At 39.7% G+C, this 239,808-nt stretch overlaps 7 protein-coding genes and 1 pseudogene across 11 annotated transcripts; 5 read left to right on the top strand and 3 right to left on the bottom strand.

Annotated features, from left to right (window-relative positions):
* The first annotated feature begins 13,648 nt into the window (after nt 1-13,648).
* PRKD3 (protein kinase D3) lies at nt 13,649-93,316 on the top strand. Its single transcript, XM_044261738.1, has 19 exons — nt 13,649-13,741; nt 21,976-22,923; nt 51,637-51,775; nt 53,336-53,467; nt 54,876-55,033; nt 59,749-59,941; nt 65,804-65,881; nt 68,604-68,787; nt 70,161-70,284; nt 72,641-72,718; nt 73,772-74,048; nt 76,899-76,951; nt 81,285-81,357; nt 82,416-82,522; nt 86,812-86,973; nt 87,206-87,304; nt 89,818-90,085; nt 92,170-92,255; nt 93,143-93,316. Exons 2-19 carry the CDS (start codon nt 22,636-22,638, stop codon nt 93,314-93,316), a joined length of 2,673 nt encoding a protein of 890 aa, XP_044117673.1. The 5' UTR covers nt 13,649-13,741; nt 21,976-22,635.
* On the bottom strand, nt 90,392-115,361 carry NDUFAF7 (NADH:ubiquinone oxidoreductase complex assembly factor 7). Of its 3 annotated transcripts, none has more exons than XR_006386017.1 (12): nt 115,278-115,361; nt 114,818-114,978; nt 108,355-108,435; nt 107,440-107,550; nt 104,149-104,362; nt 103,039-103,097; nt 101,538-101,648; nt 99,624-99,767; nt 98,320-98,493; nt 97,518-97,683; nt 96,745-96,843; nt 90,392-93,401 (listed from the first exon to the last, which is right to left on the bottom strand). XR_006386017.1 is itself a non-coding variant. In XM_044261739.1 (10 exons), exons 1-10 carry the CDS (start codon nt 115,333-115,335, stop codon nt 97,591-97,593), a joined length of 1,326 nt encoding a protein of 441 aa, XP_044117674.1. In that variant the 5' UTR covers nt 115,336-115,361; the 3' UTR covers nt 97,443-97,590. The 3 variants fall into 3 exon arrangements, 1 of the variants encoding a protein (XP_044117674.1); XR_006386016.1 differs by having other exon boundaries at nt 97,518-97,803; XM_044261739.1 differs by lacking the exons at nt 90,392-93,401; nt 96,745-96,843 and having other exon boundaries at nt 97,443-97,803.
* Nucleotides 115,362-115,432: 71 nt separating this feature from the next.
* CEBPZ (CCAAT enhancer binding protein zeta) lies at nt 115,433-136,555 on the top strand. Its single transcript, XM_044261740.1, has 16 exons — nt 115,433-115,629; nt 117,855-119,356; nt 120,958-121,189; nt 121,761-121,941; nt 123,256-123,344; nt 126,560-126,613; nt 127,162-127,264; nt 127,365-127,433; nt 128,967-129,033; nt 130,817-130,917; nt 131,711-131,768; nt 132,041-132,234; nt 132,643-132,732; nt 135,237-135,298; nt 135,378-135,459; nt 136,222-136,555. Exons 1-16 carry the CDS (start codon nt 115,474-115,476, stop codon nt 136,359-136,361), a joined length of 3,180 nt encoding a protein of 1,059 aa, XP_044117675.1. The 5' UTR covers nt 115,433-115,473; the 3' UTR covers nt 136,362-136,555.
* CEBPZOS (CEBPZ opposite strand) lies at nt 122,422-141,160 on the bottom strand. Of its 3 annotated transcripts, none has more exons than XR_006386018.1 (7): nt 141,080-141,160; nt 138,366-138,481; nt 137,069-137,113; nt 136,393-136,477; nt 122,669-122,693; nt 122,546-122,574; nt 122,422-122,449 (listed from the first exon to the last, which is right to left on the bottom strand). XR_006386018.1 is itself a non-coding variant. In XM_044261741.1 (5 exons), exons 1-4 carry the CDS (start codon nt 141,157-141,159, stop codon nt 136,395-136,397), a joined length of 324 nt encoding a protein of 107 aa, XP_044117676.1. In that variant the 5' UTR covers nt 141,160; the 3' UTR covers nt 135,922-136,262; nt 136,393-136,394. The 3 variants fall into 3 exon arrangements, 1 of the variants encoding a protein (XP_044117676.1); XR_006386019.1 differs by having other exon boundaries at nt 122,429-122,449; nt 122,546-122,591; XM_044261741.1 differs by lacking the exons at nt 122,422-122,449; nt 122,546-122,574; nt 122,669-122,693 and adding an exon at nt 135,922-136,262.
* A 3,645-nt stretch (nt 141,161-144,805) lies between these two features.
* SULT6B1 (sulfotransferase family 6B member 1) lies at nt 144,806-158,998 on the top strand. Its single transcript, XM_044262522.1, has 7 exons — nt 144,806-145,004; nt 145,992-146,104; nt 150,276-150,365; nt 151,295-151,421; nt 152,596-152,690; nt 156,111-156,267; nt 158,825-158,998. The coding sequence occupies exons 1-7, from the start codon at nt 144,806-144,808 to the stop codon at nt 158,953-158,955; spliced, it is 912 nt and encodes a 303-aa protein (XP_044118457.1). The 3' UTR covers nt 158,956-158,998.
* Nucleotides 158,999-162,252: 3,254 nt separating this feature from the next.
* Nucleotides 162,253-192,435, top strand: LOC122915474 (glucokinase regulatory protein-like). The gene is given in 21 exon segments (XM_044262241.1): nt 162,253-162,312; nt 162,642-162,797; nt 162,965-163,033; nt 163,628-163,665; nt 163,667-163,694; nt 164,061-164,133; nt 164,483-164,550; nt 164,734-164,787; nt 166,319-166,548; nt 167,868-167,974; nt 167,977-168,014; nt 175,871-175,989; nt 176,623-176,721; nt 176,959-177,050; nt 177,383-177,462; nt 177,842-177,938; nt 178,120-178,217; nt 178,318-178,339; nt 178,342-178,400; nt 190,717-190,866; nt 192,382-192,435. Coding segments are annotated over 21 exon segments (1,791 nt in total).
* LOC122915777 lies at nt 181,028-182,031 on the bottom strand (annotated as a pseudogene).
* A 5,957-nt stretch (nt 192,436-198,392) lies between the features above and the next one.
* On the top strand, nt 198,393-228,826 carry LOC122915475. The gene is made up of 9 exons (XM_044262242.1): nt 198,393-198,536; nt 212,211-212,289; nt 212,916-212,970; nt 213,183-213,278; nt 213,799-220,145; nt 220,395-221,742; nt 221,896-222,860; nt 223,362-223,417; nt 223,526-228,826. Exons 1-9 carry the CDS (start codon nt 198,393-198,395, stop codon nt 228,824-228,826), a joined length of 14,391 nt encoding a protein of 4,796 aa, XP_044118177.1.
* The last annotated feature ends 10,982 nt before the right edge of the window (nt 228,827-239,808 follow it).

Raw genomic sequence — 239,808 nt, forward strand, 5'->3', positions numbered from 1 at the left:
ATCATCTATCTTAGTAAATGTTCCTTCTGCACATTAAAAAAAATGTATTTTGCTGTTATTGGGTAGAATGCTCTATAAACATCAACTAGGTAAGGTAGTTGATAATGTTCTCCAAATCTTCCAGTTAATAACTGGTTTTCTGTCTATACAATCTATTGATTACTGAGGGAGTGAGGCTGAAATCTCTGACTATAATTGTGGATTTGCCTAATTCTTAATAGTTATGTGCTTAATTATAAAAAGTTATATGCTTAATTATAAAAGTTATATGCTTAATTCTTATAGTTCTATTAATTTTCATTTATTTCAAAGCTTTTTTATTGAGGGCATAAATATTTAGGACTGCAAAATCCTTTTGACAAATTGACCCTTTTATCATTACAAAACAACCCTTATAATACTTGATAATATTCTTTGCTCTGAAATTTACTTTTTTTCTAATATTAATGTAACTACTCCAACTTTCTTTTGATTACTGTTAGCATGGTATATCTTTCCCATTCCTTTTACTTTTGAACTATTTTCTTATTTACATATAAAGTGGGTTTCTTATAAGCAACATATAGTGAGGTCTTTTTTTTTTTTTTAAATCCAATCAGGCAATCTCTGGCTTTTAAATGGAGTGTTTAGATTATTTATATTTAATGTGATTATCAACATGGTCAAATTTAAATGTACCACTCTATTTTTTTTCTATTTGTTCCATCTCTTCTTCTTTGGTCATTTTTTACTACTTTTTCTGATTTATCTTGAATTAGCCTATTATTTTTATTATTTTATTTTATCTCCTTTGTTAGCTTGTCAGGTATAGTGTTTTATTTTTAGTAGCTGCTTTAGGACTTATATAGCTTTAATATGTTCCTGTCTACCATTAAGAATTATTATGTCACTTATTGTATAGTACATGAATCTTATGGGGCACCTGAGTGGGTCAGTCAGTTAAGCGTCTGACTCTTGATTTCGGCTCAGGTCATTATCTCAGAGTTGTGGGATTGAGCCCTGTGTTGGGCTCCTTACTCAGCAGGGTTTGCTTCTCTCCCTCTCCTTCTCCCCACCCCAACATAAATAAGTAAAATCTTTAAAAAAAAAAAAAAAAAGAATCTTACAATAGCATACTTCTATTTCCCTTCTTGGTCTTTGTGATATTTTACTTATATATTTTTATATATCTTTCACTTGCTATTATCTTCACATTAATTACTTTTCATAGGAATTGTTAAAATAAGGTTTTTAAAAGTCTTTTTCATTTACCCATATATTTACCATTTCTGATAGTCTTCCTTCCTTTGTATAGATACATATGTCCATCTGGTATCATTCTCCTTCTGGCCAGAAGACATCTTTTAACATTTCTTGTAGCACAGGTATGGTAGCAATTTTTGTATGCTAAAAAACATTTATTTTCCCTTCATTTTTTTGAAAGATATTTTCACTGAGTATAGAATTCTATGTTGACAGCTTTTTCCTTTCAGTACGTTTTTTTTGTTTTTTTTTAATTTATTTATTTATTTGAGAGAGAGAGAGGAAATGTGAGTGAGCATGTGCAGGATGGGTCGGGGGGGGCAGAAGGACAGAGTGAAGCAGGCTCCCTGTTGACTCCCAGGCTCAAGCCGACTGAGTCACCCAGGTGCGCCTCATTCAGTACTTTAAAGATATTTCTCCAATGTCTTCTTGCTTGCTTTGTTTCTGGTGAGAAATCGACTGTCATCCTAATTATTTTTTTTTTTCTCTGCATGTAACGCGATTCAGTCTGTCTTCAGATTTTCTCTTTATCACAATTCTCAAGCAATTTGATTGTGAAATGCCTTGGTGGAATTTTATGTTCTCATGCTTGGGGTTCACAGAGTGTCTTGGACCAATGGGTTTTAAGTTTTCATCAAATTTGGAAAATATTTAGCTATTACGTCTTCAAGTATTTTTATCTGCCCTCCCCCATTGGGGGCTCCACTTACACACATATTAAGTTGCTAGAGGTTTTTCCCACAGTTCACCAGTGCTCTGACATTCTTTTTCTGTTTTTTTTTTTCTTTGTCTATTTTATTGTATCTATAGTTTCCATTTCTATGTCTTCAAGTTCACTAATTTTTCTTATGGTGCCTAATCTGTTATTGATTCCATCCAGTTACTTTTCATCCCAGACATTGCTGTTTTCCTTCTCTAGAGGTTTAATTTAGATTTTCTTTATACTATCCTTAATATGTTCAATCTTTCCTTTACCTTCTTTGAATTCTATACAGAATATAGTTATGACAACTGTTTTTAATATCTCTATCTGCTAATTTATCATCTGTGTCATTTCTATTAATTGATTTTTTCCACTTCATTATGCTTGTATATTACTACTTCTTTGCTACCCTGGTAATTTTTTATTAGATATCAGATGTTGCAAATTTTACTTTTTTGGGTACTGGGCATATTTGTTTTCATTTAAAGATTCTTAATCTTTGAAACACAGTTGAGGTGAAAATAGTTTGATCCCTTGGAGGCTTGCTTTTAATTTTGTTAGGCTGCAACAGAGAAGTTTATAATCCAGGTATAATTTGACCCAGCTGAAGCAATACTTTGGGGCATTTATTTTTGCTCTTTTCTTCTTGTATATTGAGATTTTTCCACTTTTTTTTCCTTTTTCTTTTTTTTTTCTTTTTTCTTTCTTTCTTTTTTTTTTTTTTTAGATTTTATTTATTTATTTGAGAGAGGGAGAGAGAAAGAGAGAGTGAGTACAGAGGGAGAATGAGAAGGAGAAGCAGACTCCCCACTGAGCAGGGAGCCCAATGCAGGGCTTGATCCCTGGACCCTAGGATCATGACCTGAGCTGAAGGCAAACTCTTAACTGACTGAGCCACCCAGGCACCCCTCCACTTTGACTAGTAGAAACACAAAAGATTCCTGACCCTATCTGTCCCCTAGGGCTTGTTATGCCTGCTCCTTAGCTTTTTCTTCCACCTTGGTGAATTTTCTCACCTGCACATTTTCTTACATATTCAGATGAAAGTCTTCATCTTAAGAAATCTTAAGTGATCTCTCTTTCCTCCACTCTGTCCTGCAAATTCTAACCACCCTCCCATGTTCTCAACTCTGTTCTTTCATTTCACAGAGACCACCTGACTTTGCTGGGATTCTTCTATGTCCCCTGCATCATGGAAACTCCTCAAGTTGGCAAGTGGGGAAGTGTCTAGCTCATGTCACTTACTTCCTTTTTGCCAACCCTCTTTTGTGATACTTGTTTCCCAATATTTGAACATAGATGTTTGATTTTTTTTTTCAAGATGGGATGATAAATATAGTCTCTTACTCCATCTTGACTAGAAGCAGAAGTTGACAGCATGAATTTTTTTATATTCTGCATGACAAAACTGGAGGTACATGGGCATCCGGGTGGCTCAGTTAGTTGGATGGACAGGTCTCTGCCTTGAGCTCAGGTCATATCCCAGGATCCTGAGATAGAGTCCCACATTGGGCTCCCTGCTCAGGGGGGAGTCTGCTTCTCTCTCCCCCTCAGCCCCACCCCACTGCTCCTGCACTCTCTCTCTCATTTTTGCTCTCTCTCAATTAAATAAAGTCTTTTAAAAAAATGAGAGGTATGGGCGCTTGGGTGGCTCAGTGGGTTATGCCTCGGCTTTTGGCTCAGGTCATGATCTCAGGGTCCTGGGATTGAGCCCTGCATCAGGCTCTCTGCTCAGTGGGGAGCCTGCTTACCCACACCCACCCCCCAACCTGCCTCTCTGCCTACTTGTGATCTCTGTCAAATAAATAAATAAAATAAATAAATAAAATCTTTAAAAAAAAACGGGAGGTACACATAAAGTGTATACTCGTGCTTCATACTGAAGGACAGTTGTCTCAAGGAGAAGTGCTTGGACAGTTGTTTGAGATATATAGTGAACAATCTGCTTTTTTTCATAAATTCTAATTTACTGATAGAATAATAAGTAACTGATAATGTATGATTATTCAGAGTTGGATATATGGCAGACATTTGTTAGAAAATGCATAAAGTATGCCTATGCCTTCAAGGAAACTAACTGACAGTGTTTTTCACCAATGATAAAACTAGATCTTTCAGGTAAAAATTAGAATTTTGGAAAATAAGCTACCATAAAAATAAGCCTGACAATTTCCTTACAGGTAACAACTTTTCTGACAAAGTCAGTTATTTTAACAAATGCAATTTTTAAATAATATATAATAAAATATTCAACACTTGGAGTATCCGTGTAACTCAGTGAACCAATATTTTCCAAATGCTCAGTGCCCAAATCACAGAAATAAGATCCATTCAAAGTGTAAGGGAGACCAATGGAGTTTAATGTAATGAAGTAAAAAATTTTATTTATATGGTGTCAGATTCTGCATTGCAACTAACTTTTATGACATTATCATCTATCATGCTTTGATTGAATAACAAAGAAAATTATCCACAATTATCTTGAGGGTATTAAAATACTTCTTTCTCTTCCTACTACATGTCAGCATGAGGCCAAATTTTCTTCATATACTTCAACCAAAATAACATACCTCAGCAGATTGATTACATAAACAAATCCAGTTATTTTCTAATAAGTCAGAGATTAAAGAAAATTTTTAAATATTCAAAAATGTCAGCCCATTCACAAAATTATTTTTGTTTTTAGAAACAGACATTTTATATAAAAATGTGTTATTTAACATGTAATGCTTCTGTTATTTTTAAATAAGCCATATTAAACATTTATAAAATGCCTGTTTTAATTTTCAATACAATAGATATTGATAGACATACTTCACACAAACAAAAGCTATTTGTGTCCCTCAGTTATTTTAACAAATGCAATTTTTAATGATATATAATAAAGTGTTCAACATTTGGAGTATCTGTGTAACTCAGTGAACCAATATTTTCTGAATGTTGAGTGCCCAAATCACAGAGAAAAGATTAGTAAGGTAAAGGAGTCCTGAGACCAAAGCATTTGAGAACGGCTGTGGTTAAATTATTTTACCTTGGAAAAATAATACATTATCCTACAGTTTTAACTACATAGTGAAAGATTTTGATATGATTAGTCTGGTGTGTGGCCAGAACATCAGATGTCTTTAAAACTTGCCAGGTGATTCTAGCAGGGCTAAGAACCATTATATTAATCCCACACTCTGAGAAACACACAAGCAAAAACCATATAATCAGATTAATGATAACATTAATAATCATTTTGTGAAATCCCTGAGGATAATGGTGAAAAAAAAAAAAAGAAAGAAAAAAGGATTACTAAAATGGGCCAGTCCTAGACAAATTATGAAGTAGGTAAGATTAGATCCCAAACTCTCAGCCTTCTCCTTACTTTTTGCCAGTGTACAAGCCTCACCCTAAAACACCTTGCCCTTTGTTCCTTGAGTTGCCACAGAGACTATGAAGACGCCCACATTATATCCCTGCCCAAATCTGTCCACCGCAGCTTTCAATAATGGAATGAAAAATTAAAATGTTTGCTTCCGCAGTACAGAGTCAGACCTTTGCTGTTCCTCAGAAATCTCAGGAATCCAGATTTCCTGTAAATCTTCCCGGCTCCTTTCACCTCATCAGAGGTCAAGTCAAGGTGGCAATAAAAGTTAGGAAAAAAATCTCCTTTCCTCTGGTTTTCTGGCCCTCTCCCTTCCCAGCCCTTTAGAATAACAGTTCATTCTCCTCTAAGAGAAAGGGAGGGGAACATATCCATAAACCCTGATTCCTGTCACCGACACTCATCTTGTCCCCAAGCAAAATTCCTCTTACTCCTTCACAAATTTAACCTGCTTTTAAGTCAGTTTTTCTCTGCAGGGTCTAAAAACCAAAAGCTTTCAAGATCCACGACCCCCCCCCAAAAAAAAAACCCCACTTCCAGTAAGGAATTTTAATCTACTCAAGGAGATGAGGATAGAGAGAATCAAAAGATGAAGAACACCCTCCCCCCAAGAAAGTTCATCTCTTTACTGCTCACAGAACGGACAGCTCTGATCTGTATGATACCAAAACTGACTGTATAGTTTCAAAAAACCAATTGTTACAAAGAGTATGTATACATATAGTGCACAGTTTGTGTATCTGTAGATTCATTTTGATTTTTTACTTGAAAGATTCTGTCTCCTTTTTTTTTTTTTTTTCATTTTAAGATGAAGTAGGTGACAATGCATCAATTTCTGGCCATTTTCAATGATAGTATGTGAAAGAAAAAGCTGTTAACACAAGAACTTGTTTCCATTCAAAGTTACTAATTAAATTTTTTGATTCAAGGTAAAAATATGATCAAAGATGGTGGGTATGTCAATGATATGTTTCTAAAGATCCTCTCATTCTATATATTAGTATGATGAAAGATATTACTATTATCCTCATTGTTAGTGGTAAGAACACAAAAGCACAGGGATGTGGAATAACCTGCCTGGGCACACACAAAGCCAACTCAATGGCAGGCAGTGCATGTTTACTGAAACCTACAGGTTTTGCCAGTTTCCAAGGAGAAAATTTAAGTAGTTATAAAATCTAATTTTTAATATATTGAGGTAGGCTTTTCCTGAATGTAAAACCTGACATGAAATTATTTTATTTCCAAGTGTTAAGCAGAATACTCATTTTGTGTTTTTTCTCTCTTTTCATCAGATGTCTAACACCATACTTATTAGAAGGGGAAATATATTTTTCTTAAAAAAAAAAAAGAAATACCACAATGTAAACTAATATAATCTAAAGTCAAGGCCAAGGCATTTGGTTGTCTTTCGCTTTGGGGTCGCTTATAGATTTTCCAAGGTATTCTGTTCTATTTATCTTAGTTCTAATGGTATGAAATTGTGAGGCTATTCTCCTGATCATGCTACACAGTCTGTAATCAGAGTTAACTGTAAAAGCTCCCCTTCTCTCAGTTTTGTGATCTTGAAGCAGTATTAATTGCAGTTGTTAATTTGACACTTTCTGACTTTTCATGAAAGGACAGTAATTCCACGAGTAATTTTCAACTCATAAACAAACAAACAAAAACTTGTTCTAAGATTCGGGTTAGGCCCAGCAATCTCAAATGAGAGAGGAAGGAAGGCTCTAATATAAATAAATAAATTCCAAAATAAAATGTTAAGAAAATAAATAAATATGACACAAATATAGAGAAAATAGCAACACTCATTTAAAAAAAAAAGTTGACTTTGCCACCATAGCTATTAATAATAATGATAGAAAGTTGCATCATGATACCATAACCTATATTCTGCCTTAAACCACATATGTTGCTATATATACCTTTAGTTTTGCTTAAATTTAGGTTTAAACTTGGGATGGATTTATGATGTTTGTTTTATTTATATATCTGAAAACATTAGCAAAGTATTTCAAGTGTTTCAGTAGTTCTAAAACAGCCCAGATTGAGGTCATAAAAAATCCTTTCCAACCCTACGGTTTATATATACAAGGTTGTCCAGACTGTAATAAATTAGATGAGCTAATCCACCTTCAATTTTAATGTTTGAAAAAGCATTTCAGCAGAGCTGTCATTAGCTCCAGGCCGAGAGTATACCTGAATTTCCCTTTAAAAGAAGCTTAAATTACTCAGGATACAATTTTAGTAAGACTAATCCCCTTCTGTCCCTGGACAAACTTTGATTTTTTTTTTTTTTTCCTGATTCTCACTGCTTTGAGTCACATGCCTATTATGGGCAACACTAAAGTTTGAATTTGGAGATCCATAAGAAAGTGAAAGAGATTGAATAATCGTCTTTCATACTATGTTTGTTTGGTGTTCCAAGAAAATCTTTCCAACAGTCTAGGGTTAAACCTGTATTACAAATTAGGAAGAAACAAAGTTGTAATTTTAGGAAGCAGACGGGGAGGAAATTTTGCAAGCAGAGGAAGTGACCAAAGAAGAAATGTGCATCTTCATTGCAGTCTGAGGCAAAATGGTCCCCTTCTTTCAACTCTACTCTTAGATTAGAGAAAATAAACACTGATCAGAAAACAAGCTCATGGCTCAGACAGGAAATACGTGACATTCAGGACCATGCCCTAAACAAGGATACAGGAAAAATTATTATTCGGGATTTTTACAGGCTGAAAATATGAAGGAAACTGGAATGATGGCTACAGAAGAGCCTTCTTACACAACATCTCTGTGCCAGTATTTCCCATGTTTATCTTTATTATATTCTGTTGCAAGTTATATACTACTATTATTTTATAGTACACACGCATCCTTAGCATATACTCTACTTGTGTCAAACTTTTGGATAACATAATCCTTACAAAAGCAGAGACCTGGAAGCATATGAAATTCCCAATTAAATATTGAACGTCTGAAAACAAATACCTTATGATTATTCAGAGTAGCACCTGCCAAAAATCTGAGGAAATATTTGACTTGTCATAGTGCATAATAGCAGGGCCAAATCAATAACAATAGGCAGACAATGATCTTGCTTTGGCACTGCTACCTTCTTTAATTATTGCCCTTCTTCCCTCAGCTTCTATTTTTAACATAATTAACACCATTAGTTCCCAAAGGCTAGTTCCATATTAACACTTGTCCAGGGCTATCCGTAGTCAGTCTTTTACAAAATGAGAAAATTAAGAAAACTCTGTTTTGTCAACAAGATAATTGTATTTGATATTTATTTTTATATCCTTCCTTCATGTTTAATAGTACATATTTTTTAGTTAATGTAATAGTTGGTTTAAGTTCCTGGGCTGGTGTTTCTTCGTTGTTGTTTTTTTTCATTGTGGTAAAATCTATGGGACATAACATTTGTCCTCTTAGCCAGTTTTAAGAGTACAGTTCAGTGGCATTAATACATTCACACCATTGGGCAACTGTCCTCACCGTCTATCTCCAGAACTCTTGTCATCTGGCAGAACTGACACTGAGTCCATTAAATACTAACTCTCCATTCTCTCCTCCTTCTAACCCTTGGCAGCCACCATTCTACTTTTGGTCTCCATGAACATGACTCCCTAAGGACCTCACATAAGTGGAATCACTAGTTTTTATATTTTTGTGACTGACTTATTTCATTTAGCATGCTGTCCTCAAGGCTCATCCATGTCGTAGCATGTGTTAGACTCTACTTCCTTTTCAAGAGTAGGACCTCAATAAATGCAATTTCTATTCCTGGTCTTCCTGAAGATAATTTCATCCCTTTGCATCGTTTCAGTCTCCATCCTATGCAAGGACTCCCAAATCTCAGCGGAGCACTGAGCACTAAGACTGGGTAAAGCACTCTGCAAAGAAGATAGGGATGAGTTCTATATGGCCCCTGTTTTCCAGGAGCTTACAGTTTAGTAAGAGAGAGAGCTGTGTGGTAAAGCGTTATGTGTGCTATGGAAACAACCTGTCTGGAGCACAAGGAAAGTCATGGTTATTCTCAATCTGCTTAGAAATATAGGAAGAACCACAGGTTTTCAAGGCAAAGATGAGTTCAGTTAGGGACACTCTGAATTTGTGATCTTTCTGTGGAACATTCAAGTGTTTATAGAAAGGGATCAAGCTAGAGGTAGAGATTTGTTAAGTCGATGTTTAGAGCCAAGTGTAGCAAGCACAGCATGTGTCCTACCAGCAGCTCATCAACACCATTCGCCCCACCTGCCCACCCAAGTGTTCCAAATCCAAGCAACGGTGAGTCCACTGAAAGCCCACTGGGTGGGCTGGCCACCTCTGAGGGTCACAGGGAGTGATTGCTAATGGACATGGAGTTTCTTTTGGGAGCGATGAAAATATTCTGAAATTAGGTAGTCATAATGTTGCATAATTTGTGAAAATACTCAAAACCAGTAAAAGGAGCACTTTAAAAAGGTGAAATTTATAGTTTGTGAATTACACCTCAATTGTTAAAAATTGTGAGGAAAAAAATCCTATGGCTCAGCCTAACCAAACTCTGATCCACAGCTATGCCCCCATGTTTTTATATGTATGTGCTTATGCTCACCTGGACTTTCCCTTTTTTTCCCCCTTTTCCCCATTCTCCTCCCCCATATTTCCAATCCTACTCATTCTTCAAAGCTCAGCTAAAATCCTCTTTGTCCATGTTTAGCCTTCTCCAGAATGGGGTAGGTCTTGTACTTCCCTGCCATCTTTTAACCTTTTATTTTGCCTCCTACTTACTTTCTTACTCTTTTCTCCATATGACAGATCTTTACGTACCTTGTTTAATAAATAGTAGTCCCCAAGAACAGCAATTCCTTCACCTATAGATCCTATCAAATGCCCTGCACATAGTAGCCTCTCAAAAATTTGGGATGTATTATCAGAGTATTAATTAGAATAATGTTCAGTATAGTCTGATTACTTCATTAAAAATGAAACCAACATTAGGTGATGGGGTGTGGACCTATTCTTATTGATTTTGAGAGGGGTTCTCTGCACCTCCTGGATTTTGAAGCTTGTTCCCTTTGCTATATTGGGGAAATTCTCTCCAATAATTCTCTCCAATATACCTTCTGCTCCCCTCTCTCTTTCTTCTTCTTCTAGAATCCCAATTATTCTAATGTTGTTTCATCTTATGGTGTCACTTATCTCTCGAACAACAATTACAAGACCATTTAGTGATTTTTATCTGGCACAGGAACACCTGAGCTATCAGTGTAGAAGGTGTCACAATGATGGCTTCTGGTCAGCTGAGTACCTGTGCAGTCAGACCTTCCTTTGAGGACGTAAAAAAGAATTCATCCTACAGCCATAGGGATTCCTGGGTTATTTAAACTCTTCACTATTATCTTACATTTCCCTTCACAGACTCAAGTTTGTTAATTTTCCTTTCTCTGTGTTGCCAGGAGATGTGGCACCCAAAAAAGCTCTTTAACCTGAATAATAGCTAATATTTACTGAGCATTTATTTGTGAATTTTTTTTAAGCTGTCATCCATGTGTTATGTCATTTTGTTCTTGCACAACTCCCCAGGTAAGGAGTGCTATCATCCAAGGATAATACTGGTGACCTTGGATGTAACTGATGCTGAGACAGAAGCTGATTGAGGTTGCCATGCCTGTGGCCACACAACTGTTCAGTGGTAGAACCATGATGCGTCGGGGGGGGGGGGGGGGGGAGGGGGCGGGGCTACCTCCAATGCCCACTGCATGTGTGGTCCACTCAGGGCATCTCTTCCTTCTCACAACAATCCTGTGGGGGTATGGAATCATCTTTCTGCATTTCATGGACAAGAACTTCAATTCTTAGTTGAGACTGAGCAGCATGCACCTGTGACATGGCAGAGACTAGATTGGATTCTGCCTTCCAAGTCCCATCCCAACCCTTTGCTTCGAACTGGCCCTTCTAACTGGCCCTTCTGGGCAACTACTGCAATTTCCAGACTATGAGTGAGGGAGCCCACTTGCCTAACTCCTTTGCTCTGGCCAGTGTTGGCATGAGAATTAATTTTAATACTGGTTCCCTATCTAGGTCCACAGCACCTTTGTTTTCTTTCTCAGTTGGCTTTCCAAAATACATTTTAACCAGTCTATAGTATTTCAAAAGAGAGTTTTTTGTGGTGCATTTTTCACTTATGTTTCAACCTCATGGAAAAATCCCCACAAATACATAATATTTTTTTTCAGTAATCACATTCTATAAATTAAACCCAGCCGAAGTTTTAGAATAATGAGCATTTCCTCTAGTAGGGACCCTAGCGAATCATCTTTTTTTCCATGTAGGACTCTGAATCAGGTAACTCTGCTCTCTTAAATCACAAATGTTGACTCGTTTTGCTTATAGCAGGTACACATCTGAATGATTGAGTTGCATGTCATTGAGTACAAAGGAGGCCAGTAAATGTGGGACAAGACTTGCAACTGTAGTCCCACGAGAGAAAGACTGTAAGCTTCCATTTTTCATAAGCCACCACCAAGAAATAAAATCTTTTCCATCATGGTTACTCTGATTATATTTTCTTTCAAGGCTTAAAAATCTCACATGGGAATATGTTTACTTATCAAACCAAATCTTAATCACTGCAGTGCTTCTGGAATAGGAATAAAATGTCTTGAGGAAATTGTAGCTCATGTCCAGCAAAAGATTACAGTACAAATATAGTCTTATGCTAAAATGTATTGTTGAAAAATTCATTTAAAGTGGAGGAAACAATTTTATTTTTAAAGAGAAGCAGAGCAGCAGAAATTGAGTGGATATATATATATTTTTCCCTCTCTCACACACAAATCCTTAAATCTCTAAATAATGAGCTTGATTTGTTTAGGAAAGTTACTTCTAGGAAGAGTAACTTCTGTCACTTTAAGGACTATGAGAGAAAATGGAAGTTACTACTGAGATGGGACTGGTTGTAAATTGCTCCAATGAGGTCCTGGGAATCTTGCTAAGAGAGAATATTTGGGGCTGTACTAAAACGTCTGTTGGAAAGTGGAAGGAAGAAAAAGGCAAAGTTAGGTAAGAGCGTTCTTTAAAAATAATATAAACTTGAGTAGATTTATTTTCAATTTTAAAATAAAACAATAGCAGAATAAGACTAAATATAAAATATTAGATCGACAGGATATGGGTATATTTGGTAGCTTCGGGATATGGGACATTTGGCAGCTTCCAATTCCTGAAAGTATTTCAGAAATGTCTTTTCTAAACAATAGTTTCAGAGTAGATCCGAGTTACACACAATTTTACTTGCCCCATCTTTAATATAAGCTATTTAAAAATTCTCATTTCTTAAGTTTAAATACAAGAACATCCGTGAAGATTCATGACTTAGTATAAACCAGAGGGAGTCACTTAAGTTTCTTCTCTTTTCTGTTCTCAGAAGCTGCCTTAGACCCCTGCGTGGGGATGGATGGATAGTTGATAACCAGCCCATCCAGCTTGTCTCAATATGTTTTACTTAAGTATTTTTGAGATAAAACCTTGACAGAAGAGAACTAGGTCCTTCCGGGGACAGCCACGGTCAGCTGGTCAGATTTTCTTCTCACATTAAAGTTATAATTTACCACATAATGTCTTTTCCCTCTAGATCCTCATCCTGACACCCACCCCACCCCGTTCCCCGGGCATTGTTACCCCGTTTCCCTGGACGTGGCAGCCTAGGTTCATGATTCTTGACTGCACTTCACTTTGATGGCAGGGGACACCCGCGAGCTGAGTGATGGACAAATAGGAAACCAAAGTTACCGCTTCGGTGTACTCTGCTTAGATGAAGGCTCTGGATGTCTCTGCGTCGGGGGCAGAATGCCTGGGGCTGCGGCGCCAGGCGGCCACCCGGGAGGCAGGCCCGAGGGAGGAGAACGTGGGGAGCAGGGAGAAGAGCAATCAGGGTGGAAACTGCTCTCTGCTGTGGACCCCTTCCGAGTCCCCCATTCAAATTGTCACCTCTTGGTTCCTTGCCACCGTGGCCTCCTTCAGAGCGGACGATAAAAGAGAAAAAGACAATGGTGGGTTCGAGTACCGTATGTAACTGGTTGAAATACACGGTCGCGCCTCGCTCCGCCGCGCCCACGGAGACACGGGGATGTCCGAGGACGCAGAGCCCTCGCTGCCTGCACAGTGCAAAGGCACAGTAGCATCCCCGCGCGGCTACCACCCGCTCGGGCCCGCCCGGAAACTACAGCTCCCGGCAGGCCCCGCGCCGGCCGCGCGCCCCCGCCCCGCACGCCCCGGCCCCCCGCCCCCGGGCCTCGGGACGGGACGGGGAGGAGGGAGGGAAGAAGGGGCGCCAGCGGCTGGCGGGATCCTGCGAGGCGCGTGAAGCCTTGCTGGCGCCTCGTCTGGGATACAGACGCTGGCGGCCGCGGAGTTTCTCACGACCGGCGGAGCCCGCCTCCGTAAGTAGTCGCCTCAGGGAGCGCGGATCAGCCACCGAAAAAGTTAGCGCCGCCGCGGCCGTCGCTTTGTTCTCGCGGCCCGTCGGGTGAGGCAGCGGCGGCCCCTCCCCCACCCCCCCGCCCGCACGCGGCAGCGGCAGCGGCAGCGGCGGCGGCGGGACTCGGGGCCCCGCGCGGGGCTGGGCGGCGACCTCCGGGGCTGGGCGGGAAGTTGGCGGAGCCCGCGGCGAGCGGAGCGGGCGGGGGGCGCCGCAGCGAGCGGGGAGCGCCGGCGCGGCCGCCAGACGGGGCCAAGTTCCGGCGTGGGCGCGGAGGCCAACTTGGGTCCGCGCTCCGCCGGCGACCACCGCGCGCGACGGCTGCGGGAACAGGCTCTTTCGGGGTTCCTCCGGCCGGTCCCGACGCCAGCCCAACGACAGTCAAGCTGCCGAACTGGGGATGATCCTTTTTTTTTTTTCCTCTCCTATTCATTTCATCACTTCGTGTTGTAGCCGCCTCAAAGGAGTGAGTAAATGGTGCTTAGAGACCGTGTGAGCCCCCACCCCAGTTTCCTGACCGTGCTTAGTTGTGCAAGTTGCAGCCTTGCTCTGAGTTGTTCTCACCCCCGGGAGGTTTTTCTTGCGATGAAACGCTGAGGAGTGCGACTGTTTTCTCTGAGCAGTAACAATAACCACAGACTACTCGATTGCCTGTTGGATATTTTATTTGAAATCATCGCAGCATAGGCCTTGCCGACTGCAGGCACGAATATAAAATCAAGCGACAAGCGTGTGTGAGACCCGCAGACTACTCCATACACAGATTGATGGCTTGGACATAACTGTCTCTTCAACCACACCCATCCCCACAGGAAATAAGATATCGGTGTCATCTTTGATTAGGAAGGATAAGTTACACCCTGAACTACTAGTTGGTACTACACAGCTTTAATGAGCTGTAGCCGCAAGTGAAACAAAAACTTTTTAAATGCCTTGATCTGTACCCTAGAAATTGCTATATTGTGTTACTCTTACAACTGCTTCTACTTTGTACTTGATGTAGCAGTTCTTCTGCATTTTTAGCAACAATGATTTCGCTGAGATCAAGTTTACTTACCAACTTCTAGTGCGTCCTCTAATGGGTATGAGCACATCCATAAAGGTCCCTGACCTAAGCTGTACACTTCTGAGTTTTATTTTATCGAAAGAACCTTTTCTTCCTCCCGTTAGGATCTGAATTGAGAGCAGGCATGAAAATTCAGCCAGAAAGTTAGAAGTTTTAGTAAAAATATTTTAAACATGTCATGAAGCCTTCATGTTAGGTTTTGCTTCAGCAGGTAATATAGATGTGGTAGATGTGATCAGATAAGCTTGGAGTGTTTGACAGACCAGTTTCCATACTAAGTTCTATAATTTGGTGGATAGCATTTCACTTTTTAGGATGACTGACATTCAAAATGTCTGTTTCATATCTAGAGACTGATTTTTTAAAGCATCTCAGTAGTGAGTCTTTAAGATACACAAATTTTATGAGCTTTCAGTTTCAATAGATGACCTCTTTAAAAGAGAAATTTCTCTCAGTGGGTTGTTTTTCATTTAACACTGGCATATGGAAAAAAAAGGGGGGGGCTTTAATAAATCAAGCTTTTGGGCATGAAAATTTCTAAATTACATTAGAATTGAAAAAACCAGGGCACCTGGGTGGCTCAGTCGGTTAAACAAGTGCCTTCAGCTCAGGTCATGAGCCCAGGGTCCTGGGACCAAGTCCCACATTGGGCTCCCTGCTCAGCGGGGACCCTGCTTTTCCCTCTCCTGCCACTCCCCCTGTGTGTGCTCTCCAGCTCTCTGTCAAATAAGTAAAATGTTAAAAAAATAATTTTTTTTAAAAAGAAAAAAATATTTAAATGCACTTTTAAGGGACATTTTCTCATTTTTAAAAAGACTTTCTAAAATTGATGAAAGTACTACCGTATTGAAATTAATTGTTCATTTTTAAAAGAAACTACTTTTGCAGAACTGGCTACATGGGGAAATTATTTGCTAGTACAGATTTTAATTTGGTTTAATAATTTTATGGTTTACAATCATCTGTGCTGGTACTACTTTGAGTCTCCGATTATGTAATTTAAATTGAACTTGTATGTGTGCCTCTTTGGAGCAGTGGAAAAATTTGAGATGATACATTTAGGAGACGTTTTAACTTTAACTTTAGTGCAGAAGAAAAGTTTTCTCCACTTGTATGGTTAGTTTACAGTGACTTTGTGTGAAAAATTGCTTATTGGCTGTTAGCCAGTCAGATTTCTCAGATACCACTGGGGCAGAGAGAGGAGATGAAGGTCCATCAAGCCCAGCATAGATTCATACAGCATTGGCCAGATTGGCAGACTGTAATCTTATTATGGGATAAACTTTTCAGTGCCTGAGCAGTCGAGCAGACATGGTGTGCTCTCTGTACTCTCTCTGAGAGTTGAAGGACTGAGATTCAAATATCACTGGTCCAGATGAGCAGAATTTTAGCAGTAAACAATTTAGTTGAATGCTGAGCTCTTAGGAAAAGTATTATTATTAATCTAAGGAATAGTTATAATTTTGAAAATCTATAAATAGGTGCCAGGAATGCAACAGACTAGGATTTAAAAAACTCAACCAAGTTATTTGAATTGTTAATACAGTACACAATATAAATATACAATATACAATATACAATATACAATATAAACACAACACTAGGATTATTAAGCCAGCTCAAGCCTTTATCAAGGCAAAACACAGACATTGACTTTTGGACAGTAGTCAGGATTGCACTGAAAAAGGCCATGTCCTTTTTTACATGCTTAAAGAATATGTGTAGGTATCAAGGATGGGGGGGATGGGTGGGAAGGCCCTCCATTCATTAGCATTCCTGACACAGAAAATTAAATTGAACCAGGACAACTCATTACTGGAGGAGGTCATGGTAAATATTATGCTACTCAGAACAAGAAAACCATTTTTTTCTTTTTTTTTTTTTTTGTCAGAGAGAGTGAGCAGAGGCAGACAGAGTGGCAGGCAGAGGCAGAGGGAGAAGCAGGCTTCCTGCTGAGCAAGGAGCCCGGTGTGGGACTCAATCCCAGGATGCTGGGATCATGACCTGAGCCAAAGGCAGCTGCTTAACCAACTGAGCCACCCAGGCGTCCCAAGAAAAACATTTTAACTCTTCACTTTAACCTTTACTGATTTACTGATTACCAGAAAGGACACTGGCTGTACTAAATAATGAACTTCCTTATGAAGTATTTAAGAACTGGATTTGTTTTGTCTTCTGGAATCCTCTTCCCTCTTCTCTCTCCTTCCCTGACTCCTACTTATCCGTTAGGCCTTTGCTTAAGCACCACTTCCTTAAGGTCTCCTCACGTGAGACCCCAGTTGAAATTAGGTCCTTTAAGTATACTTTGTCATATCGTTTTTCATAATTTGTAGGTACTTTGCTGTTTATGTGAATGGTATTTGGTTAATGTGTGTGTCCCACATCTCACTGTAAGCTCCAGTAGCCATGTCTGTTTTGGTTACTGCTGTATAACCACAATGTCTCTAGTAACAGTGTGGCAGATATTAGACACTCAGTAAATGTTGAATGAAAATGCTGCTATTTGAGCTTCTAATTAGAGGCTTTGCTAAATTATGAGATATATACATGCAGGCAGTGAGAGCATGGGAGGGAAAGGTGGATCAACTTGTGATGTTACCATAAAGTAATGGGCCTTTGTTTTACCTTGTCTGTAATAATAGGGCAGGGTGGGCTCAAGATTCTTTTAATATTTCATCTTTTGATTCCATTCAGCTGTGGTGATGGATTATATAAGCTCATTTGAATTGGATATGTGACAGATAACTCCCCAAAAGAATATTTGAGATGTTCCAAATAAACATATCAGAAATGCTTGCCAACTTACAGCTATTAGAAACAAACATATCTAATTAATATACAGTTTATAAATTAGTAATTGTCTCAGTTTCCTAATTGAAACGTTAAGACAAAATAAAATACAGTTATTAAATTTTTTGATACTCATCTTAATATTTTTCATCCTTCATCTTGTTGCATCTTACAGAGCAAATCAGGGCTCCATAAAATAAAAGGAGAACACAGATGGGATGAGTGGGCAGAAGCTAATATGACAGCTCATTTAGTTTCTTCTATTTGTTTTCATGCTGAAACTTGAAAAAATATTTTTATACAAAGTATAACATATAGTTTATTAATAGTTATAAGTAGTTCTGATAAATTGGCCGATTGTATTAGACAGTTACTGTTACTTGGCTAACAGTAACAGGTATAATAAAAGGAAAATTTAGTGGGAAGACATCCATTGAAAATAAATTATTATTGAACACAGCAGCATCTTGTATTTTGAGGTACTTAACCTGAATACAGTATTATTCTTAGATATTTTACTACCTTTTTAATGATAGCTAAGTTTTTTTTTAGATTTTATTTATTGATTTGACAGAGACATCGAGAGAGGGAATACAAGCAGGGAGAGTGGGAGAGGGAGAAGCAGGCTTCCCGCTGAGCAGGGAGCCCTATGGGGACCAAAGACAGAAGCTTAAGGCCTGAGCCACCCAGGTGCCCCTGATAGTAGTTCAGCTTTTGAAACGACTCAACTTGTGTATGGTAAGTAGCTCATTACCTTAGGAGAAGACCTGTTCTGTTGTTAGGCTTTTGGAGGTGGAATGAAATAGTAGAAAGAACGTGGGCTTTGGAGTCAGGGAAGCTTTTGTTTGACTCAAGTTCCATGCCATATTAGATGTGAGCAAGCAACTTCTCTGAAACCCTGGCTTCTTTTCAGTAAAACAGAGTTAAACAAATTCTCTAGGGTTCCTGTAAGGACGTAATGAAGTATCGTATCTTAATTGCAGCGTTTGGCATAAAGTAGGACCTTAATTATTAATTTCTTCATGTAATTATTACGAAAATTGTTGCAAGTTACTGAGCACTTAATTGTAAGCCAGGTACTGTTGTAGGTACTTCAGGTGCCTCATCACGTCCTGTGAGGTGAGCAAGTTCTGCTGTTACCTTCATTTTAAACTTCTCTGCAGTAATACTGAGTAAAGCTGATTATTCTCTTAACACCTTTTCAAATATTATTTGTAAGACCATTATTTGAAGACTGTTACTCTGTTTAGCTTTGTTAAGCATATATTTTCACATGACATTGTCTTAACCTTTAACTGGATGCATGCTTTTAATTACTATATTTGAATCAGTATAGCTCTTAAAAATGTGGAGTGTAGAAATGAATACAGTGGCGATGTAGGCTGACCAGCAACAGAGTTTACAGATTGATATTAATACATTCTCAGTGTCCTGGTAGTAGATTTGCATTGGTTCTTTTAGCCACCAATTAGCAGCCCTCCTTAAACTCAGGTGACTAACTCCATTTATAAAGAGCTTCTAGGGCACCTGGGGGGTTAAGCTGCTGCCTTCGGCTCCCGTCATGATCTCAGGGTCCTGGGATCGAGTCCCGAATTGGGCTCTCTGCCCAGCGGGGAGCCTGCTTCCCTCTCTCTCTCTCTCTCTGTCTGCCTGCCTCTCTGTCTGCTTGTGATCTCTCTCTATAAAATAAATAAAAATCTTAAAAAAAAATCTTATAAAGAGCTTCTAAGTGAGCACTTCATTTCTTCTCCATTGTAAAGCTTTACACTCACTCTTACTACTTTCCACTTGAACTTTGGTTTGTTTCTCCCAGATTGTGTACTCTTGGGATTTTATAAGCATGTCTTCTGTGTCTTTATCTTATAAACAGTCAGAATCAATATAGGGTCAAGAGCAGAATTCCAAGGCATGTCCCTAAAGATTTCTTTCATTTAGGTTGATATAGACCAGTAAACTTATCAACTACACTAATATCCAACTCACACTCAAACAACGTATTTGCAAAAATAGCATAAAAAAACATGTTGAATACTGTTCTGGCCAGAATACACTTTCCCCCCCTGGATTTGCTGATTGTGTGATCTTGGGCAAGTACTTTAATTTCTAAGACTGTTTTTTTCAACTATAAAATAGGTTGTTGCATATGGGATGTTTAGAACAGTGCCTTACAGATAGTTGGAACTCAGTGACTATAAGTTATTATTATTCTTCGTTCCTGCATCTAACAAGTCTAGTAATCAATCTTTTCCAAGATGTAAATGCAGTGGATTTGGCCTTATTCTGTTTGAATTCATGCTGTCATCTGGAGATTACTTTATTTTCTAAGTATTCAGAAACCACTCATTTTCATAATCTATTCTCACATTTGACTGAAGATTAATATTAAATTTATATGTCTGTGATTTCTGGAATCCACTTCTCCACCTCGTAAAATTTGAAGTACATCTGACCAATATCCAGGCCCTGATTATTTCTTTCTGAGCTCTTTCTCCAAGATTATGAGAGTCAGCTTTGTGATACACTTGCTGATTGCTTTAGCAGCATAGAATGAATTGCATCTGGAACCAAAGACTTGCACTCATATAAAGTTGTTTTAGTCTCTCATTCACTAGGCTCGGGTTTCAGTTCTCATTGCTCTTCTACAGTTTTAGTTTAAAAACGAGAGAAGATAAGCAAAATACAAGTTGAGCAATTCTGCCTTTTCTATGCGCTCTCTCAACCCTAACATCATCTTCTCTGAGCAGTGATTCTCTCAGTTCCTTGTTCTCTTTGACAAATAGTGTGTTATTGTGGAGACAGCACTTGGTAAGAAGTATGAAACTTGGGTCTTATCTTAATTCCCACTCTGCCTCTTCTTCTTTTTTTTTTTTAATTTTATTTATTTTTGTGTGAGAGAGAGAGACCCCATGAGTTGGGCGGGGGTGGGGTGGGTAAAGGGGAGGTTGAGCAGGGAGCTTAATGTGGAACTCCATCCCAGGACCTTGGACCATGACCTGAGCCAAAGGCAGACACTTAATCAACTGAGCCACCCAGGCGCTCCCCCCACTCCACTTCTTAATACCCATGTGATGCTGGGCACATTACTTTATATGCTTGTGCTTCTGTTTTTTCATCTGCAGAAATCATATTTGTCTCCAAAGAGATATGCATGAGGTAAAGTATGTAAAATATTTATAAGATGTTAAGTGCTGTACCATATACGGTAGAATGATATTTATTTGAATGTAGTTATAAAAGCTTTTGTTACCTTAAGCAGCTAAGTGTTTCTAAGCCTCACTTTTTCCTGAGCTTTCAAATTCCTGTTACCTTATCTGTATGTTTTTGCTCTTCTTTATGGATTCTGCAGCCACATTGGGTGCTTCCCTCTTTTTCATCATTGGAATTGTGTAAAATTTAGATCTCTTGTGAGCCATTTCACTTAGGTCATCGGGGTCATACCTTTTGTTTTTGAACTGTTCTGTTGTAAACTGTGATACATTTGTAACTGAGCCTAGTGCTCTCTCTTTTTTTACTTTTAGAAATCCTTTATAATATGATCACTTTCTCCTGTGATCCTGTCATACGTCATTCACATTATAACTGTGCATAGGATGTTGTTCTGCTTTCTTAGCTTCTGAAAGAAATCTGTCAACAAAGCAAGTCAGCAATCATACTTTGGCAGAATTAGACTTTTTGATATAAAAAAAGAATACTCTTGGCATGTCTTTATTAGGACAGTATTATACATCTTTCATATGGCTGAGTGGTGTGTGCTTTATTTTTATGATGGTGTCTATTTCAACCTTCTTTTAGTCCCTCCTATTTTTCTTTCTTTTTGTCCTAACTCAGTTATATATTTGTGGAATAAAAGTGTTTGACCTTCAGGTTTCAGGTATTAGGGAGGAGTGCCAGGGACTTGGTGGTGGTGGTGGTGGTGGTGGAGGAGGTGGTGGTGAGCAGGAGGCTCTCCCTAAAATTATACTTCTCTCAAAAAATGTCTCTGATGGGGCGCCTGGGTGGCTCAGTGGTTAAATCCTCTGCCTTCGGCTCGGGTCATGATCCCGGGGTCCTGGGATCGAGCCCCGCATCGGGCTCTCTGCTTGGCGGGGAGCCTGCTTCCTCCTCTCTCTCTGCCTGCTTGTGATCTCTGCCTGTCAAATAAATAAATAAAAAATCTTAAAAAAAAAAAAAATGTCTCTGATGACTAGGCCCCCCTAAAATGGCTATTCATTAGGTGTCTTGATGTATTACAAACATACAACCAAAACTTATCATTTAAAAAAAATACAGGGATTCTTGCATTTTTAAAATAATGTCAAATGAGTATAAAATATTAAGAGTGTTTTTAAAATTCCTTCCAGGCTGACTACATTTCAGAAAGCATCAACTTTTCTCAGTGGACCTATTCATCAAGTGAAATATGCCTGTACTGTACTTTGTGCTTCATCATGGAAAAATTTCCCCCTCCAAAAATGAAAGTAAAGATATTTGAGAAGGTGATTTAAGGTGTGGACATTTGGAAAAGTGTCCTATCAAATCAGTAAACCTCAAGATAAGGGTTAAATAGATTAAGCCTAACCACTTATTTTTTAAATCAGGAGGATTTCATCTTAATAGAAAAACAACTTTTATTCAATATGTATTTTCTGAAATTAAGAGAGAGAGACAAGAGTAGACTTAAAAGAAAATAAATGAAGATGGTTAGTAAAGAAGCAATGTCAACTCTTTTCTGATGAGGATAATTCAGTGATGTTAAATCCTTTGCAAATCCCTAGTTGTGGTCCTAAAGACAAGACTCTTTTTTGATGGGACTGATACTAAAGGAAGTCGTACCTTTTGTGTCTTCAACTCACAGTTGTAGAAGTTACAGTCATTGGCATGAGTGGCTTAAAAGAGGAAATAAAGAAGTGTTCAGTTAAATCCAAAAGTACAGTCACTTTTTTACTGCTGTGATTTTAAAAACCTCTTCATAACCACTGAAAAAGAATTGACGACTATTTTAAAAGATTAAAGAAAGGCAGATGTCTGCAAACAATTCTCCTCCTTCAGCCCAGAAATCTGTATTACCTGCAACACTTCCTGCTGTGCTTCCAGCTCCTTCTCCATGTTCAAGTCCAAAAACAGGACTCTCTGCCCGACTCTCTAATGGAAGCTTCAGTGCGCCATCACTCACCAACTCCAGAGGCTCAGAGCATACAATTTCATTTCTGCTGCAAATTGGCCTTACACGGGAGAGCGTTACCATCGAAGCCCAGGAACTGTCTTTATCTGCTGTCAAGGATCTTGTGTGCTCCATTGTTTATCAGAAGGTATGTGCATGCTATTTATGTCAATAGTTTTTCTAATTAATATTGTCTCTAAAGCTTTTCTATAAATTATACATGCAACAGTGAGTTAACATATATGGATCAATTGTTTATATCCTAATTTGGATCATTTTGGAAGAATGCTAATAGACTAGAAGCCTGAAGTCTGAAATTTCAGATTCTAACAACTGGAGCCTTTATCCTAACTTTAAAATACTGCCTATTCAGTTTTTCTTTTAAGAGCAGGAAAATCCATATAAAATCAGGAGGACTTCAGAAATCTCATTTGGTTTTAGAGAAAACAGGACGCAGAGGGTGCAAGGCATCCAGGTGGCTTACCAAAAGGATGGAACACAGCTGTGGCTGAGTGCCAGGTCCACACCTGTTTTTCCTAGGTGCCCTGTATTCTACCCTTTTTTTGGTACCTTCTTCCTTCCCTTTAGGTCTTGATTTCACCTATACTACCATTTAATACGAGAATACCACTCTCTCGCGCGCTTAAAAAATAGGTAAACAAGTTTTTAATATATGACAATACATAAAGACTTGAAATTGAGGGTGGTTTTATTTTGTTTCCCTTCTGCATACCTCCTGCCCTATACTTTATTATTTTTTAAGGAACCTTAGCTAAATGTCTTTAATAATTTTGATTTGCTGGATAAGTGGGTATGTTCTCTATTTTTTCATAGAACTATATGGTTACATAGTAAGAATTAGTTACATTTTATTTTTAATGGACTGAGCGTATGTTTCAAATTTGTTTGGAACAAATTAGTGTACTTTTTATTTTAAAAGTCGTAGCAGGTGAGATTAATATATTTGTATTCAGGCTTCTCATTGTACTGTTTATGTTTTAATTTCTTATGCTTTATATGATTTGTTATCTTCTGATGTAGAAATAATTAATGGTCTAAAAATGCTGTGCGGTTTGTAGAAACAGCCTATGCCTTGTGTGTGGTAACAGTAACTTGTCTATTGAAATGTGGTTTAAAGATTCAGTTTCCTTTTGTAGATCTGTAGAACCATATGGGTGTCTTTAAGTATTTTTGCTTTTATTTTCCCTTTCATTAAACGTTACAGAGGTTTTTCACAAATATGTTGGCAACTAGCTATTTAATTTAAAGATAAGAATTTATCTTAACTACTGTTTGTAACTTGAATGTTTCCTTTTCATTTGAGCCCACAGAAATTTATAACTAATGCTTTGGTAGAATCTGTATTATTGTTTTTAGTCTTCTAAAATTTCATTTCATTCTTATGTTCATACAGAGGCATACTGATTTCTACAGGATTATTTTAGAATTTGTTACTTCATCTTTAATGTAGATGTGAGATGTGGGTCAGATGGGTAAACTCTTAGGAGACGGGATTAAACATTGTAATCCATGAAAAAATACAGAAAAAATACAGTGGTGCCAAGGAAATAAGACAGCCAAAAAAATCAATCAGTATAAACTTTATATAGATGTAAAATAGAATTATTGAATATAGAGCTAGCCAGCATAAAATGGGTATCATAGTAAACTGAATTTGAATTAACATTAGAGTGAAATGGGGATGTATTTGGCAGAAATACATAGTCTGTATAGGCATAAGCATATTACACATTCCTTTTGATGTTTTCTGGGATCCTAACTGTTGTTTAAGTGTAGTGTAAGAGTTTTAAGCTTGAAACTATGTCACCTGTATTTATTTACATTATAACTTTGCACAAGTGATTTGACTTCTTTAGATTATAGTTTGCAAATCTATCAGATGATTGAGTTGGGATGATTTCTGGTTGTAATTCCAGCAATGAGATTCTGAATCATTTAATCTGAATTTGGGTCTTCACTGCTAGAGACAGATAAAGGAGAAAGAAGTTTCAAGGGATGACCTGTTTCAGGCCTAATCAGAGAATTCTTAAGGGAACCATCTCAGATCCCAAGATTTTCTAGAGATGTTTCATGGATCGCTAACTCATCTGGTGGTTGGAAAAACCAAGTCAGAAGTTCTTTTGCTTTTCACCTTCCCTCTTGTCTTGGGCACTTGCTCACCAGTCTTCCATTTTATACCTCTACAACTCCAGGTTTACTGTCAGAACTTTTACGGGCACACCTGCTTTTCTTATATCTATTCTTAGTAACTACATCTACCTGAAGCTTCTAAAAGATAGGGCATTGGTTAAATTTTAGGAAATAGGTTAAACAGGTGTCTCTTCCCTCAAAAAACTTACAGTCTACAAAAGGAAACCTATTCATCAGTGTAAGACATTTAAGTAGAAAGTGGAGTTAAAGACTGCTCCTCAGGTTGATAAAGGATGTAGAAGACTTCAAACACAAGTCTCCTTTCCTCATCCTGGTCCTGGGCCAACGCTGCTCTGCATTCTGTTACTATAGTTACACTTTTTTTTTTTTTTTTTTTAGATTTTCATATTAATGAAGTCATAGTATATAGTCTTTTGTTGCTGAGTACTTTCCATTGTATGGATATACTGTACTTTGTTTATTCAGTCTTCAGTTGATTGATAGTAGAATTTTTTCTAATTTGGGAGCATTATAAATAGAATTGCTCTGAACATTCTCATTCAGATCTCGATTATACATACATGTTTTCATTTCCTTGGGGTATATATGTAGAAGTAAGATGGCCATATCCTTAACAACACTTGGTATTTCCAGTCTTTTTAATTTAACTGGTCCTGGTTGGTGTGTAGTAATATCTCCATGTGGTTTTAATTTGCATTTTCCTAATGATGAATGAGATTGGTTATCTGTCCATGAGCTTGTTTGCCAAGTTCTTTAACATCTTAGATACAGGTTCTTACCAGATATAAAATGTAGATATTTTCTTCCAGTCTGTGGTTTCTCTTCATCTGTTCTCTCTTTTTTTAAGAGAACTCTATTTTACTAATCTAAATAATAATCATTTTAAAGGCTACTGTTCAGTCATCTTGATGCATAAAGTTTAAAACCAGTTTCTTATTTTGGTCATTTACGTTGCTGCTAATTTTCTTCCAGTTTTATGGAGATATAACATTTATAAATTTGTATTAGTTTAAGGTATACAACATAATGATTTGATATGTGTATATTTTGTAGAATGATAACTACAATAAATGTAGTTAACTTATATCACCTCCCACAGTTAATTCTTTTCTCGTGATGAGAACTTCTAAGGTCTGTTCTACTAGCAGCTTTCAAGTATACAGTAAAGAATTGTTAACTGTAGGCATCATGCCATACATTACATTGCCAGAATTTATTTATCTTATAACTGGATGTTGGTACCCTTTGACTACCTTCCTGCCCTCTGCCTCTGGTAACCACCAGTCAGTTTTCTGTCTTTGTGAGTTAAGTTATAGGAGTTTTCATATATAAGTAAGATCATACAGTAGTTGTCTTGCTCTGCTTAACTTACTTCACTTAACATAATGCTTTCAGTTTCCATCCATGCTGCTGCAAATGGTAGGAGTTCCTTTTTGTGGCTGAATAATACTCCATTATATATATATATACCACAATTTCTTTATTCATTCACCCTTGGGTGGACATTTGGTTCTTTCTATGTCTGGGCAACAGTAAATAATGATGCATTGACCTGGAATGCAGATATCTCTTAGAGGTCGTGATTTCATTTTCTTCAGAAATGGCATTGCTGGATCATATGGTAGTTCTATTTTTAATTTTTTGAGGAATGTCCACATTCTTTTTTCTGTTGTTGTTCATACTGTGTTCTATAGTGGCTGCACAAATTTAGACTCTCACCAGCAGCGCATAAGAGTTCCCTTTCCTCCACATTCTCACCAACACTTTTTATCTCATGCCAGTCTGACAGCCAGGAGGTGATATCTCCCTGTGATTTTAATTTGCATTTTCCTGATGATTAGTGATGTTGAAGACCTTTTATGTGCCTGTTGGCTACCTGTATGTCTTCTTTGGGGGAATGTCTATTCAGTTCTTCTGCCCATCTTTAAATGGGATTGTTTGTTGTTGTTGTTGCCATTGAGTTATAGGAGATCTTTTGGTATTTTAGGTATTTATCAGACACACGATTCGCAAATACTTTTTCCCCCTTCTGTAGTTGCCTTTTCATTTTGTCAGTGGTTTTCTTGGCTGAGGAGAAGCTTTATAGTTTGATGTAGTCCTGCTTGTTTATTTTTGCTTTTGTTGCCTTTGCTTTTGGTGTCAAATGCCAAGACTCATTGCCAAGAATGATGTCAAGGAATTTATCCCTTATGTTTTTTTTCTGAGAGTTTTGTGGCTTCAGGTCCTACATTCAAGTGTTAAGTCCATTTTGAGTTGATTTTTGTGTGCGGTGTAAAATAGGCGTTCAGTTACATTCTTTTGCATTTGGCTGTCCCAGTTCTTCCAGCACCATTTACAGAAAAGACTATTCTTTCCATTGTATATTCTTGATTTCTTTATCATAAATTCATTGGCCATATATGCATAGGTCTCTTTCTAGGCTCTCTGTTCTGTTCCATTGATTTTATATGTCCATTCTTATGCCAATACCATACTGTTTTGATTACTATAGCTCTAAAGTATAGTTTGAAATCAAGAAACGTAAATGCCTCCAGCTTTGTTTTTCTTTCTCAAAGATTGCTTTGGCTATTCAGGATCTTTTGTGGTTTTGTATAATTTTTAAGATTCTTTTTTCTATTTCTGTGGAAAATGCCATTGGAAAATTTGGGGTAGTATGGACATTTTAATAATAACCTTTCAGTCCATGAACATAGAATATTTTTCCATTTATTTGCATCTTCTTCAGTTTCTTTCATTAAGGTTTTACAGATATAATGTTTAGTGTGTAGATCTTTCACCTTCTTGGTTAAATTTATTTATAGGTATTTTCTTCTTTTTGATGCAGTTATACATGGGATTGTTAATTTCTCTTTCTGATATTAACCTAGTAGTGTTTAAAAAGGGAACTAATTATTGTATATTGATTTTGTATCTGGCAACTTTAATGAATTTGTTCATTAATTCTAACAAAATTTTTTGTTGGAGTGTTTCATGTCATCTACAAACATAGACAATTTTACTTCTTCCTTTCTGATTTAGATGCCTTTTATTTCTTTTTCTTGCCTAATTGTTCTGGCTAGGACTTCCAGTACTATATTGAATAAAAGTAGCAAGAATGACATCCTTGTCTTATTCCTGATCTTAGGTTTTTCCACTGAGTATGATGTTAGCTGTGGGCTTGTCGTATACAGTCCCTGTTATGTTAAGGCAAGTTTCCTCTATACTTCACTTTATTTAGAGTTTTTGTCATGATTTGATGTTGAATTTTGTCAAATGCTTTTAAAAAAATTTTTAATTTAATTTTGTTTTTTCAGTGTTCCAGAATTCATATGTGCCACATCCAGTGCTCCATGCAATACTCGCCCTCCTTATTACCCACCACCAGGTTTACCCAGTACCCAACCCCCTTCCCTCCAAAACCCTTAGTTTGTTTCTCAGGGTCCACAGTCTCTTATGGTTTGTCTCCCCTTCCGATTTCCCCCAACTCACTTCTCTCTCCATCTCCCAACATCCTCTATGTTATTCCTTACATTCCACAAGTAAGTGAAACCATATGATAATTGGCTTTCTCTGCTTGACTTATTTCACTCAGCATAATCTCTTCCAGTCCCATCCATGTTGATACAAAAGTTGGGTATTCATCCTTTCTGATGGAGGCATAATACTCCATTGTATATATGGACCGTATCTTTATCCATTCGTCTGTTGAAGGGCATGTTGGTTCTTTCCACAGTTTGGTGACTGTAGCCATTGCTGCTATGAACATTGGGGTACAGATGGCCCTTCTTTTCACTACATGTATCTTTGCAGTAAATAGTAGTGCAATTGGAGGGTCATAGGGTAGCTCTATTTTTAATTTCTTAAGGAATCTCCACACTGTTTTCCAAAGTGGCTTCCCCAACTTACATTCCCACCAGCAGTGTAAGAGGGTTACCCTTTCTCCACATTCTCTCCAACACTTGTCGTTTACTCGCTTGTTGATTTTCGCCATTCTAACTGGTGTAAGGTGGTATCTCAATGTGGTTTTGATTTGAATCTTCACGATAGCTAATGATGATGAACATTTTTTCATATGTCTGTTAGCCATTTGTATGTCTTCTTTGGAGAAGTGTCTGTTCATGTCTTCTGCCCATTTTTTGACGTGATTATCTGTTTTGTGTGTGTTGAGTTTGAGGATTTCTTTTTAATGCTTGTTATGCATCTGTTGAGATGACCATTTACTTTTTATCCATTATTTTGTTAATACGGTATATCACATTTATTGATTCGCAGATGTTGAATTATCCTCGCATCCCTGAAATAAATCCCACTTGGTCATGGTGTATGATGCTTTTAAAGTGTTGTTGAATTCAATATTTGAATATTCAGTAATATTTGTTGAGAATATTTGCATCTAGTTCTTCAAGCATGTTGAGCTATAATTTTTTTTTCCATATAGTGTCATTATCTGTCTTTGGTATCAGGGTAATGCTGGCCTCATGAACTTGGAAATGTTCCTTCCTCTTCTATGGTTTGGAAGAGTTTGAGAACGATTGGTATTAATTCTTTAAATGTTTGGTGGAATTTGCCAGTGAAGTCATCTGGGTCTTTTTGTTTGTTTGTTGGGAGGATTTTGATTACCAATTCAATGTTTTTACTATGAATTCATCTATTAATATTTTCTGCTTGTTCATGACTCAGGCTTGGTAGGTTGTTCTAGAAATTTATCCATTTTTTCCAAGTGTCCAGTTTGTTGGTATATAATTGTTTATAGTAGTCTTTCATGTTCCTTTGTATTTATGTGGTATCACAGTGTCACCTCTTTGATTTGTAATTTTATTTGAGTCCTCTCTTTTTTTCTTTAAAGGTTTGTCTGTTTTGCTTATCTTTAAAAAAAAAATAAAACAGCTCTTAGTTTCATTGAACTTTTCTGTTGTTTTTTTAGTCTCTAATTTATTTTCACTATGATCTTTGTTACTTCTTTCCTAATTAAGCTAACTTTGGGCTTAGTTTGTTATTTTTATAGTTCCTTGAGGTGTAAAGTTAGGTTGTTTATTTGAGAGCTTTTTTCTTTTCTTTTCTTTTCTTTTAAGATTTTATTTATTTGTTTGACAGAGAGAAACACAGTGAGAGAGGGAACACAAGCAGGGGGAGTGAAAGAGGGAGAAGCAGACTTCCCGCTGATGAGCCCAATGTAGGTCTTGATCCCAGGACCCTGGGATCATGACCTGAGCTGAAGGCAGATGCTTAATGACTGAGCCACCTGTCCCCCTGAGTTCTTTTTTGTAATGTAGGTGTTTATTGCTATGAACTTCTCTCTCAGAACTTCTGCTGCATCCCATAAGTTTTGATATATGTATTTTCATTTTCATTTGTCTCAAGGTATTTTTTTATTCTCTTTTGATCTCACCTTGACTAGTTGTACAATTGCATTTTGTTTAATGTCCACATATATGTGAATTTTCCAGGTTTCTTTTGATTTGTTTTGTAGTTGATTTCTAGTTTCATACCATTGTCATGGGAAAAGATGTTTAATATGATTTCAGTCTTCTTAAATTAGTTAAGATTTATTTTGTGGCCTAACATGATCTCTCCTGGAGAATGTTCCATGTTTGCTTGAGAAGAATGTGTATTCTGCTGCTTTTGGAGTAGATCTCTGTTAAGTATCTGGTCTAATGTATAGTTTAACTTCAGTGTTTTCTGTCTGGATGATCTATCCATTGTTGAAAGTGCATTACTAAAGTTGCCTATTATTATTGTGTAGCTGTCTGTTTCTTCTTTCGAATCCTTTAATATTGGCTTTATATACTTTATATATTTAGGTGCCCCTATGTTGAGTGCATAAAGATTTACAAATATTATATCCTTTTGTTGGATTGATTCCTTTACTATTATATAATAACCTTGTCTCTTACTACAGTCTTTGGCTTGAAGTCCATTTTGTCTGACCTAAGTTAGTTTATATACCTTTCATTATAATATACTATATTCTTAACAGTATTATTCAGAGAGCCAAAATTTCTAATTTTAATGAAGTACAATTGAATTTTTCCTTTATGGATAGTGCTTTTGTATCTAAAAAATATTCGCCTGAATGAAAGATTTTTGTCCCCTGTTTTCTTCTGGAAGTTTCATAATTTTAGCTTTTACCTTTATATCTATAATCCATATGTTAGTTCTGTGGGACTACCACAGCTGGCTGGCTTAAACAATAGAAATTATTCTGACAGTTTTTGAGGCTAGCTATCAGTAATTGAGATCTCAATAGGGTTTGTTCCTTCTGAGGGCTAGGAGTGAGAATTTGTTTCATGCCTTTCTCCCAGCTTCTAATGGCCTCAGGCATTCCTTAGCTTACAGATAGTGTTCTGCCTGTGTCTTCATATTGACTTTCCTCTATGAATGACTGTGTTGACAAATCCCCCCCACCTTTTTTAAAAGATTTTATTTATTTATTTGAGAGAGAATGAGTGAGAGAGAGCATGAGAGAGGAGAGGGTCAGAGGGTGAAGCAGACTCCCCAAGGAGTTGGGAGCCTGATGCGGGAATCGATCCTGGAAGTCCGGGATCATGACCTGAGCCAAAGGCAGTCGCTCAACCAACTGAGCCACCCAGGTGCCCAAATTTCCCCTTTTTGTAAGGACACAGTCCTATTGGATTAGGGCCCTTCTTAATGACTTCATCCTAACTGGATCATCTATCTAAAAAACCTTATTTCCAAAGGTCACATTCACAGGTACTGGGGGTTAGGATTTTAACACCTTTTGGAGGAAACAGTTCAACTCGTAACAATCCATTTCAAAATAATTTTTGTGTGTTGTGTGAGATAAAGGTTGAACTTTATTTTTTTGCATTGGACATCAGATTTTTTAGGACCATTTGTTGAAAAGACTATTCTTCCCTCATTGAATTACTTTAGGACCTTTATTGTAAATCAGTTAACCACATATCTTTTTATCTATTTCTGAACAATTGTTTTGCTTTATTGATCTATTTATGTGTGTTCTTAAACGAATTTCATATTATCTTGAATTCTTCAATTTTATAGACATAAAGTCAGGTCCTCCAACTTTGTTCTTTCTTCCAAGATTATTTTGTCCAGTCTGTGTTCTTTGCATTTCCATTAAAATTAACTTGACAATTTCTACAAGAAACAAAAGCACCCTATTGAAATTGTGTATATCATTTGTTATCTCTCTCATGGTTTTGATGCAGTTATAAATGGGATTTTTAAAAATCTCAGTCTGATTTTTCATTTTATTGTATAGAAATATTGTGATTTTTGTACATTAATATTGTGTCCTGCAGCCTTGCTAAACTCACTTATCACTTCTAGTAATTTTAAGAAATTCTTTAGGATTTCTCTATATAGATAATCTTGTCTTTTGTAAATAAAGATAGTTTTATGCATTGCCTTCCAAAACTTCATTTCTTTTCCCCGTTTTATACTGGAGGCTAAACATCCAGTACTATATTGCGTAGAAGTGGTAAGAGTTGACATCTGTGCCTTGTTATCAGGCTTAAAAGGAAAAACATTTGGTCTTCCACCATTAAGTTTCATGTAAACTTTTTTAGACGTCCTTCATCAAGTTGAGAAAATTCCTGTCTATTCTTAGTTGGCTTAGACTCTTTATCTTGAATGACTGTAAATTTGTTAAATACTTTTCCTGCATCTATGTATTTTTATCTTTTTAGTCTGTTAATATGATTGAAGTATGTTGTCGTACCTTTGAATGTTAAACCAACCTTACATTCTTACAACAAACCCTCCTGGTCATCATATATTATCCTTTTTATATTTTCCTTGATTAGTATACCTATATTTTCTTAATATTTTTCTTTCTAAGATAATGGATGTATTGGCCTCTAATTTTTTTCTTCTATTATATCTGTGTGGTTTTGGTATCAGGGTAATGTTGGCTTCACAAAATGAGTTTGAAAGTACGTCGTTCCAGTTTTCCGAATAAACTTGTGCAAATTATTTCTTCCTGACCTATATGATAGAATTCACCAATGAAGCCATCTGTGCCTGGAATTTTTTTTTTTTTATGAGATTTTTAACTCAATTTCTATTTCTTTAGTGGGCATAGAGCTATTAAGATTATCTATTACTTTGTGAATACACTTTGGTAATTTGTGTCTTTAAAGGAAAATTTTCATTTCTCTAAGTGGGCAGATTCATTGGTGAAAGTTGTGCTTTGTGTTCATTACCCTTTAAAGTGATTTTTTCTATTATTGTCTGTTTTCTATTTTTAATTATCTTTTTTTTTACCTTCTTTGAGTTTAACTTTATTTTCAGTTTCTTGAGGTGAAAGCTTGGGTCATTGATTTGAGTCTTGTCTTTTTTATGTATGTCTAGCATTGTAAGTTTCCCTCTAGTCATTACTTTAGCTGCATGCCACAAAAACTTTGATATGTTGTATTTTCATTTACATCTTGTTTGAATCATCTCCTAATTTCACTTGTGATTTTATCTGCGATCCGTGGATTGTTTAATTTGGAAGGATTTGAAAATTTTTCAGATGCTTTTCTGTTATATTGATTTCTAATTTTAATTTTTGCCCAAGAATATGCTTAATTTCAATCTGTATAATTCAAGGTTTTTTTTTTAAATTGTGTAGGATTCTGTCTTACACTACATTCTGAATGTTACATATGCAATTTTTTAAAAATTTATTTTCTGTTCTTGTTGAGTGAAGTTTTCTATGAAGATCAGATCAAGTTGGTTGATAGTGTTTTCTTTATCTTCATAGATTTCTTTTCTTATTCTACCTTTTATTGAGAAAGGAGTATTGAAATCTCTGGGTATAATTTTAGATTTTTCTGTTAGTCCTTTTAGTTTTGATTAATAGACCTTAAAAACATGAAGCAAAAATTATTTACAGGCACATTTAGGATTTTTACAACATTTGATATATTGATTTCTTTTTCGGTGTAAGTTTTTTCCCTTCTCTCTGGAAAGTACCTTGTTCTAAAGTCATCTTTGTGTAGTATTGATCTAACCAATCTTACTTTTTTCCCCCCAAAATTAGTATTTGCATTGTGGCATATTTTTACATGTTTTTGCTTATAATCTCTCTGTCTTATGTGAAGTGGGGTTTTTTGTTGATTACATATCCTTGGGTCAATTCAGTCTGACAACTTCTGCTTTTTAAGTGCATAGACCATTTATATTTAATACAATGTTTAATATAGATGCATTTAAATATATTGATTTCTGTTTGTCTCTTCTGGTCTTGGGTCATTTTCTCTTCTTGAATTGAGTATATTCTGTAAGTACCTTTTATCTTCATTGTTGATTTATTATACTCTTTAAAAATTTTTTTTCTGCAGTTTCTCTAGTGCCAGGATCAGTAAGCTACATCTGTGGGCCAAATCTGACCCACCACCTCTTTTTGTGAATAGAGTTTTATTGGGACATAGGCATGCTCATTCATGATATCTTTCCTGTGGCTGCTTTTATGCTACAATAGCAGAGTTAAGTAGCTATGACAGAGACTATATGGTACACCAATCCTAAAATACTGGTAACTGGTCTTTTATGGAAAATTTTTGCCAACCTTGCTCTAGTTTGTATAATATGCATCTTTATTTCATCAGAGATGTCTTCAAACAATATCATATTATTCTAAGAATGATGTAGTCTACACCTTAGAATAGTATAACCTTAGAATAGTATATTTCTGTTTTCTTTCTGTTGTCACTTGTACTGTTGTCATACATTTTATTCCTGTAAACAGTTTATTCTCATTATTTGTGATAGTTACATTCTGTAAAGTGACCTCAAACCTTGAATTAGTGAATATTGAACAGTTGCTCCTAGGGGAAATATAGGGTTAGGTTCCTATAAGCATCTGGTCACAAAATTTGTCAAGCAGTAAATGCGTAAGCCTGTTTTACATGTGTTTCTGTTTAAAGGTGCCTTATTTAATATATATGTAGTTGATTCATTAACACTGATCTCATGGCCAACAGCACTGTAACTGAATGAAGCTTCTCTAACACACATATTCTCTCCATAAGGCATATTATAGGCTACTTGCTCTTAGGGACACTTGATAGCACTTCAGCATGATGCTTGGGGGGCTGGCATTCTAAACAGAAAAATCACTATAAAAAAATAACCCAAGTTCAGAACACATGACAGTAAATAGACCATGAAAAAGACATGTGTTTCTATACTGTGAAAGTTGAAACAAGAAGTTAGAGCATCACCTTGTTTGACTTCAACTGGGAATGCGCACAAGAGTGACTTAATTTTTTTTTTCTTCTGTGCATGTCTGTGAATGACTGCAAAGGCACAGAAAGTATTGATTTTTGGTTCCAAATAAATTTTAGCAAGTAGGCATGTTCACAGATCTGGAATCTGAATGATGAGGATCAGCTGTTGCTATAGATGCCACAACACATTGTTATTCTTGCTTTTTAGCAGTAAATTATGTTTTAAAGAAAGTAAAAGAAAAATTACCTTTTATATTTACTCCCATATTTAACATTTTCATTATTTTTCATTACATTGTATTAGATCCAAACTGTATGCAATATGTTCTTTTCTCTGGCTTCATTTACAATTTTTGTCTTCTTGGTTTTCAGCAGTTTGAATATGATTGCTTTATTGTGGTTTTCTTTCTGTTTTTGTTGCTGGGCTTTGTTGAACTTGGTCTTGAGATTATAGTTTCCTCAACTTGGGAGACTTTTTGTATTCATTAAAGCTTCCTTTGGTCTTTCCCTGTGTGCCATTTTTACTACTCTTATAAAATTTTTCTGAACATGTTCTTTTGCTTTCCTCCTCATCTGTCTATCTGCTATTTAGGCTTTCACTTGAAATATTTATTCATTTATTTATTTATTTGACACAGAATGAGAGAGAGAGAGACAGGTAGAGAGGCAATACAAGCGGGGCGGGGGGAGAGGGAGAAGGCTTCCTGCTGAGCAGGGAGCCCAATGCAGGGCTGGATCCCAGGACCCTGGAATCACGACCTGAGCTGAAGGCAGATGTTTAACGACTAAGCCACCCAGGCGCCCTCAGTTGAAATATATAGTGTAATGGAAAGCTGTATTTGAATCGTCCCTGGGTTATGCCATGACCACATCTGAGTGAATGCTTGATTCACCTGAGTGAATTATTTTTCAGTCCCAGCCTACTGTTAGAAACAGCTTGAAGGAGTGTGAATCTAGCTCCTTGTTAAAGTTTTTCATGTTTCAGTAATTTTTGATAAGGTCGTAAAATGGTGACAATCAAATACACAATCTTTAATATATATATTTTAACAAATGCACTTCAGTGTTTATGTCTATTTGTTTTCCTTATAAAATCTTATCCAATAACTTTTAAACATCCCACAAAACTTTTTGATTACTCTGTCAGTGAACATTTCCTAAAGACCACTTTTTTTTTTTTTTAAATAAGGAGCAAAATCTTCAAATTTTGTTTCATAGTAGTTATGCAAAAGCAGCTAAATTTTCAGAAATCTTTATCACAGGTCAGATGTTATGAAGGATCAAGATTTTTACGTGTTTACAAACTCCATGTATGCGGTTTCAAGGTTACATACAATTTATTTTGTAACAGTGGTTTTCAACCCTGGCTGCACCTTAGAACAACCAGGAAGCTTAACAGACCCTTCCCCAGACTATTTAAGTAAGGCTTTCTGGGAACAGAGAGTCTGAAGAGTTCTACCTATGGCTCTAAGGAAAGCCAGAATCGAGAACCTAAGTATAACAGAAATCAGTAAGTTTAAAAGAGCAGATAAGTAATAAACTGAAGATATTTGTTCCAAATATTTAAATTGTGTATATTTTTGTATGAGCTTGCCATCATATAAGATATATGTATATTTTAAATCTTGTATACAAATTAAAAATTTCAGTGAAGTCTGATTATAGGTTAATAGAATAGTTGAAAATTTTAGATAGAAAAGTAAGTGCTAGTGATTTCATTTCTTTTACTTGGCAATTTGCAAAGAGCTAAATAGTGTGGTACAATGACCCCTTAGCGGGTACCATTATCTGTTATGGCTTCATGCAATTGAACAAATATTTGTGGTGCACTTATTCTCTTCAGTCACCATGCTAGATACTGTAGAGTTACCAAGATGAAAGATAAATTTTCTGCCCCAGTGATTTGTGCTCTGGAAAAAAAGAAGATGAGTGAATGAAAATTATCATAATATAAGGTAGATCATGGTAAGACTTGAAAAGAAGGTACAAAATGATAAATGACTCAAAGGAATAACTACCATCTCATTCAGGAGGTATGGAAGCTTGCTTTAAACCCTACTTTTTGCTTTTATTGTCACCAACTATGGTCCTTCACCTGGGGAAATAAACCTTAGTGGTTAGTAAAGTATCCTGCTACTACTTGGATAGCTTGCAGCATGGATAAGATGCCTTTAACATCCTCAATAATCAGAAACCTGTGTATTTATGCACATATTAACTCCCCACACACACAGGTAAATGAATAAAGCTGTATGATTCTGCTTCCTAGTAGTGTTCTAAACTTATGTGAGCTAGAAATTTGTGGTGATTTCTGTTCTGTTCGTGGTAATTCCATTTACCATCCCTACTGTTGTTTTTCTTCCAGTATGTTAAACCATAAGTTGCCTTTTATGGAGAGTATGGGAATAGTAAAATACAACATTTATATATATCCATTTAATTACCATGTGCTGTGCTCTTCATTCCTGGACAACTTTCATTATATTGATTGTAATTATTCTTTTACTTAAGTATAGCCACCATAAAACCGTAAGCTCTGTGAGGTCAGTCATGTCCACAGTAGGTGTTCAACAAGTATTTTTTGGTTGAATAAGTTTTAAAATTCATATGAAACAGTGTAGTATGGTTATTAAAAAGCATTTGTGGGGGGAGGCACCTGGGTGGTTCGGTCATTAAGCATCTGCCTTTGGCTCAGGTCATGATCCCAGAGTCCTGGGATCGAGCCCCACATGGGGCTCCGTGCTCTGCGAGCCTCCTTTTCCCTCTCCCTGCTGCTCCTCCTGCTGTGCTCTCTCTCTCAGTCAAATAAATAAAGTATTTTTAAAAAATAAAAAACAAATTAAAAACAAAAACAAAAAACAAATTTGGGTCAAATTTGGGTTTATCTCTGCCACCTACTAGTTGCATAACCTTGGTTTCTTATCTAAAAAATGAGGTCCAAAATAGTGCTCATTTCATGGTTGTGTGTGTATATGTATATTAAATGACATGTTTTGCTTAGCCTAACACCTGACATGTAGCAATGTCCCAATATTAGTTTATTAATAATATTATCGTTAATCTGATCTTAGTGGTTTCTAAACTTAAAAAGCAAAACCTAAGTCGCACATACTTTGGGAACCCTTTTCTTTTGGGAGTTTATTGGAAATTAGTGGTGATCCAGAAGTGAGTGAAAGCTACTACCAGTTAAGTTTATGTTTCGCTTTTGTACTTTACAGAATATACACAAATGTCATAATCCATTTTCTGCTGTGTAGAAGACAACCCAGTTGTTCCTTAATCTGTATAGGTAAATTATTTACAGTTTTCTACTAGCTCTACAAATGTTCTCTTTATTGGTGCAGAAAATTGGAGGTTAATGATCTATCAATTCTGTGGTTTATTTGATTGTCTGTTCTTGGGCCATATGTATCTATTTCATGTGCATTCTTTAGCTCCTGAAAACCTGTGGTTTTTGTCTTAGAATATTATAGTGTATTATATTCCTTAGGGGATGAAGTGGTTATATGATTCTTTAGATTAATGGTGATTACAGATGTGGCTTCAGAATCATAATTTTGAGTTCAACTGATTTAACTAGTTCTTAATATTGAGCAGTGAGTAAACATGCTTTTCTCTATTCCTACAGGGTAGACACATTCCAAAGGACTAAACTGCCAGAAGGAGCCTATAGAGCAACTACAGAGGCCTAGGGATAGTTAAATAAAACTATGTAAGATCTTTTGATACCAAAAGGAGGACATAAAAACTAACCAAGAATACATTAATATTTCCATTAGGAAAAAATGATTAAGTTTTTTTTTGATAACAGTCTTAAGAAATGGATGAATCCAGATATAAATAAAATATAAAATTTTTATGAAGTATTTAAGACATTATGAAATAAAATCCATTATCGTATTCCTGAAAAAAGAAGACTGACAGTGTATAATTTTTACTTCCCAAATTGTGTTTTCTATTCAAGATTTTATTGGAATTTCTTTTTACGTGATTTTTCTAAAGTTTAAAAAAGTAGCCAGAAGTATTAAGTTAAAAGTCTAAAAATTAAGGGAAAGAGGGGAGAAAAAAAAGTTACAATAATGGAGACTATATACTACTTGAACAGTAATAGATCCATAGTACATTTTAGTTATATGGCTAAGGAGGCATGAAAAGTAAAAGGGAATCATTTTTCAGAAATGGAGTTTAGAAAGCAAGATAGGCAATGAGAGGAGCATTAATATAGACCTCCACTTAATACCTGACACCAGGATAAACTTCAGAGCAATTAAAGTAAAAGTTTTAAATATGAGAATTTTGAGAAAAAAAGGAATTGAATATTTATCAAACTTACAGAGAATGGGATATCTCACTTTCATATCAAGTAAAGGAGGCACAGGGGAAAAAATAGTTTACAGATTTGAGTATTGAAAATTAAAATATTTACATGTATAAAAATAAAAACAAAGATAAGATTGGGGAAATACTACACAAGTTTTAAATATCATTAATGCCTTTATTCTGTAAAGAGCTCATATATTGGTAAGAAAAATATTATTTTAAATATTTAGTCAAATGATATAAAAATACATTTCACAAAAATGTTAAATTAGTAAACAGGCATGTGGGGAAATGTTCACAATAGCAGTAATAAATACAGATTAGGTGTGGTGTTCCATTGGGGGAAAATGAAATAGGTATTTCCAGTATAAATGAGGATATGATAAAGCTTCATAGAAATAGAGAATAATCAATGATTTCAGGCTTATAGTAAGTTAAATATGGGATTGAGTTCTAATACAGATAATACAAAATATATACATTGTGATTTTTGTTTGTTTCCAAGAAAATATCTAACATCATTTATAGTTGAGCTTTGCTGAAAACTTGGATATGACCAAAAGTGGTCACTCTTTGAATTTAGTCCAATTTCATGACACATCCCGAGGGTGGATTGGGTGGTGTTTCTTTTGTTGTTGTTGTCTTTAACAATAAGCCAAAAATTTAGCTTCCTTTTCTTGAAGATTTGAAGTGTTTCCAACATTTATGTTACATTGAAATTGGTTCTCTCTTATTCATCTTTCCCCCAAATGCCTTAGTCTCAGTAGGCATTGGTTAAGGACAGGTTCTATCTGCTTTTACTGCTGAAAACAATACTGAAAATAACCTATGGTGATAATTAACCTCTATTGATTAAGTGATTTATAGAAAGAAAGAAGCAGATAAGCACCAGTGTTCTTTCCCATTCTGTTTCATGTGTTGGTACCTTAGTTGTGCCCAACCTGCTCCAACTACTTTATATTTTTCAGATACTTATTTTAAAAAACTCTTTGTTCCTGGGATTGTGCAAAAGGCAAGCTTCTTGAAATACTTGAAATTCTTAGTTAATTCACTCTGAGAACACCAGTAAACTTTTTCCGTATTGCTTATAAGAATGTAGATTAGCACTACTTAATTGACAGATATTATAGCTCCAATATCTCATTTTAGTTTTTGAGATTAAATTAAACCAGTGGTTTCAAGCAGAATGATTTTGATCCCTGGCAACATTTAGCAGTGTCTGGAGATTTCTTTTTGTTTGGTCGTCTTTACTGGGAGAGAGGGAGTGCCATTGGCTTTTCGTGTGTAGAGGGCAGGGATGCTACTGCAGTGCTCCCCACAACAAAGAATTATCTGGCTTAGAATTCCATTTGTGAATCTTCTACATGTGAATCGAGAGCTTTCAAATAGGATTAGTTGCCAGTTTGGCTTGGACGCATTTGTTTTAAGTATGCAGTACAGTTTCTTTTGTGAATATGGATATAGTTAAAGACTGTAAATTTTAATTTTTATCGAAGTATAGTTGACATACAATGTATATTACAAATGAATGTAAATTTTTAGATGTATACATAGATTCCTTTATCTACATATTGGTTAATAAAGAAGCAGACTTAGCAACAAGCATTATCTCTTCTTTCTAGGAGTTATATGCTGAAGAGAATGCTGAAACTAATGAAACTCAAAAAACTAGTGGGACTGGCTGTGAGAACTGAGAAGGCAGACAGATCTGAGCAGAGGTAGAATTGAGCTTGAACCAAATGGAAACTAGATCTCTGCTGGGGGGGAACTACCAAACAGTCACATTACAGTGAGCAAATCAAAACCCGGGGAATCAAAAGCTTTGCCCAATCTTAAGAGTGATTGTGCAGGGATTCCCAATGTCAAAATTATATTAGGGTTTAAACCTGTATTATTATTTTTTGTTATTGGTGTATGTTTTATAAAGAGAGAGAATAACCCAAGAAAGAGATAGCAGTGTTTTAAAGCCAAAGAGGCAGACTTGGGGTGGAGCTTTGATTCTTAAAAACTTTGTTTAGAGATTATAAACCCTTTTCAGGTCACTTACTTCATATCTTCATCTGCAAAGCTGGGATCATGATTCCTACCTTCATTAAAAAATTGTGATAAGGGGCACCTGGGTGGCTCAGTGGGTTAAAGCCTCTGCCTTCGGCTCAGGTCATGATCCCAGCGTCCTGGGATCGAGCTCTCTGCTCAGCAGGGAGCCTGTTTCCTCCTCTCTCTCTCTGCCTGCCTCTCTGCCTACTTATGATCTCTGTCTATCAAATAAATAAATAAAATCTTTTAAAAAAATTGTGATAAAATGTAAAGCTCTGAATGCAGTGTCCCACATAATTAGTGCCCTCAAAATAGTAATACTTACAATTTTAAAATCTCTCATATTTAGAAAGATCATCGATCCTTATAGTGTTCTTAAAATTTTAGTAAATACCAAAACAGGTATAGGATTCTTTCACACTGACATTGCTTTACTCATGCCTTTTGATTTTAGTATTTAGCATATGACAAAATATAAAAAATTGAGATCAAGTGTTAATTAGAGGACTGGGATTACTTGTTTTAGGAGTTTTGAGAAAGTTAAATGAGATAGCCATGTCAAGTGCTTTACATGGTGCCTGGTGCATAGTAACTACTCTCAGTGAATGTTAGTTCCTCACATTCTTGATTTCAAATTGCCAGTGCTACTGCTGTATTGTGTTAATTTGTTGAATGAACATAGTAGATGTAATTGGAGTAATAAGAAAGAAAATTGGCCAACAGCAATTCATTTTAAGCTGTAATGGTATTTACTGAAATTGAAATGAATCTAACTAAAGTAAACTCTGCTTTCAGCAGCTGGTTGTAAAACATTTGTTTTTAGTTTGACCATTTAATGACACTAGACCTGAAGAGTCTTTGCCTGTATATCCTAGTTTAGGATTGATTTTTATCAACTTGTCAAGTGAATACATTGTTTCTGCAGACATGGATTAGGTATAATTTTCAGGTCCTGCCAAAGTAGAGCGAAAACCCCAGCTGTGTCTTTTGTTTTCTGGAAACCAGTTGTCATTCTGTGTTAGGTTTTTTTTTTTTTTTTCTTTTTCCTCCCCTATTCTTTCTCCTACAGCTGTGTTACAGTGGCTAGGTGACATCCTGCTCTTTACCCTACATTTTTTGTCTTGGCAGAATAATGCCAGGCAACCATTACTAATCTGGAAGATCAAACCAGAAGAAAGATTTTTTTCCCCCAATTCTGCTAGATAATCAGATAAATATGTTGGTTGGGATAGAAAGTTCCAGAAAGTTTGAATTAAAGATAAACAGAACTAATAGCAAAACAAGTAAAAAGGAAATGAAAAAAGATTGCTCTGGTTTATGTCAAAGAGAAATGGTATTAAATGAAGCAGTTCCTTTAGTGTGTCATATGCAGAAACTCTAGGTTGAAGATTAATGATGAAAGTTAAGAATAAATTCAGAGTCCCCACTGAATAATTTTCTCATTGACTCATCTAGACTGTAGTGCTGTCTATCTGTATATAGCAGTAGTCACTGAAATTCTTCTTTTCAACTACATACTTCCTGAGAAATGATGTTAAATAGCACATTTTAATTACAAACAGGTGTTAATACCAACAAAAGATATTTCCGTAAGATGGTTCTAGAAAGATAAGATGCTCTGTTTTTTATTATTGAAGCCATCTTTACTGCAAAAGTAAAGACATATGGAATGTGAAGTGGGCAAAGAGAGCAGTATATAAAGGGTGCACATTTGATAACTTAGAATGAAATTCCATTCCTCTCCCATACAGACTGGGAAAAGAATTCATTTTGCATAGTCAAGAAAAGAGTAGTTGCACAGTCTATAGAAAGAAAGTCCAGAAAACCCTGGGGGTAGTTTGGACTGAGGCCAAATTAAAGGCCTATTTTGCTTCAGCCTGCAAGTTCTTTTACTATTTCTTTCATTTCCTCTTTTCTTCTTTTAATCAAGGCTGAGGTAGGCTAGGGAAGGAAATATGGGCATGTGTAATTATCTGAACTTTGTCAACTTCCTTTCACATTTTCCAGTCTCTCTATATTCTTCACCCCTCTTATTCCCCAAAGTAGAGTTTCTCAACCTCAGCACTGACAATATTTGGGGCTGGATAATTTTTTGTCCTCTGCAGTGCCTCATGCATTATAGGATGTTTAGCAGCATCCCTGGCCTCTACCCACTACACACAGTGCCTTACATACCTTCTGGGGGACAAAATTGCCTGCTTAAGAACCCTAGTTTAGGAATAGGCTAAATAAATAGCCAGTGACAATTAAAACTGACAGTTACTGAGCATGTTACCACCTCTGCTGTTCTTCTAATCTTGTTCCCTATCGCAAATTGCTTTCTTCCCCATGAAAGTAGAATGCTTAGAAAGCATTATACCATTTTATTAGCTAAGACTTGCATTCTGATGGTAAAGAGAAAGGAGTCCAATGAAAATAGTGGATTTATAAATGCAATCAAGAATTGATTTTCATTAGTTTGCTAGAATATTTCTTCTTATACAATTTTGAAAGGGGAAAACGTCTGTATTATTCTTTCTGCTGGAGTCTGGTATAGGCAAATAAGCTATTATTTTGGCACAGAGGCCTCATACTGTATAAAATACTTTATTGGCATCAGATCATTTTGGGAAATTCAACTTTTATTCTATTAAGTATACAGTGTTTTTGTTTGTGTTTTTTGATATGTTGTCCAAGACTTACTAAGGATTTCCTACATAATGAAAAACATTTTGAGGAATGTTTGTATTTGGAGTTTTAAGGATCTGCTAATCTGTTAAAAATGGTCGAAGAATACAAATAACTAATGCGTACAAAGGAAATACAGTTGTCCTTAAGCATGTAAAAGATGTTCAACCCTTATAATTAAACCTGTACCAAAATTCCATTTACCTAACATTAACAGATTTACTAAGGACTAAATTTTGTCTCTCCTCCCCACCCCTCACATTCATAGGTTGAAGCCTTAAGCCTCACTGAGTGTGACTTTGGAGATAAAACTTTTAGGAAGTAATTAAGGTTCAGTGAATCATAGGGTTCTAGTCTGATAGAATTGGTAGGTTTATATAAGAAGAGGAAAAAAGAGGTGTCTCACTCTCTTCCTACCTTCTCCCTCTCTCTCTCTCCCCCTATGTGCATTTTTGGAAGAGAGGTCATCTGAGCACTAGGGACAAGGTTGCTGACTGCAAGCAAGGAAGAAGCTTCTCAAGAACTTGAACATGCTAGTACCCTGATCTCAGGAGTCTAGCCTCTAAAATTCTGAGAAAATAAATTTGTGTTGTTTAAGCTGTTTCACCCATGATATTTTGTTAATACAACCTAAGCTGACTAATACAGCACAAAAAATAGGATGCAGAAAAATAAGCACTCAGTATATTACTTATGGAAATGTAAATTGGTATGGTCTCTATAAAGAACATTTTAGCAGTCAAGGGGCGCCTACATGGCTCAGTCACTTAAATGTCTGACTCTTGATTTTGGCTTAGGTCATCATCTCAGGGTCATGAGATCAAGCCTTGAATTGGACTCTATACTGGATGTGGAGCCTGCTTAAGATTCTTTTTCTCCCTCTCCTTCTCTTCTGCGCCCCCCATCACTCCTCCACCCGTATGCAGTTGCTCTCTCTAAAAAGGAATGAATACAAAATTAAAAAAAATTATATGTCAAATATGCATATTCTTTGACGTAGCAAATCTATTTCTGGGAAGTAATCCTATTCATATACTCAAAAAGTGAAAAAGTTGTGTATATAAGATTATACATTGGGTGTTGTTTGTAATAACAAAAGATTTGAAACAGTAGCTAAGTTTATGTAGTGCCCAAAGTGGATCAGGAGTTCTAAGCTTTTTGTGTGTACTCATTTATTTAATTCCCATAATTACCTTATAAGTAGGAGATAGAAAAATTGAGGTTAAGTTAGCCACGGTTATAGTTAATAAGTGAAATGGCTCAGGATTTGAACTCAAAGCAGTTTGGCCTTAGTTTTATTCCTCAACTCATATCCCGTCAGTAGGGAACTAGTAAAATAAAACTATACAACTGTGTAAAACAACAGCAACAACAAACATTTTTGATATAAAACATCTTCAGAAGGATGCTAAGGAGAGTTGGCAATAGTCGACTCTGGCAGGGCTAGCTGGGCAACTCCAGCATAGATTTTGAACTATACTCTTTTGTACTTTAAAAATTTTGAGCCTTGTGAATAAATTGCTATTCAAAAACAAATGATATTTTTAAAAAGTGTATATTATATCCCAAAGTATTAATAAATACCTGTGAGCATACATGTATATATAAATGATTGGATGAATACATAAATCAGTGGGTGAGAATAGATAAATCTCACATGCAGAAGAAATCCAAATACTTTATATAGATACTCTGCCTTCAAGAAGAAGGACATAGCTCACCATTCTTTAAGAGTGGGCTGTGTAGGGACGCCTGGGTGGCTCAGTTGGTTGGACGACTGCCTTCGGCTCAGGGCGTGATCCTGGAGTCCCGGGATCGAGTCCCACATCAGGCTCCCAGCTCCATGGGGAGTCTGCTTCGCTCTCTGACCTTCTCCTCGCTCATGCTCTCTCTCACTGTCTCTCTCTCTCAAATAAATAAATAAAATCTTTAAAAAAAAAAAAAAAAAAAAGAGTGGGCTGTGTAGCGGTGCCTGGGTGGCTCAATTTGTTAGGCATACAACTCTTGGTTTTGGCTAGGGTCATGATCATAGGGTTGTGGGGTCAGGCTCTGTGCTCAGCATGGAATCTGCTTGAGAGTTTCTCTCTCCCTCTGCCCTGCTCTCTTCTCCCCAACCCCCCTCATGTACACACATATGTTCTCTCTCTCTTGAATAAATAAATAAAATCTTAAAAAAAAAAAAGTGGGCTGCACATGATGACTGACTTCCAACGGGTACAGTATTAGGGGTTCAGAGGAAATAACTTTGCACCAAGTGAAGAAATCTGACAAATACTACCTTAGCCAGATAATCAAGGTCTACATCAATAGCAGTAAATCATGTTGGTAGTAGGTATACTTGATACGTGATGAGAATGACACTTTACCTCTGTGGTCTTCCCCAAAACCCATAACTCCAATCTAATCATGAGAAAAACATTAGATAAATTTTAATGGTGGGGCATCCTACACAATACCTGATTTTTGGTCAAAGTCCTCAGAACCCAGCAAAGTCTTAAAAAAACACTGTCAAAGCCAAAAGAGGCCTACGGAGACATGACAGCTAAAGGTAATGTGGGATCCTGTGTGGGATCCTGGGATGGAAAAAGGAAATTGAGTAAAAGCTAAGAAAATCTGGATGAAGTATGGACTTTCTAGTTAATGTATCAGTCTTAGTTCATTAATTGTAATGTACCATATTAATGTAAGACGTTCATAATAGGGGAAACTAGTTGTGGGGTATATGGGATTTCTTTGCACTACTGTCTCAATTTTTCTGTAACTCTAAAATTGTTCTTAAAAATAAGGCTTTTTTAAAAAAGTCTGTTTTTTAAGGAGTGTATATAATAAGTCTATTGAATAATATAAAAGTAAACTTGATATTTAGGTGTCCATGTCTTATTCCACAGAGCTTAACCATAAACCCGGGAAGATCTTTTAAGGTCCACAGGTGATTCTAGTGTATGGTCAGAATTGAGACATGGCTTAACAATTTACTCCTGCTTAAATCTTATTTCTGAATTTTTTTTAAGATTTTATTTTATTCATTTGAGAGAGGGAGCACAAATGGTGAGGAAGGGGCAGAGGGAAAAGGAGAAGTAGACTTCCCACTGAGCAGGGAGCCTGACACAGGAATCTATCCCAGGACCCTGAGATCATGACCTGATTTAAAGGCAGATGCTTAACTGACTGAGCACCCAGGCGTCTCTCTGAATTGTTATAAAAGTTATGAAGTGTCAATAGTGGTAAGTTCAAATCATTATTAGCAGGGTTTTGCTTTTTTGTTTTTTGTATGGGTTTTTCTCTGAATAATTGTTTAGATCTTTCAAAGTGTGTGCTCATGGTTTATTTCCTTGTTTCCTTGTTCTTTTTTTTTCCTTGTTTCTTCTTTTTAGATATTTAACATACCCATGTCTCAATACTTCATAGTGTTCTTTAAAACTTGGCTACAGTTTTTCTCTGATGTTCAGTGGCAACGTTTAATAGTCTCTTGCCTTTTTTTTCAGGCACTATTTTCTGTTACTTCATTTTGTGCTGACTCCTCAGATGATTCCTAAATATCCTACCAAGTCATACTTACAAATCATAATTGTGAATAGGAGAAATTTATTTTTTACAAGCTATTTAGTACATTTTCCCCTCTTGGAACTCTGTAATTTCTCAACCATATAGATGAATATAGTTTATGTAAACATTTGCTAGACTAGAAAATTACTTCATTTTTTATCATCACTGAAGGCTTTCCGGCCTGGTTCACAAATGCTTATTTTAAGTAAATATTCTTAATACACTCCCTGTCATTTTAATTTGTGCTTCAATTTCTTAATAATGCTAGTATGAATTCACTGGGTCATGTGTTTATCAAGAAGATGATTTTATATGTATTTTTTTCTAAGCCACACATTTTTTGATGTTTTCTTCTTTCATTAATGTGTTTATTTAGCTCTTTAGTTATCGGGACTTCTGGCTTGGTCAAAACAATACTAATGATCCATGTAATTTACCAAAGATAGATTTGAGAGAGAAGTGTTCCTTCTTGTCTTCCTTTCCATCTCTTCACTGAATAATCCAGATCCTGCTACCTCTTTACTGACCAATAGCTTCAGCCTTCTTTAGGAGCTTGCTCTAGTCTCTTCCTGTTTCAGTCCCTACTACATGTCAGCATTATCTTTTTAAGATACAGATTTGATCACGTCACTGCCTTTGGGATTTTTTATCTCCCCTTTCAGATGTAAGATAAAAAGAACCACTCGTATTTATTGATCATGGTACTACTTTATGTCATTAAATACATAAATTTTGACCAGAACCCTATAAAGCCAGTACTGCTGTTACTCCAAATTTATTGACAAGAAACAGCATAGGGAGGTTAAGCAGCTTCTCTAAGGTGCTGTAGTTAATAGGTGGCAATGCCTGCACCCCATTCTGATGACTCCCAAGTTTCTTTCTTAAGTATAGTCTCCATGGGGCTCCTGTGTACATTTTTGTCCTCTTCCTACCCCAGCCCCTGCCTCGTTCTTCAGTCATAGGAGTCCACTTAACTTTCTTCCATTTGTGTGTTTTCTCAACTACGACCTTTGTACTTCCACTTTCACTTTCTGCCCATGGAAACTTGCTTCCCTTTTTTATCACTATTTCAGTAACATTCCACATTCCCGGTTAAAGTTTTTTTCCCTTCTTCTAGAATTTTATCTTTTGGTATTTCCTTTACGATGTTATTGATTTGTTTTATTACCATCTTCCTACTAGATTGTAAACTCCTGGGAGGGGAGGTCTGCCTTAACTTTACATACCATGGGAACAATGCCTTGCACTCAGAAGACTTAAAAAAAAAAAATGTGGAACTTTTAAAATGAGTTTTATTCATACAAAAAAAATTTTTTTTTAAGATTTTATTTATTTGAGAGAGAGTGTGAACAGGAGCAGGGGGAGGGGCAGGGGGAGAGGGTTGATCCCAGGACTCTGGGATCATGACCTGAGCTAAAGACAGACACTAAACCAACTGTGCCACCCAGGCACTCCTTGTTAGTCATTTTTATATAAGGATGGAATGTGGAATTTTTTTTTTTTTTTTTTTAAGATTTTGTTCACGGATGAGTGAAAGTGAACAAGCACGGGGAGTGGCAAGCAGAGGGAGAGAGAAAAGCAGGCACCTGCCAAGCAGTGAGCCCGATACTGGGATACTGGGCTTGATCCCAGGACCCTGGGATCATGACCTGGGCTGAAGGCAGCTGCTTGACAGACTGAGCCACCCAGGCGCCCTGGAAACTTTTATTAATACTTAAGTTCTTAATACATAAGAACTGTTGCAACTAATTTATGGAGATGTTTTATTCCTATTAAATGTTTTCTAATTTGATAATACTTAATAAAATTTTATAAAATTTTCATTTCAAACTTTAAAATGTAATAAAAATATTTTTTTGATTGTGTACTTTTAGTCCCTGGCTTTTCAATTGAAAATTGTTACACTGTTAGATATGTATTTAAAGCATATTATAAAGTTTTGTTAGTATTATTGGTAACTCAGTTGAAAGTGGGATATTATAAAAACTCCAAATATTTCTGTGCTTTTTCATTATTTACTCAGGTTTAAAAAAATTCAAATCAACTCAAATTTCTAATTAAATCATTGTTTCTAATTTTTTATTTTAATAATTTTCCAATAAAATTTAGACCTTTGTAGACATATACCTATATAAGGATTTTTAATGGGAAAATGAAGTTCAGAAGATAAGAAGACATTTCCACCTAAAACACATGCTTATAAGATCCTAAACTCATGTTAGAAGTGGGCCACAAATTTAGCTTTGCTTTTCCCAGTGAGTGAAGTAAACAGAAAACATGATTAATTGGATGATCAGATTGTTTATATTATAGAACCAACCAGAGAAATTCCTTTTATGAATCCTCTGGGAGAAGGGCTACCACTCTTGAAGTAAGTGAACATATCCTCAGCAACATCCCTGCAATAAATGCAGTTACGGTTTAGTGTGACATACGTATCATGCCATTCAGTGCAGGCTAGTGACATACTGTATAGTACATTAAAGGATATTCTCTGAGGAGCAAAATAAGTCAATGAGGGTATCCAAATGTGAGATAAATTTAAGAAAATTGAAATACCTGGAGCAGCGTTTCTCAGGGCTCTGGTGTTTTAGATGATCTTGATCTTGATTTAGAAATTAAAGTTATTTTGTAAGGCAGGTATTTAAAATTTTCTCTTAAATAACTTTATTAACTATAAAAACTGTTAGAGCTCATACCTTCATATTTTAGTGGTATGCCAATACCCACAGTGTCAGCTCTGTAGTCACAAAGTGTAGAAGCCTTGAAATAATATACATAGGGCATGTGAACAGATCTCTAAGTCTCCTGTTCTGGTCAAAGGTTTTTAAAAAAGTTACCAGGGCACCTGAGTGTTGCAGTCAGTTAAGCGTCCACCTCTTGATTTTGGCTCAGGGCATGATCTCAGGGTACTGGGATCAAGCCCCGTGTCAGGCTCCATGCTCAGTGCAGAATCTGCTTGTTAATTTTTCTCCCTCTCTGTCTGTACCTCCCACTTCTGTGCTCTCTCCCTTCCTCCCTCTTTCCCTCTCAACTAAATACACATATTTTTTTAAAAAATAGTAAAAAGAAAGTTACCATAAAAATCATGTACTTGTAATTACAGTGGTAAAGAAAGTATTAGATGCTAGAGGCCATAGGTGTATTTGTCAAAAATTTTGGAATTGATACTTTTGTGATGGTAGTTTGGGAATTATTAATCTACTAGGTTCCTTCAGTAGAGTTTAAAGTGATGATGAAAGTGTTCTATATCTGCATACTCCAAAATGATAGACAAGCCAGTAGCTAGGGTGGTGATTAAGTGCATGCAGTGTGGTCAGAGTGACTGAGGAGCTGAACTTTTCATTTTATTTAATTTTAACTAATCTTAATTTAGCTGCATGTGGCTAGTAGCTGTAGAGGAAGCTCAGTTCTAGAGGACAAGAAAGACTGCATATCTCAGGCAATGTAAGATAGAGTAGCAGTTAAATTCAAGATTATAGCCTCCATCAGTAACTGAAAGAGGAAATTCTATGTTTCTAAGAGACATGTGTTTAAAAAAATAATTGTAGTTAAGTTTACTGTTGTATTTTTGTTTTTTTAAGATTTTGTTTATTTATTTGACAGATCACAAGTAGGCAGGCAGAGGGTGGAGGGGATGCAGGCTCCCTGCTGAGCAGAGAGCCCAATGCGGGGCTTGATCCCAGGACCTTGAGAGCATGACCTGAGCTCAAGGCAGAGACTTAACCCACTGAGCCACCCAGGAGCCCCTACTGTTACATTTTTGAACTTAAAAATGAACCAAGGATGCTTGAATCCATGGTTGATCTTTTAGATATTAATAGAATTGTTAGCAGACAGTGTTAGGCTAAAAACCACATGTAAGGTTCTTTCATAAGATTGAGACATTTACTCATAAAAATGGAAACCTATGGGTATGCTGATATAGGACTCTTCTCCTGTAGTTTCCAGAGTGTGGATTCTTTGGCATGTATGACAAAATTCTTCTCTTTCGCCATGACATGAACTCAGAAAATATTTTGCAGCTGATTAACTCAGCAGATGAAATACATGAAGGAGACCTAGTAGAAGTTGTTCTTTCAGGTAAGTAAATAACTCCTTTTATTTTTTATTTTTTTGAATGAATCTTATTTTTTCTACTAAATGTTATGTTCAGTTAGTCTTTGTGCTACAGTTACTTAACTTCTTTCATCTATAATAATGGTGACCATGTGAGTTTTCCCGTCAGGAAGTTTATGTCATAGATGAGAAAGTAGGAAAATAAGCCCTGAATTGTTTTTCTGAATGTTCCTAAGCTAAGGGAATTATCATTGGAACTGGAAGAGGAATACACTTCTGAATCAGAGAAATAAAATAATTATACTGAAATTCAATTTCATTTTCCCCGTTTCTGTGAAGAGCATAGAAGAAGAGAATTGGGGTTCAGAAATGAAAGGAGAAGAAGAAATAATGAAGATGTGGAAGAGGAAACTGTGATACTGATTGTTCCCATGATTTCAGTATTGCTCCTTCCCTGTGTGTTCTCAGTGGGCATTTTCTTACCTCCCTCCTTTCCCCTTCATCCACTCTTGCCGTTTGTCGTTCCTTAGCTCCTTCTATTTCTGACCTCATCCAACAGCAGATGGGCAGGATTGTTGGCGGGGAATGTAAAAGAACAACGAATGCACCTGGTAGTCTTGCAGAAATTCTTGTTTGACAGGGAAGGAGGGAGGGAGAGAAGGAGAGAGAAAAGACAGAAAGGGAAGAAAAAAAGGAAAGCCAGCCAAGAGTGCAGACTTCTGACCCCATTTTTTCCACTTCTCAGACTCATCTCTGCAGCCTGTTCTTGAGATCCTCCCTACCAACGCCTTTCCTTATTGGTCCTTGATCCTTTCCATTCATCTGGCCCCTCCATTAATCATGCATCTGCACCATCACCCCGTCATGTGTAAATTTCCCAATCCCTGTCTTTCTTTCCACTCCAGGAGGGCTTTACTCCTTGTCCTCCCTGGAGGTCATACTCATATCTGTTCCTTCTTTGCTCTGGACCCTTCATCAGGCCCATCAGAACACAGGGATATCCACTAATGATTTACAGGTGGAGGTGAGAGAATGGCTACCGGTGGGTGTGTCTACTTGTTCAGTTGCTCACAGAGAGGAGGGGAGTCTCTTTTTCTTAACTACTAGGACTGTTGAGAAGACAGAAAACTTATGTTGAGATCCTAAGTTGGAACTCAGAGTGTTTACCATTGAGATTAACTTCCATAGTTTCCACACGTTTTACGTTTTTTACTTTTTGCCCCCCCTTTTTTTACTTTAATGTTCTGTTCCCCAGTGTGTTATACATTAGACAGTTTTTAATTGTAAAGACAGACCTACCAACTATTTGTGATCTTGTCACTATGTTAAATATGTTTTTGGAGGCTGAAATACCTACCTGCAAACCTAGTTTTGGAGCTCAAGTTATTTGGAATTGATGAACTTCCTAAAATAGTTTGAAAACCACAATATTAAATGCTGAAGATAAATTATTTTTTATGATAAATGAAGCTTTCAGAGAAAAAAGATTCCGTGTACTTTGACATAAATGAGTATGGTCAGCGTTCTTAATCTCATTGCAATTACAAATGTAGGGCTTATTTGGCTACTTTTCTTTTTAAAAAGCTTTGGCTACAGTAGAAGACTTCCAGATTCGTCCACATACTCTGTATGTACATTCTTATAAAGCTCCCACTTTTTGTGATTATTGTGGTGAGATGCTCTGGGGATTGGTACGTCAAGGACTGAAGTGTGAAGGTATGTGTTCTAAGTTTTTGTACCATTTAAAATAGGATTTTGTATTTGCATTTTCTAATCATTAATGAAAGAATAAGATTGGGGTGCCTGGGTGGTTCAGTCGGTTAAGTGTCTGCCTTCCTCTCAGATCATTAACTCGGGGTCCTGGGATCCCACCCTGCATTGGGCTCCCTGTTTGACAGGGAATTTGCTTCTCTCTCTTTCTTTGCCCTTCCCCAGCCTTGTGCATGTGTGCACATGCACGTGCTTTCTCTATCTCTCTGATAAATAAAATCTTAAAAAAAAAAAAGAAAAAGAAAAAAAAAACAGATCCTTGGTTGGTGACTAGGTGGTAACTAGGGTTTAGAATTGGACAGATCTGTTTTTCTGAATTAAAACTGTCACAGGAGTCAGGTGCACATTTCTGAGTCCTCTTAAGTATTTAAGTTGGAGAATCATTAAAGTTTTTCTGTAAAGGGCCAGAAACTAAATATTTTAAGTTTTGTTGGCTAAGAGTCTCTGCTACAACTACTTAACTCTGCTTGTGTGCCCTGAAAGCTATCTATAAACAAGATGTAAAGAAATGAGGGTATGCTGCATTTCAATAAAATGAATTATGAACACTGAAATTTGGATTTCTTGTAACTTTCACATGTCATGGGGAGGGTTTAGTATACAGTCCACAGTTTGTTGGTGTTTAAGTTAGTTGTTCTCAAACTTGGCCAAGTATCAGAATCACCACAAGGACTTGTTAAAGCATACTTTGCTGGGACCCATCCCCAGAATTTCTGATTCAGTTAGTCATGTGGAGCCCAATAATTTATATTGAATTTTTTGGCTTCACTTAGCTTGTCATCTAGGATAACTATTGCTGCCAAAGAAAAGAAATTAAATAAAAGAAGCATGTATTTTTTATGTAACATACTTTATATATTATAAATATGTATTTATAGTCATAAAATTACTAAAAATTATTACTATAAAATTATTAAAAATTCTTACAATTATAATTATATAAATATATCATAAACTAATTTATAACATAAATATATTATAAAATTTTTATAATTAAAGTTATAATATATAATTATATATTATAAATATACTTTTATAATTATGTATATAAATCTATTATATATTATAATTAAAATTATATAATTAAAACTTTAATATATAAATATGTATACATTAAAATAAAAAAATTTTTAAGATTTTATTTATTTGTCAGAGAGAGTACATGTACAAGCTTGGGTAGTAGCAGGAAAAGGAGAAGCAAATCCCCACTAAGCATGGAGCCTGATGTGGGGCTCGATCCCAGGACCCTGCAGTTATGACTTAAGCTGAATGCAGGCACTTAATGACTGAGCCACCCAGGCGTCCCTAAAGTTTCTTTGATCTATTATTTTTTTTACCTTTAAAATATATTTAGGCTGTGGATTAAATTATCATAAACGATGTGCCTTCAAGATTCCAAATAATTGCAGTGGAGTAAGAAAGAGACGTCTATCAAATGTGTCTCTGCCAGGACCTGGCCTCTCAGTTCCAAGACTTCTACAGACTGAATATGTAGCCCTTCCCACAGAAGAGGTATGTATTTTAAGGCAGTAAAAGAGCATTTTACTACTTATTCCTTATGTTTCTAAAGGATATATGACATCATCCCAGAATATAAATTATATACTAAAGAGTACTCACATTCCTACACTTGAAAAACTTAACATATCTTACTGGAGACAGAGTTTACTAGTAGTAATGAATTGCCTTTTATCTACTTTGGGACTACATTATCACTTGGACCACTGCATTAGCCTCCTTACCAGTGTCTAGCTTCTGGTTCCCATACTTCACTTCATCTTACATACAAGAGCCTGATCATTTTATTTCACTACAGCTTCATACACAACTCTAATTATATCACTCCCCACTAGGAAGCCTTTATATATCCTATATTTCCAACATTCTGTTCTTCCCCCCACCCCAGCAGTCTGTTCTATTCAACATTCCCTGAACACACCATTGCTCCCTCTACCTTTGCTTTTATTGGTGTCCCTCCTACATGCTTTTTCCAGATCTAGCTCAACAGCTGCCTTTCCTGGATTTTTTCCCTTACCTAGAAGTTATTTTATTTGCTGAATGCCAAACCACTTTTCAAACCTTGCTAATGGTATGTAAAACATTCTAACTTAATATCATAGTGTCCTCAAGGAATTTATGATCTGTTTAGAAAAGATAGTGCTCATGTGTTTGTGTGCCCTACCATGCCCAGCACAATACTTTGTAATTAGTAAGTACTCAGTGAGGAATGAATGAACATATTGATCCACACAATACTCCAGTGAGATATCTTAGTAGATGTGTACATAATGAGACAGTTGAGATTCATAATGGTCAAGTAGTAACTTGACTCAAGTCACAGAGCAAATTGGTAAGCAACATTAGAATTAAATCCAGATCAGATTATTTTTAGGTTATTGATTTTTTTTCCTAATATATCGTACCTCTGAAGAGTAAGACAGTAGATCAGGGAAGAAAAAATAACTTGCTTATTCTTTTGCTAGTACTTAAAGTGACCTCCATCTGTAGATTGCAATCTTATAATTTAGTTGTTTCTGTAACCTCCTTGGTCTTCCATAAATTAATGGCAAAATCAAGCCTTTGGGCTATTGTCCTGATATCCTAGTCACAAGATTTTGCTATACTGAGGCATCAGAATAAAAGCATCTGAAGTTCTTTCACAAAAATTCCATGTTCCCATGTTGTTTAGCCCTGATGTGAGGTGTTTACCTTAGAAAACAAGAATGCTATGGTACAGTGAACTGAGAGCAAAGAGTTATTATAAACATATGCAAGAGTTTGGGGAAAGTCTGGTAATTGAAAAGTTAGTACATTTTATAGATGAACTGCATAGGAAACTTAGGAGTGAGGTCCATAGGATAGAGATATTTTTTTTTAAGAGTCCCACAAATGATGCTGAGATGCCAGCTACCCCAGATGAGTAATACTAGATTAAGAAATAGCAGGACAGAGCAAATGAATAATGTATTAAGTTTTAATTCATTAGTTTATATTTTATAAACTAATGAATTAAATTCCTTAATGAAAATTCCTTAGGGAAGTAGAATAAAATAGAGTGATATGTTTGTGTTGGTTATGTTGTGCAGAGTATTTCATAATGAGTAGAAATCATTTCTCAAAAGTTGCTTTTATCAGTCCCAAGCATTCAGTCTTAAAAGGAAAAAGGTACAGTAAAAGAAGAGCTCACAGAAGAAAATTGGAGGGAAGGAAGAGTAGAAAAAGAGGACACTTTAAAGGAATAGAGGAGATAGCAATGAGGAAATGAGTGCAACCTTGATCTGAACCAAAGTGAGAGAAGAACTAACTCCAGATTGCCACATGCTGAGAGCCTCCTAAATTCTGTGTGGCAGGCTTCATGCTGGATGCTGTACTTGTATTTTCTCATGTCATCTTCATGACAGTCCTAGAAGGTAGGCAGCTCCTATCTTCATTTTTTAGATGAGGAATGAGGAAGGAAAGTTTCTGAGTGGTCACAAGATTAACCTTTACTGACCTCTGATATAAGCTTGGAAAAGGCCAGTTGGGAATAAAAACTTCTGAATCTGACTCTGAGGTTGTCCTCATTTACATGTATGAAGGCAGTTGCTGTTAGAGTATCTGCAGTCAGTCTAAAGGGAAGCAAGTAAAGAGAGGGAGGAGCACAAGAATATAGGCTTTTCACTGAATTTGGTTACAACAGGACTTCGATGGTTGGAGAGACAAGAATTGAGTGATGGCTATTTGGAGATGAGAGAAAGGGGAATATTCCTAGCAGCACATTGGGCAAATGCCCAAGGGGCCAAGACAGGACAGAATCAAGGTAGAAAGAAACTGTTGGGGCTAATTGTATGCATAAAAGTGGGGGTATTTTTTTCATTGAATAATATTCCAAAGTGAAATATATATAATTAGGGAATTGCCCCTTTACATGCTTTGCTTGCCTTTATTATTGCACCTAATTGAGAGTTGGCAACATTGTTACAAAGTTTTTGTGAGCAAATGTTCACTTCAGCAAACATTAGTTAAAACTCACACTGTGGAAATAATTTGATCACTTTTAGAGAATTTCTTGCTACACATTAATAAGAAATAAGAATTTAAGAGTTTGTAAAGAGGGACCATTAAAGCAAGGCAAGAGAAGAACTTTCACTCAACTCTAGTTACTCTAATCTCAGTGGTCCCATTTTCACCAAATACTCCAGGTAATTTTACCAGTGCCCTCCTTCCTCCAAATTCTGGTTCAGTCTTCCATACCTTTCCTGCCTTCCTCATTCCACAGAGTGGTAAACCACAGTCTTTAATGAGATTGTAGCATATGCCCAGGTGTGTTGAGTTGGGAAAGATTAAGAATCACTGGACTTCTGTGTAGAAGATTGAGGGCTAGATCTTGATTTTGATACTAGGACTTAGTAATATTAATCTTAGAGCCTTGCTTTTCATATTTAAACTACTGCTTGTACTAGACATGAAAGATTAGGTGGCTGCTACAACCGCAGTCCCATGTGTAGTTCCTTGCATACGTACTGTGTACCATGTCCCTAATACCCAGTCCCAGGAGGATCTGACAAAAGGCAGTGAGTCACCAGCTGGCCATTGGCATACGAAGGGATCTGTTAGGAAAGTTCTGCCTTGCCAGGGTATCCTATGTATTTGATGATGACTGGCAAAATCAATCTTATTCCATTTTGTATGTTTGAAACTTGAGACAAACCAAAACTGGTAGAAGGAAGAGCAAGAAAAGAGTGTTGAGAATAGGGACCCAGGGATGAACAAAAGCCTACAACATCTGTTTCTGGTTCTTGCTGGCTTCTTGATTAGCTTTGCAGGATCACTGTGGTGCTTATTTTGCTGAAGGTGCTCTGTACCTGACTGCCTGATAGAAGGGTGAGCCAGACCAGAGCAGGAGACCTTAGGGAGCTGAAGCCGGCAAGCAAGTTTGGCTTGGGTTTTAACCTTCTTTTTTTGCTTTTCTTATATTAAACTGCTTCATAATTTGTTTTAGAACTTTTGTGGCAACACATTAGTGAAAAACCATCCACCAGAGACTATATTTATGTACTTTTTTATAATGCTTTCCTCCATTCGTATGTCCTTTATTCTTCTTTTCTGCCTTCCTGCTTTCTTCCAAAAAGCCTTTATTTCCCCCCGTCTTCCCTTCACTTCTTTCATACACTTCTGTCTCTTAGTTGCTTCTGGCTTCTTTTGCTTTTATTAGTTGAACATACCTTCGTAGACTGATTCAACTTCTCTGTGCTACAGACATGACTAGTTATGGAAGGCATAAGAAAGATCTCAGGACCTCAGTTCTGGCAGTGAAGGTGCAGGCAGCTACAGCAAAATGTATAATGCATCTATACATTTGGTAGATGATGGTTGTTAGGTATTTTGTGCTTGAGAACATGGACTGTACTTAATTCATTTTTGCTTCTGTGATACAAAGTTTCAGGTTGGGCCTATAATATAATAATCAGTGAAGGTTGAGTGAATGGCATGGGCCATATTGAACTGGCCTGTAATTTAACTTATTTCTTTTGTATATGTAGAAAGTACCATAGCTACAAATATCTAGTTATCCCTCAAGTTATACAAAAATTTTTAATCAACACCTTTAATATTCCTTTTTGCTTATCTAGGGGAAAAGGCCCAAATAACTAGAAAATACTTAAATATGAAGGAACCTCCTAAAGCATAAGTCCTGGGGCTAATGTTGTTTTGGCTAATTTGTATCTGCCATTTTTTTAATCATCATTAATTAAACTAAAGTTTTTAACAAACATATTTTAGAATTTATAAAAATAAATTTGAAAAACCAAGATTTGTTTCAAATATTTTCAGACATGTTCAGTAATTCAACATGAGTATTAATAACACTTTCTGAATTTAGTTTTCCTATGATTAATTTCTTGGTAATGTTTTTCAAAGGATTTAAATATGTCATAAGTTAATTCTAAGGCTTTTGTTTTTTATCTGTAAAATGTGGTATGTGCCTAGCAAAAGTAGTTTACAGTGAATATACATATGTGAAGAGGAAAACCTTTTTTTTTTTTTTAGCATAAATAATAACAAAAAATCCACAGTGTTCACATTCAAGTGTTGGTAAGTTAAGCTTCCAGAGGAAACTGCTGAGATGTGCATTTTTAGATTCTTGGCTTTAATGTCCAATGTAAATGACTTTTGTGGTCAAATCCTGCTCTTAATACTGTGTTTTTAATTTTGACTTATACTTATGAAAATTACTCATGTTTTAGTCACATGTTCACCAAGAACCAAGTAAGAGAATTCCTTCTTGGAGTGGTCGCCCAATCTGGATGGAAAAGATGGTAATGTGCAGAGTCAAAGTTCCACACACATTTGCTGTTCACTCTTACACCCGTCCCACAATATGTCAGTACTGCAAGCGGTTACTGAAAGGCCTCTTTCGCCAAGGAATGCAGTGTAAAGGTAGGATTGGTTGTTTTTCTTAAGTACAATTTATATATTTTCAGTAGCAAATTTGGTTCAAAATATTTATTTCAGAAGCATTAGGCAAAGAAATTGGTTTCCTAGTTGTTAATTTGAAAAGGACAATACAGGGGCGCCTGGGTGGCTCAGTTGTTAAACGTCTACCTTCGGCTCAGGTCGTGATCCCGGGATCCTGGGATCGAACCCTGCATCAGGCTCTCTGCTAGGCGGGAAGCCTGCTTCTTCCTCTCCCACTCCCCCTACTTGTGTTCCCTCTCTCACTATGTCTGTCTCTGTCAAAAAAAAAAAAATAATAATAATAATAATACATGCCTGCCCACACATACATATTTATTTATTAACAACTGCTCTCTGCAGTAAATGTACTATGTGCCAGGAATTATGCTGCAGAAAAGTTAGGATGTAAACAGAAAAACTAGAATTTGGATCTATAAGATATGGTTGCTTAACACGAGCCAATATAGGATAGTTAGTAAGAAGGTAAGCAGATACTTGAGCTTAAGTCTTTCTGATTTCAGAGCCAGATGCTACCCAAAATATAAAATATGCTTTCCTCTTTCCTTTAAATATTCATACACACAAACAAACCTATTACAAGAGTTTTATTGTATTTGTTTTAATTATGTAGCTAGGAGACTTGTACCAAAACTGTTACTCCAAATTGTTATCACACTGAAATGGGAAGACTATAGTAGAAGCCACTGAAATTGTGATAGGGATTATCCATATTTGGAATAAAACCCAGAACACTGTCAAAGTACTCTAGAAACATCTCTTAATGAACCAGGTGTTCAATAGAATAATGGAATATATTTTCCTGTAGTTGTATAATATTTTATGCTTTTTAAAGATGATTTTACCTTTTTGTCTCATATCTTTTTTTTTTTTGAAGATTTTATTTATTTATTTGACAGAGAGAGATCACAAGTAGGCAGAGAGGCAGGCAGAGAGAGAGGAAGGGAAGCAGGCCCCCTGCTGAGCAGAGAGCCCGATGTGGGACTCGATCCCAGGACCCTGAGATCATGACCTGAGCTGAAGGCAGGGGCTTAACCCACTGAGCCACCCAGGCGCCCCTGTCTCATATCTTCTTAACAACAGTGCTATACAATATAGTGAAAACCAAAAGTAGAGTTTAAGCCAAAGTAGAGTTTAAAATGTCTTATTAATTATTGAGCCAGTATGCAATATAAGTAACCTGTCATCCTATGTACTTATTTTTTATGTGATTATTTTAACAGTTCTTGGTATCATACTTTTTATATAATAGATGTAGTTGTGGAGTTGAATTACATATTTTATCTAAATAAAACATTAAAGTCTTTGTAGCAATAAACTAACCTATTTATAACACAGAATAGAGTAATTGTACATAAATTTAACTGAAGTATACAAGAAAACTTCTCTTGGCAACATAGGAGAACATCAGATAGAGAACATGTTGTGCCTTTGTTGCCAGGTATTTAATAACTATCAGGCAGGCATAATTCAATGTTGAAATTTTATTTCAACAGCTTACTTTGAGTATGAGTTAATATATAAATTAATACCTTAAAATATCAACACCAAAGTGTATTGGCAAGCAGTCACTAAGGAATGTTTTAGGAAAGAACATTAATAACAGATGTGCAAATTCTAGCCAAGAGATAATCTTAGTAAAGGTTGTAAATAATGTTGCTCTGTTGAGCAGAACAGAAACATTCTAGAACCATATGCAGTGCAGTACAGTATTTTATAGAGGACCTAAAATAAATATGTAGATTAATGAATTTTGAAATAAAACCAGTTAACTCTGCACCAGGTTATTGGTTTAATTTCTTGGAATTCTAAAAGAATAATGTTTTGTGTTTATATTGGTTCAGAAATACATATATTTTTATATAGCTAAGCTATTTTAATTATCAATCCAAAACAATCACTTATTTCAGTGATTTCTATATTTTTGTAATTTAAATTAAAGTACTTAATAAGTAGCTTTTTTTTTTTTTTTTTAAAGATTTTATTTATTTATTTGAGAGAGAGAGAGACAGTGAGAGAGAGCACGAGCGAGGAGAAGGTCAGAGAGCGAAGCAGACTCCCCATGGAGCTGGGAGCCTGATGTGGGACTCGATCCCGGGACTCCAGGATCACGCCCTGAGCCGAAGGCAGTCGTCCAACCAACTGCGCCACCCAGGCGTCCCTTAATAAGTAGCTTTTAAGATATTTAAAAGCTTCAGTGGCTCAGTTGGCTAAGTGTCTGCCCTTTGGCTCAGGTCATGATCTCAGGGTTCTGGGATCTAGCCCTGCATCAGGGGCCTTGCTCAGCAGGGAATCTCCCTCTCTACCTCTCTTGTATGCAGTCTCTCAAATAAATAAATAAAATCTTAAAAAAAAAAAAAAGTAAAAGTCTTTTTCATTCACCTTGTCAAGCTAAGAAAGAAAATTTAGTTAAACAGTTACTCTGAATCATTTGAGAAAACAGAGCTTCAAGAGCAGTATTCATTCATTCATTCATTCATTCACCTGTTTGTTTTCTTCTTTGTTATATTAAAACTTTAAGGCAGCTTAATACAAGAAAACATAAGTTAATAAAAACATGAGTAGGCAGGAGGGCACTTGATGTAAGGAGCACTGGGTGTTATATGCAACTGATGAATCACCTATATGTTAACTAACTTAAATTTAAATAAAATCTAAAAAAAAAAAAACCATGATGAGTAGGAGTACAGAGAAATAATAATGCCTGCCATTTGAAGGTACATACTTGCTCAGGTAGGACACAGATTTGGCTCTGCATTTTCAAAGGGAAAATAGAAGTTTTGTTATTGTCACAATTTATAAAACCTCATGAGATAAAAAGCACATCAGTTATTTAAGATATATGGAATATATTAATATCATACATCAATTTTTCTAGGGCATTTCATTTAAAAAGACTGTGTTATTTAATACAAGTTTTGTCATCCACCATATTAGTAATCATGGGACTTTTTCTTATGCCATTGGTATGATACCCAGAATTTTCTTGAGTCACAAGGATTAAAAGATCACTCTGAGTCAGGACTTGGAATTAGTTTTATCCAGAATTGGCTGGTAGGTGTATTTCCAAGGTGGAAGGTGGTAATAGACAATAGTTAAAGCATTGGCCTCAATTTTGGTGTCACCTTAAAAATACTTATTAAAACACATTTCTCAGCCCCACTCCCAGAGCTGCTGATATAATAGGTGTGGAGTGGGGCACAAGAATTTGCATTTCTGACAAGTTCTTAATAATGCTGATGCTGCTGGTCTGAGAACCACAGTTTGAGAACTACTGAGTTAAGGGTAGTACTGAACAGCTTATACCGGACACTCATCTGCAGTGCTATCAACTCTGAAGTTCTTGCAGGCTGAAGAGAACCATTCATAATGGTGAGTGATCTTGTGCATGAGAAGCACAGTCCTTCCATATAAGGCTGTATGGGAAAGCCCTTATTAATTCCTAACAAAAGCTTGTAGAATCTCAGTCTCTTTTCTGCATATGCACCAGACCTCACTAATAAGGAACTCTAGAGTAAGTGCTTGATATATATTGGAAAAGTAGTCAGCCTGAGAAACTCTTTAAGGGGAACATGGAAAGATGAATGTGAGGTAAGGGAAGGAAACCTGGTGCTGCCAGCAACATTTGGGCAGTGTGTCGTATGAATAGTATTAGCTTCATTAAAGAGATAAACTGAGCCATGGTAGAAGTGGGGAAGATGGTGGCAGAGTAGAAGGAACCTAAACTCAACTCATCCCTTGAATATAACTAGCTAACTATCAAACCATCCTAAATACTCCAGAAATCTCCCTGAAGAACAGTAGAACAAACTCCACAACTGAATGTAGAATAGAGGCTGCAGTGAAGGTAGGAAGTACAGGATATGGTTTAGAGAAATGCATGCCCGTTGCTGCAGAAGAGAGGGGACCCACGGTCACAGGGGCAAGAGAAGAGCACTTAGGAACACACAGCAAAAATGTTTTCCCATCCATTGGCTTGGAACGCAAGATGGGTTCTTGCAGCCGGAGGGCTTTAAGCTGAAAGTTTTAAGTGTCAGTGGGCTGGACTCCAAGAGAGTCTAGAGACATCAGGGAATCTAGAGGCATCAGGGCTGCTCCTGGAGAAGCAGGCATACAACCTCAGGGACACACAGTGTGGAAACAGTGATCTGAAGAGTGCCTGGGACACACAGTGAGGAGATTATTTGTTCTCAGAGCCTGCCCCTGAGAGGCAGCATTTATGAGAGACCTCTCTGGCAACATAGGAGCTGACTGGTGTGATTTCTCTTCCCTGCCAATCAATGGTGATAGATCAGTGGAACAGAATAGAAAACCCTGAAATGAACCCACAACTATATGGTCAGTTAATCATCATAAAACAGGAAAGAATATTCAATGGGTAAAAGTCTCTTTAACAAATGGTGTTGGGAAAATTAGACCATTCTCTTTCACCATACACAAAAAATAAACTCAAAGTGGACTAAAGACCTAAATGTGAGACCTGAAACCATAGATGTCAGGCGGTAATGTCTGACATCAGCCATAGCAACTTTTTTTAGATGTGTCTCCTGAGGCAAAGGAAACAAAAGCAAAAATAAATTATTAAGACTACATCAAATAAAAAGCTCTGCACAGCAAAGGAGACAATCAGCAAAACCAAAAGGCAGCAACCTATGGAATGAGAGAAGATATTCACAAATGATGTACCCCATAAGGAGTTAGTACCCAAAGTCTATACCCAAAGTCTATAAGAACTTATACAGTTCAACACCCCAAAAATGAATAATGCAATTAAAAATGGGCAGGAGACACGAATAGACATTTTTCCAAAGAAGACATACAGATGGCTAACAGACAACATGAGAAGATGCTCAACATCACTAATCACAGACATGAAAATCAAAACTCCAATGAGTTATCACCTCACACCTGTCAGAATAGCTAAAATCAACAACACAAGAAACAACAGGTGTTGTCAAGGTTGTGGTGAAAGGGAAACTCTGCACCTTGAGGGGTGAGAATGCAAACTGGTACAGCCACTCTGGAAAACTGTATGGAGTTTCCTCAAAACATTTAAAAGTGTTAAAAGTTAAAAATGTAAAAAAATGTTAAAAATGTGATCCAGCAATTCCATTACTAGGTATTTACCCAAGGAATACAAAACTACTAATTCAAAGGGATATGTGCACCCTGATGTTTATAGAAGCATTATTTATAATAGCCAATTTATGGAAACAGCCCAAGTGTCCATCAATTGATGAATGGATAAAGAAGATGTAGTGTGTATGTACTTACACACACGCACACACACACACACACAATGAATATTAATCAACCATAAAAAATGTGGCCACTTGCTAGATGGAGCTAGAGAGAATTATACTAAGTGGAATAGGTCAGTCAGAGAAAGACAAATACCATATGCTTTCACTCATGCAGAATTTAAGAAATAAAAATGAGCAGAGAAAAAAAAAGGAACAAACCAAGAAACAGACGCTTAACTATAGAGAACAAACTGATGGTTATGAGTGGTGGGGGGTGTGGTGGGGGGGTGAACTAGGTAATGGGGATTAAGGAGGGCATTTGTGATGTATGGAACTGTTGAATCACTATATTGCACACTTGAAACTCCTATCACACTGTGTTAACTAGCTGGAATTTAAAACAAAAAATAAACTGAGCCCTGAGGAGTTACAATACCTGTTAAGAGTTGGCATCAGAATTTGAAACCAGATCTTTATTCCCAGACTTGAGTTCTTAGTAAAGGAAAACTTTAAAAAGTGTCTAACCATATCTGATACTGCCTGACATATTACATAAATTAATCAATCAAAAACTTGATTTCAGATTGTAAATTCAACTGCCATAAACGCTGTGCATCAAAAGTACCAAGAGACTGCCTTGGAGAGGTTACTTTCAATGGAGGTAAAATTCTTTTTCTTAATTTCCATAAAAGATCAGAAAAGGTCATAATTCTTTTGTGTATTATCTTTGTATAAGGTTATATTTGCATATTTTGTTTACTTTGTTTCTTAACTTTGACTTTTTTTTATTTAATAACGGTACACTTTTATTAGTCATTATGCCTTCCCATTTTTCCTTTAACCACCTACCACTTTGTAGTCTCATATTGCCAGTTGTGCTGCATGTTCTCTTCCATCTTAGACAAAAGAGACTTTAACAGCCTGCTGCTGTCCCTAGAGGTTTTCATAGTTCTAGTACTTACTGACTGCCTCCGTGTACCAGGCCCTGTTCCACACTCTTTACATATATTGACATTTAAACATAAGAACAGCCCTTTGAATTAAAGTACTTACAGGTAAGTAAACTTAGGCACAAAGACGTTAAATAACTTGCCGGAGAAATGTAGCCAGAAACTTAGAGTTGGGATTCGAACCCACATGATCTGGTGCCCCCGAGTCCACAGTCATTAGAACACATTATATTGCCTCTCTCTCTTCTCTTTCTCTCTCTCTCTCTCTCTCTGTCTTTCCTTAGACACCCTTGCCTGCTGTTGTTTTATTTTTTTTTCTCTTTTCAAAATTACATTAATTGTAGTGATTACCTTTTTGGAAGGAAGAAGAAATGATACTAAGCATAATTTTTCTTTAACATTTACATGACTGGTAAAAATTAAATACAACTTTTATAGGAGGAGAAGCATAAGGAACAGAAATTAAATTTCTTAAGACTTTAACTTTTTCTTTAATGGCATGATTTTTATGGTTGCTGTTTAACACCATTGATAACGTGATTGGTTTTCTCATTTGTGAAATAAATGAATAAGTGTAGTTTTTCTATAGAACCAAAGTCTTCTCTAGATTTATGTTTGTATCTTTTTGTACTTTTCTACTGTTTGACAAATGGGTATCAAATACTATTCATACTGATTCTATAGTACATTTGTATACTAATGAGTTTGCACATCTTTCGTATGTTGAGTGGTTACTTAGGGGTTTTTCCTAAATAACCTAAATAACCTGTTCACATGTTTTGTCCATTTTTGTATTTGTTATTGATTTGCAGGGAGTTGTTGATAATTGTACCTAATAATTCTTGTCAGTTATAGTTGACACAAATACCTTCTCTCAGTTGTGGCTTTTCCTTTTTTTTTTTTTTTTAAGTAGCTTTATTGAGATAATTTTTGTACTTCACACATTTAGTTTATTCACAGAGTTAGGCAGCTGTCATTACAGTCCAATGGTGGGACATTTTCATCACCCTGAAAAGAAACTGCATACACTCTAGTAGTCACTCCTCCCTCTTCCCCACCAGCTCTTGGCAGCTGCCATCAACTTTGTATCTCTGTGGGTCTTTCTATTCTAGACATTTCATATAAATGAAATCATATCATGTGTAGTCTTTTGGGTGTGGTGTTGTCTCATATAGCTTCATGTTTTCAGGGTTCATCCATGTTGTAACAATACTACCTTCTGCTTTGTCAGGAATAACATTCCTGTGCATGAATATACTACATTTTATTTATCAGCTGATGGACATTTGAGTTGTATCCACTTTGGGGCTATGGTGAATACTGCTAAGAACATTTGAGCAGAGTTTCTGTGGACATATGTTTTTATTTCACTTGGGCAGATATCTGGTTGTGGAATTGTTGAGTCATATGATAACTCTGTGTTTAACATTTGGAGGAGGACTGCCAGACTGTTTCCCCGAGCAGCTATATATTTTACAGTCTCGCCAGCGCGTGTGAGGATTCAGATTCCTCCGTATGCTCGCCCCCACTTGTTCTTGTCCATCATTTTGGCTGTTGCCATCCTTTTCTTTTATTTTTTTTTGGCTGTTGCCATCCTAGTGAGTGTGAAGTGATAGCTCATTGTCGTTTTGATTTGCATTTTGCTGATGGCTAATTGATAGACACATCTTTTCACATGTCAGTGGGCCATTTTTACATCTGCTTTGAAGAATATCTATTATTCCTGTTTTTTGCCTTTTTAACTGGTTGTTTATTATTGAGTTGTAAGTGTTCTTTAAATATTTGAGATAGAGGTCTCTGATATATGTAAATACTTTTCTCTGGGCTGTCTTTTTACTTTCTTGAGGTATCATTTGCAGCACAAAATCAAGTCCAACTTATTTTTTTTAATCATTTAGGTTTTTGGTGTTCTATCGGAAGGCTTGGGATAACCCAAGGTCACAAAGATTGACTCTTGTGTTTTCTTCTAAGAATTTTATAGGGTTAGTTCTTACATTTAGACCTGTGATCCACTTTTTATATTTGGTTTAAAAAAGACGTCCCGTTTCACCTTTGTGCATGGAGTTACCCACTTGTACTAGCACCTGTTTTTGAACATTCTGCTTATTCTTTCTCTAACAAATTGCCTTGGACATTTGTGGAAAACCACTCAACCCAACATACAGTAGTGTTGGCTAATCTTTTACTTTGCTTTTAGTATCTTTTGACATATACAGGTTTAAATTCTAATTAATTAAATTAATTTTCTGTTTTATGGTGTGTGAATTTTATATCTTTCTCAAATACTACTTTGTCTTGAATCATAAAGATATTTTCCTAGATTTTCATTAAGCATTTTAAAGCTTTTTTTCTCATATTTTAGAAACTCTTTCTCTTCAGACGTATTGCTCTCCCATTAATATAAAACTCTGAATTCATTTAAAATTTTGCCAGAACCTTCCAGTCTGGGAGCAGATACAGATATACCAATGGATATTGATAGCAGTGACATGAACAGTGATGGTAGCCGGGGCTTGGATGACACAGAAGAGCCATCTCCTCCAGAAGATAAAATGTTCTTCTTGGATCCGTCTGACCTTGACGTGGAAAGAGATGAGGAAGCTGTGAAAACAATCAGGTATGCGTGTGCGTGGGTGTGCCAGGAGCTGCCGCCGGATGCAGGCTCAGTACAGGTGCTCCCTTGAGAGAGAATCTCTTTAAATGGACCCTAAAGTGTAATTTAAGATCGATTTAAATTGTTGGTAATTCTTTTACATGCACCACAGGATTTCTGAAAGAAATTATATCACTCTTGCCATCCACTCAACGTAGGAATGTGTGAGAATCTTTGTTTTCCTGAAGAGAAAAACACTTTATTTAAATGTAGTCTAGATGTGTCTCTCACGGTGGAGCAGCCACCACAAGGTGTCAGAATTAACTGACAGTTAAAGCAACCAGTTTCTTCGTAGAGGTAGATTGCTGGGTGTTCGAAACACCAGTACGAATGTTTACCTACAAATGTTGCACAAAGATGATGGTGATGAATTTGGGAGTGGTTAATTAGGTTATTAGCACTTTGTAAAAATGCTATTGGATTATTAAACTTGTAAATATCCCCTTATGTTTATAGAAATTTAGTTTTTCTATGTATACAGCTTTATAGGATGTACTACTTTGTAATGAAATGTTAATGTTTTGGCAGGTTTTGTTTTTCAGTGGCAACCAGGAGGTATCTAGAGAAAGTGGATCATTTATCAATCTCACATGGCTGAGTTTGGAGTCTATCCAGAGAACTCAAATAGTTTCTAATCATGAATACTTCATAATTTAAGAGAAAATATTTAACTGAAATCAAAAAACCATGTGTTTTCACATTTATGCCCCAAATTGTTCTTTTCCTCTAGCTATGCTGTTCCTGGCCCATGTTTCAGTATTACCTGATTTGACTGGTGCATTATTTATTATTTTTATTTTCTTAATTGTTATCTGTAAACATTTGACTTTCAGTGTCTTCTGCTAGAAATACTTTTTGCTAACAACATGAATAATGGAATTTGACCTTTGAACCATGTAAATTTGGTTGTAGATATACTTACTTTTTAACCTTATTATGAATTTACTAATTACCCTTGCTGCCTAGGGCAAAAGCAGCTTTCTCAACAGCAATCCCAGATGAGATTGTGGTAAAAAGTTTGAAGCCTTTATCTAAGGGCTCCAATCCTCTCCCAGGCTTCCTATCTTGCAGTTAGGGAGAATTCTTTCTGCTCTGTGCATTGTTTTGTGTTATGACCCATCAAAAAATATGAGGGCTTGTAGTATTATCTTAGTCTTTTATAAATCAACTGTGTGTCATCATAATGGGATTATTTTCTTAAGCTATTTCTATAAGGTATTTTGAAAAATTGTAAGCTCAATTATCCTAAAAAGGGCTGGTGAGTTTAAAGTATTTATGTGATTTTTTAAAAAATTGAAATGATCCATATTTTATCATGAACTCTGAATGTTTTTTAGTCCATCGACAAGCAGTAATATTCCGCTAATGAGGGTTGTGCAGTCCGTCAAGCACACAAAGAGGAAGAGCAGCACGATGGTGAAGGAAGGGTGGATGGTCCATTACAGCAGCAGGGACACCCTGGTCAGTAGCCACAGACATCGTCATGTGGTAGTGGAACTGGCTTATGTGCTTTACTTGATGCATTTTTAAAATCGAAATAAGAACGAGATCTATATTAAGGCATTTTTGTACACTAGAACTGTAGTTACCTTTGTAAAGAGTTTTCAAAAGGCAGAACTTTGAAATATTTTTACAAACTAGTAGAGCAATAGAGATTCAGAAAGTATCTGGGGATACATCACCAAATACAAAATCTGTGAAAGAAATGATTGATAAGATAGACTTCATTACAGTTAAAAGCTTTTGCTCTGTAAAAGACAGTGTCGAGAGAATGAGGCAAACACAGACTAGGAGAAAATATTTGTAAAAGAGACATCTGATGAAAGACTTCTCCAAAATATACAAAGAACTCTTAAAATTCAACAGTAAGGAAACAGCCCAATTAATAAATGAATCAAAAACCTTAACACATACCTCACCAAAGAAGATACACAGATGGCAGATAAGCACATGAAAAGGCGTTCCATATCCTATGTCATCGGGGAAATGCACATTAAAAGAGCAATGGAATGCCACTACATACGGATTGGAATGGCCAGAACCTGAACACTGACAGCACCAAAGGCTGGCGAGGATGTAGATAGAGCAATGCAAACTTTCATTCATTGTTGGTGGGAATGCAAAATGCTATGGATGCATTGGAAGACAGTTTGACGGCTTCTTAGAAAACCCAACATACTTTCACCATATGATCTGGCAGTTGCATGCCTTGGTATTTACCCAAAGGATATGAAAACTTAGGTCCACACAAAAACCTGAATATGGATGATTACGATAGCTTTATTCATAATTGCCAAAACTTGGAAGCAACAGGATGTCCTTCAGTAAGTGAATTGACAAACCGTACTACATACATCCAGATGACGGAATATTATTCAGTACTAAACAGCAGTGAGCTATGAAAAGACAGGAAGGAATCTTAAGTGCATATTACTAAGGAAAAGAAGCCAGTGTGAAAAGGCTGCATACTCTTATGATTCCAGCTATGACATCTGGAAAAAGCAAAACTATGGAGACAGTGAAGAATAAGGGTGGGGGCAGCGGGCAGGTAGGCATGAATCAGCAGAAAGAACACAGAATTTTTAAGGCAAGGAAAATACTCGATAAAATAAAATGATGTAAACCTGTCATTATACATTTGTCCAAACCCTAAGAATGTACAACACTAGAGGGAATCATTACATTAACTCTGGACTTTTGTGATTATGATGTGTCTGTGTAGGTTCTTTAGTTGTAACAAGTGTACAGTTCTGAACGAGAATGTAGATCATGGGGAGGCTTTGCATGTATGGGGCGCAGGGAGTACATGAGAAATCTCTGTACCTTCCGTTTAATTACACTGTGACCAAAAATGGCTGAAGGCTTCATTTTTAAAAATAAAGGGGCATGTTAAGAAAAAAACAAAAACACATATCAAAAAACAAAAGCAAAGACAAATGACAAACTGAAAGTATCCCGAAGTCATAATTTAGACAAGGATTCATTTCATTTTAAAAAGGATTAATTTCATTATATGTAAGGATGACAATAAATTTATCAGAAAAAGACCACACAGCACAAAGAATGGGCAAAGAATATCAGCAGAGTTCATAATCAAGGAAATACATATGACTCTTGAACATAAGAGCTTGATCTCATTCTTTTTTTGAATTTCGGTTTCAGATCATTGAGTCATCTATACCCTCTTTCCCCCCACCCAACCTCAATTTTTAAAATTTAATTTAATTTAATTTTTTCAGTGTTCCAAAATTCATTATTTATGCAGCAGACCCAGTGTTCATTTTTAATAAAAAGTACAATTTAAAATTTCACTGAATTACCAGCTTTTATTTATCAGTGTTGCTAAGATCAAAGTAACGTAACTATATTAGTGAAGGTTTGAGTAGATAGGTACTTATGTTGCTGATGATACTATAAATTGGGTCAAATCTTATGAAGGGTGATTGACATTGTCTAGCGAAATTACATGTGTATATATTTTCTGATCCAGCGAGCCAGATTAGAAATGCAGCCTATAGGTAAATTACCTACCTGCGCATGTATACCATGTATATATTTGAGCATGCATGCATAAAATTCTCTAAAAGGATGCCTAGAAACCTACTACCATTGCTTACCTGGGTGAGATGTGAATGGTGGCGGGAGTATACTTGTCACTCTGTATCCTTCTTATATTTGCAGAATTTTGACCCTCACGAATTTTAAACCTACAGAAATACAAACTTATGAGTAGAAATGAAAGGGAAAGGAAAGGGACAGGCACTTTGGAGGAACCATTATTTTTATACCACAGACTTTTATGTCCTTTATTTTATAGAGAAAGAGGCATTACTGGAGACTGGACAGCAAATGTCTAACATTGTTTCAAAATGAATCTGGATCAAAGTATTATAAGGTAAAAATTATACATATTTTGAAAAACACGTACATTGAAACATTATATATTTTCCAAATATTCAAGTAATATTCATTAATTATTATATTGGCATATACCTATTTTGACTCTGCCTAATGTCATGTATAGAAGGCTCTGTTAAGTTCCGTGTTGAAATAACTGTCCCACACCCTTCCATTTCACCCCTCACAGTAGCCCTGCTGCCCAAGGTTGTTTTTCGTTGTGTGTTCCTTTGGTTTTGGCCTGCTTGTCAGATTGCTATTGATTGCCTTTTGAATGCTGTGATTTAAGTTGGGCAGTGTAGTAAGTCCCATGATCGTCGCCTGCCCAGAAGAGGCCACTGTGGGATTTGGTGTTCTCTACGCTCCATTTTATCTGAGGCCCTGATCCCCAGAAGCAACTTCTTCACCTCTGTCTAGTCTTCTTTGCTTGGCTTGCTCTACCCTTTGCGTGTCAGAGACACCAGACAAAATAGCAGAGCGTAGCAATTGTATCCTTAAGAAAGAGAATAGAAACTAGACTTGCTTTGATCTGGTTGGGTCCTTTTAAGTACTTTCTTTGCATTAGGGAATGGATTTCCTATAAATACTTGTTACATTTATGGGCAGAACCAGATGGAATGCTTGAACAACCTATACTAACATTCTACTTTTGCTCTTACTTTTGCTTTGTTCTTCTCTGAGGGCTGTATCTTGCAGCAGCCTCTGGTAGAGAAGTAAATGTTGAGTTGATTTAATGACAATTGGAAAGTGACAAGTGTTGGATATAGTGGCATTTACCCTCCAGGATCCTCTCCTTCCTTAACAGTCTAATGACCTGCTGCAGGCCTGAATCACTGGCTTAGTGATCATACTCCATGCTCTGCCTTCGGCGTTGTTGGGCATGCAGATCATTCCAGGCAGATACTATCGTAAGACTTGACTGTGTGTTCCATGTACCACATACTTATGTTCATCTTAATGCATTCATTAAAAACGCATATCTCTGTTAGTGTATTTGAAAATAAAAACAAAGATGTATTCATATCTTTTAATGCTTAATTTTTTACTTCAGGAAATTCCACTTTCAGAAATTCTCCGCATATCTTCGCCACAAGATTTCACAAACATTTCACAAGGCAGCAACCCACACTGTTTTGAAATCATCACTGATACTATGGTATACTTTGTTGGGGAGAACAATGGGGATAGCTCCCACAATCCTGTTCTTGCTGCCACTGGAGTTGGAGTTGATGTAGCACAGAGCTGGGAAAAAGCAATTCGCCAAGCTCTCATGCCTGTTACCCCTCAAGCAAGTGTTTGCACTTCTCCAGGGCAAGGGAGAGATCACAGTAAGCAATAAGCTTGTTGATGGCTTTTCTCCCCCTCGCATTTTGTGGGTATGGTTGTGTTTCTGCATGTATTTCTTTCTTTCTTTCTTTTTTTCTTTTCTTTTCTTTCTTTTTTTTTTTTTTTAAGATTTACTTGAGAGAGAGAGAGCGAGCGCGAGCATGAGCAGAGTGGAGGGGCAGAGGGAGAAGCAGACTCCCTGCTCAATCTCGATCCCGATCCTGGGACTCCGGGATCATGACCTCAGCCAAGGGCAGATGCTTAACCAACTGAGCCACTGAGGCACCCCTCTGTATATATTTCTAATGCTTACTTTAAGCTTCATCTGTACTAACCAATATTGTTAATTAATTCCTGTGTATAGTTGTGTTATAATGTATACATAAACCCCTAGAGCTAGGTTTCAGAGTCAGTTTCCTTACATTCAAATCCTGGTTCTGCCAACCTGTTATATGATCTTAGGCAAAACCTTACCTCTCTGTAATAGTACCTACTTTATAGGGTTCTCAGCATTAAAGAAAGGAGAACCAGTGTTTGGTATCCATGAACTCTCATTGGATTAAGCAGACTACTAGCATTTTGCTTCATGGTGGGATATAAACAGGTGATAGAGTATTATGGTTCACATCATATTTGTGAAATCTATGAAGTCATAAATGCCATTTTTCTTTTAACTCAATTAAAACATTCAGAAATACTAAAAAATTATTAAAACATGTTCTTTGCACCAACAAAATTTATAAAATAAAACCTAAATTTGATAAAGGATCAAGTGAAAGCCATAACATAATGTCACTTTTATGCTACTGGTGTTGTTCTTTATGGGGAAACATTATTCATTAGACAAGTTTATTTAAATCAAAATAGGTATCAGCCAGTTCCTAAATGTGTGTTATTTCAGTTCAGCTCTATTATTTCATGCATCTATTCTTGGCATTATACTAGGCTCTGAGCTAGAATACAAAAGAAACACAGAAATTAAGGGAGAAAGGGCATACAACATAAGTGTTAAGTGGTAGCATAAGGCAGTAGAATGCAGAAATGAGTAATGCATTATCTGGGGGATGCAGATATGGATAGGAGGAGTAAGCAGAGACTTTATGATAGAAACAATCTGATTTGAACCTTGACCTTGGATCTCAAGTAGGTAAGGATAGGAAAAATCAAAAGGGAAGGGTGAAGGGGGATCGTGTTACTCTAGTTAAGGAAGATGGGCGTGATCAAAGGGATGTAAGTAATGACTGAACATGTTTGGTGTTTAATACTGACTCTCAGAGGATGAATCAGATGGATATTTACAGTGCTTCTTAAGTTTGGGGGGATTTTAGGCAAAAGTCTGATATCCTAATTGAAGCCATGGATCTTTTCCCCCAGAAAATGATACAGGGACATAAACACAAATGTTATGTATAAATGGGATATAGGAATATTCTCTGTTCTCCAGCCCATCCATGGACCTCCTCCCTCAGGATAAGAGTCTCTAAAAGCAGAATGACAGAGGGGTTAAGAGTGAGGATGGTAGAGAATGAAAGCACAGTCTTGCTTACTGGCTGTGATCTTGGTCTCTGCAGTCACTAATCTAAAGTGGGAATAATAATAAATGCATATAATGCACTTAGCACAGTTCCTGACACATTGGTAATACTATTCCTGGGTTGTTGGCTGCTGCTATTGGTTTTTCTGGAGTGGAGTTCTAGGAAGCAATAGAAGATAAATCTAGGTGGAGTTACACAGTGGAGGCATTTGAAATAAAATCAGTACTGACTTATGCTAGGAAAATGGAATGATTGAAAAACAAAGCTTTAGACACTTTAATATCATTGATGCTATGCCTTTTTTGTTCATTAATATTTGAATTATTTAAAATATTTTAGGATTGACTTAACATTTTTAAATGCAGTCTTTGACAGTCATATTACTTATTTTTGACTTATAGTATGCTTACATTTTCTTGTTTTAAATTTTTATATTTGGGATCGTAAAGGAAATTTCACATCTTATTTCTTTGAGTTCTCTCTGAGATTCTAGATGTTTGAGACCTAGACTCTTACATACTTTCCATGTGGCCCTCTTCTCTTGTCACTTACTTCCTTTGCTTATCAAAGTAATTAACTTCACAGTAATATGGAATATAAAATGAGACAGCCCTTCCTGTACACTTGTAACACATCCCCTTATTCCTGCTTCTATATCTCCCCCATGAGAAAACCATTATTAACAATTTGGTGTATATTTCTTGGTTTGGGGAGAATGGAAGCTGGTACTACCTGTACTGTATTATTATATTTTTATTTTTACACAAAATGCAATTTGCTTTTATCCACTATTAAACTAATATGGGATCAGATATATTTCAGTGTCAGTATATAGATTTATCTGATTTATCTAATTTTTTATTAAAATAATGCCTGCTTTTTGTGTTTTAGAAAATGCAGGCAGTGTGGAAATGTACAAAGACTAAAGTTTTTGTTCCCCAACCCTTCCTCTCTTGTTCACCAGAAGTATCATATTTTCTTTGTTTTTAATTCAAATGCTGCTGCCTTACAACTTGCCTTTCTAACTTAATATGCCATGGATAGCTTTCTAACTCAGTGTGGATAGCTCTACACCATTGAGTGTTTAGATAATATTTCTTTGTGTGGATGTGTCATGTTTTATTTGACTAGTTTCTTGTTGATGGGTTAGTATTATGTGTTTGGATAAATTTTTTTGAAGAACATAATTATATTAACTGTAGGTTAGCCACTTTTAAAAATTTAATGTAGTGTGGGCATTCACATATCAGCAAATGTTAATATTAAGTCATACAACAATTTTGTTGTTTTCTCATACATCATCCTTCTGTTTTACAGAAGATTTGTCTACTAGTATCTCTGTATCTAACTGTCAGATCCAGGAAAATGTGGTAAGTAAAAATTACAGCTAAAATAGCAAATTGGGTAATTAAAATAGGTAAAATAAGATGTGAAAATCTTATTAAATAAACTCAAGAGACAAAAACCAAACTCTTAAATACAGAGAACAAATGTAGTTGCCAGAGGGGAGTTGGGTGGGGGGCATGGTGAAGTAGATAAAGGGAATTAAGAATACATTTATCTTGAGCGCTGAGAAACATTTAGAATTGTAAATGACTATATTGTATATCCAAAACTAGTATAACACTGTATGTTAATTATATTTGAATTTTTTAAAAAGTTCATAGGCCAGAGTATTGAGCACTTGGCCTAAAGGCACCAGCTAGATTTTGTGGCTGATAACTACTCTAAGGAGTTCTGCTTTATGAAGGAAACTAAAGCAGATTTTTTAAAGTGTGGAAATAAAGATAATTTTTTCACAAGTGATAGTAGAATATCACATAGTGATAGACTAGTTCAACGAGAAGGGAGAGATTACTTCTTGCTGGTAAGGAAGGAGGGAAAGCCTCCTCAAGGAAGTGAAGCCTGAGCTGTGCCCACAAGGATGGAAAGACATTTCGGCTAAAGTGTGGAGAGGATGGGGGTTGCGGGGAGACAATAGTTAGGGCAAGTGCAGGGACCAGGATGTACAAATAGAGGGAAGCAGGACATACAAGACTTTTAATACAAGACTTTCAAAGAATAGTGAATGGAAGAAGTTTGGCTGCATAGGTAGGTACATGTTAGGGATTATGACAGGGGTCAGCATACTTTCTATATTTTAGGCTTTGGGGTCCATACCCCATTACTTTACTCTGCCATGGTCATGAGAAAGCATCCATAGGCAGTGCATAAAGGAAAGAGCATAACTGTGTCCCAGTATAACTGTATTTATAGACACTTGAATTTGAATTTTTATCATTTTCACATGTCAAAAAATGCTATTATTATTTTCCCTTTTAACCATTTAAAATGTAAAATTGATTCGTATATCAAAAACCCATACAAAAGAGACAGCAGGCTAGATTTGGCCTATAACTGATTTGCCAACCCTGGATAAGAAAAAAGATTCGAAAAAGAAGTCATAAAATAGTTCATTGGCTGTCTAAAAATTTCTCTGATAAAAATCTCGCCATCCTCCACTTGGGGCCTCCAGCTGTAATACCCCTGTAGCATATTCTTGTTGGCTTTTTTAAGACTGCATGAAGAGACTGGCTATCCAGTAGTGTTACAGGGAATAGAGGGTTTCAAGGAGATGTAATCTGTGGGTCTCTTGTAGTGGTAGGTAGAATAGATACCAGATTTTTGGGGAGGAAGAGAGGGATTACAGAAACATGAGATCACTAACTTTGAAGGATCCCCTGAGAACTTGAGGGGCATATCCATTCATAGCTGAGAAGGGAAGAGGTTCAGAATTGGTCTTTGTGAACGCCTTTTCTAGCAATTATTTGACTAGTGGATGTTCCCTCATCTAATTTGATTAGAATCAGAATTTCCTTGGTTAAACAAAAAATTGGTTAAAGTTGGGAAGCATGTAAAAATGATTCTTATGAATCTTAAAATTTTCATTATACCTTAAAACATGTATATATACACATTGATTTACTTTTGTCACAGGGATGAGTCTTCTTTAAGTATGGGTCTGCTAAGTAGAGTTCCACTTCATCTTTCTTGCATCAGCCACACCTTTAACATAGTACCTGGGTGGCTCAGTGGGTTAAGCCACTGCCTTCGGCTCAGGTCATGATCTCAGGGTCCTGGGATCGAGTCCCGTGTTGGGCTCTCTGCTCGGCAGGGAGCCTGCTTCCCTCTCTCTCTCTCTGCCTGCCTCTCCATCTACTTGTGATTTCTCTGTGTCAAATAAATAAATAAAATCTTTAAAAACAAAACAAAACATAGTACTGCCGTTCCCGTGCTCACGCCCTGATTTTATGCGGACTCCATAGGTTAAGGGCACAGTTCCTAACAAAGCTGCTCTCACTTGAGACACCAGCCACAAGTGCAGGGGTCCCCAGTTCATCCATACTTCTGACCAACTGGCTACAGAGTCGGGATTCCCACAAACCCACACTGAGGTTCAGTACCTCACTAGAATGACTCAGAACTTAGGAAAGTACTGGATTTAGACTTACAGCCTTATTGTAACAGAGAAAAATCAGGATGAGCCAACCAAAGACACATAGGGTACAGTCTGGGAGGGTTCTGAATGTAGAGCTTCTGCATTCTCTCCCTGAAATCAGGACATGCAACCCTACTGCACAGTGATCTGTCACCAGCCTGCAAAGTCACCTGGGCCTTAGTGTACAGAGTTTTTTTTGGAATCTCATTAAGTAGGCATGATTGACTGAAGCATTGGCCACATGATTGAACTCCATCTCTTACCGCCCCTTCTCCTCCCCTGAGTTTGGACTGGTTCAAAGCCCTAACGCTACAATCATGTGGTTGGTCTTTCTGGTGACCCTATCCCATCCTGAATCATTTTGTTAGCATAATTCTGGTGTGATCCAAGGGGCTCGTGAATACCATAACATATAAGATACTCCTATGACTTGAGAAATTCTAAGGATTTAGAATCTCTCTCTTTGGAACTAGGGACAAAGGCCAGTCAAGTTCTTATTATACAACAACACCCCTAATGGATTCTCTATAATTTCCAATTTTTGTTTCTTTAAAGTAGAGCCAGGGATACTTGTGAAGTATTCTGAGAACAGAATCCTTACCCCACAATCTTTGGTATTTATTTTGCTCGCAAATAAATTGACAGCTGTAGTTTTGGTGTCTCACCTTTATAGAGTTTTTTTTTTTTTTAAGAGTTATTTATTTAAGAGAGAGAACACAAGGAGGAGGCACAGAGGGAGAGATCATCTCAAGCAGATCTGACACTGAGCACGGAGCCCAGTGCAGGGCTCGATCTCACAACCCTGAGATCATGACATGAGCCAAAACCAAGAGTCAGATGCTTAACTTACTGTACCACCCAGTGCCCCCTTTATGGAGTTTCTAAAACTACTTTGCTTTCATAGAAATTTCTAATGTTTTATTGACTTATATAGTATACTTATTTAAATTTTTATAATTAAACTATATAATCTATAACATTTGGCATAATGGGTTTGGGAACAAATTCAGTTTTAAGAGTTACTCGTTGGGATGCCACATGCATTTTATTAGGCTACTGTAGACATCAGTCAATATATTCTTTTCAGAGGGAATGGGAAGTACAGGTTATTCAGGGGAGTTAGTAAAGAAAAGGTGTTAGGAGAGCCTCTACAAATAAGTTGAATTTATCTGACCCTGATATGTCCTGAATTATTTATCTTTTTAATAGATTTTTATGTTTCCCTAATACATCATAAGCCTCTTAACTAGGTCTGTTTTTACAAATTAGCTACCTTTTACAGAGTCATCTGTACAGTTAGGGCACAATAAGTGTTGATGACAATCATAAAATAGGCAGTTTTTAAATTAGGAGGAACCTAGAGGCGTAGACCAATACTTTGTTACAGGTGAGAGAGTCAAGTCCCAGGGAAGTCAACAATTTAAATATTACCTTATTTCAACAGAAATTAGGACATCAGATTTATAGAATTACTGATTTTATATGCCAGGCCCTGGACTTGACACTTGGTATATATCCTCATTTAACTTACTTAAAAATACAGTGAAATAGATGTTACTATATCCCCTTTACCAGCAAGAAATTGGGGTCTGTACCATTCCGTATGAGTTGCTACCATGACACGGGCGCCGGCAGGGAGTGTAACACTGACAGAGATGGAGGCCCTGACTTCAGACGCCAGACTGCGGCCTGAAGCGCTAGGGAGGGGCTGGAGAGCTCCCGCCGGGAATATTCCCACAGCAACAGCCACCACCTCAGAGGAGGACGGGAGGGAGGGATCTGAGCTGCAGACTTTCTCACACGTGCCCTTTTCATCAGGCTTTCAAATCAGCCTGATCTCAATAATACAAACCTTCTGAGTTTTTCTCTCAAATCAAAGATAGCAAATCTCTTTAATGGTGAAATAGGTACAATTTTGTTAATTTTTTTATGTTAATTTACTTTTTATAGATCATTACTTACTAAACACAAGACTTTCTTTTATTCAGAGCACTTTTCCCCCAAAGGCCTTGTTACAGAATACATTGTACTTGCATATTAAAAGTCATAGTAATAAAATTGGGGTTTTCTAGGACGTGGAAAGTTTGTGTTCATAAAATATGTTAGGAAACTTAGCTGCCTCTCTCCTAAAAACAGAAAGGTGTTCAGTATTAGAATGAAAAGAGTCAGAGATACTGCCAGTATTGAACAGAGAGAAATAACGCCGCTTCCTCTTTCCCAAACAGGACATTAGCACTGTTTACCAGATCTTTGCCGATGAGGTGCTTGGTTCAGGCCAGTTTGGCATCGTCTATGGAGGTAAGCGACGCACAGCCGGCTGCGTCTCATACATACTCCAGGAAGCTGTGAAACTGGAAGACCCCGGCCAGCTGTCATGTCCTGTCACAGTTTGTCCAGTGGTTCCCCCCGGGGCTGACGTACGTTCTTCTAGCTCCGCCCTGTTCACTCTGCGTGTTCTTTAATCGCAGCTGCTCGCTTTACAGAGTAACAGAAAGCGTCAGGAAATTAGTTTCACAGTACTTACTTTATCTCTCCTCATAGCTCACTCATAACGATGTTTGTGGGGGGAAAATAAATGACTTGAAGCCTTTGTTGGGCTTTGTGGGCTCATTTATCCAAGGATACGCTCTGCTGGATTTCCAGCACAAGTGGCCCCATTTGTCTGCTGTTGGCAGGAATGTCGTGTCAGGTCCGAAGACCCAAAATCACGCTGTGACTCCTGACACTGGCAGTCATTTAAGCTCACTGTGCATTAGTATCTTCATCTGTTTAAAGTGGCCAACAAAATCTGACCTGCATAGCTCCCAGGGGTGTTAATTAAGCCTAATGTACATAAAAGTACTTTATAAGCTATAATCTACAGTATAAAAGAAATGTTAAATCCATTTCCTCCTTTGCCAACCCCCTTTAAGTAGCTTTCTAGTGGCCTTTCCACCTCAAGGCTTGCCCTGATATGTGGTTAAATAACTGTGCTGTCTCGGTGAACCTAGAATAAAATTAATTCATTGATAAAATGCTTCTGTCTTGACAGTATCTGAAGACTAAGTCAGAGTAGTTAACTCATTTAACAAGGTAGATTATTGTTCAGCAAACAAGTTCATTCAAATTTCCTGCCATTTCAAGTAATGAAACTGCCTTTATGAGAGGCAACTACTAAGGAAAAATGTAATTTACTTCTAAAAGTTAAAGGTGAGTGAAGGAGAAAGAACAAAATCAGCCAAAGAAAAGAAATCTAAGAGTAAAAACATATTAGTTTCAGTCTTTGTTCAACTTCCTCATAAAGCTTTCATATTGTATATGAACTGTCAACTTGCTTTTTCTTTCTTTTCTACACTTTTTTTTTTTTTTTTAAATAGGAAAACACAGAAAGACTGGAAGGGATGTGGCTATTAAAGTAATTGATAAGATGAGATTCCCCACAAAACAGGAAAGTCAACTCCGTAATGAAGTGGCTATTTTACAGGTAAAAAAACCAAGTTGCTTTGTATTGGTTTTAATATTTGATTTGTGAGTTTTTAAATGCAAGTCTGTTTAGTGTGCTGATACGAATAAGGTTTGTTTTTTCTTCTGTTTTCATATTGTGACGTTTGGGCTCAGTAGGAGGCTGGTGGGCATCTATATTAAATCCTTAAGTCTTTTTTTTTTAAAGGAAAAATTAAGAGTAATCTAGGAGTTACAAGAACTGCCATTAAGATAGTAGTTTAGAACACATTTTCATCAGCAATGTCTTAACAACAACAACAGAAGTAAAAACCTAATCTGTCTCTCCAGAAGCTCAAAATACTTGGATACTTGTGTCCCCACATTTGATTAGGAGGTCAGCTAAATATAAAGATCAACTTTAGTCTACTTTGTACTTGAATTACAATTCTCAGAACAATCTGAATGTGGTAAAAACATTTTTTAACGGAAACTTCAAATACTCATTTGCTGAAATTCATTACACGAGATGTAGTCAGATGAGCATTTGAACTACACTCTTGCACATGGGTTGAAAGGAATGTACTACACTCCCTCTACTCACTCTACTCTTTGGCTCCCCACCTCCCGTCCGCTGTGTCATCCTTACTTTCCCATCTTTGCCCATGATTCTTCTTGTATGTAGTCCTCATTAAACAACCTCAAAGGCTGGCTGAACCCTGCCTGGCAGTTGATTCTGGTATTTTCTGTTCCCTGCAGCCCCACTGACATCCTTGGTTTTTCTTCCCCATGTCCTCCCCTTTTTCAAGAAAGGTCAGGAGGTAAAGACTGAAGATCTTACTGAGACTACAGTTTTGGCCTTTCCAGTGGCAGGGAGGAACAATTCTAGAATCATTGATTAAGCAGTGACCTTCTAGTTTACTCAGGAACATCCAGCCTCTCTCCTGAGTGCTTGATGATGATCTCTGGATTTCTGTCGGTTTAACAGAAAGGAGGTCATGACATTTTTGGACATCTGCAAATATTCTGTTAGGCTGAGCCAAAATCTCTAGAAAAGGTTCCACAGTAGACTGCGCTCAGCAAATTGAGTCTTTCTGAATGATGGTCACACTGTCTTGCTTTTCCTTAAATATGACAGATATGGTCCTGTCTCAAGGACTTTGCTTTAGCTGTTACCTCTGCCTGGAATGCTGTCACCCCCAAGATCTACGTGGCGTAGCCTCTGACCTCCTTCAAGACTTTGCCCAAATGGCATTTCCTCATGAGGCGTTTGCATTCTGTTCCCATCCACCCTTACCCTCTTTTTCTTTGCTCCACAGCACTCACCACTTCATCCTGGGTAATTTACTAGTTTATTACCTATTGTCTACCCCACCTTGCTAGAATAAGCTATCCATGAGATGAGATTTGTCAGTTTTGTTCACTCATGAATCCAGACGACCTACATAGTACCAGGCACAGAGCAAATACTCATTTAATGTTTATTGAATAAATGTGTTTATATGGGGGATTACCTATAACCTGTTGTTAAATGTTTTTAATGGAAATGTGGAATGGTTCCATTTGTATAATTTCTTAAGGTAATGTGTACTTGCGTATGTGTACATACAGTTATGTAAAGAAAAGGATCCACACCTACCTGAACTGTTAACATGGCTGCTGGGGACTGTGTTGTGGGGCAGGAAAGAAATGGAGGCTTTTTACTTTTTCATAGGGATATGGTAATACAAAACCGTCTTAGCTGTTGCCTGAAGCATAGGCTGTAGAGTAGTAATGGGAGAAAATGGTATTGCTCTCATGGCTACTTACATAAATGGGAAAATGTCATCAGAAACTTAAGAAATTTCTGGTTTGAATACTGTGGTATATTCACCATTTTCCCTTTCTCTTTTTGGGAGTCCCCTAAAAGCTATAAGAAAAATGACAAACAGAAATTTTTTTAAAAACTAATAAAAATAGAAGAAAGTGCGGACCTATAAAATAGAGGAGTTTTCCCAGAAACACTGGCGATGGAGCCAAGAGTGCACGCAGGAAGAGGCGCCACAGTAAGGGCTGTTTTTGCTGGCTCTTCTGAATTGTATAATTGTGAGATCCTCTCTAGGTGCCTCCTCAAACAGAAGAAGGTGAAGGGGGTCACGATCTTCTGAAATTTAATTTAAGGGAGAACACAGTAAGTGAAGGGATGAAGCGCCCTTTAATAGTGGAAGAGGGCAGACCACACCAGATAGCGCAGTGGCCTTTGTAAAGGAGAGCTAGAGAGGAGGCGGGGAGAAACTGACCAGCGCAGCAGCAGTCCTGCGAGATGAAGTAGCCAAACTAACGACATGGAAGGCCTAAACAGCGTAAGGTAATCAACCACTTTACGCTGAGTCTGTACCCTAAAAACAAAGAACAAAGAAGAACTCATTCATTTAAAAAAAGCAGGATAAACGGTATTCTTTGATCCTAATGCAGTAATACTAGAAATAAATTTAAAAATCGAAAAACAAAAGCTCCCACCACCCGAAAGTTTTTTAAATATCTTAATTTTTAAAGAGCAAAATCAAGATTTCAAAGTATTTAGAAAATAATTGTGAAAATATTGGGTATCAGCTTAACTATTGCTCAGAAAATTTATAACCTCAAATATTTACACAAGAAAGAATGAAAATAAGTGAATTAAGAATCCAACTCAAGAGGTTAAAGAATGAATAATAAAGGAAAGCAAAAATAAGAGAAATAAGAACATCTTGGGGAGAGGACCACAAATACTGAAAAAAATTTAAAGGCATTTTAAGATGCTGCCTTTTCCAGCTCTATCAAATAAATTTGAAAACCTGGAGAAAATGATTCTCTATGAAAGTAAAATTTACCAAAAGACTCCAGAGGAAACAGGACATTTAAACAAACAGAGGATGTTAAGAGACAATAATGTTATAGCATACTTCTGTTTTTGTGTTTGTGTACTGTTTACAGGACTGGGGGTGGGGAAGAACTTACAAGACAAATACAGCATGGGGATAGCCAACCACACTTAGAGATTCTGTGTTGATCAGATTTGTGATATTCTGAATCTTCCCCTGCTCACTACTATTATCACACCCATGTCACTTTTGTTTACTATATAAAATTGTCATTTTTTTTTTAAATTTTGCTACTTGGAATACCATCTCATTAAATTGTTTCAAATTGATTAGTAAACAGTATTTTACACTTGCTAGTCATTTTTAAAAACACCATGATTCAGACATTGAGCTAAAATGACTAAGACAGTCTCTGCTGTCAGGGAACTTACTAGGATACGGAGTGAGATGCGTACACATGACACAGTACCGTGGGATAAACATTGTTGTTTATATATATAGTGTTAGGTGAAAACTAATCGCCTTAGAGAGAGGTAATGTGAGCTGGAATTAAAGCCACTACGATGGGAATTGAGAGACAATGGCAAATTCAAAAAACATTTCAGAGATGGTGTTCAACCTCATATAAGCCAAAAAGAAGTTTCTCCTTTTAGCATAATTAGGTACCTATAATAAAGATAAAAACATAACAAAAATAGATTTCTAATAATAAAACGTTTAATCACCTTTAATGAAGATATGAAAGTCTAAGCAGAGGAATAGATTTATGTCCAGGACTAGAAAACCATGGAATATTTTTGAGCATAGCTGACTTAAGATAATTTGCTTTTGAGGAAGGTTTTTGTTTTTTGTTTTTTAACCAGTAAGATAGACTGCTTTTTTATTAGCAGAAACGGTGTCACATTCAGGTTTATATTTTTGCAACCCTGGTAACGTAGTGGTGCTTAAGAAGCGTGATGATGGAGGTAGAGATCTTGAGCCTGAAAGCAGGAAAACCAAATGCAGATGTGATTGAGAATGCAGACTTAGATAAATAACTACCCTAAAAACAGAACCATCTCAAAACAAAAACAAAAACAAAAACAAAAAAAAACCAGAACCATCTCTTGAGCACAGACCTCCACAGATACAGCCCCAAAGAGCCAAAGCTCTGTGTAGCTAAAATTTGATTGGCAGTTGGTGTCTGTTCATGGACAGCATAAAATTACCACAGTGTCAGAAGACTAAAAAGATGAGAAAAATGTAGTAGTAATGGACAAGGGCACTTATGTAATTAACTGGAAAGACCTCCTTTCCCCTCAGGGCATCCATTGCGCTACAGATCTTGGAAAATCCGATCCATGATCCTATTCGTTTGCTTTTACAGCTTATTTTTGTTTTTCTTTCTATGCCATGTATTCCAGACAGTTGCAGTACATTGTTAGATGTTTGCATAGTAAAACTATTTTTCTGCTTATGTTGGTCATATACGTATCCTGCAACTCTCCAGAATTTGCACCATCCTGGGATTGTAAACCTGGAATGTATGTTTGAAACTCCAGAACGAGTTTTTGTAGTAATGGAAAAACTGCATGGAGATATGTTGGAAATGATTCTATCCAGTGAGAAAAGTCGACTTCCAGAACGAATTACTAAGTTCATGGTCACACAGGTACTTTAATTTTTTTTTTTTTTTTAAACAGTACTTGAAAACAGAGAAATGGCAATGCTTTTACATATTGGGTTATTTTGGGAATTTTTAACTTTGAAGAACAGAGTAACACTTCAGTTAAAACTTGACAAACTGTAGTAGACTTTTCGAATTATCATACCATTCAAGAGCTCAGGTGGGGGTTTATGATTTTTTCGAAGCACTGAAAAAATTCTGTTTTCTTCAATAACAGATCCTAGTTGCCTTGAGGAATCTACATTTTAAAAATATTGTGCACTGTGACTTAAAGCCGGAAAATGTGCTGCTCGCATCAGCGGAGCCATTTCCTCAGGTGAGATACTCTTTAGAACCTTTTTAAGTATCTGACAGTATTACAGAGCAGCCAAGTAATAAAAGGGAAAGCAGTAAATTCAGACTTACAGCCATCTTAACTTACAGGAATTGGCCTGTAACTGCCAGTGAGGATTAATACTTGACATAATTTGAACTCCCACCTTATTAATTATATTATTTTCATTAAGACTTTTTGGACTTAACCAGACCTCAAGGAATAACTTTTTGCACATGGACTGCAGTTTACTTCTTCCTGGGGTTTGGGAATGAAGCGAGGAGAATCAATCTTGGCTGGTGCCTGGTGCTTGGGACAAATTCCCCATAAAAACGGGTAACCCTACAGTAGGGGACACTAGATTTAGAGGGGGCAGACACTAGATTTTGAGGCAGGCAGCCAATTTTCCTTCCTCTTCAGAGCACTTTATTTCAAACACTTCACCAAAACCTATGGAAGAATTACATTTCCCATTATTGCCATCACTCACACATATATATCCCCTTTGTGCGCTCACGCGTGTATGTGTCTATGTCTGTGTCCTGTGTGGGATGCATTGATTTTTTTACTTGGTTAAATTTCATTTCACTAAAGAATGTTGATCCTGTCCCAAAATTATTTCATAACCTAAGAAAATGCTTCATAAACCTGAAGTTCAGAAGTTTTCCTGAGGAATATATGTTGGGAGTATCCATAAATGTTTTTCATGGTTATCACTGGTGAATTTTCCAGTCAGCTAGAATATCTGTTGACAAACTATTATTTGTTTATTTATTTATTTGAAAAATGCATAGTTAGATTGCTAGACCAAGGACAATGATTATTTTACCTGAGTTAAATACAACTCAAATTGTCGTTAAAAGAAAAAAAATTTTTTTTTTTAAAGATTTTATTTCTTTCTTTGAGAGTGAGAGAAAGCAGGAGAGGAGGTAGGGTCAGAGGGAGAAGCAGGCTTCCCACTGAGCAGAGAGCACGATGTGGGGCTCAATCCCAAGACTTCAGGATCATGACCTGAGCCCAAGGTAATTGCTTAACCAACTGAGCCACCCAAGCACCCCAAAAAGATTATTTTTAAAAATTACTCTTACAAGGAAGTAATCCTATTGTTTTGTAATGCCTGTGTTGTTAAAAGGGATTCCCTATCATTGTGAGGTCGAAAAGGGTTCCCTAGCAGTTGGTGTGATGTTTTTAATAAAGTGTTTCCATACATTATCATCTCATTTGATCTTCAGAATAGTCTGGGCAAAGGATGCACACCCCTACAGTGAGGCTAAAACTTTCTGACTTCTGAGAGGAACAAAGGGAAAACATCATTTCCTTGACATTTCTTGTTGCCCAAGTACTAGCCATGGCCACACTTTCTTATTCAGCTGCCAGACTGCCATGGCATCTTTATCAAGATGTTACTAGAAATATGGCATTTAACAACAACAGCAAAGAGAGTTCACATGTCTTCATGGTTAATAATCTAGGACTCAGAGGGAGCCACATTCAGTAAAGACACAGAATAATCATAAAACATGCACCAGGGTCCATGTCTTAGTAATAACAAGAAGTATTTGAATACACCTTCATCTTTGCTTTCCAGGCACTGTTATACCGTTGGTTGTAGAATCCAAGTCCCTTTTTTCATCAACTGATCATAATGCTTTTTGTGAAGACATTTTGTAAGTCAGGGCATTTCCTCTGGAAAATACTTGGCATTTGCTTATTCAGCATGGATATGTCATTACTCCCCAAAACCCAAACTTCTTCTAGAAGATGGGCAGCAAGATAAGGGCTCTGAGCTCTGCCAAGCTCATCACATTTCTAGAACACTCTTTCCAAAAGGTTATTGTAGTGACTGTGGCTACCTTCAAATAGACCTTGTTTTTCCAGATCCAAAGTCTGACTAGTCATCATTTTGCTCTAATTCTTTCAAGCAGACTCTAGCCTTGCTCTTCTGAGGGCTACAGTACTAGTCCTCTTTACTACACCTCAGTTTACTTGCCAACTGATAGTACTCCTCAGGAATACAGATTCTAGGATTAAGCAAAATAAAGGGTCAGTTTTTAAATACCAACTTATTTTTCATTCAGCATAAATTTATGAGTACCTTTATGTGTCCAGGCACTATTTACTGAGGATTCAAAAATGAGACACATAATTTCTGCTCACAGATGATAGAAAAGTAGCTCCTTAAAAGCCATATGCTAAAAAAATCAGTGCCTTCATATTTCATCATAAAACTTTGACCACTTATACCACCAGTCTGGCATTTTCTGGCATTCTGAAAGCTAGAACTAGGAAAGCTCTTCACACTATGTCAGTAATACATCACAGGGTTATAAATGTACCTGCCTTTTGGCAAAAGGGTATTTTATAATTTCCCCACCTGCATTCATTTGACATTCGTAACCAGTACATATGTTGGCAGGTGTGTTGAAATGACTCGGTATCATACTTAGGGACAGGTATGTATAGGAGATTGACTGACAGATGAAAATGCAAAATTAGCATCATCTTTTTATTTCCAGGTGAAACTGTGTGACTTTGGTTTTGCACGCATCATTGGTGAAAAGTCATTCAGGAGATCTGTGGTAGGAACTCCGGCGTACTTAGCCCCTGAAGTTCTCAGGAGCAAAGGTTACAACCGTTCTCTAGATATGTGGTCAGTGGGAGTTATCGTCTATGTTAGCCTCAGTGGCACATTTCCTTTTAATGAAGATGAAGATATAAATGACCAAATCCAAAATGCTGCATTTATGTACCCACCAAATCCCTGGAAAGAAATTTCTGGTGAAGGTAAGGAAAAAAAAAAAGTTTCAGCTCTGTGCCCTTTAGTCTAAAAATCTTTGTGATCTCAAACCAGCTTGTCTCTTTTGTCTCCTCTTTTTTAGTTTCTCATATTCGTCTTTCAAATTCAACCAGTTTTTGAGCACTCTTCCTTCTGCATTGTCTCTTCTGTAATTTCCTTATAGCACTAATCCAGGCCCAGGTTCCTCCTTTAGAAACTACTAAAATATCTTAACAGTCCTATCCATTAGACACTTTCCCGGCCCTACTTTTGTCTCAATCTGCCCCAAACACCTTGGCCTCCTTTTAACCACATTGCAACTCTGTGGGTCTCCCTGAGAGCCCGAGGCTACCTGCTGTCCTCCCCTCCCTGCTCCCCGCCAAAAAACCTAGTTGTTTTCTCTTCCCACCTACTTTCTGCATTTTGCTTAGACCTTTCCCCTGCCTACAGTCCCTCTTCCTTGTTACTGAAATCGTTCTAGTCCTTGAGGACTGTGGCACATCTATGAAATCTTCCCTGAGCCCCTCCTCTAAACTTGGTAAGTAAGATCAACTCAGGCTACTAGGCGGAGATATTTTTCCTTATTCTTTCTTTTCATAATTACTTATTTTCAGAACTAGATTGTAAGCTCCTTGAATGGAGACCTTTCAGGTTCTTTATATCTAGAATGAACTTTATAGACATTTTCCAGTTTATTTGCAGCCCTCCCAGGGTCCAGTCCTAGGAAGCAGGATACATTTATTTTCCCTGCCCATTACCGGTTTTTGAGCTTGCAAGCTGGGGTTCTGTACGCATGAAGAATGCCCGGGCTGTCCCTCTTACTTTTTGATACTGTCGGGCAGAGCACGCAAGTTATTTAGCAGCCGCATATTGAAGGGAATCCTGCTGGGGAAATAGCCCACCTGGATTTTGCCAACCTTTGGAACAAGGGTATTCTTTGTTTTCCAGAAGTACCAGACCTAATCATAGGGATTAACAGCCCATTAAACAGGGGAAGTTTGAGGAACAACCTGTAAGAACAGTAGCAGGCTTACTTGGTAATGAACAGCTAACTGAAGTATATATGAGGGTTTCTCTTAGAGTTCCTCGGGCAGTGTGGTCTGAGACCTCTTCTGTCAGCACCATCAGGTGGTAAGTGGACTAAACCCAAACCCCCTGGCTATATCCCAGAGCTTCCACTTCACCAGCTGGCGTGACACTAGGAATGCATTTTAATAAAGACCCCAAATGATTCTGTTGCACATGGTGGACGTCCACTTAAGCAACACCGGGTAAAAGTTTGAAGTATTTGGAACCGAGAGTTCATAATTAAAATACCTGTGGTATGCAGAGGAGAAACAGAGTGGGTATGATGTGAACCTTTCATTTGGCTCATCCCTGGGTCCAGGCTTTTGTATCTGTATTTCAAACGTACTGTCACGCTGCACTGTAGTCAGGACGCAGTCACACGGAGGTTATGGTTTTGCAGTTGCTTCATTTCTTCAAATAACTGGATGAGATAAGTATGCCAGCATACTTACTGTTATTATGCACACCAAACACCACGCCTGTTTGAGTGTGAACTTGTGGTAATAAGTTACCCTGTTAGTCTGGCCCTATGTGTAGAGGAAGCCAGTGGCTTTGGCTCCTTAGCAGACCAAGCCAGGGGCTAGGGAATGGTGTCTTTGGGGGAAACAGCGAGTCGGTCTTTGATCAGTTTTTTTAATTCATTTTGAAATAATAATAGCCATAACTAGCACTTACGTGCTAGGCACAATTCTAAGCTCTTTACATGTGTTATTTCATCTTTACAACAACCTCATTTTGTAGACGACGAAACAGAGTAACGGCAGCAGGCATTAACCGACCCTCTGCCACACTGAATGTGTACTCTGCACACATTCAGTGTGCATGTGAACGTGTACTAAGTGCAGCGAATATTTACGGATCATAACAGGGTCGCTGCGCAGGGTCGCTGTTAAGACTGCAGCCTTAAGAAGCAAAACCCTCGACCCTGTATTTCTGTGGATTGAACTACTGCCTTCTAAGACTTACAGGTTTGGTTTGCTCCATATACCCAAATTTACGTGTCTGATTTTGTCTTTTCTCTTAGCAATTGATTTGATCAACAACCTACTTCAAGTGAAGATGAGAAAACGTTACAGTGTGGACAAATCTCTTAGTCATCCCTGGCTGCAGGTAAAAAGACAAAAAAAAGTCGTCTCTCTGGTGATCCTCATTCAGGCCATTCATTGTACTTTGTCTTACCTACTGAAACCACTCTAAGATCAACAGATTCTCCTTGTCTTAGAATACTGTTAAGTGTTCTTTAGTGATTAATTTGTCCTGTGGCTGCATCTGTGGAGGTTCTGCAGTAAGCCACTGAAATGCAGAACTTCTAGACAGTTAAACTCCCGTGAACTGAAAAGCAGTGATTTAGCCTTTTTATAGAACCTTATGTTTCATACCACCTTTTTGTAAGATAAGCATATTATTTTGTCAAATATATTTTACTTTAAAATTATCCACTAAAAGATTCATATTTGCATTGATGAGATCAGAAATGCCATTTAAAATGTTTGGCTGAAGTCCCCCCCAAAAGCTGTTGCATAGATCTGTCAAAAGATACCCCCAAATTTCAAAGTAAAGAGAAGCTTTAGAACTGTTTTAAAGGGAGTAGGGAGTAGCATTAACTTCAAAACAAATGCAGTCTTAGTCAGTCTCCATGATTATTAAATTACCCTGGTAGGAGATTCTAAGTACTTTCCCCTAGTTTGAGGAGTAACGTGTGGGTGTACGGTCAGAGTATAGAACAGGATGTTTTAGTGATTATTATTAGCCATCTCAGAAGCCTCCGGCAATTTTTTTTTTTTTTTAGTTGTAGAAACTGGCTACGTCATTAGAGATTCTAAATTTGAAAAAGTATTTAACATTGCTAATTTAAATATTACAAATGGAACTTACAGTATAGCAAGTACTTTTGGTATTGGGTTTAGGTTGTCAATTTTGTGACTAGGGCGCTAAGAAAAAAAATTCACAGTATTTTGTTACTTTTATACTTTATAATCACCTCTTTTTTTTTCTAGGACTATCAGACTTGGCTTGACCTTAGAGAATTTGAAACTCGCATCGGTGAACGTTACATTACACATGAAAGTGACGATGCCCGCTGGGAAATACATGCATACACCCACAATCTTGTATACCCAAAGCACTTCATTATGGCTCCCAATCCAGATGATATGGAAGAAGATCCTTAATTATCAATGAGCTAACTTCAATAAGGAAGGATTTCATTTTATGTACTGATGTTTTACTGCACAACTGTTGTTTGTAGGTTGTCATCTGCAAGGTGCAAAGACATGGGGAAATAGGATAAGCAATCAGTGACACCAGTACTATAGTTCATTATGAGTAGATACAAGAGGGGAAACTGAGTAATAAAAATACACAATGGAACCAAGATGAAGCATTTCATAAATTTTTATAGCATAGTAATGACTGGTTTTTGTAGTTCTTCCTAATCCTTCACTTTAGTACCATAGTGGCATTTAATTTATCTTCCCTTTCCAAATGTTCTTACACTGTTTTTTTTAAAGGAGAAAAAGGAAAGCTTAGTCCAGCCATTGAGTATCTTGATCAAATCATTTAAGAGTTCTAAGCAGGTTTGCATTTAAAAGCTAACTGAGGAGGGGCCACCAGCCTGAGATTTCCTCTGCAGGCTCTAGGCATTTGTTTAACCAGAGATACGAGGGGTTTTTCCTAGGGTTTTTTCCTAGAAATGTTTCCTAGATGCTAGGCTGTTTTACTTTTTTTTTTTTTTTTTCTTTCTTTTTTTAGGTGAGTCAAGAGTCAAAACCATGATCCCTAACCTTTGGAGTTGAACTCTTAATATGCTCTCTACAACATAAAAATTAAGTTAGTCCCCTTTGTATGTTGGACCAGCCTCTAAGATAATTTGGGACAGTTGATGTCACAGAACCTGAAGGAGGGCCTGCTGGTCTGTCTGCACCTCGATCAGCATCTGTGCTCTGTACTCACGTTCCCGCTGGACCACCGGAATGCCACAGCTGGCTTCCGGTGTTCAGTGAGGAAAGAGCTGAACTTTTCTTTCACAGTTTATCTTTACAAAGAGTTGAATAATTTGAGGAAGAAAATTATTAAAAGTAAGGCCAGTGCAGGATCAGCTAATGCTACAGAGAAGAACAGCAAAGAGTGTATCCGTTTTTCCTTCCCTTAGTTTATTGGAAGGGTTTACAGATATCTAGAATGTTTTTAAATCCGTTCTTTTAAGCAGTTTGAGGCAGTGGGTGGGTAGAGCATGAAGCATTTATTTTACTCTTTCATTTGCTCTGCTAATATGTAGCCTTACCCTTATTGTTATTTTTTTTTAACATTTCAGCACCAGCAGCCCGCTAAAGAAGTGTTTTTCTACTCAGATGCAATGTTTAAGAGGTTAGACTTTTTCATAGCTTTTAAAAAGTTACTAATAGTTTTCTCTCCCCAAGAAGTTTAAGATCTGGGACCACCCCCTTATTTTAAAAAAACTAGTGGCTTTTTGTTTCTTCATTCCACAGTAATCACTGCAAACTATTCCCACCCCCCCCCCCAAAAAAGACCAAAAGATTTGGAGTCAGAAAATCTGGTCTTAAGTCTGGGCTCCAATCTGTCTGAGCCTCAAAATCTCAATCTGTAAAATGAAGACCATAGTTCTTGCCTCTCACAATGCTGTTGTGAAACTGGGCTATGTATGAAGATATTCGTACTCAATAAACTAAGAACTATGAAAGTGTTAGGTAACATTGTCCCACTGAATGAGGTAGCAAAAGAATGTCCCTGGATACAAATAGCTGGAGTCAGAGAGGGCCTTGAGAGAGCCCCGAAAGCTACTCCGTTATCTAGGCTGAGAGTACCCTTGGGAGAGGAGCCACTATGCAGTCTCCTGTGTTCTGAGCTCTTTACACATTTCACTTACTGCCCTCACAACAGTCACAAAGTATGTGCATTATGGACTTCATCTCACAGATCAGGAAACTGAGGCACAGGAAGATTAAGTAACCAGCTGTGGAGGGTCACAGTATGTGGACGTGAACCCTGGCAGTGTGGCTTCCGTCCCTCTGTCCTCCCCACCCCCCAACCACTGTGCTGTACTGCCTACTCATAGTCTCCACCATGTCTCGTAGTATTCAGTCTCCTATGGGAGGTTAAAAAATTTAGTCAAATTTTGCAAAACCTTTTAGAAATGTATTTTCTCTGTGCTAAAGGATGACTTCCCCAAATCTGTCCAAAGTAAGTTTATACCAACATACTAAAATGGAGTAATTCTGAGTCCTGAGGCACCCTATTGTGGTTTTGGTTTTACTGCCTAAGGTGAAAAATAACTGGAATGATGTGTGCTATACTTACATAATCAAACTTTACAAGCCATGAAATTAATTGCACTCTTTTTGTTTGTGTTGTTGAATGCATAAGAAGTTTTCTAAAAAAATTTGTAAAGGCACTGTCAGATAATTTGGAGTTGTCATTTACTCCAGATACTGTATAACCTGCATAACCTTTTTTTGTCTTGAAGTTGTTTTTGTATAAGAATTGTTAGAAACATTTGATAATGTACAAAGTAGTCTATAATGACACTATTCCGTACATTTTTATATTTTTTTGTTACATCCCACTTTTTGTAAATATCCTCAAAGAAGCTTGATAATAAAATGTATTTCCATATCACCATACTTTTCCATGTGAAAACCTGAGCATTATCTCTAATAGAGGTATCCAAAGAAAATTTTACTTGGTTATGTTATTTTCCCAGGCCTTGGTAAAAGTATTATTTTGGAAATAGTATTTGTAAATGGAACTAATGCTATATTTAAAACACTGATTTTTTTTTAACTACCTAAAATAAAAAATAACTCATTATTTCAATTTTATATGAAATTTGAGGTAATTATCTGGAGGTCTTGTTTCTTGGCATGAAAGTTTAGAATAATTATAACTACAAAGTTTTCAGGAGCTACCATCAAATATTCAACTATTGTAACTTCTACAAGACTTAAATAAGCCAAATGCCATTCAAGTAAATTTTCTAGGTTTTAAGACACAAGGCATTGCCTGATTCCTCCCATTAATTACAAAAACTATTAAACAACTGAGAGGGGCCAATGTTGGGCATTTTCACCTTCCAAAAATTCACCAGCCAAGTCTTTGGAAAAAAGTAAAGGTGGTTATGAATGGTGCAAGGTGGGGCAGCACGTGAAAAACAAGCCGTCTCTCTATCTTCCTACTTGAGAGTAAGACACAGAATACTAGTACTGTTCTGAGTTAAGCCAAATGAGCAACAGAAAGCCAAGAACTGATCACTCTGCCAGTGAACTTTCAATATAGTTAAGCTATAAATTCAAAACATACATCTCATACTCTTTTCCTTTAATCTCACTGTAAATTTCTATTGCCAATATAATAAGTCTTCAGAAGGTATATGTCTGGTATTAATATAAACATTCTGTGAACCAAAAAATGAGAATTTACAGAATGAAAACTTGACATTTATCTGAAAATGAGGGAGAATTAGTTCAGATCAGAAAATGATTCCTGCTAACATAGTCTGCATTTACTCTAACTCATATTTCAGGTACATGTTAGGTTTACTAGTTTTACTGGCACTTAAATATTTTTTTAAGATTTTACTTACTTATTTTGAGAGAGGGAGAGGGAGACTCCCAAGCAAACTCCACGCTGCGTATGGAGCCTGACGTGGGACTGGAGATCCCACAACCCCCGAGACCATGACCTAAGTTGAAATCAAGAGTCAGACAGACTGAACCACCTGGGCACCCCTAAAGTTTTTTAATTAGTTCACAGAAGTAGAGGGTAGAAAATTTACCACAAAGGAGAATAATTTCCACCCTGAAAACCCACTTCCACAATGGGATATTTAATAGTGATTACTAGGCATCCTTTTCTTACATTTTATATACAAGAACCACCACAGAAAACAACCAGACTGCACTAATACATTAATTTTTATGAGATTAGTTACAAGCATTTCTTTAAATGTAGCTTTTCCCCCAACAAAAATGGAATCATAACTATAAAACATTCTCCACTATACTTTTTTCACTTCCCACATTCTTAGAGATGAGTCAGAACATACTGCTCTACCTCATTTTTAAAAAATAATATATGGGTAGTTCTATTTAATCCATTCCCTATGAAAGGCCAGTTAGGTTTCAGTTTTTGCTAAACCAGTCAGTGCTCATGTTTATTTTTTAAACTAAAAATACAGCAACTAGCCTTAATAAAGGACACTTAGTTTCTCAGTAACTTGTTTCATTAAACCAAAAGCACACAACTGTGCCAAAAACCAGACACAGCCATAAAAGATCAATATTCAATTGTACTGTATATAAGACCATCCATTTTTATTGGTGATAAAGACATAAAATATTGTAATACTTATTTTACCTGTGATATATGAAACATGTCCCTTTATTTTGCTTTCTTAGGCAGACTTAGGGGTAAAATGACCACACTGAGATCACCGCCAGGTAAGTTCACCAAACCCAGCTACGGGTGACACCGAGGGCTTCGACTGGCACGCATCCATCGGATGGCTTCTCCCGTGAAGTCTCTGATGAGGCAGCAAGGCAAAAAAATTAAATCTTTCTCCCATCTTCTGAGGATTCATTAACATATCATACCCATGAAGTAACTGCTGCCTGGCTGGCTCATCTGATTTGTCTAAAAGAACCTGAAAAGAAAAAACTTCTTAGTAAAAATAACTAGAAGGATTCCTGGTTACATGCAGCAATGCTAATGACCACTGGCTGCTCAGTAAAGCAGGACTTCATGTGGAATTTCTCATGACCTACCTTAGAATCATGGGGTGCTTATTAAAAACATAAGTTGCTAAGACCCAAACCTGTGGATCTGTATGTTTAACACCAGGTGGTTTGATTTTCACTGAAGAGTTAAGATGTCTTCAGGACCCTTCTAAAATTATCCCCATAAACACAGTCAACTTTTCCTACTGGGCATGAACACTATTCAAAGTCTTCATGCTAGCTCGTGCGGAGCTGCAGGGGCGTGCACGGTGGCCCCTGCCTGGGCAGCCCGGCTGCACCAGGCCCAATGCTACCAGAAAGACCACAGTGTCCAGGGCCTGCTGACTGAGAAGAGCGCTGAGGCTGGGGGATCTTCTCACTGAAACGTTTTTATGAAATACTACAAAATAAAAATATTTAATGATCCTGAAATAAATCATTACCTTCAGCCGGACATCAATGCCCATATTTTTTAAAAACATCTGTTGTTTTATTGGCCCGAGAGAAGCTACTTGTCCCCCTGCCATTCTGCGCAGATAACTGAAGTCCACATCGGCTGTGAGGTCCGCCGTTCCAGGGGCAGTCAGGACGTCATGAAGCTTGTGGCCACAAAACCCCTTGAACACAATTTTTAAAATGATGAGTCTTTGTCCCTTTATGGTTATTATTACCAAAATTCAAGAAATGCTATCATTTTCGTACACTTTACCTAACTGTTGGAAAGAAAAACATAGCCTAAGTCAGTGTATAAACTCTTAATATAGTAGCACTGTTTCCTCAAATGAGATGCTACGTGCAAAATCTGATATAAAGTGCGACACTGGGTGCCTGGAAATGCTGCCTTTCACATTTCATTACTGCTTGTGGTGACAGAGTAGAGATCCCATCAGTTCTGCATGTGTGTTAACTTGTTTCTTACTAGAATCAAATTAAATTTTTCACCAGACTCTGGATGGTGTTTGACAAGGTGTATCCATCAACTACATGCACCAGAATCGCCTAAGTCCACATTACTGCACTCTGCCCAGACCTACTGAATCCGAATCCTGGAGGGAAGGCTAGGGAATCAGCATTTAAAAAAAAAAAACTCCAGGGTGTTTTTTGTTTGTTTGTTTTAAGATACAATAAAATTAGAACTTGAGAACCACAGATCTAGAAAATGACTAATAGTAGTATTCAATTTAAGTAGTATTACTTTAGTAGTATTCAATTAAATAGTAGTATTCAATTAAAGTAGTATTCAATTAATCAAATAAATGTATTTCAATTAAAGGATATTCAACACAACTGATAAAGAACGTAAGGAAGGATGCTCAGAATAAAAGAATACATCTAGAAAGGAAAAAAGATTGAAAATATGATAGGAAAAGTCTGATCATAGTAGCTAAATCAAATTTGCATATTAGTACTAAAAACTGTTTTTAAATGGAGGGGGAAAATTCTTAACATTAAGAAAATCTTCCCATTTGTATTATTCAGATGCTAAGTAGGATCTATGCAGACCTACGTTCTACAGCTGAAGCAGAATGTAGACGATTCAGCCCCTGTTCCAAGGCTAGTCTGGAAGGTGAAATCCTATGGTTAAGGGCAATTATAATAGGTATTAATATTCACTATAAATACTGTAATACTACAAGGCGAGGCACCATAGAAAGCAAAGGTAAAGATCTTCAGTGAGCTTTAAATGTTCACTTCGGAGATGATACCAATGAACTGATGGGAAGTCATGTTCCGGAGTCATACGTACTCTGAAGGTGTCTGTCTTCGTGCCCTCATGACCATAGTCGGCGATCAGTGCCGCACCTCCGGCTAGTGCGATGCGCTGAGAAAGCTCCTGAATGATAACACCGGCCTCAGGACACACTTCCACGTGATCCCTCATTTCATCACGCTAATGAGGGAACAGGTAAATCCAAATGCATTACTGAAAACAGTTTCCTTAGGGTTTTTGTACAATGAGCATTTCTTAGTTACAATAAAAATAAATTCCTTCTCCGTATGTATTATGTTGTCCACACACAACCTTTCACGTTTCACCATCTAAGAAGTTTCAAAATGCCCTTCTCATACTAGTCAGTGTACATCTTATAGGAAGTGATCTTTTAAGAGAAATTAAACAGTTTTACATAGTTGGGATATAGTTTTTAAAGAAAGAGAATAGACTGCTCATCCAGAATGAAAACCCCATGTACATATATGTACTTTACATTAGAATAATATGTAGATTCTTAGAAAGTTTTCATGAATTTCACTTTTTTATTGTTAAAAGGTCAGACTATCAACAAAGTCCCCAAATTAATTGCCCCAAATAAGTAAATACATACATATACATATATATATATATATAATGTCATGATTGCATTTCAGCAATAATCTATTTTACCTATCTATAAATATTTTCTTTTAGTTTGAAAATGTATATTAGTTATATTTTTAGTTATGAAACAAGGCTTTCATAATTATTTGAACTCTTAAAATAAGAATGTTTTAATATAAGCTATAGTCACTTTATTTTTTTTAAGATTTTATTTATTTGAAGGAGAGAAGAGAACATCAACAGGGAGGAGAGGGAGAAACAGACTCCCTGCCGAGCAGGGAGTCCAACAGAGGCTCAATCCCAGGTCCCACAGATCATGACCTAAGCCAAAGGCAGATGCTTAACCAACTGAGTCACCAGGTGCCCCTAATATAGGCTATAATCACTTTAGATGAAAAATTACCTCAGCTTCTATTTTTATTCATTATTACTTAAAGCTGTTTATTTAGTTGCAAAGATATTTTTTGTCTGTCTAGAGGTGAATATTTTGCCATATGGATATTTACTGTGTGTAACTATATACATATAAGACTAGATACTGTAGCTGTAAACTATTAAAAATCACCACCATTTTTATTTTAAAAAATAAATAAAACAGGCAATCTAAGCCCAAACATTCCTGACAAGCATAGGGTTTTTTGGACCCCTACACATGACCCCAAGTTAGAGAGACTTTTGCTATTACTCCTTGAGGCCGACAGAAAGCAGCAGTAAACGTACCATTCTGGCCATCTAGTATCAAACTTAATTAAACGACTAAATTAAACTAATAAAGTTTAGAGCATTAAATGAGAAAATTAAGAGGAATATATACAAAGCACTCAATAAATAGTTGTTTTTCACACACCTCAAACTCTCTGGACAGGCAGATGCTACTATGACCATGTCACAGGGAACTGAGGGAAAGAGGGAAGGGGCAGGACATGCCTGAGTAAGCACTTACTACCTTCCTCCTCACAGGGTGTTCAGGTCATGCCTTCCTGAGATGATCTGACCCAGGCTCCTGACTCGATCACTATTAATAAAAAGCACCTCATGTCTTACGAGCAACTCTCCCCTAGCCTCATCAAGGAAGGAATGCTAAAACGGGGCGCCTGGGTGCCTCAGTGGGTTAAAGCCTCTGCCTCTGGCTCAGGTCATGATCCCAGGATCCTGGGGTCGAGCCCCACGTCAGGCTCTCTGCTCAGCAGGGAGCCTGCTTTTCCCCTCTCTCTGCCTGCCTCTCTGGCTACTTGTGATCTCTGTCAAATAAATAAAATCTTAAAAAAAAAAAAAAAAGAACGCTCAGAAAATGAGACTATGAAGATTTGATTGGCAATAAAGTAAGAAGAAAAAACTTCCTACTTGTATGAAGACTTCTGCTGGCGTGACACCAGGCGCCAAAACAAACCGCAGCTTATCAGAAACTTGTGGGTCGATATCAATGAGTACTTCTCGCCATCCTTGGGGTGTTTTCTGAACACAAAATAATGCATAAAAACACATTTTTATCAGTTTTTCTCAAACTACCTCTACTAAAAGTAACTTATTTTTCTCCTCCTACCATATACAACAGATGACATTTACTTTACCACTCAAAAAAAAGGCAATACTGTGGAGAAAGGGGAACCCTCCTATACTGTTGGTGGGAATGCAAGCTGGTGCAACCACTCTGGAAAAAGCATGGAGGTTCCTCAAAAAGTTGAAAATAGAGCTACCCCACGACCCAGCAATTGCACTACTGGGTATTTACCCTAAAGATACAAATGTAGTGATCCAAAGGGGCATGTGTACCGAATGTTTATAGCAGCAATGTCTACAATAGCCAAACTATGGAAAGAACCTAGATGTCCATCAACAGATGAACGGAAAAAGATGTGGTACACACACACACACACACATACACACACACAGGAATACTATGCAGCCATCAAAAGAAGTGAAGTCTTGCCATTTGTGATTATGTGGGTTGTCGTAACTAGAGGGTAGGTATTATGCTTAGCGAAATAAGTCAATCGGAGAAAGACAACTATCATATGATCTCCCTGATATGAGGAAGGGGAGATGCAATGTGGGGGGCCTGAGGGAAGGAAAAGAATAAATGAAACAAGATGGGATTGGGAAGGAGACAAACCATAAGAAACTTTTAATCTCACAAAACAAACTTTGGTTGCCGGGCGGAGGGGGTAGGGAGAGGGTGGTGGGGTTATGGACATTGGGGAGGGTATGTGCTATGGTGAGTGCTGTGAAGTGTGTAAACCTGCTGATTCACAGACCTATACCCCTGAAGCTAATAATATATCATATGTTAATAAAAAAAAATTTTTTTTTAAAGGCAATACTTCATTTCCTTTGAACAGTAAGAGTCGACTGGAAGGCATGAACTGGTGTTGGTGAGATAAGAGATGGAGCCACAGACAGAAAATGAGCAGCAGGGCAGGTGCCCCCAACAGCAGAGAGCAGACTCCAAAGCCTCTGCTAACACATCAGTACACGCTCTCAGCCTCAGAAACTACCGGTGCACATACAGCACCGCCAAATCTGAACTTCCACTTCAACTTCAATGAGGAAACATTTTTTAGTCTTTGGGTATTAGAGCTATTTGCTAAATGTAACCCTTCCTTGTACTATAGCCATTTACCATCTTAAATTCGTGCACATCTTTATCCCTGGAGAAATAAACATTCTTAGTAGTCATCCTAAGAGAATGAAGTTTCTCCTTAATACTTGACTTTTGCTTTTCAATTATTTCTATTCATCAGAATTCCAAATATAGTCACCTTCAACAATAATTAAGTACCATAAATGTTTTTCCTTCAACATAAAGCCTTTTGTTATTCAATTAATGACTTTATCCCATCAATACCTGAAACTTATGCACAGGAAGAACGTCAAAAAATTCATGTGCCAGATAAAAGCTGTACCCTATTTAAAAACAGAAGGAAAAAACTTTCAGCATTTTTTTTTCAATTTTTTTTTTGAAGATTATTTATTTATTTATTTGACAGACAGAGATCACAAGCAGGCAGAACGGCAGACAGAGAGAGGAAGGGAAGCAGGCTCCCCGCTAAGGAGAGAGCCTGACATGGGGCTCGATCCCAGGACCCTGAGATCATGACCTGAGCCGAAGGAAGCGGCTTAACCCACTGAGCCACCCAGGCGCCCCAACTTTCAGCATTTTTAAGGCAATACTTAAATCTTTCTTTCAAACACTAAAAAAAAAAAAAAAAGAAAAGAAAAAGAAAAAGAAAATGCTAGTATTTTGTGTGGGAACCCGGGGGGCTCCCACAGCCATGTCTACGGATAATCATCCCCTCACGTCTTCACCTACTCTGCAGAACAGACAGAAGAACATTACTGTTCTCATTTTCCACACAGCAGGATCAGACAGCCAGAACATCTCAATAATCAGTTACATCTTTTATCCCTCACCAGGCATGAAAGAAATCAGGACTCAAACTTGTTAGCTCAAAGAGGCTTTGAACTACTAATATCATCGGAGACCGCTGATCTGTGGCCTGCTGAGAAGGCTTCCCTCAGACCAGAGTGCCCCTGCAGGGGTGAGCAGGGCCTCCAACGCCTGGTGCAGGGATTTTTCCCTCCCCCACGAAAAGGCCAGCAAGAACGTTCAAAAGATGAAGATAGTTAAACTACACCCACCCAGAGCTGCGTCCCTCAGGGCCCCGCATCCCCACCCTCATCAGTACTATCTTTCGGGTCAGGAAAAACTAAAAGGTACAACAGAGATGACACTGTCATTTTTGCAAAACCACAGGACATTCATTGCTACTACTGCGAGCCATGTTATTTTCTAATACAGTGCTCTTTTCGAGAAAAGGATTCGCTCTTCCCCATGAGTCAGGGACCTCGCAGCACTAACTCAGTCTATTAGCGTGCCCTCTGTGGCTCTGCTCACCATCACTGCTGGGATGGGATGCGATCAAAATGATTACATTACGTCGTGTGAAAGAATTACCTTTTGGAACATCCTGCAGATCTCGGTACCACGAGATTGGAATCCCAGATTTAGTAACACCTCTCATACATACGGGGGACCCAGCATTCCGCTCTAGCGGGATCTTCTCTTCCGTCAGTGTTAATGCTTGAATCTCACTCAATTTTTCGCTCACCTCTACCAGATGTATTGAAATGTCACAGTTTTTCAGCACAGATCCAAGCTGACTGAACACCTAAAGACAAAAGAAGGGGTAAAGGGCAAAATACAATGGGCTGGGCAGATTGGGGGTTTTCTAACCATTTACCTCAATAATTTGCTCATGTTACAGGGATAAAATTTGGTTTTGGAGGCATCTGTTCTCCACACAAGTCACTCTCCAGAAGTCTGTGAGAATCATAACCAAACTATTACACACTGTCCACAGAAGAGATGAACAGTACACGATTTGGTTTCCTAAAATAAAAATTAGACTGACGAATAAATGAAAATTATAGACTTAATATCTAATAAATGAGCAGATTAAGGGATCTAAAAAGAACAAGAAAATAAATCGTACAGATACCCTTAATTTTATAAAGCCACTATGTTTATGAAATAATCTCATCTTTGAGATGTTTAAACTGTATCTTCAGGATATAAAATTTGAGTGGCACTAAAAACTTGGGTTTAACTTCGTAATTCTTTCAAATTTTTAATTTTTTCTTAGCTACACACATTTTTATAACTTGTAAACATGGGGGAAAAGGAATATACAATACTTTATCAATATTTTAATGCTAAAAATTCAATGTCAAAGCATAAAGTACATCAATAGTATTTTTCATCTGAATTCAATTTTCATTGGTGATTTGCTTCCTACTTTTAAGATCTAAAATATGCAGGTAGAGACTGATAGTAAGGACAAAATTTTTCCAAATTCTGTTTTGAAATGAAACTACAAAGAGAAAAACTTCCCAAGAGAAAGATCCTTCAGAAATTATGAACAAGAAATGAAAATAAGTCTGTAAATATGTCTTTGTCTATTTTCTTAACATTCCTTTAAATTCTTTGGCTTTTTAAGGTTCTTAACACTTGTTCTAAGGAAGTATCCTTTATACATTTTAAGAGCTATGGGATTGTTTTTAAAGTACTTGAAACAAGACAGTATTATTTGAGAAACTTATTAAATATTCAAATGACTTTACCAATTTAAAGAGATATAAAATAGAGCTCCAGAAACATAAATCAGTGGTTTTTTCCTATTGTCCCACAAATACGATAGATATAATCAGGATTATCTGTCAGATGTCATAAATTTTTTAAAAGCCTTTGATTCCTAATTTCAAGCAAAAATCATACAGCACCAAGACATTTAAATGTATATTGAATATGTTTATTTTTTTACAATGAATTGCCAGATACACTGAAGATAAACTAAAAAAGACTAATTGATTCCAAAGCAGTGTAACTATCAAAGTTTAATAAATATAAGTACTTATCATATACTATAAACCAAATTCCTCCTTTTTAAAAAAAAATTTAGTGCCATGTTTTCTTTTTTTAATTTTTCTTTTTTATTTAAGGGAATGAGGGAGAAAGAGAGCATGAGAAGTGGGAGGGTCAGAAGGAGCAGACTCCCCACTGAGCAGGGAGCCCGATGTGGGACTCGATCCCAAGATTCCAGGATCATGACCGGAGCTGAAAATAGTCGCTTAACCAACTAAGCCACCCAGGCACCCTAAATAACTCCTTTTTAATGTTTTTAGACAATATTAGGTAGAATGGAAGAAAGCACAATCCACGGAAAAATATCAGCTATCTCTGATTAAAGGGAAGTGACCTGACCCTTCCTGTTGGAGCCCCCATGTTCTCCCTCACCCTCAGAGCTCAACCACCGTTCTCAATCTGGAGTTTATATGTCCCGCTTTTTCTTTATAAATGTTACTGAACACGTTTGAATCACCAAACACATATTGTTTAATGCTGACTATTTAAGGATTTTATGTAATACAATCATATGATACGAATTCTCTTATAAATTGGTGTTTTCACTCAACAAGATGCTGAGTTTCATCTGAATATTGTGCATTCTGCTGTGATTTCACACATTGGCACAACCCTTGGCATTCCACTGTATGACTGTATCACAATTTATTGATCTATTTTCCTAATGATAGTCTTTGGGGTTGTTTCCAGCTTTTTTGCTATTCTAAACAATGCTGTCTTCTTGCACATGCATCCTGGTACGTATATGCCCTCATTTCTGGAGGGCATATATCCAGGAGGAAAACCCGCTGGGCTGCACAGTAGAAGAACATAGATGTTAGCAGATGATGCCTAATAAGCACTCCAAAGTGCTTACACCAGATCATGGTCTTACAGTCTGAGAGTCCCCTCTGTGCCACATCTCCCCATCCTCACCAACGCTTGGAGCTGCCAAATCTTCTCATTGGAGGGCACAGTGGTATGTCACTGTGATATTAACTTTCATTTCCCTGACCCCCAACCAGTCTGAGCATTTTTTTGTTTTTTCTGGCCATGTTGATTTCCTCTTTCATGCTGGGCCTGTTCACATCTTCCATCTGACTTTTCTATTGAGTTATCTGTCACCATCTTAACTACTGAAAGGAATTCTTTCTGTATTCTAACTACCACTTCCTTGTAGGTTATGTGTTGTAAATAACTCCTCCCACTCTGCGGCTTGGCTTATCCCTCTCTTTACAGTGTCTCTGAAGAACAGAAGTTCCTAATTTCTTTAAGGAACAAAAAATTCGGGATACCTGGGTGGCTCAGTCAGTTTAAGCATCTGCCTTTGACTCAGGTCATGATCCCGGGGATTGAGAACCACATCAGGCTCCATGGTCAGTGGGGAGTCTGCTTCTCCCTCTGCCTGCTGCTCCCCCTGCTTGTGCTCTCTCTTTCTGACAAATAAATAAAATCTTTTAAAAAAAAACCAAAAAAACAAAACAAAATTCTTTAATGTAGTTGAAATTACCCTTCTATTTATCTTTTCCTTTATGGCTTCTGCTTTTTATACAATTCAAAAACTCTTTTCCTACTTAGAAGACAAATACACATTTCCAATGTCTTCTAAATGTTTTGACTTCTACCTTTCACATTCTCTCCCACCCTCATTTTTTAAAAATTACAAACAGACAACAGTAAGTTACGATTCATTGTATTATTCTGACGTTGTACTTCAGCTGAGAAATAGAGGCGGTTAAGGAGATAGGACTGAAAGCCAAGGAAGTCAATGGAGTTTGCAAACAAGTCAAAAGCACAGATTCAGGTGAGTACATGAGGATCTAAAGACATTCTTTTATTACCTACCCTCAAAATATCTCCTGTGAGGGTACCCCTTCCTGGGCCCAATTCCACAAGCTGGAAAGCTGCATTTTTTCCAGTGGCCATCCATTCACTGATGAACCATATACCTAGCAGCTGTGACAAGGGAAAAAACTACACTTAAGTATTATAAAATATAAAAGTATAGCACAATATAAAATTCCACATAAATACATACTTTATGCCAGAAGGCAAAATGTTTGCAAACAAATTATATATGTATGTTACTCAATATGTACATGTATGTACACACACGCAGAAGCTTCACGGAGACATTACAAAAGACACCACTTAGAAAGCTTAGTAACAGGAGGAAACAGTTAAAAGGCACTTCCCCCTGTAAGAGATCTCGTAACACACATTAGAGGAATCACTTACAGGAAGGTGCTAGTCTTCGATAACGAATAAACATATGGAATAGGGTTATGCCTTTCTTCATATTCATATGATTTCAGTAATTACGTGGCTTTTTATGCATAATTAACATTTTTTAATACCTGGATTCTACTTCATTTTAGGTACTATTTCCTATATCTAAATTTAACAAGGGGTTTTTATGCAGAAATCAATGAACTAGAATCCCTCAGAAGAGTTCACAATTTGTTACGGGGGACTTCTGCTCTGACTACGGTGCAGTCTTGGGTGGGGGCTTTAGAGCCTCTCCCCACTAACTCCTTAGTGTCTTGCACCTTCTCTCTCTTTCTTCACTCATCTCTCCTTCCTCTACTGTTCTCTATTCCTGCAGCATGTATGTGATTAAAAATGAAAACTTAAAAAAAAAAAAGAAACCTGAATCACAAAAACAAAGCTGTACGATGCTTTATTAAAGAAGAATACAATGTGATCTGCTTCCAAATATTTGTGATATTAGCTTCTTTTATAGTTTACATTGAATATTACCTCCCCAAAGATCTGACTTATTTCCGGTGAAGTAATGAAATCTCCTTTTTCTCCTAGCATGTCACGGTACACATAATATCCCTGAGTAAAAAGAGAAAGTAGAGAAAACAAATTAACTTTCAAATACGCTTTTTAAACTACCCCTCCAAAATCTTATATGATGTATACAATGACATAATCATTCAGTAAGAAAGCAATCTCTTCTAAACAAACAAGATGAACACAGTAACTTAAACTTTGCAAAGTGCCAGAACAGATGGAAACATGATCCCTCCTTGACCATAAAGGAAAAAGCCAGGCCATGTCCATCCTCGCATACCATCCCCCTTCCCTCCCCTCCCTGCTCCCACAACCCAACACAGTAAGACCCTGTCCGCCCCTCCCTCCAGCCTCCTTTCCCAAATTCTCACTATCTGTTTCAAATTAGCCCTGCCTGTTGGTGATGTTGTTGCTTGACCTACATGCTCATTACATGGGAGCGTTCACTTTGTGAAAATTCATCAAGCTATATGCACCTGTGATTTATGCATTTTTCTAAATGAATCTTTATATCTATATTATATCTATAATATTATATCTATATAAATTTATATTTATATCTCTTTTGTAATTAGCCCTGCTCATCCAATACATCCATGCCCTTGCAAATACTCTCCTTTCTTCCTACACGTTTCTCCCTGGCAAACTTGTACTCAATAAAATTGAATCTGCTCAAATGCCACCTTCCCTAACCTCCTCTTCCAGCCCTCCAACCTCAGACTAACCGCAGTGCTTCCTTTTATGTATTTATTTATTTCTATGTCTGTATTCCTCACCAAGAGGCTTAGTTACTTGGGGAAGAGGACTATCTTATTTACTCTCCTATCCCAAGCTTAAGCTTACTGTTTAAACTTCAAGACATACTCAAGAATTCTTTGTTAGAAAATTCCCTGTGCTCCTCAAGCTCCTTCTTCCACTACCCTACTCAGCAGACCTGAACTTCTACCCAAAAAAGAAGTAAAGAATGTTATAAAATAGGACTTACTCAGCTTCCTGACCGGCCTCCACCTGCTCCCATTCATTCCTCAGAACTCAAGATGAAATGCCTTTACCTTCCACTCTTATCCAAACCTAATCCCACCACCTGTGCTCTGGATCACCACCTCTCCTCACACAGCTCTCATGGGCCAGGACCTTGTTATCACCTCCTTCTCTAAGAGCTTTAACTCCCCTCTCTCAGCAGCAGAAATATACTTGAGTCAAACAAACAAACAAAACTACTTCACTTCATAGAGCATCTCCTCTCAAGCTTTTCTCTTTCTCTTCATAAATGAGCATTTCAGCAGTGTTTTTGTAGCGCATTATGAGCCACTGTGGTAGCCTGATGAAGACCACAGATCCCTTCATAGAATGTTTTTAAATTCAGGACTTAAGCACACAGGATTACACCTCCTCCAAAAACTGAAAAATATTCATCCAATATTTAAAAGATAAACTTATGATATAGCAACATATATGCATCCTTAAGAATATATTAATAAAGTCAAGCCTGAGGTCTAATAAGTAACAAAGTTTTGAAGTATGGAAGAGCACAATGAATTCTGAGATAACTGATCACTACTGATTTCCACTGATGTTAAAATCATGGGAGTACTGATGCCAGTGGTTATGTTGATAATAAGAGATATGTTGATAATAAAAGAAAGGCTAAATTTCAGTTAGAAGCTAATGAAGGAAATGCAAATTAAAACCATGAGCTATGTCCAGGACAAACAGAAACTAAAAGTATTTGCAATCACCAAACCAGCCCTACAGGAAATATTGAAAGGGATCCTCTAAGCAAAGAGAGAGCCCAAAAGTAACACAGACAAGAAAGGAACGGAGACAATATACAACAACAGTCACCTTACAGGCAATATGATGGTGCTAAATTCCTATCTTTTGATAGTCACCCTGAATGTAAACTGGCTAAATGCCCCAATCAAAACATACAGGGCATCAGATTAAATAAAAAAGCAAGACCCTTTGATATGCTGTCTGCAAGAGACTCATTGCAGACCCAAAGACACCTGCAGATTTAAAGCGAGGGGGTGGAAAACAATTTATCATGCTAATGGACATCAAAAGATAGCTGGGGTGGCAATCCTTTGGATAAATTACATTTTAAACCAAAGACTATAATAAGAGATCAGGAAGGACACTATATCATACTTGAAGGGTCTATTCAATAAGAAGATCTAACATGTAAATATTTATGCCCCTAACATGGAAGCAGCCAATTATCTAAGCCAATTAATAACAAAAATCAAAGAAACACATTGACAATAATACAATAATAGAGGGGACATTAATACCCTCCTCACTGAAATGGACAGATCATCTAAGCAAAAGATCAACAAGGAAATAAGAGCTTTAAATGACACACTGGACCAGATGGACATCACAGATATATTCAGAATATTCTATCCCAAAGCTACAGAATGCACATTATTGTCTAGTGCACATGGAACATTCTCCAGAATAGATCACATCTGGGGTCACAAATCAGGTCTCAACTGGTATCAAAAGATTGGGATCACTCTCTGCATATTTTCAGATGACAATGCTTTGAAACTAGAACTTAACCACAAGAGGAAAGTTGGAAAGAATTCAAATATGGAGGCTAAAGAGCAATCTACTGAAGAATAACTGGGTCAAACAGGAAATTAAAGAGCAATTTAAAAAATTCATGGAAACAAATGAAAATGAAAACACAACTGTGCAAAATCTTTGAGATACAGCAAAGGCAGTCCTAAGAGGAGAGTATATAGCAATACAAGCCTTTCTCAACAAACAACAAAGGTCTCAAATACACAACCTAACCCTATACCTAAAGGAGCTGGAGAAAGAACTACAAATAAAGTCTAAACCAGCAGGAAGAGAGAAATAATAAAGATCAGAACAGAAATCAATGAAACAGAAACCAAAAGAACAGTAGAACAGATCAACGAAACTAGGAGCTGGTTCTTCAAAAGAATTAATGAGATTGATAAACCCCTGGCCAGATGTATCAAAAAGAAAAGAGAAAGGACCCAAATTAATAAAATCATGAATGAAAGAGGAGAGATCAAAACCAATACCAAAGAAATACAAACAGTTATAAGAACATATTATGAGCAACTATACACCAGCAAATTTGACAGTCTGGAAGAAATGGATGCATTCCTGAAGACTATAAACTAACAAAATTAAACCAGGAAGAAATAGAAAACCTGAACAGACCCATAACCAGTAAGGAGATTGAAGCAGTCATCAAAAATCTCCCAACAAACAAGAGCCCAGGGCCAGGCAGCTTCCCATTGGAATATTATTATCAAACATTTATTTTTTTTAACTCTTTTGATAGTGTCTTTTGATGTACATTTTAAATTTTGATTATGTCCAATTTATATGTATTTTCTTTTATTGCTTATGGTTTTGATATCATACTTTAAAATCATTGCCAAATTCAATGTTACGAAGATTTTCCGTTTTTTTTATTTTTTCAAAGATTTTATTTATTTATTTGACAGAGATCACAAGTAGGCAGAGAGACAGGCAGAGAGAGGAGGAAGCAGGCTCCCTGCTGAGCAGAGAGCCTAACACAGGGCTCAATCCCAGGACCCCAGGATCATGACCTAAACTGAAGGCAGAGGTTTTAATCCACTGAGCCAACCAGGCAGCCCTATTATCAAACATTTAAAGAATTAATATATATTCTTCTGAAACTGTTCCAAAAAATAGAAATGGAAAGAAAACTTCCTAACTCATTTTATGAGGCCAGCATTCCCTTGATCCCAAAACCAGACAAAACCCATCTCCCCCATCAAAAAGGAGAACTACAGACCAATATCCCTAATGAATATGGATGCAATAATTCTCACCAAAATACTAGTCAATTGAATCCAACAGTATATTGAAAGGATTATTCACCAAGACCAAGTGGGATTTATTCCTGGGCTGCAAGGTTGGTTCAACACCCGCAAATCAATCAATGTGATACAATGCATTAATAAAAGAAAGCAAGAACCATATAATATTCTCAATACATGCAGAAAAAGCATGTGACAAAGTACAGCAGTCTTTCTTGATTAAAACTCTTCACAGTGTAGGGATAGAGGGTACATACCTCAATATCATAAAAGCCATCTATGAAAAACTCACAGCGAGTATCATTCTCAATGGGGAAAAACTGAAAGTTTTTCTCCTAAAGTCAGGAGGGCTGGCCACTATCACCACTGCTATTTAATATACTACTAGAAGTCATAGCCTCAGCGATCAGACAACAAAAAGAAATTAAAGGCATCCAAATCAGCAAAGGAGAAGTCAAACTCTCAATCTTTGCAGATGATATGATACTGTATGTGGACAACCCAAAAGATTCCACTCCAAATCTGCTAGAACTCAGACAAGAATTCAGTAAAGTGGCAGGATACAAAACCAATGCACAGAAATCAGTTGCATTTCTATACACCAACAAGATAGAAGAAAGAGAAATTAAGGAGTTGATACCATTTACAATTGCACCCAAAACCAAAAGATACTAGGAATAAATCTAAACAAAGAGGGCAAAGGATTTGTTCTCAGAGAACTACAGAATACTCATGAGAGAAATTGAGGAAGACACACAAAGAAATGGAAAAATGTTCCAAGCTCATGGACTGGAAGAACAAATATTGTGAAAATGTCTATACTACCTAAAGCAATCTACACATTCAATGCAATCACTATCAAAATACCATCAACTTTTTTCCACAGAAATGGAACAAACAGGGGCGCCTGGATGGCTCAGTCGTTAAGTGTCTGCCTTCAGCTCAGGTCATGATCTCAGGGTCCTGGGATCAAGCCCCGCATCGGGCTCTCTGCTCAGTGGGGAGCTTGCCTCCCCCTCCACCAGCCTGCCCCCCTGCCTACTTGTGAACTCTCTGTCAAATAAATAAATAAAATCTTTAAAAAAAAAAAATGGAGCAAATAGTACCACCCCCAGTGACCACCGGCCAGCCATACTGGTGCCTTGCTCTTCTCTGTATGGGCCAACACATTTCCCAGCTCAAAAACTTTGTGCTTCCCCTTCTGCTACTGGGGACTCACTCCCAGTTCTTTGCCAGGCTGGCTGGACCCCATCCTTCAAACCTTGGCTCAACCATCTGGTCTTTGCTGGCCACTTACCTACCTAGAGAACTTTTCCAACGCCTACTCCCATTGCACTACTTACTTTCAATCCCATCAACCTTTTTTCCTTTCCTTCAGAAGCACTTACAGTAATCTATAATTATCTTGTTTCCTGCTTTTAAAGATTTTATTTACTTATTAGAGAGAGAGCACAAGCAGGGGAAGAGGGAGAGGGAGAAGCAGGCTCCTCATTGAGCCAGAAGCCAGATGCTGGGCTTGATTCCAGGACTCTGGGATCATGACCTGGGCCAAAAGCAGATGCCCAACGTACAGAGCCACCCAGACGCCGGTTTCCTTGTTTGTAGCTCATGTCCTCGCTAAAGCATAAGTGCCGTGCTCCGCTGTCCACTGCAGTATTCCCAGTGCCTGAGATAGTGTCTGGCACTTTCGGAGCCTCAATAAATGAATAAACGATAAGTGGTCCTTCACTCTAACACAGAGATGTTTGTTCTAAAGTTTCTCCCTGGGTGAACTTTTGGTATGTGGTAGCACTGAATAGGGGTATGAAAGGATCCCCCTTTATTAAACCTCCAGACACCACATCCAACAGCAACAGGCCAAACAAACCCCAGAATTCCATGGGTTTCCTATTTTGACCCAGCAAAAGATAAAATATTTAGAATGTTTTATTTTAGAAATAAAAGGACCACAGGCTTTCACCAAGTGGCATTGCTGAGCAGACAAGGAAATGCAGGCCACAGAACAAGGGCAGTGCTTAATCCTGAAACAGTAGAGACCTGGACTTTCCATTCCCAAAAAGAAAACCCAGAATATGCTTCCATTGCCTGCTGATGTGATCCCAACCCAGTCAAGTTTCCAGGTACTAAACTCCTATTTCCGGATGCCTACTGGAGATTTCCATCTGAGTTCCATGTGCACTTCAGTTTCCTACTTGGGACTGAATTCTGTCCTTCCCCTCCCTCTTAAAGCAGCTGCTGCTCTTCCCCCTTCTGCACTCCCCTTCCCAGAGAAATGATACTATCATCTACCATCAGCCTCGATAGGAAAGACATCCCGACCCTCAGTCCCTAAATTCAATCGGTTACATTGCCTCCTGAACAGCTCTGGATCTATTCTCCGTTCTTCACGGCACTGCCCCTGACCTGATCGATGCCTAACCAACCCGCTGACATGAATTTCTCTCTCTCCAACTCTTCGGGAATGGCTCTTCCCCTGGAGAAGGCACCACTACTGCTTGCGCGGAGGACCCTCGGGCATCTCCGCGCACAGCCCTGCTGGCTCACACCTCGCGAAGCCGCTGGAGCGGCCGGTCCTCGGGCTCCCCGACCCGTACCTTGGCAGGGTTGGTCAAGACCTCCTTCATGTACTCGGCTACAGTGATGGGACCAGTTGCCTTGATTTTGTATATAAGGTGCCGCAGCATTGGTGTCACCTGGTTTTGTGCCGGCTCTCCCCCGGAGCTGAAGTATTTCCCTCTCCAGAGACAGGGAAGAACTACGAAAAACAAGGAAACGGGACCACGAAAACATCTTAGTATTCGCAAGTGCAAGCAGCCTGAGCGCTGTCGAAGCTGCTGCGCGGACTCTTAAGCTCCCGGAAAGCCGACTCCCGGCCCGACCGCCGCACGCCTACGAGGCGCCGGCAAGCACGCGCAGTGCCCACGGCCACACAGGCGCTCTCGGTCTGAGGCAGGACTCGGCTGCCGCTCGGAGCGCCTCAAGCGGCCCCCAACTGAGGAAGGCGCCTCAGGCGCTTCCCCCCACAGGCGGAGCTCCGGCGTGGCGAACGCTTACCCGCGCGAGCAGCCGCGCACAGCGGCCCCAGGCCGCCGCTCCTAGCAAGAAGGCTCATGCCGCACCTCGCACGACGCTGCCCGGGGCGGGGCGGGGTGGTGAAGCCATTTCCGGGGGAGGACACGCCCCTGCCAGAAGTACGTCACCCCGCCAAGCGGAAGGAGACTGTGGGCCGTCTGCGCGTGCTTTGCTAGTGATGGCGGCCTCCAAGAAACCTTTGGAGTTCCACGCCAAGCGGCCCTGGCGGGGAGAGGAGGCGGTAGAAGATCCGGACGAGGACAGCGAGGAGGATCAGGATGAAGCCGAGAATGGGTTCTCTCTGGAGGAAGTATTACGGCTCGGAGGCACCAAGGTAATGGCCTCGGACTCGCGGACAAGGGGACAGATGCGCGAGGGGTGGTTTCACTAGTGGCCCCGCAGCGGGAGCGTGGGAGAGCGTCCTGCACCCAGATCCCAGCTTCGAAGTGTGCGCTGTGCGCTACCCGCTCTTCTTTCCCACAGCTTTTTACACGGGAAGAGTCCTTTGGAATTGAACGTTTTTGTGGTGTGGCCTTTGTTAGGACCCTCTCATTTCACTGATTTATAACTGGCACTCCATGAGGTCGGCGAAGACTGACCTTTCGGGGTCCTGACGTCGTGGCATCAGAGTTCCGAACTCCAGTGTTGTTGGAATCTTAACTTCTGTTCTCACGCAGAACACGCACATGTTTACGCTCTAGAAGCCCTCTGCTCTCGTGGAACGTTCTACGTAAGGGGAACAATCAGTAATCAAACTATTGAATATTGTGTATCAGATGCTGAGCGGTGCCACGGAGAAGAAAACAAGATAATCAGTGTAAAAGGCGTAACAGTTTTAAATGAGGTTATTGGGAAATCATCATTGAGAGGTCTAGGAAGAAAACTGTAGGAAAGAAAGCGAGCCATCTGTGAGCAACAAAAATGTCAGTGTAGCTGAGGCAGAATGAGGTAAAGGGAGAGTAATAAATGACGTCAGAGGTAAAATATAGGCCTTCCTCTGAGTTTGATGCAAAACCTTAGAAGATCTGGAGCAAGTATGTGATGGAATTTAGCTTACTTTTTTAGCACGTGTTTTGAGACTGTGGGTGGGGAGAGCGGTAGGGGCAAGAGAAATGCAATTTACAGGGGCAGAATCCCAGTTTGCACTGTACTTGTGTTGTATTTACTTTTTGAATAGGCGATATTTCACATACTACAAAAAAGTTCTTTTAAAAAAATTCTTTCACTTTTGATGAAAAGTCTTCTTTCCCACTTTATCTCTAGCCATGCAATTACTAGCCAAAGCAAGTATTTTTGTGTCTTTTATACCTTCCAAACAAACATACACCTGTTATTTTTTACACAGTGTACTGTACTGTATAATATTTTGTGTATATTTTTTCTTGCTGTCTTAAAGATTCTTCTATAACATTATATAAAGTTATGTCATTGGTTTTATGCCTGCATAAATCATTGTTTTAATCTAGTCAGCCATTTATTTTGGATGTTTAGGTTGTCAGTCTTTTGCTATTTTAATGCTGCAGTAAATGACCTTGAAAATAGATCTTTTCCCATATTTGTGAACATATATAATCTAAATTGATAGAAATGGAACTGCTGGATCAAAGGATGTGTGTCTTGTATTTGGATTTGAAGGTAACAAGTTGCCCTCCATAGAGGTGCTAGTTTACGTTTCCATCAGCCACGTAAGAAAGTGCCTTTTCCTCCCACCATCTCCCCAACAACACCTATCAGTTTTATCTTTTTTATCTGACAGATTAGAAAATGGATGCATCATGGTTTTAATTTGGATTTTTCTTAATGTCCGTGAAGTTGAGCATCTTTTCACATTTTTAAAAAATCACTTTTCCCTTAGGAACCTTTTGTTTATATACTTTGCAGATCTTTGGGTTATCACTTCCTTAACTGATACGTAGGAACTTTCACATTAAATATTAAGCCCAATTACTCTGATATTAACTGACATCAGAGACAACTGCCAGTATTTTTTTTCCAATTTACTATTTGTCTTGACTTGTGTATGTTTTTTCGTCTGAGAGAATGACAGTTTTACCCATCTTTACCTTTAAGGGCCTGCATTTTATGTCATTTGGAAAGGTTTTCTTTACTCTGAAATTATTTTAATTATGGTGGACATTCTCCTATTATAGCTTTTTTTTCCACATGTGAATCTTTGACTTAACGAGAATTTACGTGGTGGTTGGGTGGGAGCCCAGGCAATATCATGGTAATTGAATTTAATTGATTTTAAAGATGCAGATTTCATGGTGCCTGGGTGGCTCAGTGGGTTAAGCCTCTGCCTTCCTGCTCAGGTCATGATCTCAGGTTCCTGAGATAGAGCCCTGCATCCGCATCCACATCCAGGACTCTCTGCTCAGCAGGGGTCCTGCTTCCCCTCTCCCTCTGCCTGCCTCTCTGCCTACTTGTGATCTCTCTCTGTCAAATAAAGTCTTTTAAAAAAAAAATAATAAAGATACAGATATTTCAAATTAACTTTTGAAGTTTTTCTAAACTTTGGATTTATAATTTATTTTTTAACTTTCTTATGTTTTAATGCAGCAAGATTACCTTATGCTGGCTACTTTGGATGAAAATGAGGAAGTGGTGGATGGAGGCAAAAAAGGAGCAATCGATGACCTTCAGCAAGGTGAACTGAAAGCATTTATCCAAAATCTTAGTTTGGCCAAGTATGCAAAAGCTTTCTTAGTTGAAGAAGATGAACCAGCTAAAAAAGAAAATGCCAGCAAAAAAGAAGCAAGAGTATCTAAAGTAGATAATAAAAAGCAAAATGCAGCACAAAGTGAAAGGACATCTCTCGGTAAGGTGAAAAATAAGAAGAAGCCAGAACAACATTCTGATGAGAACACCAGTGTCACCCCAAAAGTTAAGAAAGATAAACAACAGGATATCTTTGAATTTTTTGAGAGACAAACATTGTTACTCAAACCTGGAGGCAAATGGTATGATCTAGAGTACAGCAATGAATATTCTTTGGAACCCCAGCCTCAGGATGTTGTGTCTAAGTACAAAACCTTGGCTCAGAAACTGTATGAGCATGAAATCAACTTATTCAAAAACAAGACAAATAACCAGAAGGGAGCTTCTTCTACCTGGATGAAGACAATTGTGTCATCAGGGACACTAGGGGACAGGATGGCAGCCATGATTCTTCTTATTCAGGATGATGCTATTCACACACTCCAATTTGTAGAAACTCTTGTGAACCTTGTGAAAAAGAAGGGTAGCAAACAGCAGTGCCTCATGGCTTTGGATACTTTCAAAGAATTGCTCATTACAGACCTTTTGCCAGACAGCCGGAAGCTACGGATTTTCAGCCAACATCCCTTCGACAAACTAGAACAGTTGGCCAGTGGCAACAGGGACTCAAGAGATAGAAGGCTAATATTATGGTATTTTGAACACCAGCTGAAACACCTGGTGGCTGAATTCGTGCAGGTCTTAGAAACTTTAAGTCATGATTCATTAGTAGCCACGAAAACACGAGCTCTTATTGTAGCTCATGAGCTTCTTTGTAATAAACCTGAGGAAGAAAAGGCTCTTCTTGTGCAGGTGGTAAATAAACTGGGAGATCCTCAGAACAGAATAGCCACGAAAGCCTCCCATCTGTTAGAGACATTGCTCTGTAAGCACCCCAATATGAAAGGAGTTGTATGTGGCGAGGTAGAAAGGCTGCTCTTTCGCTCAAATATCAGCTCCAAAGCACAATATTATGCAATTTGCTTTTTAAATCAAATGGTCCTTTCCCATGAAGAAAGTGAATTAGCTAATAAGTTAATTACTCTCTATTTTTGTTTTTTTCGGACTTGTATCAAGAAAAAAAATATTGAATCAAAAATGCTTAGTGCCCTTTTAACAGGAGTAAATAGAGCATATCCTTATGCCCAGACTGGTGATGACAAAGTGAGGGAGCAGGTTGACACACTCTTTAAAGTGCTGCATGTTGTGAATTTTAATACCAGTGTACAAGCTTTAATGTTGCTTTTCCAAGTAATGAATTCTCAGCAGACGATATCAGATCGATACTATGCAGCATTGTATAGGTAAGTACATACCACTTCAATAGGTGACTGTGAGGAATAACATGATTTAATAATAATGTGATTTAATACACAACACCTATGGTGCCCCTCTGTGGGGCAAGAAATTTAGAAAACTGGATCACCAACTTTGAGTAAGTTACTAATCTTTGTTTTCCGTTGGAAAACTATGTTACATGTTTTACGTACATGATTTTTTTTTAAAAAAAGATTTTATTTATTTATTTGACAGACAGAGATCACAGGCAGGCAGAGAGAGGGGGAAGCCGGCTTCTTGCTGAGCAGAGAGCCCGATGTGGGGCTCGATCCCAGGACCCTGGGATCATGATCTGAGCCAAAGGCAGAGGTTTTAACCCACTGAGCCATCCAGGTGCCCTAGCATACATACATTATTTTTTTTGTGGTTTTGAGAACTTGTTAAAATACAGAAAAATATCCTTCCCCAAAAAAGCATCTGTATCCCGCCACCTAATATTTCAAATTCAGCATTCTGCTGTATGTTTTAAATCTTACAAATATTAAAAAATTAGAACTATAGATATAATTGAAGTTTCCTTCACTCTCTTCCCCCTGACTCACAACAGTCTATCTGAGGAGTACATGCTTAAGTTCTTTAAATTATTGCTTGCCAGGAACTCTCACAGATGGATTTCCTCAAATGGCATCTAAGCCCTCTTGTAGTATTTCTTTTGGTTTTATTAAGAATCATTTAAACAAAATTTTCTGTAATATTATTTGAAAGATAAAGGAAACGTGATTTGGTTTACAAAAATATGATTTATCAAAAATTTCAAGAAGGTGTTCTCTGTCAAATGGTGGGGACACCTATCTAAATTCTCAAATGTTTTAAAAATGAGTTGCAAAATGGATGAAAATGTTGAATATTTTAAATGTGAAGACAGAAAATTGAATATCAAATATTGAATAATATAGGATGTCAATACCACCAGAGTTATGGAACTAACAAATGGAGGAGAGTGGGTCCATTTCCATATGGAAATGCTTCACAGGGTTACATATTTCCGTTTCTAGTATTAATGGGAGAATGTTAATAGAAGTGCTTAGAATAAGAAGTAGTATTGCACATGAATTTTGTGTTAATTTTGGATATCGTAATGTCTAGAGGGCAAAAGCAGTTGGAGCATCTCTAGGATGGAATGACTAGGATAAAGAGAAAGTTTTAAAATTATGTTCAATTCTCTACATGCGTGTTCATTAGAATTATGTGGAAGCCTCTGGTCCCCCAGCTACAGGGTAAGAACTCTGGTCCAGTCCACTGCTTTCATAGGTCAGTTTTCATTATTTGGTTTTGGATTAGCCTTTCATATGAGGTTCTAGATCTGTATAAAAATTATGCTGGAGAATGGAAAACCCCTGAAAAAGAAAAGAAACTACCAAAAAAGGTCATTCTCCTGTGATATTCCCACTCTCCCCCAAGATCACCATTCTGTCTGTTTTGGTCATTGACTTCCATTTTACATCTTAGGTCTGTTGATCTAAAAATAAACAGGAAGATTATCCCTAAGATGAGGTTAGCAGTTGCCTTTACTACTGATTGTAGAGATATTTTATGAATAAACTTTAGATCTTGTTTTTTTTTACAGGAAGATGTTGGATCCAGGATTGATGATGTGTTCTAAACAAGCCATGTTTCTTAATCTTGTCTACAAATCTCTGAAAGCTGACATCGTATTGCGTAGGGTGAAGGCTTTTGTGAAGAGGTTACTTCAAGTTACTTGTGAACAGATGCCACCATTCATATGTGGAGCTTTATACCTTGTGTCTGAGATCCTTAAAGCAAAACCAGGTTTAAGAAGTCAGCTAGACGATCATCCGGTATATCTTACAACTGCTTTTTAAATCGAGTGGGTTCTGAAATATATTGGTATTTTTCTTCTTTGCTTCAATGACAGTAACTTACTTAGTTCTCTGGAGCATGAACATGTGTGTGTCCTGGAGTTGGACAGACCTGAATTTTAGTCCCAGGTGTACAATTTTACTAGGTGGGCATGTTACTTGACCCCTTTACTCATAGTAAACTGTACTACACTATAATTGTATGAGGTAGTTATAGTTACAGAGCTAGTGAATCTCTTAAACCTGTTTCCTCAGTTGTGAAATGGACATAGTAGCACCTCCTTCATTGGTTTATTTATATAATACATCAGAAATTTGAGGGCTGAATGTTTTCATGTAAAAAAGTGCCAAAGTCTTGGGGGAATTGTGGCTCAAAACTCAATTCTCTTAATTTAGAAAAAAGAAGGTGGTGTGTCTCCAGTCATCAATTTGATGGATGGAATTTTCATGTTTCACCATTATAGCAACAAGTGGGTCTTCAAAACTGCCTCATACAACTGAATACAGACTTCCAGTTGATTAATGCAGATTTATTAAACCATGGTTTTAGGAGTCTGATGAAGAGAATTTTATTGACATAGAAGATGATGAAGACACAGAAAAATTCACCGATGCAGATAAAGAAACAGATCCAGTAAAAAAAGCTGAGACAGAAGGAACTGGGTCAGACAGTGCTATGGAAACAAAAAAATCAGAGTCTGCTTCTTGGGTGCACTTTGATAATTTGAAAGGTGAGTTTCTTAAATCTTTCAGTTGTTCTTTCAAACTTTTAAACAGGAATTAGATTCTCCTTTGGTCTCTTATTATTTTTAAGATTTAGGTTTTTTTAGTAATCTGTACCTAGTGTGGGGCTTGAACTCACAAGCTGAAGATCAAAATTTATATGCTCTACTGATGGCCCCCAGCCAGGGCCCTGCTTTGATCTCAATAGAAATTAACATTATACCATTTTAGAAGTCCTCCGTATTTTTTTTTTTTAAGTAGAGCTTTTATAACCAGATGTATTCAGGAACTTAGAAGTAAATTTTTTTTTTTTTTTAAGATTTTATTTATTTATTTGTTAGAGACAGAGGGAGAGAAAGCGAGCGAGCACAGGCAGACAAAGAGGCAGGCAGAGGCAGAGGGAGAAGCAGGCTCCCCGCCGAGCAAGGAGCCTGATGTGGGACTCGATCCCAGGACCCTGGGATCATGACCCGAGCTGAAGGCAGCTGCTTAACCAACTGAGCCACCCAGGCGTCCCTAGAAGTAAATTTTTAATATAGTGAATTACTTGTCTACTTATTAACACGTTACATATTTTAAAGTAATTTTAATCTTAGAAATTAAAGCAGATACCTTTTGGAAATGCAGCCTCTTCATTTGAGCTGTAAAGAAAAGCACACTAATAAACCTTGGGGATCAAGAAATGTGCCAGATCCATTTCTTCAAACTTATTATGGAACTCTTGGTCAACTTTACTTCATCTCCCAAAACTTCAGTTTGCCTGTGAAGTATAAAAGAAAAGTATGGTAGCATCCAGGAAAAATCCATCAATTTCCCTGAAGACTAAACTGAGAATAGTCCTTTACAAGGATGATGAACATGTGCATTGTGAAGTAGACAGTTTGTTGTAATGTGTTCTGAAAATTCTTCAAAGATAACATAAAACTTGTTCCAAGTGAGAATTATTCCTGGACATAATTTAATAATAAATATTAAGTGCATTTAAAGTTCTAAAATAATTTAGACCTATTTAATCTTCAGGCTTATTGCCATTTTAACCCTTATAACCTAATTGACCCAGATTTGGGCACCTTTTGTTACTTGGTTTATTCAGTAGCAAATACTGTCATCAGTACCATATCTAATTCTTGTTGGGACTTGGAATGTTTAGGTAGGATGCCTGGCTAAGAATATTCAAAATTATAATTGTTACATATTTATATCTATATATGTATATATATAATTTTATAGTTATTGGTTACAACATTAATGGTGGTGGTTTTAGTGAACTCTTGGGCTGGGAATAAAACATTTAAGAAATGGTATTTTTTCTTTGTTCTCAGGTGGCAAACAGTTAAGCACATACGATCCATTCAGTAGAAACCCTCTGTTCTGTGGAGCTGAAAATACAAGTCTTTGGGAACTCAAAAAGGTAATGACTTAAAGGTATTTTGAAATGATGATTTTTCATGAAATGAAAAAATGCTTTAAAAATTAAAGGTAATTTTAAATTGTCTTTTAATTCATTAGCACTTTGTATTTGTCCTCATGGATTTAACAGCTTGAAGTTTCCATTTTTGCTTGTAAATATGATCAATACAGTTTAGTTATTTAGACATTAGTTAAGTGGCAGAAGGAAGCAATTTGAAGAATGTCACCCAACTATAATGCTTTATAACCCGTATTTCTGTAGCGTTTGATAAACATTAAATTTACACATTTATACATATTCACATGTAGCAAACCTTAAATAATGTGGATGCAAAGTAAGAATGTTATACATGGCTATAAATAAATTTTGTTTTATGTATTAGATCTCCCCAAGAAGTTTTGTGATGATAGAATTATTTGCAAATAAAATTACTTTTTTTTTTTTTTATGGCTCAAATAATGGCCACATTTTTTTGTTTGTTTTTTGTTTTTTTTAATTTTTTTTTATTTTTTTTCCAATTTATTTATTTTCAGAAAAACATTATTCATTATTTTTTCACCACACCCAGTGCTCCATGCAAGCCGAGCCCTCTATAATACCCACCACCTGGTACCCCAACCTCCCACCCCCACCCCCCGCCACTTCAAACCCCTCAGATTGTTTTTCAGAGTCCATAGTCTCTCATGGTTCACCTCCCCTTCCAATTTACCCAAATTCCCTTCTCCTCCCTAACGCCCCTTGTACTCCAAAAATTACTTTTTAAATGCATTAGAGGAACTCATATTTCCAGTAAACTTTCTGTGTTATCTTTGGAAAAGCAAGTAAGTGTCTTACCACACAGACTCCCGTGAGTCTTTGATACCTTTTCAATGAGTCTGCAGGGTCACAGCTACTTTCATTGTGATATCAAGGCACATTATTTGCCTTTGTCACTCTGTTGACAGTGGAACTGATGATATTCAAGAAATGATAGCTAAGGGACGCCTGGGTGGTTCAGTAGGTTAAATCCTCTGCCTTCGGCTCAGGTCATGATCCCAGGATCCTGGGATCAAGCCCCGCATCGGGCTCTCTGCTCTGTGGGGAGCCTGCTTCCTCCTCTCTCTCTCTGCCTGCCTCTCTGCCTACTTGTGATCTCTGTCAAATAAATAAATAAAATCTTTAAAAAATAAAAAGAAATGATAGCTAAAACTGCTAGTGTCTTAGTACAGATAAGGACAGTAGCCATTATATTCTTCACTGCCATGTACCTTCAGAAAAAAAAAAGCCAGTATCTGATAAGAATGATGAAATAGGAAAAATTAGTAATTATCTTGACTCTAAAGTACATGGCTTTTTCATAGTCTTTGTGCATATCCAGCAAAAATCCATAACGTACTTCTGCTGTATACCTAAGTATGAGGTTGTCTTGTGTCTTGGGAAAAGTACCTGTGTAGTTGGTTGTAAACTCAGCTGCTTTTTTCATAAAAGACTGGTTGACAGATAGACTGGTTGTTCAGATTTAGGTATTTGGGAGACATTTTCTTGAAAGTGAATGAACTGAATCTTTAATTTGATGCAAAACAGCTAACAGTATTTGTTGTCAATGATAAAATTCAAGCTTTTAAACAAAGTAAACATTTCAAGATTTTGTAACCACTACCTTGAATTTGACACTTTCTCAATATATAAAAACTTATGTTTTGTTTTGTTTTAAGATTTTATTTATTTATTTGACAGAGAGCTAGAGAACACAAGTAGGGGAGCAGCAGGCAGAGGGAGAGGGAGAAGCAGGCTTTCCGCCAAGCAGGGAGCCAATGCAGGGCTGGATCCCAAGATCCTGGGATCATGTCCTGAGCCAAAGGTAGCCCCTTACCTATTGAGCCACCCAGGCGCCCTATAAAAATTTTTCTGATAAAATCAGTGGTGATACTAACAGTGTGACTTTTGTGCTAATGCAACCAGCATGTGGAAGAACTGCATAACTTACTGAATCAGTATTTTCCAAATGCCTAAATGCACAGTATTACAAAGTCATGGTAAGAAGATTTATTCATAGTAGACCAATTAATTTTGAGCAGCAAGTACCAAAAGCTGATTGATGTGGTTTCAGATTCCATATTGCAACTAATCTTCAGTTTGGGTGTAGTATCAAAGAAGAAATTTCACAATTATGTGAAAGGTTATCCGTTAACCCTCCTATTCCCAACAATATATCTGTTTGAGGCAAGATTGTCTTTTTATACTTCCAACTAAAAAGTAACAAGGAATACAGAAGCATGTATGAGAATTCATTGTCCTCTGTTAAGCCAGACATGAGATAGATTTACAAAACTGAAATTATCCTACTCTTTTCCTAATGCTTATATGTTCTGAAAAAAATATTTTTCATAAAACATTTGTGTTAATATATAATAGGCTCGTTGTTATTTTAAAATTGACTGTAAATAATTGTTTCAAAATTTCCTATTGTGGGTGCCTGGCTGGCTCAGTCAGAAGAGCATGGGACTCTTGCCCAGGGGATTATGAGTTTAAGCCCCACAGTGGGTATAGAGATTACTTAGATAAATAAAAACTGAAGAGAAAATTTTTGTTGTAATTTCTAATAAGGTAATAAATATCAATAGATATATCCCACTTAAACTTTGGAAGATCTGGGCGCCTGGGTGGCTCAGTGGGTTAAGCCGCTGCCTTCGGCTCAGGTCATGATCTCAGGGTCCTGGGCTCGAGTCCCGCATCGGGCTCTCTGCTCAGCAGGGAGCCTGCTTCTCTCTCTCTCTCTCTCTCTCTCTCTCTCTCCCAGCCTCTCCATCTACTTGTGATTTCTCTCTGTCAAATAAATAAATAAAATCTTTAAAAAAAAAAACTTTGGAAGCTCTTAAAGTCTTGATTTTTTTTTTTTAAAGATTTTATTTATTTATTTGACAGAGACACAATAAGAAAAGGAACACAAGTGGGGGGAATGGGAGAGGGAGAAGCAGGCCTCCTGCTGAGCAAGGACCTCCCCCCGCCCCCACCCAATGTGGGGCTCGATCCCAGAACCCTGGAATCATGACCTGAGCTGATGGCAGACGTTTAATGACTGAGCCACCCAGGCACCCCAAGTTCTTAACTTTTAAAAGTATGAAGCATTCCTGAGACCAAAATTTTGAGAATCACTCTTCTTTAATGTATTGGCTTAAGTTTTAATTCTTTGTATTTATAACTATAGTAAGAGTTGACTTTCCTCTGTTTTTTAGCTATCTGAGCATTTTCATCCCTCTGTGGCCCTTTTTGCAAAGACTATCCTTCAGGTAAGTCTAATAGTCTAAAGTCAAGAAATAAGAAAAAAATAATCTAGTTTTAGATAATTAGTAGTTGGTCATACAGTGTTTTCTATCCACCACATAGAATCATAAACATTTTTTGTTGGTGCAAAGGACCAATGACTTTTTTAATACAGTAGGGTAGGTAATTCATCCCACTGTGTGGTGAATGGAAATACAGGCTATTAGAAAATGGCAGCAGTTATTTATTACATTCTGGCTTTTCTCCTGAAGAAAGACTGCTCTCCCTTTTCCCATTTGCTGTATTGGCCACTTCAGTGTTTGGTTTCTGGTTAATAGATGACTTACAGTATTGTTTACCTATTCATAAAATCAACAGTGTATCATAAAATCTGTATGTATATGTACGATTGTGTTTAATTCTTCAAGTAAGAGGGATGAGATGGATATTTGAAGGGTCATTTATGGCATATTTGATGCATTGTAGATGATGTTTTTCCTTTTTTTTTCTTATCTGGATGCATATATATAATTTGAGTTAAGTTCTTAGTCCTCCTCCCCTCTCCACCTTTCAGGGAAATTATATTCAGTATTCAGGGGACCCACTGCAGGACTTCACATTAATGAGATTCTTAGATCGGTTTGTTTACCGAAATCCAAAGCCGCATAAAGGCAAAGGTATGCTTCTATTTAATTATTTGGTTTTCACTGTTGATATTTAATAAATGAGCAATAAAACTAGGTTTTATATTACACTGTCTTAATTTTTACATTTCAGAAAACACAGATAGTGTTGTGATGCAACCCAAAAGAAAACATTTTATGAAGGATATTCGTAGTCTTGCTGGTAAGTATAAAGCCTCGACAGTTAAAGCTGACAAGACTAGTACAAGTCAGTAAAAAATTGTATTATTCTTTGCTCCATATTACCAGATAACCTAAGTACCAGAGACATTATCCATCTTTTATTCCCAAAAATTATGTATATATTCTTAAGTTTATTATGTCTGACTGGGCCTTTTATTTTTTTAACTTTATTACAGAAAATTTCAAACATCTGGGGTGCCTGGGTGGCTCAGTGGGTTAGGCCTCTGCCTTCAGCTTGGGTCATGGTCTTGGGGTCCTGGGATCAAGCCCCACATTGGGCTCTGCTCAGCGGGGAGCGTGCTTCCCCCTCTCTTTCTGCCTGCCTCTCTGCCTACTTGTGATCTCTCTCTCTATGTCAAATAAATAAAGTCTTTAAAAAAAAAAGAAAGAAAGAAAGAAACCTCTTAAAAAAAAAATTTTCAAACATCCAAAGTAAATACACAAGGAGTATATTGAACGCCCTGTAACTATCACCCAGCTTCACCATTTAGCAATATTTTGCAATTTTTATACCATTTGTAGCTTTATTAGTGACTCCCCCCCATATATCCCATACATATATATATATATATATATAACTATCTTTTTCTTTTTCTTTTTTTTTTTGGAGAGAGGGAGAGTTGTGAGCAGGGGGAGGGGCAGAGAAAAAGAGAGAAATCTCAAGCAGATTCCCTGCTGAGCACTGAGCCTGACAGAGGGCTTGATCCCGCAATCCTGAGATCACAGTCTGAGCTGAGGTTCAACCAACTGGATGCTCAACCCGCTGAGCCACCCAGGTAGCCCTATAGTTAAAGATCATCATAAGCCGTCTCTTAAGGGTTCAGTAGAAAGCCCACACACTAGTTTTTTTATATAATAAATCACAGCTCCTTTTCATTCAGAGACTAGGATTAATTGGTGCTTTATTAATCATTTACTTTCCAACTGATTTATTTCAGAGATCCAGAGATGTAATGGACTTAGCCAAAGTTTAAATAGAGTTAGAATTTAGAAGCCAAATCTAGTTTTAATCAAGATGAGTTAGAAATTTTCATTGTGAAGAGAGAAAATATTCTTGTAGTTCCCTGTTCTTGTTCCCTGATTTTCATCAGTATTAAGTAAAATTGTGGATAATTCTGTTTACTTTTACTTCCTGTTCCAGAATGGCAGGTGTTACTGTCTTTCTTTCTCTGAGACGATAAGTTTAAAGTGATAATTAAGAGAACTCTTTAATTTTATTTCTCTTAAAACTGGGGTCCTGGATGTGGTTGGAGGACAGTGAAAACCACGTTCATTCACTGTGATGCACTGATGGCCATGTATGTCATTGTAGCCAACAAACAGTTTCAAATGTTGGGTCTTCTGCACTTAGACTTTTCCAGAGACTGTCCTTTGCACTAGAAGATCCCTTCTGTCCCCTTTCCTTAAATTTTGAGACTTTATAATTGGAGGTATGCTGTATATAGTCTTATGAGCTTGGATAACATAAAAAGGATTACTTTAATAAAAAATGTTTCTTAATTTGTTTTTCTAGTAAATAGTAAGGAGTTCCTTGCAAAAGAAGAAAGCCAAATACCAGTGGATGAACTGTTTTTCTACAGGTAATATACTCAATGAAGTTTCACTTGGGGAACTATTAAAATTTAAATTTTTAGGACAAAAAGCTTAAATTTTTAGATTCCATAAAATGGCTTCAGTAATATAGGTCAGCTTGAAAAGATCTAAAGGTAGGTCATTTGGGGAACCTGGGTGGCTTGCTCAGTTGGTTAAGGGGCTACCTTTGACTTAGGTCATAATCTTAAGAGTCCTGGGATCGAGCCCCACATCAGGCTCCCTACTCAGTAGGGAGTCTGCTTCTCCTCCCTTTGCCCCTCCACCCCACCCCCAAGCTTGTGCTTGCTTGCTCTCTTAAATAAAATCTTTTTTAAAAATAGTGTGTCAGGGGACGCCTGGGTGGCTCAGTTGGTTAAGCGGCTGCCTTCAGCTCAGGTTATGATCCCAGAGTCCTGGGATCGAGTCCCACATCGGGCTCCTTGCTTGGCAGGGAGCCTGCTTCTCCCTCTGCCTCTGCCTGCCACTCTGTCTGCCTGTGGTCACTCTCTCTCCCTCTCTCTCTGATAAATAAATAAAATCTTTATAAAAAAAAAATAATAATGTGTCAGCCTATTTTTTTTTTTGCAAAAGCAATTTATAAATCATTCAGCTTGCTAATCCTAAGATATCTAACTGAAACTTAAACAAGTAAACTTGTGGGTGTTTTTAATAATGTAGCTTAAATTTTATGACTCTTGACTTCATAAAACCTAATCTTTAATTTCTTATTTTTTTAATATAGTAATTATCTTACAGGCTTTAAATCTGTTATCAGTCTAACGTTATGATAAGCAACTCATGAATAATTTGTCTAAAATACGACTCTAAACAGAATTAGCAAAATTCACTGTGCTATTACATAAAGAACTCCTAAACTTACTAGTATTCTTTTTTTTTTTTTTTTTTTTAAAGATTTTATTTATTTATCAGAGAGAGGGGGGCGGAGAGCGAGCACAGGCAGACAGAATGGCAGGCAGAGGCAGAGGGAAAAGCAGGCTCCCTGCTGAGCAAGGAGCCCAATGTGGGACTTGATCCCAGAACGCTGGGATCATGACCTGAGCCGAAGGCAGCTGCTTAACCAACCGAGCCACCCAGGCGTCCCGCTTACTAGTATTCTTATTGTTATCTGTTTGGTTAATTCTGTTTATTTGCTTTTTTAAAAATATTTTGTGTGAAGAATTTTGAGAGTATGATCTCATCTGCAGAATGCTAAGTTTCATTCTACCCCAGTATTAGAATGGGTCTGATAAAATACTGTAATGTTATCTAGAGCCACATTTTTGCCTTATTTCTAACACTTTGGTCATTGGTGTTGACACTAAAACAACCTGTCATTTAATTTAATTAATGTAAATTGTCATTCAATTAAGATGAAGTGTTTTTATGCACTAAATCCTAAATCTTTGAAATTTATTATACTTCACATTCAGAAGTAGCTATTTTAATTCAGAACTTTTGTTTATAATAAAAATTTTAGTCATTTATATCCAATTGAATTAACAGTTCTTACACTTGTCTGTGTCACTGGTCATAGGTGCTTTGATTATACCAAATGGGCCATTTAATACAATTATTATAAGGGAGCCTGGGTGGCTTAGCCTGACTCTTGGTTTCTGCTCAAGTCATGATCTCTGAGTTGTGAGATTGAGCCCTGTGTCAAGTTTCATGCTCAGCAGGGGAGTCCACGGGAGATTCTCTCTCCCTCTCCCCTCCACCTCGTGCGCATGCACAACACTGTCTAAATAAATAAAATCTTAAAAAATAAGATACATAACATGCATGTTTTTTCAGGTATTATAAAAAAGTTGCTGTTGTTAAAGAGAAACAGAAACGGAATGCAGATGAAGAAAGTATAGAAGATGTGGATGATGATGAGTTTGAAAAAATGATTGGTAATTTGTTTTTAATTTTAACTTTAATCTGTAAAATAATCTTTCTACTTATAGAACCATAGAATGTTAGTGGTAAGGATATCTTAGTTTTAAAAAATCATTTAGCTCAGAATACCATGCAAATGATCATGAAGAACTAAAAAATACTTCAGTGGCATATGGTAGTTCACCCACACTTGCTCCAGAAAGATTTAGGATTGTGTGTGGACAGTTCATGGGAAAAATAAATTTATATTTATGTGGCGTGTATTCATTCTTAAGGCCTCATCTCTTACAGAAGAGAAACCATTTTTACTGTTCCTAATTTCCTTGCACTATTGGTATCAGTAGTATACTCTTTCATCTCTTTTATCTTTGTGATCCATAGAGCTATAAAATTTTAATCTCTATTTAGACTCAAAACAAAAAACCGGAAATTAGAAAAACTTACATTGAGTATTTTTGCACATTGTATCTACTAAAAATAAGCACTTAAAAGAATTGCAATTGCTAAATATCATTTTGATATTTACCCTCTTTCCTTAAAAGAGTTGTAGAAAGCCGAAATAAACTGGAATCCATTTTGGTCTGGGAATTTAATTGAGGTCCGTAAAAAATAATAATAATTAAGGTCAGTATATTCACAGGCTTACGTAGATTAATAAAACAGCAGTAGTCAGGTTTATAAAACATCATTTTGGTGTTTACGTATCATAAATAGCAGAATGACTGTGTTAATTGGTTCAGATAGAAGACTTGTCAACTTTGTTATTCCTTGCTATTATCTGACAGTTTATATATTCTTCTCTGACAGACACATTTGAAGATGATAATTGTTTCACCTCCGGAAAGGATGACCTTGATTTTGCCGGGTAAAATACTTTCCTTAAGTCTTATTTTTTAAAAAACTGTTTTCTTAGCATTTCCTAAATTGTTTTCCTCAGAACAGTAGAATACAGGACTCTGATGTGTAGGAGTAATTTATTGAAATATGCTTGGGAAATGGAGGTAGTATTTTCATTGTAGACTTTAATAATGCATAGAGGTTCTAGGCTGTCTAACTTTGTTAATAGCCTAGTACCCTGCTAATCACCAAAAACATATTAGAAAACAGTGTTCTCTGCTACATGTTGTTTTTCTTCAGCAACATGAAAAAGAAAAGAAAAGGTGCTAAGGAAGACCCAGAAGATGAAGATTCAGAAGACAGTGATGATGAGCTTGACAACTTGGATGATGATGAAGTTTCTTTAGGAAGTATGAATGAAGAATTCACTGAAATTGATGAAGATGGAGGAACATTCATGGATGTGTTGGATGATGAAAGTGAGGGCATTCCAAGTAAGCATTTTTTTTCCCCAAGTAAACATTTTTAAAATACAAGGTAAAAAAGTGTATTTTCCTTTTTCCCTCAGTATAAGCTAGTTTTTTCTGTTGAAGCCTTTTTTAAACATTACTTTATATTCAAATTAATAATCAGATTGGCTAGAAATTTAAATAGGATCTTTTCCCCCTCTTATTTGGAGTTGAATAGAGGTTGAGTTTTGAGCTTTTATTTTAATTAATAGGCTTTCTGCACAATACCTGTTGAGCTGTTAAGTTACCCTTTTTTTATTGTTAGAAAGTAGTTATTTCTCAAAGTTAATCACAATATTCATTATTTATCTTTGCCTTATAGCAGTTCTGTTGTTTTTAAATTGCTTAATAGTGTTTTTATTTTTGTTTTGTTTTTGTTTGGGGGCGCAATAGAACTTGATGATGAAGTCAGCTCTCAAACCAGGACAAAGAGAGGCAAGAGAAAAGGGGCAAATGATTTTGACTTTGCTGGATCATTTCAAGGTAAGAAAACTTCTCTTTTAAACCTAAGGAGGGCCTCTGAGAAAGTTACTACTCGTTATCATTATGGGAGATTTTCTAAATTGGTTAGTGTAATTTTGTTTTTGCTTTTATGATGGATAACATTGGTTTCCTCTGTTTTTAATATGTGAAAGTTGTTTCACACATCATACCTTCATATTTTTTCCTCATAACTTTCTTCCTCTCATTTAAATATCTCTAGATCATCTTTAAAGTATCATAACAGATTATGCCTTTTAATGTTAACACTTGTAAGATGCTAATAAAGGGAAAAGGTGCTATGTCAGGTGACAGTTTTAGCTTTTTTTTTTTTTTCCCCCAATTTACAGTTTTAGCTTTTTGATAAAAATGTAGAAAGCGTTTTAAGTATTTGATTCCTGAAATCTGTGATAAATACACAGACTTGCTTTTTCTTCATGCTTTGAACGTCAGACACTTAAACTTGCAAAACTTATCAGATCTTTGAAATACTAACAGTGACAATCCTCTTAATTAGATGATTTACCTGGTATATAAATTATAACATTATCTTTCAGATTTTGTCTTCCACTGAGTAATGTACAGTGACACTTTAATAGTAGCATATGCTTAAGTATAAGACAAAGTTTTCCCTAAAATCATTTCCAGAGAGAAATGCTGCCTTATTCTTAAGTCCTCCTGAGACTGTCATATTAAAAGATGCTGTTTCAGTGACTTTATTTGAATAATAAAGCACTATTTCAGAAGACAATAGCCTGAAAGATGTCAGATCTCAGCTGACAGTAGTTTCAGATGCAGATTAAAGGATACCTGACAGAATTGGTTAAAACAAAAGGAGGCCAAGGAATTTCAAACACTGATAAATTGGGGGCTGCAATAGTGTTCACCCTACATTTGCAAATGTTGGATATCATTATGAATAAACAAACCTTAAGGCAACTTTAAGAAGGCAATAACTGTGCTTACTGGTTGATATTAACAGTTATATGTCTGTAAGATGAATGAAAACAAACAAAAAACCTTTCTGGGTACTATACAAATGGGAATATTAACTCAAGAGAAAATATTCCATAATAGGATCAAATGCAGCTCCTTAGTAATATAATAAACACAAAATTTTAAATGAAAGGCTGTAGAAACTGTTTTATCAAAAGTGGCTTGATACCCATGCAAAGACTTTCATGAATGTTTGTAGCAGCACTATTAATAGCCAAAAAGTGGGAACAGCCCCAGTGTCTGTTCACTGATGAATAGGTAATGGAGTATCATTCAGCAAAAAAATGGAATGAGGTACTGACTGTAGTATGGATGAGCTTCAGAAATGTTATGCTAAGTGAAAGAAGCCAGATACAGAAGACCACACTCACATCATATGACCCCACTTACGTGAACTAGCCAGAAAGACAAAGCCCTCTTGGGGAGAGGGCTCGTGACTGCAGATGGGCACCATGGATCTTTTGGAGTTAATGGAAATGTTTTGAAGTTGCAGTGTGATGATAGTTGAACAACTATAAGTTTACTAAAACATACTGAAGTATACACGTGAAAACAGCTGAGTTTTATGATGAATTTTACTCCCTACTAAAGTTGCTTTTAAAAATGGCCCTAGTAGGGGCGCCTGGGTGGCCCAGTGGGTTAAGCCGCTGCCTCCGGCTCAGGTCATGATCTCAGGGTCCTGGGATCAAGTCCCGCATCGGGCGCTCTGCTCAGCAGGGAGCCTGCTTCTCTCTCTCTCTCTCTGCCTGCCTCTGTACTTGTGATCTCTGTCAAATAAACAAATAAAATCTTTAAAAAAAAAAAAAATGGCCCTAGTAGATGCAAAAAATTTGAATATTATTTCAAGAAAAGTCAAAATGGATAAAAGCAGTATTCTTAGTAAATATATTTTTAGATAATGTGATTTTTAAATGTGTGAATTAAAATTTAATAAATATTAAAAGTGTTTTACTTTATTTTGGAAGTTTGTATGTTCAGAATTAGAGGTTAAGTGGTTTTTCCTTCCGTAGAACCACTTTGAAAAGTGTAGACAAAATTTCATTTATAACATAAAAAACATATCCTCCATCAGTTTCTTCACAGTTAGACCAAAGAATAAAAACTCTGACTTAACTAGATCCTACAGTTTGCCTTAAGTATTCCAAAATTCGACCATAGTCAACTTTGTAATTAGTCTTGGCTGATACTGTGATAAAGGGTAAACCTGGAGCAATGTTTCCAAATCTGAAAGGCAGGCAGGAAGACACTATTGTCATCTCAACAATTTTATTAACTCTCAAATACATTATATTTGTCTTTAAATACCAGCTACTTAATGGTGATAGAAGATCACTGTAATTCTGTATTTTAACCTAAATGCAACCTTTTTATAACAGAACCATGTTAAAAGATTGTTGAATCACTGTTGTACACCTGAAACTAATGTAACACTGTATGTCAACTATATTTCGATTTATTTTTTTAATCATTGGATTTACAGTTCAATAATCTAGGCTTACACTTTTTTTTAGGACCAAGGAAAAAAAAGAAAGGAAATTTCAATGACCCCAACCTGTTTGTATCTGCTGAGGAGGTAAGATTAATATACTGCTTTAAGAAGTCAGCTATTCTATATTGTTTTGAGGTTTCTAATAAATGTATCTCTATTTAAGTTTGGCCACCTACTGGATGAAAATATGGGATCCAAGTTTGATAACACTGGCATGAATGCCATGGCCAACAAAGATAATGCAAGTAAGTAACTAGAATAATTGATTGATTGGGGGGATGGCTGCACAGAGGGACAGAGAATCGCCAGCAAACTCCCTGCTGAGCCCAGAGCCAGGTGCAGGGCTCCATCCCACAACCTTGAGGTCAGGATCTGAGCTGAAATCGAGAGTCAGACACTTAACCGACTGAGCCACCCAGGTGCCCCAAGTAACTTGAATTTTTTTATGGAGGTTTTTAAATGGCCTTAACTCAGAACTTCTGAAGATGTGAGTATTTTTTGGAGGATCGTTTTAGGAAGGATTAATAAAATGGTTCCTTGTGACCTGGAAGGAATGGCTTTTTCATTTCTGTCTGGGGACCATAGAGGATTAAAAAGCATTTAGACTACAGCAATAAAGACTGTAATTACTTTAAACAGTTACTTTAGTTTTTTTATCTAGGCAGGTTGTTTTTATATAATAGGAATTTGCCAAGTAACTTTGTAAGTACTTTATAGACATTTTTATTCTGATATTGATAAGTTACTGGCTTCTGTTCTTTTGCCAAAGAAAGTGTTCAGGGGAAATAAAATCTTTAGAACATTCTGTTCCTTTCTTCTCCTAGTCTTTTATTTGTTAAACAGTAATTTTAACAATAAATGCGAAAGGAAAGCAACAAACAAAAGCAGGGATTTGTAAAATAGATGGGAAATGACTGTGAGCCATGGCAGACCAGAAGTTTCTGTCTTCTTCTGTGGGGCCAGGAGTCCACAATGTGGTGTGCTCATCTTTCTTTTCCCCCACAAAGGTCACAAACAGCTTAGATGGGAGGCTGAACGCGATGACTGGCTACACAACAGAGATGTGAAAAGTATCATCAAGAAAAAGAAAAATTTCAAAAAGAAGAGGCCGAAAACCACTCAAAAAATTAAAAAGCAAAGAAAATGAGTTTTCTGATTATAAATTAAATTGTACTTACTCCTAATTTTTGCTATTCAACCATTTTTCTTGATCTTGCTCTCTGACTCCATACATTCCGGACTTTTCAATGGATTTGTAATAAACTATAAATAAATATAGCTGTCATTTATAAAATCATGTAAAGGTGTTAAAATTAAACTATATTGAGAGAAATCAAACCACTTTTCCTTATTTCTACATGGTAAAATGAGAAAGATAATAGGATACATATGTCATGGAAAGCCCTCCAACATCCATACTAAGTATTATAATGAGCACTATTTATTAAGCATTACTTTATACCAGATGATTGTGCTAAGTGATTACATAATGTCCTCTTGTTTAACCCTTACAACTATTCATAAGGTGGACAATTATCACTATTGGACAAAGAAACTGCTCCAAGAAATTAGCAAATCAGAGGTCACACTGATTTTAAGCTGTGGTTTGTCACCATCACCTCAAACATGTTTCATTCCAAAGTTTTCAACCACTGGTAACTACTCATCTCCAAAAGAGAATTTCCGCCACCATGTGTCCTCAGAAAGAGCTAAAATAGGGATAAACAGTAATTTTTCTTGTAAACTGACATCACCAAAAAAAAAAGCCTTTTAACCTTTAATTGGTCATAAAGAAATTCCTCAATTTAAAGGGTGCCTGAAAAAGTTGTTTTATACTTTTAAAGAAAAACCTACCTTCCAAGATGAAGGGAAATTTCTTGCTCATCGTTTGCCTGAAATCTGATGAAAGGAAGGTCTTAAGATTAGACATGACTAGAAATTCATCATACGAAAACATGGAGCCATAATTTAGCGTTAGCTCTAGGGTCTATGAGACAGGAATCCTATAGATAAGAAATGTATGTTAAGGTCCTGGTAATCAGGAACTCTGCTGCACTGGGTGTAATTTGCACTTGCCTTGCATGTTTTCCCCCTATAGTTACTTTGAACTTTTTCAAATTTGGCCTATATATATGATGTAATTTATTTAGAAAAGTAAGTTTTCCATGTTACTGTGTAACTCTTAGTAACTATGAAGTTTGAGATCAAAAACCGGATAGAGTCTAGTTTCTAATTCCATAGCAAGGTAAAATGGAATACTGGAATACATCTTGGATTCCATTTTACCTTGCTGTGGAATTAGAAACTTGAATTTGTTTTTAGATACTGTTCAGATGTTTTCTTTTATACACTTATACTTCTTCACAAGTGACTGAGCATCCTAGAGCACAGTGTTCAGTGAAGTACCTTAAGAGGACAAATGACAAGTTTCAAAGATGGCCACCACCCCCAGGACTACTATTACCTGCTCTAGGGAAAGAGAAGCAGCATTTCCTCATTTTAAAAGTTGAGGGCTCTAATATAAAATTTCCCTCCAGAATGTGTTACAGCACTTTCAGTGGCAGCTGGTGGCATGGGAAAGGTTTTAAGTACCCAGTTATTGATAGCAGAGGAGGAACTCTGGTCGCTTTTGAAACTGGTTACTTGACAACTCAGCTCCACTACTACTTCTCAGTCTATGAAACAATGAGGTATAAGCAGCAGGCTGAATTTCTTCCACCTGTGTTCCCAAACTAAGCCAGATCAGACACTTGCTCTGTGCCCCCAGACAAGTAAAATCCAAGTATGAAACATTTTCCCTAGTCTACAAGTAACATTATTTAGGGAGAAGAGTCATTAAGTCCACAATAATTAACACCAAATTTCTTAGGTCCATAAAAAGGTTAACATTTAGTGTTAATATAATGTATTACTTCTTTCAGAGGTACAGGTCTGTGATTCATCAATCTTACATAACACCCAGCACTCAGCACAACACATACCCTCCCCAATGCCCATCATTTAGCCCCCCATTCCCTACCCCTCCCCTCCAGCAACCCAAAATGCCTAATATACTGAAGAAGCAATTTCTCTAAAAATGCTGTTTAGTACCTCAATGTATTAGCAAACTGCACACCCCCCTAGAAAACATGAACTACTGAATTAGGATTACCTTGGCTTGTGTTCATCTTATTAAATAAAAAATATGCTCCAAAAACGCCCAAGAGTTCAGCTACTAAAACTCCTTTAAAGATCTTCTTTGCCACTGGTTCCATAGTGCGGGCCATCCTAAGTTCAACAATAACAAATACGTGTAAACCTGAATGAGCATACACAAAGTGAATACCTTTTCCACAAAAGCAACTCCAATTCATTCCTACAGTCTGAATAATTTAGGGATTAAAACCCTAAAGCTACTGTATGCTTATTTGTATTTGGTATGTCCCACAATCCTACTTTTCATTCTCTACCCCACACAATGAACCAAAGACACCACTAGAAAAAGCACAAAAGGGAGATGAAACTGATAAAAGCACTGTAAAAAGAACTAACAATTGATGGAATTAAGATTTTTAATTGCCTAAGAATAGAATATTAATAAGGTAAATCATTATTTTTAGCCAAGCTAGGAATTAAAATATGATCTAATAGGTGCCATATGTGAAAACTCTTTGAAAGTACCCTACAAAAGTAAGGTTATTCTGTAAGTGATTGTTTATGTTTCATAGTTGGAGGTTTTATTTATACAACATATTTTGAACTATGTGCCACAGCCCAAGCATTTTATATAAAGTTAAAGAAACCAACTTGTTCTGGGGAGCTGCTATTCTAACAGTATTTTCAAACTAATTACATCACCCAAAAGACTTGTTAAAAATGTACATTTCTGGGCCTAAACCTGCAGTTCCCCAGTCCCTCAACTGTGATTCAGCAAGTCCACAGTTAGCATCCCAGTAAGGTGTGTGCATTTGCAAGCAACTCCAAATGACTTCTGTACAAAATGCCCTTAGACCAGGAGGAAAACCAGCCACCATCACCCAGTAAGTGGCAAACTAGACTTTAGATCTGGACTCTCTTCCTTTCACTAAAATAAAAGCTAATCCAAAAGAGGGTTTGAGTCTTCATTCTCCTTCTCCAACGTAAAAGCTGAACAAGGGAAAGGGCTATATAATAAGCTTTTAAAAAAAAGTAACATATGACTCTTACTGAATCTATGAAATGTAAATGCAAGTTCTTACTCTGCCTCCCTATAATCCCAACAACAGGAGAAATCAGTCGTTTCTAATCTTGGGATTTTGATACTGTCCGATGTATGCTCTTTGTTGTACTGTTCTCTGCCCTCTGTGTGGAGACAGTAAGATCTCTAATACTCTACAGTCCCAGCTGTCTGCTCACCACCATGAAATGCTCACACCATTTCCTCTGGACTCCTTTTCACCCTATTTTTTTAGGATTATCCTACTAATTGCTTTACCAGGTGTCCCTTTCTTCATTTTGATAATGTGATCATCCTGGGGACTTAAAGATTAAAACTTTATTATTTTTACCGTAAAAAAAAAAAAAATGAAGCCAAGGAAGTTAAGAAAGAACTTACATATAATCAACAGGCAGGTGAGTGGGTGGGGAGAACTGTTTTGCTGTTTACAATGCTGTATCTGACAGGGAGTAAGTCATGATCAGTACAAGGACCTCTCTTGGGGTAATTTTTAACGTGCAATAGGTGAAAAAAAAATTTAAGTTAAAAATAAAGCGTGCTTGCAGCAATGTCCTCAGTATAAGGAATCCTAGTAAAATGTGGTTTTGTTTTGTTGGGAGGTGAGGTTAAGGGTTCAAAAAATAAAGTACAAATAACACTGTTACAGCATTTACCTTTTAAAAATACATATATACACATTTTACAAGTCCCTCAGCTTCAGGAAAGGTGTTTTTAACGATTGATAAAGCCTGGGTGATAAAGACCACCAAAGGCATACCTGTCCACGACAAAGTTGGGCTACTAGCTGGCAGAGAAAGAATAAGATTAGACCGGATTTTGGAGAAGGATGGAATTTAGGTGAAATTTAAAACAAGGCAATGCTCGAGGCACCTGGGTGGCCCAGTCAGGGGAACCACGGATTTCATCTCAGGGTCCTAAGATCAAGCCCCGCATTGGGCGTGGAGCCTACTTTACATACATACGTAGATACATAAACGAAATAAAGCAGTCTTCCCATGGGCTCGAAGAAAAGCAGCGCTGTGTGTCATGGGGTTTGCATCACACTGGCCGAGAAGCGGACTCAGGGTGCACAAGCTTAAACGTGCAATGCTGCGTCGGAAAACGCCTCGTCTGCGCGCTACCGCTGGAAAACGACGCGCCTCAGCCTCTCAGGCAAAATGATTTATCACACGGCAAGGTCTCTCGCACTCTACATGTTGGAGAGTAAGGTCTCTCAGCAACCCTGGGTTTTATCAGCTAAAGCGCTTTTTCCAGGTTCCCACGGTCCAGAACCGAGGCACCAGCGAGGCTTCCGAGAGCGCGTCAGGCTGGCTACCCGCGGTCCTCAGGCCCTCGCGGCTCCCGTCCCCCGGGTCTTCGGTGCACACCCCGCGGGCCCCCGGCTGCCCCTAGCGCTCTCCCGCCTGCCGGGACGCTCCCGCGCGGCCCGCAGCCAACTCGAGTGGGCAGCGCAGGCCGCACGGCCCGACCGCAGCGACAAGGTCGCCCGCCTTGCGACCCGGAAACACTCGGGCCTGTCCCGCGCCTTCCCGCTGATTGGATATAGTGACACCCAACCTTCTTCCGTATGACCCCAGAATTTTGGCGAGGCCCCCCAAACTCCTGCCCCACTTTGTGCTCTGTCGAGCCCAAGTGAGGATGCCTAACTCGAGCCATCACCCCTCTCTTACCTGAGGTGCTTGCACCCAGGACTGCGCGTACGCAAGATTTGGCAAAGCCCCGCCCTTCCCGGCGTTGGCCCCGCCCCCATACCGTTATCACCTTTTATCGATCTCTTTCTACTGAGAGCAGATCCTGACTGCGGGCTGTCTGTGAATTTATTTAATGCTCACAAAAATCCTATGTCATAATACGTGCTATGAGTGTCTAATTTTACAAAGAAAGAGAGAATTTTACCCTGCCTACAATCACAGAGCTAACGAGACAAAACTGGATTTGAACATAAGACCTTGACTCGAAAACCCTGTGTTCAATTATTTTTCTACACTCTGCAACCCAAAGTGTGATAGTCTCCAAGAGTCAGCAATATGGTCATCATCTGGGAGCTTGTTAGAAATGCAGACCTACTTCAGTAGGCAGACATAGCTAGCCTGCCGCAGCCCTACCCCTGGAATGCAAATGCTCAAATTCCGCAGTTCTTAAGTCCTGTTCATCCTCCTCTAAGTCTCCAGCACCCACCCCTCCCAAAGTCTCCTTTGGGATGCTGTACATTCCCAGTGTGACCCTGATTTGTTAACTCTAGCAGAGAGATGCAACTGACCAGAATGAAGTTCCTTTGCTTCATCATGTCCAAGGCACAGAAGTTAGCCAAAGTTCCAGTCCTCTGCTGTGGTCATAAGAGCAGGGGCAGCAGGGATCTCATCATTAACAAGTACCTAGGAAGTTTGCTGTCCATTCTCCCACGGAAAGAGAAAGAGTGACCTGTCTGGGATCCTCAGAATGAAGCTCTTTTAATTACCTGACAAAAGGTTGCAGAGATTGGATGACCCATTGCTACTAATGCCAGAAGACACCTACTGCAGAAGAGAAGCCCAGGATGTTGGTGATTACCCAGCCATCCCTTCTAATGGCCAGAGGACACAGAGCAGTGGGGACCTACAGCCTCTAGCAGCACTGTCCCTGAGGCTGGGGAAGTGGGGGCAAGATTCCTGCTTGCCAGCTGCCCAGTGCTGGAGTGGAGTGCTTCTCCATCACCCCCAGTCTAGGATGACAAAGTGTCACCAGTTAAACTGCCCTGGACCCTGAACGTTTCCAGCATCCATCTCTATCTTGCTGGTGTTCAACTTCTGAAGAGGGAAGCCAGTTTTTAAAAACTCCCAAAATACCAAGAGGTTACACCCTCCCCCTATATGTGGGATTCCAAAGTAAATTTCAATCCTGTACTACACTAGGAAGTAGCACTTCTCTTGCTAAAGAAGACGGGAAAAGCACAACTTAATCCTGAAGAGGCACTGTACTACATAAAGAGGGGGATGGCATAGGAGCAGCCGAATTGCCTTCCCCTAAAAGTCAGCCTTGGGCCAACTGGCACACAAGAGCCATATGCTTCTTTTTTATTTTCGGTGATTATCGGTTACATATCACACCCAGTGTTCATTCCATCAAGTGCCCTCCTTAATGCCTATCATCCAGTTATCCCCACCCACCTCCCCTCCAAGAATCCTCACAAGAGCTTTATGCTTCTTGATCCTTGCTTTCCTGCTTTACTAATCAGACTTTACAGTTTAATCAACCTAGACATTTTTGGTCATCAGTTTTGTTTTGGTTTTCTTTTTTTCTCACTCCCCCCCCACCCTCTCAATTTCTCTCTCCCTCTCTCTCTCTGATATAAGTCCATAGCCTAGGAAAAAAAATGAAAAGAAAAAAAAATTAAGAGGGAACAATGTCTTTAATCTCAAGGAAAGGAGCTTTAAAGAAACCTCCTTTGTTGATGCCACCAGGAGAATGAGCTAAGCCAGGTGCAATCTAGCGGTCCCCACCATTTATCTTGGGCTTGGGTGGATCCAAGAGCTAAACAGAAGCTGGGATTGCACAGAATTGGAGGCCCACTTGCACTCAAAAGCACAGCAGTACAAATAATCTTAAATCTAGGGACGCCTGGGTGGCTCAGTTGGTTAAGCAGCTGCCTACAGCTCAGGTCATGATCCCAGCGTCCTGGGATTGAGTCCCACATCAGGCTCCTTGCTCAGCAGGGAGCCTGCTTCTCTCTCTGCCTCTGCCTGCCATTTTGTCTGCCTATGCTTGCTCTCTCTCCCTCTCTCTCTCTGATAAATAAATAAAATCTTAAAAAAATAAAAAATAAATAAAAACAATCATAAATCTAGGTTATTATGCAATCATTCGTGCTGTTTCCCTCCACCACGCATATAGACAATTAAGAGTCAAGGAGGGGGCACCTGATTGGCTCAGTTGGTGGAGTACTCAACTCTTGATCTCAAAGTTGTGAGTTGGAGCGCCACTTTGGATATATAAAAAACTTTAAAAAATAAAATCTTAAGAAAAAAATAAGTAGGTAGAACTGAAAGACTGACAGCTTGCCCTGAGCCCAGGGAGACTAAGAAGAATCAAAGCTCACATGACCAATTCCAAACAGCCTCCCAAATCCTCCTATAATTATAGGCATTAGTGTCAAAACAGGATCCAGGCATATTGTCTTTTTTATCATTTTACTCACTAAGAAGCAAGCAAAGGACAACAGCAGCATTTGAATTAATGCCTTAAATTCCACCCTCCCCAGGAAAACAAAGACTATAATGTAAGGGACAATCCCACTAAGCAGCTTGGCAGAGAGTCCAGTCTTACTCGTTTTCTTTTTTTGGGAGGGAGAGTCTGAAACACACAAGCTTCCCACCTACAGTGAATAGCACCCCGCTGTTATGTAAGTAATAACACCTTCAAGGGAAGTGCTGTATGGAAATACAAAAATAGTAAGACAGTCAGATATTCCAATTTTACCTTTTTTTTTAAAAGATTTTATTTATTTATTTGACAGAGAGAGATTACAAGTAGGCAGAGAGAGAGAGGAGGAAGCAGGCTCCCTGCTGAGCAGAGAGCCCGATGTGGGACTCGATCCCAGGACCCTGAGATCATGACCTGAGCCGAAGGCAGCGGCTTAACCCACTGAGCCACCCAGGCGCCCCAATTTTACCTTTTTATAAACATTTTTAAAATATATTATTACAAAAATAATGAAACCCAGAAACCTATTTATTTAGGAACTGTCTCTGGTCAGTTCTTTCCCCTCTGTAAAATGGAGATTAAAAGTTGCTCTCCAAGGTGCCTGGGTGGCTCAGTCAGTTAGGTGTCTGCCTTCAGCTCAGGTCATGATCCCACGGTCTTGGGATCGAGCCTCCTGTTGGGCTCTCTGCTCAGGGGAGAGACTGCTTCTCCCTCTCCTTCCTGCTCAAGCACTCTCTCTCTCTCTCAAATAAATAAAGTCTTAAAAAAAATTAAAAAATTAAAGTTGTTCTCCTACATCTACTACCAGCCTTAGTAAGATACGTTCCGCTGACATACAAAATTTCCTCAGTTTTCCTGTGATGGAAATAAATTGCATGTCTAATTCAGTTAAATAACTATTTGTTAGATAGTTAATATCTGTTGTCGTCTGGTTAGAGATTCTATTCTTACTTTCCTCCAAGGGATTGTCTGTAACGGTAACATGATCAGCCCCTGGGGTAATATTCTCTGATCCTCAGGTTGCTTTGCACCTGCGGTTTACCTTTTGTCAGAGGTGGGCGTGTGGAAAGGCAGGTGAGGAGAAGGGAGTGAGAATTAAAGAATTTATTTCTCATGTGAATAGGAGGAGCCCTTTATTCCACCTCCTGAAAAACTCCAATAAAAGCTATTGCTTCCCCTGGACAACTACAGAACAGGTTCATCAGCAGGGAGCCAGCATGGCCAATAAGTCCAAATTTATTGACTATATTGACGAAGCTTTGGAAAAATCAAAAGAAACCGCACTTTCTCACTTGTTTTTCATTCATCAGGGGATTCCATACCCAATCACCATGTGCACCTCAGAAACTTTCCAGGCCTTGGACACCTTTGAAGCCAGAAGTGATGACATAGTGCTCGCATCTTATCCAAAGTGTGGTAAATGACAAATCATTTTCTACCAGGGTACTTTTTCATAGTGAGTAGGTTGGGCAGGGTGCTAGGCAAAGGTCGGGGAGGAGGGAAGTTCATCTCTGCATGAAGCTAGCCAGAAAGCAGTGGGAGGGATGATCAAGATGGTTAAGAGCATAACTTATGCCATCAATAATGAGAACTGCTTTAGAAATCTTGGTGTCTGAGGGAGAAGGTCTGATGAATGATGGATGTAGAAACCATGCACGGTGGTGCTAGCTACCAGAAAGATGAATGCAGGAAAGTCCATTTGTTATCAAGCACTGAGAGCAATAATCATTTTCATCTTGATTCTTGACTAAAGGCAAAAGCACGCCCATGTCTATAATGCCTATGACGATTTCCACATAATAGAATATTTTTCAGGATCAAACATCATCCATCCTTTAGATTCGCAAACCAGCTTTACATGGTGATTCGCTAATGGGGGAGGAGACATTAAGAATCTAAATTCTCCTATTTCACACAATTTCACAATCTACTTTTGATTTTTTTTAACTTACTTCATCTCTAAGTGCTTATTGAAGCCATCTCCATTTGATTTTTTTCTGTTAATCGATGCTGGGTTTTTATAAAATCAAAAATATCTATACTCCTATAGAAAATATTCATTAGTGTAAGAGGAAATAATACATGATATGCAATAAACAATCATTTCTGTAACATAACAGTGTTCTATAAGGAACATGTATTCAAGCAGTATTGTCATTTGTTAAAGGAAAAATCTGCAAAATAAGATAACTTAAATTTTGTACTAATGTAAGTAAGAAGTGCTGTTTTCTACAAAACTCTATTTCCTCCCACAGTGCAGTTTATTTCAGATGCAGAAGAACTGATTGGTCATACCACAGGATGGCTGTAGGTTCCAATTTTTATGATATATATGTGAAAGTAACATGCCTTTGCTAAATCAAGACTCCTTAATGATCTTTGGTTCTTGGATTTTTCTTTAAGGTTCAAATTGGATTCTCCACATCATTAATGAGCTGATATTTGCTGAATCTAAGAAAAAGTATGAGTATCCAGAATTCCCAATTCTTGAATGTGGGGACCCAGAAAAATATGAGGTTAGTACAAAACAGACTTTAAATTTATAGTAAATTATCACGGAAAATTTCTTCCATTTGGGGTAGAGTTTTAGTTTTGAGTTCAGAAAATTGGGCAACTTATTTTGTGTTCACCATATACTCCCAGCACTTTTCAAGGATGATCTTATTTCATGGCAAAATAACCTCATCACCAAATGACAAAAGGCAAAACTGTTAGGGGCTAATAAATGGCAGGGCCAAGATTTGAACCCAAGTTTTCCAATTAGTGCTTCCTAACCTCTGCAAGAGGTTAAGAATATATAGAGACAGCCTACTTGTAAAAGAAAAAAAAATAGAAGATAAAGCAAGCCGAGAAACCTGAAGAAAAATTAAAACCAGGGTTGCCTGCCTGGCTCACTGAGTACAGTATGTGACTTCTGATCTCAGAGTTGTAAGTTTGAGCCCCATTTGGGTATAGAGATTACTTAAAAAATAAAATCTTAGGAGCTCCTAGGTGGCTCTGTTGGTTAAACATCCAACTCTTGGATTTGGCTCAGGTCATGATCTCAGGGTCTTGAGGTTGAGCCCAGGTCTGTCTTGGCACTCAGCGTCGAATCTGCTTGTCTCTCTCCCTGCCCTGACACCCACCCCGCCCTCCCCACCCCCCACCGCCTCACACATACTCTTACATTTTATCAGAGAAGTAAAATCTTCATTTTAAAAAAATCTTAAGTAAATAAATATAAAAGCAAAATCTTTTTTAAGAAACTGAAATTTAAAAAAAGCTTTGTGTCTGAAGACGGAGACTTGGGTGGGATGTCATAAAAGGGTTCTTCTAAGGCCCAGATCATCCTGCCTTCAGTTTATGTCAGCAGTCCCCAGACTTTTCCTAATAAGACATTTCCTTTGATGTCCCTGCCTCCATGATGACTCTGGTGTGTGTGTGTGTTGGTGGAGGGTGGGGTGGGGGGAGATGGAAAAGGATCAAGTAGTAGCTGAGAGAGTAAGTCACTGGTGTGTGTAAACGTTCTAACAGGTCATCCTGCCTGTTCTGATTCACCTTACCACATGTTATCATTCACTTTATCAGTAAAACTAAGTGGGGCTTGGGTGTGAGACAGGATACTCTGGTTCCTGCTAGGGAAGGCAAGAAAAGGGTGGGAAGAAGGATCTGCCTCAAGACTTCAGTGCTTGGACAGGACAGGTGAGAGTCAGACCAACCCCCGCCCTACCTAGATACACCAGAAATGCATTTGGGATGGGAAGGCTGTATTCAAGGAGGAACCACAATCTCAGCAAAATTTTGAGACGTGTTTACTACCAAGACTCCCAACTACCAAGCAGACAGAAGAACTCAGTTACTAAAAATAAATTATTGGATTGGGACTTAGAAAGTGGTTTCTGGAAAATGACAGAAACACTTGGCATGAATGCAAATATAAGCTGAGAATTTGGATTTTACGTGGAAGAAAGTCATTTTTCCATGGATCGGGCTAAAGTCACAGAAAATCATATGCAAATGTGTAAGGACTTGTGGGGAGGGGATGGAGTGGGAGGTAAATGTGCTCTTGCCCATGGTAAGGTAAGCCATCCTGCTTTGGCTGACTGCCCCCAGATGTGGGCAGTCAGGACTGGTTCAGGATGTGTGGACAGGAGACTTAAGAAGTTTTTTCCTAGGTAAGAAACGATGGGCCAGTGAAAAGCCCCACCGGTTTCTCCTGTCCAGACCATTGCATAACATTTTTTCTAAAGAGGGTATTTAGCATCAACTTTACAGTTTATGCTAACATTTTCCCAGTTTTCCAACTTTTTTTAAAAAAGTAAACTCTACACCAAAAGTGGGGCTTCAACTCATGACCTGGAAATCAAGAGTTGCTTGCTCTGACTGAGCCAGCCATGCACCTCCATTTTAAAATGGAAATCAGTAAGAAGACAAGCTTTACTTAACAGCCATTCACTTTACAGAAAACTTTCCTAAAATACATATATTTTCCTGTACCTGGCTATCTTAGTTGGTGGAGCGTGCAACTCTTGATATCAGGGTTGTGGGTCAGCATAGAGATTACTTAAAAAAGTAAATAAAATAAAATAAATATACAGTCTTTACGCTGCTTATAGTTTGGCCATATCACATTTTCATCAATGTTTTATTATATGCATATCAGTTTTGTTACAGTTATTTCTCACTTTCTCCCTGGATATTTTTCTAATCCTTTTAGGAACTTTACCATTTCTCATATGTCTTTTTGTGATTTTTGGCCGTGCAGTGTAGTCGAAACAGCATACTATAACTTAATCTGAAAATTACCATCTGTGTGGTTTTGTACAAAGCACTTAAAACCTCAAAGCCTATTGTTACTCTCTAAAATGAGGGTTATAACACCTACCTGAGAGGATTGCTGTGAATGAATCTAAAAGTGACATTCAAAACTAATGATGTAAATCAAGTATTATGACTATTAATCACCACTTGGGCCCATATCATTGACTTACATTGGCTTTTTTATTTTTAGAACTTTTTTTTATGTTTTTCCCTTGCTTGAGTTGGGATCTCCACTAAATTTTTACAGAACAATTGGCTACAAATATCTAAATATATCATTTTATCACTGAAATAATGTGACCAAACAGTGAGTGACCTCTACAAGTATGGAAATAAACTTGAAACTTTAACCCATATAACATACTAAAGGCCTGATTTTAAGGCAAAACCCTTACCGCTGGCAGATTAAACAGATCAATTCATTTCTTAAATTATCAGTAGAAGTAGATACATACACACAAAGAATCAGTTATTGAGTCCTCACACTGACAAGATTTTCTCTTATAAAATATCTCTCAGATAGTTAAGTGACTATACATTTTCAGGTTCTGTTGGGATATTTGAATGGAAATTTTAAAAAATCATTTATTTGTTTATTTGAAAGAGAGGGAGAGCATGAATGGAGGAAGAGGAAGAGGGAAAAGCAGGCTCCCTGCTGAGGAGGGAGCCCAGCTTGGGGTTTGATCCCAGGACCTAGGGATCATGACCTGAGTTGAAGGCAAATGCTTAACCGGTTGAGCCACCCAGGTGCCCCTGGAATATTTTTGGTTAAAAAAAAAATCTAGATATTAAAAATAGGTTCGGAGGAGCTATGGGAAAACTTGAATATTTCTGTTAAAAACCTCGAATATAGGAGACAGCCATATTAACTCAAAGAGTAGACTTTAGATTATGAGCTTTCTTGAACAAAAAGAATTTGGTGTGATTGCGAGAAAAGGTAAACTTTTCAAAAAACAACCAAAAAAAAAAAAAGAAAATGAAAGATAAACCAGATCCTACAAGGACTTCCAAAAGGATGATTTAAATTATTTGTTTATGACTTTTTCTACTCCTTGCCTCCCTAAAGTAAGAAAACAAAAAAATAAAAACTGGGAGAAGAGGGGCACCTGGGAGGCTCAGTCAGTTAAGCATCTGAGTCTTGATTTCAGTTCGGGTCATGATCTCGGGGTTATGAGATTGAGCCAAGCCCACCCCCATTCAATCCTCCCCCACTCCCACACACAGGGCTCCGCACTGGAGGTGAAGCTGCTTAAGATGCTCTCTCCCTCTGCCCTTCCCCCAACCCTGTGCACAAGCACATTCTTCCTTTCTCTCTCTCTAAAACGAAACAAAACAAAAAAATTTTGAGGAGGAACTGAAGAAGACACAATAGTGATCCTTGAAACTACCATTCAAATACTACACTTAAGAGTGATTGACCAGGGGCGCCTGGGTGGCTCAGTGGGTTAAATCCTCTGCCTTCGGCTCAGGTCATGAACCCAGGTTACTGGGATAGAGTCCCACATTGGGCTCTCTGTTCAGCAGGGAGCCTGCTTCCTCCTCTCTCTCTGCCTGCCTCTCTGTCTACCTGTGATCTCTGTCAAATAAATAAATAAAAATCTTTAAAAAAAAAAAAAAGAGTGATTGACCATGGGGTGCCTGGGTGGCTCAGTGGGTTAAAGCCTCTGCCTTTGGCTCAGGTCATGATCCCAGGGTCCTGGGATCGAGGCCCACATCAGGTTCTCTGCTTAATGGGGAGCCTGCTTCCCTTCCTCTCTCTGCCTCCCTCTCTGACTACTTGTAATCTCTGTCTGTCAAATAAATAAATAAAATCTTTAAAAAAGAACAAAAAGAGTGATTGACCATAAGACACACCCATACTTTCACTTTATTGTGTATGTTTTTAAGAGAATGAAACAGTTCCCATCGCCAAGGATTTTGGCAACTCACCTCCATTATGACAAATTACCTGGGTCCATCATCAAGAATAAAGCCAAGGTGAGTGTCATTCTTACTCATATGTCAGTTTGAAGTATTTAACGTCTAGATATTGCCTTTCTGGGCTATGTGATGAAGTTCCTATCTTACAGAATTTTAACAAATGAAGTGTGAGATTTAATATTTCTTCTGTTGTTTCTTCAGATTATATTAGCTATAGTTTCATGCAAAGCAAAGGTATTTTCAGCTAGGATATAAAACATATACCTAGAATGGAACATATTTTTAATCTGTTTTATAGTGAATAGATTTCAGAATCCCACTAAGATATTTAGAGTGTTTAACAAGAGAGTACAATCTAGGAAAACACGCGGCAGGGTTTGCTGTTGTTGTCGCCGTTCTTTCTGGTGAGCATTATTTCCCTGAGGTCTGAAATAATTTTGTTTCTGAACTTCACATATAATAGCAAACTTCATGTCGTGTATATGTAACTGCAGATGCTTTGGTCACTCTTACTCCTATTGGATCTTCTCCCACCAAACTCTGAACATTATTTTCATTTTCCTTAATACTATTTTGCAATTTTTACTTTGCAATTTAACTTTCCAGAGGAAGCTAATGAGCTTCCTCTTTTTTCCTTTTTGATGTCTTCTATATGCGCCTTTTTACAAAGTTCATTAGCAGATAGGGTGCCTCCTTAGCGCAGTAGGCAGCGTGTCAGTCTCATAATCTGAAGGTCCTGAGTACAAAGTTCATTAGCAGAAGTTCTCTACTACAACATCGATCTCCTTTTTCTTCTTTTTTCTCCCCTTTCCCTAAATTTCCCCACCTGCTACCACCTCTTCCTCAATTTCTTCCTGTCATTCTTCCTCTTTTTGTTAACGAAATTAAGTTGTATACAAAAATATACAACGATATTGCTCACCCCTTCACTTTTCCAAGGTTCAAAACATTGACCTGAATAAATTAACTTAATTTTTTCTCCCTAGATATTGGTGATATTTCGAAACCCTAAAGATACAGCAGTATCTTTTTTCCATTTCCACAATGACGTCCCTGATATTCCAAGCTATGGCTCTTGGGATGAATTCTTCAGACAGTTCATGAAAGGACAAGGTATAGCTGTTGGCAAAAGAATTCTCACTTCAACAGGTGACCCCACTAAGTACAAAAAAATCAAATGTGTTTTACAGTGAAGAAAGATTATGAAGGACCCAGGAACCAAAAAGTTGCTTTTAAATGAAGTTTTATAGCACCACTAGTTCTGTGCATCAAACAATAATACACTAGTGCTTTTAAAAATAATTTGGGCAATTCACATGTTGACTATGAGTAGGGGGTAGGCATAGAACAGACATGGGACAGGGGCACCTGGCTGGCTCGGTGGATAGAGCATGTGACTCTTAATCTTGGATTGTGAGTTCAACCCCATGTTGGGGATAGAGATTACCAAAAATAAATAAATTAAAAAAAATAAAATAAAATAAGTCCCACAGAGTCTGCTTCAGATTTTCTCTCCTTATCCCTCTGCCCGTCCCACTTGTGCACTTCTCTCTAATAAATACATCTTCAGAAATAAAATAAAATTACAGATGTGGTTTGCATTCAATTTCTATTGGGCAATGCTGATCTAGACAACATCTGTCTAATCATTTCTATCTTTCTGACACTATCTGTTAGTTTCCATATATCATTCACTATTTCTGAATTATTTTATTCACTTAACCATGAATATCTGACAGTTGTTAATCAAACCACTTTTGCAACTTGCTTAGTTGTGTTATTATTGATGAAAATAATAAAATGATTAGAAATCTCAAGATAGGAATGGTTTATACAATTCTTTTGGAGCAGGGATTCGTAATAACAAACCTCATGTTTGAGTGGTGCCTGGGTGGCTCAGCCAGTTAAATGTCAGACTCTTGATTTTGGCTCAGGTCATTATCTCAGGCCCTAAATAAATCTTTAAAAAAAAAAAATCTTGGGGCACCTGGGTGGCTCAGTGGGTTAAGCTGCTGCCTTCGGCTCAGGTCATAATCTCAGGGTCCTGGGATCAAGTCCCTCATCGGGCTCTCTGCTCAGCAGGGAGCCTGCTTCCCTTTCTCTCTCTGCCTGCCTCTCTGCCTACTTGTGATCTCTCTCTGTCAAATAAATAAATAAAATCTTTTAAAAAATCTTTTTTGAGCATATACACATATGTATAGTTTATATTTTGAGCATACATTAACTATCTTTCATTTTAACCTCAGCTATTTAAAATTCTTTAAGAATTTTTTTCCTGTGTTTTCAGTTTCTTGGGGAAGTTATTTTGATTTTGCCATTAATTGGAACAAACATCTTGATGATGAAAATGTTAAGTTCATATTATACGAAGACCTGAAAGAGGTGAGATTATGATTACTGACATTCTATAGAAAATTTCTTATAAAATAAACATAGAGCACTTACTTTTAATGTCCAGTTGTATGAATATTTTATTCAATTAAAAAAAAGAATATTCTAGATATGTGGGACAGTGCTAGGGAAGAAAAATGTATAGGGGCTTAGATTCTTTATTTAACAGAAACAAAGTAATGCTTAGCAACTTATTACTAAGAGTGGCTGCTTTATTTTCCTGCTGTGATAGCAGGAAATGGCAGAAATAATAGGTAGGTTTAAGAATAAGAATGGCAGGGCACCTGGGTGGCTCAGTGGGTTGGGCCGCTGCCTTCGGCTAGGGTCATGATCTCAGGGTCCTGGGATCAAGTCTGGCAACGGGCTCTCTGCTCAGCGGGAGGCCTGCTTCCCTTCCTCTCTCTCTGCCTGCCGCTCTGCCTACTTGTAATCTCTCCCTGTCAAATAAATTGATTAAATCTTTAAAAAAAATAAGAATGGCAAAAATAATAGGTAGGTTTCAGTTGAGATTTAACTGAACATGCATTTGGCTGTGAATTGGATCTTTCCATATGATGTTATTTTTAAAATTGCTTATGCATGAATTGTTACTCATGAACATTTAGTGAATGAGCGATTAGCATTGTTCTAGGTCTTTGTGATACATCAGTAAGCAAACCAGTAAGTTCACTGCCCTGGAGAAGCTTACCTTCTAACTGAAGAAGGCAGGGAGAGAGAAAGAGAAATAATAAATATAATATTTTTTAATTTATAATATGTGGGAGAAAAAAAATGGCATAGCTGATTAAGGAAAACTGGAAATGCTAGGTAGGGGTGGGAACTTGCGATGTTGGACAGATCCCAGTATAAGTAGGATAGATCTTTTGAGCGAAGATCTAAAAAAAGAGGGAGTGAGCCAAGTGGTAACTGGAATAAGAGCTTTCCAGGCATACAGAATCAACTGGAGTAAAGGTCCTGAGGTAGAAGTATTCCAGGCATTGTTAAGTGACATGAAGGAGGTGAATGTGGCTGGGTCCTTAGGGGTGAGCCTGAGGAGATTAACCAATGAGAACAGAGGCAAGGGAATGAGGTAGAGTGAATCATGTGGCAGACCATTGAAATCCTTTGGCTTTCACTCTGAGTGAAAGGGGAAGCCACTGCAGAAGTCCAGCAGAAGCCTGATAGGAGTTGACGCATTTTTTTTTTTTTAGATTTTATTTATTTGTTTGACAGAGAGAAATCACAAGTAGGCAGAGAGGCAGGCAGAGAGAGAGAGAAGGAAGCAGACTCCCTGCTGAGCAGAGAGCCCGATGCAGGGCTTGATCCCAGGACCCTGAGATCATGACCTGAGCCGAAGGCAGAGGCTTAACCCACTGAGCCACCCAGGCGCCCAAGTTGATGTATTTTTAATAGGTTCATTCTGATTGCTGCATGAGAACATACTAGAGAGAAGCAAAGACAGTGTAGAGAAACCATGAGGAGAGTATTGCAGTAGTCCAAGCAAAGGAAGATGGTGGCTCAGGCCAGAAGGGGCAGTGGCAGTGATAAGTGGTTGAATTCTGAATTTATGTTGAAGAAGAGCTAATAGGATTTGTTGCTGGACTGCACAGGAGAAAGAATGGAAAGAAAAAGAGAAATCAGATAGGACTCCAATATTATTGGCTTGACCAACTGAGAGGATTGAGTTGTCATCATTTGAGTAGGAGATGCCAGCAGGCGAAAGCAGAATAGTGGGAGAGATCAGGGTTTTGGTGTTAGCTTAGTCTGAGATGCTTATCAGTCATCCAGATGGAGAGGTCAGATAGGCAATTGGGTATAAAAGTCTTGAATGAAGAGAGTTCTGGGCTGTACATCTAAATTTGGCACATGTATGGTATTAAAGCCATGAGATTACATACCCATGTATGTATGTATACAGATGGAGAAGAGAAGAAGACCAAGAACTGAGCCCTGGAGTTCCCCCATAGAGAGAGCTTGGGAAACAGGAAGAATCTGCAAAGGAGAAAGAGGAGGGGCTACTGAGGCAGAGGGGAAGCCAGGGTCCCTAAAGTCCAGTGAAGAAAGGATGTTAAAAAGAAGGGAGTGTGTCAGATGCCTCCTAGTGGAAGTGAGTTCTTAACACCAGTCTCCCCTGACATTCTTATCAAAGGAAAGTATCACTGAACTGGTCCCTTCGGTTGATAGAGTGCATCTATGGAACAAGAAAGAGCATACCAATTTAGTTCCCCTTCTAGAATAATATCTCTAAAACTTGTGTTCTGTGGAATGTCAGTGTTGCCCAGATGTTAATAATTCTTCTTAGAGTTCAAACTGATTTGGAAACTGCTAGACTTCTGGGATATTTATGTTGCAAGCTGGCATAGTAAAGATTGGGAGATCCTATAGGAAAAGCAAGCAAACAAAAAGGTTATCTTTTTTAACCAAAAGGATTCCAAACTTACTGGACCTCAACTCTTCAACCTCCTTTTTTTTTCATGGATCATCTATAACTACAAAGTAAATTAGTGTTCTGTAGAATACAGCTTAAGAAACTGTCCTAGGAGATTCATGATTCTTCATTGGTCAGCAATACTGTTGAGGGGGTTCATGATTTACAAGTGTATTTAGACAAGATACATTTCAAGACTCCCTCTAGTTTTTATGATTCTAAAAATTAGACTTTCCTGATGGAATTAAACACAGGATTCAAAAGAAAAAAGAATTGGAATGATCACGTACAATTACATTAATTTCCTCACCTCATCAAAACAGGTGCTTTTTAGTAAAGTGAATATCACCTAGAATCTTACCTTCCACTTAATGCTTACTATCATTATTTATATCCTGAAGAGTTCAGGAAGAGTCATATATTGAAACTATAAAGGACTGGGCACCTGTGGGTTAAGCCTCTGCCTTCAGTTCAGGTCATGATCTCAGGGTCCTGGGATCGAGTCCCACATCAGGCTCTCTGCTTCCCCCACCACCTCTGCCTGCCTCTCTGCCTACTTGTGATCTCTCTCTCTCTGTCAAATAAATAAATAAAATCTTAAAAAAAAACTACATGGGCGCCTGGGTGGCTCAGTGGGTTAAGCCGCTGCCTTCGGCTCAGGTCATGATCTCAGAGTCCTGGGATGAGTCCCACATCAGGGTCTCTGCACAGCAGGGAGCCTGCTTCCCTCTCTCTCTCTCTGCCTGCCTCTCCATCTACTTCTGATTTCTCTCTGTCAAATAAATAAATAAAATCTTAAAAAAAAAAACTACAAAGGAAAATCGATACAGAATATCATGTAAGGCTATCTTGAATATTGATACAGAAGTATCAGAAGTCTAAAGCTCCTGAGATAAAAAGATGAGTTAGTGCACTAAGCTTAATCTATTCTGGCTAAGAAGCCTGTTTTTGCTATGGCACAATTCCCACAGAAGGAAGTTTACCCCTGAAAATTTTGTTTTCAGAACCTGGCTGCTGGAATAAAACAAATTGCTGAGTTCTTTGGATTCTCTTTAACGGGGGAGCAGATTCAAACCATCTCAGCCCAGAGTACCTTCCAAGCAATGAGAGCCAAGTCCCAGGAAACGCATGGTGCTGTTGGTCCGTTTTTGTTCCGCAAAGGTAAAGCCACACTGGTCTCTGGGACACGGGTCAATCTGCATGTGATAGGAAATCCACATCACTAGACCTTAAATTAAGACAGGATTCCCTTTTTCTCTCCCTCAACAAGAAGTTTGACACAGTTCAGAACTAGACTGGCACGTCCAAAATATCTAAAATCTCTTAGTGTACTCAGTTCCTTCTGCCTTTCTGCTTGTCACTTTGTGATGGCAAGACAGAAGCCATTACATTAAATTAAAGGATTGTTTTATTAAAATAAAAAGGGAGTAGCAAGAGACAGAGAATCATGCACACCTTATTGGCCACATCTGGCAGTACTGTTGGCTGGGAACTGTGATTTTTTTTTTTTTTTTTAGGTGGGCACATAATTGCCAGATTAAAATCAGGGTTTTGTTAATAAGAAAGGAGGAGATAATGAGTATTGGATAAGCAACTAGCTATCTCTGTCACTTGAAGATTTACTAAATTTTGTTAAAGCATTCTAATTTCTTATGGAAATTCATGGTAACACAGCTAAGGAATTACAGGTCCTTTTATTGCATATATAATGAAAGTATAAGGTGACTTAGAGGCAACACATACCACAATGACAGCTGTCATTTATCAGGCATCTACCATCTGTTAGACCTTTTGCTGGGCATAAATTTTACAGCAAAAAAAAAAAAAAAAGATATTAATTCCTTAATTTTACAAATGTGGGCATCAAAACTCAGGGATATTAATTTATCCATTGTCACAAAGCTAATGATCAGTGGAATCAGGATTTGAACGTATGTTTACTTGACTCTACTATATTTTATCGAATGAAGATCCATTTAAAATCCCCTCTGTGAATGGAACATTGAATATAAATCTTTCATTTGATTCCTGACATTATTCTCAATTTTTATGCCTTGTTTGATAAACTATAAAGGAGGGGGAAAATAGAGCGTTTCTGTACATTGTTAATCAGAACGTTTCTGTACATTGTTAATCAAGCACTATTCAGAACAGAAAAATTCTAAAATAAAGTAATAATTTAAAAATTTTATAATAGTCTTTGTAGAAAATTCAGAAAGCACAGGAAAAGTTGAAAAAGCATTAAAAATTATCCACATTTCTCCCACCAGAGGCATGTGTAACTTTTTTAGCATATTTCTTCCAGCCTTACCCTGTGATCTTTTATGTAGTGGATGACATTTGTAAATAGTTTTGTGTTTTACGTTAATCCCTTCATATATCTAAGCATTTCCTCCTGTCATCAAATCCTCTTTATAAATATACATTTCAAATGGCTATGCAACAAGGAACTTACACCTTCAACCCAAATCACCAAAAGATTCTAAAGAAAGAAGTAACTTCCTTCACTTTTAAGAGCAAAAAGAAAACATATCCTAATCTCAGGCAAAATAACTTCCTGTAAAATTTTCAATAATCTGAGGTTTTCATAAAATCCTGCTGGAAACTGATAACTTCTCAAGGGTTAAAGTATTTAAAAGACTTTACAGAGGGGAAAAAAAATGACTCTCAAAAAGTGGAAATTTAGGTCTCAAAGCTTGAGATGGGGGGGGGTGTTGGAGGGGGAAATAGGAGCTCTCTGAAGCCTATTGTCCCCTCAGTTATGTAAAGAGCAAATCACCTCCCATGCCACAGATGGGGAATCCCCAGTGAATACCATTAATTTTACAAGAGTCTATGTTCATTCTTAAGACCAATTTTCTTGGGGTGCCTGGGAGGCTCAGTGGGTTAAGCCTCTGCCTTCAGCTCAGGTCATGGTCTCAGGTCATGGTCTCAGGGTCCTGGGATGGAGCCCTGCAGGGGGCTTTCTGCTCAGTGGGGAGCCTACTTCCCCCTCACTCTCTGCCTGCCTCCCTGCCTACTTGTGATCTCTATCTCTGTCAAAAAAACAAACAAAAAACAAAAACAAAAACAAAAAAACTTTAAAAAAAATCTTAAAAAAAAAAAGACCAATTTTCTTCATGTGTCCATTTTCACATTTCAGAGTGAAATGCTGCACTGAGAAGAAATAGGGGTGGGGGATGGGAGAAAGGGGTGAAGGGGCATGGGAGGTATATGTCTCCTGTTATGGGATAAATAAGCCACAAGAATAAAAGGCAAAGAAAGCATTAGGAATGCAGCCAGTGGTGTTGTAATGGTGTTGTATACAGGTGATGGAGGGGATCTATACATGTGGTGAACAGGGCATAACTTAGAGAGTTGTTGAATCAATGTGTGATACACCTGAAACTAATGTAACACTGTGTGTCACTATACCTAAATAAAAATAAAAATAAAATAAAATAAGAAAGTAGCTAAAAAAAAAACAGGAAGAAATATTCTTTTTTTTTTTTTTTTTTTTAAGATTTATTTATTTACTTGGCAGACAGAGATCACAAGTGGGCAGAGGGGCAGACAGAGAGAGAGGAGGAAGCAGGCTCCCGGCTGAGCAGAGAGCCAGATGCAGCTGATCCCAGGACTCTGGGATCATGCAGAGGCTTTAACCCACTGAGCCACCCAGGCTCCCCAGGAAAAAATATTCTAACAGATATCTGGATCTGTTGTTTTTTGTGTGTTGCAGGTGAAGTTGGCGACTGGAAGAATTTGTTCAGTGAAACTCAGAACCAGGAAATGGATGCAAAATTCAAAGAGTGCTTAGCAGGCACTTCCTTAGGAGCAAAGCTGAAGTATGAATCCTATTGCCAAGCTTGATTTCTGGTTAATGCAGCAGGCGTGGATATTTTATTCTCCTGAATAATAATTAAATTTAAATAATGAAATAGGTTGATCAAATAACCAAATAATGATTATTCAATAACATTTAGATATAAATAGCATGAAATTAATAATACTGAGAACATTTAAGTTTTTAAACTCAAGCTTGTTTGCTCACTTTTGGAGGAAAGGTCATTTAGCTGTCCAGAGAGGACACTCTTGTTCATGGGGGATTTTCACTTCTTTCATGCTGTGGGTTCACCCAGGAGCATAAGCAGATACTATCAGTAACATGCCTAAGTCAGTGTTTGGGTGTACGCGAGACAGCCCTCCCAATGAAGCCTAATTTTTGTCTTCTCAGAATAATTCCTCTGTCTCTCACTGTGAATCAAAGCACTTGTGGTGGCTATCTCAAACTTACTGTTGGGGAAAATGTAATTCCAACTCGGCACTGAAGTCAGGTGACTCAATCTGTCCTCATATAATTCAAGGAAAATGCATGGCTCATCTACTCTGTGCAGGGCCCTGCAGAAGGCCCTATACTATTCCTGGAAGTGTGGTGGATTACATAAGCTGAAAACCCTTCCTTCAGAACACCAAGAAAGGCTGGATAAAAATTCTTAAAAATTCTTTTAGGTGATGAGGGCACCTGGGTGGCGCAGTTGGTTAAGTGTCTGCCTTCAGCTCAGGTAGTAATCCCAGGGTCCTGGGATCAAGTCCTGCATCGGGCTCTCTGCTTAGGGTGGAGCCTGCTTCTCCCTCTGCCAGCTGCTCCCCCTGCTTGTACTCTCTCTCTGTGTCAAATAAATTAAAAAAGTCTTAAAAAAAAAAAAAGAATCCTCCTCTCCTCTGCTTTCTACTGTAAACCAGTTTGTGTTTGATTTTATGTTTATTACATCAAAAGCATTCTACCTGATCTAATATTCTAAAAACCACATCTTGGTTAAAAAAAAAAAAAGAAGAAGTCACTTCAATCACTAATTTATTCAATAAATACTTATTGAGTGCCTACTATGTGCAGCCCTGTACTGGAAATGCAATGTTGAGCAAAAACCACACTGTGTCCTTAAGTGTCTAAATAGAAATGAATTTCTTTAAAAAAAAAAGATTTATTTGTTTATTGTGGGGGAGAGGGGCGAAGGAAGAGGGAAAGAGAGAATCTCAAGCAGACTTCCCAATGAGGGAGGCCCTCACCGTGGGATCTCATGACTCATGAGATCATGACCTGAGCTGAAACCAAGAGTCAGACACCCAACCAACTGAGTCAGCCAGGCACTCCCCTCATTTATTTTTTTTTATAGATTGATTTATTTATTTAAGAGAGAGAGAGCGTAGGGGCGCCTGGGTGGCTTCAGTGGGTTAAAGCCTCTGCCTTCGGCTCAGGTCATGATCCCACCGTGCTGGGATCAAGCCCCTGCATCAGGCTCTCTGCTCAGTGGAGAGCCTGCTTCCCTTCTCTCTCTGCCTGCCTCTCTGCCTACTTGTGATCTCTGTCTGTCAAGTGAATAAATAAAATCTTTTTAAAAAAGAGAGAGAGAAAGCGAGCGCGCACACGGAGGGGCCAGAGAAAGAGACAGGATCTTAAACAGACTCCCCACTTAGCATAAAGCCTGACACAGGGCTCAATCCCACGACCCTGAGATCATGACCCAAGCCGAAACCAAGAGTCAGCCACTTAACTGACTGTACTGGCCTTCTTTCAGCGGACTGGTCTGGGATGTGTCTGGATCAGGTGAGGCTTGATCCAGAGCTCAGCCAAGGACCTGATTCTTAATCTTTACTTATCAACTCTACTCTCTCAGTGTAGGCTCCATCTCCAAGGAGGTTTCTCCTTGTGCAGTACTGGAAACACAAACCACTGTAAGAATGTCGAGCATAAGGAAGTAGTAGGAAACAAAGGTGTGTGTGTTGGAAGGGATGGCAGAATGGAAACCAGGAGACTTCTACTGTATCTGCCATCCAGACCTACTTGTAGACTGCGTCAACTTTTAAATCTCTTCCCCATTCATAATCTGATATTGATTCTCTTCGCTCTCATTCATTCTTTATTAAACAAATATTTATTGAGCGTCACCTAGGTGTCTGGGCACGGGAAGAGCTGGAGTCCAGCGGTTAGGACAGTAGGCTGGGTTTATAGCAGCGGAAGTCTAAAAAGTAGCAACCTATGGTTTTTAGCTCTTCTTCCGGCCTGGCGTGCAGAAATTGGTCGTCTAAGTGTCAGGTTTCCTAAAATCAGAGCGTCCAGAACCTCATAGGGCTGTTGGCAGGATCCAGTGAGATAATGTTGGGGAATGTCTTTATAAATCTTAGGACACTGTGTGAGCGAGGGATTATCATTACTTGCACCAATATTTTAGTTACTTCATTCGTTTAACAAACATAAATCCTTAAACTATTTCATGAGATCTGGAGCAACAACCTGGGTGTGAGTCCCCTTTCTGTCAACTGTGTGATCTTCAGCAATGACCTAACTTCTCTGAGCCTCTGCTTTACCATCTGCAAAATGAGGGTGTCAGTGTGGTCTCCTTAGTGTGAATGCACCCAGTGAGATACTGAATGTGAGAAGTGCATTGTTCAGTGTAAATAAATGTTGGCTCATGTTGTATTTAGGGCAGATACTTCGGTTTCTAATTCTCATGGCAGCATTTCTATTTCCGTGGCACTTTTTCCCTGTAATATTCAGTTCAGCATGTGTCTCCCCTGGGACTCCAAAGCTTCTGTTACCTTCCTTCTGAGATGAAAGAGTGAAATGGGGCCCGGAAGCAAGAGGGGCCCGGAGTACTGTGTGTTCTGGACATGTGATCAAGCCATGGCTCAGGTCCTCTGCCTCTGCTGTCCCTGAAGACCCTGATCTCTGGCCTCCTGTTGCATCCTGGTCCCAGAAGAATCCTCTGCTCAGGGATTCTCATTGTCCTGGGACTGGGTATTACCCTACACTTCTGAGCTCCAGGCCCAGACCTCTTCCAGAGAAGAGGTCATTGTGTCCAAAGGTTAAGAGTAATGAACCTCAGGTTTCCCCCTTCGTGGGGCAAAGCAGAGACTGGGCAGTGTGCATGCATGCAAAGAGGGACCCCTGGAGCTTCCCTGGGGTGCCCAGAGGGCTGGGGGCCAACTGATCAGGAAAGGGTGCCGGGAGAGATACTCAGAGGGGGTGGTGCTCAGAGAGGTCAGGGTACCTGGATTAATCTCACTGTGGCTCAGATAAGGCCCTGCCAGGTAGAAGCAGAGTTAGCGTGACAGAGGGTTTGTTTGGCTGAAGACGCAGGCACGACAGGGTGTCCACAGCGTGCGACCATGCCGGGCACAAAACACTTTCAACATGTGATTGAGACCCCAGAGCCCGGCAAATGGGAGGTGAGCAACCCCCACCGCCCGCACCCTCCCTTCCTCCGCTTTCTCCATGTTGGTCTTCTGCACTGATTCCTAGAATCATTTCTCATCTGGACCTCCCTCCACCCTGGGTTTCTGTTTTCCATCTCCTCCTTCCCATCTTCCTTCCTGACCTTCCCTTATTAGGCCCAGAGTACCAAGTTCAGGCTAAATCCTTGGATGGTGTGTGTGTGTGTGTGTGTGTGTGTGTATGTCCCCAAACCTTGTGCCTGCTGCCGTTCCCACCTCCAGATCAAGAGGCACGAGTGAGGCCTGGGCTCCCTGTCTGCATCCTTGTGCCCCCTTCCCTCTAGTTGTCTGGGTATGAGGCAGCCCTGCCAATCACAGAGAAGTCAAACCCACTGACCCAGGACCTCGACAGAGCAGATGCCCAGCAAATTGTTCGATTGCTGGGACCATGTGATGCTGAGATCTTCCAGGAGGAGGGGCAAGTCATGCCCACAGACCAGGTAACCCAGACCCATTCCCTGGACACTGAAAATAAAGATGCCAACTCTATGCCAATGGTCCTTCGTGTTTGAGACCTGAGAGCCCCTCCACCACACCATTCATTCCTCCCCCTCCCCCAAATCCGCTGTCCTTTTCTTGGCTTCTGATTCCCACTTGTTCCCTACAGAGACTGTATAGTGAATCAGTTCTGACCACCATGGTCCAAGTGGCTGGCAAAGTGCAGGAAGTGCTGAAGGTACAGTCTCTGTCTTCTCCCCTCCTAACTTCTCTCCCTTCCCCGCTTTCTCTTTTCTTGGTTTCCACTTCTCATTTTACTCCATCTCCATTCTCCTTTCTCCCAGTCCTCCCTCTGGCCTCTTTATTGTCATCTTATTAATCAACAGTAATTATAATAACTATTATCTACATCACACTCTGTAATTGACATTGTGCTTTCACACTCATTACCTTTGCAAAAACCTGTGAAATTAGTGCGATTGTCTCCATTTTTTTTTTTTCAGCTAGGAAAACAAATCACAGTAGTTTGCCCAAATATATCCAGCTAATAATTGCTGGGTAGCGGTGCTTTTTATTGAGTGATTGGTGGATGACAAAGCTGCTCTCGGTCCTTTCTGGAATGAGTAAGGTTTGAGTAAGTAGCTCAGCCAGAGTTGGGAGTCAGACTGAAGTTTCGTTCTCAAATCCAGGCATCTTTCTGTTCCCTTTTGTGGTAAAAGGAGGGTAAAGGAGTCTCCCGGAGTTCTTCTGCTGCTGACAAAGAAGGAATGTGCTTCCCCCAACCTGAGCTAGGAGCTAGGCCCTGGCGACACCGGGAATTTTTCTTTCTCAGGAACCTGAGCGGGGGGTGGTGGTGCTGAGTGGAGGGGGCAACTGGCAGGATGGCGTTTCTCATGTCAGTGAGTACCCTGATCCCCGATTTTCCTTCCTCTGCCTTCTCGGGGTAACCCTCAGGACCATAAAGCTCATCATAGCTAAGCTCCTAGGTGGCCCTCTTGAGGCCTGGCTCCCTCTCTTCTCAAAGTTAGATCTCACCACAGAACCTCATATCTTTGGAACCCACCTGGGTCCCACTCCGTCTATGGCTCATGTCTCTACATCCCATGCACCCCAAGCCGTCATCTGCAAGTAGCTTTCGAAGTGCCAGATTCCAAGCAGGACTGGCTTAAGCGCTGGCCTGAGGGAATCCTCACACTAGTTGTCAAAATCCAAGGTTACCGCTCCCTTCACTTTCATCACTACCTCATGTCCTTCCCCGCTGACAGGTCTCCTTCAACCAGCTGATGAAAGGTCTAGGACAGAAACCTCTTTACACCCACCTCATTGCAGGCGGTGACAGGTAAGCCAAGTTGGCCCGTGAATATTTTCTTTGGCCTGGATAGTGTTTTCTAGAAATAGAATTTTAAGGCTTTCCGGTGGAGATTGTGCCCAGTTTTCTTTGGTCCCCATCATTTCTTATTGCCTTATCCTTAGCCCACTTCACATACTCATGTCACCTGACTGGCCCTTGTAGGAATTGGAGTTTTTTAGCCCTAGAAAGCGTCTATCATTGTGTTTAGCAAGTAGTAGGTATTCAGTGATGTCTTTCCCATCATTCCCTTCTCTTAAAGCATTCCCTTTTCTTCCCTAGTACACCATAATCTTCTGTTTTCAAACCAGTGCCACTGACTTTGAGTCTGTCCTCCTGGGTCTGCGGTGGCATCTTGGGAGGGGACAGAAGATAGTGCCCTGCAGGGGACTGAAGAACTGAAGAAGGTCTGTGTTTTCCCCCTGATAGTCAACCAGACATCTCCATCTGTTCATTCTCATGAGGACAAAAAAGTCCCCATCCAGCCAAACCCGTTCTCTTCCCCAGTCCTGACCCTGACATCTCCATGCAATAGGCTTGTGTCCTAGAATCCTCCTGGTGGCACTGTCTCACCCACCCTCCTCTTGTAGGTGGCTGCTGGGAAGAAGAGGGTGATTGTCATTGGCATTTCAGTGGGACTCTCTGTGCGTGTGAAGACAGCCTGGGGGATCCATTCTACAGGGAGGAAGGGGGTGGGGGCAGAACAGCATGGAAAATAGACTGACGAAGTGGGTACTAGGAAACAGAAAGGGTTTGCACAAGGAATTTTGATTTTACTCTCACTAATTGAAACCCAGCTGCATGAATGTGGAATGACAAGCAAAGGATCCTATTCCAGAATACCTGTGTTTCAGTCCATTCAACAACCAAGGTAGATGGACTAGTCCCAGGGTCAGCAACCACACTGGCCAATCATGCCACTGCCTGTTTATGTAAATAAAGTTTTATTGAGACACAGCCATTTGTGTTTACATAAGATCTATGGCCACGTCATGCTACAACAATAGGGTTGAGTATTGCATAGAGTTCACAGGGGCCCCAAAGCCTAAAATATTTACTCTCTTGCTCTTTACAGAAGAAGCTGACCCCTGGACCAGCCCTTTGCTACTTAAGCATGGTCCTTGCTTAGCAACATCATTATCTCCTAGGACTTGCTAGTAATGTAGAATCTCGCCCCCACCAAGACCTACTGAGTCTGAATCTGCATTTTAACAAGATTCCAAGCACTGGATTTGGTGACCCCAATTTTCTCTCACCACTGTAGTATACGATTTTAACAGTGAGTTAAAAGCCTCTGCCTTCGGCTCAGGTCATGATCCCAGGGTCCTGGGATCAAGCCCCGCATCAGGCTCTCTGCTCAGCAGAGATCTGGCTTCCCCACCTCTCTCTGCCTGCCTCTCTGCCTGCTTGTGATCTCTGTCTGTCAAATAAACAAGTAAAAATCTTTAAAACAAAACAAAACAAACAAACAAAAACAAAATCTACAGTACAGCCATAAAGAGGAGGGCGTGGTGGCTATGGTCTTATTCACCGCCTCTCAGAACATTAGAGTAAATACAGACTGTCCCTGAGCTTATGAGGTTTTTGTTTTTGGTGGGTTTTTGTTTTATTTTGTTTCTGTTTTTGTTTCGTTTTTTTTGGTCCACTGGTTGATGTAGTCTCTTGTTTCGGGAAGGATTGAAGGCAGCTTACAAAGGCCACATAAAATACCAGAAAGCAGACATTCAAAACAGGAAGTGAAGAGACAAGGAAAACAAGGGCCAGAAGATAGAATAGGGTCCGGACAATGCATACCCCAAAGAGAAGCGTCTTTTCAAAGAAGCTGTGGGTGCTGAGTGGCCTCTGATTCCCTTTGCCCAGCTCCCTTATTGTAGCAACCCTTCTCCTTTGTCATCCTAGGCTCCCTTTGGGTCCCCCTCTGGCTATTCAAACCCCCACCCTGCCCCCTTTCCTGAGAACTCTGTGCCACTCAGTCACCTCCGCCTTATTCTCTATGTAGATGGCCGCTTTGATCCCAGAGGTCAGCATGTGAAACCGATAGTGCTCAGGTGTGGTTCCCTGGATGTTCAGCCTCAGGAGTGTTAAAGCAAGAAAAACGTAGATTCGTAGGCCCTTGCGCGAGAGCTCGGATGTTGTCGCTTTGGGGTGAGGCCCTGAAATCCCTTATTTTTTGAGATCATCCATGGAGATGCTGGTGCCCAGCCAGGTGCGGGGAGCTCTGCTGACTTCACCATTGGAGTGGGCCTCTTGATGAAGCTGAAGGCTGCCTGTCGCTGGAATGTTCCAGGGAAGGCTTGTGGATTCCTCAAGAGCGGCTCTGCACATGCAGTGGTGATCCTGGGGGGAGGGGCGGCCGGGTGCTTTCTGAGGTCCTTTTCTCAACTCCCAGATTCCAGGCTTGTAGCGTAATTCATGTGAAGATTAAAGGAGTCAGAGATACTTTTAACCCTGCTCCTTTTAATGGAGGACTCTCCTTCACCAAAAATGTATCTGCTGCAGTGGATGCTAATTTCAGGCCCTGGGACTAAGTGAAATGACAGATTTCAAACCACGTGGGCATGGAGATCTTGCAGTTGTTCCTTAAATCAGCAGCTCCCAAACTTGGCTGATCTTCAGAGTCGTCTGGGAAGCATTTGAAAAATACAGATTTGGGGGCTCCACTCCAGAACTCCTGAAACTGACTCTCAGGGTGGGCGTGGTATCCAGAAATGGGTAGTTTAAAAAAACAACAAACAAACAGAAACAAACAATAGAAAAACACCAACCCAAACTCCCCAGGTGATGTTGATGACTAGCCAAGTTTGGGGGTCTCCGTGTTAAACCCCACAATGAACCCTGGCTCCGGGCTCTGCTTAGGTCTCTAGGGACTTTCCGAAGTAGTTGGAGGACAAATGACAGGAAACACTTTTACAAAATGGGCGTGCAATATGTGAAATTTGCTTGCCCTCGAGGAAATACAAATGAAAAAATACAAAAGTAGTTAAAGAAGGGGTAGATATTTTGCAGGGATGGGATGATGAGGGGAGGTTAGGGAGGCCTTATACAGAGGTAACTCTCTGAGCTCCTGCCGCAGTGGGTCATTGGCCGGGTATCCCCTAGCAGAGTTGACCCAGTAGAGGTCAACTACCCAAGATCTCCGTTCTTTGAGATTCCATGGTTGCACCTAAGAAGGTAACAAGCCTGATGTTCTCTTGTCCCCTTAGCACATTGTTTTGTTCGTGGTTAATTTATTCGAGAAATGTTTGCCAAATGCTGGATGCTACGCTTCATGCCTTGTAGCTGTGCTCCTTCGGCAGGAGCGGTTGTCCCTCCCTCAGGTAGTGAGGGGTTCACTCTTTGGGGAGATGGCCAGAATATATTTCCAGGAATGGGAAGGGCTTCTGATGGACCTTAAGACTGAAAATAAAGTGGCAGTTTTGACATTCTGATGATAGGCACTCCTTCAGGGGCCTACAGAGAGTTGTGGGTATTGTGGCCATGGCAGTGGGACACGGGCAAGGACAGGGAAACAAGAAAGTTCTGGTATCAGGCTGGAGCTTTAAACTTGAGTGTTGGCTTTGCTCTAGGATTAAATTGCTGAATATTTTACTAACCCTTTTCCTTGGGGTTCAGGGACACGGTGCCCCTATGAGCTCTAAAGCACATCTCTAGGAGAATGTTGACGTTAGACCCCCATCCCAATGTGGTCTTTGACCCCGACTCTCATCTGAGGTCCTTCCTTTAGATTCTCACCATCTCCCCACATCTCTCTCTCTGTGGGCCCAGGAAATGACCCCATAGAAGACTGGAGTTCCACATTCCGACAAATAGCAGAGCGCATGCAGAAGCTGCAGGGAAACAGGAAGCTTTCGGGCTCAGTCTTCCTGTTGGGGTAGGATCCTCCTCACCCTCACCTAGGGAATGCTTGCCGCCTCCCAGATGCCTCCGATCTTGTTACGTCTTGTCTGAATTCCTGGCGTACTGTGTCAACTAAAATGTCGTAAAGCAAATCCTATTTTCCCATTTCCTCCTTCACCTTAAGATGTTGTATTTCTGTCCTGACCCTGTCTGCTAAATCCCTGATCATTAAACAGCTAAGCCATCTAGGGCAGGTTTCCAGTTTGAAACCTCTTTTTCATCTGTGAGTAGAGAGGATTGAATGGAAGGGTGAATTGCTTTCTGTTTCTCTTACATTTTCGTTTTAAAGGCGGGCTTTAAAACAATGGGATGCAGTTTCATTCTTCTGCCTTTCTTTTTTTTTTTTCCAATTTATTTATTTTCAGAAAAACAGTATTCATTATTTTTTCACCACACCCAGTGCTCCATGCAAGCTGTGCCCTCTATAATACCCACCATCTGGTACCCCAACCTCCCACCCCCCCGCCACTTCAAACCCCTCAGATTGTTTTTCAGAGTCCATAGTCTCTCATGGTTCATTTCCCCTTCCAATTTACCCAAAAGCACATACCCTCCCCAATGTCCATAACCCTACCCTCCTTCTTCCAACCTCCCTCCCCCCAGCAACCCACAGTTTGTTTCGTGAGATTAAGAGTCACTTATGTTTTGTCTCCCTCCCTATCCCATCTTGTTTCATGGATTCTTCTCCTACCCACTTAAGCCCCCAAGTTGCATCACCACTTCCTCATATCAGGGAGATCATATGATAGTTGTCTTTCTCCGCTTGACTTATTTCGCTAAGCATGATACGCTCTAGTTCCATCCATGTTGTCGCAAATGGCAAGGTTTCGTTTCTTTTGATGGCTGCATAGTATTCCATTGTGTATATATACCACATCTTCTTGATCCATTCATCTGTTGATGGACATCTAGGTTCTTTCCATAGTTTGGCTATTGTGGACATTGCTGCTATAAACATTCGGGTGCACGTGCCCCTTTGGATCACTACGTTTGTATCTTTAGGGTAAATTCCCAGTAGTGCAATTGCTGGGTCATAGGGCAGTTCTATTTTCAACATTTTGAGGAACCTCCATGCTGTTTTCCAGATTGGTTGCACCAACTTGCATTCCCACCAAGAATGTAGGAGGGTTCCCCTTTCTCCGCATCCTCGCCAGCATCTGTCACTTCCTGACTTGTTAATTTTAGCCATTCTGACTGGTGTGAGGTGATATCTCATTGTGGTTTTGATTTGTATTTCCCTGATGCCGAGTGATATGGAGCACTTTTTAATGTGTCTGTTGGCCATCTGGATGTCTTCTTTGCAGAAACGTCTGTTCATGTCCTCTGCCCATTTCTTGATTGGATTATTTGTTCTTTGGGTGTTGAGTTTGCTAAGATCTTTATAGATTTTGGACACTAGTCCTTTATCTGATATGTCATTTGCAAATATCTTCTCCCATTCTGTCAGTTGTCTTTTGATTTTGTTAACTGTTTCCTTTGCTGTGCAAAAGCTTTTGATCTTGATGAAATCCCAAAAGTTCATTATTGCCTTTGCTTCCCTTGCCTTTGGCGATGTTCCTAGAAAGATGTTGCTGCGGCTGAGGTCGAAGAGGTTGCTGCCTGTGTTCTCAAGGATTTTGATGGATTCCTTTCTCACATTGAGGTCCTTCATCCATTTTGAGGCTATTTTTGTGTGTGGTGTAAGGAAATGGTCCAATTTCATTTTTCTGCACATGGATGTCCAATTTTCCCAACACCATTTATTGAAGAGGCTGTCTTTTTTCCATTGGACATTCTTTCCTGCTTTGTCAAAGATTAGCTGACCATAGAGTTGAGGGTCTATTTCTGGGCTCTCTATTCTGTTCCATTGATCTATGTGTCTGTTTTTGTGCCAGTACCATGCTGTCTTGACGATGACAGCTTTGTAATAAAGCTTGAAGTCCGGAATTGTGATGCCACCAACTTTGGCTTTCTTTTTCAATATTCCTTTGGCTATTCGAGGTCTTTTCTGGTTCCATATAAATTTTAAAATTATTTGTTCCATTTCTTTGAAAAAGGTGGATGGTACTTTGATAGGAATTGCATTAAATGTGTAGATTGCTTTAGGTAGCATAGACATTTTCACAATATTTATTCTTCCAATCCAGGAGCATGGAACATTTTTCCATTTCTTTGTGTCTTTCTCAATTTCTTTCATGAGTACTTTATAGTTTTCTGAGTATAGATTCTTAGCCTCTTTGGTTAGGTTTATTCCTAGGTATCTTATGGTTTGGGGTGCAATTGTAAATGGGATTGACTCCTTAATTTCTCTTTCTTCTGTCTTGTTGTTGGTGTAGAGAAATGCAACTGATTTCTGTGCATTGATCTTATATCCTGACACTTTACTGAATTCCTGTACAAGTTCTAGCAGTTTTGGAGTGGAGTCTTTTGGGTTTTCCACATATAGTATCATATCATCTGCGAAGAGTGATAGTTTGACTTCTTCTTTGCCGATTTGGATGCCTTTAATTTCCTTTTGTTGTCTGATTGCTGAGGCTAGGACTTCTAGTACTATGTTGAATAGCAGTGGTAATAATGGACATCCCTGCCGTGTTCCTGACCTTAGTGGAAAAGCTTTCAGTTTTTCTCTATTGAGAATGATATTTGTGGTGGGTTTTTCATAGATGGCTTTGATGATATTGAGGTATGTGCCCTCTATCCCTACACTTTGAAGAGTTTTGATCGGGAAGGGATGCTGTACTTTGTCAAATGCTTTTTCAGCATCTATTGAGAGTATCATCTGGTTCTTGTTCTTTCTTTTATTGATGTATTGTATCACATTGACTGATTTGCGGATGTTGAACCAACCTTGCAGCCCTGGGATAAATCCCACTTGGTCGTGGCGAATAATCCTTTTAATGTACTGTTGAATCCTATTGGCTAGTATTTTGGTGAGAATTTTTGCGTCTGTGTTCATCAAGGATTATGGTCTATAGCTCTCTTTCTTGATGGGATCCTTGTCTGGTTTTGGGATCAAGGTGATGCTGGCCTCATAAAATGAGATTGGGAGTTTTCCTTCCATTTCTATTTTTTGGAACAGTTTCAGGAGAATAGGAATTAGTTCTTCTTTAAATGTTTGGTAGAATTCCCCCGGGAAGCCGTCTGGCCCTGGCCTTTTGTTTGGAGATTTTTAATGACTGTTTCAATCTCCTTACTGGTTATGGGTCTGTTCAGGCTTTCTATTTCTTCCTGGTTCAATTTTGGTAGTTTATATGTTTCTAGGAATGCATCCATTTCTTCCAGATTGTCAAATTTGTTGGCGTAGAGTTGCTCATAGTATGTTCTTATAATAGTTTGTATTTCTTTGGTGTTAGTTGTGATCTCTCCTCTTTCGTTCATGATTTTATTTATTTGGGTCCTTTCTCTTTTCTTTTTGATAAGTCTGGCCAGGGGTTTATCAATTTTATTAATTCTTTCAAAGAACCAGCTCCTAGTTTCGTTGATTTGTTCTATTGGTTTTTGGTTTCTATTGCATTGATTTCTGCTCTGATCTTTATGATTTCTCTTCTCCTGCTGGGCTTAGGGTTTCTTTCTTGTTCTTTCTCCAGCTCCTTTAGGTGTAGGGTTAGGTTGTGTACCTGAGACCTTTCTTGTTTCTTGAGAAAGGCTTATACCACTATATATTTTCCTCTCAGGACTGCCTTTGTTGTGTCCCACAGATTTTGAACCATTGTGTTTTCATTATCATTTTTTTCCATGATTTTTTTCAATTCTTCTTTAATTTCCCAGTTGACCCATTCATTCTTTAGAAGGATGCTGTTTAGTCTCCATGTATTTGGGTTCTTTCCAAACTTCCTCTTGTGGTTGAGTTCTAGCTTCAGAGCATTGTGGTCTAAAAATATGCAGGGAATGATCCCAATCTTTTGATACCGGTTGAGTCCTGATTTAGGACCGAGGATGTGATCTATTCTGGAGAATGTTCCATGTGCACTAGAGAAGAATGTATATTCTGTTGCTTTGGGATGAAATGTTCTGAATATATCTGTGATGTCCATCTGGTCCAGTGTGTCGTTTAAGGCCTTTATTTCCTTGTTGATCTTTTGCTTGGATGATCTGTCCATTTCAGTGAGGGGAGTGTTAAAGTCCCCTACTATTATTGTATTATTGTTGATGTGTTTCTTTGATTTTGTTATTAATTGGTTTATATAGTTTGCTGCGCCCACGTTGGGGGCATAGATATTTAAAATTGTTAGATCTTCTTGTTGGACAGACCCTTTGAGTATGATGTAGTGTCCTTCCTCATCTCTTATTATAGTCTTTGGCTTAAAATCTAATTGATCTGATATAAGGATTGCCACTCCTGCTTTTTTCTGATGTCCATTAGCATGGTAAATTCTTTTCCACCCCCTCACTTTAAGTCTGGAGGTGTCTTCGGGTTTAAAATGAGTTTCTTGGAGGCAACATATAGATGGGTTTTGTTTTTTTATCCATTCTGATACCCTGTGTCTTTTGATTGGGGCATTTAGCCCATTAACATTCAGGGTAACTATTGAGAGATATGATTTTAGTCCCATTGTATTGCCTGTAAGGTGACTGTTACTGTATATTGTCTCTGTTCCTTTCTGATCTACCACTTGTAGGCTCTCTCTTTGCTTAGAGGACCCCTTTCAATATTTCCTGTAGAGCTGGTTTGGTGTTTGCAAATTCTTTCAGTTTTTGTTTGTCCTGGAAGCTTTTAATCTCTCCTTCTATTTTCAATGGTAGCCTAGCTGGATATAGTATTCTTGGCTGCATGTTTTTCTCGTTTAGTGCTCTGAAAATATCATGCCAGCTCTTTCTGTCCTGCCAGGTCTCTGTGGATAAGTCAGCTGCCAATCTAATACTTTTACCATTGTATGTTACAGACTTCTTTTCCCGGGCTGCTTTCAGGATTTTCTCTTTGTCACTAAGGCTTGTAAATTTTACTATTAGGTGACGGGGTGTGGGCCTATTCTTATTGATTTTGAGGGGCGTTCTCTGAACCTCCTGAATTTTGATGCTCGTTCCCTTTGCCATATTGGGGAAATTCTCCCCAATAATTCTCTCCAGTATACCTTCTTCTCCCCTCTCTCTTTCTTCTTCTTCTGGAATCCCAATTATTCTAATGTTGTTTCGTCTTATGGTGTCACTTATCTCTCGAATTCTCCCCTCATGGTCCAGTAGCTGTTTGTCCCTCTTTTGCTCAGCTTCTTTATTCTCTGTCATTTGGTCTTCTATATCACTAATTCTTTCTTCTGCCTCATTTAATCCTAGCAGTGAGAGCCTCCATTTTTGATTGAACCTCATTAATAGCTTTTTTTATTTCAACTTGGTTAGATTTTAGTTCTTTTATTTCTCCAGAAAGGGCTTTTATATCTCTGGAGAGGGTTTCTCTAATATCTTCCATGCCTTTTTCGAGCCCGGCTAGAACCTTGAGAATTGTCATTTTGAACTCTAGATCTGACATATTACCAATGTCTGTATTGATTAGGTCCCTAGCCTTCGGTACTGCCTCTTGTTCTTTTTTTTGTGGTGAATTTTTCCGCCTTGTCATTTTGTCCAGCTAAGAGTATATGAAGGAGCAAGTAAAATACTAAAAGGGTGGCAACAATCCCAGGAAAATATGCTTTAACCAAATCAGAAGAGATCCCAAATCGTGAGGGGGGATCCTCCCCCCTCACGATTGGGTGAGGGATCTCCTCTGACTGGGATCTCCTCTGAATCTCCTCTGATTGGGATCTCTTCTGATTTGGGGATAAAAAGAGGTTCAAAAAGAAAGAAAGAAAAAAAAAGAATTAAAAAAAAGAGATTGAATTAAAAATTCAATCAAGAATTTAAAAAAGAATTTAAAAAAAAAGATTGAAGAGATTGGGATCTCTTCTGATTTGGGGATAAAAAGAGGTTCAAAAATAAAGAAAAAAAAGAAAAAAAGAATTAAAAAAAAGAAAACGAATAAAGAAAAGTATAAAAAAGAAAATATATATATATATATTAGATAAACTAGTTAAAAAACGTTAAAAAAGAAAAGGGTAAAAGTTAAAAAAAAATTTAGCCAAAGAAGAGGAAAAAAATTGAAAAAGAAAAAAATTAAATTAACTGCAAGACTAAAAAATCACAGGGAGAAAGTCATGAGTTCTGTGGTTTGTTTTCTCCTCCTCTGGATTTCTGCTGTTCTCTCCTTGGTATTGAAACTGCACTCCTTGGTAGGTGAACTTGGTCTTGCCTGGATTTCTTGTTGATCTTCTGGGGGAGGGGCCTGGTGTAGTGATTCTCAAGTGTCTTTGCCCCAGGCGGAATTGCACCGCCCTTACCAGGGGCCGGGCTGAGTGATCTGCTCGGCTTTGCTTTCAGGAGCTTTTGTTCCCTGAGCGCTTTCCGTAGAGTTCCGGAGGACGGGAATACAAATGGCGGCCTCCTGGTCTCTGGCCCGGAGGAGCCGAGAGCCCGGGGCCCCGCTCCCCAGTGCGCCCTCAGCGAACAGCTCCTAGTAACTCGCGTCTGCCTGACCTCCAGCCGCGCTCCGAGCTCACCGAGCCTGCGACCGGTTCAAGGCAACACCGAGCTGCGAGCTTACTGTCGGCTCTGTCTCTGCAGCCGGCTTTCCCGTTCCAATATCCACAAGCTCTGCGACACTCAGACACCCCCGATCCTTCTGTGACCCTGCAGGACCTGAGGTCACGCCGACCCTGCGTGGGCTTCGCCCCGGTTTAGCCTCCGGAGAGATGTCCCTCAGCGGAACAGACTTTTATAAAAGTCCTGATTTTGTGCTCCGTTGCTCCGCCGTTTGCCTGGAACCGGCCCCTCCCCTGGGGTCTATCTTCCCGTCGCTTTGGATTCACTTCTCCGCCAGTCTTACCTTTCAGAAAGTGGTTGTTTTTCTGTTTCTAGAATTGCTGTTATTCTTCTCTTTGATCTGCCGATGGATTTGCAGGTGTTTGCAATCTTTAGATAAGCTCTCTAGCTGATCTCCTGCTAGCTGAGGTAGTCTCAGCCTGCTACTTCTCCACCATCTTGACGACTCCCCCATTCTTCTGCCTTTCTAATCCTCTCCAAAAACTGGGTGGTCCTTCCAAGCCTCTGTGCTCCTCTTTCTCTTGAGTGTGGTCTACCCTCACTTTGACTGGACAAGGCCCTGAGCCGAGTGCCTGCCCCTGGGCCTCTCTGCCAGAGATGGACCCATGTGTGACATTTTCTTGCTCTTCCTTCTGTGAGATGGGAAGGCAGCCGCCCCGTGTGAGGTCCGTATCTTTCAGCTCTCAGGTGCTCATTTCTCCTCCCATCTGCAGTTGTTTACTGTTAATCTCCTTTCTCAGTCACCAGTTTGATCATTCTCTTTGCAATAATCTCTTTATGCTTGGTGTGTCATGTTACATCCCTGTCCATTACAATGGCTGCTTCACTGGTCGGTCCAAAGGACCTGAAAGTGATGTTTGCATTGACAAACTGTTATTAAAAAATTGGAGGGTTGGGTTGGAAGAAACTTCTTGAAAAAACAAAACTAAACAAAACCCTCTCCAAAAAACACTTATTTCCTGCTAACGGGACACTCAGTCACTGTGGCCTTCTCCTTAGAGTCCTGAATGTGCCATGGCAATGAGCAGAGGCGGCCCTTACCCTCTTTCTGCTTGTCTCAGTGAAGCCCACAACCCAGCCCTCCTCATAGTGCACTGGACACCCCCAGTCCTGCTGAATGCAGGCCCAGTGGCCTCTAACCAGAGTGCATGCCCAGGAATCACTAAGCAGACTCTGTGCCAGGGGCCTCTAGCCAGAGCACTTGCCCAGCAGCCACTAATTCGTGAACAACACGATCCTCCTTCCTCTCCCAACCTCTCCCGGGGGTCATCACCTCCTTAGCCTGAGGGCCTCAGTGGCCCTTCCTGGATGAAAGGTAGAAGCGCAACCAAGATCCTGCTGGAAACCTTGCTACTGGCCGCCCATAAGACTGTGGACCGAGGCATCGCAGCCTCTCAGAGGTAGGAGAGCAATCAGAGTCAGGCAGAGAAGGGGTCGGTATGGGCTGGGGGATGGCAAGTGCAGACGCAGAGACAGACGGGTTAATGGCAGCAAAACGGAGGCCCAGTACCACCGCCCCACCACACCCTGGGCCGTGGGAAAAGGCTGGGTTTCTTAGCACACAAAGTCTCACTTGTTTCCAGTGGACCCTGGGCTCCTCAGGTCCCACTGATCTCTGTGCCCACCTGGGACACCTAATCCCTGAGCCCACCTGGGACATGAAAGCTCACCTCGTTTCAGAAAGTCTTTGGCTTGGGGAGGGTCCAGGTCATGCAGGAAGAACTCCTTCTGCGGGAGCCTGTGTCTCTGGCCTGGCTCCCAGAATCCCCACTGACCTCCTCGTCCGCTCCGATCCCATCCTCCTTGCCCCGCTCTCTTCATGTCCTTTGGCCTCTGTTGGATCTTTGTGTTCTGCTCATGGAAGTCCTTTCTGCCCTCTGTCCTGCGTTCGGACAGGACTCCCCGCACCCCTGCTAGGGACCAGCAGAACTTAGTTTTCAGGGAATTGTGCCTTCCCCTGGGCAGGGCTGGGTACCCATGCTGTCTAGAGGGGGCCCTGGGCCCACCCCGGGAGCTGGTGGCCTTTCTCCCAGGTGCCTTCTGGAAATCCTACGGACATTTGAGTGGGCTCATCAGGTGACCTGGAGTCAAAGCCAGAAGATCACTGCCCTGATGAAGCAAGCCAGCACCAGGTGTGTGGAAACGTGTTTGGAGTGGGGAGGTGGCGTGGGGGGGGGATTGTCCTGAGAACAGCGGAGACTCTACAGGACTCCTTAACATGGTGAGGGGAGCAGGTCCGCGTGGTTGGAGGGCGCAGTAACCTTTCTGTTGGTTTGCACCTGTGCTTCGCCGTATGCATCTTCTCTGATCCCTGATCTTTTCTCACTGCCGTATCTCCTCTCGTGTCCTGACCTCTGGCCCGTGCTCAGCCTGGAGAAAAAAGGCCGCGTGTACCTGGTTGGCTGGCAGACCCCGGGCATCATGGCCATCATGGATGGAGTGGAGTGTATCCACACCTTTGGTGCCGGTGGTCCAGACTTGCTTCCTGGCTCCACCTGAATGCAAACCGATTTCCTACCCCCATCCCCAGCCCATGGGGGTTCCTCATTCGATGTCCAGACTGTCCTGTTTGAATAGGCATTTCAGTCAAATGCTCCTTGCTGTGAACCCCTACTCAGGCCTTGGTCCCTCAACTCCCAGCCCCGCTTAGCTGTGGCTTCCCATGTGTGTGACACCTCACCCTACACCCCTCTTGGCACTTTCCTCCAAGACCCATGAATGTTCCCCCAAGCCTAGAATCAATCTTTCCTATAAAGCCCATCACTCCTTTCTCCCTGTCCTTAAACCTTCCAGACTACTGAGATGTCCGCGGCTTTCTCACTGGTGATCACAGTGATATGTTTAACCAGAGGACTGAGCTCCTCCACCAGGGGGCGGATGACGGGACATGGGGGAGGTTGTGAAGGTGACAGGTGTGCAGGGAGTGGGAGGTGAGGGGAGGTGGGGACAGGTGGGGGAGGAGAGCAGGCAGACAGTCCAGGGAAGGGAATATGGGTTAGAGGTCAGGAGGCTTTGGGGTAGCACAGGGAGGGCAGAAGGCTCTGGATTCTCCCTCTAAAGCTGGCTCTAGTCCAAGGCTCTTCCCTCAACTTGCTGCATCATCTTGGGCAAAACACTTGACCTCGTTGAACCTCGGTTCTTCCATCTGTGTATAAACACGCTGTGTGAGGGGTCCTGTGAGATCCCCTGTGGTCTCCAGGTCTGTGTGCGGGAGTTTTTCATGGGAGGGGGCCCCCATCTTCTCGTGCCCAGGGTCCCCAGTTCTCCTTCTCCCAAGAGGACCTCCTGACTTCCATCTTGCCATCCCTCACAGAAATCGACACCGTGGTCTTCATTTTCACCCTGGATGGTGAGAGGGAAGGCAGGAGTGGTGGGGTGAGCGGAGGGAGGCAGGGGAGTGACTCGGGGAGCTGTCATTTTTCTGGGCTTAAAGCACCTGCTCCGAGGGAGGGAGAGGGGTGCGTGTCCTGACGGGACCGCAGGGAACAGGAAGAACAGCTTTCTTCTCTGGCGCCCTTCCCCTCTCCTAGACAACCTCATGGAGTTGCAGGCGCTGGTGGAGCAGGTGAAGGAGAAGACGGCCCACATCCAGGCCCTGGCGCATAGCACCATGGGGCAGACCCTGCCAGTGAGGGTCCAGCCTTGGGGACGGAACCTGGGGTGGCAGTTACAGCAACGGCCTTCCTGGGGATGCTGCTCTGGCTCATTCTCTCTCTCTGTTTCTCCAGACCCCTCTGAAGAAGCTCTTCCCTCCATCATCAGCATCACGTGGCCACTGCTTTTCTTCGAATATGAAGGGAACTTCATCCAGGTATGGGGAATGAGAGGGTATCTCTGTGCTGAAGGACTCAGAGGGGGAAGGGTTCCAGAAATTAGAAAAATCAAGTCTGGGGCGCCTGGGTGGCTCCATGGGTTAAGCCTCTGCCTTCGGCTCAGGTTATGATCTCAGGGTCTTGGGATTGAGTCTCTCATTGGGCTCTCTGCTCAGCAGGGAGCCTGCTTCCCCCTCTTTCTCTCTACCTACTTGTGATCTTAGTCAAATAAATAAATAAACTCTTAAAAAAAAAAAAAAAAGGCAACTCAAGGCTGGAGGGTGGAAAGCTTTGCTGGACTCCCAGAAAGCCAGCTGGGCAAGTTCTTGTGTTACCGGGTCACTGGTCAGTGTTTCCAAGGTAATGGCTCAGTTCTCTCCAGGAATATGTGAAAAAGATAGGCCAGGCCGCCAGTCACCTGACAGATACTCATTTGTCCCTTGTTTCAGGTTCATTGTTGATGTTATAGTCATCCTCACTATACAAAAGTCTTTAAGGTATATCCTTTGCAAGTTCACTATGCTGAATTCACTGCAGACAAAATTACTGATATTGTCTGTAATATAATGAAATTATAATTTCATTACTTTTCACTAATTATAATTTATTATAACATTTGTAATTATAATTTCATTACTGAAGCACTGATAATGCTTTAGCAAGACATTATCAGTATGAGCACTGACAATAATCATAGAAATAATTACCAATTTGGGTACACTTTGCAGTTTGATCTGGAGAGGGCATTGGGACATCTGAGTGTTAGTTCACCTGTGCTTTGTGGCCCAAGAAAGAAGGCAGTTTTGCATCTGTGGTTCCTCCGTTTTCTCACCTGACTCTGTCCACCGTCCACAGGGCACAGCCAGGGCCCTGAAGGGTTGTGCTGGAGAGATGGGTCTCATCCATTATTCAGATCACCTCTTCCAGGAAGCTTCCTGACTTGACCAAATAGCTGCCATGCTTTCTTACCTGCACTCAGAACTCAAAGGAAGCCCTTCCCCCTGAGCCAGGGGGTCCATGCTCCTTCCATTGCGTACCTTGGTCTTCCCTTCCAAATGGTGTTCATTGGTCACAGCTCTACTTTTGTGGCATACTTTCCACATTCGTTGTCTCCTTTGACATCTCACATCTCCTAAGAAGTCTTCTCCGATGAAACCCACATTGTCTAGAACCCTCCTTGATGTGAGATACCTCTTCCAGGTTCCACTGTGCTGTCATTATACCTAATACACATGTAGGACTCTGTACTTGACAAACTATTTCATTTATAATATCATTTCTCATAACGGATTCCTAAGGGATGTAGGTTTTTTCCCCCATCTCAGATAAGGAAGCTGAAACTAAGAGATTAAGGTATTGTAATCACAGCCACATGGCTAAAGCAGGAGCCAGGACTCGAACCCTGGCCTTGTGACTCTAAGTCTGTGGTTTATTTCACTTTACAGTACAAATTTCCACCATATCCATGAATTGAGCCAGATTCTTTTATTTTTTTTTTAAGAATTTTATTTGTTTATTTGACAGAGATCACAAGCAGGCAGAGAGACAGGCAGAGAGAGGAAGAGGGGAAGCAGGCTCCCCGCTGAGCAGAGAGCCCGATGTGGGGCTTGATCCCAGGACCCTGGGATCATGACCTGAGCTGAAGGCAGTGGCTTTAACCCACTGAGCCACCCAGGCTCCCTGAGCCAGATTCTTTTACTCATTCATTCATTATGTACCTATCACGTGCCAGGTCCTATTCCAGGGATAGGGGATATAGTAGGGAATGTTAACCTGTGATCTTTGGAAAAAGATCTGTGTTTTTAAAGAAAATTATAATTACTGTAGCAATATTTTTATTGTAAACACTTTGGAGAATACAGAAATCAAAAGGAGAAAAGCATCCATAATAACCTTCTTCCAGGGGCGTCTGGTGGCTCAGTGGGCTCACTGAGCCCCAGTGTTCTCAGGAGACTAGAGGATCTAAGGGATCCCTTATATTCCTTAAATTTGACCTTGACTGTGCCAAGGAAAAGAATAAATCTCAGATACAAATGCTTTTTTTTTAATGTTATGAAAACAAAACACCCAGTTTCCCATTTTAAAACATATCCTTAGAATGGCATGCCTGGGTGGCTCAGAGGGTTAAAGCCTCTGCCTTTGGCTCGGGTCATGATCTCAGGGTCCTGGGATTGAGTTCTGCATCTGCTCTCTGCTCCACAGGGAGCCTGCTTCCTCCTCTCTGTCTCTCTGCCTGCCTCTCTGCCTACTTGTGATCTCTTTCTCAAATAAATAAATAAAATCTGTTTAAAAAAAAAAACAATCTTCTTTCAAAAAAACACTTAGACAAATTCTGGAGAATGTCCCTCTAGGCTTTTTTATGCATATGTAAGTATGTATATATATGTATACAAAAATAGGACCATCTTTGCCATGCTGTTTTTAACTTGCTTCTCTTCACTGAAAATTATGAACACCTTTCTGTACAAATATATCCATATTATCATTTTTTTAAATAAATGTCTATTTTAATGTTTTTCACAATAGAATAAATGCTTCTCTAGATGACTGCAGATACGTAAGGCTGTTTGGTAATATCCAGAACCACCAGGAATGGTTGTTTTCCTGATTGGTGTGTAGTCTCCAGTAATTATAAGGAATTACTTGTCTCGAACTGCTGTCAAACCAGCAGGACTGCATTTTTTTTTTAAGATTTTATTTATTTATTTGACAGACAGAGATCACAAGTAGGCAGAGAGGCAGGCAGAAAGAGAGAGGGAAGCAGGCTCCCTGCTGAGCAGAGAGCCCGATGCGGGGCTCGATCCCAGGATCCTGAGATCATGACCTGAGCCAAAGGCAGAGGCTTAACCCACTGAGCCACCCAGGTGCCCCAGCAGGACTGCATTTATGCATCCATCATTTTCAGGGTTGTTGGTAACCTGGGCATATTTTCCCCAAATAACTTTGCCTCCTTGTGTCACAAGGCCTAACTCGCTCACGTTCACCTCAATTACAGTACCTTTGGTAATAACACCCAAAGTTGTATACAGTGGGGATGAAGGATTTTTTTTTACACCAAGTATTGGCAGGCAAAAGGTGGCTTTCAATTCAGGATGTGTTACACAGGCCTTTTTGAAACGTAAGCCCATTGGCCTACTGAATCTTTCATATTTAGGTGGTTTTCGAGTAAAGCCATCTCCAACAAAGCAGACTTTAGTGACCATTCTTTTCCATGCTTTCTTCTTTCTCTTTCCTGTTCAAATAACTTTTAATACTTCTGTTTCTCCCTGGGCACGAACTTTGGGTAAAGGAACTTCCCATTTTCCTGCTTTCTCTTTTCGTTTTTGTTTAATCATATTAGAAAGTACTTTGGCTTGAGACTGTCCCTCCCTGTCCAGTAGATATGCAGGTAACTGCTCCTTGTGGAGTCTTTTCATCATTCTTTTGTTTGGTGTTTCTCTTTTCCTGCGTCTTGATAGTCTTTTTCATCTGTATTTTCTCAGGATGGCGCTTTCAGACCAATCATCTTTTTTGCCTTCTTTGAACGTTCATGAGCCTCTCGACCTTCTTTCTTTCTCTTTTTCTCATGGTAATCCAAACGATAGTCATAGCGCTTCCAGTGTAACTCAATATATTCATTTTGTGGCATGGTGACGGCTGCAGTGCTGTGGGGTGCAGCTGTTGGGGCACAAAGAAGATCTCAGTTTTCCTCCATATTATCATTTTTAAAAGATTTTTATTTATGTATTTGAGAGAGAGAATGAATGGGGGAGGGGAAGAGGGGCAGAGAGAGAAGCGGACTCCCTGCTGAGGGCAGAGCCCAAGCAGAGGCTGGATCCCAGGACCTGACGTCATGACCTGAGCTGAAGTCAGACACTAAGGTAACTTGAGCCCCCAGGAGTCCCTAATTCAAATTCCTTTAAGGACTATGGAGATTGACTCGTGTTACTTCTTCATGCCTTCTGGGCATATGCACCCATTCTTTTGGGCATATTTAATTTTTTCTTATTAATTTATAAGAGAGAGTGTATATAGCAAGGACAGTAGCCTTTTTTTAAAATTCCTGTTCTATGTTTTCCTCTAGTTTATGAAGATTTTTTATTTTTCCATTGTTGATGGAGAGATGTTTTCTTTACATTTTTACATAGTCACATCAATCAGTCATTTTTTGGTGTGTATAGCTTCTGTCTCTTGCTTGCTTCTGGTTTGTATCTTTCCAAATATATTGCGATTGTTTGAAATAAAAAGGCTTCCATTAGTAAATCTTTAGTTGCAGAAATATCGTTGATGTAAACTCCTCCCACACTTTTATTTTGAAAAATTTTCCACCCTACAGAAAAATTGCCAGAACAGTGAATACCCATACAACTTTCCCTAGATTCACCAATCTTTTTTTTTTTTAAGATTTTATTTATGTATTTAACAGAGAAAAACAGCACATAAGCAGGGGTAGTGGCAGGCAGAGGGAGAGGAAGAAGGAGAAGCAGGCTTCCCACTGAGCAGGGAACCTGACATGGGGCTTGCTCCCAGGATTCTGGGATTGAGACCTGCGCTGAAGGCAGATGCCCAACCGACTGAGCCACCCAGGCGCCCCGAAATTCACCAATATTTAACATTTTGCCACATCTGCTTCATCCGTCTTTTCCTCTGAATTATTTGAAAGATACTTTGACATAAGATGACATTTGACACAAATTACTGTGTCCCCTAAGAACAAGGACATTTGTCTACATAACCACAATATAATTTTCACACTCAGGAAAAAGGACTGTGAGTATGATTATTGAATATGCAGCCTGTGTTCAAATTTCCCCAATTATCTCTGCATTATTTTTATTTCCAGGTCCAGGATCCAATCAGAGATAACGTGTTGCACTTAGTTTTCTTTAATCTAGATGAATTCTTTAGCTGTTTTCTGTGTCTTTTATGACATTGATAGTACAGGAGTCTGACCAATTATTTTCCCGAATGTGCTTCACCTTGGATTGGCCCGATTGTTTCTTCATTATATTCAAGTGAAATGTTTTGGCAGGAGAGCCACAGAGATGAGGCTCATAGATGAGGGTATCATATCGGGAGATGTTTGATGTCAGTTTATTCCTTTACTGGTGATGTTATGTTTTATCACTTACTCAAAGTAGTGTCAGATTTCTTTTCTTTTTCTTTTTTAAACTTTTCTTTATTTATTTGAGAGAGGCAGAGAGAGAATACGAGTGGCAGGGGAGGGGCAGCGGGAGAGGGACATGCAGACTCCCCACTGAGCAGGGAGTCTATCGCAGGAGCCCAAAATCATGACCTCAGCTGAAGGCAGAAGCTTAACTAACTGAGACACCCAGGCGCCCTGGGTGTGTCAGATTTCTTTGCATCCTGTTCTTTAGTGATCTTTTACCCAGTGGTTTTAGCATCCACAGATCATTCTTGGTCGAATCAATTTATTACTCTGGTGCTTTTTAAATAGTTATTTTTTCTATCTTTCTGTCTACATTTATTAGTTGGGATTCTTCTGTAAAGAAAATCTCTCCCTTCTCTCCTCACACCATCTACATTTATTTAGACTCAGTTTGGAGTCATGAATTTTTTTGTTGTTAAATGTGTTTTAACCCATTCCTGTCATTACTGATTTTAATGCTCAAAATGAGAGCTTATTTGGGGCACCTGGGTGACTCAGTGGGTTCAAGCCTCTGCCTTTGGCTCAGGTCATGATCCCGGGGTCTTGGGATTGAGCCCCGCATCGGGCTCTCTGTTTGGCAGGGAGCCTGCTTCCCTTCCTCTCTCTCTCTGCCTGCCTCTCTGCCTACTTGTGATCTCTGTCTGTCAAAAATAAATAAAATCTTAAAAAAAAAAAAAGAGAGCTTATTCAAGCTGGCCCCTTTGTCGTTGTGACATAGTCACATTAGTGTTGGAACACTCTTTGCTGTGTTTCTTTTTAGAAAAAGAAAAAAAAGCACCTTTTCTCTAATGCAGAAGAGTAGCATATGATAGTCTTTTGTGCCTTGCGTTTTTTCTTAACAAGATATCTTAGAAACCACTCCACTTCAGTTTCTAACTCTGTTAATTATTACTTACCTGTGTGTGTGTATGTAGATGTGTGTCTGTACAGTAGTGTCCCCAGACATCTATGTAGGAGAACAGAAATGTTGTCCCAGGTTCACCTTGTACTTTCCTAGTTCCAGTTCTGGCTGGAATCCGTAGTTTTCAAGGAGCGCTGGTGGCTGTCCTTGGGGATCGGTACAGCAGTCCTGCCTTCTCATGATTGTGCTTCCACAGCTTCATTTACCCAAATCTACTGGTAGTCCAGAAGCAGATGACCCCTGTACCGAATGCCAAAGGGTCAGTAGTAGTCCAACCCTATGTCACGATGCCTACATCATTCCCATCCCTTCATGTCATGGAGCAGCCATTTTGGCATCTCATATCGTCACCAGAAGGCGAAGGTTGAATACAGTACAATAAGATATTTTGTGAGAGAGACCCCAGTCACGTAACTTTTATCAAAGTTTGCTGTTACAATTGTTCTATTTTATTATTGGTGGTGTTCATCTCTTACTGTGCCTAATGCATGAACTAATCTTTATCGTTGGAATGTACGATAGGAGAAAATGGTATGTGTATGGCTCCATACTGTTCACAGTAGCAGACATCTACAGGGGGTCTGGAACTTATCCTCTGGGGTAAGACGGGGCTGCTGTATTTAGAAACCTAGGTGCTAGGTACGCTCACTGCTACTGTTGACTTTGCCTCTAAGCAAAATTCTTTGGTAGAAAGAACAAGGAAATACAGGGACACAGTCAGTTAAATGTTGGACTCTTGATTTTGGTTCAGGTTATGACCTCAGGGTCATGAGATTGAGCCCTACGTCTGGTTCCAAGCTCAGCGTGGAGTCTGCTTGAGATCCTCTCTCTCCCTCTGTTCCTCTTCCTGCTTGCATGTGCGCGCGTGCACTCTTTCTCCCGTATCAAAAAAAGAAGGAAAGAAAGAAATAAAGAAAATGAACCAACGAACAAGGAAATACAGTTGATCTTGAACAACATGGGGTTAGACGCATTGGCACCTCACACCGTTGAAAATCCCCGTATAACGCTTGACTCCCCTAGACTTAACTAATAGCGTACTCTAGACCAGAAGCCTTCCCAATAACATAAACACTCAATTAACACATATTTTTTAAGTTATATGTATTATATGCTGTAACCTTACAATAAAATAACCTAGAGAAAAGAAAACATCAAGAAAATAATACAGAGGGGTGCCTGGGTGGTTCATTCATCAAGCATCTGTCTTCTGCTCAGGTCATGATCCCGGGATCCTGGGATCAAGCCCCACATTGGCTCCCTGCTCTGCAGGAAGCATGCTTCTCCCTCTCCTACTCCCTCTCTTGTGTTCCCTCTCTTGCTCTGTCACCGTCTGTCAAATAAATAAATAAAATCTTACAAAAAAGAAAAGAAAAAACCATACAAAAAATTCATTTATAGTACACCACCCTGTATTTTTGAAAAAAATCTGCATATAAGTGGACCTGTGTAGTTAAAATCTTTGTTGTCCAAGGGTCAACTGTATATGTTTTTTTCACATAAGTAGATATATATATGTATATATACATACATACATATTTATGAATTTATATATGTTCTCCTACCTGTTTTCCCTTAATGAGAACGTTAATTCCCAACATCGTCAATTTATTTGTCCATTTCCTTAGTCCTACAATAAATACCCACTTTGAAATTGCTACCCTGATTCCACTACCATCAACAAACTTACCAAGAAACAGTAAAGATTTCTTTGCAGTTCTTTTTGTCTCCTGACCATATTCCACAAAAAAACCTGGGTGGCTTAGTGGGTTGAAGCCTCTGCCTTCGGTTTGGGTCATGATCCTAGGGTCCTGGGATCGAGCCCCAAATCCGGGCTCTCTGCTCAGCAGGGAGCCTGCTGCCCCTTTCTCTCTCTGCCTGACTCTCTGCCTACTTGTAATTTCTCTGTCAAATAAATAAATAAAATCTTTTTAAAAAAAAAAGTCACTAGGATTAAATTTTTCCCCTCTCTGTAGTTATGTTATCAATATGATATATAGTGAGTTTCATTTCCTTTTTTTTTTTTAATTTTAGAGGGTTTGTTTTTATTTTTAGGATTTTATTCATTTATTTGTCAGAGAGAGAGACAGGGAGAGCACAACAGGGGGAGCGGCAGACAGAGGGCGAAGCAGGCTCCCCGCTGGGCAGGGACCCCCCCCCCCCAACTGCAGGACTCCATCCCCGGGCCTTGGGATCATAACCTGAGCCAAAGGCAGACACTTAACCAACTGAGCCACCCAGGTGTCCCTGAGTTTTTTGTTTTTGATACCACTTTGTCTTTTGAATATGTAAAACATAACATGGTTTAAAGTCAGACTGTATAATAAGGAGATGTCCCATCCCCTTCTCTCTTCCTTCCACTTGTTTCCTCTCATCCCTGCAGGTAAACAATTTCATTAGTTACTGACTTGCCTTCCAATGTTTCTTTTTGCCAAAAAAGCATATTTGTATGTACTTTGCAATTTTTCTTTTACAAGAGACACTGTGCTATGTATAGTCTTTTGTGCTTCAATGAGATATCCTGAAAATAACTCCACTTGGGTTTATAAAACCCTTCCTCATTATTTTTTACATTTGTGTGTAGATTGTACATGTGCAAGAATGATTGGGGCAGTCTCTGATGTAGGGCATTTGGTTGTCTCCAGTGTTTTGCTGTTACCAATAATGATGCAATGAACATGCGTGTGTTTCTGTAATGTAGAAGTGTATCTTTGGGTAAATTCCTAGAAGAACGAGAGTTGGATCAAAGGACAAATACATACGTAATTCCATTAGATACGGCAGCATTTCCCCTCCATTTTGCTTCTTATACCAGCAATACAGGAGATTGCCCGTTTCCTATAGTTCCTTTTTTTTAAAAAAGGTTTATTTATTTATTGGAGGGAGAGGAGGGCAGAGGGAGAGAGTCTTATGCGGACTCCCCACTGCGTGTGGATCCCAGCATGGGGCTCAATCCCATGACCCTGAGATCAGGACCTGAGCCAAGACCAAGAGTTGGATGCTTCACCAACTGAGCCACCGAGGCACCCCTTCCCCATAGCCTCTTTAAAAGCATTCAAAAGCTTTTGAATTTTTGCCAATCTGGTAGATGAGAAATTCTATTTCTGTGTGGTTTTCATTCTATTTTGCTTATTATGTGTTTGGTTGAGCATGCTTAAAGGTCTTTAGTAAATCTTTTTCTTGGTGAACTGTGTGTTCATGTAAATACATGAAATACACTCATTTTCTAATGGTATTGGGATCTGGATGCTCCCTTGATTTTTAGTACTTTATTTCTATTTAAAAATATATTTATTTGAAAAAGAGACAGTGAGAGAGCACAAGCAGGGGGAGCAACATGCAGAGGGAGAGAGAGAGAAGCAGGCTTCCCGCTAAGCAATGACCTCGATGCTGGCCTTGATCATGACCTGAGCTGAAGGCAGAGGCTTAACTGACTGAGCCCCTGATTTTTAGTACTTTATAAATCAGGGGCATTAGTTCTTTCTTTCTGATATGCATTGTAAATATTTCATTTGGGTTTTAACCATGCAAATGTCTTTGTTTTAATTCTAGTGGGGTAGAACTTATTAATCCATTTTTTGTTGAATCTGGACTGTGAGGCACAAAAAGCTCTCTGCTACCCCCAGGTTGTAAAGGGATTCCACCTGTGTTTTCTTCTAGTACATGTTTCTTCTAGTAAAAATGGTTTCTTTTTTCCTTTCCTTCTTTTTTTTTTTAGATACTTAGACCTGCAATTCATTAGTTTATTCTTCTCTATGGATTAAGGTATGAACCCAATTTTATTTTTTTCTACGTGACAATCTGATCGTTTCTCTCCATATATATATATATATATATATATAATTTATTTGAGAGGGAGAGAGAGCAAGCGAGAGAGAAGGGGCTGGGGGCAGGGCAGAAGCAGGCTCCCCGTTGAGCAGGGAGCCATGGAGAGCTCCATCCCTGGACCCCAAGATCACAACCTGAGCTGAAGGCAGATGTTACCAACTGAGCCCCCCAAACGCCCCATCTCAATACATTTTTAAAATTCATCTTTTCCTGAGTGATTTGAGGTGCAGCCTCTATCAGATACCAGTTCCCATGTCCACTGGTTTATTTCTGGACTTTCTGTTCTGTTCTACCAGTCTGTCCATTGATGTGATGATGCCATTCAGTTTAAATACAGAGGCTTATTGTGGGCTTAATATTTGAAAGGTTAATGCTTCTCTCACTCTTCTTTTTAAGGATTTTTCTAGGTACAGTTGCTGCCTTTTTTCTATATGGACTTTAAAATGAATGTGTCTGGATTCAGATTATGTACACTTGAAAATATTTTTGTGTTAATGATAGTTCATGGTACAAATGGTTATTTGATGGTCAGTGACATAAATGATAAAACCCAGATTTGACTGATCTCTTTCCCACAGGGCAGTCTGTGTACTGCATACTAGCTAGCTTCATTCTGATTGGTCAGATTTCTGCGTGCACTTTTTTTTTTTGCCAAATGAGCCATGATATCTTTTTCTTATTTTTATCTAAATTCCTGTTTGTTAACATACAGTGTAATGTTAGATTCAGGTGTATAGTATCATGATTCAACACTTCCATACAACACCCGGTGCCCATCACAAGCGCACTTCTTAATCCCCATCGCCTGCTTCACCCACCTCCCCCCCTCCAACCTCCACTCTGGTAACCATTGCTCTGTAGCTAACAGTCTGTTTCCTGGTTTGCCTCTCTCTCTCTCTCTCTCTCTCTCCCTTTTTCATTTTCCCCTTTGTTTTGTTTCTTAAATTCCACACACGAGTGAAATCCTACGGTGTTCATCTTCCTCAGACTGACTTAGTTCACTTATCCTCATAGTCTCTAGCTGCATCCACATCCTTGCAAATGTTCCTCTTCAGTACTCATGTCCTTGTCAATCGCTCTTATTTTCAGTATACCCTCTGCAAGGTGTGTGTGTGACCTGCTCCTTCTAGAATGCCAGCATAAGGAGGCAGAAATAGTGGTAGCTTGTTCCCTAGCCTGGCAAGGACCCAGTAATGAATCCCCTCAATTCGTTTTCTGGACTCTTTTTACAGGAATATACGCAAAGTGCAGTAATAGAAGGTTATATAAAGGCAAGAGATGAGGGCCAAGGACAGGGGGGCTTTCACTCACAGTACCGTGTGTGTTTGCACAGTGTTTTAGTATTCAGTGTGCTTTCATATACGTTATCTTATTCCCCCAAGGAGATGATTGTGGCCAAGTAGGGAATGCCTTCATCACAGATCAGAAGACCTGGATTTAGGTCCTGATTCTACATGTTACTATCATATAAACTTATTCAAGTGGCTTCTTTTTTTTTTTTAAGATTTTATTTATTTGTTTGACAGAGAGAGACACAGCAAGAGAGGGAACACAAGCAGGGGAGTGGGAGAGGGAGAAGCAGGCTTCCCGTGGAGCAGGGAGCCCAATGCAGGGCTAAGGATCATGACCTGAGCTGAAATGAAGGCAGATGCTTAACGAATGAGTCACCCAGGGGCCCCTCAAGTTAATTCTCTTTATTTTTTAAGATTTATTTATTTATTTGAGAGAGAAAGAGAAAGTACAAACGGTGGGAGGGGCAGAGGGAGAAGGAGAGAAAGAATCTCCAGTGGGATCCCGACACAGGGCTCGATCTCCTGACCCTGAGATCGCGACCTGAGCCAAACTCAAGAGTCGGCTTAACCGACTGAGCCACCCAGGTGCCCCTCAAGTTACTTTACTTTTGACCTCTAGTTTCCACAGATGTAGAAATGGGGATTAAAAAAGCCTAGTTCATTGGGTTGTTATAGGGGTTAAATTGAGCTAATTTTCAACACATGTGTATTGATCAACAACCATGTATCAGCCATTATCAAAAAGATTGGGGCTCTGGAGCAGAGTAAGACACCACCTCTGCTCCAGGAGCCTTGGGTTTAGTGGAATGAGTCCCAGGACCTTCACTTCTCCCCTGTCAGGCTCCTGGGGGGCAAAAGGAACGTTCTGATAAGTGCAAAACCCTTCTCAAGAACTCAGAGAAGAGATGTATGTCCTGGGGGGTGAAAAGCACAAATGTGTGACAGCAGCAGTTTTGCCGGGCACAGTCCTGGTTTACAACTACCTTCCTAACATCTAAACTCGGGGCTGGTCAAACAAATTCCATCTGTATTTAGGTCCCTAGTTTTTGATCCCTGGATTCCTGTCTGACAAAAGGGCCCTCTGCACCCTGTTGCTCTCCCATCCTCTCATTTCCCAGACCCCCGTGTGTGTGCGCCCTGTTTAGAAGTTCCAGCATGAGCTAAGCACCAAGTGGGTGCGAAATACCGTGAGTACAGGGACCCATGTGCTTCTTGAGAAGATCCTCCAAAACCACATGTTAGACCTGCACATTCGCAACTCCAAGCTCTCCTGGAGGGCTCTGGCCATGCTGCAGGTAGGCGGCGATGGGACGTGGCTGGCTGGGGCCTGGCCTCCTGCCTGGGCTGCCACAGAGCTATGGACGTGGGTGGGGCTAAGGGCTGACTTTCTTCCTGCTGTTGTCTTATTGGGCTCATCCTCTCCTCTAGGGAACGCATGTGCATGCTTGGGGCATGCCTGTGAGATTATAACTATCAGACAATTCTTTCAGTTACAAGTATGGGACAGACACCCAATTCATTCTGGTTTAAGCTAAACAAGGCACATGACTAGTTCACGTAACTGGGGTCCCAGGATAGCCAGATCCCAGTACTCTAAACAATGTACTCCAGAGAGTGTCAGCCTTGAGTTTTCTTCTATGTTGCTCTCCTCCTCAGGCAGCTTTTCTCCAACAGGTGGCAAACGGGGCCCCAGCAGTGCCGGCCCTGCATCCTACCAATGTAGCAACCCGGATGGAAGGAGAGTTTATCTGTGCCCATGATTCCCATGCATGCCTGGGAGGAAGGTGGCTTGTCGTGGGTCACATGCCATCCCTGAGCTGGTCACTGTTCTCCAGGGGAAAGCCACCCTCTGCCCAGGCCTGGCTCATGTGCTCTCCCTGTGGGATGGCCCTGGAGGAAAGGTTGGGAAGTGAGTCTCAGTCAAACAGCCTGGCCTGAGAATGGTGAAACAATACCCTGCTGTGAACTGGTATTTCTGGGCGCATGAAGCCCATGGAGGCATGGTGGGCTCGCAGCACAGGAGTAGGAGGAGAGGCCCAGTTCCCGGGGCCACCCGCAGCCCAGGGTGGGGGAAAAAAGGCTCTGTACTTTGGTGGTGTGTTGGGGGATGGTTCTTGCCCTTGACCCACTGGCATATTCTGATTTCAGAAATAAAACAAAATGCCTTGTTTTGGAAAGTTAACCTTCCGATCTCAGTAGATCAGAGTCAATAAATAAAAGGTGGGACAAGACGGGTGGCATGGGTTGGTCCCAACAACCGGTTTATTATTTTACATCCTCCCTGCCCCTCAAACCCATCTCGTTGTCCACTGATCCAGACCTTATCCCAGCACCTCTGTATCCCTCATCTCCAACATGTGGATTTGTGTGTGCGCACCTGCGCATACCTGCGGCTCCTGCACGGACTCACACGCGCAGGGAGAAGCGGGAACCTAGGTGATTCCAGAGGAAGGGGAAAAGTTGTATCCCCAACATAGGACTCCCAGAGAAAGGATCCCAGTTAGGCAGGACAGCAGGCTCCTCATCCCGAGAATTGAAAGCTGCATCCACAGAGCAGACCCTGAAGTGAGAGGGGCTTCCCCTGCCCTAGTTTGTAAGGGGGACATCCGGAACTCGGGGGTTGCTGAACAGCCTCTGGTGGGGGGGTGCGACGAACACTAGAACCCGGGTCCGTCCATTTCAGACCTCAGCTTCGGCTGTTTGTGGACATGGGGAAGGCAAACCTTGCCCATCGCAGACCCATTCCAGCCCTTCGGTGCCTACGGCGCAGGACTCTGATAAAAGAGCGGTGGCTCCCCCTTGTGCCCGAGAAGTACACGGGGAAAAGCTCCGGAGCTCCCTGGAACCTTCAGGCTGTAGGGTGACGGCTAAGTGGAGCATAACCAATAGCATGGAGGACAAGGGGCGTTAGAGAGTAGTAGGGAATTTGGGTAAATTGGAAGGGGAGGTGAACCATGAGAGACTATGGACTCTGAAAAACAGTCTGAGGGGTTTGAAGTGGCGGGGGGGGGGGGTGGGAGGTTGGGGTACCAGGTGGTGGGTATTATAGAGGGCACAGCTTGCATGGAGCACTGGGTGTGGTGAAAAAATAATGAATACTGTTTTTCTGAAAATAAATAAATTGGGAAAAAAAAAAAAAAAAAAAAAAAAAGGAGCCAAAGAGATTTTGGTTTTATGAGGATAGAGTCACCAGCCTTGTAAAGGCAGGCGTAAGCGCCCCTAAAATGTCTGGGGGCCCCCTGCCTCTATTGGAGTGCTCTTTCCCGGTCATACATTGGCATTTTAAAGAAATATTTTATTTATTTATTTGACAGACAGAGATCACAGTAGGCAGAGAGGCAGGCAGAGAAGCAGGGGAAGCAGGCTCCCTGCTGAGCAGAGAGCCCAATATGGGGCTTGCCCAGGACTCTGAGGTCATGACCTGAGCTGAAGACAGAGGCTTTAACCCACAGAGCCACCCAGGCGCCCCATACATTGGCATTTACATTGGACCTGAGATCCTTAACGGGGGCCACATTCTTCAACTATCACTCCCCTGACTTTTCAGTTTCATCCCTTTGGTTTTCATTCTCCAAAAATGCATCTTCTGAACTCCATAACTCAAGATGGGTAAAGTGAGGAAAGGGTCCTGCAAAAGATTTCTGTTCCTCTTTACCTAGAACTCTCCTGCTTGTTTTCATTGGGTCAATTCCTCTTTCTTCTTGGCATCGTGAGCAGGGTCGTCAGAAGAGGTACCCAGCTCTCTAGAACGGGAGAGGGCAGAGTATTCCATTGATGCTGTTGATGATGCCGGCCTGCCGTAGCCTCGCTCCCAGATGTGGATGGATATGGTTCAGGGTCCGATTTCCCCAATGCTGGATGCAGGAGGACTCTAGAAGTCCAGATGGTGTTTTGTTGTGTTCTGTTGCCAAGTACCTGGATGATGCAGTAGTATCAAGTCAGTTCAAGTCTGGTTCAGTTGTGTGTGATGTTCAGGTATAATGAACTTGATGGAGTTGCAGCTGGAGGAGACAAAGATGGCTAAGGTCTGATCCCCCCCCCCCAGGAATTCATAAGCACAAAAGAACAATTTTAATACAAGACAGAGAGAGTTGAGATGGATTTAAAAAGCAGGTTTATTTGGGGAGATTACAGGGTAGGCCAAGATTCAAGGAATATTTTGGAAGAGAGGAGGTTAGGGGGTGCCTGGGTGGCTCAGTTGGTTAAGCAACTGCCTTCAGCTTAGGACTTGATCCTGGAGTCCCAGGATTGAGTCCCACATTGGGCTCTTTGCTCAGTGGGGAGTCTGCTTCTCCTCCTGACTCTATTCCCTCTCAGGCTCTCTCTCAAATAAATAAATAAAATCTTAACCAAAAAAAAGAAAAAAGAAAGAAAGAAAGAAGGTTGGGGTGGGATGAGGGAACATCCAAAGGAAACCTGGGAATGTTTGGACACATGTACTGATGTGTGTTTCCAATATCAGAGAGTCAGGTCATTGTTATGGAACCTGACCTCTAGGCAGAGCTAAAGAGGTTCAAAGACTTTTTAGAATTATCCAGAGACAAATGGTAGGGTGACAAGATTTACCATTATTTTGAATAAAGCAAACTTCTGAGGTTAAAAAAGCTGTAATCTATTATCAACACAAGGCAGTAATTCTGCTGAAGCGATGAAAGGATCTATCCCAGAAGATTGGGTTGGATTGTGGAAAATGAAGGAAACAATTTCCTGCTCTATTCATTTGCTCAATCAAAAGTAAGAGGTGAGGGTGGGAGATATTTAGATATTGCATATACTTCAAACTTAATATATTAAAAACTGGAGTCCAGGATCTCTCCTCTCAATCAGTCATTCTTTTCATAACATGGGTGGTCTTGAATATTAGACGAGGGCCAGGCACATGGGACAGTAAGGCTGAAAGAAGACACTGGGACCAGGTAGGAGATCATGGGGCCTCGATAGGACTCCAGTGATGGGCCCTAAAGCACAGCAAAGTGTCTAAGATCCAATCCAAATTCAGCTATGGTTTGGACAGGGAGGGGATTAAATCCTAGACACTGAATCTAGGAGGTGTGAAATGCTTCCATCCAGGAGGAGAGAAGATTTGGGCTTACCTATAAACTAGAGGCTGGTGTGCTCTGTCATGGGAGGAAGAGACAGAAAGGGGAGCCAGGAGCATCTTGTAATGCCAGAAAGTAAAGAAGCGCCCATAAAAACAAAAGAATCAGGTCATATCAAAGGGACAGAGGAATCAACCTGAGAGAGCTCCCAGTGGCCAACGTTGGAACAATTTGAGCAACAAACGAAATAATGTTGGACTGGACTATAACACAGAGTTCAAAATAAGTATGCATAAGTTCATGCTGTTATAACAAAATAATTGAATAAGTAAATTAGAGGAGGAAACAAATCTTCCCTACACAAGAATTCCAAATAATATAGGTAGATATACCCCACTGCAAGAGATGGAGCTTAACAACCCCTTTCTCCTTCCAACGTAGGCTATACATAGGGGCTCGCTTCCAAAGAAGAGAGTATGGAAAGAGAAAAATGATAGCTTCACTGGGGAGAAACCTGCCAGGCACTCACTACCTTGGCCAAGTAATGAAGATTCAAAACACCAGCTGCTGTCATGTACTACCTGAGATGATGTAATGAGAAGGTCATGTCGCCTCTGTGGTATTTTCCCCAAAGTACATAACCTCAGTCTAAGCCTCCAGAAAACAGAGAAACCCAAATGTAAGAACCTGCCTGCCAGTACTCCTATAAACTGTCAAGGTCAGAGAAACTGTCACAGACCAGAGGTAGACTAAAGAAGCATGATAACTACATCCAGTGTGGGCCCTAGGTTGGATGCTGGACAGAAAAAGGACTTTAGTGGAAAACCTGGTGAAATCTGAATGAAGTTTGGCACTCAGTTAAAAGTAAATGTACCAGTGTTAGTCACGTAGATTTGACACGTGTACCAAAGTTCTATAAGATGTTAACATTGGGTGAAACTGGGTGAAGGGTGTACGGGAACTCACTGGGCTCCCTTTGCAACTTTTCTGTAAATCTAAAATTATTCCAAAATAGGGTTTATTAAGAAAATAAAATTCCTGATCATAGTAAGCTATATGTGGAAAGGGGTAAATATAATTAAAATATTCAGAGGGCCTTGAAAGAGGTTTTAATTTAAGAATTTGATACGTTAAGTGTGTATATTGCATTTTAAAGGGGTTGCATTAAAAAATGGTGTTAGTGGGGTGCCTGGGTGGCTCAGTGGGTTAAAGCCTTTGCCTTCGACTCAGGTCATGATCCCAGGGTCCTGGGATCGAGCCCCACATCAGGCTCTCTGCTCAGAGGGGAGCCTGCTTCCCCCCCCCTCTCTCTGCCTGCCTCTCTGCCTACTTGTGATCTCTGTCTAATAAATAAATAAAATCTTTTTAATAATGGGGTTGGCTAGATAGTAAATATCTTAGTCATTGCACACCCCCTATGGTTGGCGCTGGAACTGCTTGCTGTTGTAGCACGAGAGCAGAGACAGTAAGTAAAATGAGTGTGGCTGTGCTCCAGTAAATCTTTATTTACAAAAACAGGTATCAGGCTAGCCTTGACCCTCAGAACAGTTTGTCAACCCTTGTACCGAAAGAACAAAAACAGAATTGAACTTCCACATAGTAAAGGAAAAAATGGAGTAATTAATTAAAAATACTTTGTTATCCAACTAAAAGGCAAGAAATGAGAGAAAAAGAAATATAAAACAGGATGAAATAGAAAGTGCCTTGTAAAAGGGTAATTTTGATCCCAATGTTTTAGTAACTGCATTAAATAGAATGGGATGTGTAACGGAACTGGAAATGGAGGGTGTGCTGTTTGGGGTGGGACAGTCTGGCTGTGTGAGTGGAGGTCTTGGCTCTTGGATTCCCCAGGAAAGATTTCCGTGCGGATCCGTGCTCTCATGAAGACAGCTGGGGTTGGGGTGGGGGGATGGGCATTAAGGAGGATGCGTGATATAATGAGCGCTGGGTGATATATGGGACTGATGAATCACTGAACTCTACCCTGAAATTAATAATACAGTGTATGTTAACTAACTTGAATTTTAATAAGGAGAGAAGAAAGTAGCAAGCACAAAGTAGTTTATTGAGGACGGTACACTCTCAAGGTAGGAGAAGGGGGAAGGCTCAGAGAAGGCAACTGCCCTGAGGCTACAGGAGTCTTTTCTGTGTGTGTGTGTGTGTGTGTGTGTGTTGGGTGGGGGGTGGAGGGGGTCTTGTGTCATACATTGGTCAGCCTCTAATGGAGGCTGCGACCAATCCTTTGAGCGAGTCCTCCCACAGGTTTGAGAGAGGTTAGGTTTTTGTTTGTTTGTTTGTTCTTTAAGATTTTTATTTACTTATTTGACAGAGAGAGAGAGAGCACAAGTAGGCAGAGAGAGAGGGGGAAGCAGGCTCCCTGCTGAGCAGAGAGATGTGGGGCTCCATCCCAGGACCCTGGGATCATGAGCTGAGCTGAAGGCAGAGGCTTAATCCATGGAGCCACCCAAATACCCCCAAAGAATACATTTTTAAACACATAGAGAAAACAGTGGGGGCGCCTGGGTGGCTCAGTTGCTTAAGCGTCTGACTTTGACTCAGGTCACCATCCTGGGGTCCTGGGATTAAGCCCTGTGTCTGGCTCTCTGCTCAGTGGGAAGCCTGCTTCTCCCTCTCCCTTTGCCCCTTCCCCTGCTTAGAGACTCCTCTCTCTCTCACTCTCTCTCAAATAAATAAATAAAATCCTTTTTTAAACGTGTTTGTCAAATTGCACACACTTGTTCTTAGAACCAAAACTGTACCTCTACCCCTAACCTTAGAACTCCAGGCTGGCATATACTAGTAACCTGCCACGGAAGGTGTGCTCAGCCTATCAAGTATCATTATAATCTCTATAGTGACTGCAAAGTCTTCATAATATGGATATATCATGTGTTTTTTAACCACTTCCTTGATGTTGGGCTTACTGAGCATATTACTTTGGCTGCCCCAGTGGGTTGAAAATTCTGTAAGGTGAGATACCATCATTGTCTTTTTCAAAAACAATGCCTGCTATTCAATAGTTATTTAATTGAATTTGATCTTCCAAATTAACATTCCTATAAGAAAAAAAAATACCCTGGCCAGTTTTCTTCATCTTTAGTATAGCATAAGTTGATTCTTGGTAAATTTTGTTTACAGTGAGTTAACCATAGAGAATCCAGTTAACTCTGGGTATAATGACATAATAAATCTTCTAGAAAATGAGACTATGGATTTTGAAGTTGAGTGATCTTCTAAGAACATTTAATTTCCCTAAGTGATATCTCTGTTTCAGTGCTATAGTAACTAAGAAATGTGTCAAACTTTGGAGTTAGGAAACCATATATAATCACATTTCCTGAGAGTATCTGTGCTTAAGATAGCCTAGCTTTCCTAAATGTACTTGCCTCAGTATTCTAATTCGTGATTGGGAACATATGACAGCAGACCTGGACCTCTAGGGAGTGAATGGTTCCAGAGAAGATGCTTATAGGACAAGACAAGCCCTTTGGAGGGGCTGCTCCTTTGAAATCTTGCCTCCATACTCTCTATGCCAACTTGTCCAACCCAATCCTAGTAGAATGCTAAAGGAGGTCTTCCCTGAGCATTAGCTGCCAAGGCAGAGCCCATGGGCAGCTGCAGGAAGGGGCCTCTGAGGGACACATCTCCGAGAAGAGACCCAAGCAGCTCGCACGTTGGCTGGGCCCTGTCAGGTTGACCTTGCAATGACCATTGTGCTGTCATATGGAGTCACAACCTTGAGGGGTAATATTGTTTGGCTGAGAGGGGCAGGGGCTTGAGAAATGGCACTGATTTGGGGGCTGGCCATACCTCCTCCGTCATGTGTCAGCCTTCTACTACTATTTGGTTTCCTCGTTTGGGGGCTTTGGCTGCTCTTCTCTGGGAGACAGAGCAGGGAGCAGGTGGCAGCCAAGAGAGCCTCAGAGGTATGTGATGCAACCTCCCCTGGAAATCCACTGCTGCCTGTCCCTGCCTCTGAAGCACTGGAAACGCCTACCTCTTGGGCCAGGGGAGGAGCTGGGTGGAGGGAGAGGGGAGCTGAGACAGTGCCCACGGATGTCTTCCTGTAAGTGAGAATCATGCTCAGTCCTGTTCCTTTCTGTTTATTTCAGCAAACCTTGAGCTCCTATTATATATGGTGGCGCACTAGACATTGAGGAAAAATGAAACCCTAACCCCACCCTCTAGGAGCTCTAGGTGAACCTGGAGAGACAGATGGATATATACATAATGAAAGAGAAAATGATAAGAGTTAATAGAAGTATAAATACTGCTGAAGAGGTTGGAGGCAGTCTTTTGAAGCAGGGGGATCTAGAAAATGCCTCCGGGGGAGCTCAGGTTTGAATTGTGCTTCAGAAGAAGGGAAGGGCTTTGAAGATGGATAGGGTGGATGGAAGAAAGTAGGAAAGACTTTCCAGATGGAAGGAATGGATTGAGGAAAAGTAGGGGAAACTGAAGAGGGTTGGATATATTTGGAGAGAGGACACCTATGTGGTTGGAATGTAGAAGTATAGGGAGGTCAGTGAGAGAAAAATCTGGAAAATTGACAGAGGTGACATTGTAGAGGGCTTTCAATGCCAGGCTGAAGAGTATATATATATATATATATATATATATATATATATATATATATAATCTCCATTCTATTGCAATGGAAAGTTGTCAAGGGGTGCCTGGGTGGCTCAGTTGGTCTGTGACTCTTGATTTAGGCTCAGGTCATAATCTCAGGATTGTGAGATCAAGCCCTGCATCATGCCTTGCGCTCAGCAGGGAGTCTGGCTCTCTCCTTCCTCCTTCCTCCTTTCTCTCTCCCCTCCTCCTGCTCGACACTCACTCTCTCTCTCAAATAAATAGGTAAATCTTAAAAAAAAAAGATGTCCAAGGTCTTTTTTTTTTTTAAGATTTTATTTATTTATTTGACAGACAGAGATCACAAGCAGGCAGAGGCAGGCGGGGTGAGGGGGAGGCAGGTTCCCTGCTGAGCAGAGAGCCTGATTCGGGGCTTGATCCCAGGACCCTGGGATCATGATCCGAGCTGAAGACACAGGCTTTTAACCCACTGAGCCACCCAGGTGCCCCGTCACATTTTTTTTTAAGAAAGGAAATTTTTATATTATTTTATTATTTTAAAATTTTAATTGCAGTATAGCTAACTTACAGTGTTATATTAGTTGCAGGTGTGCAATATAGTAATTCAACAATTCTATACATCACTCAGTGCTTATGCAGATAAGTGTCCTCTTACTCCCGTTCACCCGTCCCCCACCCCCCACCTCTGGTAACCATGTATGTTCTCTGTAGTTAAGAGTCTGTCTTTTGGTTTCTTTATTTTTCCTTTGTTCATTTTTTTTGTTTTTTTAAGTTCCACATGTGAGTGAAATCACGAGGAATTTGTTTTTCTCTGACCAGCTTATTTCAGTATTTCTAGCGTTATACTCTCTAGATCCATGCATGTTGTTGCAAATGACAAGGTTTCATTCATTTTTTTCAAGAGTTCATTCATTTTTATGACTGAATAATATTCCATTGTGTGTGTGTGTGTGTGTATCACATATTCTTTATTTATTCATCTATCAATGGACACTTGGAGTCCTTCCATAATTTGGCTATTTTAAATAATGCTACTCTGGGGACACCTGGGTGGCTTAGTTGGTTAAGTGTCTGCCTTCAGCTCAGGTTATGAATCTGGGGTCCTGGATTAAGCCCTGTGTCAGGCTCCCTGCTTCTCTCTCTCCCTCTGTCCCTCCGCCTCAACCATGCATGCTCTCTCTCTCAAATGAATAAATAAAATCTTTTAAAAAAATAATGCTGCTATATACATAGTGGTACTATATCCTTTTGAATTAGTGTTTTCAAAGTTTCTGGGTAAATACCCAATAATGCAATTACTGGATAATATAATTCTATTTTAAATTTTTAAAAAGATTTTACTTATTTATTTTAGAGAGAGAGAGAACATGAGTGTGGGGAGGGGCAGAAGGCGAGGGAGAGAATCTCAAGCAGACTCAGCCCTGAGTGTGGAGCCCAACGTGGGGTTTGATCTCATGACTCTGAGATCACGACCTGAGCTGAAATAAAGAGTTGGACACTTAGCTGACTGAGTCACCCAGGCACCTCTCTTTGGCTCATTTTAAGTGGATTATTTGGTTTTTGGAGTGTTGAATTGTGTAATTTCTCTCTATATTTTGGATACTAACCCTTTATCGGATATGTCATTTGCAAATATCTTCTCCCATTCAATAAGTTGCAGTTTAGTTTTGATGGTTGCTTCCTGTGCTGTGCAGAAGCTTTTTGTTTTGGTGTAGTCCTAACAGTTTATTTCTGCTTTGCTTTCCTTTGCCTCAGGAGACATATCTAGAAAAATGTTGCTGTGGCCAATGTCAGAGATCTTACTCCCTGCGCTCTCTTTCAGGATTTTTGTGGTTTCAGGTCTCACATAGAGGCCCTTTACCGGTTTTGAGTTTATTTTTTGTGTATGTTGTAAGAAAATGGTCCAGTCTCATCCTTTTGCATGTAGCTATTCAGTTTTCTCAACACCATTTGTTGAAAAGACTTTTCCCCATCACATATTCTTTCCTCCTTTGCCAAAGATTAATTGACCATATCATCATGGGTTTATTTCTGAGCTTCTATTCTGTTCCATTGATCTGTGTGTCTGTTTTGGGGCCAGTACCATACTATTTTGATTGTTATAGCTTTGTAGTATTATACCTTGAAATCTGGGATTGTCACACCTCCAGATGTGTTTTTTTCCTCCCCCAAGATTGTTTTGGAAGTTTGGGATCTTTTGTGGTTCTGTACAAATTTTATGATTGTTCTACTTCTGTGAAAAATGCTGATGATTTTCTTTGAAAGGGATCACATTAAATCTGTAGATTGCTTTGGGTAACATGGGTATTTTAACAATATTTGTTGTTCCAAGCCAGGAGCAAGGACTCTTTCCATTTGTGCCATCTTCAGTTTTTTTAATCAATCTTTTCTAGTTTTCTGAGTACAGGTCTTCTACTTCTTTGTTTACTTCTAGGTTAAGTTTATTTCTAGGTCTTTTATTATTTTTGGTGAAGTTGCAAATGGAATTGTTTTCTTAATTTCTCTTTCTATGGCTTCATTATTAGTGTATAGAAATGCAATGAATTTCTGTATATTGATTTTATATACTGTTACCTTACTGACCTAGGACCACAGTTTGAAAGTGAAACTTTAAAATAACTCCAGTAAGTGTCTGTGGCAGTTGTCTGGGTAGCTAAGCCAGTTGGAGACTGTTAACGAGGTAGTGGGAAGGAGGGAAAGGGAATTAAAGCAGAATGGTAGGAGAGGCATGGATTCGTTCCTCAGATGTTGACCAGCCACCACCACCCTGTACAAGGCACTCCTTTAGGCTCTATGGATACAGCGGTAAATGGAAGGGACAGAAATCTTTGCCCTCAGGGGACTATTGTGACAAAAGTTTGGATGAGAAAAGCAAAGCAGAGAGAGAGAGAAGGGACTGAGTCTGGTTTTTTTCCTGATCGGACCTCAAATACAAGAGTTCATGATAGATATTATCACTGTTTTCCTACAAGGACTATATTCATCTTTGTATTCCCTACGCCTAGTATCCTGCCTGACATTTAGTAAGTGCTCCTTGGGTGTTTGTGAAATGAATAAATGACTTTTCAATTTTAACCCTGGACGACTGACAAGATGATGGCATTTTGAACAACATAGGAAACATTAGGCAGAACTTGTGTGGTAGGAGGCTGAATATTAGCTATGCCATTTGAAGTGCTTATAAAATCTATGTGGACATGTTCACTTTGCCGCTCAAATTAATTGTCTAGACCTGTGCTACCCAGTCCTGTATCCACTGGCCACGTGTGGTCATTCAAATTTAGATTAACCAAAATTACATACAATTTAAAATTCAGTTCCTTACTCGCACTGTGGACATTTCAAGTATCACATGTGGCTAGAGGCTATCACATCGGACAGAGCAGATCTTGGATATTTCCATCATCATAGAAAATTCTATAGGACAGCATTAGCCTATATTCTAGATCTTGGAGGTGGATCTAGTTATCAATATATTTGGCCACAAAGTTCCTTTCAGTGTTTTTTCTTCTCAGAAACATCTCTCAAACACAGCAATCCCACTTGCGTATTACTGTCCTCACTAGGACTTCACCTATTTACGGTATGCTGGCTGGTCTCCTACCAGCTTTTTCCAGCCTAGAGCATAGAACATAGCCCTGGCTTTATGGAAGAGAAACCACACGCACAGAGCATCCCAGGGCTGACTGTGTCACTCCGCCAAAACTGACCGAACCAACAAACAAAATCTCTCAGCACCCCACCACCTGCAGCAGCTTTTCCCAGCCTGTTCGGACCCTCAAAACTTTTGTTGTCAAAATTTGTCAATTCCTTGGGAATTTATACATCGCTTTATCTCTTTTTCATAATACATGATAAGTGACATTAGGTATATAATATTTTCATTTTAAAGCAGCATGTTTTTTAAAGTTGCAAAGTTCATTTTAGCATCTTTAAGAGGAAGAGAAAAGACAAATGCCCACTTTTCTCCATGTAGCAGGCATGAAAGTTAATTGACTTTAACAAGTGTGCATTGTTCCAGAACACTTAGATATAAGAAAGGGCAAATATAGTTCCTTGTCCACATGGAGCATAATCTGCTTTAAGCCTCCCATGACCTAGGTTGGCTAAAAAGCCCAGGGTCAGTTTTTCCTCCCCCAACCTTTGTATTGTATGGGAATTCTGGAGCCTTTGCAGTTTATCCCAAATGGTGGAAGGTCATGTCCTTTTTTTAAAAACAAAGATTTTATTTTTATTTGTTTAGAGAGAGTGTGTGCGCAAGCAGGGGGAGGGGCAGTGAGGGGGAGAGAGAGAGAGAAACCTCAAGTCGGTTTCCCACTGAGCATGGAGCCCAATGTGGGGTTGATCCTATGACTCTCAGATGAGGACATGAGCCCAAATCAAGAGACACTCAACCAACTGACACACCCAAGTACCCAGAGGGTTAGGTCCTTAAACCATGGGGGTAACTGTTGCTTTTCATCTTTGCCATCTGAAGGCAAAAACTGTGGCTCAGGGGCGCCTTTGGCTCAGGTCATGATCTCAGGGTCCTGGGATCAAGCCTCGCACCGGGCTGTCTGTTCAGCAGGGAGCCTGCTTCCCCCCAACCTCTGCCTGCCTCTCTGCCTACTTGTGATCTCTGTCTGTGAAATAAATAAATAAGATCTTAAAAATGTGCCAAGCTTGATCACAGAGACCTTTGTTAAGACTCCCAGTCTACTATCTAAATAAATAAATAAGATCTTAAAAATGTGCCAAGCTTGGTCACAGAGACCTTTGTCAAGACTCCCAGTCTACTATCTCTGAGGTCCTAGGACCAGGAGGACCTAAATCCCACCAGGCTCAGGGCCTCATTATTCCAGTGTAACTGTAGCTGCGGCATTGTTTCCATGTCAGGAAACCGGCTTCCTATTCTTCTCAACCCTGGAAACACCAAATACTAACCTCCAGCACCATTCAGCTTAAAATCCTCCACAGGTTTAGTCTTATATGAGGGGTGTCTTTTAGGTTCTTGCCAATTTTTTCACCAGGCAAAACTTAACTCCTTGCTGTGGATTAGGAAAACTAAATCCTTAAGAACAAAGGCCTGGCTCCCCTCTTTGGGGAGGGCAAACGTTCATTCCTTTCCCAGAAGGATATATAGTGTAAATTCCTCAATGTCACCTTGCTACATAATTAATAAAATTTCTTAGTACATATATATGTAAAAAACCCTTTTTTGTCAAATACACTTTTCATTCAGGCATAATTGTAAACAGCAAAATGCATAGATCTTAAATGTACAGTTTGATGAGTTTTGATAAATTTATACACCTATGAACTAGCACCCCCAGTCAAGCTTATAATACTGCCATAACCCTAGAGAGTTCCTTCATGATCCTTTCCAGTCTGTTCTCCTCCCGTCCAGAGGCAATCTCTATTCTGATGTCTACAGTCATGGATTAATTTTGCCTCGTTTGAACCTTATAAAAATAGAATTATACATGCACTGGGAGATGAATGGAAAAAGACGATGTGATATACATATCCAATGGAATATTATTCGGCCATAAAAAAGATTGAAATCTTGCCATTTGCAACAGCACAGGTGGATCAGGAGAGTATAATACTAAGCAAAATAAGCCAGTCAGAGAACGACAAATTCCATACGATTTCACTCATATGTGCCATTTAAGAAACAAAACAAAGGAACAAAAAAAAAATGAGAAAGACAAACCAAAATACAGACTCTTAGCTAGAGAAAACAAACAGATGGTAACCAGAGGGGAGGTGGGTGGGAGGAAGAATGAAATAGGTGAAGGAGATTGAGTATACTATCTTGATTCTTTTGAAGATTATTTTTTTAAGTAATCTTTATACCCAACACGGGGTATAAATCCCAAGATCAAGAGTGACACACTCTACCGATTGAGCCAGCCAGGCACCATAAGAGTAGCTTGATGAGCTCCAAGCAATGTATAGAACTGTTGAGTCACTGTATTATATACCTGAAACTGAACATAACACCGTAAACTCTGCAGGAGTTAATATTTAAGAAATAAAAACAATAATTTCCTTCTTGCATCTTGCATTTCAAAAAGTCAGTTATTTTTTATACTTAAAATGTATATAAACTGTCTATAAAATGTAAGATAAAGTTTCAAGATGTTAATTGTAAATGATACATTGTTGATGTGGAACCCTGTTTCTGTTGGAAGTATGCCTGGCCATGTGCTATGTATGTTTAATTTTAGTAGATGATACCAAACAGTACTCTAAAGTAATTATACCAATTCATACTTCCATTAGTAGAGTATGAGAATTCTAGTTTCTCCACATTCTTGTTAACACTTGACCTTGACCATCTTTTTAAGTTTAGCTACTCTAGGTAGTGTGTTTGGCATTGTGTTGTGGTTTTTGATGTGCATTTCCATGTTTACTAATGATATTGAGAAACTTCGTTATGTTGGTCATTTGAAAATCCTCTTTTGTGACCTTCCTGTTCAATTTTTGGGCCCATTTTTAATGATTGGATTGTTAATCTTTTACTTACTAATTTGTAGGAACTCTTTAAATATTATAGACATGAATTGTGTGTCAGATATAGGTACTAAAAATAAATCTTCCCACTGTGGCTTATCTTTTCACTCACAGTGGTATGCTAATGAACAGAAGTTCTTAATTTTAATGAAATCCAATGTATTGGTTTTTGCTTTTATGCTCAGGGCTTTTTTGTCATTTCCAATGTAAGAAATTTTTGCCTGCCCCCAGGCTGTGATAATAGTCTTCTATGTTTCTTCTAGAAGCCTCCCCCCACCTTTTTTAAAAATTTACATTAAGGATGATGATCCATCTCAAATTACTTTTTTGTGTATGGTATAAGGTAGGGATCAAAGTTCTTTTTTCCTCCCGTAGAATTATCCAATCCCTCCAGGAAGGCAGGGAGTGGGTGAAATTAGAGAGCCATTCACCTTGGGCAAAAAATTTATGGGGCATCAAAAAGCTTAGTAAACAAGGCAATATTTAATACAATATTATTTAAAAATAAAAATTAATGTGGAAAATTTATGATGAACAAAATACCAAAATTTTATTTTATTTTTTTTAAAGCTTTCATTTAGTTATTTGACAGAGAGAGATCACAAGTAGACGGAGAGGCAGGCATAGAGAGAGAGAGGGAAGCAGGCGCCCCATGGAGAAGAGAGCCCGATGTGGGACTCGATCCCAGGACTCTGAGATCATGACCTGAGCCGAAGGCAGCGGCTTAACCCACTGAGCCACCCAGGCGCCCAAAATACCAAAATTTTAAATCTGACCCTACACTTACATGACTACCTCACCATCACACTCTAAACTCCAGTCGTTTCTCCCAGCACCATTTATTGAAAAGACCATCACTTTTTCTCTTTCAATTGCGTTGATTACCCTGTCATAAATCATATAAATGTACACATGTGTGGGTCAATTTCAGGGCTCTTTATTTTGTTACGTTGGTCTGTCTGTCCTTGTACTTCACTGTCTTTATTAATGTGACTTTGTAGTAAGTCTTGAAGTTTGGTTGTGTCTTACAACTTTGATCTTCTTCAAAATTGTCTAGTTATTCTACATCACTGGCATCTCTCTCTTTTTTTTTTTAAGATTTATTTTATTTATTTTAGAGAGAGAGCATGTGCCAACATGCAAGCTGGGGGAGGGGCTGAGGGAGAGGGAGAGAGAGAATCTCAAGCAACTTCCTACTAAGTACAATGCTCAATGCAGGATCACAACCCAAGCCAAAACCAAGAATTGGACACTCAACTGACAGAGCCACCCAGGCATCCCAGGTCATTGGCATTTCTGTATTTTTTAATTATCCTGTTAATTGTCACACAAAAATATTCAAGATTTTTATTGGAATTGCACTAAATTTATAGGTCAGTTTAAAGATAATATAGTAAAAATAATGAGTCTTCTGATCCATGAATGTGTTTGTCTTTCCATTTATTTAGGCCTTTTTAATTTCTTTTAATAATATTTAGCTTTCAATAAAGAGGGATTTTTGGAGCTATAGTAAATAATTTTTTGTCATTTTAAGGAAAATTTTAAACAAATCAAAAGCACATAGAAGTGCATAATAAGGGGCACTTGGGTGGCTCAGTGGGTTAAAGCCTCTGCCTTTGCTCAGGTCATGATTCCAGGGGGTCCTGGGATCTAGCAGAGTCCTGAGTTGGGCTCTCTGCTCAGCGGGGCGCCTGCTTCCCTTCCTCCCTCTCTGCCTATCTCTCTGCCTACTTGTGATCTCTGTCTGTCAAATAAATAAATAAATAAATCTTTTTTTAAAAAGTGCATAATGAATCTTCATGATTCCATAACCCAGCTTCAACTCTGACATTGTTTTGACAAGGCAAATGTCGGGTAACATAATTTCATTCATAATTAAATATGTGTTTCTAAAAGGTAAAGATTCTTTTAAGAGAAAATACTTAATCACAGTATCATTATATGCCTAAAAATTTAACAATAATCTTTGAGTACCATCAAATATCCATCAGTATTCAAATACCAAATGTATCATAAATGATAAAAATCATTTTTTACAGTCTGACTCAAGATCTAAATAAGGTTCACATATTGAGATTGGTTGGTGTGTTTAATTCCTTATAATTTGTAGATTCCCTACCTCCATATCTTTCTTTCTCTCCATTTATATGTTAAAGAAATGGATCATTTGTCCTCTAGAGTTTTGCAGGCAAGATTTTACTGATTTTTTTTTTAAGATTTTTATTTATTTATTTGACAGACAGATCACAAGTAGGCAGAGAGGCAGTCAGAGAGAGGAGAAAGCAAGCTCCCCGCTGAGCAGAGAACCCTATGCGGGGCTCAATCCCAGGACCCTGGGATCATGACCTGGGCTGAAGGCAGAGGCTTTAACCCACTGAGCCACCCAGGCGCCCCAAGATTTTACTGATTAAATACCCATGTTGTTATTTAATATGTTCCATTTTTCTTCTCTATTTCTTTAAATGGGGTCTTCTCTATTTCTTTAAATGGGGAAGTTGGATCTAAGACTTATCAGAATTACTTCTTTGGAGGGATGGGAGACAATTTCAAAGGTCATGATGATTATTAGGAGGGACACAATGTCTGGTATTTTATTTTATTTTTATTATTATTTTTTAAAAGATTTTATTTATTTAATTGGCAGACAGAGATCACAAGTAGGCAGAGAGGCAGACAGAGAGAGAGGGGGAAGCAGGCTCCCCACTGAGCAGAGAGTCCAATGTGGGTCTCGATCCCAGGACCCTAGGATCATGACCTGAGCCGAAGGCAGAGGCTTTAACACACTGAGCCACCCAGGTGCCCCAACGTCTGGTCTTTTAAATGCTATTTTCTAGGGGCACCTGCCTGGCTCAGTCAGTAGAGCATGTGACTCTTGATCTTGGGATAGTAAGTTTGAACCCCATACTGGGTGTAGAGATTATTTAAAAATAAAATCTTAAAAAAAATTTCATTTTCTAAATTATGTCAACACTTCAAAATAGGGTGCCTGGGTGGCTCAGTTGGTTAAGCAACTGCGTTTGGCTCAGGTCATGATCCTGGAGTTCCAGGATCGAGTCCTGCATCAGGCTCCCAGCTCCACAGGGAGTCTGCTTCTCCCTCTGATCTTCTCCCCTCTCATGCTCTCTCTCTCACTGTCTCTATCTCAAATAAATAAATAAAATCTTTAAAGATTTTTTTTTTTAGTCATTTATTTGACAGACAGAGATCACAAGTAGGCAGAGAGGCAGGTAGAGGGAGAGAAAGAGGAGAAGCAGGCTCCCCACCGAGCAGAGAGCCGGATGCGGGCCTCGATCCCAGGATCCTGAGATCATGACCTGAGCTGAAGGCAGAGGCTTTAACCCACTGAGCCACCCAGGCACCCATAAATAAGATCTTTAAAAATTAATAATAAATACCTCAAAATAAAATGGACTTTTCAAAAAAAAAAAGGGTTTTCTATATTGACCTTTTATCTAAAAATCTTGCTAAATTTGCTTATCAATCCTGAAAATGGATCGGCAGATGCTTTTCCAAAAGCATTTTGTGATTCCCTACACAGTCACATTCTCTGCATATGATAACTTTATTTCTTCCTTTCTAATCCTATGACTTCTCTTTCTTTTCCTTGCTTTATTGCATCCTTTATAGTATTCCCAGTACTGTATTCAGTAGATACTGGGGATTTTCATCTTCTTTTTTTATGTAGAGGAAGGTTTTCTTTAATTCACCATTTATGCGTAATGTTTGCTATGTGGTTTTTGTAAATACTGTTTAGCAGATGAAGAAAGCTCCCCTTTACTTCTGGTTTGCTAAGAATTTTAGCATGAATGGGTGTTGAATTTTATCAAGCACTTTTTCTGCCTCTATTTAGATGTTCATACGATTTTTCTTGTTTATTCTATTAAAGTGCTGAATTACAATGAATTTTTAAAATATTAAACCAACTGTGAATTCCTGAAACAAATATAACATGTTTGTGATACTGTTTATGATCCTTTTTTTTTAATTTATTTTTTTTCATTAAAAAAATTTTTTTTAAATTTATTTTCAGCGTAACAATATTCATTGTTTTTGCACCACACCCAGGGCTCCATGCAATCCATGCCCTCTCTAATACCCACCACCTGGTTCCCCCAAACTCCCACACCCCCCCCCGCCCCTTCAAAACCCTCAGATTGTTTTTCAGAGTCCATAGTCTCTCATGGTTCACCTCCCCTTCCAATTTCCCTCAACTTCCTTCTCCTCTCTTACTCCCCTTGTCCTCCATGCTATTTGTTATGCTCCACAAATAAGTGAAACCCATGATCCTTTTTATATATTGTTGGATCAAGTTTGCCGATATTAAGTTTAGGAATTTTGTATCTGTTTCCATGAAAGAGACTGACCTGTGAGTTTTCCTTTCTAATAATGTCTTGATCAGATTCTAGAATCAGGGTTAATTCAGCCTCCTAAAGTAAAGGGAGAAATAATGTTTCTTTTCTACCTCATTAGCATAACCAAGGCATTCCTATCACTCAGGAAATTCCCAGTGTTTTTGAAGCTCTGAGTCAGGAGTCTGGGACAAACACCAGATGTGTTCTTTATTATAACTCCACACAGACACACACATATATAGACACACACACACACACACACACACACACACATATGGGGTTGGGGGGGAGAGATTGAAATTGGCTGATATTAATATATTTGTGGAGGCTGATAAATCCCAACTTCTTGAGGCAGCCTGGAAACTTAGGCAGGGTTTCTATTTTCAATCATTTTTTTAAAAATTAAATTAAATTATTATTTATTTTTAGAAGTATTTTATTTATTTATTTGACAGAGAGAGAGAGACAGTGAAAGAGGGAACAAAAGCAGGGGGAGTGGGAGAGGGAGAAGCAGGCTTCCAGCTGAGCAGGGAGCCAGATGTGGGGCTTGATCCCAGGACCCTGGGCAGAAGGCAGACGCTTGACGACTGAACCACCTAGGTACCCCTAAGCATCCAACTCTTGATCTCAGCTTAGGTCTTGATATTGATCTTTATCTTGATCTTAGGGTCATGAGGTCAAGCTCTCCATTGGGCCCAGTATGGAGCCAACTTAAAAAAAAAAATACAACTGATTTTTGTGTGTTGATACTGCATTCTGTAACTTTGCTAAATTCGTTTATTCTAATTGGGTATGTGTGTGTGTGTATTATTTATGGTTTTCTGTAAATAAGATTATGCGTCTATGAATAGAGATAGAGATTATTTAACTTTTCCTTTCCAAAGGAAAGGATGGTTTTACTTTTCTTACCTAATTGCTCTGGTTGGAGTTTCTAGCACAATGTTAAAGAAAAGTAGTGAAATTGAGCATCCTTGTCTGATCACTACCCTAAAAGAAAAGCTCTCAGGCTTTCACTATTGAGAATGATATTAGCTATGGGTTTTTCATTAATACCCCTTACTATATTGAGGATATTCCCTTCTATCCCTAGTTTGTTGAGTGTTTTTATTTTTTTATTAAATCATGAATAGGTGTTGTATTTTGGCAATCCTTTTTCTCCACCAGTTGAGATAATTGTCCAGCTTTTTTCCCCTTTGTGTTATTAATGTGGTGTATCACATTGATTGACTTTCTTATGTTGAACCACCATTCTTGGGAGAATTTTTGCTTTTAACACTTTAATTCAACATTGTTTAGCTAAAACATTTGGCAATACTATGAATAATATTATGTAGGCTCTTATAATACACTCTCCGAGACTGATGTCATGATTCAAAAGGGAGAAATAAAAATTGTTTTATTTGAAATGGTAACAAATGTAATTCTGCCTTTAAAGTGACCTGGAACATGCTTGCAAAAAACTCAGGAGTTTACGTTACTGATCGGGAAATTCTGACCTAAAGGATAAAATAAAAATTCCATCATTTGGCAAAATCTGTCTTCCACTTCTATTTTCAGCTTTTTTCAGCAAATGTGCACCTGACACTCATGACTTTACAATCTTCTTGGTGATGTTGCTTTTGACTTGCCTGGAATGCTCTTTTTTCACCTAAAAACTTTCTGCTGATTCTTCAGACTCCAGTACAAATGGCCACTTCTTGAGTAACTTTTCCCATTTCTCCTAGGCAGTGAATCCCTGTCCTTTTATTCTCTAACACTTATATTTCTGTTATATATTTATTAATATATCTATAAATTTTAATTAATTTATTAATATATTTAGATGCTTCTGTTCTATATTTATTTACATAGGATTTATGTGTTCTATATTTACCACACTGTATTATAACTTAGCTGTTTAGACATCTGTTTTCCCCATTAACGTGAATTCCCAGAATACAGGGGTCATATTTATCTTTGTAGTCCTAGCACCCAAGCTAATGCCTAGAACTTAGTAAGCCCTCATTAAATGATCTATGAATACATGAATGGGGTGCCAGTTGTGCTGTGGTTATGGACACCAACTGGATCAATATTTGTGTCTGTAAGAGGAAATGTGCTCTTGATTCTCTAATCTAGAACATTTTCTGATTTTATTTTTTTCTCTTTGTGCCTCTCTAGACTTCAAAGCAGCATACATTGAAAAAGATCCAGAAACTCACAGGTCAGAAAGATCCTATCCTTTATTCTTCAGCTCAAGGCTAATGACAAACCAACTGTGGGTCTGCTTTAAAACTCCAGACTTTAATAACAGGTTGAGGGAGGGAATTTGAAAAAGATTACGTAAATGAAAGAAATGTGCTTATTCTTTCTAGCATCTCCAAAGATGCTAGATTCTTTTGAGCAACCTCCAAAGAGCTGTAAAAAGATTGATAATTCTTCCTATGCTTCCTTTCCCCATGCTTTCTTACCTAATTTTCCTTTTGTGTAGAACTCAAAGTATCAGGAAAGAAATTTGGTGAGATTAATGTTTGGTGCAGGAAGTTCCGATAACTTTTTCCCCTGTCATAGGCACTGGATAGACTCCTTTGGGGGAAAAAAAAATATGTGTTATGAACTTTGGTTCCCCTACTCCAACTCCCTACTCGCATGATTGTTCCTGCTCTTTCCAACAGCTTCATCTACTCCATGGTGAAGGCAGCATAGTAGAGTTCAAAATATAAAAACTTGAGTCCTGGGCTAAGTCTGAGCTCTACCACTCATTAACTTAATGATCCTAGGCATGATTTCACCTTTGTTTTCTTATCTATAAAACAAGGGGGTGGAACAAGGTAGAGGTGGTATCAACAACTAGGGTGCTAAAAGCTTCTTTACCTCTGCTCCCAGCTTCCCAGTGGGAAGAAAATCTTAGGATGAGCTGCTCTGAAGCTAATCAGACACAGTGAGTAGAGTTGACCTTCACTATCTATTCCTCCTTTCTTCAGCTTACTCTACTGATAAACTCTGTAGGAGTTAGGAGAAAGGTACCTAGTACTGTTTTACTTCCCTCACAATGATAGCTCTTCCTTTTCTAAGTTAAGTCACTATTCTTATTGGTTTCCTTACTAGTACTTTAATATCACTTCAGTGACATTGACCTACTCTGGTGTCCAGTTTTTCAAGTCTCCCTATGGGATGGGCCCAGGAGTATGTACTCTGGTCAATGGACAGAAGTCTTCAACAGATCTTCCAACATCTGGAATGTGCAAGGTCAGGGAAGGTCATTTCTGGTAGGAGGTTGGGTGGTGGAAGTTTTTGTTTTTGTCTTAAGTAAACTCTACTTGGATTGAATTGAATTCTTGAGATCAAGAATTGCATGCTCTACCAACCAAGCTAGCCAGATGCCCCAAAGGTGGTAGAACTTTTAAGAGGGAGGGAGGAAGAGACCGAAGAAGGGAGGCAGTAAAGAGGGAAAGAGGGAGGGAAAAAGAGAGGGAAAAGAGAGATTGTTAGTTGGTTGCTTATTTACTTAGTTTGGGCAGTGAGGATAAATTCTGGGTCCAAAGGTTTAGTCCATGGATCATTCTGATTGGAATGGAGACCCATACCTTCCTCTCCTCCTCATAGAGGAATTCTTTACATAAGTAATTGATATTGGGGAAAACAACCTCTTTTGTTGTTATTGTTCTCCCTCAGGACAAAATATTTCACATTTGAAATAGCCATTACCTTTCCCTTTTCCTCCTTTTTCCTGCCCCAAAGCAAATGGAAACTTTTCTTTATTTCCTAGATCAACTCTTACAGAATTCTGTTTGCCTGAATCACAGGATACGATTTCTTCCTCCTCCTCCTCCTCTGTGCTTGTGGCTCAGGAGCCTGTTCTACCCCATTGTGGCTGTAAGAAGGCAAAACATTCTACTAAGGACAGCAGCTCCTCCGGATCATTATGCAACAACTCCAGCCTGTCCCACCTTCCCGTCTTTTCTAAAGGAACAACCCGGCAACTCCGGAGCCATAGTTTACCTGTTTTACCCAAAAACCAGTCTTCCATGTTCAGGAACCAAGGCACAGCCCTGCCTCCTTTTCAGCTCTCAGAGTTTGGGAAATCAAAACTTTTACAGAATTTGGCAGCTCTTTCACCCTTAAGATCCCAAAACTCTTTTATCAACTCTGTGTTTGAATCCCCAGATCTCTGCCAACAAGAAAAAACAAAGAATGGGGGAAAAATCAAGAGTCATTTGACATTGGATCATGGGCCAGATTTTATTTTCACCAAGGCAAGACCACGATTCTCAGGGTGGGCTCCAATCCAGCTCTCTCCTTTGGTTAGGTGGGAGTTAGAGGGACATATGGCTTGGAAGGTTTATACTTTGAGGGAACAAACAGTGCCTCTGCCTGTAAGGGAGTCATGGGCAATGCTGAATTATTTAATTGAGGCACAAGGAGGAGTTCCCGAACCACAGAAACCTCAAATCCAGGTATCTATGCCCATTCATCAAAGCACTGAACAAAGTCTCTACAATAAATTTCCAAACTGTCCATCATTCCAGCTCCATGTGAATATTGGAATGGAATCTGGATTAAATCGAACAGAAACAGAAATTTCACAGTCACTTATCCCAGGTAAGCAGTCACAACTTGGGGATGGCCCGCAAATCCTTGAATTCAGGCCCATAGTTACATCATTGGGCACTCCGCTTCCCAAAAGATTAGGAGCTGACGTAATTCCAGAGAAAACCACTGGACTGCAGAAGGAGCCAAAACATGTTCTAGAATTTAATATAGAACAGAGGGTCATGGGTCTTCTGGAAAAAAGGATTCAGCAGCCTAAGTCCCACATGACTCATGTGCAATTGACCTCAAGGCTACCAGGTCAAGTTACAGAGAGCATAAAGGTAACTCCTTTAGCATTACTTCAAGTCATGGCTTCAATGGGGATGATCCCAGAATCACATTCAGAAGTGATCGAATCTGTGGGTTTGTTCCCACAGCCACCAGACAAAGTTGGGAAACCAATGGAAACCACAAAAAAAGTGAGTGTAAGCACTAAACCATCATATCAAGTCACTAAACCAGTGGAGGTAACACCAAGTGCTCAGCATCAAGTTATGGAATGCAAGATGACCTCCAGACCCCTGAATCAAGTCACAGATAATGTGATGGTAACTCCTACAGCATTGCTTCAAGTCATGGATTCTATGGGGATGATTAATGAGTCACATCTACATATTGTAAAACCAGTGGGAATAACCCCAAGAACACCATTTCAAGCCATGAAATCAGGGGAAATAACCCCATCGTTGGACCATAAAGTCACACCATCAGGAAAGATGCATCCAAAGGCACAATACACAGTTGTGGAAACTGTGGCAACAACTTTTGGGCCACATCCTGAAGTTACTGAATCAGTGAATATAACCTCAAAGTCACAAAGTCAAATCACAGGACCACTGAAGATTCCTCCAGGGCCAATATGTCAAAATACAAGATCACTGGAAATGATCTCCAGTCCATTGCATCAAGATACTGATTACACAAGAGTTACTCCAGTGGCATTATTACAAGCTAGGGATTTCGTAGGAATAATTCCACCAGTACTGCCACATGTTATAGAATCTGGGGATTCACAGTCTGCCCCAGGAGCAGCTCAACGAGTTGGTTGGACATCTTCTAGCTCTCCTCCTACTATTGGTCCGCCTGGAGTTGTAGGATCTGTGGGTTTACCTCCAAAGCCACCACTTAAAGTCACAGAATCAGTAGGGATGATTCCAATGTCATCACATCAATCCATACATTCTTTAAAGGTAACTCCAGTAGCACTGGGGTCATCCATGGGAATGATCATATCACCACAATCACAAGTTGCGGAAACTCGGGATTTGACCTCAAGGCCAGTATCTCAAGTCAGGAAACCTCTGGAGTTGACTCCCGGGTCATGGATTCAAGTGCAAGACTCTGTGGAGTTGACTCCACAACCATATGTTCAAGGCACAAAAACTAGAGCATTAACCCCACGGCTACCTCATCAAGTCATGGAATCTCCAAGTTTGACCCCATGGCATCAGATCTTAGAATCTTCAGAGATGAGTCCAAGGCAAAGCCATCAAATGATGGAAACTATGGGGTCGGGAACTACTGGGATGATGCCCAGGCCGTATTTTCAGAAATTTTCAGAGATGACTCCGGGGCCAGGCCATCAAGACACAGAAACTGCACAGCTCTTTTCTGGGGATTTTCTCCAAGTGGCATTAACACCAAAACCAACAGGTCGAGTTACAGAATCTACAGAAATGACTCTAAAGCCACACCTTCAAGTTACTGAGCCTTCAGAGATACCCCTAAGGTCAGAATATGAAAACACAGAACCTTTTGTGTTGGCATTGTCTCAAATTGAACATATCCAGGAGATGATGCCAGTACCACCATATTCAGTAAAAGGATCCCTGGAATTGACTTTAGGACCACGAATGCAATATGAGAAATCAGAGCCACTGATGCAAAATTTGAAATCTGTGAAGTTAACCCCTGAGTCACCCCCAGAAGTGGTGGGACCTAAACAATTTATCACAGGACCAAAACGACATGTTCCGGAGTTGACCCCAGAGCCACAGTTCCAGGGAGTAAAGTCTATGCCACTGCATCCAGAGCCACAATTACAAGATGTGGAATATGTTAACTTAATCCAACAGCCAGCTACTACTGGAATGATAGAATCTGAGAAGCTGGTACAAGAGCCAATACTACAACGTATAATGTCAGAGGAATTTACTAAGGGGGCACGGCATCAGGGTGTGAAATTGATCCCAGGGCCACATTTGCGAAGTGTCCGATTTTCAAATTTACCTCCAGGACCACTTCTTCAAGGAGAAAAACCTGTAGATTTCATCTCAGGGGCCCCACATCATAGTGTGAAATCTGATGCACTGACCCCACATTCCCCAGTGCAAGAAATCAGATTGTCAGATTTTACCCCAGGGCCAAAGCATCAAAGTGTTACGTCTGTACAACTGTCTCCTGAACCAGAAACTCAGTGTATGAAATCTGTGGAACAAAACTCAGGACCACGCTTGCAAGATGTCAGATTTTCTGATTTGACCTTAGAACCAAAGCATCAAGGTTTGAAACATGTGCAATGTATACTGGGAACACAGGTTCAAGATGTACAATCCTTAGGATTTGTAACAGAATTGCCTTTGCCATTAAGCCAAGGGCTCTTGAGTGAAAATGTGAAAACTCTTCCGTCTATTGAAGGATCCCAGTTTCACAGCATGCAGTCTATGAAATTGACCTCAGAACTACAGTTTCAAGGTGTGAAGTCTCAGGAACTGAACCTAGGGCCAAGGCAGCAAGATGTCAAATTTTCTGAATTGACCTCAGGGCCAAAACTTCAAGGTGTCAGATTTGGGAAGCAGACTCCAGGATCAGTGTTTAATGGTGGAAATTCTATAGAGATGACTCCAGAATTAGCATTTCAAGATTCTAAATTAGCAAAGATGTCTCCAGGGCTTCAAGATATAAAACAGGTGGGGCTTACCCCAGGGCCACGGTTACAAGATGTCAAATTTGGTGATCTGACATCAGGAACTCAACCTCAAGGTGTGAAATCTTCAGAGTTAAACTCAGGGCCACAACAACAATATGAGAAATTTTTTGAGTTGACCCCAAACCCAAAGATGCAGGGAGTAAGATCTGTGGGGTTGTCCCCAGGACCTCAAAAGCAAGTGGTCAAGCCTGATAGGCTAGTACCAGAGACACTGTTTCAAGGTGTAAAAAATTTAGGGATGGACCAAATGTCCAACTTGGAAGGTAACATTTCTTATAGAATTGTCTCCCAGCCAGAGAAACCAGATGAAAAATCTATGGGGTTGACTCCTGAGTCACAGTTGCCAAGTGTAAACTATTCTGAGTTGGCTAGAAGAACACAGTTACAAGGTATAAAATCTTCTGAATTGATCCAAGGGCCAAGTGTGGGGGGTATGAAACCAATGGAGCTGACCCCAGACTCAAAACTTCAAGGTGTAAAATCTGAGTTGTTGACCTCGGAGCTGAAAGATGTGAAATCTGTGGTCTTAACTACAGGACAGGGTCTAAAAGGTACGGAATCTACTTTGCTAACCCCTAGTCCAGAGCTGGAAGGTGAGAAATCTATGGAGATAACCACAGTACCACGGATAGAAAATGCCGAACCTGTGAAAAGCACCCAAGATACCAAGCTTCAAGGTACAACTTCTGACTTGATTCTGCATGCAAGAACTCAAGACTCCAAAGCTGTGGAGTTGGTCCAAAGAGCCCAACAACAAGATGTGCAAACTGTGGAATTGAAATTTGAGCCCAAGATGGAAGGTGAGAAAGCTGTGCCTTTTGCACCAGGGCCATTGCTCCAAGGGTCTGAACTGCAAGGTGTGAAACCCAAGGAACTGACTTTAGAGCCACAAACCCAAGATAGTAAATTTGTCGACAGTACCCCATGTTTAAAGCATCAAAGTTTACAATCTGTAGCGGAAACTCCAGATCCAAAGCTGCAATGTGTAAAATCTGTAAAGTTGACCCCAAGGCTAAACAAGCAGGAAGTAAATTCTGTGAAAGTGACCAGAAGATCAAAGTTTCAAGGAGTAGAAACTGTGGATTTAGCCCCAAAGCAACAGTTTCAAGAGACGGCACTCATGAATTTAACATCTGGGCCAGAACAGGATGGCATGCTATCTGTAATCTCACCTAAGCAGCAATGTGTGAATTCAGAGCAGTTGAAGAGAGGGGCTAAGTCGGACGATGGACTGTCTTTGGAGTCAACTCCAGAGCTAAAATTTAAAGGTAAAAAATTAGCAGACCTCAATTTTGAGTTACAGTTTGAAAGTATGAAATCAGACTTGACTCCAGAATCAAATATTCAAGGTTTAAAACCTAAAGAATTCAAACCTGAACCACTTGAACCACATTTGCAAAGCATAAAGTCTCCTAAGTTGACCCCAGGGGCACCACTGCACCAGATTGAAGGCTCAGAGTTAGCTTCAGAGCCACAGCTTTGTGTAAAAACCGTTGAGTTGAAACAAGAGCCACTACTTGAAAGTATGAGACGCATTCAGTGGATACCAGGACCTAAGTTCCAAGCTGTGAAATCTGTAGAGTTGAATCTCAGGTCACAGTCTCAAGGTGTTAAATCTATAGGGTTGAAATCTTCGACACAGTTAAGAGATGTGAAGTCATTTGAATTGACTCTTGGGTCCAAAACTCAAGGTGCGATATATACAGAGTTCAACCTTGGGCCACGGTTGCAGAACATGAAAACCCCTGGGGTGCTCCCAGGAACACAGCTGCAAAAAGGGAAGGTTTTGGCATCAACCTCAGAGCCACAGCTTCAAGATGTAAAAACTACTGAGTTCAAAAAAGAGCCACAGCTGGAAAGAATGAGGTGTATCCAGTGGATACCAGGACCTGATTTCCAAGGTGTGAAGTCTATAGGGTTACAGTCTCAAGGTGTCAAGTCTCTAGGGTTGAAACCTTTGATACAGTTCAGAGATAGAAAGTCATCTGCATTAACTCCAAGGCCAAAGCTCCAAGATACACAAACTTCAGCATCACTCCAGGAACATAAGCTTCAAGACTGTGATTTGAAACCTTGTCTACTGGTTAGAAGTGTGAAATCATGTGAGCTGTCTTCAAGGTCAAAGCTCTGTGATATAAAATTTATGCCACTGAAATCTAGGCTTTGCATGCATGATAGGAAACCTACTAAATTGACTGCAAAACCAAAGCTTCAAGAAGTGATACCCTTACAGTCATCCCCAGGAGCACAGCTTCAGGGTGTGAAGTCTCTGGTACTTGTGGAAGATCCACAGCTTCCTGGTGTGAAATCTGAGGTATTAAGCCAAGGGTCACAATTACGAAGCAATACAACTAGAGAATTGAACTCCCCACTACACTTGACAAGCACGAAGTCATCTGAATTGACTCTTCAGACAAAGCCTCAAGGTGTGAAATCTGAGAATTTCAACTCTGGGTCACAGTGGCATGATCTAAAACCTTCTAAGCTGTCACCTGAGATAAAGTCCCAAGATAAGACCTTTACTGAGTTAAATCCAAGTTCACAGTTTAAAGGTATAACATTTTCTACATTGATCACAGGAACAAAAATTCAAGGTACCAAATGTACAAATTTCAACCTTGGGCCATTGTTACAACATGTGAATTCTTCTGAAAGGACCTCAAAGACAAAGCTTCAAAATGTAAAACATAAAGAAAGCTCTCCCAGGCCCCAGGTGCAAGTTGTGAAATCTTCTGACCTGACCCTTGGATCAAAGCTTCAAAATGTGCAGTTGGTGTCCAACCCTGACCCACAGTTTCAAGGAGTGAAATGTTCTAAATTAATCTCAGAAACAAAATTTCAAGATGTGGAATCTGTGAATGTCAAACCTGGGCCACAGCTGAGAGGTGTGAAATCTTCTGAATTGATACAGGGGACAAAGCTTCAAAAAGTGAAGTCTGTGGATTTCAAGTCAGGCCCCCAGTTGGAAGATATGACATCTTCTAGGTTGATCATGGGTATAAAGCTTCGAGATGTAAAATCTATGAATCTCAAGTCTGGACCACACTTGAAGGATGGGAAATCTTCACAGGTGATCCCAAGGGAAAAGCTTCGAGGTGTGAAATATGCAGAATTGAAAGCTAATCCAAAGTCACAAGGTGAAGAATCTTCTGATATGACCCTGGAGAGGAAGTTTTCAGGTATGAAAGCAGGCCCACAGTTACAAGACGTGAAATGTTCTGAGTTGATCATGGGTATTAAACTTCAAGATAAAAAATCGGCAGGGTTTGGTTCTAGATCACACTTGCAAGGTAAGAGATCTTCTGAAGTGATCCCAGGGTCAAAACTTCAACAAGTGAAACCCCCTGAGTTCAACCATGGTCCAAAGCTACAAGGTGGGAAATCTGATTTAATTCAGATGAGGAAGCTTCAAGGTGTGAAATCTGTGGAGTTCAACCCCGGACCACAGAGACATGGTGGGAAATCTGATTTGAATCTAGAGTACAGGCTCCAAGATTTGAAATCTGTTCAGTTAAAACCAATTCTGCAGTTACAAGGTGTACCATCTTCTGACTTAACACCAAAAACAAAGCTTCAATGTAGAGAATCTGTGGAGTTCCTTATCAGACCCACATGGCAAGACATGAAACCTCTTGAGTTGACTCTAGCTGCAAAGACCCAAGATGTGAAATCTTTGGGGTTTGAGTCAGTCCCACAGTTACAAAATAGGAAATTGCCTACGTTGACACCAGGATCACACCTTCAAGGCAAGAAATCTCTGAAATTCAGCCCTGGGGCAACGTTGCAAGGTGCAAAATCTCCTGAGTCTGTAAAGCTTCAAATAATGAAAACCACAGAGGTCAACCAGGACCTAGAGCTCCAGGTCGCAAAACCCTCTGAGTTAGCCTTGGAATCAAAGATTTGCAATGTGATATCTTCCGAGTTCAATGCTGGGAAACAGCGGCAAGAAGAGAAGTCTTTTAAGTTGAAACCATGGCCAGAGCTTCAAAGTGTGAAATTTGTGGTATACAACCCTGGACCACATTTACAACATATAAAATCTTCAGAATTGTGCAAAGAGACAAAGCTCCAAGATGTGAAATCTAAGGAATCCAATCCTGAGCAACAGTGGCAAGATGTTAAATCCTCTGAGTTATGCCAGGGATCAAGGCTTCAAGATATGCCATCCTTCAAGTTCAATCCTGGGCCACAGTCACAAGAGATAAAACCTGAGTTGTGCACAGACAGGAAGCTTCCATATGAGCCATTTCTGGAAACGAAGCATCAGCCTAAATTACAAGGTGGGAAATCCTCTGAATTTAATCTAGCCCCACAGCTTCAGTGTATAAATGTTAGGGCATTCAGTACTGGACCACAATTGAAAGGTGTAAAATCTGAGTTGAATTCTGGATCAGAGCCTCGAGGTATAAAATCCCAGGTGTTCTGCCCTGGGCCACTTTTGCAAGATGTGAATTCTTCTGCATTTATTTCAAAACCAAAACTGCAGTGTGTAAATTCTGTTGGATGCAAATCTGAGCCACCCTTGCAAGGTATAAACCCTTCTGAATTAACTTCAGTTTCAAAACTTCAAGGTACAAAGTCTTCTGAGTTGAGTTCAGAGATCCCAAGGGAGACAACTATGGTGTTCAACCTTGATCCACATCTGCAAGATTTGAAATCTGAATTGATTCTAGGGTCAAAGTTTCTTGCTGTAGCACCTATGGAATGCAGCCCTGAGCCACAGAAGAAGTGTGTAAATTCTTCTAAGTTGAATCCAGAGCCAAAATTACAATGTGAAAATTCTATGGGGTGCAAACCTGGGCCACCTTTGCAAGGTGTACAGTCCTTTGAATTGACTTCAGGGACAAAATGTCAAGATCCAAGATCTCAGGTGAATCCGGGGTTCAAGAATCAAAGTGAGACATCTATGGTGTTCAGTGCTGAACTACATTTACAAGATTTAAAATCCGAATTGATTCCAGGGTCAAAGTTTCTTGCTGTACCACCTATGGAGTGCAACCCTGGGCCACAGATGAAGTGTGTAAATTCTTTGGAGTTGGATCCAGAGCCAAAAGTACAATGTGCTAATTCTATGGGGTATGAACTTGGGCCACCTTTGCAAGGTATACGATCTTTTGAGTTGACTTCAGGGATTAAATGTCAAGGTATGGGATCTTTTGATTTGAATCTGGGGTCAGAATTTCTAGGTATAAAATCTCTTATGTTTGACCCTGTGCAACATTTACAAAATGTGAAACGTGAATTGAGTCCAGGGACAAAGTTTCAAGGTATAACATCACAAGAATTAAACTGTGGCCCACAGCTGCAAGGTGTGAATTCTTCTGATTTGAATTTTGGGTCAGAACTTCAATGCATAAATGCTATAAAGTTTAATCCAGACCCACAGATGCAAGGCATGAAACCCTCTGACTTGAATCCTACATCACAATATCAAGGTACAAAATCTATTCTGTTCAACCCTGGACCACATTTGCAAGCTGTAAAATCTTCTGAGTTAATTCCAGGGACAAAGTTTCCAGTAATCCAGTTTTTGGAGAATCACTGTGGGCCACAACAACAAGCTGTACACTCAGTGTTCACTTTAGGCTCTTCGTTGAATGGTATGAAATCTGTGTTATTTTTACCAAAGCCACTGCTTGACGATGTAAAGTCTGTGAAGACGAACAAAGAGCCAGTGTCTTGTGGTGGAAATTCTGTGAAACTGGCTTCAGGCTCTGAGCTGCAGGACTTGAAATATGAGATGTTTGCACTAGAGCCATGTTTTACAAAAGTGAAATCTGTGGAGTTAAATCCAGGGCCACATCCTCAAGGTATGAATTCTGGGGAGTTGCCCTCACACCTCAGGCAGCACAGTGAGAGATCTGTGGTGTTTGCATCAAAGTTGTGTTTTCAAGATGTGAAATCTCTGGCCTTGAAACTAGGGCCACAACCTCAAGATGTGAATTCTAAGAATTTGATTTCTTGCCTCAGGCAGAAATCTATGGTTTTTGAATCAGAGCCATGTTCTCAAGATGTGACATCTTTGAAGTCAAACCTACAGCTACAGCCTCCAAGTGCTAATTCTTCAGGGTTTCCATCATGCCTAAGGTCACCAAGTGTTAATTCTGAGGTCTTTGCACCAGAACTATGTTTTCAAGATGTGAAACCTGTGGAGTTGACACCAGGGTCCCCACAGCAAGGTATGAATTGCCAAGAGTTGACTTCAGGATGGCAAGGTATGAAATCAACAGTGTTGGCACCAGAGCCAACTAAGAAGTTCATACCAGAACCCATGTTGCGTAGTGTTAAATTTTCAAATTTGTCTCCAGAATCACAGCGACAAGGTGAGAAACCTTTGGAGTTTACTCCAGAAGCAAAGTTGCAAAGTATAAAACATGTGACATTGTCTTCAGCATCTTTGCAACAAGATATGAAATCTGTAGAGTTACTACCGGGGTCACTGCTTCCAAGAACAAAATCTGAGGAACTAACTCCAAAGAGGAGCTATCAAATCACAGACTCCTCTGAGATAATCCCTAGGCCAGGGCATCAATTTGTAGAAGTTGCAGAGATGAACCCAACACCAAAGCCTCAAGTGCCTAAATCTGTGAATTTGGTGATCCCAACACCAAAGCATCAAGTCTCCAAGTCTGTAAATTTGATTTCAGTACCAATTTATCATACCACAGAAAGGTTGGCATATCAAGGCAATGAAACTGTAGAAAAATCTGTGGGGTTGACCCCAAAGTCAAGAAGTAAAACCATGGAATCTTCAGGAGTGCCTCTAAGGCTAGATCTTCAAGTCCCAGAATCTGTTGATCTGACTCATGTGCTAAGGAATCAAGGCTCTGAATCCTTAGAATTAACCTTAAAGAAAATCCTAGAAACTCTCGAGTTGCTCTCTCAGTCATGGCCTCAAGTTAAGGACTTGGGGGAATCCTATACAAGGCCAGTGCAGAAAGTTACAGGATCTGAAGAGATGACACCAGAGCCCAAGCATCACACTACAGAAACTATGGGGCTGACCCCCAAAGCAAGGTCAACAGAGAAGGAATTCCTTGGCATGACCCCAAAGCCAATAAGTAAAACCACTGGATATACAGAGAGCGCTCCAAGGCCCTATCCTCAAGCACTAGAATTTGCGGAGGTGATCTCCGAGAAAAGACTGCAAAGGGAAGAATCAGAAGCACTGACTACAGAGTCATTACATCATGTCCCAAAATCTTCAGAGATGACACCAAGGCTAAGATATCCAGTTCCTGAATCTGTGGGTTCAACCTCTAAGCAATGGCTTCAAAGGGAGAAATCTTTAGATTTGTCCCCAAGGCAAACAGGTCAAGCTACAGGACATGCAGAATCTGTAGAGCTCACATCTGAGACACGGCAGCAAGAGGATGGACCGATGGGGCTGACACAGTCACAGAATCAAAGTATGAAATATTCACAGATAGCTCCAGGACTACAGGGTCAAATTACAGAGCTTATGAGGATTAGTCCAAAGCCGCTAGATCAAGTCACAGGATCTACAAAGACACAGCTTCAAGCTGCTCAACCAATAGGAATAACCTCAATAGGCCCCCCAGAAGTTGTTGAATATGTGAAAATGACACCTGGGCCACCACTTCAGATTGTAAAGTCTGTAGCATTAACACCAGGGGGGACCTCTCAAATGGTAGACTATGTTGAGCTGACTCCAAAAGTACAAGATGTGAGACCTTCTGAGTTTACCTCAGGGCTATTGTTGCAAAGTATAAAATCAAAGGAATTAACCACAGAGCCAACACACCAGATTTTGGATATAAGGAAGTTGACAGGCTTTCAAATTGTAAAGACTGTGTTAATCCCAGGGCCACCACTTCAAATTGTAAAATCTGAGGAATTAGCACCACTACCCATTCCTCAGATTGTAGAACCAATAGGAGTCTCCTTAGAATCAGCTACCAAAGTAAGGGATTGTTTGGGTTTCTTCCCAAGGCCACATCTTCAAGAAATGGTAGAACCTGTAGAACTAACTCTGAGGCCAAATACCGAAGAGAAATCTTCAGAATCACTCTCACAGCCAGCATTTTCTTTGGAGGAATTGACAGTGTTCACTCATGAACAAGGGCTTCAGGCTGGGAAAGGAATGGGGATAAAAATAGGGCCTCCTCAAATCATGGAATGTGAGGATTTGAATCTAGTACAGGTATATCAGAATAGGGAATCTGAGGATTTTATGTCAAGAGAGGAGTTACAAATAGGGAATTCTTTCTCTAGATTTCTTCAGAACTCTTCAAACTCGCTCATCTCAAGCTCTGTCGAAGCATCTGAATTAGGAAGCCTTTGTGATCTGGAGATGCCAGAAGTGTCAAGGGCCTTGGATATAAAAAACTTTGGGACAGATATTTTGCAGTCTGAAGAATACTTTATAGACCCTACTATGATACAAACTTCAACCCTTCCCTTGTCCCTTCACAATCAACCCTTGGATAAGATAGCTAACATTGTAGAAATCCCACATTTTGAGATGCCAGGAGTGGGTGTCATATCTAAGAGGACTGATAAGAAGCAGGTGGAGAAGCTAGAGAATTCACTCCAGCGCCTATCCCAACATCCACTGCAAAGCTGGAGATCACCATCTAGGACCTTCCAGTCAGGATCAGGAACTCAAAGAGGCCTTAACTGGTCTGTCTTGAGCAGACAACAGAATGTCTGGGAGAATCACTCCTGGAGACAGCGACTACCCAGAAAATATCTCTCCAAGATGCTAGCGTTAGGGAATGTCTTGGCAACCACTATGGAAAGGAACCTTTGTTCTCAAACATCTTTAACGGAAAGAGCCACTGCAGATATTTGTCAATCTATTCAGAATTTATTTGGGGTTCCTGCAGAACTGATGGAACTTTCCAAGAGTCTGCTAGAGAAGAGTCGAAGTATTATTTCTCAGACTTCAGTGTCCAAAAACTACATTCAGAGACACACTTCCTATCATGGTCACGAACAAAGAATTGCCTTAAGGATGTGGACACGTAGCTCCATGTCCTCCATAATACAGCAACACTCTGGGGCTAGCGCGAAAATAAAGAAAAGTTTGAAGCTTAGTGATATATCCCAGGAAGTCATTCAGCACATGCCTGTTTCACGTACAGAGGGGCAGCCTCCTGCCCCAGTAAATTTAGAGTCTTCCTTCAATACAGTTTTCACTAGGAAAGATTCTGTTCCAATGGAAGAGAGTGAGAACTCACAGAGTTCACAGACAAGGATTTTTGAGTCCCAACACTGTTTCAAGCCAAGTTATCTTCCCCAGGCCAAGATTGACTTGTCAGAACAGTTCCAGTTGCTACAAGATCTGCGGCTAAAAATGGCAGCAAAACTGTTAAGGAGTCAAATACCCCCCAATGTACCTCCACCTCTAACTTCAGGTCTGGTTTTAAAATACCCTATCTGCCTACAGTGTGGCCTATGTGCAGGACTTAATTGCCGTCATAAATTACAGGGCACTTACCTTTTTATCTACCCACAGCTCCACCTTGTAAGCACTCCCGAAAACCACGGAGAGATTAAGGTGGGTTTTGGCTTTAGGTTGCGAACTAGGAAAAGATCTGAAGTCCCAAAGTACCACAGAAGAGACAGATCCATCACACCAAGGAGTTCTATATCACCATCACTAAGGAAAGCTAAAGTCTATACTCGAGCTTTCAAGAGTCCTACTTCTACAATGGATTTCCAGTCTGTATCTTCCCAGTCTCCTGCTCCTGTACGAGTCCACATCACGCAAAGACAGTATAGGAGCCCTGCCCTAGCAGGAAAGACAACAATTGGAGGGCCAGGGCACTATGAGTTTACTCCAGTTCACTCTCTACCAGAGAGTGACTCTGAAAGCAATCAGGATGAAAAATGGGCTAAAAGGAGAACCAAAAAGACCCGTAGTTCAAAATACCCAAAGAAAAGAATCACTACGGGAGGCAGAACACAAAACACAAAGTTCTACACAAATGGTAGAACCACAATACGGAGTTCTTCTCGGGATTTACCAGCCCAGTTAAGAAGGAAGAGGAATGGAGCATCTCAGAAAACTACTGCCTCTTCAAAAAGAGAATCTAAGAAATCCTCCCAACCCAAATTCATTCAACAGCTTTTTCAAGGCCTAAAGCAAGCATTCCAGAGAGCACGAGGAATAATGGCTTTTGCTGGGGAGAAGCCTGAGGACAGGTCAAGGCCAGACCATTTGCGTTCAAGCAAAATCCACCATCCAAAACAAAAAGCCAGAGATGATTCCTCATCAAGAGATATCAAAAGAGATAGGAGGTCAGTTATTAAGCTAAAGCCAACAGACATAACCACTAAGCAGGACATGTTATGGGAAGAAATACAGCAATTCAGATCAGCTCATCAACCAAAAAGAGGTATCTCTTTCCAACGTAGACATACCCAACGACCCAAGCCCATAGTTTCCCAAAGAAGTGCTATTTTCAAAACCACTTCAGTCGGACAGGCTGTGGTCATTGTTCAAAACGACAAGAGCAGCAAAGGTAAGAAAAACTCCCACAGATGTGAAATCTCTAGCCAGGAGTCCAAAAGCTCCAAAACAGGAACCAGAGTTCAAGCCAGAGGGAGAAATCTACATGGTTCACTTAAGAGAACCTCACACAGTCACCTTAAAGAGAAACTCACACCCAAGAAGCGAAACCACCATAGCTTTGTAAGGGAGAGAACCCCAAGTAATTCCTCGGAAAGGAGCCATCGCAGTCCCTCTGAGAGGCGCCATCGAAGTCGTCCTTTGAGGAGACATCACAGTTCCTCTGAAAGGAGCCATCGGAGTCCCTGTGAGAGGAGATGTCGCAGTCCCTGTGAGAGGAGATGTCGCAGTCTCTTTCAGAAAACTCATCACAGTCCCTTGGAGGTGAGAGGACACAGCCCTTCCGAGAGAGGACAGCACAGGCCCTCTGAGAGGAGTGGTCGCAGTTCCTCAGAGAGAACTCACTGTAGTCCCTCTGAAAGAAGTGGACGCAGTCTGTGTGAGAGGAACAGACACAGTCATTCTGAGCAGAGCCAACAGAGCCACTTTGAAAGGAGCCAGCACAGTTGGTGTGGGAAAACCCATCTCCGTCCCTCTGCGAGAAGCCATCACAGTCCCGCTAAGGAGAGACTCCAACACAGCGGCCCCAGGGAGAGGCTCAGACATGGTCTGTCTGAAGACTGCAAGGGCTCCTCAAACACGTCTCCTGGGGACCACACACACAATACTCCAAAACAGGCCAAATTTAGAGGCCTGAAGCTAACAGATGAGAAGAGATTCGTCCCCATTATTCACTGACTGGCTCAAGCCTTCACCGACCTGCTCCTTTTCTGGCTTCTTTCCTGCTCAGCCACTGCCTCGGATACCTGTACCCTCGGCAATCCAAGACCCTCTATGCCTCTCTACCTGGGGGGAGGGAGGGAGGGAATGGGTCTGTAATTTCTCTAAGATAAATAAAGGAGCGATAATTGATGTCCACCTAGAAAGACCACTGGTCGTGCTGGAGGGGGGAACGGAGGGTGAAGGGACATTGGGTGTTGCGCAAACGGAATGGGAGGAAAGGGCCCTGAAGCCACGTTTGGGGCTCCAAACCTCACTTACAGCTTCCCGGGGCGGGGTCTCAGAGGAGGGAGTCCTGTCATGTGACTCACTCCAGTCGCAGCCCCCTCGGAAGCTGCCAGGCAGAAGTAGACGTTCAGACCTGGGATCCGAGGCACTGACTCCACATCCCCCTCAAACTCCTAGTACCATATTTCTCTGAATCAAAGATGTATCATTTACTTATTTTTTGTTTTAGACAGCATGAGTGGGGAGGGGCAGAGGGAGAAGAAGAGCGAATCTAAGGCAGATTCCGCACCCAGTGCAGAGCCCAATGCAGAACTTGATCTCACAACCCTGAGAAGATGTGCTGAGCCAAAAATTAAGAGTCAGATGCTTTACCCACCAAGTCACCCAGGTACCCCAGATACATCCTTTAAAACTTCACATACAGGGGTGCCTGAATGGCTCAGCGGGTTAACCCTCTGCCTTCAGCTTGGGTCATGATCTCAGGGTCCTGGGATCGAGTCCTGAATCTCGCTCTCTGCTCAGCAGGGAGCCTGCTTCCCCCTCCCTCTCTGCCTGCCTCTCTGCCTCCTTGTGATCTCTCTCTCTGTGTCAAATAAATAAATCTTAAAAACAAAACAAAACAAAACAAACAAAAAACTTCACATGCAACCCAATTTCTAAGATAATAAAATGTGATTTTATATATATATATTTAGGAATTGATGAAACCTCCTGACTTGGCTTAACCGGCTAAATTCTTCTTTTTAGGAGCTTCTACATAGAGGAGGGCTTCCATCGGGCTCCAGCTCTGGCCTCTGGATTTGCCCTTCCAGCTCTGGTCCCAGGTCTGCCCCCTCCCTCACAAAGCCTCCCTCTCAGTCGAGACCTCGCCTGCCTCTGAACTACAAATCACATCCTTTAGTTTTCACCGAGGTACTCAATTAGTTGAGCGACAGTGGTGTCCAACTTCCCCCAATTTCAGGCTGTTAGGGGTTCTGCCTCAGATCCCCTTTTACAGTTTTCATATTTCTGGCTCTGGCATCTAGCAAGCACTCAGCAGGTGCCTGCCGCCTGAGCGAAAATGAGAGGCCCAGGAGGAAAAAGCGATGTCTGCGGAGGTGCGCTGGCTGTGAGGGCAGTCCGGGAAGTGGGCGGCCAGGAGGGGTGGAGCCCGCCTCACCTTCGTCCAGCACTTTTCCACCAGGCTGCTGCAGCCTGAGCCCCGCACCTTGAGGTAGCAGTCGACGGCACGGCTGTACTCTCCAGCCTGCTCCCACTGGCGAGCTTGGTCCATGAGCCCCTCCACGCCCCTGAGATGAGAGTACACGTGACCAGGACAGGCTGGGCAGCGTGGCCTATCCCGTGCACACCTTGTGACCCACCCTCCAGCCCTGCCGACACTTGCTGCCTCCTGGCATCATAGCTGGCCCCTTTCTTGGTAGCCTCCCGCTCACACTCTTCTTGCAGAGCCTCGAGCCGGCCCGGAACATAGTCCTTGCAGATCTGCAGGGCGTCGCTCCATAGTCCAGCCTCCTGCTCAGATCTCCAAGTATCAGGAAGGCAGAGGCTGGCGTGACACCTTCCCACTGCCACACAGGTGCTCTATACCATGGGCCACGGATCCCTAGGTCCTTGCACCTCTCTTCTCCTCCTTGTCTCCTTCCCCCTCTCCAGTGCTAACTCTCTGGATCTTTCCCAGTAGGAGTGGTTAGTGTAGTGTTCTGTGGGTTTTTACACTCTCTCCCCCTCCCCCTCATGGCCCTGAATCCGGTGCCCTACCTTATAATAATGGAGGGCCAGGCCCGTTCTCTGGGCCCAAAGCAGAAGCCCTTCTGGTTTCTGAAAGTCCTTCTCCTCCAAGGGCCCCCGGGCCTGCCCCACAAGCACCTCGGCGACACTGTCAGGATCGTGGGCCTTGGCCACATGCTGAGTTGCCTCCCAGTCCTGGTTATGGATGAACCTGCTCCCAGAAGAGGACACGGGAGGCTCAGCACAGGACTGAGGCCTCAATAGTGGGAGACGAGCAGCCATGTCAGAAAGGGTAGAAGATTTACCAGTCTCTATCCTCACCAATCTTCGCCAATCTTGTACACATAGATGATGATGTTGGTCTGTCCTATGGCAATTTTAGTGGAATCAGGAGAAAAAGCCGTGCCCTTCACCATATAGCTCTTCTTGCCATACTAAGAGTTAAAAAAGGAAAAGAAAAAAAAAAGTCATGAGTACACATGGTAGAGAAAAGAGAAGAAAAGGTGTTTGTGTGACTGTATTGAGCGTGAGGGATTTATCCTGAGAAAAGATGGGACAGGCTATTTCCTAGGCAGATGGCTGGGGAAGTTAGTTAGAAAGTTTTCCAGATTCCTAAGACCCCATGAACAGGTTAAGGACACACAGAGGACTCTCTTCACCTTCATGTCAGCTGGTTTGGTGGAGAATTTATCTCTCCGCTCCCCATGTCATCGTAGAGCAATACCACTCAGTCCCCTGTGCAGACGGCAAACTTGGCATTGTTCTGGGACCAAGCCATGCAGGTCACCTTTGCAGCTCCATCGTGCAGAGGCAGAGGAGGCAAAAATAAGTCCAGCTGTTCGTCTAGAGTGACAAGCATTTCTAGTTCCTTTAGCTCTAGTGTGACTATGGTCAATTCTCCACATCACAGTCCTTAAAACCAAAGATGCATCCTGGTCTCCAAGGCTATAAAACCCTGGCCCAGGACAAGGTGCTTTAGAAACCCATAATGCAAATACACTTCGAGGTGACACGCAGAATCAACTCTACCAATGTGCCCCTGCAATGGCCTTGCTCCTTCATAGCTCAACTGAAATAAATTCAATTGGTCTGATAAGTTGTTTTTTTTTTTTTAACAGGTTCTGGGTCTTCAGCCATTCATTCAATATATACATTTTTTTCATTCAATATTATTTTTTAAAGGTTTTATTTATTTACTTGACAGAGAGACAGCGAGAGAGGGAACACAAGCAGGGGGAACAGGAGAGGGAGAAGCAGGATTCCCAGTGAGCAGGGAGCCCAATGTGGGGCTCAATCCCATGACCCTGGATCATGACCTAGCTGAAGACACTTCATGACTTAGCCACCCAGGCACTCCTCATTCACTATTTTTTGAATACCTTACTAAGAAAGGCATGTAACCAGGGGCTGAGAGGAAGACAAAGAGCAAAATATGGTCCTTGCCTCCAGGCTAATAACATGGTGCAAAGCAGGAAAAATCCCATTAGAGAGGCATGTAGAAAGCACCATGATAGTTTGGAGAAGCCTGAAATCGTTTTATGTTTAAATGGCCAACTTTAAGGTTTGAAGAATTGGATGTAGTTAAATGGGGCAAGTTATCTGAAGTACAGGGAATGATAGGAGCAAAGGCAAATCTCATTAAGAGACAGTAATTTAATTTAGCTGAAACTATCTTGCAAATAGAACAGACGAAGTAAGGCAGGAGAAACAGTGAGGCCAGCGCAAACAAACAAACAAACAAAAAAAAACAACTTTGAAATTTGGCCAAGGAGTTTGGGCTTCTTTGGTAGGAAAAAGACGGTGAAAGTTCTGAAATGGGGAATGAAACAATCAGAGTTGAGATTTAGGATGAAAATGTCACCAGCTTAGTGTTTTGTTTTGTTGTTGTTGTTGTTTTACCCCCCCCAAACTATGCACTGCTCAGAAGTCCAATTTTGAAGTGATCATTTCCCAGTTGATTATTCTCTTCCACATCTGTCCACCACCTGGTCCTCAGTGGTTCTGCACTAAGGACTTCCCTCCTTGAAATAAAACATTTACCTTCTGCTCCAATTGTGTGATTAATTACTTGGGCTCCAGAGCTCTGGTTTAAAACTTTGTTACTTGTCACTCCTAACCCACCTACCTCCAAAGTCCCAGGTTTAAAATGCCTTTTTTTTTTCTCCCTCCATCAAAATCCTCAGATCAGAAAATAACCACACCTCCACCTTTACCCCCCTCCACCACTTGAATTAAATTAGGTCTGAAGAACTGAGGGTTCCTCCTTTTCCTTGCTCATCATCTTCCTTCATGATTTTGCCAATCCTGGGCCTTTGCCCTACCCCGCATCATGACCTCTTATTTTGAAAGACTGAAGGGGATTTTTTTTCACTTCCAATTATTCCATTAGGTTAAAGGAATTTTTTTTTTAAAGATTTTATTTATTTATTTGACAGAGAGAGATTACAAGTAGGCAGAGAGGCAGGCAGAGAGAGAGGAGGAAGCAGGCTCCCCGCTGAGCAGAGAGCCCGATGCGGAACTCGATCCCAGGACCCTGAGATCACGACCTGAGCCGAAGGCAGCGGCTTAACCCACTGAGCCACCCAGGCGCCCCAGGTTAAAGGAATTTTTAAATTACAATTTTGGGGGCAGTTTCCTGAGCAATGAGCACTTCTCTCTTTGGTTCTAATTTCCCTCTATTCTCCTAATACCACATTCTCTCTGAAGCCTTCCTCATTCCTCACAGCACCGTCGTGAGGATTCAATGGGGGCAGGGAGTAGAATAATAAAAACTAACCTTTAACTAAATCTTATCATAAACTAGGCAGTTTGATAAATGCTCTATATGCATTGTCCTTTAACTTCATAACGCTGAGACAGAGATGATTATGCATATTTTACAGATGGGGAACTTGAGGTTCAGAAAAGTTAAGTAATTTGCTCAAATTTACATACACAGTTTATAAGGGGCTGGAACCAAGATTTAAATCCCCGTATGTCCGACTCCACAAACCACAATCCTAACTCCTGAAATTATGCTCTCTTGCTACATAGGAAACATTCACTTACGGCAGATACTATCATTAGCTTTGTTGGAGTCTATCCTTTAGATTTTGAATGTTCTCTCTCGTCTATCAGATTCTACAGGGATTTTTAGTTCGCGAAGGCTTTTGCGCACGTGACTTTAACTCTTCCTCCAAACCCCCTCAGGTTGGTATTATTGTTACTCCCATTTTCCAAATGAAGCAGCTGGGTGGGCGCTCAGAGACTGTGTGCCGAGGGCTTCCGGTCAGCGGGATTGGACCATTTATTGAAAGTGCAGCTGGCACTAGGACTTAAGTGCTCGTCTCCGAGCTCCAAAACCCAGCCTCTCTTCAGCTTGGTTCCTCCCCCGGTGCCCAGCCTTTTCCGAATCTGAGATCTTCATCATCAGAACGAACGTGAGGTCTTCCGCACTCCGTCTTTGGGGCTTTTACCTAAAGCGCTTGTTTATCCGGGCGCAGACTTAGGTTCGCTGTTTCCAAGTGCGCCCAGCACGGGGCCTCGTACACGACTGATGTCAAACGAAACGGAACGAAAGCTACCGCGGTTAGCGGTCCGTCCTGACTACTGCACACTACCGACCGAGCAGAGATTCCGCATACAGTAGGCGCTCACCATCGTGAGATTTCAGTTCCCCCACTTCTCTGGGAACGTTAAGGCTGGGGAGGGAGGGAAGAGGCACGCAACTCCTCCACTGAGGGCTCAGCTGGGTCCTCAGGTGCTTCTACTGCATGACGAACACCTGTCTCTCTGATGCCACCAATCAGCGACAACTCCCGTGGTTACCTGGACAACGCGCCACGCAGCCGCACCGAGACTGCAGCTGACGCGACTACAGCGCGACACACTTCGCAAGGTCGTCACGTAGCTTCGCTGTGAAGCAGAGAACGTGCGCAGGCGCAGTGAGGTCTAGGGCGGGACCGAGAGGACTCGAATCCTCTCTTCAACCAATCCTGTCGTTGCTTGCAAACTCAAGCTCAAGCCACGCCCACAAGCCCTCCGCAAACTCGAGGTCCTACGTAATGGCGGTTTTCTTCCCGCCGGGATTGTGAGTAAAGTGTGGCTGAACACTTCTTTTAATGCTTACAACCATGGAGTAAGGCAGGGCGGTTGCTTTCATACGTTTTTCAGCGGCCAGGATTGAACCCAAATAGGCTCTATGATTTGCACGGGGTATCACAAGGCTAATAATGATAGCTAACTGAATACTCAGCATGCGTCTGCCAGGTACTGTGCCAAAGGTTGTAGATGCATTATCTCATTTAATCTCAAAGACAGCTTTTGAAGGGAATGGCATTATTAGTTCCATTTCACATGCCAGGAGACTCGGGATTAGAGGGGTCCCTTGACAAACGAACAGTAAATGATGTAACTGGGATTCAACCTAGAGCTGATGCATTGAAACAGCCTTTATATTCTGAACTTCTAGCTCCCTATTCTATGCCATGCTTCTATACCCCGTGCCACTTCCATCCCAAGAGATGAGGTGTCCCGAGTCCGAGATGTGAGTGTTTCCGCGCCAGTGGCCAGTGAGAAGTACTACTTCAGAACTGGGTAGCAGTGGATCAAAGACTGCTGCCCAGATCTGGATGCTTTTGCGGTTCAAGGCAGAGGGCAAATGAGAACTGGGCTTATCTGATAGGATGAAGTTAAGTCTTGTGATACCTGGGGTTGGAGCTTGGTGAAGTAGAAAGGATAATGACTTCTTGATCTGTTTGGATTGGGGTCCCTTTCAGAATTACTGGTCTAAATTCTTGGAACATGCCAGAGAGACTGAGATGCAGAAAAGGAGCGTTCATACACCTCCTCTGGAAAGATCCGCAGTTCAGAAGACCTATAATTCTCCAGAGAGTATAGCATATGATGTCCAGATTCTGGGTTCTGCAGCTTTTCCCCCACAGTGGTTTTTCTCTCATTGGCACCATCCCCCCACCCTTGGAATTTAGGAAACAGTAGAGGAAAGCCTCTACTTTCACAGGAAGGAAGTAGCCCCAGAGCCCAAAGTATAAGTCTTTGACAGGGGAGTTCCAACCCCTCAGTTTTATTTCCATAATCCTCCTCTGGATATAGTGGCAGAGAGTGAATATAATAAACGCATTTACACTTTACAATTATTATTGACTTTGACCGAATCAGCAGAGACAGAGGCAGACGAAACAAAAGGAAAAGTGAGGGCGGGGAAGACTAGAAGTACAGGAGTGCACAGGCACTGAAGGATCCATTAGTGGAGCTGCTCTTTCATTTGTCCCAAAACACCATTAAGTCCTTTTCTGGAAATTAACTCGGGGTTGATGGAGGAGTCAGAGGAATCAATGGTGAAAAGCTTGGGTGTCAATGTGGGCAGTGAACTTAAAAAGGTTACTGGCCCCTCTCATGTAGTATAAGGTTCGTTTCCACGGATGCAGGAGAATTTATATTCCCCCCCTTCTTTTCCTTCTCCCCCCTTCTCACTGAAGAAAACAAAAGGAACTAGGGCTCTAGTTTTCTACACCCATTTCTGTCCTCTCCCCACCCATTCCAGGCTATAGAATCAAAACAAACACCTTAAAACAATGAGAGTGCTCCTGTCCAGTTGGTGGTGGTGTGAGAGGCCCTTGTGTTCAGGGGAGAGACAGTGGGGAGGTGTCTTCAGCGTGCTGTACAGTATCCCATACAGTCATCTCCAGTTTGTCCAAGAACGTTTATTGGAAAAATGTCCAAGGGGTGAGGTCACCAGCAGCTGGGGGGGCTGGTGAGGTGAGGTGAGGGAGGGAGCACCTGAGGCTCCGTGGAAGACATTGGAGTGGTGGGGTGCAGCATTTGCGACCGGATGCATTGAGGTTGGACCTGAGATCCTTAACCAGGGCCACTTTCTTCAACCATCACTCCCCTGACTTTTCAGTTTCATCCCTTTGGTTTTCATTCTCCACAAATGCATATTCCTAACTCCATAGCTCAAGATGGGTAAAGGGTCCTGCAAAAGATTTCTGCTTCTCTTTACCTAGAACTCTCCTGCTTGTTTTCATTGGGTCAATTCCTCTTTCTTCTTGGCATCGTGAGCAGGGTCGTCAGAAGAGGTACCCAGCTCTCTAGCATGGGAAAGGGCAGAGTACCCCGTTGATGCTGTTGATGATGCTGGCCTGCTGTAGCCTCGCTTCCAGTGTGGGGTGGATATGGTTCAGGGTCCGATTTCCCCAATGCTGGATGCAGGAGGACTCTAGAAGTCCAGAGGGTGTTTTGTTGTGTTCTGTTGCCAAGTACTTGGATGGTGCAGTAGTATCAAGTCAATTCAAGTCTGGTTCAGTTGTGTGTGATGTTCAGGTATAATGAACTTGATGGAGTCGCAGCTGGAGGAGACAAAGATGGCTAAGGTCTGATCCCCCCCCACCAGGAATTCACAAACACAAAAGAACAATTCCAATACAAGACAGAGAGAGTTGAAATGGATTAAAAAAGCAGGTTTATTTGGGGAGATTATGGGGTAGGCCAAGATTCAAGGAAAATTTTGGAAGAGAGGAGGTTGGAGAGTGCCTGGGTGGCTCAGTTGGTTAAGCAACTGCCTTCAGCTCAGGACTTGATCCTGGAGTCCCAGGATTGAGTCCCAGGATTGAGTCCCACATTGGGCTCTTTGCTTAGTGGGGAGTTTTCTTCTCCCCCTGACCCTATTCCCTCTCATGCTCTCTCTCATTTTCTCTCTCAAATAAATAAATAAAATCTTAAAAAGAAAAAAGAAAGAAAGGAGGAGAGGGAACATCCAAAGGAAACCTGGGAATGTTTGGACACTTGTACTGATGTGTGGTTCCAATATCAGAGAGTCAGGTCATCGTCAATGGAACCTGACCTCTAGGCAGAGCTAAAGAGGTTCAAAGGCTTTTTAGAATTATCCAGAGACAAATGGTAGGATGACAAGATTTACCATTATTTTGAATAAAGCAAACTTCTGAGGTTAAAAAAGCTGTAATCTATTATCAACACAAGGCAGTAATTCTGCTGAAGCAATGAAAGGATCTATCCCAGAAGATTGGGTTGGATTGTGGAAAATGAAGGAAACAATTTCCTGCTCTATTCATTTGCTCAATCAAAAGTAAGAGGTGAGGGTGGGAGATATTTAGATATTGCATATACTTCAAACGTAATATATTAAAAACTGGAGTCCAGGATCTCTCCTCTCAATCAGTCATTCTTTTCATAACATGGGTGGTCTTGAATATTAGACTAGGGCCAGGCACATGGGACAGTAAGGCTGAAAGAGGACACTGGGACCAGGTAGGTGATCATGGGGCCTCGATAGGACTCCAGTGATGGGCCCTAAAGCACAGCAAAGTGTCTAAGATCCAATCCAAATTCAGCTATGGTTTGGACAGGGAGGGGATTAAATCCTAGACACTGAATCTAGGAGGTGTGAAATGCTTCCATCCAGGAGGAGAGAAGATTTGGGCTTACCTATAAACTAGAGGCTGGTGTGCTCTGTCATGGGAGGAAGAGACAGAAAGGGGAGCCAGGAGCATCTTATAATGCCAGAAAGTAAAGAAGCGCCCATAAAAACAAAAGAATCAGGTCATATCAAAGGGACATAGGAATCAACCTGAGAGAGCTCCCAGTGGCCAACGTTGGAACAATTTGAGCAACAAACGAAATAATGTTGGACTGGACTATAACACAGAGTTCAAAATAAGTATGCATAAGGTCATACTGATATAACAAAATAATTGAATAAGTAAATTAGAGGAGGAAACAAATCTTCCCTACACAAGAATTCCAAATAATATAGGTAGATATACCCCACTGCAAGAGATGGAGCTTAACAACCCCTTTCTCCTTCCAACGTAGGCTATACATAGGGGCTCGCTTCCAAAGAACAGAGTATGGAAAGAGTATGGGGAGAAACCTGGCAGGCACTCACTACCTTGACCAAGTAATGAAGATTCAAAACACCAGCTGCTATCATGTACTACCTGAGATGATGTAATGAGAAAGTCATGTCGTCTCTGTGGTATTTTCCCCAAAGTACATAACTTCAGTCTAAGCCTCCAGAAAACAGAGAAACCCAAATGTAAGAACCTGCCTGCCAGTACTCCTATAAACTGTCAAGGTCAGAGAAACTGTCACAGACCAGAGGTCACTAAAGAAGCACGACAGCTACATCCATTGTGGGCCCTAGGTTGGATGCTGGACAGAAAAAGGACTTTAGTGGAAAACCTGGTGAAATCAGAATGAAGTTTGGCACTCAGTTAAAAGTAAATGTGCCAGTGTTAATCACGTGTACTAAAGTCTATAAGATGTTACCATTGGGTGAAACTGGGTGAAGGGTGTATGGGAACTCACTGGGCTCCCTCTGCAACTTTTCTGTAAATCTAAAATTATTCCAAAATGGAGTTTATTAAGAAAATAAAATTCCTGACCATAGTAACCTATATGTGGAAAGGGGTAAATATAATTAAAATACTCAAAGGGTCTTGACAGAGGTTTTAATTTAAGAATTTGATACGTTAAGTATATATATTGCATTTTAAAGGGCTTGCATTAAAAAATGGGGTTGGCAGGGCACCTAGGTGGCTCAGTGGGTTAAAGCCTCTGCCTTCGACTCAGGTCATGATCCCAGGGTCCTGGGATCGAGCCCCACATCGGGCTCTCTGCTCAGAGGGGAGCCTGCTTCCCCCTCTCTCTCTGCCTGCCTCTCTGCCTACTTGTGATCTCTGTCAAATACATAAATAAAATCTTTAAAAAAACACCAAAAAACTGAATACTGCGCTGAGAAGCTGCTCCTCACCCAGCTGTGCTTCACAGCAAATCCAAAATGAGACACACCCTGCCTTTGTGGGCGGCACATCAGAAACAGTGCGTGGAAGTCAAATAGATCCCTGACGGGAGTAGATTGGCATTTCGGCCAGGTAAAGGAGGCCAAAATGAGCATTGAATCTCACAATTCCAGATACCTGATGACTGGAAGAATTTTCCATAGGCATCTTCTGACTCTTTACATT

This window comes from Neovison vison, chromosome 8 (assembly GCF_020171115.1).
Source record: "Neovison vison isolate M4711 chromosome 8, ASM_NN_V1, whole genome shotgun sequence".
Classification (NCBI taxonomy): domain Eukaryota; kingdom Metazoa; phylum Chordata; class Mammalia; order Carnivora; family Mustelidae; genus Neogale; species Neogale vison.

Bases quoted from the DNA above. Each gene is read 5' to 3' on its own strand.
- CEBPZ (XM_044261740.1), top strand. From the start codon at position 115,474: ATGGCGGCCTCCAAGAAACCTTTGGAGTTCCACGCCAAGCGGCCCTGG. The intron at 121,190-121,760 runs GTATATCTTACA...CCATGGTTTTAG, and splicing joins GTCAGCTAGACGATCATCCG to GAGTCTGATGAAGAGAATTT. The intron at 132,235-132,642 runs GTAAGCATTTTT...GGGGCGCAATAG, and splicing joins TGAAAGTGAGGGCATTCCAA to AACTTGATGATGAAGTCAGC.
- SULT6B1 (XM_044262522.1), top strand. From the start codon at position 144,806: ATGGCCAATAAGTCCAAATTTATTGACTATATTGACGAAGCTTTGGAA. The intron at 146,105-150,275 runs GTTAGTACAAAA...TATGTTTTTAAG, and splicing joins GGGACCCAGAAAAATATGAG to AGAATGAAACAGTTCCCATC. The intron at 150,366-151,294 runs GTGAGTGTCATT...TTTTCTCCCTAG, and splicing joins TCATCAAGAATAAAGCCAAG to ATATTGGTGATATTTCGAAA.
- LOC122915475 (XM_044262242.1), top strand. From the start codon at position 198,393: ATGGCACTGATTTGGGGGCTGGCCATACCTCCTCCGTCATGTGTCAGC. The intron at 212,290-212,915 runs GCTAATGACAAA...CTCTGCTCCCAG, and splicing joins CCTTTATTCTTCAGCTCAAG to CTTCCCAGTGGGAAGAAAAT. The intron at 220,146-220,394 runs GTACCAAATGTA...CAAAATTTCAAG, and splicing joins CACAGGAACAAAAATTCAAG to ATGTGGAATCTGTGAATGTC.
- PRKD3 (XM_044261738.1), top strand. From the start codon at position 22,636: ATGTCTGCAAACAATTCTCCTCCTTCAGCCCAGAAATCTGTATTACCT. The intron at 22,924-51,636 runs GTATGTGCATGC...CTTCTCCTGTAG, and splicing joins GCTCCATTGTTTATCAGAAG to TTTCCAGAGTGTGGATTCTT. The intron at 87,305-89,817 runs GTGAGATACTCT...TTTTATTTCCAG, and splicing joins CAGCGGAGCCATTTCCTCAG to GTGAAACTGTGTGACTTTGG.
- NDUFAF7 (XM_044261739.1), bottom strand. From the start codon at position 115,335: ATGAGCCTTCTTGCTAGGAGCGGCGGCCTGGGGCCGCTGTGCGCGGCT. The intron at 103,098-104,148 runs GTAATTCTTTCA...GTTTTTAAATAG, and splicing joins TCTGCAGGATGTTCCAAAAG to GGTACAGCTTTTATCTGGCA. The intron at 98,494-99,623 runs GTACGTATGACT...ATTGTGTTCAAG, and splicing joins CGAAGACAGACACCTTCAGA to GGGTTTTGTGGCCACAAGCT.
- CEBPZOS (XM_044261741.1), bottom strand. From the start codon at position 141,159: ATGGGGGCGGGGCCAACGCCGGGAAGGGCGGGGCTTTGCCAAATCTTG. The intron at 137,114-138,365 runs GTAATCCTAATT...TCCTTTCATCAG, and splicing joins TAAGATGAACACAAGCCAAG to ATTTCAGGCAAACGATGAGC. The intron at 136,478-137,068 runs GTAGGTTTTTCT...ATTTATTTATAG, and splicing joins ATTTCCCTTCATCTTGGAAG to TTTATTACAAATCCATTGAA.